General features: G+C 37.6%; 1 protein-coding gene and 1 pseudogene across 4 annotated transcripts; one reads left to right on the top strand and one right to left on the bottom strand.

Annotated features, from left to right (window-relative positions):
* Positions 1-43,509: 43,509 nt before the first annotated feature.
* On the bottom strand, positions 43,510-242,213 carry SYT14 (synaptotagmin 14). 4 transcript variants are annotated; one of them, XM_044942662.2, is made up of 9 exons: positions 242,100-242,189; positions 230,486-230,533; positions 229,977-230,181; positions 185,241-185,405; positions 178,049-178,264; positions 113,858-114,132; positions 108,479-108,928; positions 48,489-48,678; positions 43,510-44,652 (listed from the first exon to the last, which is right to left on the bottom strand). In XM_044942662.2, the coding sequence occupies exons 4-9, from the start codon at positions 185,350-185,352 to the stop codon at positions 44,339-44,341; spliced, it is 1,557 nt and encodes a 518-aa protein (XP_044798597.2). In that variant the 5' UTR covers positions 185,353-185,405; positions 229,977-230,181; positions 230,486-230,533; positions 242,100-242,189; the 3' UTR covers positions 43,510-44,338. The 4 variants fall into 4 exon arrangements, with proteins under 4 accessions (XP_044798597.2, XP_044798598.2, XP_025141185.3 ...); XM_044942663.2 differs by having other exon boundaries at positions 229,977-230,117; positions 242,100-242,170; XM_025285400.3 differs by lacking the exon at positions 229,977-230,181 and having other exon boundaries at positions 242,100-242,213.
* On the top strand, positions 210,524-219,404 carry LOC123333873 (annotated as a pseudogene).
* Positions 242,214-266,772: the final 24,559 nt, after the last annotated feature.

The following is a 266,772-nucleotide window of genomic DNA, read 5'->3' as shown; positions in this document are numbered from 1 at the left end:
TTCCATTTTTATTATGGAGAAATGTGATGCTATGCTGGCTCCTTATCTGTTGAATATATTTTTTAAAAAATCTTTGGAAGCTTTTAGGATCTTTTCTTTATTACCAGGGTTCTGATGTTTTATGACGTATCCTGGCATGGGTAAGTGTTGGGCATAATCTGAAAACTCATGTCATTGAACTCTAGGACATTGTCTTGGATTATTTCTGTAATAACACTCTCCTCTTCATTTTCCCTACTTAATCCTTGTAGAATTCCTATTACATGGATTACTTGTTATTCCACATCGGTCTTCTAATTTTCCCCTCTCATTTTCCATCTCAGTCCTTTTTTTCCCCTTATGCAACATTAAGTCAACTCCATCTCACAATCTTTCTCTGTTATTGTGTGTATTTAAGAGTGAGGCACTGCCAGACTGTATTCAAGTCTTTGTGTGAGTGCTGGTGGTACTTCTAGAATGGTGATCTTCATTCTAGGGTTCAGCACATGGGACATTGGGAAGCCAAAGACAGGGATACACAGGGTGCTCAGGGTGTACGGTATTATAAGTGCCCTCTGTAATCAGTATCAAGTCTCTTGGGTTGGTCAAATTTCCCATATTCTGCTTCAGGGCATCAGCTGGATGCCAGCATTCTTGGGCATCAGAATAAAGAAAGGCAATGAGATTCTCATCTTTCATATATAGACTTTCATTACCAGCAGGGTATCCCTTCTCTGGCTTCCCAATGTCCTATATCCTGAATGACCTAGTGCACCTCCTTCAGAGAGCAGATCAGTCTTCCACTGGGATGATTCACAAGTAGTCACTATTTGAGGGGAAGAAGGAATCTGAGTGCTGTAACTGCTTCCAATATGGATTTACCCTGTCCTGTTTTTAGCCCCACCTAACCAATACTTTGAGGTATATGATACCCATAATTTCTGAGTAGTTCTGAGGTTCTGTGGAGTTCGTTGTCTTGCTTCTGGGTCAAAGCTGTATATTTTCACCCTGCTTATTTAACTTAAATGCAGAGTACATCATGCAAAATGCTGGACTGGATGGAACACAAGCTGGAATCAAGATTGCCGGGAGAAATATCAATAACCTCAGATATGCAGATGATACTACCCTTATGGCAGAAAGTGAAGAAGAACTAAAGAGCCTCTTGATGAAAGTGAAACAGGAGAGTAGAAAAGCTGGCTTAAAACTCAACATTCAGAAAACTAAGATCATGGTGCCTGGTCCCATCACTTTATGGCAAGTAGATAGGGAAACAATGGAAATAGTGACAGACTTTATTTTGGGGGGCTTCGAAATCACTGCAGATGGTGACTGTGCCACGAGATTAAAAGACACTTGCTCCTTGGAAGAAAAGCTGTGACAAACCCAGACAACGGTCCATCTAGTCAAAGCTATGGTTTTCCCAGTGGTCATGTATGGATGTGAGGGTTGGACCATAAGGAAAGCTGAGCACTGAAGAATTGATGCTTTTGAACCGTGGTGTTGGAGAAGACTCTTGAGAGTCCCTTGGACTGCAAGGAGATCCAACCAGTCCATCCTAAAAGAAATAAGTCCTGAATATTCACTGGAGGACTGATGCTGAAGCTGAAACTCCAATACTTTGGCCATCTGATGCAAAGAACTGACACATTGGAAAAGACCCTGATGCTGGGAAAGATTGAAGGCAGGAGGAGAAGGGGACGACAGAGGATTAGATGGTTGGATGGCATCACTGACTCAATGGTCATGAGTTTGAGTAAGCTCCGGGAGTTGGTGATGGACAGGAAAGCCTGGCGTGCTGTGGTCTATGGGGTCGCAAAGAGTCAGACATGACTGAGTGACTGAAATGAACTGAACCCTACTTTGCCTCACTGTTGGTTTAAGTTTCAGCATTCTTTTATCTAATAAGTCATTTGCCACTCATCTATCTACTTTCTAAATTCTAACATGTTATGCTATCTCCTATCTCTTTCTCATTGCCTTTCTTGGCTTATGTCTTTTAGGAAATGGCTTTATTTCCTGTTGTGAGGTTCTGGAAGGAAGTGGAGGTAAACATATGTGCTTAATCTGCCATGTAATTTGATCATAAGTCTCTTTTGCTTCTTAAAGTTTCATTCTAAGAGATATGGAAAAGGAAAATTTCTCCCATTAGGCCTATAGGGTGGATCTAGATGGAAATGCAAAGCTTACTACTTAGAGAACAGAACATTTGAATCAAGATATCCTACATGAATGTAATCTTTTAAGGCCTCAAGCATCAACATCTCTAGCAAATTAGAAATTTGCTAAACGAATAGATTAAAAAATACAATCAAGTTGGCCAAATGAAAAGGAATCTATACATTTCACAACAACATGCTTCTTGACATGAATGGACTAGATAATCTGTCCCCAGTCTCAAAACATAATTAGAAACAGAAAGTTATGCCCTTCATGTATCTAAATTGGTTTGCAATCTAAATTATTTATAAAAGAGAAAATTAGCCAATTAATTTTTCTTAATATTCTCCATGTTTAGAGATTTTCTATTGTTACTTATCTAAAATTTCAGAGAAGAGAGAAAAGGGTTAGGTAGAGATGAGCAGAGAGGAGCCAGTTTCGAACTGTAGAGGCAATCACTTGGACCTATAGATTCATTCATTAGTAAATTTATACTCATCAGCCACCAGAAATGTGTGAAAACAATGTATGAAAATGTCTGCTTCTCCTCACTCTCATCGACAATTGACAATCTAAAACAGTTTTAAATTCCCTGATATTTTGTATTTGAAATGGCTTTTTTGGGTACATTTGTAATAGCTATAATAATTTTGAAGAGTTTAATGCAGTTTTAAATTTCTCTTAAAATGAGAAGCTCACTGGATGATGTCTGAACTCACTGAATCAATATTTCATTGTTTTAGAGAGAGTGCAGATATAGCTAGAAAAACAAAGTTATTGTTCAGTTCTGACTGTCATTTTTTTGCATTTGAATGAGAGAAACATCTTAAAAGCCAGGCGTGGTTGAGAGAGAAAATGTCAAGGCTTCCCTTCATGTACCAAAACCAAAGCTCAGAGATCTGAACATAAAGTTCAACATAACAGAACTTGGAATATGAAATAAAGCAACGTCTCCTTGCCTGGAGAGGAAGCGGATGGTATTTCCAGCTGAAGGATGGAGTAAGAGAAGGAGGAAGATTCAGGAGGTGCAAAATGAGCGTGGAGACACCAGAGATTCCTGAGACAGGATCCAGCAATCATACTCCTGGGCTTAAGGGTGAGGGTGTGCCCACTAGATCAGAGAAACTTCAGATGGATTGAAGGAGGCTCTGGTTATGTCTCAGCTTGCACTCTGGGTCATGAAGGATAAAGCTTAATCTCTTCCCACTTGAGAATAAATAAGGAACACCGTCTGCAAATGAATGGCTCCTGGCAGCTTGGTTTCCTACACACAAACTGCTATTTTAATAACAACAATAATAGGTAATTATAAAAGCTTTTTTTATGGGCTGGACTGGATGAATCACAAGCTGGATTCAAGATTTCCCAGAGAAATATCAACAACCTCAGATATGCAAATGATACCGCCCTACAGGCCTAATGGGAGAATTTTTTTCCTATTCCATATCTCTTAGAATGAAACTTTAACAAGCAAAAGAGACTTATGATCAAATTACATGACAGATTAAGGACATATGTTTACCTCCACTTCTTTCTGAGACCTCACAACATGAAATAAAGCAATTTCCTAAAAGACATAAGCCAAGAAAGGCAATGAGAATGGGAGAAAGTGAAGAGAAACCAAAGAGCCTTTTGAGGGTGAAAGAAGAGAGTGAAAAAGTTGGCTTGCAACTCAATATTCAAAAAACTAAGATCATGGCATTTGATCCCATCACTTCATGGCAAACAGATGGCGAAACAATCAAAACAGTGACAGATTTTATTTTCTTGGGCTCCAAAATCATTGTGGATGGTGACTGCAGTCATGAAATTAAAAGATGCTTGCTCCTTAGAAGAAAAGCCACGGCAGACCTAGACAGTATATTAAAAAGTAGAGACACTACTTTGCATACAAAGGTCCATATAGTCAGAGCTATAGTTTTTCCAGTAGTCATGTATGGATGTGAGAGTTGGACCATAAAGAAAGCTGAGTGCCAAAGAAGAGATACTTTCAAACTGTGGTGATGGAGAAGATTCTTGAGAGTCCCTTGAACAGCAAGGAGATAAACCGGCCAGTCCTAAAGGAAATCAACCCTGAATATTCGTTGGAAGGACTAATGCTGAAGCTGAAGCTCCAATACCTTGGCCACCTGATGCGAAGAGCTGACTCACTGCGAAAGAGCCTGATACTGGGAAAGATTGAGAGCAGGAGGAGAATGGGGCAGCAGAGGAGGAGACAGTTAGATGGCATCACCGACTCAATGGACATGAGTTTGAGCAAACTCTAGGAGATGTGAAGGACAGGGAAGCCTGGCACGCTGTAGTCCATGGGTTTGCAAAGAGTCAGACATGACTTAGCAATATTCAATATGAGCAGCAATATTCAGTATGAGAAAAAGGTTACCAAAGTTAGCTTGAATAGAAGATGCCCACAATTGTAGAGTAAGTCTGTAGCATGAATCTAAATAATGCTGTATTGTTCATATTTATAGGCACGCTCACATTTTTACTTCCCTAATATAGATGTTAAGGATGTGAAATCTTCCTAGTTTCCACTTCAGCTACGAGAATTTTTCATTTACTTTTTCTGGTGTGGATGCAGTATAAATTTTGTTGCTTCGCTTTACACCTTTTGTTGTTTCTGACTGCAGCATTTGCAAATCATGTTTAATTTTGTTTGCCCAGAATAACAATGAAATGCTAATACAGATATATATATATATATATTGCCTATTCACACTTCACACTCTTATAGTAACAGAAGAGCCTTAATGCACTCTGTCCTCTGAGGAAGCTTGTGGTAAAACAGGAAAAACATTATGAATAATTAAAAATATGATATTTACTCCGGGAGAAAGATGAATCTTTGAAAAAAAAATCTCTGCCAGCAGAAAGGTTCACAATCAGGTACCATATACTATCAGTAATGAATAAATTGCTAGTCTTTTCAGGTGTCAAGGGATTTCACAGTCAGATATTCATTAATATCTCTCATCAGAGATAAAGATGCTCAGCTTGATCATTAAGGGGAAGAAAAATAAGGATGAAGTTACTTCTTGTTAATTCTTATCGTTCTTCATTGTTAGCTAACAAGTAGCTACCAGATGCTTATCATTGTGCCCAAACTATAGTTATAAAAAAAAATTGGGGGAATTTAGGCTGAAGATGGAGAAGGAAATGGCAACCCACTCCAGTGTTCTTGCCTGGAGAATCCCAGGGATGGGGGAGCCTGGTGGGCTGCTGTCTATGGGGTCACACAGAGTTGGACACGACTGAAGTGACTTAGCAGCAGGCTGAAGAAGTAATTCTGAGATGTTCCATTTAAAAATATTCAGACCTAAGGCAATTAACTTTTATTTATTGTGGAGATCTAATATATTTTGTTTGGCCATTTGGCCTATAATTCTTCTGTATTATTATTACAGAAAAATCTCACTATTCTCTAAGTAAGGAATATGATCAGTTGAAGAGAGAAGAGTTCTGTTAGTCAACCTAGCAAAATCAATGGATACAGTAATTGACTCAAATCCAATAGACTTGGAATCCAGCTCCACTGTGACCCTGAGAAGCTGTGTGACTTTAGACAAATGACTTCACTTATCTGGGGCCTCTGTTCTCTCATGTGTACAATGATGCAGTTTGATAATCTTTAAAATAAACTACTGCTCTAAAATTATTCCTGATTCTGCATGCAACATCAGTTTTCGAATTATTTGAATATGATGTATAAGCCTGTATTAAATATAATTAAGTCCTTGGTAATTCAGAATGCATTTCAAAACAATGCACAGTGTTATCACTATGAACGCCTAGCAAAATTCTGGTTAAACAGGTTTCAGACTAGTGAAATCCTCATTATATTGGCTTTTACAAGTGTTTTACACAAAATTCTAATTGTAATGAGAAATTTACCCTCATTTCAATAAAACAAAGCCAAATTTTAAAATTAACCAGGAAAGAAAGGGATGTAAATCCCCTATATGTGGGTTGAGGAAGTTTGCAAATAACATTCTGAGAAGGAAAAACAGCACTCTAACATTCCAGTTCAAAGTCTCTCACTAGTGTGAAAGGCAGATTATTGGCTTCAGTTCAGTTCAGTCTCTCAATCATGTCCGACTTTTTGCAGCCCCATAGACTGCAGCATGCCAGGCTTCCCTGTCCATCACCAGTTTCCGGAGCTTGCTCAAACTCATGTCCATCGAGTCAGTGATGCCATCCAACCATCTCATCCTCTGTCATCCCCTTCTCCTCCCACTTTCAAACTTTCCCACATCAGGGTCTTTTCCAATGTGTCAGTTCTTTGCATCAGGTGGCCAAAGTATCAGAGCTTCAGCTTCAACATTAGTCTTTCCAATGAATATTCAAGCCTGATTTCCTTTAGGATTGACTGGTTAGATCTCCTTGCAGTCCAAGGGACTCTCAAGAGTCTTCTCCAACACCACAGTTCAAAAGCATCAATTATTCAGCACTCAGCTTTCTTTACGGTCCAACTCTCACATCCATACACGACTACTGGAAAAACCATCAGTTCTGTTCATTTCAATCGCTCAGTCCGACTCTTTGTGACCCCATGAATCATAGCGTGCCAGGCCTCCCCGTCCATCACCAACTCCTGGAGTTCACCCAAACTCATGTCCATCGAGTCGGTGATGCCATCCAGCCATCTCATCCTCTGTTGTCCCTTTCTCCTCCTGCCCTCAATCCCTCCCAGCATCAGGGTCTTTTCCAATGAGTCAGCTCTTCATATGAGGTGGCCAAAGTATTGGAGTTTCAGCCTCAGCATCAGTCCTTCCAATGAACACCCAGGACTGATCTCCTTTAGGATGGACTGGTTGGATCTCCTTGCCGTTCAAGGGACTCCCAAGAGAAAAACCATAGCTTTGACTATATGAACCTTTGTCTAGGTTTGTCATAGCTTTTCTTTCAAGGAGCAAGCCTCTTTTAATCTTGTGGCACAATCACCATCTGCAGTGATTTTGGAGCCCAAGAAAATAAAATCTGCCACTGTTTCTATTGTTTCCCCATCTACTTGCCATGAAGTGATGGGACTGGATGCCATGATCTTAGTTTTTTGAATGTTGAGCTTTTTCACTCTCCTCTTTTACTTTCACCAAGAGGCTCTTTAGTTCCTCTTCACTCTCTGCCATCAGGGTGGTGTCATCTGCATATCTGAGGTTATTGATATTTCTTCTGGAAATCTTGATTCCAGCTTCTGCTTCATCCAGCCCAGCATTTTGCATGATGTACTCTGCACATAAGTTGAATAAGCAAGGTGACAATATACAGCCTTGACGTACTCCTTTCCCAATTTGGAACCAGTCCATTGTTCCATGTCTGGTTCTAACTGTTGCTTCTTGACCTGCATACAGGTTTCTCAGGAGGCAGGTAAGGTGGTCTGGTATTCCCATCTCTTAAAGAATTTTCCACAATTTGACTGTGATCCACAGTCAAAGGCTTTAGTATAGTCAATGAAGCAGAAGTAGATGTTTTTCTGGAATTCTCTTGCTTTTTCAATGATCCAGTGGATGTTGGCAATTTGATCTCTTGTTCCTCTGCCTTTTCTAAATCCAGCTTGAACATTTGGAAGTTCCGGTTCATACTGTCAAAGCCTGGCTTGGAGAACTTTGAGCATTGCTTTGCTAATGTGTGAGATGAGTGCGATTGTGCAGTAGTTTGAACATTCTTTGGCATTGCCTTTCTTTTTAATTGGAATGAAAACTGACCTTGTCCGATCCTGTGGCCACTGCTGAGTTTTCCAAATTTGCTGGCATATTGAGTACAGCACTTTCACAGCATCATCTTTTAGGATTTGAAATAGCTCAGCTGGAATTCTATCACTTCCACTAGCTTTGTTTGTAGTGATGCTTCCTAAGGCCCACTTGACTTCACATTCCAGGATGTCTGGCTCTAAGTGAGTGATCACACCATCATGATTATCTGGTTCATGAGGATCTTTTGTGTATATTTCTTCTGTGTATTCTTGCCACCTTTTCTTAATATCTTCTGCTTCTGTTAGGTCCATACTGTTTCTTCCCTTTATTGTGCCCATCTTTGCATGAAATGTTTCCTTGGTATCTCTAATTTTCTTGAAGAGATCTCTAGTCTTTCCCATTCTATTTTTTTCCTCTATTTCTTTGCACTGATCACTGAGGAAGCCTTTTTTATCTCTCCTTGCTATTCTTTGGAACTCTGCATTCATATGGATATATCTTTCCTTTTCTCCTTTGCCTTTAGCTTTTCTTCTTTTCTCAGCTATTTGTAAAGCCTCCTCAGACAACGATTTTGCCTTTTGCATTTCTTGGGGATGGTTTTGATCACAAACTTATGTACAATGTTATGATCTTCTGTCCATAGTTCTTCAGGCACTCTGTCTATCAGAGCTAATCCCTTGAATATTTGCCACTTCCACTGCATAATCATAAGGGATTTAATTTAGGTCATACTTGAATGGTCTAGTGGGTTTCCCTACTTTATTTAGTATAAATCTGAATTTTTCAATAAGGAGTTCATGATCTGAGCCACAGTCAGTTCCTGGTCTTGTTTTTGCTGACTGTATAGAGCTTCTCCATCTTCAACTGCAAAGAATATAATCAATCTGATTTTGTTATTGACCATCTGGTAATGTCCATGTGTAGAGTCATCTCTTGTATTGTTCAAAGAGGGTGTTTGCTATGATCAGTGTGTTTTCTTGGCTTCATTTTGTACTTCAAGGCCAAACTTGCCAGTTACTCCAGGTATCTCTTGACTTCCTACTTTTGCGTTCCAGTCCCCTATGATGAAAATGTCATCTTTTTTGGGTATTAGTTCTAGAAGGTCTTGTAGGTCTTCATAGAATCATTCAACTTCAGCTTCTTCGGCATTAGTGGTTGGGGCATAGACTTGGATTACTGGCTAGTGTAATTACTGATTATTGGCTAGTGTTTATGAAAAAAATCAGACAAAAGAGCACTTTCAGATGGGCTCTAGGTAGGCGTTCTTTGTGGATTTTATTATAACTGATTAATTTAGAGCTCAACACATTAATTTTTAAAAGAATACAGTTAACCTCCTTAGTAGGATTGTGCTAAGTGAAATCTGTGATTCTGTGGACAAGGACCAAGTTGAAATTCACATCTCTCTCCTTCATTTCTTCTTTCATTCCAGCCTTTTTCCTCCAAATATGTATTGAATGGTTATCATACCAGATTCTGTAATTTTGAGATAATTCAAAAACATATAAAACAAAAATCTGTCACTTTAAGAAGGTCACAATCTATCAGACAAAACATACAATTTGATTATTATTAATATAAAATGATGTAACAGTTTAGTGATAGAAATAGATATATAGGCTGTGAGGGGTGAATTTACTTACCTTGGCATTCACTCTCTCTCTCTCTCTCTCTCACACACACACACACACACACGTTTATGTGACATGACCATTCCATATCAAACTTTAAAGAAAAATTTTGAGCCGCTCTGAAGCATTTTCAAAGGACTAGGTTTACATACAAATAACACCATTCTCATTGTTTTTTGAAAGCAGATACAAATCTGTTTATAAAAATATTCCTAGACTTTTGCAGTCACTATCATCGGAGAAATTAAGAGTAATAAAACCACATTTAAAACTATTTTAGATGGAATGGCCATCTGATTTTGGTGAAAATGAAGAGAGGCAGGCATTTTTCATATACTTCTGGCTAAGAGTGAAAGTTAGTACAACCTTTCTGGAGAGCTATAGGGCATGATTTATCAGAAGGTTAAAAATTGTGTATACCTAGATCTGGCAAACTCATCCTAAGAAAATAACTGAGGATGAATGCAAACATTCAGGTTTTAGTGCATATACATTTGGGATTGTTAGATTTTTTGTTGTTGTTAAATTGACCCTTTTATCAGTAGGTAAGGTCCAGCTTTATTTCTAAAGGCTGTGGATGAAGTAAAATTCTGTCAATCAATGGAGGGATATAAATAAGTCAATTCCTGTTATAACAAGTGAAAACCTTGACAAATAAGGTCTTTAACTTATTACTAAACAGTTGCATGAATTCTGCTTAAACAAGAGCAGGTACCTGTTAGTAAAAACATATATTTGTAGAGATAGCTTCCTATTATCAGTAGTCTGAGAGGCTTAACTTCTGACATTAGTCACAGAACAAACTAAACTTTACACATTGTCCATAATCATATTAAGGGTTTATACCGTATAAATTGTTTCTGTAAAATTCATATGATTTATAATCCTGCTGGATACATTTTATTGCCTTCCTACAGTTTTGTGCTTTTTCTTAATATCATTTTTGAGCACCCCTTTGAGTTTATATTATAGCATTTAGAAATTATCAGTACTAAATAACTAAGTAGAAGGACAGACAAAACAGAGAAACTAAACTACATCACCTTCTTTAGACCAACTCTTCCTTACTCAATTACCCAGATAGTTTGATGAGAATTAAAGGTTCAAGGTTGTGCCGACACCTTGTGTCTAAATAAATTTGAGAGAAGTTTGCAAAGTTAAAAGAATCAGAATATGAAACTTAATGCATAGCAGTATCTGCTTCATCAATCCAGTGGTCTAAATTTTTCTTGATTATGGTCGATCACCTATTTACCTTCCATTTTCTATCATTTGATATTGCAATTTATACAAATGTTCATGTTCCAAGTAATGAAATCATATTATAAAAATAGATCTCTTTCAAACAAAGATGGCTGCAAACTCTCTGCTACTCTTCCCCTTAACAGGTGGAATCTAATTTTACTCCCCTTAAACCTGGTCTGGCCACAGTGACTTACTTCGCAAATACAATAAGGCAAAAGTGACATTCAGGGACCTTTGAGGCTGTGTCAAGAGAAGCCTTGGAGCTTCCTCCTGGGCCCCAGTACACTCATTCTTGGACCCCTGAGCTACTAATTTTAAGTCCGACTACCTTGAGGCCACCACGCTGTAGGGATACCCAAGTCAGCTCCTCCTCTATTTTAGCTTCCAGCCAGCCCTTCAAGTTCTACCTGCTGAAGCCCCAGACATCCAGAGTAGAAATAAACCCTCCCCACTGTTTAACGTCTGAATTCCAACCCACGGATTCATGAGCAGAACAAATGATCGTTATTTTGAGTAGTTGCACAGCATGGATAACTGAACAGAATTTGGTGTCAAGAATGGGATGCTGATTTGGGACAAGGTGGTGAGGAGTGAGGGGAAAAAAATTAAAGAAGTAACTGTTTAATTTTTGAGAATCTAGAGAAACCTGTTAAGGAGCAGGACTTTTTTAGGTTTGAAAATAAAACTGTTTTATCCCCAGATTCTTTCAGCAGAAGATTCTCAGTGTAAGAAATGGCTTCAGAGCAAATGAACTCTTGATATGGATCTGGATGGATCTCATGATCATTGTGAACCAGTGACTATTAAGAGCCTTTTCTTCCAAACTTCTCTATTTTGAATGACAGTGTTTATTGGAGTTACCTTACGGCAGATAGAAATGGCTTCAGAGCAAATGAACTCTTGATATGGATCTGGATGGATCTCATGATCATTGTGAACCAGTGACTATTAAGAGCCTTTTCTTCCAAACTTCTCTATTTTGAATGACAGTGTTTATTGGAGTTACCTTACGGCAGATAGCTTGTATCTTTATTTCTCAGGTCTTCAGATGGGTAGCAATTGCATGTAAGCAGTGGCATTAAAGCACTTCATTCTGATATACATGATGAGATGCTGGACTTTGGGTCAGTGCTGAAACAGGATGAGACTTTTGGGATTCTTAAGAGGGGGTAAGCGTATTTTGCACTTTCAATAAATATAAATAATGTGGCCAGAGGACAAACTATGGAAGACTGAAGATGGCTGTGAATTCCTTGCTACTCTGACCACTGATAGGTGGAGTCTACTTCCTTCTTCTTGAATCTGGCCTGGTTTTAGAGACTTACTTAACAAATAGAAAGTGGTAGAAATGATGTTTTGGGACTTTCTGAGGCTAGTTCATAAGAATACTTGCAGCTTTCTGCCAGGCCTCTGACAACACTTGTTTTAGAGCCCTGACTGCCATGTAAAAAGTCTGAAAATGCAGAGGCTGTCATGCTTTGAGGATGCTCAAGCTGCGACAGGCTGGGTGCAGAAAGAGAGACAGGGCTGGGGGAGGTCATGGGGCCTCCAAACTTTAGGATCATCCCAGCTAAGACCTTCAGAATCACTGAGCACACATGAACTTTGCACCTTGTCTCACTTCCTGACCTACAGATTTATGAGCAAAATATGTGATTTTTTTTTCCAATAAGGCATATAATTTGAGGTTGCTTTTTATTTAACAATAATTAAAACATCCGCCCTTGTTCTCAGGGATCCCATAGCCATTTCGTGATCTGGACTTGGTTTGGTCCTACCTCAGTTCATCAGAAATGTTGTTTTATCCTTAAACTACACTGCATGGCAGTTCGTTCTTGCCCCTTCCCCTGTGACATGGAGCCTCAGCCCATGCGCGTATCAATGGATGCGAGGCAATTCAATGGAAGTCAAGCTGACTGAATCTACACTTTAGTACCTATGAACTCGGCTCAGCTCAAAAAATATTCTAGTGGTGACAAGGGTTAAAGAGAAGCTCCTGCCCAAATAAAGTGTCCTGCTAAGAGCAAACATATTTAATGAACACATACATGGACTGAAGTGATTAAAAACAATATTTAATGTATAATAAGTATATTTTAGTTTCACAGTCAACATTTAAGCCAGGTAACATTTTTAGAACTCCAGAGTATACACACTCATTCAAACCCTAAAGATGCTTAAGAGTAAATGCTGCACCTGAAGTTTTTCTAGACGATATCAGGACTCAGCCCCAGATTCAGGCTACGTCAGAAGAAACATATAAAGTGTTTTCAGAGGAAGGAACCAGAAAGGTAATTTTCCTTGAGAGGAATTGATGCCTAGATGCAGCCAAGAGTTACTCAGTTGGCCTTAGAGGTAAATCTCATTGACCTTTGCGGTGTCTTGGGATGCATCTACGAGGATGAGGCTGGAGGATCTGTATGTTTAACACTCCTCCTTGCTCCCGCCTACCCAGGGTGATTCTCAAGCACATGGAAGTCTGAGAGCGGCTGATTTAAGAACTGTGATGCCTGTTTTTCTTTTTCCGTATGCCCCTCATCTACTGCCTGATGTCTCAAATGACCTTTGAGACATTTCATTCTCTTGCTGTCACAGAGAGACTCCTTTAGAACAAAATCAAAAGCAAGGAGAGAATCGGAAACACCTTTATTGGGAACAAAGTGATTAGATTTGTAGAGGTAATGAGTAGGTAGGTGACCATCCACTAATGGGTTTCAAGAAAAAGAGACTAAAAAGCCTTGAATAATCCAAATGACTTTTCTTTCTTTTCTACGTCTCAAGCCCTAGGCACACGTCTCTAGTTTCTAGTGCATTTGGCATTACTTCAGCTAGCATTTCATTTTCATACCGTGAACCCCAATTTGACATCTTGAAATATAACCCTGTAACTCACATATTATTTCACCCAAAGGTTTTTATGGAAGATAACTTCTTCACTTAATATTGCTGCATTCAGAGCCCCAATCAATCCAATTTGGCAGGTATTTTATTTCAAAACTATCATACGGAGCAATTTCCCCTTCAAGAAATTTTACTCCATTGCTGTCAAAGAGAGATCCATTTAGAGAAAAATCAAAATCAAAATGAAGGAAAGAATCAGAAATAACTTTATTGGGAACAAAGTGATTGTGTTTATTGTGGCATTGAGAAGGCAATGACAAACCTCACTAAAAGTTTTCAGAAAATACGGACTCAAAAATCTTGAACATACCTTGAATAATATGAATAACCAAATTCATTTTTACATTTTAAGATTCCTTATCCCCTACCAATACAATGTTAAAGAAGGTTTATTACCTATTATCTATCTATATTTAATAATGATTCAAAAGAACAAAGGTTTTTAATTTTTTAAAATTTATTTATATTTTTATTGAAGGATAGTTGCTTTATAGAATTTTGTTGGTTTCTGTCAAACCTCAACATGCATCAGCCATAGGTATACATATATCCCCTCCCTTTTGAATCTCCCTCCCATCTCCCGCCCCATCCCACCCCTCTAGGCTGATACAGAGCCCTGTTTGAGTTTCCTGAGCCATACAGCAAATTCCCATTGGCTATCTATTTTGTATATGGTAGTGTAAGTTTCCACATTACTCTCTCCATACATCTCACCCTCTCCTCCCCTCTCCTCATGTCCATAAGTCTATTCTCTATGTCTATTTCTCCATTGCTGCCCTGAAAATAAATTCTTCAGTACCATTTTTCTAGAGTCCATATATATGTGTTAGAATACGGTATTTATCTTTCTTTTTCTGACTTACTTTGCTCTGTATAATAGTGATTATACTGATTTACTGATTTAGTAATATTTTAGTATATTTATATATATAAATATATGATATACTTATATATATTTAGTATATTTTAGTAAAATATACTAGTATATTTTACTATTATTAGTATTACTATTAGTAATAGTATTCTATTAGTATACTAGTATTACTATTCTATTACTATTAAATATACTAGTATATTTTAGTAAAATCAGTATTTATTTATTACTAATTAGTATGACTAGTTTAAGTTTACTTTGTTGTTGTTCAGTCGCTAAGTTGTGTCTGACTGTTCACGACCCCATGGACTGCAGCACACCAGGCTTCTTTGTCCATCACTATCTTCCTGTTTGCTCAAACTCATGTCCATTGAGTCAGTGATGCCATCCAACCATCTCATCCTTTGTCGCCCCCTTCTCCTCTTGCCCTCAATTTTTCCCAGCATCAGGATCTCTTCCAGTGAGTCAGCACTTTGCATCAGGTGGCCGAAGTATTGGAGCTTCAGCTTCAGCATTAGTCCTTCCACTGAATATTCAGGATTGATTTCCTTCAGGATTGACTGGTTTGATCTCCTTGTGGTCCAAGGGGCTCTCAAGAGTCTTCTCCAGCACCACAGTTTGAAAGTGTCAATTCTTTGGCACTCAGCCTTCTTTGGCTTATAGAACAATTCATTAATCAAGATACTACAATGACTCAAAATAAAATTGATTTAAATTATATTTCTAAACATCTTATCCTTTAAGAAGTATTTCAACTCCCACCATCTCCATAAGGCTCTCTCTCCTTGTTCTCAATGACAAAGTAGAGTCAATCGAAGAATCAATGAAAGAGAAGGTCAAATGACTTGGAAAAAATAGGTTGATGCTTAAATCTAGAAGAGAAAGCTGAGGAGCCATAGCAACCCTCCTAAGGATGGCTCACATAATGTAGCTAGGAGAAAAATCTGTCAGTTTCTCTAAAGCCTTACTTACACTATTTTCTAAAATCATATTACCATCTGAACCTTTCTGTCTTTGCAAATCTGATACTCAAAAGATTAGGTGTTTCCTTCCTTCTGCAATTAGAATAGAGCAACAGTAAATGGCATTGAGGTCTTGGTAACAGTTACATGGTGCCAAGTGAAGGCTGTCATTTCAAGCATGCTTATTTGACATTGTAAATATGAAACCTTTTCTTTTAAAATCTTTTTTTTTTTTCATTATTGGATTGTAGTTGATTTACAACACTGTGTTAGTTTCAGGTGTTTTAAAAGCTGGAACTTGTAACTATTACTAACACGATTTCAACTGTTATACCTAAGAGCAAGTATATAAAGAAAAACGCCCAAGTAAAACCTGCTAATTTTCACTAAAATATACCCCATTAAGCAACTTTGAGTAAGAAACTTTTTTTTTAATTACTCATTCTGTTTCTCTTACTTCTAAGTCAAAAATCCTGTTCAGGGTGACTGCAATGATCCAGAATATCTGTGGCCACTCCACGCATCTGTATCCTGTGCTTATTTTTCTTTTGTAGCCAGAGGGGCTGTCACTCTTTTAGTAAGTATGACTATTCTTTTCTGACTGGTCCCAACTAATAAGACTAAATGATTATACCTGACATTTCCATTTTTTCCCCTTGCTTTTCTCCCTATAATGACAGAGGTGTGACAAGAATGTATATATTCCCCAATGATAGCTTATTTATAGCTAGAAGTTTTCAAGAGGAGAGGCCGCTTCCATATATCTATAGAATATTCTCCATGCATTGAGAGTCTCAAATATAGCAGAAAGGATTATATATTAAATACTTCTCAGGGATGCCCTAAAAGTCTGCATCAGTTACATCCTCCTCCGGATACAGAGTTTAGCAACAGACCCTACAACCAAATTTTAAAAAGCTACTTCTTGGAAGAATTAAGCATACAATTAGATTGTTACATACTCTTGGGCTCTATTCATGGAAAGTATGTATTAGTTGGCTTTCCTCGTAGAAATATGCTAGTGGGAAATAAAAATCAAGCATGCTAATAATTAACAATATCAAAGGTCTCATAAAATTATTGGCAGGTTTTAGGGAGGAAGCTTGGAGAAGGAAATGGCAACCCACTCCAGTATTCTTGCATGGAGAATCCCATAGACAGAGGAGCCTGGTGGGCTACTGTTCATGGGGTCACAAAGAGTCAGACACAACTCAGTGACTCAGCACAAGGGAGCTTGGGAAATTAACTAGTCTGTCCCTTGCCAGGAAAATTTAATTCTCTCCTTGATAGTGGTAATCTCATCTTTATAGTCAAAGTAGACAGTGTAGTCAATTACATGGATAAACAATCTATTTTAAAGGGTTGAGTTAGAATTAAATATAGTCTAACTATAGACAGTCAGACAGTCTTTCCAATATCTTTGTTCAAAATATTTATAAAAGCTCTTGGTATTTGAAAGCCTCCACTGAATTCTTCCCACTACCTTAGTTATAGTTCCTTGAAAATGGGTTTGATCTTCAGAAATATAAAAATATCACTTGGGACCCAGACTTGTGAATAAAATACAAGTTAAAACTGTAAAAGTGAAAATGTTAGTCATTCAGTTGTTTCCAACTCTTTGTGACCCCACGGACTGTAGCCCACCAGGCTCCATTCTCTGTCCACGGGATTCTCTAGGCAAGAATACTGAAGTGGTTGCCATTCCCTCCTCCAGGGGATCTTCCTGACCCAGGGATCGCCTGCATTGTGGGCAGGTTCTTTACTGTCTGAGCCATCAGGAAAACTAAGTAATATCTCTCAATAGTAGTGTGGCAGATTTTCTTTCCCAGAGATGCCTGCCACTTCACACCTCCCATATTCCCTCCGCTCTTACCTGGATAGACCTTTGCAACTGTGTCAACATGCAGAAAATGGAGGTAGTGACACTGTGTGACTTCTCAGGCTAGGTCATACAAATGCCAGTTCTCCTGGGACACTGGCTCTTCGAACCCAGATACTATGGTGCTGGGAAACAAGACAAATTCATGCATAAGCGTCCTAGCTGACAGCTCGTTATCAACTGAAAAGAAATTAAGGAAAATGTTATTGGGGGCTGGGGGAAAAGTCCTTTGTTTTATAGTGGTGGAGAGTTGTCCCCAAAGTCACCTGCAGTAACAGAGAAAGTAGGAAATATACCTAACGTAGTCAACAATTTAATTAAGGAGATTTGCAGGTAGGGTAGTGAACATGCCACTTGACCTCTCGCTGGCTGTGCGTTAGAAAAGGGATAAGAGAAAGAACAGTTTAAACTTAGAAGAAACCAGCAATTTCTGGGTACAAAAATTGAACTTTCTCATTTTCAGCCTCTCCAGATGGTAAATGACACTCAAATTAAGAAATGGCTTCTAGGAAAATCAATGGTGCTGCAGAAAAATGTGGTCTAAATATGAAACCAAGGACATGACTGGAAATTTCTTTGTTAAGACCTCAGAGAGACAAGATGGTGTTTTATGGACCTTTTCAAATAGACCAAAAAATCTTTCTAAAGATCTTGAGGGCCTTGTCTCACAGCAGCCCCACAGAGACTCCTAGGTCGAGAAGGGCTTTTAAGAAAAGCCCTTCTACATTAAATGGCAAAGAAAGGACTACTCAGAGAGCAGAACTCTCTTTGGAACAGCAGGGTTTAGAGTGGTTATCCTCTGCCTGAACCATCATTATATGGGGAGTCTATACTGAGTATCTAACTTGTCTCTTTAGTTCATAGTTCTTCAGAACTCTACTCAAGGAGCTGAATTCGAGGAACTGCTCCCAAGCCTCAACCACGCTTAGACCTGAATGATATGATGAGTCTCAGACTGTCAGTGAATACCATAGTGGTAAGAGGCTTAGGGCTTTTGGAAGAGGGGTTGCATGTACTTTGTATGTGGAAGGGATGTGAACTCTTATGGCCAGAATAGCAACTGTGGCAGATAGCACTATCCAAAGATGGCCATCATGACATGTTATATCTCACACATTTTAGCGTGACATCGACTCTTCCGAGTCACGAAGTCTATGTGCTTTTCTACTGAACAGATAGAACTTTATGACTGTGATGCCCAGCAGAGCATGAAGAAGGTGATGCTCTGTGATTTCTGAGGTTAGGTCCTAAAAACACCACACTTCCGCCTTGCTCTCTTGGGATGCTTGTTCTCAGAGCCCAGCTGCCCAGCTGTGGGGAAGCCAAGGGCCTGGCTGAGTTCCCAGCTGACAGCCAGCAGCCACCGTCAGGCATAGGAATGAGCCTTCAGAGGATTCCAGCCTCTAGCCTTCAAGTGGCCTTCAGCCCCTGAGGCACCCCGGTTGACACCATGTAGAACAGGGAGAAGCTGTCCCTTCCTTGCTACTCACAAAGTGCAGATTCATGAGTGAAATACAGGGTGGTCAGTTGTTAAGCTACTTTTCATTTGAAGTGGTTTGTTATGCAGCCATAGGATACTGGGACAAGGAGAATGGATAGACAGATTGTGGGCTTTCCATCCAATGGAATGTTATCCGGCCATAAACAGGAATGATGCACTGATACATGTAACAACACAGATGAATCTCATAGCTCTTGTGCTCAGCAGAAGAAGCTGGACATGAAGTACAGACTGTGTGATTCCACTTAACTGAAATTCTAGAATAGGAAAAATTAATATAAGACAAATTTATGGCAGTAGTGGTTGCTTTTAGGTATACCTGATTAAGGGACATCAGGGGACATTCTTGGTGGATGAAAATTGTCTATATCACGATAGAGGTGTGGGGTTCCAAAGATGCATCTATTTGTCTAAATTACTGCTAACATTCATGCATTTCAATGTATGCAAAAATTTACCTTAAAAAACTAAAAAATAATAAATAAAAATTAAGGGAGAGTGGGACATGTATATGAATGTATAGATGCTACAAGAACAACAAAATGTTGATAAGTAGTAAATCTGTACATAAAAGTTCATTTTTTTTTCTGTTTACTTTGTATTTGTTTTAAATTTCCCATAATAAAACATTTAAAAAGGAAAAACGGTCTGATTTTTCTAAACAATGAAATTTGACTATAAAACAATGAAGTCTTTTTCTTGTATGGTTGCTAGGGAAGCTCTGAAAATATTGAAAGAATATGTTTTTAAAATGTTTTGAATAAGGCTGTATTATTCAGATGAATGAGTAGCACACTATGTTTCAAGACTACCAAAGCACAACACTTGATGTCATGTGTAAATGTTTTGTTTTTAAAATCAGTTTTATTATTTTATATTGATCAACATGTTACTTTAATCAGCCCATACAATTTTCATTATTTATTTAGTAGTTACTGTCCATCCACCAAACATTTATAGAACAGTAATGGTAGAAACTAGTTCCAAACAGAATTAAAAACACAAACAAAATAAAAATAAACAAAAAGAACTAGTTCCTGATAATGATGTTAACTGGAAGAAGGACAACAGCAATTTAAGTAAGCACAACATTAATTATGGTGGTTCTTTATATTCTAGTGCAAAAATTTTGTTGTCATTTAATTTATTTGAAGTCTCTTCTAATTATTTTATAATAGTTCTCTTCAGTGAGTTGTAAGAGTGTTGATACTGGAGGAGGGCATGACAACCCACTCCAGTATTCTTGCCTGGACAAGAGGAGCCTGGCGGGCTCCAGTCCATGGGGTCACACAGAGTCAGACGTGATTGAAGCGACTAAGCATGCTCGCACGCAGGAGTGTTGGTTAGACACTATGCCATCTTCCCATTGGGTTTAGTGTTGCCTAAATGTTTTTTAAATGTTCACCCATGTAACATATATTGCTTATCCTATATACTATTGGCATGTAACAAACCCCATTTATCTAGACTGCAGATAATTTGCAATTTGATGAGCCACAAATTCATTTCTTCAGTTCAGAGTTTTCTTCCAGACTTTGGACCTACATAGGCAACAACCTGTTGGAAATCTCTGGGCTATCCCCACAGACATCTGAAACAAACTTACCTTCAGAGAGGCTTACCCCATTCACCGTCCCCCAATAGTCAGCAGCATCCTCTATCCATCTGTCCAAACCAGAAATGGAGTATCTTCCCCTACTTCTCCCTCTCTAATCCTCCACATCTAGTCACTCACCAAGGCCTGTTCTCTTTTTGAATATTTTCTCCTTTGCCCCCTCCCTGCTATTATCCTAGTCCAAGTCCAAACATTTCTTACCTAGATTACTACAATGACCTATGTATAGGAGGTTCTGCTTCTAGCTTTTCCCTTTGCTTGAATGCATCCTTCAAATTGCTGCAAGGATGGTCTTAAGAAAATGAAAATCTCATCCTATTGCTATCTAACTTTTCACTCTTCAGGAACCCTCCTCTGCCCATTGGTAAATGAAACTCTCAGAGAGGCAAACACAGCCCTCTATGATCCAGTCCTTGCCCGTCTCTCCAGCATTATCTTTCATCCTACGTCCTCACATGTTATGTTCCAGCCATGATCAAGGACACGTGGTAATCAAAAAGAAGCATGCTGCCTATGTCTTCATGCCTGTGTTCAATCTGCTACTTCTTCATCACAAATCCCTAGACAATATGTACTTCTCTTTTCAGATTGTACTCATGTGTTAGATACTTGTTGAAAACTCTACCCTGCCCTCCCCGCTCCCTAATCCCAAAGAAGAACCAACTATTATAGCTTTTGTAAGCCTGGATACCATTTACAGACTTATAGCCTTGCACCTTAACAATTTTTTGCCTTGTTGGTTTTCAGGCCTAAGTAAAAAAGTGGGTTTTTAAAAATATTTCACTTTTATCAAACAATAAGAAAAAATTGATATCATAAAATCTATAGTATAGATTCAGATAATAAATGGTTAAAGTCCTTTGACAGGATGAGTGTTTCTACAAAGAAGATTTTGCACACTTCAGTCTCTCTCTCACATACTCACACATGTAGTCTGAAATCCTATCACTTATAAAGCTGATATTCAAAATAAATATTCTAGAATACTGTTTCTGATTCATTAACAAAATCTCCACTGAAGTTTAACATAGTTTTTTTGCTTTCAAATTCTCTGGATATCTATATGCATGTATGGTATGCAGTATATGGCAACTTCCAGTTAACAGAACATGACACTAATTTGGGTGAACATCTGTATTGCATAGTTTAAGGACAGCTATAGCAAAATACTGCCCAGTGGTTAAAAATAATTCTCAAAATTTTTGGTTTATTTAAATAAAACTTTAGCTCAGAATTTCTTAAATAATTAAAATTGAATCCTCATAATCATTTTGTGATTCAGAAATAAAGAAAATAAGATGAGTGGTATAACATGTTAGAGTCATAAAGTAAGCCCTTATCATGTTATGACCCATAATAAATGATTAAGTAATGGTTTTGATCTCACAAATTATGATGATGTTAAGGTAGTTCAAAAAGATCTAGAGGAGAGAAAAGCTGTAAAATGGGATTTTTGGAAGGTATTAGTAGTTTTAGAATTAAAATAATTGATTTAATGATGTCTCTCAAGCATATGAAGTTACTATGCTAAAGCTCATGAGTTTCCTTACATTAAGCCTGAAAAGATGGAAATAAATGAAAGTACATAAACATTTAAAAAGTAAGTGCTAGATAATCTCAGCCAAGTCGTTTAAAACTCATAACTCTGCTGAGTAAGGGTATGGTCAGGCCTCTCAAGATGGCTGTTCTCTTGCTCTCTGTCCATCCCCTGCCTGACCAGCGCCCGACTGACCTTCCTACACACTTGCCTCTGCCCCAGATAATGATTATTCTTATCAAAGGGGTGGTGAGGCGAGTTCCTCTTTACTGGTTTCCCTAATAACTAATAAGCCCACCTGACATCAATGACAACTCCCCTGTAACTGGTAATCTCTCCCCCCCCCACCCCCCAGGAGCAAAGCCTGCCACCATGTCCTGCCCATCGCCAGGCTCCCCCATTCATTAAACCATTGATATCTCTGTTGCTAACTCCAGGCACTTTCTTCAGTCTTGAAGCTGGGCAAGCCCATGCCTCGTAAGCCTGTGTGATGCAGCCCAACAGTTAAGTCATATCTCCAGATGAGAAAATAAGCTCAAAGGTTTTAAACCTTTCCAAGGACTTCTGGTTTCAGTTCCAAAATATAGAGCTTGGAAATTGTCACTTATATCCCTAAAATAAGAAATAACCGAACAAAGTGGAAATCAACTACTTTATTGATTTGAAAATTAAATAACATGCTTCTAAATGATATATATGACAGGTGAGACATCTCAAAAGAATTTTAAAAAATATTTAAACTAAATGAAAATAAAAAATAACAATTTATCACAACTTCCTTGGTGGTCCAGTGGTTAAGACTTCATGCTTCGATGCAGGGGGTGAGGGTTCAATGCTTGGTCAGTAAGCCAAGATCCCACATGCTGCTTGGGGTGGCCAAAAACTAAAAAACACCCCAAAATACAACTTATCAAAATTTGTGAGGTACAGTGAAAGCAGTGCTTAAAGGGAAAATTTGCAGCTTTAAATGTATATACTAGAAAAGAAGAAAGTTCTAAAACCAATCATCTAAATTTCCACCTTAGGAAACTAGGGGGGAAAAAAAGACCAATTTAAAAGTAAAGCAAGAAGAATAAAATAAATAATAAAAACTGAGCTGAAACCTATGAAACAAAACAAGAAATCAATAGAGAAAATCAACAAAACCAAAAGATAGGCTCACAAAATGTTTATGAAATTAATAAATCTCTAGGCCAGCTATCATAGGAAAAACAAAAAGGAAGATACTAATATCGGAAATGAAAGAAGGAACAGCCCTATAAGTCCCATGTACATTGAATGGATAATAATGGAATATAGCTATATAAATATAATGGAATATAATTATAACAACTCTGTGCCCACAAATGTGATAACTTAGATGAAATGGGCAAATTCCTTGAAAGACACAAAGTACCAAAACACACAAAAAGAAAGAGATGATCTGAATAGGGCTTAGCCTATTAAAAAATTGAATCAGTAACTTAAAACCTTCAAAAAAATAAAGAACCAGGCCCAGATGGTTTTACAGATGAACTTTAACAAACATTTATGAAGCTGAATTACCTCAATACAAAAACCAGATAGACATTACAAAGAACGAATCTACGGACCAATATTTGTCATAACACAGATGCAAAATGCTCAACAAAATATCAGCAAATTGAGTACAATAATATATAACAAGAATTATACACCATGACCAAGTGATATTTGCTCCAGATATGCAAGGCTGGATCAACATTAGAAAATTAACCAACATAATCTACTACTTCAGTAAGCTAAAGCAGAATCATATGATCAGCATCAATTAACGAAGAAAAAGCATTTGACAAAATTTAAAACCTATTCATGATAAAAACTCTCAGTAAAATAGTAGCAATGGATAACTTCCTCAAACTGAAAGAATATCCACAAAAACTCTACAGTCTGACATCCTTATGCTGAGAGACTAGACAAACTCCCCCCAAGATTGGGAACAAGGCAGTGATGTTCTCTGTCAACACTCCTTTTCAATATTTTACTGGAAGTACCAGATAGTGCAGTATGGAAAGAAAAGGAAATAAGATATACACAGGAGAAGGGAGAAATAAAACTATCTTTGTTTGCAGATGACTTGACTGTTTATGTAGAAAATCCCAAAGAATTAACAATAAATACTCTTAAACTACTAAGTGAGTGTAGAAAGGTCACAGGACACAAGATTAATATACAAATCAGTGGTTTTCCAACATATGAATAATGAAAACTGGAATGTGAAATTAATTGAATTATGCAATTCATAATAGGACTAAAAAGAAAAGAAAGACCCTGATGCTAGAAAGACTGAAGGCAAAAGGAGAAGAGGGGCAGCAGAGAATGAGATGGTTAGATAGCAACACTGACTCGATGGACATGAATTTAAGCAAACCCAGGAGTTAGCAGGGCTTCCTGCTAGTGGCTCAGCTGGTAAAGAATCTGCGTGCAATGCAGGAGACCTGGGTTCGATACCTGGGTTGGAAAGATACCCTGGAGAAGGGAATGACTACCCACTCTAGTATCCTGGCCTAGAGAATTCCACGGATAGAGCCAGATATTCACCTAGAGCCAGATATCCTAGAATTCACATTCTAGTCAAGTGGGCCTTAGGAAGCCTCACTACAAACAAAGCTAGTGGAGGTGGTGGAATTCCAGTTGAGCTATTTCAAATCCTAAAAGATGATGCTGTGAAAGTGCTGCACTCAATATGCCAGCAAATTTGGACAAATCAGCAGGGGCCACAGGACTGGAAAAGATTAGTTTTCATTCCAATCCCAAAGAAAGGCAATGACAAAGAATGTTCAAACTACCTCACAATTGCACTCATCTCACACACTAGCAAAGTAATGCTCAAAATTCTCCAAGCCAGGCTTCAACAGAACATGAACTTTCAGATGTTCAAGCTGGATTTAGAAAAGGGAGAGGAACCAGAGATCAAATTGCCAACATCCACTGGATCATGGAAAAAGCAAGAGAGTTCCAGAAAAACATCTATTTTTGCTTTATTGACTACGCCAAAGTGTTTGACTGTGTGGATCACAACAAACTGTGGAAAATTCTTCAAGAGATGGGAATACCAGACCACCTTACCTGCCTCCTGAGAAACCTGTATGCAGGTCAAGAAGCTAACAGTTAGAAATGGACATGAAACAACAGACTGATTCCAAATTGGGAAAGGAGTGTATATCAAGGCTGTATATTGTCACCCTGCTTATTTAACTTAGATGCAGAGTACATCATGCGAAATGCTGGGCTGGATGAAGCAGAAGCTGGAATCAAGATTGCCAGGAGAAATATCAATAACTTCAGATAAACAGATGACACCACCCTTATGGCAGAAAGTGAAGAACTAAAGAGCTTCTTGATGAAAGTGAAAGAGGAGAGTGAAAAAGTTAGCTTAAAACTCAACATTCAGAAAACTAAGATCATGGCATCCAGTTCCATCACTTCATGGCAAATAGATGGGGAAATAATGAAAACAGTGACAGACTTATTTTTGGGGGGCTCCAAAATCACTGAAGATGGTGACTGCAGCCATGAAATTAAAAGAGGCTTTCTCCTTGGAAGAAAAGCTATGACCAACCTAGACAGCATATTAGAAAGCAGAGACATTAGTTTACCAACAAAGGTCCATCTAGTCAAAGCTGTGGTTTTTCCAGTAGTCATGTATGGATGTGAGAGTTGGACCATAAAGAAAGCTGAGCACCAAAGAACTGATACTTTTGAATATGGTATTGGAGAAGACTTTTGAGAATCTCTTGGACTGCAAGGAGGTCCAACCAGTCCATCCTAAAGGAAATCAGTCCTGAATATTCATTGGAAGGACTGATGCTGAAACTGAAGCTCCAATACTTTGGCCATCTGATGGGAAGAACTGACTCATTAGAAAAGACCCTGATGCTGGGAAAGATTGAAGGCCTGAGGAGAAGGGGACGACAGAGGAAGAGAAGGTTGGATGGCATCACCAACACAATGGACATGAGTTAGAGCAAGCTCTGGGAGTTGGTGATGGATAGGGAAGCCTGGTGTGTTGCAGTCCATGGGGTTGTAAAGAGTCGGACATGACTGAGCAACTGAGCTGAATTGAGGAGATAGCAGAGGACTGAGGAGCCTGGTGTGCTACACTCCATGGGGTCACAAAGCGTTGGATATAACTTAGTGACCGAACAACACAACAATTGAAAGAAAAGAAATATTAGGGATGTCCCTGGCAGTTAAGTGGTTAAGAATTCACACTTCTATACTGCTGGGGGCAGGGGTTCGATCCCTGGTTGGAGAACTAAGATTCCTGCTGCCGTGTGGTAAGGTGGATGAAGAAAACAAAAAAGAAAGAAATATTAGATATGAGTCTACCAAAGTATGTATAGGAGCTATATGTGGACAATTACAAAGATCTGATGAAAGAATCATCTAAAGATCTAAATAAAAGAAGAAATATTTTGTGTTCCTGAATTAAAAGATCAATGTTATGAAGATGTCAGTTTTTTCCAAGTTGATCTTAAAATCCAACCCAATTCCAAGTAAAATTGCAATGAACTGTTTTGTAGGTATTGACAAACTGATATTAAAGTTTGTAAGAACTTAAAAGTTTGTAAGTTTGTAGGAAAGGCAAAAGATCTAGAATAACCAACATGATCCTGAAGAAGAACGAAGATAAGAGTATGTACAGCACTCGATTATCAGGACTTGTTGTAAGGCTACACTAATTAAGACACCATGGTATTTGTCAAAGAATGGACTTGCAGTTCAATGGAAAAGAACAGAGGGCCCAGATATAGGCCTATGCAAATACAGTCAACTCATATTTAAAAAGGAGAAAGGCCATTCAATGGAGAAAAGATAGTGTTTTCAACAAATGGTGGTGGGATAATTGGACAATCAAATGCAAAAACAATAAAAATTTTAATAGAAAATAAAGGAGAAAATCAGGTAACCATGGATTCAGTCAAAAGTTTTTAGATAGAAAACCAAAAGTATAATCCATGAAGAAAAGTGCAGATAAGCTTAACTTTATTAAAATTAAATACTTCTGCCCTGTGAAAGACAATGTTAAGAGAATGAAAAGACAAGCCACAGATTGGGAGAAAATATTTGCACAACATATTATCTGATAAAGGATTTGTATGTGAAATACACAAAAAACCCTTAAAATTCAGCATTCAGAAAACAAACAAACCAATTTAAAAATGAGCAACGATCTGAATATATACTTCAGTCAAGAAAATGTACAGATGGAAACCATATATCCCATCTGTAGGGAACTGCAAATTAAAACAACAGTGAGATATCACCATGTACCTATTAGAGTGACTGAAATCCAAAAAACTACCAATTGCTCACAAGGGTGTGGAGCAACAGGAATTTTCATTCATTGCTGGTGGGAATGCAAAATGCTCCAGCCACTTTGGAAGACAATTTGGCAGTTTCTTACAAAGCTAAACACAATGTTAACAAACAATCCAGCAATTGCATGCATAGATATTTACCCAATTTTAGTTTGAAAATTTATGTCTATACAAAAACCTGCACACAAATGTTTGTAGCAGCCTTATTCAGAGTTGACAAAAACTGGAAGCAACCAAGAAGTGTTTCAGTAGGTGAGAGTATAAACAATGGATAAACTATACATGGGTGATTTTTTAATACATATTGCTAAGTGAAAGAAGCCAGTTTGAAAAGGCTATACACAATATTATTCCAATTATATGGCATTCTAAACAAGGCCAAAAAATGATGGTAAAAAGTAAATGCTTGAGGCTTGAGGTGAGAAGAAGAGGGTTGAATAGTTAAACAGAATTCTTTTTTTCAGGATGAAACTATTCTGTATGATATTGTGATGATAGATACATGACACTGTATGCTAAGTCGCTTCAGTTGTGTCCGACTCTTTGCCACCCTAGGGACTGTAGCCCACCGGGCTCCTCTATCCATGGAATTCTCTAGGGAAGAATACTGGAGTGGCTTTCCATGCCCTCCTCCAGAAGATCTTCCCGACTCAGGATCGAACTCCCATCTCCTGCAACTAACTCCTGCATTGCAGGCAGATTCTTTACCGCTGAGTCACTGGGGAAGCCCATACACGACACTATGAGTCTGTTAAAACCTGTAGAAGTTTATCACATGATGAATGAAATTTAATGTATGAAAAAATTTAAAAATCATTCAGGTGGTCAAGGAATCCCAGGGTGGGATGAAGGATGTGATAAAATAACTGTATAGGAATGTATAAGACAACCTCACTGAAGGGAGTAGGGGAAGGTGCTCACTTAAGTAGCTTTGAAAATGAGTGGACCTTGTAAGAAAGAGTAAAGAAAAGAAGCTGTACTATTCCCTAGTTGATACCGTTGTTATTCATGGGGTATGGGGTAACAGTTGTGATATGCTATACGTGTATACTGGAATTGAACAGATCTAGCAAGAGCCCATGGGGTTGCAAAGAGTCGGACACGACTGAGCGACTTTCACTCTCACTATAGCAAAGGGATGGAGAAAGGTCACTGACGCAGTGGGATTTTACAGACAAGTGAGGAGAGGAGGCTAGAATGATCCATGTGGTAACGGTTAGAGCTGAAGACAGTATGAACTCATGTTTAGCTTAATACAGACACAGACTGTAAAACACATATTTATAGATATGTGTATATATAGGTTAGTATACACACTATTTCCTCTCAGCTGAGAAGGCCTGGACCCAATGATATCCCAATAGCAAAAAGCATATCTAGTGCTCAGATAGTGGTTTCTGATACCTTTCCCTAATAGCAGGAACAAGGACTTCTTGGAGAAAGGGCTGATTCAGAACTGGGGCCAGAAATATACAAGGTGATCTGAGCTGGGGCATCTCATATTGCCAGAAAGTAAGGAGGCTCTAGAAAGAGAGGATGAAAGAAAGAGAGGAGGGAATGGGAAAAGAGACAAATCTCCTGTGTAGAACTTCAAGTAATTTTCACAGATACTCTGCCTTCAAGAAGGTGGAGCATCACTCCTTAAATGTCAGTGCAGGGTGACTTCCTCCCAAGTGGTATAGTATACAAAGAGAAAAAAGGAAAACTTCGCAGTGGAGAAATCTAACAATCAAAAGTTAGCATAAACTGTGATAACCATGTGGAGAGTATGCACCTTCGATAAGATGTACTGAAAATGGCACTTCGCCTCTCTGGTTTTCTTCCCCAAACCCATAGCCTCAGTCTATTCACAAGAAAAACATTAGACAAAAGCTCAATTGAGGGACATTCTACAAAGTACCTCACCAGTAACTACCTGAAACTGTCAAGGTCATCAAAACTAAGGAAAGTCAGAGAACTGTCAGTCAGGAGGAGCCTAAGCAGACTTGACAGCTAAATGTAGTGTGATGTCCTGGAAGAGAAAAAGGCCATTAAGTGGAAACTGAGGATGAACTCTCGTTAATCAGAATGTGTCAATATGGGTTCATTAATTGCAACAAATAAAAAATGGTAGTAATAGGAAAAACAGGGTACAGGATATACAGGGACTCATTTTGCTAACTTTTTCTGTAAATCTGATTTTTTTTGGTTGTTGATTTTTCTTTTTTTAACTTTTATATTGTAGTATAGTTGATTTACAGTGTTGTTTTATGGTGTACAGCTGATTCAGTTATACACATACATATAACCATTCTTTTTTAGATTCTTTTCCCATATAGGTTATTACAGAATATTGAGTAGTTGCCTTGAAAATATTCAAGTTTCCCAGAATATTGAGTAATATACTGGGCTATACAGTAGGGCCTTGTTGATTATTTTATATATATAGTGGTGTGTATATATTAATCCCAAACTACTAATTTATTCTCCCCTCATAAAACTGTTCTAAAATAAAGTTTAGTTAAAATATTAGCAAAACAAAACAAAACAAAAATATTAGCAACCTTTAGTTAGTTGTTAGGCACTAATATTAGCTTAATAACAATGCTATTTCCTATTAACAATTATAACTATGTCAGGAATGGAATTTTTATCAATTAAATGAACCAGAAATCATATATGTCATGGAGCTTCATATATCAAATTTCATGGTTAGACAAGAAATTTTTTTCATTTCAGGTACTAGGTTTCTAAAATGTATTCATATATTTTTCTTGCCTTGGTAAATAATGCACATTAAATAGAGCCTTTCTGGGTAATTCTCTTCAACTGAAATAAATAATTACAAAAAAAAAACCCCAAAACAACAAAAAAAAACCCAAAACCAAAGAACCCCGCCCCCCCCAAAAAAAAGACCCACCAAAAAATCCTCTCACCCACACTTCTCAAGATCTCAAACTCAGTCAGAAAGAGAAATTCATCAATATCTGTTATGCCCTGGACTCTGTTCTAGGCACTGGAATGCAACTGTGAACCAAACAGATAAACAGTCCCTGTCATCAGAGGACTCACATTCTAGCAAGATGATGGGTTGGCTCTTGGCTCCTGTGACTTACAGCTTTGCACCAGTCCCCAAACTCATTTTAGCCTGTATCTTTTTCCTAAATTCCAGTCCTTCATTTCCAATTCATGGACGTTTTCCACAAAATGTCATTTGGAAGTCAACACAGCTGAAACCAACCCTTCTAAACCCAGCTTCTTTTCCGGACTCCTTATTTACCTGCTCCTCAAAAATCATGCTATTCAATCCCATCCTCTCTCATGCAGTGTCCTTACCAGCCCTTTCAATTACTCCTCAAGTTCCAGAAACTTTCCCTTAACAGTGTCTTACCAATCTCATTTTGGTTTTTTTGACCACACCTTGTGCCTTGTAGAATCTTAGTTTCCCAGTCAGGGATTGAAACCAGACCCTTGTGGTGAAAGCACAGAGTCCTAACCACTGGATCACCAGGAAATCCCCTCACCAATCTCACTTCTAAAAGACTTTCTCTACCCATCTAAGCTAAACTGCTGGTGTCCCTTCATATCTAGTTTCTTAATATTTGTAAAACATCTGGATTTTAAGAATAGCTTCCTAATTGATCCCCTATTAGCCTACCCTTCTTAAACTCACTCATCCACTCTAAATCCTAAGTCCCTAAGTCTCTGGACGGGATTCAAGGTGTTTTTATTTTTTAAACAATCTGTCTGTCACCTTGTCTCTCATAATGTTTTCTGCTGAATTATCTGTTCCAGCTGGGTTTCCTCCTCTCTTCACGCTGTATTCCTCCAACGTTCTTACTGCTTCAGTTCTGTCTCTGGGTTTGATGCCTAGGTTTTAGTCTTTCCACCCATCACCTCATCACCTCTCTTGGGTCACAGTCAAACCTGCTTCTCTGGTCAAGTTGGACAGACAAGCAATTTGAATCGCTCTAATACCCTTAAAACCTGCTCCTAAAAATAACTTCTTGAGGTAATGCTGCAGGCAGTGTTCCTGAGACTTACCTCATTCTTTGGTTTTGGCCGCTAAACAATCAGGGGTCAGAGGCTGTCCTTCCTCACATCGTACAAAAGTTTTATTTTTTTGACAATGGTGACATCAGACTTCTCTCAGTTGCTAGCTTGGAATCTGTGAACTTACCTATTATTGTAAGGTAGGTGCTGTGAAAACAAAAGGAGCCTAAAATGTATAACATCCCAACACACAGATATTTATTTCTTGCTCATATAACATGGGAAGATGGTGGTAAGACGATCTCGAAGCAGTGATTCAGAAACCAAGTCTCCTTTCATTCTGCACTCACCATGCCTTTGGTCATCCGCCATCAGCTAATGAATGGGGAAAGAGACAGTGAAGCAGGAATTTGACCTAGAAATGACATGTGTCACTTCCTCTCACATCCAGGTGGCTAGAACTCAGTCACGTAGCCACAAATATTTGCAAGAGAGCAGAAAAGGTAGTCATGTGTGTCTAGGAAAAGGAGAACAAAGATTTTATTAAATAGCTTACATTTTCCCTAAGGAAGACAACCTCAAGTCACATTCAGCTCCTGCAATCCTTTCAAAGTTTTATCTCTGGTGACGTACTCTCCTTACCTGATGGTTTGACTTTGATAATTTAGTGACCTCAGGAATTTAAGACAAGTCATCCACCCCTGACCTCCACCACATATACAATGTGGAACAGGAAGTGGAATAATGCAATTAGAATTCTCATTTGAAAAAAATGAGAATGAGAAACATACAGCAGAAATTGATTCATCGCAGTGAAACCCCCTACTTGTTTCTTAGTAGAGGAGTTTTGGTTTGCTCTGCATTTCTTCTCTTAGAGAAACTGCCTTATCCATTATTCTCAATGGTTCCCTGCTCTGACTTCTAGGAAGGTTTTCTGTTTCCCTTATGTGCTATGATTTCATTGCAGGTAGATGTTGAGAATTATTTCCTTCTTGTGAGCTACACAACTTTCAGTTTGCTCCATGAGCACACAGGTTTACCTTGCGTTCCTCTAAAGTAAGAGGCAACACATTCAAAATTATCTTTGCGACATAGTTGAGTCCCTTTGCTTTCTTACACAGTCTTCATAGGCCTTTTAAACTCAAAACCCATTTTAGTATAATCTTAATATTTGGGGTTCAGAAGCAGTGGGCTTTTCAAATGCTTAAAGCACTTAATCTCTGGGCCCTCTCCATTCCCCTCAATCTCTGCTGGAAGACCATTTATTTCTTGCCTTCTTGTAGTATCTTTTAGCAAAAAAACATCTCAAGCACATTGTTACTCTGACTCTTATGTCCATTTCCTCTAAGTTACAGGTTCAATAGTCACAGGGACCCCCTTCCAAGTAAAAATGTTTTGCCCTGGCATAACATGGGTTATAGTCTGTCAGCCCGCTGTATCTATTTCCTCTCTTCTGGCTGCTTGGCTGCTAAACCAATGTACCATATTGCAGATTTTCATCCTCCCAGAACCCCACTGGAAGATCCCAATATTTTAGCTTCAATTGTTTGCAGTCACAAATGAGTCCAAAATGTGTAATGGCTCAAATACAACAGAAGTTTTCCTTCTCATTTATGCTAATATCGGGGGAGAGTGTCATTTCCTCAGTTCTGTCTCGCTGTTGCAAAAAGTTGAAGCGATGGAATTGGTGCCACAGCTCAGTCCCATTAGGAAAAACAAAGGACAGTACACCCTCGAGGAGGTGGGCTGACCCAAAAGACGAAGAGAAGAGACGTCCCAATCCTTCTAGGCTTCCTCCTTTTATACATTTGTCTCCTCCCCCGTGAGCCTGCTCTAAGTAAATTGGGCGAGTCAGGAGGGCTGTTTGTTTTACCTGAGGTTCTCACTCCGGTCCTCGGACCTTCCTTTGTTCTATTTTCGCGGGCTTTTCCCTTCTTTGTCTTTTAGCCACCGCCATTTTGGACTCCTTTTTCCTATTCTAACTACCTAACACTAACGTTCCAAGCCATATGTATCCGGTCGTCGCTTTTCTGTGAGGTGAGTCAGTGACCCAGGATCTTCCCAACTCGTGGTTCTGCCATCTCTCGTTTTTCATTTCCTTCTGTCCTCAGTGGAAAGGGACCGATGGCATGGAGAGCACAACGTTATTTCTTAAAAAGCCTCCTTGAAACCAGTGTACATCACCTTCTGCTCACATCCCATTGGTTGAACTCAAGTCACACAGCCATACGTAATTTTAAGGAAGACCAAGAAATGTAAGTAGGTCATATGGCCAAGAAGACACAAATATGAATTTTGGTAGAGTGGGCATCTTAAAAGTATTATTTGGAAGGTTTTTCTTTAGATATATTTCTTTATATCAACTGAGAATGTGCTGTCAGTTTTTCCCTTTTCCTAATTGAATTTATCAGATCCTCCTAATATGTGTCCTTATTTATTTGGCATTTATTTATACTTATGTGTAGAAGCCTTTAGTGTATTATACTATTATATTTCATTATAAAGTACTATTCAAACAAAATATTTCATATATTTAACTGAGACCTTTTAGTTTTGAATTGGAAATAACTTTATCTTCAAATGGGAAACATCATGGAATATTTTGATAATCTTAGGAAAGAAAAAAATTGACTTAAATATTATTTTGCATATTGAAGATAAAGGATTTAGTCAATTTGCAATTAAAACTTAATCTTAAGTATGAACACGGTATGATGAATAAACTAAATTCCTCTGTAACAATAAAAAATGACTATTGATTTGCTAGTTATAATGCAGATGTGTCTATTTTCTGGTGGAATTTCACTTTTTTAGATTAATTTTAATTCTATGAAGGACATGTCATGACCCAGATGACTTTTTTCCAGAGTAAACTCATAAGCAAGACTGTTATTTTTCCTTCTTCAACTTTAATGTATTAACAATGAAGGCCCAGGATATTAAGAGGATGGGGGACACAGCAACAAGTACTGGGAAAGGATAGAAATTCTGTAAACTTATTTGGAGATTAAATTATGAGCCCACTTGTTTTAAGCAGAAGTGTTTCATGTTTTTCTTGTGTTTAAGTACTGATGACTAATAACAAGGAAAAAAACTTAACCAGATTAATTGGACACTGATATTCTACTGTTTAAAAAAAATTAATTTAAAAAAGGCTTCTGGTTTATTTATGGAACTAATGATTGAAAGACAATCAGAGATCAGAGAAGGTAGCAACTTAAATTTCTATAAATTTTAGAACACCAAAAGTTTAGATTCTTTTGAATATGGAAAATAGTACTTGTTAAGTCTGTTCTTATTTATAGACCTTTGTTGCTGGAAATGAAATGGACAAGTGAATGAAATATGAAAAATATCTAAATTAAGGTCTTTGAGAAACATATAATAACAACCTAATAAAAAAGAATTAAAAATCGATGAACTATTCCTCTCAAATGGAAAATTATTTTGTTAAACAGAATGACAATACTGATAGGAATTATGACAAGTCTGCAATAAATGAAAGAGCAAGCTAGATAACAGTATATATGTGTGCCTATTCTAGCTAAACATATTATGATCCTTTTAAAGCAACTTAGTTTCATTTCTGATTTGAACACTTCAAAGGAGATTATTTTAAAATGTTTAAATTTGTTTGTAGTCTATTTTCTTTGCATGTCAGATTTGACTTAGAATTAAAAGAAAATAATATAACCCAAACATCTTGATAGCAATATTTTATAGCACATTTAAATAAGATTCCTTTTAAACTCAAGATCTTAATAACATCTATATATATCCACTTGATATCTGCTTATGAAGGTGACATTATTTTATTTTGTGTAACAGTCACAGTAACACTTATTTGTCAGTGAGAAGAATTCAGGCTGATTTTTGGGTATCATCAACAGAGAAGTCACATGTTTACCTATTCCAAATGAGTACTAAAATGTAAAGAGATTTGTTACAGAAAAGTGAAGAAAAGTTAACTCGTAACCCACACAAAAATTTATTCTCTGGAAAATTAAACTGACATTAAAATCTCCTTGGATTAATAATTTTAACAGATTTTACACTGTTTACACAGAGGTCAGCAATTTCTTTAAGTAATACAATAATACAAAAGGAAAAAGGCACCGAGACAATCGGTGAGTAGATAGTAGAAAAGTCAATATGAGAATAAAATGCAACATACAGCACATTTTCAGTTACATGAAAATGGTTAGATATATGCTCGTCCTATAAAATGGGTTGCTTCACACACGCATCTGTTTATATTTTTGATCAAAAATGCAAATTAATATGTGACAATAATACAGCACTGTTGATAACCATACAGACACTATATTAATAAGATCCATTAATGGTGTAGAGACTAGAAAATACGTCGGAGACAATTTAAGACCAAGGGAAATGTTAGTCAGCAGTGCATTTCTTCAGGTTGTTTAATAGAGTTTTGCTCACAGAGCATTTAAACTTCATCACACAGTTATATGCATTATTAGAAAAATAAGTAAGAAAGCTCTGTAGAAACTATACTATTAAGCTTCTTGCCTCAACAAAAGAAGAAAGGAAGAGAAATGATGATGGAAAGAAGCAAAATAAGGGAATATTGAATAAAAGATTCCACTAATTGAGTTTTCCATAAAAATTACATCATATGTTGACAAATAAAATATAATACAAGAGTGTTGAGCTGTGATGACCATCATAGTTTTAGAAAAAAACAGATGCCAACATTTATCAAGACCCTTAAACTCATATAATAACTGTTTTTCATCAAGGCTAACTGAACTGAAAAGTATATTGATACATTTTCTTATTTCAACATTCTAGTAAAAATCTAGCCAAACTTTGGCTATCTCCTCTATGAGAGCTTTAAAGATTCCTCAAAATTGTTGCCCCTATATTATCTTCACCACAAAAACAAAGGCCATCTCAACAGAATCATGTAGAAACATTAAGAATTAACTTTGTAATGCAAGCCACTATTGGAAATTTTCCTTGTAAATTTAAAGTAATATTTATAATTTCAAAATACTGTCAGAAATGTCACCATTATTTCCTAGCTGTGTTTCAAATAACTGTTTAAATATATTTCAATACTAAGAGAGCCAATTTATATGTAAAAGCTACCTTGGTCTCCCCTCACAATACAAATGTGACATTATTATAGAATGCTGTAAATACTCTCCAATAGTTATGCAAGAAGACTGCCCCAACAAGACAAGCACCCTGTCTGCCCAAAGCCTTCTTATGACTATCTACTTCACTCTTTCTTTTTTTTTTTAAAATAAACGTGCCCAGTTAAGTCAACATTTAACAATTTAAAACCAGGACTTTACTCACCAAATTTAAATTTAAGCTAGAGAGGGAAGAGAAAAGACCAAAAGGTGAGAATTTAGGACATAATGACCCAAAATCTCATTTCCAAGAAGTTGGCTTCTATTCCACTACAATTGAAATCATACTTGGTATTAATTTGAGTATTTATGGTGTCATACCAGGGCGCTAAGACATTGATCCCTTACATTTAGGGGTCTTTTCTCCTATAGGTGCTTCTGTATTACTTTTATCAACATTAACAGAGGCTACGAATAGGAATCACTGGTGAGGGTTGACCTTGAGGGTATAAATGGTTTGGTTGTTACTGAAAATAATACCATCTGGAGGAGGTGAGCACATTCAGAGACTGACAAATGAAGTGTTGGTAAGAGGGTCACAGCCTTCAGCCAGATGTAAAAGGAAAGAGAGACAATAAATCTTAGAGATAAGGGGAAATTCCTATTCTCTCATTAAACATAATAGCCATATTTAATATTAACTGCTTAGATTTATGGAAATAAGCATTCTAGCAATATCTGAATATACAAACAAATTTCAGATAATTATTTTTTCAGTGTCTAATAGGGTATTATATTTCCTCTGTTGGGTATTCGTTTTAAACAGTAAGTGTCAGGTGAGAGATCACATAGTTAAGGATGAAACAGAAAGGGGTTAGGTTTTTCTTTTTAAAACTGTCTTGAATATTTAAAAGACAAACTCAAATATCAAATAGTCATCAGAACAACAACAACAACAAAGGGTGAAGGGCCCTGAAATAAAAGGACAATTTGAGAAGCAGACTGTCAAAATGACATTGAAATAATGTCTAACATCTTGCAAAACTACTGCTCTATCAGTGACTTTGTTCTTATAATTAATTATTTAGAAATTTTCATGTACTAAGGGGTTGGAATTCTACAATAAAATTATGCTAAACTTTTGTTACATTAATAATCACATTTCTTTCTCTGCTCCCAAGCCATGCAACATGGTATGAGGGAATCACACTATTCAAGATAAGTGTACAGCAACCATCACAAGGGATACAACAAACTGGATGACTAAAAGAGGGCCATACTTTGCTTTCTCTCTACTCTCTGAGAAATCCTATCCAGTCCTCTCTACTGTCCAGTTCATGTGATTAAGTGCAAAAAGTCCGAGTATCACTTTTTGTTAGGAATTATGCAGCTGTGATGACTCCGGAATCGATTGTGAATGTACATGAATGTGTTGGTTTTGGTCGTTAAGTCATGTCTGACTCTTTTGTGACCCCATGGGCTGTAGCCCTCCAGGCTCCTCTATCTGTGGGATTTCCCAGACAAAAATACTGGAGTGGGTAGTCATTTCCTTCTCCAGAGGATCTTCCTGACCCAGGGATTGAACTCTCGCCTCCTGTATTTGCAGGCAGATTCTTTACCACTGAGTCACCAGGGAAGCTCCATACATGAATAGGAATGGGGAAAAAAGTCCTGGAGGAAGGAAGAAGGAACATTTTAAGCAAGATACATACTTGACTAAATAGGGAGAGAATCAAGCAAGATTCTTATATTCATTTTTGATAATGGATTAGTAAATCAAGTTTGTCAAACGCTTTATGTTAAGGTTATGTTAGCCAGATTTTAAGTTATAACCAGACCAAACACTGACATAGCAGCATTCACAAAACAGCCTAATTCCATTCCACATTATTTCAAATATTCAACGAACCTAATTTTTCAGTGGGTTAATCACAGATCTTTGTCAGGAAAATACTTTCAGAATGTAAAATACATTCATGCAACATATTACAGCAGAGAAGTTGGTATGACAACATTTTAAATGAGGGAAAATAGGAACTCAGATGAACATAATATATATGGCATTTATTTTTAGAGAAAAAGGACTTAAGGCTGATGTGTTAACTTGCTATTTGAAATAAAAAACTCTAAGAAAGAGCTAAGCAATCAAGGAAATAGAGATCAGATCAGAAGTGATAGAAACACTGCTGTTCCTGAGTGAAGAATCCAGGAATGAGGTTCATGTGATGAGTATAATGACAACGAAGTCATTTAGGATGATGATAAAAGGCAAGAAAGCTTACTATACACAAGAATGAAAAATGCCGCCACCTATGACTACCCCCTACATGTACTTAAAGGTCAATCTTATTTCATTTAGAATACGGACAGGTGTACTAGTATCTTCTCAGACTCTCTCTTTGCCTTAACCCTATCATTGTAAAGATAGTTTGCAAAGAAATATTTGAACAATAATCCCAAACAAATTTTCAGGAATAATAAACTAACATAATAGAATTTATTATACCATGAAATACTTTGGAAAAGTTATGTTGAATGTGAATGCAAAGAAACTCATAATTAAATATTACTTTTAAGTTCTTCATTAAATATCTTTCTTTTTAAGGAAGCACAAGTAAAAAACAAATCAACAGCACTAATCCTAGCTTAATCTTGCTCTTCTTTATCACTATCACACTTTAAGATCTAATCTATGGGTATTGAAACACTACTGCCAATAATTCTATATAATGAGCTCTACATTCTATACCAATGCATCTAAACAGAGAATTTCCTGGGAAGCTTAATAAAATTTAGATTCTTGGGCTCTACTCCAGACCAAATGAAACAGAATCTCTGGAGTTGGGGCTTTGGAATACAAATTAAGCTCTCAAAATAATTATTAAACGCAACAGTTTGGGAACCACTGTTTTAAATTTTGCCCTTGGAGAGTATGTCCTGTGATGGGAGTGTAATCTGTATTTGATCTCTAAGATTCAACTCAGGCATTCTTTTCTCCAGGAAGATTTTTCTGAACTCCATGTTATTCCAACACTAAACTTATTCTGTGGCTGTCTTTCCACTTTATCATGCAAACTCTATGAGGGCAAAGACTTTGTCTACCCAATTTATTATCTCTCCCTTTGTAGCACTTAGAAAAACACATGGTACATGGTAGGTACTCTTATATATGAAATGAAGAATAAATCCATGCACAAGTTCATAAATAAATGTTGAGATCTATAACAGTATTATTGACTTCTTCTGTATAGGTAATTTAATTTAATTCAATATTTATAGTGTGCCTACTATGAGCAAGGGACATATAAAGATAACAAGACAGGACATTAAGTACTGCTGAGAGGACAGATGCATATAATAAAATTAGCTGTCATCCAGTTAAACCTTAACAAAGGGTAGAGAAGCAACATAAATTAAAGTGAGAGTGCAGAGGAAGACAAGAGTCCTCTCATCACGAGTATGGGCAAGATATATAATCATGGATACAGGCTATCCACTTTGTAGGGCAGAAAAGGGAACATGTACAATAGAAATATTTGGATTCCAGTAGTGGACAAGGAGCAGAACAAATTGATTCATACATTTTCAGAATATAAGTAAGTATAGGCTAAACTACAGAGTAAATTAATCCCTAAGCCTTTGAAAATAGAAGCCATCTACAAAGTATGACACAAAAGTACCATTTGTGTCCCGAGAAGAAAAAAAAACCCTCTGATCTTTTCTTCTTTGTCTTGTAATTCTTTTTCCCAAGCTCTGTTTGTTTTGGTCTTCTTTTTTTTCTAGTTCTGCCATCCAACGAAAGTGTGTGTGGGGTATTATTGATGAATATAATGTTGTTCAGTTTTTTCTTGGAATTAGTAAATAGGGATACAATTGTAATATGTATGATGTAGGTTTCAGAGTAATTTATATGTGGGTCCTAATCCCAGTTCTATTACTTACTAAGTCTGCTTAACTTGTAACCTGCAGTTTCATCATCTATAAAATGTTGATAATATTACTTACCTCATATTACTGTTGTAATACGAGAATCGAAATAACAAATTATTGTGCTACATCTTAGTAAACTAAAGCAGTCACCAACATCATTATTATACATTTTGGTGAACACAGATGATGTTTTAAAGTTAATCTAAAAAAAAGTACTCTGTTTAACTTTGTGCTCAATATTGAGTTTTGTTGGTGATGAGGACGACACAGCGGCCACTCCGGTGCAGGCCGCGGGCGAACGGCGACAGCGAAAGGAAAAAGAAGAGGGCGAAAACTTTGGGATAGTAGCTCTCAATGAGAAAAGTCTCCGTGAGTGGACTCTCTAGTGTATGTAGGCAAACAGCAGCTTCAGAAAGTGGATTTGTGTCACCGCTACCAACAGCTGGATAGAGACCTCGAGGAATTTCTTGGTGACTACTCTTCTTATACTTGAGCCTCTCCCTCAGTCCACTGGAAAAGCTATGATGTCATTTGAGCTCCATCTTCATCTTAAAGAACACCCTCAGTTGTATGAACTCTTGTGCTATAACGAATTCTGTAAGCATTACGTTTCTGATTCACTTGACGAGGAAAGCAAAGATGATGAAGGAATCAAGAAAATGATGTAACATATAGCCCTGGGCTTCCGAACTGGACTGGATGAAAAAGTCCACCAGGCCCCAAACTTAAACATGCTGCTATAACTAAGGGTAGATTAGATATTTTCTCATTGGTTTTTCTTTTTTTTTTTAATTGTGATTCAACTTATTATTTTTGTCACTAAGTTCAACAATATCAAGAATTCGCTGAATGCATGGTAAGAAAATAAGTGAAGAGACTTCACACAAAATGTGAACAGTACAGAAGACACAAAGATCACAGAGGAAAACTCCTTAAAGGTAAGAGGATATATGAAACAAATTCTCGACTGATTTAAGATACACTTTGCTTCCTGGGCAGTAATAAACAACTACATTTTGCAGCTCATTTGGGAGACAAATAAAACCTGTAATTCCAAGCTCAGGAGCTCCCATGAATGCCAGTCAATTGCTGTATTTGGACTATCTCATTTTATTACAAAACTTAGGGGATTTGAAGAGAACGATAAGAAAGTGGGTTGTCTTTCTCAAGTTTCTCAGACAACACCTGCTGCCCACCACTGGGCCCCTATTTGCTTTAATTGCTAAGATATAAGATTTTTCCTTTAAGCTTTCATGCAAATTTAAGCTCACAAAAGAGCAGTAGTACAGTCTCATACATTAGATTCAGCAGAGTGAGTGGGTCTCTGGAGCCCTATTTAATCTTTTTCTAAAAGAATAGACAAATTTGGGGTAGTAATTACTCTAAGTTGTGTCAATCCAAAGAATAAAAAGATATATATTTTGCTGTGTGTGGAGGAGAATGGCAGCAAATAGCACCCAAAACCAAATATAATTTCTAGTAGATATACAGAGGAGAAAAATAATCCATAAACTTTGTAAATGCTTTTCTATTTAGTTATCTGAAAAAGCCAGGGCCTTCATCTTTACAAATACACACATATATGTATATACACACACATATATACATATATATATTGTGTGCAGGTGTGTACTGTGTATAAATACCCATACACATACTTCATAATCTTTGAGGACTTGGCAGCTGGGGTGGAGGTAGGGTCCTTCTTAAAATTTTAAAAAATTGTTGATTAAATTTTAGGGCATTCTGGATTTGATCCTTAGACTAGCTAAACCCCTAAGGATATATCCAAGCACACACACACAATTCTGGGCACAGTCTGAAGAAAGACAGATTTAACAAGTAACATCTAGTTAGTTCTTTACTTGCTGAAGGAGAAAGCACCAAGCTGGTCTCATAATGTGTTTGACTAGGCTTTGTTGCAGCTACAAATGAGACTGATAACTCTTGTAATTATTAGGCCAATCCTGGCTGTTAGCGGTGCACTTAGTTGTTTCAAAGCCAAAAAAGTTACAAATGCCTAAATCCAATTTCTCAGTAAAACCTACAGCCCCCCTTCTAATCTCTTTCCATACCTGTTGCTAAAAATACTTTCATGAGATATTTTGCCTTTGATTCACGTTTTAACTTTATAACCTAACTGAGCCACAAAACCCTGGAAAATGCTCATTAATATAGTAAGAGAATGGGTTCTTCGTTAATGCATCTCTGTAACATACATTCTTAAACCCCATTGTCACCTGATACAGCATTTGTTTTGTATCATATAACTCATGTATATGAATGCAGAGAGCTGCCATTTTTTTAAACTAAAAAATATTAGGAGTTCACTGTCTTTTGGATTTCTTTTAAGGCCTTTCAGTACAGCCAAGCTGAAGTAATAATATCTATGCATTTTTTATTATGGTAATAACAAGTTCTAGCTTACAATAATACATAGTACTTAGTTGGGACTAGGAACAATGATATACTACTTTTGAATAACTGGTAAATAGTCTGTTTTGTCTAATTTAACTAGGAATTAGAAAGAGAAAAAAATATTTTTCATATATACAAAACATATTCTATTTAATAAAGTATGTGCATAAAATTATATATTGGGTAAGAGGCAAAATTAAAAAGAAAACAGCTTATAATATTCCTGATAATTAGAGTTCCTAAATATAAAAACAACAAATGCCTTGCCATTTAAAAAAATTAGCACATTATATAACTTTTACATACTTCAGAGGAAATAAAGATCTTGTGACACTGTTCTGAGGAATCTAATCTTTACATTTATAAAAATTGAAGGCCTAATTTTGCAAATACAACTTTCAAGCTGTATGAGCAAATTTAACTTACATGGAAGGCACAGGATGACATCACGTTGAAGAACGTATCTGTAAATTTCATAAAATCTAGTCACAAGTTACTAGAAACATTTTAAGGAATCTCAGAACTGTTTATGCTGTTCTGATTCAAACTTAGAGCTGAAGAGTCTTCATATCACAAATACAAATTGAAGTAAGAGTGAAGAAGAGAGAACTGTTTCTTGTTTGAATGCTACCTGCTTTATGCAGTGTTGGTTAATAAACACTCAGAGCAGATGATTAAAATTTCCTTTAACTTGAATTATTTTCAATTTTCAACAGCTTATTCACTATATATTTTTTTAGTTTGTAAAAAAATGTACTTTCACATTACTACAATTTTAAACAGTCAATCATTGAAAGAGATTTTTAAGTAAAGTCCTGCTCTATTAGCTTCCTACATTGGAATACAAGAATACAGGAAGTGCTTTCAACAGAAAGTTACATGGTTCTACAGTACAACCTGTCTAGAAGACTTGCAAAGGACCAGTGCAGTGACTTGGTCTCTTTGGATCAGGCAAAATCAGAGGCAATTGAAGAAGTGAACTTTTCTTAAAATAATACATAAAAAAATTCCCTTATGAAAATGAATACTTGCTTGCACTTAGATTTAGTGCTACTGAGAAGAACTGAGGCACAACAAAAAGGAAAATAATCTGAAATAAAACAATTCACAATGTGACTGAAAGCCTTCACCATTAGACTTGACTGCTGCAGGATGACTTTCTCATATTAAAGAACGTTACACACACCAGGGACGAGCCAGTTTTGTGGATGATATGTAGGGTGACACTAAGAGAGTGCTGCAACTAAAAATTCTGATTTTCACAATCATTTATAATCGTGACTTTTCATGAAATTACTGGCTCTCTTGCTACAGTAAAATTAACTTCAAACCAAAAGGATGCTCTGAAAGCTCTGGAGGACTGTTAGTTTAACAAAGAGGATGCAAGTTTCTCATTTTCTCAAGCAAGCTCTGCTAGAGACCCATCTTTTCTTTGTTAATGTCAGTATTAGACGTTCGTTCCACAGAATTTAAAGCTTTTGGGGAGAATGTTAAAGATGATTCTTCAAAGAATAGCTCTTCTAACGGTGACTAGGTAACAGTACCGCTGCACTCAGAAATGCTGCTGCCTTGAACTGCAATTGCTCCTTCCTCCTGGTCATCACGACTCCAGCAATGCATGCCATCTACAGACTTGCTGTCCTTTTGACTCTTTCATTTCAGTCCAGTGGTTGAGTTCCTCTTCTCCAGAGCTGTTCAGACCTAAAGAAACCCAGCCTATCATCTCTTTCCTTTTCATGCTGCGTTTGTTATACACTGACAATATGAGTGTCACATCAGAGAGCTGAAATAGGGCCACTTGAAAAACAAACGTTTCCTTGTACACCGGATTTGGCTGCCCTCTGCGGATGGATGTCTTGCATTTGGACATTTCTTGGCCCATGGAATTCAGTAGGGTTAATTTAACATATGTATCTACAGAAAAACAAAACAAAACAAAACATACCACAAATATCATTTGAAACAAACTCAAAATGTCTTTCTTGTAACGCTTGATGAGGTCAAGTATTCATACTTTATAAGGATATGGTGTATACCATGTTTAGTAGAAATCTAGTAATTCCATTTTGATGTAGATGATCATAAAATGTGACAAGTACAGAGAATGCTAAGTAGGCATAAAATCTTTGGGGGGTAATAATATCTTAACCTCACTATTTCTAGAATTTAAAGGTATACCTCATAATCCTTCCCTTACCCTGACCCCCCACCCCCGACCTCCCACTGCCCACCCTGCCCATCCCCGCCCCCATTTAGCTTCACTAAGCAGGACATCAGAGCATTAATAAACACTTAGCAAGCTCAGTTAGCCACAACACTGTAAAGCATTCCACTGTGTTTTCAGAGTGTAAGAATAAACAAACAAATAGAAATGAAGGCAAATGGTAAGGAGGAAAAGAGAAAGACAAGAATGCAAAGATGACATCGAAACAGCTTAGGATGAAATGTCAAAAAAATCTCTGCATGGATGTGGTTTTTAAATACATTTTTAAAGCATTTCAGGCCCAAAATGAAGCCAAATGCACTAAAGACTCAACGTTTAGCAAATCAAGTAAAACTTTCTCCTTGGTTTCATGCAAGAGTACATTTAATGTGCTTTTTGGATGGTTAAAAATAAATACTACAGGATTCCTTTTTGGCACAATTTACTGTGAAGTTTTAAGTATGGTATCTTAACTATTTTCATGAATTATAAAAAAAAAGTTGATATGATGTTTAGTGTACCAAGTGAAATGTAACAGTTCATTGCCTGGTTACTTAGGAGATAAACCCTCATTCCAAACAACTGTGTTTTCAATTTCTTCAGAACTCATGCAAATGATCTTCAGCATGTAGATCCATCATGTGTACTTCATATCAAAATTTCAATTTTATGAAAATTTCAATATTTCTTAATGAAATATATGTTTCTACATGAATCAATATAATGAATAAAAATCAAAACCTTTAATTTTAAAAGTTTTGCTAATTTTATAGATACTCTGAATACCATCATCCATAATCAGAGATAGATTCTAAGTTAGTTTTATTCAAAGTACCACAGATAATAAATGTGCACTTTTTGGAAATCAACATGGTGGACAGCTTCACTGCTGGCAAGTTTTAGGGTATTTTGTTTTTGCATGAAAAGACAACATCCAATTAGCCTCTACAGGAACTCACCTCGGATTATATAAACCTGTCCACCTATCAAGTGTTTTAGACAACAGAACAGTCCATCTGACAACAGGGGGTGGAAAGCAGTAAAAGAAATAATGACCAGATGTCAATTGTTGGGTGAAAGAGGGTCAAAGGTTAGAATTAAAGAGGAAACGCTGTTCACTGGAGTGGAAGAACACAAAACTTTAGCATCTTAATTCAGGTAGAGGGTTGAACAAAGGGGTATGTTGGGTAAATTTCATGGAATGAGAATTTTTAAGGTCACTGCAATCTTAACAAAAATTACACTTTTAAAGTGGGACATCTTTATAATGATATCCTTGTGGTCTAAAGCACATTGAACATAGAATCATGCAAATTATCAGACTATAAAAGACTGAATAAAAGTCATTAAAAGATCATTATAATTATTTTGCTAATTTTTAAAGTTTATCCATGCAATATTTAACATTTCCAACACTTTTATTACTCCCAATGTAATATAAAACTAAGTTATGAAAAATAGAACTACTAAAATTTTTGTTCCTGAATGTTACCATTGTTCTTTTGAGATAAAAACTGGATTAGTCAGTCTATAACACAGTTCAAAGCTTAGAACCCAGGTATATATGAAGGGTCACAATCTTATATACAGTAGACAAACTGATAAAACTGTCTTCTATTTTACTTTATAAATATTTTATTTCATATAATAAAGATTAATGTTAACTTGTATTTACCTCCTAGCTACCTCCCAGCTAATACCAGTAACTGTCCTAATACTGAAGCTCTAAATCTAAAATAATGGAAATTGCTATAACCTATTCTTTAAACCTGAAAGATCTACTCTGTGTTGGGGATGCAAATCTCTCTTGTTTATCATCTACTCCTGCCTCTACTCCCTATCCTTCATTTTACTTCTGATGATTGTTTCTCTGCTTCTATCAGAGTGGCTTCAGCAAGGACAGAAAGACAAACCTATCATCTCATTCTGCTCCTTTCTAGCATTTCAAGTTAAAGATTTGTCAAAAAATTAAACTACTGGCTAAAGTAGGAATGGCAAACTGTTGGCTTGTTACTAAATGTAATCCCAAATAATGTTTTATCTGTTACAGTGTTTCAAAAACACTCAAAGTTTAGCAAATCAAGTAAAACTTTCTCCTGGTTTCAATCAAGAGTACAGTGCTCCCTTGCATTTGTCACAGGTCTTTCCATGATTTTATCTTTCATTTACAAATTCTGCTCATTTAAGTTACTTCCCAGGCCATTTGAGTTTGCTTTCCTAGTGTGGATTAATGAAGATAACCAAGTCACACTTCCAAAGCTGTTTAGTAATTGCATCTTTCCTTCCTCTGAATTTTTCCTTTTCAAAGGAAAAAGGGGACAATAATAATTGCATCCTTTTTATGTGCCTTTATCTGATTTGAGTATCACAATTACCCTGTGAGATACAACCTTAATTTTAAACATAAGGAAACAGACTTAGGTGAGTTAGATCATTCGTCCAAGGGTAGAAATATAAACCTAATTTTGGCCTCTGACTTTTTAATGCAGGGACAGATACACTGTGTGATGTATGTGAGAAGCAAGGCTTCCAGTACTACTGAGGGCATGTTAAATATATTTTTATGACCTTTCACTTTGATTGAAAAAATAATTGTTATACTTAGAAGTAAATTTAACTCAAGGGTGGAAAAAGTTTCCCCTCCTCCAACAATCATTTGCTACGTGCAGTAAAATACTGCTTTCAGCAAGTTTGTGAGAAATCATGAAACAAATTTAAGGGTGCCATTACTGTTCAAGATTTCCTTTCAAATTTTGAGTTTAGGCCATCAACAGCTTTAATTTTACAGAAATATAAAGAAGCTGCTACTTTCCCAGTTCATTTCTACAGATAACAATAAACAGTTTTGGAGGTACACTGTGACAATTTCTCTGTGCTTGACCCACTTCCCACCTCCTGAACTAGAAGAGAGATGAGAGAGAAGAGAGAGAAGCTGATGGATAGGGTAGAGGGATCTATACCATCTAGCTTTCCTTTCCTAGCATCCAGTATAAACATCAAACTATTCCTTATTTGTTTTGTCCTGGTAAAAAAGCAAAGCATATTTCATTTAAGATAAGACTCTGCTGGCAGTACTGATTTATAATTTTCAAGGAGGAAAAATGTAAAGAAACATTTTTTTTCCTTAAAATTGTTAACGCAGACAATAAGGAAAAATACAGAAGGATACACATTAGTTCATAGTACTGCATGCAGACAGAAAACACATTCATCTTCAGTTAACAATATATTCCTCATCATATTTGTGGAATATTATTACCTTAAAAAAAGACTCATAACTTTTTCTGGTATTAGAAGATAATGGCTATGATAGGGCTGATTTATTCTGAAGATGCTGAAAAATGTAAAGTCGTGTCGGCTTACAATTAATATTTTGATTTTCAAACCTTTCTACTTCCCAAATGACTAGAAATAGAAAACATGAAATAGATTAGCTGATGATTACACCATTATTGATTGGCTAGGACTAAATGATAGGATTGAAGCCCTAACACTTAGAATCCCGTAAGTACGGAAAACATTAGAATTAAGAAAAGTTTACACTCACTGGGTGGCCTGTTTGCTGCCAAGTTTTTGAAGTGGCTGCCTTTTATCACTTCTGCGGATAGCCTTCCAGTGGTGGCATTGTAGAGCAGACCGATGAGAATTTCTGGGACTGAGCCGTGTTCGAGAGACTGGCAGGAGGACATGCTCCCACTGCAGGACATCTCTGACACACTCATCTGGGAGTCACAGCCCTGCCGTAAAAAACGAGAGCTTTATAGTATTTTGTAAAAACAGATATATTAATAGATACGTTGGTAATGCCCTGTTGGAATGAGGTAGGTAAATCATGATAAAGACAAGAGTTGCAAGCAAAATTCCCAAAATACTAGACGAGAAATGTTATAAGCATATTTTGGTTTCTGGATCTCATTTGATCATATGACAGTCAAAGGAATAACAGGAGATGAGGTTTCATAAATTCTTGCATGTTTGTATATAAATGAGAAGAGAGAAATTTCTTAAACTCATAGCTGTTAATGAACTCTTTCCTGAATGCAAAAAATTGTTTGAAGATTTACTGACCTTAAAGACTGACACAGATTTAGACTCAATTATATTAAATGTAAATGTCTTAATTGTGCCTTTAAAGACACAGATTGGCAGACTTTGATTAAATAAGCAAAAAATCTGCTATTTATAAACTGATATGTAAAACACTGACATACAGAAAGTTGAAAAAAAAAAAGGGTGGGAAAATATTTGCCATGCAAATAATAACTAAAAGAAATTTGGTGTAGCTACATTAGTATCAGCCAAGGTTAGCTTCAAGGCAGTAATCATTTCTAGAGATAAAGAGGTACAATGAATAATGATAATGCTTCAAATTTACCAGAAAGATAAAGTAATTCCAAATTTTCATGCATGGACTCAAAAGCAAAGATTTAGAAAGCAAAAACTGCCAGAACTAGAAAGGAAACAGGCAAATCTACAACCAGTGGGATAGATACTTCAGCATATTTCTTTCAGTAACTGACCAAATAAGGAGGCAAATAAATACAGTAACGGTGTAGAAGATTTGAATATCATGATAAGTAAAACTGACCTCGTGGTAGAACATCATACGCTACAACTACAGAATATACATTTTCTCAAGCACGTAGTGGATATTTTTTCCGTTTTTTCACAGTAGACTTTTACAAAAATATGTATTAAAAAAGCAAACAAATTTCAAATGATGGAAATAATTCAGAATCTTAAAAATATCAGCTATAAATGCAAACTGTCTTCTAGTGAAGAAAGAACTCCTATAAATTTGGAAATTAAGGATATAATTATAAATAACCCATGAGTACCTAAACGATAATGAAAATCAGAGATCAGATCAGTTACTCAGTCGTGTCCGACTCTTTGTGACCCCATGAATCGCAGCATGCCAGGCCTCCCTGTCCATCACCAACTCCCGGAGTTCACTCAGACTCACGTCCATCAAGTCAGTGATGCCATCCAGCCATCTCATCCTCTGTCGTCCCCTTCTCCTCCTGCCCCCAATCCCTCCCAGCATCAGAGTCTTTTCCAATGAGTCAACTCTTTGCATGAGGTGGCCAAAGTACTGGAGTTTCAGCTTTAGCATCATTCCTTCCAAAGAAATCCCAGAGCTGATCTCCTTCAGAATGGACTGGTTGGATCTCCAAGAGTCTTCTCCAACACCACAGTTCAAAAGCATCAATTCTTCGGCGCTCAGCCTTCTTCACAGTCCAACTCTCACATCCATACATGACCACAGGAAAAACCATAGCCTTGACTAGACGGACCTTTGTTGGCAAAGTAATGTCTCTGCTTTTGAATATGCTATCTAGGTTGGTCATAACTTTCCTTCCAAGGAGTAAGCGTCTTTTAATTTCATGGCTGCAGTCACCATCTGCAGTGATTTTGGAGCCCAGAAAAATAAAGGCTGTATATTGTCACCCTGTTTATTTAACTTATATGCAGAGTACATCATGAGAAATGCTGGACTGGAAGAAACACAAGCTGGAATCAAGATTGCCGGGAGAAATATCAATAACCTCAGATATGCAGATGACACCACCCTTATGGCAGAAAGTGAAGAGGAATTCAAAAGCCTCTTGATGAAAGTGAAAATGGAGAGTGAAAAAGTTGGCTTAAAGCTCAACATTCAGAAAACGAAGATCATGGCATCCGGTCCCACCACTTCATGGGAAATAGATGGGGAAACAGTGTCAGATAATGAAAATAAGTTACTTGAAAAGATTAACAAAAATAGATAAATGTTAGACAGTCCAATTAAGAAAATAAGAGAAAAGGCACAAATAAAAAGATATCAGTAATGAAACGAGACACTACTATATATTCTATAGGCCATGAAGAGAATTTTAAAAGATGAGTAAAAACAGCTTTATTTCAACAAATTTGAAATTCTGATGTAATAGACATATTCTTGGAATAGTACAACTAACCAAAATAGACACAAGAAGAAATACAAAATCTGAACAGTCTTAGTGAAGAAACTGAATTAGTAATTAAACAAATTTCCAAAACAAACAGAAAATAAAAAACTTTAGTCGGATGGCTTAAACAGTGATTTCTAATTAATAATACTAGTCTTATGCAGGGTTTCCCTGATAGCTCAGTTGGTAAAGAATCTGCCTGCAGTGCAGGAGACCTCGGTCCAATTCCTGGGTTGGGAAGAGCTGCTGGAGAAGGGATAGGCTACCCACTCCAGTATTCTTGGGCTTCCCTTGTGGCCCAGTTGGTAAAGAAGTCTTATGCAAACTCTTTCAGATAGAAGGAAAAGAGGAAACACTCCCCCGTTTCCCTGAGAAAGCAGAAAAACCTCGGGACTTCCCTGGCGGTCCTGTGGTCAAGACCCGTGGTTAAGACCCACTGAACAGGGCACAGGTTCCATCTGTGGTTGGAGAACGAAGATCCCACATACCACGTGGTGTGGCCGAACAAAAAGAGCCAAACCTTAAGATCAGAACCTGACAGGGCATTATTAAAAAATCACAGAATTGCCTCATTCATAAACTTAGATTCAACACTAAATAAACATTGAGCAAAGCAAACTGAGCAACAGATAACATCATACTTAGTAAAAATGTTCAGTGTTTGCCCTTTGAAATTGGGGACGTGACAATAATGCCAACTATTACCACTGGCAGTCAGTGCTGCACTGGAGATTCCAGCTGGAGAAGGTCCTAGCCTTATGAAAGGCAATAAAATGAAATAAAAGGTACAGTGACTTGGAATGTCCTTATGTGCATTCTCTACAGTTACACCACCATGAAATCGAAAAAGTCTGCAGATGTATCACAGTTGCAAAGGTAAAATTTATGAATCCATATATTGCTATATACCAGCAACAAATTTGAAAATAAAACTTATTTTGAAACGGCATTTATTAGAGGATAAAATATAAAATATCTAGGAATAAATGTACAAATGATATGCAAGGACTCTATACAGAAAAACATGAATATTATTGAGAGAAATTTAAAAGTGCTGCGTATACTATGTTAATGAATTTTAAGGTTCAATTTTGCAATATTCTCTCCAAATTGATTAAATGTAATCATAATTAAGACCTTAAGAGGCTTTTTGTGTGGAACTTGACAAACTAATTCTAAAATGTATGCAGTATATAGGTACAATGGAATAGCATTTAGTCTTAAGAAGGAACTCTTGCCATCTGTGACAACATGGATGAGCCTGGAGGCCATTATGCTAAGTGAAATAAGTCAGTCACAGACAAATACTGTGGTTTCCCTTATGTGAGATATCTAAGATAGTCACAGAGCAGAGAGTAGAATGGGGGCTGCCAGCGGCTGGCAGAGGGGGAAATGGAGAGTTGTTGTTCAGTGGGTATAAAGTTTCAGCTATGCACAATGAGTGAGTTCTAGAGATCTGCTGTACAATAATCAATCAATCTACAGTTAACAATACTGTACTGTACACTTTGGCTCAGAGGTTAAAGCATCTGCCCGCAATGCGGGAGATCACGGTTCAATCCCTGGGTCGGGAAGATCCCCTGGAGAAGGAAATGGCAACCCACTCCAGTATTCTTGCCTGGAGAATCCCATGGACGGAGGAGCCTGGTAGGCTACAGTCCACGGGGTCGCAAAGAATCGGACACAACTAAGCGACTTCACATACATACATACATAGATATCACATTAAATGTTCTTACCACAATAAATACAATATAAGATAGGGCGCTCCGCTCTACTGAGTATCAAAGTTTATAATAAAGTTACATTATTTAAGACAATGTGATAAAACAATGCATAAAAGATTATTAAATAGAAAGCCCACTAATTAATCTACACATAGTAGATGCAATTTACAACAAAGGTAGAACTATAAAGCAGTGGGGAAAGGATAGTCTTTTTAATAAATAGTGATAGAACAACCAGTTATTGACACAGAAATAAAATTAACCCTACCTCAAAATATACCAAAAAACCCCAACTGTAGATCTAAATATAAAAGGTAAAATGATATACCTATACATTAAAATAAGAGACTATATTCACCATCTCAGGGTAGGGGAAGACTTCCTTAAAGAGGACAGAAAAGCATTAATCATAAATTAAAGTTTAGTGAATCTAGCAACATTAAAATTAAGAATTCCTGAGCTTCAACCAAGACTTTTAGGATAGCAGAAAGGCAAAATCATCAGGTAGGAGCAGAGGTCTGAAATATATATAGTTCACAATTAGCTCAAATTCCAAATATACTAGCTCAAATACCTATAGCTCTGTAAGAAAAAGACAATATAAAAACACCTGACAGATACTTGAACCAGCACTTTCATAAAACAATAATCAATAAAAATCTGAACTGATGTTCAACTTCATTAATAATCAAGGAAAAGGAAATTAAAACCATGAGGTAACACTATGTAACAAATAGAAGGGCTGAAACAATACTGTGGTTAGGACAAAGAGTGATGGGAGGCCTCATTTTCCAATGGTTATAATGTAAAGCGATGCTTTCTCAAAATGTTAAAAATGCACAAACCATAATATCTGTCAATTCCATATACTTATCTCCATCAGGAATATGTGTAATGCTTGCCAAGATACATATGAAAGAATGTCCTTAGCAGCATTATTTATAATGGCCCCGAAGAGTGGAACAGATAAACAATTTGTGGTGAGTTCATAAAATACAGCAACTATACCGCACATACAGTATATACACTACACAGCAATGAAACTAATTATAACTACATTTACAAACATGATTTTGAGTGAAAAATGCTGAACCTAAAAGGATACTTAGCTATATGGTTCCATTTATTTAAATTTCGCCAACAAAAGCCCAAAACGAAAACCAAAGCAAGACCAGGATAATACTAAACTTAAGTATTTCAGATGCATGATGCATGAATAGATGGTAAAATGATAACGACGGTAAAAAAGTTATTAACTTAAAAGTCAAAATTGTGGTTAACCCCAGGGGTGGGGAGAGAAGAAATAGTGACTGGAAAGGACAGGGGGTTTCTGGGGGGTACAGGCAGTATCTTATTTCCTGACCTGGACGGTAGGTACATGGGTTGTACATTTCTGTCTTTTGCAATTTCTACCGTGTGTTTGTGTGCGTGCATACTGAGTTGCGTCAGTCGTGTCTGACTCTGCAGCCCGATGGATTGCAGCCTGCCAGGCTCCTCTGTCCATGGAACTCTCCAGGCAAGAATACAGGAGTGGGTTGCCATTTCCTCCTCCAGGGGACCTTTTGGATCCAGGGATCAAACCCGCATATCTTTCTGTCTCCTACATTGGCAGGTGGGTTCTTTATCACTAGCGCCACCTGGGAAGCCCTCTATGCGTTTGGTTTCGCAAGAAAAAAGGTTTAATGAAAGAATTACATGACACAAGGATATAACATTTATAATGATAAAAACTGTATAAAAATATGATAAAAATATTTAGGATAAAATAATGATAAAAATATTTAGGGCTTTCTTTGGACATTCCTAAAGGGATTCACTGCATGAGTTAAAAGACAAACTAAAGAGCCTCTTGATGAAAGTGAAAGAGGAGAGTAAAAAAGTTAGCTTAAAGCTCAACATTCAGAAAATTAAGATCATGGCATCTGGTCCCATCACTTCATGGCAAATAGATGGGGAAACAGTGGAAAGAGTGTCAGACTTTATTTTCCTGGGCTCCAAAATCACTGCAGATGGTGATTGCAGCCATGAAATTAAAAGACGCTTGCTTCTTGGAAGAAAAGTTATGACCAACCTAGACAGCATATTAAAAAGCAGAGACATTACTTTACCAACAAAGGTCCATCTGGTCAAAGCTATGGTTTTTCCAGTAGTCATGTATGGATGTGAGAGTTGGACTATAAAGAAAGCTGAGCGCTGAAGAATTGATGCTTTTGAACTGTGGTGTTGGAGAAGACTCTTACGAGAGTCCCTTGGACTGCAAGGAGATCCAACCAGTCCATCCTAAAGGAAATCAGTCCTAAATATTCATTGGAAGGACTGATGCTGAAGCTGAAACTCCAACATTTTGGCCACCTGATGCGAAGAGCTGACTCATTTGAAAAGACCCTGATGCTGTGAAAGATTGAAGGCGGGAGGAAAAGGGGATGACAGAGGATGAGATGGTTGGATGGCATCACCAATTCAATGGACATGAGTTTGAGTAAACCCCAGGAGTTGGTGATGGACAGGGAGGCCTGGCGTGCAGCAGTCCATGGGGTTGCAAAGAGTTGGACATGACTGAGCAACTGAACTGAACTAAACTGATAATACTATTATTCTACAACAAATTTTTAGATTTAAAAATTATAGATTTAGATGTTTAGATTTTAAAAATCTAAATATGTCTTACACAAGTCTTCAAGTTTGAATTTAGGTTGGCTTATACAAGTAATCAAGAAGAATTAATACTTACTTGGGGATTGTATAAACTCACTGGACTAATATTGAGAGGGATAAAAGTCTCCTATTGTCAAATCTAACTCTAAACCACAGAGGAGAAAGCCAAAAAAAAGATGCATCTTATGTTCCTAAATCATGGGTACACAAAACACATAGTTTGGTATGTTTTCATGACAGTTGGAGTAGAAAACATAATTTTAGTAAGTTTCAATTAGGATATATCATCACTTATGAAAATAGTGTCAGAAACATGCTCAAGCACATTTGGTGCGTTTGCTACATTAGGCTATTATACTCGGAGCATCTGTTAGAATATTGTGAAATGCATTTTTCATAGTATAGTATTTTTCATGTTAACCTACTGTCAGATAATAAGATATGGAGCTAATGTTTTCTTATCCACCCATTAAGGTCATTAAGGGATGTCCCAGAAAAGTCTTGGGAAAGGTCTTTCTTGCTCCTAAGAAAAACAGCTAACTTATCTCCCCATGTACTGCTGCAAAAATGTCCTTGTCTCCAAGCCCAACAAAAAAAGAAAGAGTGGTAAGATCCTCGGTGATCACATTTTATTTCAGTAAGCCCTGCTGAAATATAGTTAGTGTTTAACAGAAAAAAGACTATTTTCTGAGTAGTTCATTCTGAATTTATACCTTAAAAAAAGTGCAAATCTCATGCTCTTTTCCACTGCCATTGGTGAAACTGCCTTTCCAGGGTTGACATAAGTGTGGCAGTGCATGGAGACCACTGAGTACAATGAAAGCAGCAGAGAGTAACAATGTAAATAGAGTAACTGGAGTAAAGACAAATTAAATACAGATACTCTATACTCAAGTGGCATCTTTCCTTCGACGATTCCTCAGGGCAAGTTGCTCCATTCAGCGTGCATTCAGGAATCTCTCCCTACTCTCGCTGCAGACTCCGTCATTAATTTATCACTAGGGCTTGCCTTGGTGGCGGTAACTGCAGGTCATTAACCCAAAGTCAAACAAATCCCAATCATAATTGGGTCTACTTAAAGGAATTGTCCCACAGGCTCCCTAAAGTGAAAGTATAACTTCTTCCCATATAACATAATACTTCATTTCTTTTTCAGACTTCTTTTCTTTCCTCTTGAGTCCTCTGCCCTAGGGTGAAGGATGATAAGCAATTCTGTAGGAAAAAAATGGTTTAATTTCTCTGAGAAATAAACCAACTCTATATAATGTTTACCATAAGCAGAATTAGTGCTTATGATAGCCATTACATGTCCTTATGCTAATAGATTAAAAACATGTAGGAACTTGTAAATATAGAGAGAAAAGCATAAGATTAAAAAATATAATACAACAGAACTATTAGGTAAATGTGCTGAGTTTTTTATTAATACTAAACTGACTTCACCTTACTTGTAACCACTTCTACTCAGTATTTTTAAGGTAAAACTGCTGAACTCTATAGTGGTAATTACGATGAATTTGAATATTTCACGTTGAATTTATTTTCCCTGTGCCTCGAAGATATTTTCTGGTTTTTAAGGTAATTTGCACAGCATGAAATGCTTCCATTACACTTTCCTAAAAATGGGGCAATGGGGGCACAGAGGGTGCTGAAGTGTGACCAGAGGACAGTCTCCTGCTGGAACACTTAGGGCCCTTCCCAGCCCCAGGGCACGAGCACCAGTCAGACAAGGTAAGGAGGAGATGCGGTGGTGGTTTAGTCGCTCAATCGTGTCTGACTCTTGCAACCCTCTGGACTGTAGCCCGCCAGGCTTCTCTGCCCTTGGGATTCTCCAGGCAAGAATGCAGGAGTAGGTTACCATTTCCTCCTCCAGGATCTTCCTGACTCAGGGATCGAACCTGCACCTCCTGCACTGCAGGTGGATTCTTCACTGACTGAGCCACCAGGGAAGCCCACCACGGGCAATTTCAGGAAGGAGGAAGCAAGAACAGCATAACTGCTCCACATCTGACCCCTCTTCCACTTCCACTCCCTCCCCAATCCAGTGTAAAGGAGAGTCATCCTGTATTTTGGTAGGGGTAAAAATACCCATTGACTCTAAAGGATAACCTAACTGGAGTAAGCAAGGGATGGGATTTCAGAGTGGTATTGGAATCAGGATACTTCCGGTTGCAAGTCACAGACAATGGCTACTGGCAGGGGAAGAAGTGGCCTTCCCAGACAGGGTCTGCCCCCAAAGCAACAGGTTACAGAGGCCACCAAGAGCTCCCTACCAAAAACACAGGAGGGACAGAGACAAAAAATCATCCAAAAGGGAGGACCAAGAGAGCTGGAAGGTAGCAGCAAGCCCTCCCCCTGTCTGTGTGGGGCCCTTGCACTGAACGAGGAAGGAGACTCATTTCAGCCTGCAGAACTCCAGTCTGTCTCCCTCCCTGCAGGGGAGCCTGGTGCTGAGAAGCTTCTGGCACTTACCATCAAACTACCAACTTTCACGAGCTGAACACACACAAGGGAATTTACGGCTTTTGTAATACAACAGTTAACACAAGGGCAGCTTCAGATGCTCATGGGTCCAGGCTTCAACCCGTGTCACTAGGAAAAGAGTTCTCTCCCATTCTTTGGGTTTGTTTCCCAAATTTGGCTTTATTTGCAGGTAGACTCTTTGCTCCAAGCTGCCAGATAGTTTTCAGCAGCTATCCTGATTGCTCCAACCAGACTGAAGTCACTTCATCCAAAGTATAGGGGCAGGTTGGTCTCCCAAGCGAAATCTGGATACTGTGGCCACAGGAAGACATGGAAGCCAGGCAGAAAAAGCAGATGTCTACTACAGAGCCTGTTCAATTGAGCTGTTTGCCCTGCATTTTTCCCCGTGACCTTCAGTGAGGAATATCACCCCTGCTACTGAGGAGCTGGTGACGCTGCGGCCATTGCAGCAACCGTGACTACTTCCCTCTGTCTCTTTGCTCGGTTTGTTCTGAGGTCATTAGCTTTGCAAGAGCCAAAGAAAAGGAAACGATGGTTCAGAGAAAGGGAATGTTGCTACACTCACGGAGCAGAGCTCTGATATTCAGGTTGGCTAATGAAGAGTGGGGGGAAAAGGGCGAAATTCTCACTTTCTCTTTCATACAGAAAGTTTTTTCATATTAACACTGAAGATGCACCGATAAGGTTTAAGATACAACAAAAATTAATTGTAAAACAAATAAAAACAAGATCTTTTCTAGTACCAATACTTGAATACAGCAGCCTGTGGAAATGGTCATAAAAACTCCTGCTTTTATCTAAATTTCTATACGTATATGTAGGTATGTATAAATATATGCACATATTCTTTTTTTGCTACATTCAATATGAACATATTTAATCTGGCATTTCTGCATACATGCTTGTGAAAGCTTGGTTTGAGCTTGTGAGATTGGTTTAGAAATTTACAAAATGTTTCCCATGCTCTCGAACAATTCCTATGCTACATAAACTATTTCAGAGTATACAAAAGAAAAGTACCCTTCTCTTTTGAGATGTATAACTTTGACACTAACTAGATAAGAATATAAAACTATAAACAAATCTCACTTATAAGCATATATGCAGAAACCCCAAGCTAAATGCTGTATTAAATTGAATTCAACAACAAAAACTATGTATATATATTTCATCAGATAGGTATTATTCTAAGAGAGTTATGTGTTCATTGAAGATGCCTTTGAAACTCAACCATCTTTTTTTTCTTTTATGAGAATCTGTTTAGATTGCTGATTGAAATTTCTTAATGGTAATAAGTCATCTCAAGTTTTCTACTACTCCTGAATGACTTTTAAGAAATTCATATTTTCAAAAAAATTGCCCACTTCATCTATTTTTCAAACTTGTTTTTCTAGAATTATTCTCTTTATGATCCTGAAATTCCCACTGAATTGATGAGTGTGTCCCCCTTTTCACTTAGCATAATGTTTTTCTTTCCTGATCAGTATCTCCAGAGGTTTATCTAACTTATTAGCAATTAAAAAAACCCAGCTTTTGTTTTTCCTAAACCTCTTTACTCTTTTTCTTTCATTAATTTCTCCTCATTTTCCTTTTCTAACTTCCTGTGTTGAAGAATATTTAACTCATCAATTTCCATTCTTACAAATATATTTAAGACTATACATTTCTCTGTAATATCATTATATCTGTAGGGCATACATTTAATTCTGTTCTCATTTTGTCTGGTTCTAAAAATTTCTAATTTCCATTATGCTTTCTTGTCTGACCCAGAGTTAAAGAGTTTCTTGTTTATCTACACATGGATTTGAGGGATGGCAGGCATGAGGTCTTCCTCTTTCACCTCTCTTCCTATTACTCTACTCCTCAATCATGGACTTCTAGCTAAATGGGCCTTCTTGCTCTTCCCTGAAAACACCACACACTGGGCTCTCAGGATGGGCTGTTCTATCTGCTCGCAATGTTCTTTCTCCAGATATGCAAATGACTAACTCTAGTTCTTCTAAGTCTTTGCCCAGAAGTTGTATTGTCTATCGTGACCTTTTGTTTAAATCACAACTCCTTTCCAACTAGCACTCTTGACCCTGCCCACCCTTTTTTTCACATACTGTATACTTTTATATTTACTGTATCCCAAGTCTTCCCTTTCCACTAATGAATTAAATTCCATGCAGGTAAAATTTATGTCTACTTTTCATTAATGTACTCAGTACACAAAACAACCAGGATGGTGTCTGGCATATAATGCATGTGTGTGTCAGAGATATTTGTTGAAGGGAATTCTAATTTCAATCCAATGTGGTCAAAGAATGAAGTTTATATATTAATTCCTTGTTATTTGTGGAGAATTCCTTTGTGGCCTGACATATGTATGGTTGACATTTGTAACTACTCTACACATGCTTACATTTATTAAGTAGAGGTCCCATACATATACATCAAATTAAACTTGTTACACATTAAATCAAATCAGACCTTCCATATCTTTGCTAGTATTTTTCTGCTTGCTCTGTCTCTGCTTATTTAGATTTTCTACACACTTAATCTCTCAGCTTACAGTTACTTCTATCTTCTTTCCTCCTTTTGAATTCAATGTTCTTGAATTCAAAGTACAAGTACATGCTTGAGTAATTATCCCAGGAATGAACTATGAGTGCTAAGCTCTCTTGGTCTTTGCTTGAAAACACTGGAATTTGCCCCCTTCCTTAGCAATAATTTACGTGGCTATAAGATTCTAAGTTGGTAGTTTAGTTGCTTTGGCTCCATACAGATATTGTACCAGTGCTGTTTAGGGTTTAGGGCTGTTGAGAAGCCTTTTGCTAGACAAACAGTTGTTCCCTTCCCTTTCCTCTGTGCTTATTTTTATTATTTTGTCTTCAGTGTTCCCCCTATCACTGGAACCTTTGTAGATGTGGTTTCATTTATGATAATCTTGCTTATTAGCACCTGCACTTTTTCAATTTGATGATCTATGTTTTTCAAATGTTTCCTCTTACTATTTCTAGTCTCTCATTCTGGAGTTTTTAAAAGAAAATATATTTTAATATTCTCATTCTACTCTTCATTCTACTTACCATGCTATTCATATTTTTCATTGATTCTATTTTTAATGACTCTATCCTTCATTCCAGAAGTTCCATATGGTCATTATTTAAATCTGCCTCTTTTCCCATATTGTCTTGTTCTTTCCTGGTGGTTTCTGTTACGTCTTTTAGTTCTTTGTTCATTTAAAGCATATTTATTTTATAATCTCTTCCATAATGTCATATTAAATTGAAAGGACTGTTGCTGAAGCTGAAGCTCCAATACTGTGGCCACCTGATGCATGGAGCCAATTCCTAGGAAAAGACACTGATGCTAGGAAAGATTGAAGGCAGGAAGATAAGGGGGTGGCGGAGAATGCGATGGTTAGATAGCATCACTGACTCAATGGACATGAATTTAAGCAGACTCCAGGAGATAGTGGAGGACAGAGGAGCCTGGTGTGCCACAGTCCATGGGGTTGCAAAGAGTCATACATGACTTAATCACTGAACAAAAACAACAATAGAAACAACAGTGTCCTATTAATGTATGTCCTAGAGATGCCAACGTATCTATTTTGGGGGCCTGCTATCATCATGGTGGGTTACTTCTTTCTGCCTATACTCCTTTCTAATATAAGTTCATCTTTAAGAGGGATTGTTTTTCTTTGTTGGGAATTCTGTATTACTTAGGTTTGGCTACCTGAATAAAATAAGATGTTATTTAAGGAAAGAACCAAGAAGTAGTAGGGAACGAGATACTGGTAGAAAACCAACAGTAGCCGTTACACCCCCATATCCAACATTTATATTCTCAGCTTATTTAATAATTTTTGGAAATACTCATATTCATCTTACAATCTTGACTTAATTTATCTGTGACCAGACTTCAGGCTACTTGCAAAAAAGTAATTAACAGAGCAAATATTGCTTTCTTTATCTTACTGAAGGAAACTTAATAGAATAGAAACAAAACATTTTGGAAGTCAGCAGTATAAGAATTTATTGAATGTTTGTTCTGCACATAGCACTGTTCTGGGGGAGAGATGAACTAATCCTAAACCAGACTATGATAAAATATCTTGAGACGTTTATGGGAGAATACAGGTAGATCTGATCAACTCTGGAATATCAGAAACTATATTCCCAAGAACGGATTTTGAAGTAGGCCCTAACAGGATTTCAACAGGCACAGGGAAGGGCATTTCAGACAGCAAACTGAGCTAAGGCCCAAATGTGGATAGTACATTTGGTAAAAAAAAAAAAAAAAAAAAAAAAAAAATTGATCTGGTCTATCTGGTGTATATGAGGAGGGATAGAAAATGTAGAAAGTAAGACTGAAGTCAAATCTTACTCACCTAACTGGGTGAACATTTCCATCATAAACTATAACCATTGCTTTGTCTATCTTTCTTGCTAGATTTTAAGTCTGTTGAAGGTAGAACCTTTGTTTTATTCGTCTTTTATGTCCCCAAATTAGTATAGTACTTCTCACTCAGCAAGCACTTAACAAATATTGTTTAACAAAAAGAATAAATTGGGAAAAACATGAAATGTGGGAGTAAGAAATACTGGACCTGCTCTCTAAGCAATGGAGAGCAAGAGAGAGAGGGGCACTGTGAACTGGAAGCAGCATCTCAGGTTGACGCCTTAGAAAAAATAGCAGATGGCTAAACATGGGCATGACCGAGAGCTTGGGCTCACGTTTTGAAGATCAGAAGTCACGTTTTGCTTTGTTGGGCTAGTGACAGATAGGTCTCTCCTTGAGAAGTACTTGTAGCTTGTCTTTGGGTACATTTTACATTTTAAGCAAAAAAAGTGTAACTTTTGACCTTGTAGGAAACATAGATTTTATATGATTTACTGTAATTTATTTTGATTATTATTGGAATCTAGAAACATGTTGTATAGTGGAAGTAGTCATATTAGATTTTTGTAACCTGAAAAACAGCTTTAGCACATAAAAACCAGGACTTTTGTTTCAAAATAAATGTAGCTGACTTCTCTCTTTTCTTAATAATCTGTCATATTTCTGAAAACCGGAAAAGCTTTTTTTCTCTAAGGTATCTGAGTCACTGGGAATATGTATTGCTAAGGTAGTATAGATGCTGCACCCCAGAAATGCATACGGCTCCTCACATAAACACTCGTGGAGGTGTAAGCTTTTTAAAATCGGTCACTAAGCCCACAGAGCGCTAGAATCACAGTTATTCCTAAGCAACGCAATTCCTCGTGTATTCCTAACATGTTAAACTTTCCCTTTAAACAGTTTGTTTTAAATGAGATGATCTGAATCTGTGTTCTTACTAGAAATGTAATTTTTTTTTTGCTACTGGAAACTGAAATAGAATGATAACAACAGCCCAAAATTATTGGGTTGGCCAAAAAGTTCATTTGAGTTTTTCTTAAGAGTTTACAGAAAAACCTGAATGAACTTTTTGGCCAACACAGTATTACGAAATGCTTCCTAAATTTTTGTTATATTCTATTACTCAACGGCAATGGCACCCCACTCCAGTACTCTTGCCTGGAAAATCCCATGGATGGAGGAGCCTGGAGGGCTGCAGTCCATGGGGTTGCTGAGGGTCGGACACGACTGAGAGACTTCACTTTCACTTTTCACTTTCACGCATTGGAGAAGGAAATGGCAACTCACTCCAGTGTTCTTGCCTGGAGAATCCCAGGGACCGCGGAGCCTGGTGGGCTGCCGTCTATGGGGTCGCACAGAGTCGGACACGACTGAAGTGACTTAGCATATATATTACCCAACGGCTACTTGTTTTCTAGCTGTGGTTAATGGAACCTATTGAATTTCATTTTGAAAAAAAAAAAATTTAAACTATTTAAAATCTAAAATAATAACTATAAATGCACATAAATGAGAATTTAAATAGAGAGGTGATACAGCATACTGGTAAGGAAAGCAGACCCTGGGGGCAGACTACCAGGGTTTGTCACTTATGAAATGTGACTATGCAAAGTACTTAGCATCTCCATGCTTTATCTAAAAACCTGTAATAACTGTCTACTTTCTTAGCAGTTAAGGCTTCCCTGGTGACTCAGAGGTTAAAGCGTCTGCCTGGAATGAGGGAGATCTGGGTTCGATCCCTGGGTCGGGAAGATCCCCTGGAGAAGGAAATGGCAACCCACTCCAGTACTCATGCCTGGAGAATCCCATGGAGGGAGGAGCCTGGTAGGCGACAGTCCATGGGGTCGCAAAGAGTCGGACACGACTGAGAGACTTCACTTCACTTCACTTCTTAGTAGTTAAACTGAATGCTAACAAACTAGAGAATACTACTGCATTTATTTTTATTGAAGGTTTAATTTTGTATTTTGGACTAAAGATTTATTTACCTGCTTGCCATTTCTGTTTATTTAGAAGTAGTACTTGGAGACTGCACAGCAAGCTGTTTAAAAAGAGGTACCATTTGTAACTCTCTATTTGTGTGAATCAGACTTAGTTTTTGTTGTGTAATATTAAAAAAAAAATCTGGATTGAATTTAAGAGCTGAAGTTAAGATTAAAACGTATTATCAGCAACTGTATAATTGTAAGTATCTGTGCTATTTCTTGCCTCGAAAATTCCACAGACAGAGGAGCCTGGTGGGCTACAGTCCATGGGGCCACAAAGAGTCGGACACGACTGAGCAGCTAAGCATGTACCCATGCACGTGCTTTGAAGTAAGACAATGGATTTATATGCAAGCTCTGACATTTTGCCATCTGTATGACCTTTGACATATTTTTAAATTTCCTTGAGACTCAATTTCTTTATTTATAAAAGAAAGATAGAAATAGTATTAATACTATCTCAAAATTTTTATTCTACATTTTCTTGTTCAAGAAACAGCTCCATTATTTTCAGTGTTTGATGTTATAAATAAATATTACAAGGTAAGAGCTCTGTTAGTAAAATTACTTTATATATTTGGGTTACCAATAATATTTCTTTGAAATAAAGGATGTGACTGCTTGAGAAACTTGAAAAATCATGTCCCACACTGTCTTTATACTCTTCTGTTTCTGAATGGTCCATTCGAATGACCAAATTTTAAACACTATAAGGCTGTGCTGCCCCCTGCTGCCCCAGTTTCTCTAATATATTTTGAATTTTCTGAGAAGTCAAAACTTACACTTCAGTATTATAGTTAAGTAACTCTGCAGTAGGCTGGAAGACTATAACAATCCGGATGGTAAAATATGGAATGCAGTGCTATATAATATATGAAATTTGTCAACTACTTAAGACTTCCCTGGTAGCTCAGATGGTAAAGAATCTGCCGGCAATGTGGGAGACCTGGGTTCAATCCCTAGGTTGGGAAGAGCCCCTGGAGGAGGGCATGGCAATCCACTCCAGTGTTCTTACCTGGAGAATCCCATGGACAGAGGAGCCTGGCGGGCTATAGACCACGGGGTCTCAGAGTCAGACACTACTGAGTGACTCACACTTACTAAGAACACACAATCTGATAGTGGGAACAGATAAGTATAATAAGCTCCCGATTTGCATAATATTTTAAAAACATTTATTTATTTGGCTGCGCTGGTCTTAGTTGCTGCATGTGGACTCTAGTTCCCTGACCAGGGATCAAACCTGGGCCCCCCGAATTGGAAGCATGGAGTTCTCAGCCACTGGATTACTAGGGAAACCACCAATTTGCATAACATTTAACAAATGTAGATGTCCCAGGCTAAATAACTGCTATAATTGCTATTACTTAAAGTATTACTGACACCTTGTGGAAAATACGGCTCATCCACAAGAGAAAAAGCAGTCAGCAGAAATTGTCCCCAGGAATCCCTGATACTTGACTTGACAAGTAAGATTTTAAATCAGCTCTTTAAATAAACAGCTGAGAAAAGAAGAGAAGCTAAATGCAAAGGAGAAAAAGAAAGATATAAGCATCTGAATGCAGAGTTCCAAAGAATATAAGGAGAGATAAGAAAGCTTTCCTCAGTGATCAGTGCAAAGGAAGAGGAAAATAATAGAATGGGAGACTAGCGATCTCTTTAAGAAAATTAGAGATACCAAGGGAAAATTTCATGCAAAGATGGGCACAGTAAAGGACAGAAATGGTATGGACCTAACAGAAGCAGAAGATATTACGAAGAGGTGGCAAGAATACACAGAAGAATTGTACAAAAAAGATCTTCATGACCCAGATAACTACAATGGTGTGATCACTTGCCTAGAGCCAGATATCCTGGAATGCGAAGTCAAGTGGGCCTTAGGAAGCATCACTACGAACAAAGCCTAGTAGAGGTGATGGAATTCAGCTAAGCTATTTCAAGTCCTAAAAGATGATGCTGTGAAAGTGCTGCACTCAATATGCCAGCAAATTTGGAAAACTCAGCAGTGGCCACAGGACTGGAAAAGGTTGGTTTTCATTCCAATCCCAAAGAAAGGCAATGCCAAAGAATGCTCAAACTACCACACAATTGCACTCATCTCACACGCTAGTAAAGTAATTCTCAAAATTCTCCAAGCCAGGCTTCAATAATACATGAACCGTGAACTTCCAGATGTTCCAGCTGGATTTAGATAAGGCAGAGGAACCAGAGATCAAATTGCCAACATCCACTGGATCACTGAAAAAGCAAGAGAGTCCTAGAAAAACATCTACTTCTGCTTTATTGACTATGCCAAAGTGTTTGACTGTGTGGACCACAACAAACTGTGGAAAATTCTTCAAGAAATGGGAATACCAGACCACCTGACCTGCCTCCTGAGAAATCTGTATGCAGGTCAAGAAGCAACAGTTAGAACTGGACATGGAAAAACAGACTGTTTCCAAATCGGGAAAGGAGTATGTTAAGGCTATATATTGTCACCCTGCTTACTTAACTTATACGCAGAGTACATCATGAGAAACGCTTGGCTGGATAAAGCACAAGCTGGAATCAAGATTGCTGGGAGAAATATCAATAATTTCAGATATGCAGATGACACCACCCTTATGGCAGAAAGCAAAGAACTAAAGAGCCTCTTGATGAAAGTGAAAGAGGAGAGTGAAAAAGTTGACTTAAAACTCAACATTCAGAAAACTAAGATCATGGCATCCAGTTCCATCACTTCATGGCAAATAGATGGGGAAACAATGGAAACAGTGACAGACTTTATTTTCCTAGGCTCCAAAATCACTGCAGATGGTGACTGCAGCCATGAAATTAAAAGATGCTTGCTTCTTGGAAGAAAAGTTATGACCAACCTAGACAACATATTAAAAAGCAGAGACATTACTTTGACAAAGGTCTGTCTAGTCTAAGCTACCTTTTTCCAGTAGTCATGTATGGATGTGAGAGTTGGACTATCAAGAAAGCTGAGAGCCGAAGAATTAATGCTTGTGACCTATGGTGTTGGAGAAGACTCTTGAGAGTCCCTTGGACTGCAAGGAGATCCAACCAGTCCATGCTAAAGGAAATCAGTCCTGAATATTCATTGGAAGGACTGATGCTGAAGCTGAAATTCCAATACTTTGGCCACCTGATGTGAAGAACTGACTCATTGGAAAAGACCCTGATGCTGGGAAAGATCAAAGGCGGGAGGAGAAGGGATGACAGAGGATGAGATGGTTGAATGGCATCACTGACACGATGGACATGAGTCTAAGTAAACTCCAGGAGTTGGTGATGGACAGGGAAGCCTGGCATGCTACGGTCCATGGGGTCACAAAGAGTCAGACATGACTGAGCAACTGAACTGAAATATACTCAAAAGAACTAAATAAAACTGTGTCTAAAGAATTAAAGAATGAGAACAATGTGTCACCAAATAAAGAATATACACTCTAAAATATAAAGCAAAATGTGGCAGAATTAGAAACAGACAATTCAACAATAGTTGGAGTTTTCAACACTTCATTTTCAATACTGGATAGAACAACTAGATAGAACAACAATAAGGAAATAGAACTCTTGAAAATTATCAACCAACTATATCTAAATGATATCTATAGGACATTCTACCCAACAGTAGCAGAACATACTCTTTTCAAGTACACATGAAACATTTCTCTATGGATAGACAAGGACAGACCATCTATTATGCCAAAAGCAAGTCTCAATATATTTAAAAAGACTGATAATCATACAAGTTATGTTCTCTAATGACCATGGAATTAGAAATCACTGACAGAAGGAATTTTTGGAAGTTTACTATGTGTAAATATAACAACATTTTCATAAATAACCAATGGGCCAAAGATAAAATTATGAAGAGAATTAGAAAAAAAGCTTGAAAGGGATAAAAATAGAAACACACCATATCAAATCAGAAAGGAGACAGTGAAAACTAGCTTGGAGGGAAATTATAGCAGACAATGCCTATAGAAAAAAAAGAAGAAAATATTTCAAATCAATAACCTAACTTCCTACCTGAAGAAACTTAAAAAGAAGAGGAAACTAAACCTAAAAAATTATAAAGATTGAGAAACAGAAGAAAAGTTACAAAAACTGGAGTAGAAAGACTCTGAAAAATACCAGTAAATAAATAAAACAGAAATAAATAAGTAAATAAATAAAACAAAATGTTTCTTTAAGAAGATCAATGAAACTCACCAACTTTTGGCTAGAATGACCAAAAAAAAAAAAGAGCACTCAAACTCTAAAGAAAGTATGAAAGAGGTCATCATTACTGACCTTTCAGAAGTAAAAGAGGTTATAATAAAACATTATGCACAATTCAACAAGGTAGATAAACTAAATGAAATGGAAAAACTCCTAGGAAGACACAATACTGAAAGTAACTCAAGAAGAAACTGAAAATCTGAACACCTATAACAAGTAAAGACTGAATTAGTAATAAAAAATAGGAACAACTTTCCATGATGGGAAGCCCAGACCTTCACTGGTAAATCCTACCTGTTGTGGACTGAATGAGCCCTCCAAAAGATATGTTCAAGTCCTGACACCTGTTCCCCTATGAGTGTAAAGCTATTTGGAAACAGGGTCTTTGCAGATTCATTAAGACATACGTTAAGATGAGATCATACTGGAGTAAAAGAGAAGCAAGGAACAAATTCTACTTGAGAGCCAGCAGAAGGAATCAATCCTGCTAACATCCGGATTTCAAACTTCTGAGCCCCCAAGATCCGTGAAAGAATCAGTTTCTGTTGTTTTAAGCCACACAGTTTGTTGTGGCAGCCCAAGAAAACAAAGACACTGCCAAATGTTTAAAAACTGTCCCACAAATTAGACGAGGAGGAAGCACTTCCCAGTTCATTCCTTAAGGTCAGTAATACTATAAAGCCAGGCATAGATATCACCAGAAGAGAAAACTACAGATCTACGTCTCTTTAGAACATCATAAACATCCTCAGTTCACTAAAATACTAGCAAACCAAATCTGTAATATATAAACAGGATTATTTATTCATGGCTAAGTGGGATTTATCCTAGGAATGTAATATCGATTTAATGTATGAAAATCAGTCAAAGTAATATATCATAATAACAGAATAAAGGACAAAAACCACAGTCATCTTAATAGATGCAGAAAAAAGCATCTGACAGAATCCAACACCTTTTCATGATAAAAACACTAAACAAACTAGGAACAGAAGGGAATTTTCTCAACTTGATAAAGGGCATATATGAAAAACCTATAGTTAATTTTATACCTAGTTGTTGAAAAGGCAAGGTCTGGTGGCTCAGACAGTAAAGACTTGCCTGCAATGTAGGTGACCAGAGTTTGATCCCTAGGTTGGGAAGATCGCCTGGAGAAGGGAATGGCAATCCACTCCAGTATTCTTGCCTGGGAAATCCCATGGACAGAGGAGCTTGACTGGTTACAGCCCATATGTTTGCAAAGAGTTGGACACAACTGAGCAAGTAACACTTTCACTCTTCACACTAGTTGTCAAAGATTTTGAATGCTTTCCCCAAGAACAGGAAAACGAAAAGGACGTCTGCTTTCAACATTTCTATTCAACACTGTACTAGAGGATCTAGTCAGGGCGATTAGTAAGAAAGATAAATAAAAGGCTGTTAAGATGATCACAATTAGGGAGAGATCAGGTTTAACTCCAAATTCAGCAAAGACAACTGCAGATTCATAGCCAGTGAGCAGAGTGAGGGCATCAGTCGATGGAAAATTTCCAAGAAGAAACATCAAGGGGAGGGAAATTCTTCTTAAACTGGCTTAACAGCATTTCTGTCTAAGGCAGGTCAAAGGCTTACATATCTAAAGTGGGGCATGAAGAACTTGATCAGATATCAAAGGTAAGGGGAATTCTCCCAAAACTGACTAAGCAGGATTCTCGGCTAAGACTGGGCTGGGCTGAGCTGATTAAAGACAAGATCCCGATCAAGGTAGAGGCTTAGTCGAAAAAATGGCTCAGAGCGGGAAACTGATGAACATGTGGTCAATGGGATAGCCTTTGTTAAATCATTCTGATTGGGGAACAGAAAATTATCTCTACCACAGATGACACAGTCTTCAATACAGTAAATCCTAAATTACATGTTGGGAAAAAAACATTAGAACTAATGAGTGTGTCCAAGCAAGGCTTCATAATGTGGTGGTTTAGTTGCTCAGTTGTGTCAGACTCTTTGTGACCCATGTACTGTAGCCTGCCAGGCTCCTCTGTCCATGGGACTTTCCAGGCAAGAATACTGGAGTGGGTTGCCATTTTGTTCTCCCATGTGACAACATATAAAAATCAAGTGTATTTTGACGTAGGGAACAGACTGTGGTTACCAAGAGGGCGGGTAAGCAGAAGGGGGATGGCTTGAGGGTTAGGGTTAGCAGATGCAAGCCATTATATATAGGATGGATAAACAACAAGGTCCTGCTGTATAGCACAGAGAACTGTTAATATATTCAATACTCTGTGATAAACATAATGGAAAAGAATATAAAAAAAGGCATATATATGTATAACTGAATCACTTTCCTGTATAGAAGAAATTAACAGAACACTATGAATCAATTATACTTTAGTAAAAAGTCAGCTGTATTTTTATACACTAGCAATAAACAATTGAAAACAAAATTAAGAAACTATTTCATTCACAAAACCATCAATAAGAATAGAATACTTAGGGATAAATTTAGCAAAAGAAGTGTAAGACTTCTATACCAAAACTAACAAAATGTTTTTTGAAAGAAACTTAAAGAAGACCTAAATACATATAAAGACATCTCATATTAATGGATTGGAAGACTTAAAACAGTGTTACCATGGTAATACCTCGCAGGGCAATCAACAGATTCAATGCGATCCTTATCAAAATTCCAAAGGTATTTTATTTTCAGAAACGGAGAAGCTAATTCTAAAATTCATGTGTGGGCTTCCCTGGTGGCTCAGTGGTAAAGAATCTGCCTGCCAATGCAGGAGACACAGGTTTGATCCCCAATCCGGGAAGATCCTACATGCCATGCAGCAGCTGAGCCTGTGCAAAACTATTGATCCTGTGCTCCAGAGCCTGGGAGCTGTGGCTACTGAGCCTGTGCACCCTACAGCCAGTGCTCCACAACGAGAGAAGCCACCAAAACGGGACGCCCGCGTGCTGAAACTAGAGAGGAGCTCTTCACAACTAGAGAAAAGCCCACGTAGCAAAGGAGAGAGGCAAGGGGGGCAGGAGACAAATTAGGGGTATGAGATTAACTACTAGTTATGTATAAAATAGATAAGCAAGAAGGATATACTGTATAGCACAGGGAACTATAATTATCTTGTAATATCCTACAATGAGTTAGACAAGGCTGTGGTCCTAGTGTGATTAGATTGACTAGTTTTCTGTGAGTATGGTTTCAGTGTGTTTGCCCTCTGATGCCCTCTTGCAACACCTACCGTCTTACTTGGGTTTCTCTTACCTTGGGCGTGGGGTATCTCTTCACGGCTGCTCCAGCACAGCCTTGTCTAACTCAATGAAACAAAGCCATGCCTGTGGGGCAACCCAAGACGGCCGGGTCATGGTGGAGAGATTTGACAGAATGTGGTCCACTGGCGAAGGGAATGGCAAACCACTTCAGTATTCTTGCCTTGAGAACCCCATGAACAGTATGAAAAGGCAAAATGATAGGATACTGAAAGAGAAACTTCCCAGGTCAGTAGGTGCCCTGGAGATGCTACTGGAGATCAGTGGAGAAATAACTCCAGAAAGAATGAAGGGATGGAGCCAAAGCAAAAAGAATACCCAGCTGTGGATGTGACTGGTGATAGAAGCAAGGTCCGATGCTATAAAAAGCAATATTGCATAGGAACCTGGAATGTCAGGTCCATGAATCAAGGCAAATTGGAAGTGGTCAAACAAGAGATGGCAAGAGTGAATGTCGACATTCTAGGAATCAGCGAACTGAAATGGACTGGAATGGGTGAATTTAACGCAGATGACCATTATATCTACTACTGCGGGCAGGAATCCCTCAGAAGAAATGGAGTGGCCATCATGGTCAACAAAAGAGTCCGAAATGCAGTACTTGGATGCAATCTCAAAAATGACAGAATGATCTCTGTTTGTTTCCAAGGCAAACCATTCAATATCACAGTAATCCAAGTCTCTGCCCCAACCAATAATGCTGAAGAACCTGAAGTTGAACGGTTCTATGAAGACCTACAAGACCTTTTAGAACTAACACCCAAAAAAGATGTCCTTTGCATTTTAGGGGACAGGAATGCAAAAGTAGGAAGTCAAGAAACACCTGGAGTAACAGGCAAATTTGGCCTTGGAATACAGAATGAAGCAGGGCAAAGACTAATAGAGTTTTGCCAAGAAAATGCATTAGTCATAACAAACACCCTCTTCCAACAACACAAGAGAAGACTCTATACATGGACATCACCAGATGGTCAACACCGAAATCAGATTGATTATATTCTTTGCAGCCAAAGATGGAGAAGCTCTATACAGTCAGCAAAAACAAGACCAAGGAGCTGACTGTGGCTCAGACCATGAACTCCTTATTGCCAAATTCAGACTTAAATTGAAGAAAGTAGGGAAAACCACTAGACCATTCAGGTATGACCTAAATCAAATCCCTTATGATTATACAGTGGAAGTGAGAAATAGATTTAAGGGACTAGATCTGATAGATAGAGTGCCTGATGAACTATGGAATGAGGTTTGTGACATTGTACAGGAGACAGGGATCAAGACCATCCCCATGGAAAAGAAATGCAAAAAAGCAAAATGGCTGTCTGGGGAGGCCTTACAAATAGCTGTGAAAAGAAGAGAAGCAAAAAGCAAAGGAGAAAAGGAAAGATATAAACATCTGAATGCAGAGTTCCAAAGAATAGCAAGAAGAGATAAGAAAGCCTTCTTCAGCGATCAATGCAAAGAAATAGAGGAAAACAACAGAATGGGAAAGACTAGGGATCTCTTCAAGAAAATCAGAGATACCAAGGGAACATTTCATGCAAAGGTGAGCTCGATAAAGGACAGAAATGGTATGGACCAAACAGAAGCAGAAGATATTAAGAAAAGGTGGCAAGAATACACAGAAGAACTGTACAAAAAAGATCTTCACGACCCAGATAATCACGATGGTGTGATCACTGACCTAGAGCCAGACATCCTGGAATGTGAAGTCAAGTGGGCCTTAGAAAGCATTACTACGAACAAAGCTAGTGGAGGTGATGGAATTCCAGTTGAGCTATTCCAAATCCTGAAAGATGATGCTGTGAAAGTCCTGCACTCAATATGTCAGCAAATTTGGAAAACTCAGCAGTGGCCACAGGACTGGAAAAGGTCAGTTTTCATTCCAATCCCAAAGAAAGGCAATGCCAAAGAATGCTCAAACTACCACACAATTGCACTCATCTCACACGCTAGTAAAGTAATTCTCAAAATTCTCCAAGCCAGGCTTCAGCAATATGTGAACCGTGAACTTCCTGATGTTCAAGCTGGTTTTAGAAAAGGCAGAGGAACCAGAGATCAAATTGCCAACATCCGCTGGATCATTGAAAAAGCAAGAGAGTTCCAGAAAAACATCTATTTCTGCTTTATTGACTATGCCAAAGCCTTTGACTGTGTGGATCACAATAAACTGTGGAAAATTCTGAAAGAGATGGGAATACCAGACCACCTGATCTGCCCCTTGAGAAATCTGTATGCAGGTCAAGAAGCAACAGTTAGAACTGGACATGGAACAACAAACTGGTTCCAAATAGGAAAAGGAGTTCGTCAAGGCTGTATATTGTCACCCTGTTTATTTAACTTATATGCAGAGTACATCATGAGAAACGCTGGACTGGAAGAAACACAAGCTGGAATCAAGATTGCCAGGAGAAAGATCAATAACCTCAGACATGCAGATGACACCACCCTTATGGCAGAAAGTGAAGAGGAACTCAAAAGCCTCTTGATGAAAGTGAAAGTGTAGAGTGAAAAAGTTGGCTTAAAGCTCAACATTCAGAAAACGAAGATCATGGCATCCGGTCCCACCACTTCATGGGAAATAGATGAGAAAACAGTGGAAACAGTGTCAGACTTTATTTTTCTGGGCTCCAAAATCACTACAGATGGTGACTGCAGCCATGAAATTAAAAGATGCTTACTCCTTGGAAGGAAAGTTATGACCAACCTAGACAGCATATTCAAAAGCAGAGACATTACTATGCCAACAAAGGTCCGTCTAGTCAAGGCTATGGTTTTTCCAGTGGTCATGTATGAATGTGAGAGTTGGACTGTGAAGAAGGCTGAGCGCCGAAGAATTGATGCTTCTGAACTGTGGTGTTGGAGAAGACTCTTGAGAGTCCCTTGGACTGCAAGGAGATCCAACCAGTCCATTCTGAAGGAGATCAGCCCTGGGATTTCTTTGGAAGGAATGATGCTAAAGCTGAAACTCCAGTACTTTGGCCACCTCATGCAAAGAGTTGACTCATTGGAAAAGACTCTGATGCTGGGAGAGATTGGGGGCAGGAGGAGAAGGGGACGACAGAGGATGAGATGGCTGGATGGCATCACTGACTCAGTGGACATGAGTCTGAGTGAACTCCCGGAGTTGGTGATGGACAGGGAGGCCTGGCATGCTGCGATTCATGGGGTCACAAAGAGTCGGACACGACTGAGAGACTGATCTGATCTGATCTTATCCTACAATGTAGTATATCTGCAAAAATACTGAATTATTATGCTCCACACCTGAAACTATTTAAATCAACTATAGTTCAATAATGGAGAAGGGAAAGGCTACCCACTCCAGTATTCTGGCCTAGAGAATTCCATGGACTGTACAGTCCATGGGGTGCCATGGACACAGAGTCAGACACAACTGAACGACTTCCAAATCAAATCAAATAGTTCAGTAGAAAAAAGAAAATGGACTAGGACTGAGGATTCTGAACTCACTATACTTAGTCTCAGAGTCATTTATTACTAATTTATTACTAATAAGTTTAAATCCCCATTCTGGTTTTCAAGAATCGCTATAATTTGGCTTCATCCTAATATTCAGTGCTGTGTTTCTTTCCCTGCACAATTTGTGAGTGCAGTAAGGTCCCAGAATTGCTGCTGAGGAAAAATGGGGAGAGCAATTGTTGGAATGTTGGGATGGTGATGGGATATTGGTGGGTGAGTATTCCACAGGTTATCAAGAAGGTGAACATAGGCGCTGGAGGTTGTCTTATGCAATTCCCTCTCAAACGTGGAGCTCACACCCTCTTCCTTGAGCGTTTCCTTTATTATTTGAGGCAGCTTTCAGTGGGGGCCGATATAAAATTATGGAGTCAGATACAGTTCCCTCAAACCTGCCCATAACACTGACACGAATGTATTTTTATAAAATTTTGAAGCATATGTTTCTAAAGTCCCTGGATTATTTCTGTATAACACAGTTCTGTCTGAAGCGCCCGTGAGATCTGACCGTACTGTCCTCTTCCCCCTCAGCAATGTTTTCAACTGCAAATCATCCAGTAAGGCCTGCTCATTTATGGAAGATTCCCACTTGGCTCCGGGACTTCTCCTTTCCCCCAACCTGTTCTGACTTCAGGTGAATCAAATTTCCACACAGAATGCCCTTCTAACACCCATGGGCACTAAGGTATTTGATTTTCTCACCTCTAATGATTTCTTCCTCCCAATCTCATTATTTCTTGGATCCTGGCATCATTAGAGGCTCTGGTTAGGTCTGTACCAAAATGACCAAGGAAAAATCCCAGGTGTCAAGCACAACCTCTTAGTTATCTAATTTGCTGATTCAACTGCTACTCTCGCAACACCACTGCTTTGACTAGACGCCCATTCCACTGATGCTGGACTTTTGTTCATCAGCCTCTCCCTGGTCTAACTTCCTCCTCCATCAAGATTCATCATTTCAATCTTCTCTTCACTTAAACTTCCCTGCTTTTCTGTCTATTCAACACACTTAATAGGCTGGCAACATGCTAACCTTGGATGAAGTTACTGTACTGGGGAAGTTATCACACAGCTCAGAGGATTGGAACTTTGCCTGAGTCATTGTCTGGTCATGCTTACAGTCTTCTTATACTTCCCTAGTATTTTTCCCTTTTCTCAATGATTGTGTCATTCATTCTTCCCAAAGAACCTGACACTGTTTTCTTCCTTACTTATCTTTGCTTTTCAATGCACACACATACACACGTGCACACACACGCCATATGGAATCTTTCTCAATTTCCTGCCAAAATATCTACAAACTTTTACATCTGGATCCTTCCCTCCATTTTTATCTTTGTCCTAAGAGAAGGAATTCCTTCTATTTCAGACCAATTTCTCCCCATGTTGTCTAGATTGTTTCCTCAAACGTTTTTTAAAATAGTGCATGTCTTTTTCTCTCATATCCTATATATGTCTTTGCACTTCATTTTTCTCATCTATATTTAAACATGCTCATGTTTCACTCCTATTTTTTAAAAAAACTCTTTGGATCCCAAAGTCTCCTCCAGGTTTCCTATTCTCTCTTTCCCCTTTTTTCTTCTATGTTTTCCTCATTCAGCGTCAAATCTGGTTAAAGAGTTGGTCTACATTAGCCCATATCCTCAGCTCTCACTTACTCCTGAACTCATCATGCTTCTACCATCCCTCCAAAAGTTCTTTCATTAAGATCACTAGAGAGATCTCCATATTAAATCTAATAGGTAACATTCAGTACAGCCAACTATCCTTTTCTGTCTGAAACTCAGTCCTTCATTTTGTGATACTATCCTCTGTTTTTGCTTTCTTATCTTTCTTTCTAGTTGTGACACAGACTGCTAACTGTTCACAAGAATTTTCTCTTCACTTCTGGATGGGCACACGACTGCCCCATTTTTCAGCTTCTTTTGGAGTTAAGGTATGGACACATGACAGATCTCTTGAAAATGGAATATAAGCAGAAGAGGTGGACGCTGCTCCTAGGCCCAGGCCTTAAGACAATGGCCATGCCTCTTCTCTATCATCTTTGCCCCTCTCTCATCACTTGGAATCTGGGTGCACTGCAGACCAATCACATTTAAACAATCACACTGATGACTCTGTCCTAGAGTAGGAATTGTAAATAACGAAGTGTAGCCACATCTGGCTCCAAATCTGTTTTTCTATAGTCTGCAAGCTAAGAATGAACTTGATGTTTTTTAAGGGTTACAGAAAAAAAAAAGAAGAGGCAGAAGAAGGGTATGTGACAGAGACTACATGTGGTTGGCAAAGTCTAAAATACCTACTATGTGGCCCTTCATAGAAAAAGTCTGCTGACCTCTGTCCTAGGGGGATGTGTGACAGCAACCACAATGAAAGAAAAATGGATCCCCGACAGACTACGTGGGGCAGAGCTTTCTCCGTCATCTCCTCTGACTGGCAAGCATCCATCTGGACTCGAGGGCAGGGGAACTGATGCGAACAAGTTGATGACAATGCTGCTTATAACGGCAAGAACCACCGAGTTCCTGCGGCCAGTGTCCACTAAACCGTGGTAGCCTGGCTTGTCCACTACAAGTAGGTTAAATTCTCAGCCTCTTCATGGTCAGCAGGAACCTTATGTTAAATATTTTTCTTTTAAACATACAGTTTTAAAAAAATCCACATGAGTCTTCATCTTTCAGTAGGCAACGACATGTCATGTTATTACTGACACATCTGTCCTGTTCCTTTGTGCTTTCTGTTTTTTACTACCTGTTCTGTTCTTTCCTTTTATATATATTTTTTGATTTTTAAAAATTAATTTCATATCTGAAATGATCATTCAGTAGAGTTAATGTGGCGATTTAAGTGTATGGTTTAAAAAATTTGACAAATGTATACATTTACGTGCTATCACTCCCAACCAATATGCAGAACACTTTATCAGAAAGTGTTCTATTATGCCTCCTCTCAATCAATTCTTTCATGTCAGATGACTACTGATCTGATTTACACTAGTTTTAGACTGACAGACTAATTTTCCTTTTTAAAAACTTTATACAAATGTAATCCTATGATACATATCTGTCTTCTAAAGGAAATCAGTCCTGAATATTCATTGGAAGGACTGATGCTGAAGCTGAAACTCCAATACTTTGGCCACCTGATGTGAAGAACTGACTCACTGGAAAAGACCCTGATGCTGGGAAAGATTGAAGGCAGGAGGAGAAGGGGACGACGGAGGATGAGATGGTTGGATGGCATCACCAACTCAATGGACATGAGTTTGAGTAAACCTCAGGAGTTGGTGATGGACAGGAAGGCCTGGTGTGCTGCAGTCCATGGGTTCGCAAAGAGTTGGACACGAATGAGTGACTGAACTGAACTGAACTGAATCTGTTCTTATACTAATACCATACCATCCTAATTACTGTGCCTCTGTAGCAAATCTTGAGATCAGGAATATAAATATTCCATCTTTTTTTTTTTTTTTTTCACAAAATTGTTTTGCCCATTTTATGTCCTGTACATCTTAAAATAAATTTGTCACTTCAATTTCCAGCCATGATGGAGTAGCAGGAACTGGATTTATTCTTGGTCTACACAAGTAAGACAACAGATACTAATGCACATAAAAATGGTTTTCATATAATGGGCAACAGGCAGTGCAGGATAGTGTAGTTTACTGCTTGGAGTTTCTAGACTACAATGTAGGCAGGGAGAAATCAAACAGAGCCTGAGGTCTCCCTGAGCTAAGGAGATAGCATAGAAAATATGAGAAGGTAAAGCCTTTGACTGTGTGGATCACAACAAACTGTGGAAAATTCTTAAAGAGATGGGAATACCAGATTACCTTACCTGCCTCCTGAGAATCCGGTATGCAGCTCTAGAAGCAGCAGTTAGAACTGGACATGGAACAACAAACTGGTTACAAACTGGGAAAGGAGTACGTCAAGACTGTATATTGTCACCCTGGTTATTTAACTTATATGCAGAGTACATCATGTGAAATGCTGGGCTGGATGAAGCATAAGCTGGAACTAAGAATGCCAGGAGAAATATCAATAACCTCAGATATGAGGAAGACACCATCCTTATGGCAGAAAGCAAAGAGGAACTAAAGAACCTCTTGACAAAAGTGAAAGAGGAGAGTAAAAAAGTTGGCTTAAAACTTAGCATTCAAAAAACTAGAATATGGCATCTGGTCCCATCACTTCATGGCAAATAGATGGGGAAACAATGGAAACAGTGACGGATTTTATTTTCTTGGGATCCAAAATCATTGTGGACAGTGATTGCAGTCATGAAATTAAAAGACATTTGCTCTTTGGAAGAAAAGCTATGGCCAACCTAGACAGCATATTAAAGAGCAGAGATATCACTCTGCCAAGAAAGGTCCATATAGTCAAAACTATGGTTTTTCCAGTAGTCATGTATGGATGTATGGATTTGAGAGTTGGACCCTAGAGAATGCTGAGCACCAAAGAATTGATGCTTTTGAACTGTGGTGTTTAGAAGACTCTTGAGAGTTCCTTAGACTGTAAGGAGATCAAACCAGTCAATCCTAAAGGAAATCAGTCCTGAATATTCATTGGAAGGACTAATGCTGAAGCTGAAACTCCAATACTTTGGCCACCTGATGTGAAGAACTGACTCATTAGAAAAGACCCTGATGCTGGGAAAGATTGAAGGCAAGAGGAGAAGGGGATGACAGAAGATGAGATGGTTGGATGGCATCACTGACTCAATGGATATGAGTTTCAGCAAGCTCCAGGAGATGGTAAAGGACAGGGAAGCCTGGAGTGCAGCAGTCCATGGGGCCACAAAGAGTCGGACATGACTGAGTGACTGAACAACAAGGTAACTAAGATTTAACAGGGCAAATTTAGAAAGCAGAGAGCAGCACAAAGAGATCTTCAAATATTCAGAGGTCTTCAAAAGATACACTTTGAATCTTCAGCTGAGTTTTGATTAGGGCATGCAGCCAAGGAGAATAGCAATGAAAAGAATCAGACAGAACAACTCTCAGAACTCACATAAGCCTGGGAATAATTCATACTTTGAACAGCCAAATGGAAAAAACTCATATGGGGTATCAAGTTGGATAATCAGAAGGATAATCCATGAGCTGTGGGGCTAAATAAGCCCTAGACTAAAGAATCTCTGGCTTTGTAAAACAAAACTTAATAGGATTAAACTGTTTTCAAGTAACCTGACTGCATGCAAGAACAAAGTCCAAATATACTAAAGACAAAAGAATCCAGCACACAGCAACATAAAACCCATAATGTCTGGCATTTAATTAAAAAAATGTCAAGCATACAAGAAAGAAGGACAATACAATTCAGAACAAGGGGAAAAAAACCAAGTGACAGACCAAGAAATTATACAGATGATAGAATTTCTGGAAAAGGACATTAAAATGGCTATTATAAAAATAGTCTAGATTTCAAGATAATAAAAGAATGCATGAACATGTTAAGGAAAGACAAAGTGGATATAAAAGAGACCCAAATTTAACTTCTAGAGATGGAAAAATATATCTGAGATGAAAAATACACTACACTGAATTACCAACACAGATGACATTGCAGAAAAAAGATTAATGAACCTGAAGACCAAGCAATAGAAGCTATCCAAAAGCAAACCAGAGAGTAAAACTGAAAAAGAACAGAGTAACAGCAAGCTGTGGGATAACTCCAAATGGTTTAATACATGTGTACATGAGCCAAAATTAATATTTGAAGACATAATGGCAAAAATCCAAATTAAATTAAAACTATAAACCTATAGTTCCAAAATATCAAGTGAAAGAATTATGAATAAAATTATACCAAGTAATATAACAATTGCTTAAATAAAAAGAGACAATCTTTAAAGTAGCCAGAGGGAAAAAGGAACATTATATACTAGAGGAACAAAGACAAGAATTAAGGAGACTCTTTGTTACAAGCCAGAAAAAGTGGAGCAACATTTTCTAAACACTGAAAGAAAAATAAACAACTGTCAACTTAAACATCCACACCCAGCAAAGTACCTTTCCAAAACAAAGGCAAAACGGATTTTTTTGAGACCCACAAAAAGTGAAAGAATTTGTCACCACCAGATCAGCACTATAAGACGTTTCAAAGGCATCCTCAGGCAGAGAGAAAATAATACCATATGTAAAGCTGCTGCTGCTGCTAAGTCGCTTCAGTCGTGTCCGACTCTGTGTGACCCATAGACGGCAGCCCACCAGGCTCCGCCGTCCCTGGGATTCTCCAGGCAAGAACACTGGTGTGGGTTGCCATTTCCTTCTCCAGTGCGTGAAAGTGAAAGTGAAGTCGCTCAGTCATGTTTGACTCTTCTCGAGCCCATGGAGTGCAGCCTACCAGGCTCCTCCATCCATGGGATTTTCCAGGCAAGAGTACTGGAGTGGGGTGCTATTGCCTTCTCCTGTGTAAAGCTAGATCTACACAAAGGCACAAAGAACACCAGAAATGGTAAATATGTAGGTAAACATAAAAGACCTTTTTCTTATGTTTTAAATGTCTTTAAAATGTAATTGACTTTTTAAAACAAAATATAATAACAATGTTATTATGGGATTCATAACACAGAAGTATAATACATGACAATAATAACACACACTGAAAGAAGGTAAATAAAATTATATTATTATACAGCTCTCAGCCTATATATGAAATGAAAAATATTACTGCTGGTACAGTGTAAGTTGAAGATGTAAACCATAAAGCCTAAATCAGACACTAAAACAACACAATAACAACATCAGCAACAACAAAAAAAGAGATATAGATAATTAAGCCATAAAGGAGATAGAATGAAATAACAAAATATTCGATTATTCCAAAAGAAGACAAAAGAAATGAGGAAAGGGGAACACAGAATAAATAGGAAACAAACAGCAATATAATAGACTTAAATAGAGCCAAGTAGGTGGTCACGTATTTATTATCTGGTTTGACAAATGACTTCAAGGCAGAAGTGACTTTAGGGCTATGCTTATCCTTTTGGGTTCCAGTCTGTTCTCTAGATCTGAACTCAGTAATTCCTCAAAATCTTATTACCTCTTAAGTGCTTAAGGTATATTTTCATGTTTCCTCCAGCTTTATTCACAAGTACCTTTAGTGAAACAGTTAATCCAGTTACCCTAACTCACCTTTAGTGGTCACAATCACTCTTCTAATTTACAACCTAACAATACTTTTAAATATCCCATGAAATATAAATATAAATATGAATATGTAGCAGACATTTAAAATTTCAGGATTTCTAAATTCAAAAGATATTTAAGCCTACAATAGAAATTAGTCTTACTTGCAACATACCCATAGCAGAACTGCAAGGTTTTCAAGCATCCTAAAGGAACTTTTAAAAAGTGTTTGATAAGTTTTCAAGACAAGACATGTTTAAAAGTTAGACAATATTATTTATAAAATTAATCATGACATTAATAATGAGATGATCCTAGAACTGGATGTAATAGTTACAGACTTCAAAAACTGAATGATTAAAAGAGACAAAGAAGATCACTATATAATGATAAAGGAATCAGTCCATCAAAAAGCTATAACAGTTGTAAATATGCACCCCCAAATCAGAGCACCTAAATATATAAAGCAAAAACTAACAGAGCTAAAAGGAGAAATAATAGCAATATGATAAAAGCTGTGGACTTTACTACCCTACTCTCAACAATGGATACGTCATCCAGACAGGGAATCTGTAAGGAAATAGCAGATATGGACAACACTGTAGACTAAAGGAACCTAACAGACATGTAGAGACCATTCTATCTAACAACTGCAGAATACACAATCTTCTCAAGTGCACACAGAACATTTTCTAGGAAAGACTGTAGGTTAGGCCCCAAAACAAGTCTTAGCAAATAAAGAAGACTGAAATCATACCAAGTATCTTCTCTGACCACAATGGTATCTAAACAGAGATCAATAAGAGGAGGAAAACTAAATTAATAACTACGTGGAAATTAAACAACATTCTCTTGAGCAACCAATGGATCAAAGAAGGATTTAAAGATGACATTAAGAAGTTTCTTTAGACAAATGAAAATGGAAATACAGCATACTACAACTTAAGGGATATAAAAATCAGTTCTAAGACCACAGTTCATAGCAATAAATAGCTACATAAAGAAGCAAGAAAATTCCATATAAACAACCTAATTCTATGTCTTAAGGAGTAGCACAGAGCCCAAAGTCAGCAGAAAGGAGAAAATAATGAAGATTAAAGTAGAAATAAATGAAATAGAGAACAGAAAAATAATAGAAAAGATGAACCAAACTGGGAGTTGCTCTTTGAAAAGATAAAACAAAAAATAGACAAACCTTGAGTAAGACTAACTGAGTGAAAAAGAAAGAGGGAATTCTGGACACCTAGAATAAATGGAAAATATACTACCTACCAAGACTGAACCATGAAGAAACAGAAAATCTGAATACATCAATTACTAGGCAGGTGATTGAATCAGTAATCACAATTTTCCCATGGAGAAAACCCAGAACCAGATAGTTTCACTGGTGAATATTACTAAACATTTAAAGAAGAATTAACACTAATCCTTCTCAAACTCTTGCAAAAAAATGAAAGGGAAAGACTATTTCCAAACCCATTTTATGAGGTCAGCATTGATGAGGCCACTACTAGAAAGTAAACTACAGGGCAATATCCCTGATGAATGCAGATGCAAAAGTTCCCAACGACATATGAGCAAACCAAAGCCAGCAGCACATTAAAAGAATCATTCACCGTGATCTAGTGGAATTTACCGTGGGATCCAGGGACGGTCTAACATATGCAAATCAATCAATGTGCTGCTGCTGCTGCTAAGTTGGTTCAGTTGTGTCCGACTCTGTGCAACCCCATAGATGGTAGCCCACCAGGCTCCCCTGTCCCTGGGATTCTCCAGGCAAGAACACTGGAGTGGGTTGCCATTTCCTTCTCCAATGCATGAAAGTGAAAAGTGAAAGTGAAGTCACTCAGTCATCACATTCATAGAATGAAAGAAAATAACCATATGATCATCTCAGTACACACAGGAAAAAGCATTGGACAAAATCAAAAATCAATTCACGATAAACACTCAACAAATTTGGCAAAGAAGGAACATATCTCAACATAACCAAGGTCATATATGACAAACCTGTGAATATCACATGCAACCACGAAAGTTTTTCCTTTAAGATTAGGAAAAAGACAAGGTGGCCACTCTCACCAGGCTTCCCAAGTGGTGAGGCTAGTGGTAAAGGACCTGCCTGTCAGTGCAGGAAACATAAGAGACCTGAGTTCGATACCTGGGTTGGGAAAATCCCCTGGAGGAGGGCATGGCTATCCACTCCAGTATTCCTGTCTGGAGAATCCCAGAGACAGAGGAGCCTGGTGGGCTGCAGTCCATAGGGCTGTGAAGGGTCAGACACAAGTGAAGCAACTTAGCAGACACACAACCACTTTTACCACTCTTATGCAACATAGAACTGAAAGTCCTAGTTAGAGCAATCAGGGTAAAAAACAGAAATTTAAGGCATCAGAATTGGAATGGAAGAAGTAAAACTGTGTCTATTTACAGATTATGTAATTTTATTTAGAGAAAATCCTAAAGACTCAATCAAAAAACTGCTAGAGCTAATCAAGGCATTTGGTAAACCTGCAGGATACAAAATTAACATACAAAAATCAGTAGTGTTTCTATACACTAAAAAAAAATACTCTGAAAAAGATATTTTAAAAAATGGATCCCACTTACATAGCATCAGAAAGTAATTTAATCAATGAGTTGAAAGAGCTCTACCCTGAAAACTATGAGACACTGATGAAGGAAGTCAAAGACTATACAGATAAATAAAAAGGCATCCCATATTCATGGGATGAAAGAATGAATATTGTTAAAATATCAATACTACCAAAAACCATCTATAGATTCAATGTAATCCTTATCAAGAATCCAAAGGCATTTTTTTTTTTTTTTACAGAAATAGAAAAAACACTCCTAAAATTTCTATGGAACTACAAAAGACCCTGAATACAGAAAGAAATCCTGAAAAAGAATAAAACAGGAGGCATCACACTTCTTGATTTCAAGCCATACTGTAGAGATATAATAATTAAAACAGTATGGTACTGATATAAAAACAGACAAACATATTAATGGGACAGAACTGAGAGCCCAGAAATAAACCCAAGTATATATGAATACTTGAAAAGGGGACTATGAATATTCATTGATGAAAAGATAGTCTCTTCAGTATATGGTTTTGTGAAAACTGAATGATTCTGAATGAATGGTACTGAACCCCTATCTTACACTTCTCAGAAAAATCAATTCAAAATAAACTACATACTTAAATGTATGATCTGAAACTGTCAAACTCCTTGATGAAAGCACAGGGGAAAAGTTCCTTCACATCAGTCTTGGCAATGAATTTTTCAGGTGACCTGATACCAAAACAGGCAACAAAAGCAAAAATCAACAAGCGGGACTATATCAAATTAAAATAGCTTCTGTGGAACAACAAAATGAAAAGACAACCTGTAAAACATGAGAAAATATTTGCAAGCCACTTATCTGATAATGGGTTAATATCCAAAACATATAAAGAACTCATATGATTCAACAGCAAACTCCCCCCCCCCCCCAAACAATCCAGTTTAAAAATAGGCAGGGGACCAGAACAGACCATTTTTCAAAGCAGACACACAGACGGCCAAAAAGTACATGAAAAGGTGCTCAACAACACTACTCATCAAGGGAATGCAAATCAAAACTACGGTGATCTCACACCTCTCAACTTTTAAAATACATATTATAAAAAAGACAAGAGGTAACACTGGCGAGGATGAGGAGAAGAGGGAAACCTGATGCAGTGCTGGCGGGAATGGAAATTGGTGCCACTAATGGACAATGGCATGGAGTTTTCTCAAAAAATTAGAACCAGAGCTATTAATACCACGTGAAAAAGTGAAAGTTTAGTCACTCAGTCGTGTTCGACTCTGCAACCCCATGGACTGTAGCCTGTCAGGCTCCTCTGTCCATGGAATTCTCCAGGCTAGAATACTGGACTGGGTAGCCATCCTCTTCTCGAGGGGATCTTCCTGACCCAGGGGTCAAACCCAGGTCTCCTGCACTGCAGGCAGATTCCTTACCACCTGAGACACCATATATGATCTACCAATTTTATTTCTGAAGTCAGTATCTTGAAGATATCATGCAGCATTATTCACAATAGACAAGACATGGAAGCAATCTAAGTGTTCATCAACAGATAAATGGATAAAGAAAATGTGATATACACACACCACTTTAAAAATGAAGAAAATCCTAAAACAGATTCACCGATTTGGGTGGAGGGTGTGTGGGGTGAACTAGGTGAGGGGGATTAAGAGATACAAACATCCATTATAAAATAAATAAGCCACAGGGATGTAATATAGAGCACAAGGAATATGGGTAATAGTATTATAATAACTTTTCATGGGGACAGATGGTTATTAGATATTATGACCATTTCATAATGTATGTAGTAGTGAAAGAGTTAGTTGCTCATTATGCAAATGTCAAATCACCTGAAACTAACAATATTTTTATGTTAACTATATTTCAATTTTTTAAAAAGGGAAAAAATGAAGAAAATTTGCCATTTGCCAAAACATGAACAGACCTTGAGAGCATTATGGTAAGTGAAATTAAGTCAGAAAACAAACACTATAATCTCACTTTTATGTGGAACCTAAAAACATAAAATTTGTAGAAACGAGAGAGTAGGATTGTGGCTGGCAGGGGCTGAGAGTTGGGGAAATGGGGTGATGTTGGGCAAAGGGTAAAAGTTTCAGTTATAAAATGAGTAGCTTCCAGGAATCTAGTGTATAGCATGGTGACTATAGTTAATACTGCATCACATATTTGATAATTGCTATGGGAGTACAGCTTTAACGTTTTCACCATGAAGCACTGGTGGTTAATCTCTCAGTCTGACTCTTTGTGACCCTATGGACTGTAGCCCGCTAGGCTCCTCTGTCCATGAGACTTCCCAGGCAAGAATACTGGAGTGGGTTGCCATGTGCTTCTCCAGGGGATCTTCCCGACTGAGAGATCAAACCCGGAACAACAACAAAATGGTAAGTAAGCGAGGTAAAGGATGTACTAACCTTACTGTGGCAAGCATTTCATGGTATATGTGTATTAAGTCATCACAAAGTTACACAATGCTGTGTGGAAATTATGTGTAAATAAAGCTGGGGGGAAATCTCAGAAGCGGCTAAGAAGTATAGTCAGGTATAACAGTAAGGAAGATTCAAGGCGGCTACAAAGTCCATGAGACTACAAAGACTTGTCAGGACCACGGACAGCTCCATGCCAACCCAGTTTCCTCTGTCTTTAATCCCAAGAGGCCAAAATTTATACCAAGATGCAATATTCTTAAGATTATACCTGGTGGCCACTTAAAAGACACACAGAAAAGAAATACCTCAATTATTTATGATACAGAGTATAGGCATATGTTCTTCATGGCCAAAATAAAGTTGCTACCAGCAGAAACACATCATCATCACCATTATTCCTAACCTCACACCAAGGGACTGGCAAGGGGTCCCTAACTTAAAAAATCTATTAAGCCCAAGCAGGCTGAGGAGGGCATCCTCAAGAGGAACTGGACACCAGCCCAAGCAGGATGAGGAACATGTCCATGCTGGGGTGGGGCAGAAGATATGAAGTGGTCACTTAGTGTGGGGAGAAAGAATCCAGATGGGAAGCTTGATGAGGGCCATCAGGTCCTGCCTGAGCAGAATGAGGAGGTGTGGCCTAGCCTGGGGTACAGAGCCCCTGGGCAGGGTCAGGAAGATGTCCTGCTGAGGGCACTGAGAGGAAAATAGAATGGGTTATCAGAGACTTAGTAGGGTGAGAGCACCCATTCATAGGATGGGTCAGTAGGGGCTGTCAGATCCCAAACAGGGTAAGGAGGCTGTTTCCACTGACGAGTGATGTACTGTGGGGGTGCCACAGCCAAGCCTTGGCATGCTGAGAGATCACCCATGCACTGGTGGGGGTGAGGGTGCAGATTGCTAGGGGTGACCGAGGTTGAGCACAGTAAGAGCTTCTCTGCAGGAGGAGCAGACACAGGAATTTGGAGCCTGAGTTTGGGGAGGAGGGTGTGAATATGGAGAACGTGATGGCTGCAATGGATACTGGTTACACACAAAGGGATTGATCAAATTAGTGCATCAAGGACGGTAGAAGGCGTCTGAGTGTCAAAGAAGGTAGTTACAAATTAGAATGACCCCTGCTGTGTTGAACTGGAATTGATTCTCTCAGTGTGAATGCACGACTTTTAATATATAGACATAGAAATATATATAAATGTAAATATGTACATATACATATATATTATAGAATAACAGAATATTTTATTTCTTATATCTATGAAAGAGCCATGAAAGATATGTAAGACAGTTTATATTGTATGAGTCAGTTTCATTGAATTAGACAAGCCAAGTTAGATCATGATGGTGTGATGACTGACCTTGAGCCAGACATCCTGGAATGTGAAGTCAAGTGGGCCTTAGGAAGCATCACTACAAACAAAGCTAGTGGAGGTGATGGAATTCCAGTTGAGCTCTTCCAAATCCTGAAAGATGATGCTGTGAAAGTGCTGCACTCAATATGTCAGCAAATTTGGAAAACTCAGCAGTGGCCACAGGACTGGACAAGGTCAGTTTTCATTCCAATCCCAAAGAAAGGCAATGCCAAAGAAGGCTCAAACTACCGCACAATTGCATTCATCTCACACGCTAGTCAAGTAATGCTCAAAATTCTCCAAGCTAGGCTTCAGCAATATGTGAACCATGAACTTCCAGATGTTCAAGCTGTTTTTAGAAAAGGCAGAGGAACCAGAGATCAAATTGCCAACATCCACTGGATCATGGAAAAAGCAAGAGAGTTCCAGAAAAACATCTATTTCTGCTTTATTGACTATGCCAAAGCCTTTGACTGTGTGGATCACAACAAACTGTGGAAAATTCTGAGAGAGATGGGAATACCTGACCACCTGACCTGCCTCTTGAGAAACCTATATGCAGGCCAGGAAGCAACAGTTAGAATTGGACATGGAACAACAGACTGGTTCCAAATAGGAAAAGGAGTACGTCAAGGCTGTATATTGTCACCCTGCTTATTTAACTTATATGCAGAGTATATCATGAGAAACACTGGGCTGGAAGCACCACAAGCTGGAGTCAAGATTGCTGGGAGAAATATCAATAACCTCAGATATGCAGATGACACCACCCTTATGGCAGAAAGTGAAGAAGAACTAAAGAGCCTCTTGATGAAAGTGAACAAGGAGAGTGAAAAGGTTGGCTTAAAGCTCAACATTTAGAAAACTAAGATCATGGCATCTGGTCCCATCACTTCATGGCAAATAGATTGAGAAACAGTGGAAACAGTGGCTGACTTTATTTTTTTTTGGGGGGGGGCTCCAAAATCACTGCAGATGGTGATTGCAGCCATGAAATTAAAAGATGCTTACTCCTTGGAAGGAAAGTTATGACCAACCTAGACAGCATATTAAAAAGTAGAGACATTATTTTGTCAACAAAGATCCATCTAGTCAAGGCTATGGTTTTTCCAGTAGTCATGTATGGATGTGACAGTTGGACTATAAAGAAAGCTGAGCACCGAAGAATTGATGCTTTTGAACTGTGGTGTTGGAGAAGACTCTTGAGAGTCCCTTGGACTGCAAGGAGATCCAACCAGTCCATCCTAAGGGAGATCAGTCCTGGATGTTCATTGGAAGGACTGATGTTGAAGCTGAAACTCCAATACTTTGGCCACCTGATGCGAAGAGCTGACTCATCTGAAAAGACCCTGATGCTGGGAAAGATTGAGGGGAGGAGGAGAAGGGGACGACAGAGGATGAGATGATTGGATGGCATGACCGACTCAATGGACATGAGTTTGGGTAAACTCTGGGAGTTGGTGATGGACAGGGAGGTTGGGCATGCTGCGGTTCATGGGGTCGCAAAGAGTTGGACACCGCTGAGCAACTGAACTGAACTGATTTGGTATGAGTGTAAAATTAAAGCTTCAAAATTTACTTTTTCTTTCATATTTTATAACAAGTCCTACCTGTAATTGCAATGCAGGAGACCTGGGTTCGATTTCTGGGTCGGGAAGATCCCCTGGAGAAGGAAATGGCAACCCACTCCAGTATTCTTGCCTGGAGAATCCCGTGGACGGAAGAGCCTGGTGGGCTACAGTCCACGGGGTTGCAAAGAGTCAGACACGACTGAGCGACTTCACTTTCACTTTTTCTTTTCACTTTCCTACTTGTAAATTCCCTTCATGGCCCACTGCCTCATTGTGGCAAAGGGGCTTGTATAACTCAATGAAGCTATGAGCTATGCCAGGTAGGGCCACCAAAGATGGATGGGTCACAGTGGAGAGTTCTGACAAAAATGTAATCCACAAGAGGAGGGAACGAAAACCACCCCAGTATACTTGCCATGAGAATCTCATAGACTGAATAAAAAGACAAAAAGATACGACACGGAAAGAAGGGCTACTGGAAGGACTGATGCTGAAGCTGAAGCTCCAGTATACTGGTCACCTGATGTGAACAGCTGACTCATTGGAAAGTCCCTGATGTTGGGAAAGATTGAGGGCAGATGAGGCCATGAGAGGATGAGATGGCTGGATGCCATGACTGATGCAATGGACATGAGCTTGGGAAAGTTCCAGGAGATGGTGAGGGACAGGGAGGCCTGGTGTGCTGCCAGGGCATGGGGTCACAAAGACTTGGGAGATGGCTGGGCAATTAACAATGTTTCTATATTAGTGAGACTATCCGTATCAAAAGGCAGAACATTTAAAAAAAATTATCCAGGTAGAAAGTTAAGAGGAACCAAATGAATTGTGAATATAGTGAACTCTGGGCTGCTGCCAAAAGAAAACCAAATTAAACTATTCTTATGCAAAAAAAAGGTAAAAGCTGAAAATAGTAGTGGCTGATATAGTAGTAACGTAGTGATGATGATGATGATATTGGCATAGCTAGTATTTACTGAGGGCTTACTGAGTCCCAGGTAATGTGTAACTACTTTACACAAATTAAAATCTTAAAGACATTCATCACTAAGGCATTAGAACAATGATGATTTCAGTTTAAATGTATAAACACCTTGAACTTCAAATTTCCTGTTTTAAATTTTAAAATGGTAATAACAATTCTCTTGTGCCACAAAACAGACTATTTGAAGATTAGTTCTGATTCAAAATTGAATGTTATGAATAATTTAGTGACAAATGAAATAGCAAAATAAGATTTATGTGTTCATTAAAATATGAATATAGAAGGATATTTCTGAGAGTCTTAATGGAACTTCATAATGAATTCCCAAGCTATCAAGAGTTATTTCACATGATGTTATTACTGTTGTTTTTGTACATATCCTCACAGAGCATTCAAAGTAGTTCCCAGGAAATGAAATGTTACTAGAAATAGCAATGCCTTTTATTTTACTTCATCACAATGTGTCCTATTATGGAACAAAAAAATTTTTAATGCTATTTTCATTCTCTACCTATGTAACTTTACAGTCTGAATTTCAGGATTGTCCAGGTGGGACTACACTATAAAGACGGCCTTGAAGACAGTTATGAGGTTCTTGGCATATTTTACAAAACTTATGTTCCTAAGAGACCACTGAAACCCAGAAAATGCTAAATTTGTCAATTTCTGAAAATTTAGTTATAGTATCTTCAGTGCCACAATAAACTTTAAGTAAACTGAATCCAAAGAAAATCTAATCTATAATATTCTAGGTTTTATACATAGTAAATACTTTTGGCAAAACAGTTTTTCTTACGGCCATAAGGTCTTTAATTCCCTTTAAAATGTTTCTCATCTCTTTCTGTTCTCAAAATATGTCAAGCTTCTAATGAGTCAAGGAGATAAATAATTTTAATATTTTATAATATACCTGAAATACAAAGTTTTAAAAGAAATCAGTCAGTGGAACTTAATACTTACTCCAGTATGCATAACTATTTCCTACCTATTCTGGTAGTATTCTGGCCTACCTCAAAATAATTTATAAAAATCGAATTCTCTTTACAAGTATTTAAAACTTTTTGTGTCAATGATTTTGAACTAATGGATTCAGAATTGAGAATCACGATTTTCAGAATTTAGTTCATCGCCAATTAAGCATGTCAGAAAGACATCAACTGTGTGAAGCACGGAACTCAAGGCTCCTGAAGCGATGCACAGAAAAATGTGCCTGATTCTGAGGTATTATCAAAGCGTCTGAAACAGGATGCCACCAATGTTATGTTCAATCACTAAAGTTTTAGTGAATTTCATTTTCAAGGAATTTAAATAAACATTATGTTGGACACGAGCTGGCTGTCTCCCTAGCATCCATCCAGCACTTCCTTCCAGGAGTGAAGGCTCTCTCTCTCTTTCACTTCTTGGTTTGGGAAGTGACCCATTGCTCAGCTCTAGGGTTAAAACTAATCCGTGCAGCCCGTCACTGTAGCCATAGTGACTGGTTCTGAATGGGCATGTATCCTAGGGAGACACATGAAGAGAGCTGCTATAGAAAACTGATGATGAAGTTGACATATGGAACACAGATTGGGTAGGGAAGTAGAAAGAAACTAGGCCCTTCGTGATCCTAGTGAAACTAAGTCACTGGATGAAGCCATGCCCGAAGACACACCCGCCATCTGAATGTTCCCTTACTGCTCAAGCCATTTTGAGTTTGTTGCATTCTCTTGCAACTGACAGAATCTTAACTGATGCAAACATTTACTCAGTGTAATCACTGGCTCCTCATGGGTCATTTCAGTTAATGAAATCAAAGTGTGGGATTTTCTGAAAAGGCATCTTCTCTTCATATTTTTACTATCACATCACTGATATTTTGTTATAATTCTACTCCTCCGAATTATTTTTTGAATGCCCAAAGAACATACATTGGTAAATATTTGAAAAGGAAACCAAAGACAATAAAAGATAAAGAGATCTGATGAAATACAACAAAAAAAATTATGTATCCTTTGAACTGACCCTAAAGTAAACACCTTATGTATTTTATTATTAACATTTTCTATATAAGTGGTCTTTAAATTTTAATGTAGTTAATGACCACGTGGGGAATTTGTTTAAAATAAAAATTACTATGCTGCTTCCCAGTGATTCTGGTTTGGTGGACCTGGTGTTGAGCCCCCAACTTGATGTGAATGACTGTTAGAGCTCACTCTGAGAAATTTTGCTTTTAAACTACAGGACTTATTGAGAAGAGGGTTAGGTATTTGATTTGCTTTATAATAAATATTTTAGATTTTAATTTTGCATTTTAAACATTCATTTTTTTGGAGTGGCATTTATAATATGTATATAAAAATATGAAACAAACCCAAAGGTTAAAAAGTCTAAGTTCTTATTAAGAGAAGATGAAAACAATTAGGGTGAAGGGAAGAAGAAATGCTTTATATGAGGGATAAACTTTTTCTTGCTTTAAGAGTATAAGACAGCTGTTTACTGTACAGACTACATTTATATATCCACTTTGAAAATAATTAGTGGCTATATACATGATCTGATCATCAGATTTTAAATACGCAATACTGCATACTTGGAAAGAGAGGAAAATGTAAAGGAGAAAAGTTTCATTTTACACATATTCTTCCAAAATGAACTCATGAACGTATAAACTTGAAGTCAGCTACCAGAACTCCTGGTAGTAAACCACAGCGAATACTGTCAACTGTCCACTCAACAGTCACTCTCCATCTTTTTATTTCTCACTTGGAGAGCTCGCCTCTCACTGTGAAGACTAAAATGCCAGGCACTTGCATTTCTAGTCTCTCTTGCTGAGGCTAACACAATTTAGTAAACTGTTCAACTGCTCTGAGTTGTGACATTTTAGGATCAATAACGAAATAACATTTTATAATTCATTCTAGGATACAGGATTGTAAAAGATGCAGAAGTAAATGATGAGAAATATCCAAGAAATGGAGCAGTTCCAAAGGAACAAAGTTTGAAAAGAAATGGTACAGAGTAAAACAATGAGAGAATCCTCCTTTTCATGAAATCATTTTGGTTATGATATATTCTCAGCAGGATACCAGTGTTAATCATTAAAAAGCATTTTTAGTTTTCATTTCTGGATCTATTTTACATTTTTTTTCCTAAAAATTACAATCTTGACATTTAGGGATTCTTAGAATTATTACTTCTAATAAAAACAAATTTCATGGGAGTAAAGACATTAAAAATTTAAAGTAGGTCTATCAACACTCATAGACAAATCCAACCATCTTCTAGGTAAAATTTAGTCTTATATAATGATAAGGTTCCAAAGAAGCAGAGGAACCAGAGATCAAATTGCCAACATTCACTGAATCATGGAGAAAGTAAGCAAGTTCCAGAAAAACATCTACTTCTGCTTCATTGACTACTCCAAAGACTTTGACTGGATCACAACCAACTGTGGAATATTCTTCAAGAAATGGGAGTACCAGACCACTTTACCTTTTTCCAGAGAAACCTGTATGTGGGTCAAGAAGCAATAGTTAGAACTGGACATGGAAGAACTAACTGATTCAAAATTGGGAAAGGAATATGAAAAGGCTATATATTGTCATCCTGCTTATTTAACTTCTGTGCAGAGTACATCATGCAAAATGCCAGGCTGGATGAATTACAAGCTGGAATCACGATTGTCAAGAATAACATCAACAACCTCAGATATGCAGATGATACCACTCTGATGATAGAAAATGAAGAACTTAAGAGCCTCTTGATGAAAGTGAAAAAGGAGACTGAAAAAGCTGGCTTGAAATTCAACATTCAAAAAACTAAGATCATAGCATCCGGTCCCATCACTTCACGGCAAATAGAAGGGGAAAAAGTGCAAGCAGTGAAAGATTTTATGTTGGGGGGCTCTAAAATCACTATGAATGGTTACTGTAGCCATGAAATTAAAAGATGCTTTCTCCTTGGAAGGAGAGCTATAACAAGCCTGCTGCTGCTGCTGCTAAGTCACCTCAGTCGTGTCCGACTCTGTGTGACCCCATAGACGGCAGCCCACCAGGCTCCCCCGTCCCTGGGATTCTCCAGGCAAAAGAACACTGGAGTGGGTTGCCATTTCCTTCTCCAATGCATGAAAGTGAAAAGTGAAAGTGAAGTCGCTCAGTTGTGTCCGACCCTCAGTGACCCCATGGACTGCAGCCTACCAGGCTCCTCCATCCATGGGATTTTCCAGGCAAGAGTACTGGAGTGGGGTGTCATTGCCTTCTCTGATAACAAGCCTAGATAGCATATTAAAAACTAGAGACATCACTTTGCTGACAAAGGTCCAAATAGTCAAAAATATGGTTTCTCCAGTAGTCATGTACAGATGTGAGAGTTGGACCATAAAGAAGGCTGAGCACTGAAGAATTGATGCTTTCAAATTGTGGTGCTGGAGAAGACTCTTGAGAGTTCCGTGGACTACAAGGCCAACACACCAGTCAATGCTAAAGGAAATCAACCCTGAATATTCATGGGAAGGACTGATGCTAAAGCTGAAGCTCCAATACTTTGGCCACCTGACGCGAAGAGCCGACTCACTGGAAAAGACCCTGATGCTGGGAGAGATTAAAGGCAAAAGGAAAAGAGGGCGGCAGATGATGAGATGGTTAGATAGTATCACTGACTCAATGGACATGAATTTGAGCAAACTCCGGGAGTCAGTGAAGGACAGAGGAGCCTGGTATGTTGCAGTCCACGGGGACACAAAGAGTCGGAGAGAACTTAGTGACTGAACAACAAGAACAAATTGATAAAGTAGAGAGTAACTAAATACACAGACTGTGGAGCGATGGACTGAAATTCCTACTCTGCAATTTACTGTGCAACCCTAGGAAGTTCAGTTAATCTATTATGCCTGTTTGCTGTAAATTGGGGCTAATAGTACCTATTATCTATCTTCAAGGGTAATTGGGAGGATTAAATGACAGCAAGTACTTAAAACTGTACCTAGCACATGGACATACCACTCAAGTTGAAAGTAAATGAATGTTATTTGTTTTAACTTCTTTTACTAATGTAACTATTTTCAGAGATTATAAATTAAAATTATTTTAACTAGAATTAAACCCTAGTTATAACTGACAGTGTCCTTGTAAAGCATGGACTACTTAGATAAAATTTTTAGAACCTGAAAATTTAAACTCTGAGATCTCCTTTTCTAACATTAACACTAAGCCTTTGCTGTGACCTGTGTCAGTCAGGGCTCAGTAAAGGAAAAATAAATGACTTCAGGTATTTTAAGAAAGAGATTTAATTCAGTTAAGTTAGGTGCTTACAGAACAGTAGGGAGAGCTGGAGGAGCAGAGTCCAGGCCGGTCCTGCAGGAATGACTCCTTAGAACACAGAAAAACTGACTCACCAAAGGATCTACTACATTTACCAAAAAGGTGGGGGATACAGTATGAGTTGAAAAACGTAACTATTTGAGCTTCATTAAGGGATCAGGAAGTCATCACTGCCATTACAATTACTCCTTAGCATCCACGAAGCTGAAAACTAGCTATTAGAATGTTGCTAGAGGGGAAAAAAAAACATCTTCCCTTGAACTTGCCTGCCCGCAGCAGCAGGAAGATGGCTTCTGTCTCACTTCCACCTTGCAAATCGTGCATGAATGCATCTAATTGGGAGAACCTGATTAGCATTCAGAACTCTAGGGAATCTGAGAGGCACATCCTCTGAAGCACAGGAAAGTAGAAAAGGTTGGGATACTTGCAGATTGACTCTGGGGTAGTCAAAGTCCCTGAAGTACCTTTTTCTCATTGGTAAAATGGGGATAAATAATGATACTCATAGTGGGCTTATGATGAGGATTTAAGAAAGCAATAAAAATGATTCTTTTGCAATTTTGAAGCCTTATGTTTCCAGCATCTAGCATTGCAGCTGAGAAGTCTGACGTCATTCTGATCATCATTTGTTTTTCTATGTTACCTGGGTCCTTTTAGGATCTTCCCTTGATGTTCTGAAATTTCACTATGATGCGTCTAAGTCTGGATGTTTTCATTGCTTGTACAGGCTCTTTATTTGGACACTCAAGTCCTTCAGTTCTGGCAAATTTTCTTGTATTTTAATACAGCTTCCTCTCCTCTGTTTTTTTTTTTTTTTTAAATGATCCACCTTTTAGTCATATGTTAAATCCTCTTACATATTGTCTCTCTTATTTTTTTTCTTTTTTTGGTATTTATGTCTATTTTTTCTATGCTTTTTTTTCTTCTCTATTTCTGGAAATTTCTTATTTCTATCTTCTGACCAATGGATCAACAAAATTTTTCTGTAAACAGCCAGACAGTAAATAAGTTTTTCTTCACAAGCCATATGACCTCAGTTACAACCAGCAATCCACTTCTGCAGTCCCAAAGCGGCCATGGGCAGCATGTAAACGACAGGGGTAGCTAAGAATTCTCATCACAAGGAAAAAATAAATTTTCCATTTCTTTAATTTTGTATATATACAAGATGATATGCACTACACTTACTGAGATAATCATTTTATGATGTATTTATGTGAGTCAACTCAAAACGCTGGACATCTTAAACTGATAAAGTACTGTATGTCAACTGTATCTCAGTAGAACTGGAAAAGAATTAAGTAAGGTTAAAGAATAAAAAGAATATGTGACTGAGACCTTATGTTGTGGCCTGTGCAGCCTAAACAAAGTTAACTTTCTGGTGCTTTACAGAAAAAGTTTGCCCACCTTCGCTTTAGACACCTGAAATGTCAGTGGAAGCAGCGTATCAATCTTGAGCAGAAGCTTTAAGAGGTGAGGATTAGTTTGCTACGTCCTCTGACAACCAGCAAAGTTTCAGAAAGAACCTCCCCTCTCAGTTTGGACCCCAGAATGAAGACAACGTGGAATAGCGCCAAAACGGACCCAAAATGGACATGCAGCACAAGTGAGAAAGAAACCTCTGCAGGGTATAAGGCACTGAAGGTTTCAGGGTTTGTTATCTCAAAATAAACTTGCCTAAGACCGCCTTGCAAGTTTTGCTAAAGTAATAAATTACTCTATGTGCCTGCACTTCTTTAAATAATATTTATAATTCAGACTTCTTAATAATTACTCAACATATATTTCTAAAAAGTTGGAGCTTAAAAACATTCAAGGCTTGAATTGTATCTGGTTCCTAAAAGAATTATTTTCCTAGTTACTTGCATGGTTGGACTAAGTACTCTTTGTATTGTTGGATCAAAGCACTTCTACTTTCCTCTTCCTGATTGCAATGTTCCTGCTGATTCTGAAACTTGAAAAACACAATGTAATAAATTTTTAAACAGCATTAGCTAAACTTTGTCTAATGTTCTTAAATTTTTTAACATTTAAAAGTTCCTACTCTGTGCCAGATGATATTCTTTACATGGATAACTTTTTTTTTTAATCATCCCTGTTTACAAATGAAAAAACTGAGACACACAGAGGTTGCTTATTCATCTGAGAACAGACAGTTGGGAAGAAGTGGGGAACTAAGATGTGTTCTAGGGATCTCATAATCTCTATGTTCTTAATCCCTACGCTGTATCAACCCGCTTAAATGCAAATATAAACTTGATCTTGAAAAATCTAACAATTTCAGCATTAAAACTGTAAGTTTCCACTATCCAGTAATTCTTTTTCTATAATTTAATTTTTAATTGAAGGATAATTAAACTTTACAGAGTTTTGTTGTTTTCTCCCAAATATCAACATGATATCCAATAATTCTTAAACCTTTTATAAGAAACCACACATGAGCTACTATAAAGAAATAGTTTTAGAACTTGAATATAGCTTAAGGAACAATGACAGCTTTCAATTCTAAGAAAAATATATCCCCTCCAATAATCTAATATAAAAAACGTACTTATAATACATGCTATTTTCCATCAACTAAACGGTATCAAATTCCTTTAAAAATGAACCAAATTAAAGTTTATTTTTTTTTAAATCAGTTTACTTTTTTACTGTAGCACGTGGATATATTGAGACATATAACTTTGAGAATACAAATTACATACTTTGATTATATAACATGAGATAATTAAAACTCTATGTGTGCCAGACTTAAGTCTTCAGTTCCAGTTAGTTCTACTAGCTTTTCTCTGCTACAAAAGAATATAATTAGTATGAATCATCAATTGCCCTAAAGTGACAGACTATAAAATGAACACTGTTAATAGGTAAGACACAGCCTATGTTAACAACTCTAGGTCTAAGATACAAAAATCATTATTTTTGTAAGACCAGAGGGTATCTTTAAACTATAAAACAATAAATAATAGCAGAATGATTAAAATAAATTAAGAATATGTATTTTATTTCAGAGTAAGGTGGTGCTAGTGGTAAAGAATTTGCCTGCCAATGCAGGAGATGCAAGAGACGTGGGTTTCAATCCCTGGGTTGGGAAGACCACCTGGAGTAGGAAATAGCAACCCAGTCCAGTATTCTTGACTGGAAAATCCCATGGTTAGAGGAGCCTGGTCACAAAGAGTCAGACACGACTGAGTGACTTAGCATCAGTATGAGCCTGTCCTAAACCTGAATGCAGTATTTCTTAAGTTCATATTTCACTGTAAGAATATAAATGCATCAAATGTAAACTGCTTTTTTAAAATTAAATTTCAGAAAAATGCTTTTGTAATTAGTATTTATCAGTTCTCTTTAGATTCCCACTGTATGCCTAAATAGCCATTACCTTGGAAAAGCATCATTAAACCCTGTCAGTGAAAGTTGCTCAGTCATGTCTGACTCTTTGCAACCCCGTGAACTATACAGTCCATGGAATTCTCCAGGCCAGAATACCAGAGTGAGTAGCCTTTCCCTTCTCCAGGGGATCTCCCCAACCCAGGGATCGAACCCCAGTCTCCCACATTGCAGGCAGATTCTTTACCAGCTGAGCCACAAGGGAAGCCCAAGAACACTGGAGTGGGTAGCTTATCCCTTTTTCAGGGGATCTTTCTGACCCAGGAATTGAACCAGGGTCTCCTGCATTGCAGGCAGATTCTTTACCAATTGAGTTATCAGGGAAGCCCAAACCCTGTCAACCTCAAAATAAATATCACAGCAGATAAAAACCACAACTCTTTTGGAAGAAGCATTAGGAATACTATTAATCCAGATGAAAATACTTCAAACAATATCATTAGTACTGTTTTTTTAATAAAATATATTTGTGTGTCTATAATTATTCAAAATTAGTATCAGCACTTTAATATTTTTTCCCAGTGAAGGACCTACTAAAATATCTGTCACAACCTTAAATGCAGAAATCCTAGAATTAAGGATTTTGGTTTTGATTCACATTTGCCCATTAGATACTGCCCTGCTGTATAACATTACCACAGTGAGGAGAATGAGTAGGAAAAAATAAAACGTTGCCTCTGTTTGGTATTTCTTTTGTTTGTAAAGGGAAGGCCTCAAGGACAAACTTTACTTTTCTAGCTTATATTTGAAAAAAATAATACAAAAACAGGAATGAAGTATGAGTTGGTTCTCGGTAGTTTATAGTTTATTTAGCACTTGCATGGTTCAACTAAATGAATCCCAGCTAAGATGCTTCATGCTTTTCATTCCCCACAGTAGATATTAAAAAAACAAACGATTTTAGTCACTGGAATTTCAGTTTCTCTCACTCAATTTTTCTGCATGTTCAAAATTTCTTGAGACTTAACATTTAAACTTGACTTCTTTATAAACTAAGTTTAAACTTAACATTTAAAATAAGACTCTGATTTAAACAAAAAGCTTCTGTTTATGCTATACTTTAGCTTCTCCTTTTCACTGAAAGATTTATCTGATTAACAATTCTTCATGCGAGACTAGGGTTATTGCTCTCTACTAATAATACATGCTCACTTACTTTCTCTTTGAATGTGAAAGTCACTCAGTCATGTCCAACTCGTGCAACCCCATGGACTATACAGTCCATGGAATTCTCCAGGCCAGAATACTGGAGTGGGTAGCCTTTTCCTTCTCTAGGGATCTTTCCAACCCAGGGTTCACCCAGGTCTCCTGCATTGCAGGCAGATTCTTTGCCAGCTGAGCCACATGGGAAGCCCAAGAATACCGGAGTGGGTAGCCTATCCCTTCTCCAGTGGATCTTCCCAACCTAGGAATCGAACTGGGGTCTCCTGCATTGCAGGTAGATTCTTTACCAACTGAGCTATCCGGGAAACCCTTTCTCTTTGAATAACTGTCTCTAAATAGGCCTATAGCTATTTAGTTTTATACTAAAGTGAGCCATGACTCATGTTACTGTTACTATCTAGGGAACTGAATTGCATACATGCAACTTTCTCCTTGATGCAGAAATTTTTAACTGGGATCATTAGTTTATCATGAAGTATTTATTTTAAATTACTTTATGGTAATCTATGTTGAGAAAATGAAGGTTTTTATTGACAATGGTAGTGTGTTAATTGTAGTGAATATGAAAATTGGTGAATGATGCTGGGAAAGATTGAAGGCAGGAGGAGAAGGGGACGACAGAGGATAAGATGGTTGGATGGCATCACCGACTCAATGGACATGGATTTGGGTGGACTCTGGGAGCTGGTGATGGACAGGGAGGGCTGGCGTGCTGCAGTCCATGGGGTCGCAAAGAGTCGGACATGACTGAGCAACTGAACTGAACTGAAAATTTTTTCTTTTAATTTTATATTGGAGTATATAGTTGAGTAACAGTGTTGTGTTAATTTCAGGCATAAGTTTTAAAAGTTATTTGCTAATAGAGACTCAAGTATGATTCTTAGAGGAACACACATTTCAATGATGAAGTCTGAGCAGTAATTCATCTCTCTTAAAAATAATAGTACAAATATCAAACTAAATTAATTCAATCCATTAGTATAAAGAGAGGCTCTTCTTGAGACACAGGGATTATAAAAATTAAAGGCTGAAAATACAAGGGTCTAAAATAAGTCAGTCATGAGGAAAGTTGATCACTCTTAAGACACTGTGGCATAACACTCCTGAATGAGAAATTATATAAGCATTTATGTCTCTAATTAGCCAATCATGATTTAAAAATGAAATAATTCCTGCTATGTTTCTATTAATTACCCTGAGGTACATATTTATTGAATTCCAGGTCACAAAATATTCCTAATAGAGCTGTTTAAAGCATGCTGCTGGGCTTCCCTGGTGGCTCAGTGGTAAAGAATCCACCTGCCACTGCAGGAGACACAGGTTCAATCCCTTGGTCAGAGAGATCCTCTGCAGAAGGAAATGGCAACCCACTCCAGGATTCTTGAAATCCCATGGACAGAGGAGCCTTGAGGGCTACAGTCCATGGGGTCACAAGTGTGGGATACAACTGAGTGACTAAACAACAAGAAGTGAGCTGATACCTATCAGGGAATAGCGTTATACTGAACTCGGTAAGACTTTTAAAATGATTCAGTTTAGCTGAACATGTCAATGAATCAATTTCACCTATGTTCTAGGATGTATGAAAAACATCAAATAAGGATAACAAGAGTATCTATTCTCCAAGTGTTTAAATTCTAGAAGGAAGATAAAAAATAAGTCAGAGAACAAGAAAACACGTTGACTAGCTGCAAAAATCAGCATTAGGGGCAATAATTGAGAAATATTATATACCATATGCACCTACTCACCCATCCATCCATTCAACATTTATATAGCAATAATCAGTATGGGGGGAGCTTACTTGCTGGGTCAGTTGTAAAGAATCTGTGTGCCAATGTGGGAGACCAGGTTTGATCCCTGGATTGGGAAGATCCCCTGTAGAAGGAAATGGCTAGCATTTCCTATGCTAGGAATGCACTCTAGCATTCCTGCCTGGGAAATCCCATGGACAGAGGGGCCTTGCAAGCTATAGGCCATGGGGTTGCAGAGTTGGACATGGCTTAATGACTAAACAACAACAACAACCAGTACTAGAATATTTGATTCTAGATAGAAAAGATCAACTAATTTAAATTATATTGGACATAACTGAATAAATTTTCATAAAGATTATATTTAAATTAGACTTTAAAGGAAATTTGAGATTTAAATAGACTCAAATTGCGATTAAGTGAAGTTGCTCAGTTGTGTCTGACTCTTTACAACCCCTGCCTGCCAGGCTCCTCCATCCATGGGATTTTCCAGGCAAGAGTATTGGAGTGGGTTGCCATTTCCTTCTCCAGGGGATCTTCCTGACCTAGGGATCAAACCCAGGTCTCCTGCATTGCAGGCAGACTCTTGAACATCTGAGCCCCAACAAAGCTAGCTCGTCAAATTATGATTGGGAATGACATTTTGGTATAGTGTCAGTTCAGTTTAGTCGCTCAGTCATGTCCAACTCTTTGCAACTCCGTGTGCAGCCCGCCAGGCTTCCCTGTCCATCACCAACTCCTGGATGTAAATGAAACAAATCCCTGATGATATTGCCATCTCTTTTACTTTAACGTTCATTCTATTGGGTTGGTCAAAAAGTTGGTTTGTGGTTGTCCATAAACCTGAATGAACTTTATGGCCAACACAATATACTCATGTATTCTTGGCACTTCCTCTCCAACATGAACTTCCATCATGTTCCTCCTCTTCAGAATCTCCCCGCTGTGCCTTTGGGTGCTCCTGATTTATGATAAACTCCTCCAGAACTTGAGTTTCTTCTCTGAACCCTCAACACCTTTAACTGAATTCCAATTCTTCCCTCAGAGAGTATCATTCTCCACAGTCTTTTCACCCTGGTTATTCTCTCACACCTAAAGTGCCTCAGAGTCAGGCAGCAAAGTTCTCTGCTGCTTTTGCAGACACTGTTCCTCTAAAATCATGGAAAAGAATAACAATTTTCCTTTAAGGCGCATGTCATTTTGTCTTCATAGTTATTCTGTCTGAGACATTTCCTCTTCATTCCCTGATCATTTTCTCTTTGTTTCTTGAGAATCACAATCCTTGATTAAATCCTATTTTATACTTCAATTTCAGCCACCATCTTTTATGACTCTCATGGGGATAACCCATCCAAGAACCTGGCCTCCTTTAACCAACTAGTCCGTCTCCAGTGTCTTTACCTTTCATTCCATCTCAGCTGCCTACTGTTATGCTTAGTTGCTCAGTCATGTCCAACTCTTTGTGACCCCATGGACTGTAGCCCACCTGGCCCCTCTGTCTATGGGGATTCTCCAGGCAAGAATACTGGAGTGGGTTGCCACGCCCTCCTCCAGAGGGTCTTCCAACCCAGGGATCGAACCCAGGTCTCCTGCTGTGCACAGATTATACTAATTAAGTACTGTCTGTACAGGAAGGGTTGTATGTTTATGAAAGAAAGAATAAAGTCTAATTATTAATAAATCACAATGAATATGTATATTATTATTAATAAATTTAATAAGTTGAATAAGAAATAAAACTTGAGAGGGGAAAAGGGAAGAGGCTATTTCAGACAACTGTAATAAAGAGATTACTATATGGTATCAAAAATGCATGTGAAGAAAGTAACTGGGGTTATATTAATACACAGGAAAATGAAAGTGAAAGTTGCTCAGTCGTGTCTGACTCTTTGAAACCCCATGGACTGGGAATTCTCCAGGCCAGAATACTGGAGTGGGTAGCCTTTCCCTTCTCCAGAGGATCTTCCCAACCCAGGGATCAAACCCAGATCTCCCACATTGCAGGCGGATTCTTTACCAACTGAGCCACAAGGAAAGAATGTCATATAAACAAGTTGAGAGTAAGAGAAAAGTTCAAATTATGAGAGGGATACACCATGGTGGGCTTCCCTGGTGGCTCAAATGGTGAAGAATTTGCCTGCAATGCAGGAGACCTGGGTTCAATCCCTGGGTCGGGAAGATACCCTGGAAAAGGGAATGGCAACCCACTCCAGTATTCTTGCCTGGACAATTCCATGGACAGAGGAGCTTGGCAGGCTACAGTCAGTGGGGCTGCAAAGAATCAGACACGACTGAGCAACTAACACTTTCACACCATGGTAGGAAGGGTAGCTAACAACACTCTAACTATTGAGTATAGCTTAAGAAATGAGTATAGCAAGTAAATACTATACCATATGGCTACTTCAAAGTTTCCAGTCAGGGTTCTTATTTGAAATCACTGGAAGCTAACTCTAAGTGATACAGCAATTTATTAAAGGGACTGGGGTGACGAGAGAACCAGGCTTATGGTTAAGCTTCTCAAGAACAAAATCTGAAATCATACTGCGGAACTGAGCTGGGGAGGAAATTTGCTACTGCTCTTACTGTGCACTTGAATGCCAAGGTCTTTTCTTTTCTGCAATTATTACTTAACATTGTTCAGCACCAATACAATTTCTGCAAGAGCAAAACTATTTCAGAATTACTACTGACTTGTTATCAGATTCCTCCACCATCAGCCTCATGAGAACATGAATTGAGTGCAGCATCTGCTTCTCTGTTCAGTCTGTGTTGAGGTTTCCTGGAGGTGAGTATGAGTGGAGTGTCTAGTTAACATGACTCCCGCCCTAGCTACCAGTGAGACTGGGAAAGTGAATTAAACAGCTTAACTGAGGGAGGTGGGAATATTAGTTGGGACTTCCTCAGCCATAAGAAGGTTGCTGAAAAATTATGAAGAAGTGAGAAAACATAATAAATGTCCACAATTAACGCTTAGTCACATACTAAGCATACAAAACTCACCTAAAAATCATTACCTTCCTCCCTAATATATATTAGTAGAATCAGAGAACAAAGTCATAGGTAGAACCTTAGAGATAATTTCTTTTAATTCCCTCATTTTACTAACAAGAAACCTGATGCCAAAAATTATTAGATAATTTATCCAAATGCACTCAATTAGTTAGTAGGAAGAACACATGCTTTTTAACCCTTTGTATATTTTCTACTGTTCACTGATCAAATTATATGCTTATCTTATTTTTTTTTTTTTTTCACACTGATAAACTGCACTTTTATATACAGTATACTAACGCATATATATGGAATTTAGAAAGATGGTAACAAGTATACGCTTATCTTAATGTTAAACTTAAATCTTACCCTAAAGGAAACTCAGGGCTTACTTCTCAGAAAGTTAGTTTGGTGATACTGGTCATTTTTCTCTCAATGTATTGTTTGGATCAGTTTCTGAAAAATTAGCTATAAAACTAAATTCTTTATGCAGAATTCTAATTTTCTATTATTACTCATGGAAATGAACCATAATTAAGCTTCAAATATGCTTTAACCAAAGTTTGTAAATTTTTTGACTAGATTAGAAATTTCCCTTGCCAAAAGGCTAATAATATTCTTTCAACAAGAAGAAATTATTCAAAAGCTCTAAGAATAAATGTTTAATTACGAAAGTACCTCTCACTCATATATTATTACATCTTACAAAAGTGGAGCTAAAATCACCTAGGTGATCTACAATCACATGATTTCTTTACACAGTTAATACCAAAACTTCAGCAAAGAGAACATTAACTAGAGAACAGCCAGAATATATACATTCTTTTAGTCTTTTATTTTTATGACAAGAAAACTGATCGAATTTGGAGTCTTAACCTCGCAATTGTCAAACGCTAGCTGTTTTTGGCACAGAAGCCAAAAACAAGCAATGAGATTTCGAGCAGGTGGAGAAAAAAGAAGACAGAGAGCGTAACAATTCAACACAGGCACAGACTTTAAGAAGCAGCAGAGACTTTGAGAAGCATGGTAATGCAGAGAAAAAATTCTCTATGAGCAGAAGATAAGTTTTGTTCAGATTCAAACGTTACGTCTTCGATGCTATCTACTTAGCACTTTTTTCTTTTTGTGAACACTCCACAGAAATTAATTGTACTGGTTGTCAGAAATATAGAAATACAGAATTAAGTTTAGGCCAATACATGTAATGGAGGTGTGTACAGAAATCATTTAGTTTGGTCAGAGGGAAAAAAAAAACATGTTAAAAACATATTATTTTGTATGGCTTCATTTTCTTTGTGAAAAGTATATAATTAATACAGAATTGGGAACAGAAAAGTCAAAGCAAATAAAGGAACACAAAATACATACCTCTTGATGGTACAGGCATTCTCTTCTAATATAAATCAGGTATTTCTATATATAAGAATTCATTTTCCACAGATTAACTAGTAACCGCTCAGACCAGATAATGAGAAAGTTTAAAAAATCACAGTAAGAATTACAGAATATTTAGTTTTATTAAAAAGTTATCTTTTCCCCTCTGAAATAGTGCTTGCATTATTTTTTTTCCTGCTCCCTTCTGATAAACTGCTGGCATCTACAGTAATTCTAAAATTTAAAGTGAAAACAAGCTATCAATTTATCCAATAAAGGATAAATATTATCTTAAGAACCCAGAGAGATACACTAAATTATGACCTTTTGGTTTTTAAAGATGCTGAAATCATCGAGTTGAAAAGGTACGGTTCTACTGGGAATGAAGGTCCCATGAGATCAAATGCTGCCGGTAGAAGTTCAATTAAACTAATCTTGGACTTAACGCTTGACATTTAAAAGCTTAGAAACAACTCTAAAATAGTATAGTTTCATTTTAATACACAGATTTATTTCAAACCTGTGTATTTATGGGTAAAAATACTTCTTATTCAATTGTAAGAGGACTAAATATAATTCAAAATTTCTATTTATAGCATATCATGGATTTTCTCATAATCTAAATAGCTATGTGGCATAGTATATCTTCTTGGTTTAAATAAGTTGTGCAGCTCTCCTGTGACTTTCAATGCCTTGTGGCAATTTAGTTTAAAATACAAAGAGAGACAGACAGACAGACAGGGTATGTGATCAGAACCTGGAGGAAAAAAAGAGAAAACGGAGAAGAGCTTATAGTACTAAACACAAATATTCTCCCAGAAACACCGTAAAATCTTTGTTTTAAAAAAAAAGTAGAAAGTATAACAAGGGCAAGGTTTTTTGAACCCTTAAAGATAATTTCACAGCCGTTCTGGAAAGACAATCAGTTATGACCGAGGCAGCAGCATATACTCTGTAAGAATAAATAATTTCTATAGTATATCAAATAAGATATGGGGCTAGATAGTTGTTAACATATCAACCTAGATTTAACATGGGAAGAAAACAATAAATGCTCTAAAGAGTTCAGATGATGTCATAATCAATCATCTAATACATGTTTAATGAAGGAATAAATATGTAAGACATCAGGCCAGGCTCTGTGAACATAAAACACATAAATCATATATAATCTTCAAGGGCAACTTTTATAGATGAGAAAAAGTTATACCTACCTATCTAGGACTTAGAAATTTTGTAGGTATGATTACCATGGAAAAAAATAGGCTGAGAAAGTTGTTGGGTTGATCATAGATTTTAAAAATTGTGTATATTATATACCATGACATAAACTGTATTTGGGCTATTTGAGCAGATACTCACAGAATGATTGTAAGAAGGTTCCAATATCACAGGTAATGACATTTTCCCTTGAAGATTCAATTTTGTTAAATAAAAAATCTTTTCCCCCACAATCTTTTCTTTTTTCATGCGGTGTATACCATACAGTCTAAACCGAACTGCATAATTTCCAATCATCTCAGATTCAACATGATTAAATTTGAATGTTTCTGTGAAGACAGGGCATGGTCCTCTCTGGATGCTGGTTTTTGCTCTCTGTTTCTTTATAGGTAGAAGAACAAGGTGTACTTGCCATGAGTTGCCACCTGTCCTGTTATATGTTGGGATATCTGTGACAGCTGTCACTGTTACCAGAAGCTTCTGTTCTTGTGAGTCATAGTCAAAAGTCACATCCAGGGTACCATATTTAGCTTCTGGCTCAGGATCAAAAGGTTTAGGAAGCTGTGAAGACGATCCTTGAGCTGACACATCCTAAGAAAAGCAAATTTAAATGTTTTCAGTTTTTAACACCATTATTTAATTCAGCATGTAAATAAGTACCTCGTATTTCTTTAGAAGGATGATATGAAAACTGTTTTGATTTGCTATCGTAAAGAAAGTAATAATAATCAACAGCCAACTACAATCAAAAGTTACTCTTTTGAGGCAGAATAACATAAGTTAAACTCAAAAACTTAGTAAGTAAAGACATGGAATAGTTACCATTACAATTTTGAGAAAGTTGGCTGTATGTTTTTAATGTGAGAAATTGAAAATATACATTTCAAGGTGTATCTCTGTTCTTTTTGTGAAAAAAAAAAAAAAAAAAGCTAAATTTTTAATGTTATAAACAATACAATTGACAGCTCAATATCAGGTTGGAGAGAAAGAGAACATGAATAGAAGTATAATGCTATTGAAACATTTGGTTCCAATTTCAGATGTGTCCCCAAATGCCCCCACCTGTATTAGAATGTTAACATATTTAGGCTTAAAAGTCAATGGAAAGGTGAAATATGAAAGTATAAACACAAAAGCCTCAAAATATTTAAAGCCAAATATTTATTTTCCATAACACACACACTATTTCAATTTTTAACTAGAATTTCAAAGTATATATTATTTTTAATACTAATCACTGTTGAAAATGGCAGGATACATACTTCAAAAGTTAAAAAAGGGTTAAACTGTATATTTTAATTGTAAAAGAAACTGTACCCACTTTGATCATCTTAAATTCCTGCTAATCTAACTATCTGGGATGTAATAGTTTCAGCTAGTTACTGAATAGTACCAAATTCAGCTCTCAGACTTTTCAGCTATACCACTTCACCCCTTCAAGTATTTTAACAAATCAAAGGTCCGTCTAGTCAAGGCTATGGCTTTTCCAGTGGTCATGTATGGATGTGAGAGTTGGACTATAAAGAAAGCTGAGCGCCGCAGAATTGATGCTTTTGAACTGTGGTGCTGGAGAAGACTCTTGAGAGTCCCTTGGACTGCAAGGAGATCCAACCAGTCCATCCTAAAGGAGATCAGTCCTGGGTGTTCATTGGAAGGACTGATGTTGAAGCTGAAACTCCAATACTTTGGCCACCTGATGTGGAGAGCTAACTCATTGGAAAAGATCCTGATGCTGGGAAAGATTGAAGGCAGAAGGAGAAGGGGACAACAGAGGATGAGATGGTTGGATGGCATCACTGACTCAATGGACATGGGTTTGGGTGGACTCTGGGGAAGCCTGGCGTGCTGTGGTTCATGGGGTTACAAAGAGTCAGACACGACTGAGTGACTGAACTGAATTGATAGCTGATATGGCTATGCAACTCTGCTCCAGCCAATGGGAAAGAGAGAGAGTTCTGTATAAACCATCCAGATCAGGTCTGCAGAAGAAAGTACCTGCTCTGCACTCTCTTCTCTGTCACTCTTCCCACAAGCAGATACACACAGAGGATGTGTGGGTCAGTTTGGACCAAGTAGATTAGATCAGCACCCTAGGGGATGACAGTGACTAAAAAGCATGAACTGGGCTGATGGATGATGATGTTGTCAAATGGTCTGTCAAACGAAAGGCAATCTTCCATGGCTTTGTATTTGATGTTATATTTGTCTCTTTGTTTTAGGACCTTTGTTGTTTAGTCACTCGGTTGAGTCTGACGTTTTGCAACCCCCTGGACTGTAGCCTGCCCAGTTCCTCTGTCTATGGGATTTTGCAGAGAAGAACACTGGAGTGGGTTGCCATTTCCTTCTCCAGAGGATCTTCCTGACCCAGGGATTGAACCCGCACCTCCTGCATTGGCAGGTGGATTCTTTTCTACTGAGCGAACTGGGAAGCCCAATAGGACCTTAACATGTACCTAACTATTGCACCTACTATGTGCCTGGCTGTATTTTAGGTGGCAGGATGCACCAGAGAATCAAAAAGACACAAGTCTTTGACCTTATAAATCTACATGTCTACCTATGAGGATTCAACTGCTATCATGTATGGAAGAAAAGATGACAAGTGAAGAATTCTTTAGGAGCAGGAACAAACTCTCACGGGGGAACTCATTTTTTTATGCAGTATGATTAGATCGGTATAAAAATATTCATACTCTGTTACACTGATAGTTTAGAGCAAGATGTTTTAATACATGTCACTTCATAATTGTAGATGATTAGTTGTATTAATTTATTTTTCAATTAAATATTTTCTAAAATAGTGTCATGACAGCTAAGATTGTCAAGGTAATAAATATTTTTATAAGGTCCCAGAAGGCTATTTCTGAATTTTGTTTCTCTTGGTGCCTTCCTATTTTTTTTTTCCTGGGCATTCTGAGAGCTCTCATGAAACTGGGGGTTAAAAGGGTGGGCCCTTTAGAGATAAAAGCTACTATTTGTATTCTACAAATAGGTAATTAGACAACAACTCCTCTTTTCAAGGTTCTGAGCCAAAGTTGTAAATAATCTTTAGCAACAGGTTATCAACACAGTTAATGAACTCCTTGCCTGGCAAGCCTGTGATTCCTCCTTGGTCCTCTCCCAGTTCAACTGTGTATGGAGATAGATAAGCTCTAAGAGAGCTGGAGCCTGGACTAAACCAACAGGAAGGTAAGAATTTTCTAGTTGGTAAATAATATTTATTAAAGGAATGGTGGTAGGCAAAATAAACTCCAAAAGACACAAGAATCAGTTTCATACTAACATAGGCTATCAGCATTGAAGTATTCAGGTGACATGCATTTGCTGTAGTTTGAATATATTCAGTTTTGCTGTAGAAGACACAAATACAAGCAGGATAGGGGAGACTCCTTATAAGAAGTATTAACACAGAGAGCAAGCTTCTGAAATACGGGCAAAACTCAGGCTCTGTTAACTATAGATAACAGGTAAGGAAGTAACTTGAGAGACACAAGCAGAATTCAGAAGATGTGGTAAATGTAGATAATAACTAAGTTAATCACTTGCAAGATATGCTCAAGACAGAATAAACAGAAAATAGGACAGAACAAATGACTATTAGCTATGGAAAGGGACAGAAAGCCTAAGCTATGATCAAGTCACCTCTGGGCTGACAACTCTGCCACCCATGTGTTCTATGCAAGAAATGCAGATAAAATCTGTGTCTAGTAGACTAACTGCAAGTTTCTATGGTGGCCAGGAGGATGCCTTCCCCTGCATGTCTCCCATAAAACCAGTATGGCCCTGGGAACCCTTGTTCAAATCTCAGCTTCTGTCCCTGTTACCAGGCCATAATTAGGGAATGCTAATAGAGCAGAAATAGTGTAAGACTGGACATAAGGACACTATGTCAACTGGGATCCACACAGCGTGGTCCTGCCACCTGTACTTACTGGCATCCTATCCTAAGGGTGTTCTCCTACCTTATCTTGCTCCTCTTACTTTATATCTGAAATAGCTTAACACACACACACACACACACACACACACACATGCATATGCACTCACACATACACACACCAGGGTAATCTGAGCATCTTAATTCAGTCTGTTTTGAGTCCTCTGGGATTGCTTGCCTGGTGGTGTACTTGGAGGGAACCAATGCTTCAAAGTAATTTCCCACACTATGATTCAGGTGAAGAGGGGCAATGTAGCAAAGCTCTTTAGAACACTGTTTTTACAGCCAGGTAGACCTGGGTTTGAATTACATTCAAGATCTGCTTATACTTGGGCAAACTGCTTAATTCTCTGAGTTTTAATGTCTTCTTTTCTAAAATGGAAATAACAACTTCCTGAAGGTGATGTTGTTAGAATTAAATGAGCTGACTGTGTAAAAATTACAGCAAAATTCCTAGGACAATTGGTGATAGTTATTACTGTTGTTAGTTCCACAATCCAGGTTTCATTGTTAACTTCTTGGCTAGCTATATAGTTTCCAAGTCTATAAAACAGTTATCTCAAATTTGCTCAGGTATAGAACATGGAGAAATAGTCTTTGTGGAAAATCATGAAATACTGCTATATTAAACTTACAATACCAATATAGAATTTTAGATAGTATATAATAATATTAGAAATAGTAGAAAAGTAATAACAGATAAAAAGTGTCCTTAGAAATTTTTATGTAAGAAAAAATTTAAGGAAATAGTATTCAGAGCTCTACTTTCATTATCTTATTTTGGTAATAGATAAAAATTCACCTAGTAAGAACACTGACAGCCTGCAGTATCATGAAGTGTTGTATGAGACAAAACTTGTAAAGACTTGCAATCTAGAAGAACGTAAATACTGCCTTATGAAAACCTCCAGATTACCTTTACAGTTTCCATCATCATAGGAAGATCAAAACAAATCCTTTTTAGAACATGGAAAGACTTCAAAAGTATAACACACCTATTTTTATTGCCGTTTTCACATTTTCTGCTCCACAAAAAGGAACTCTTAAAGCACAACCAGCCAATCACTCTGAATGCATGATGCCATGAATTCAAACTTCATGGTAAAGCTGAGCATCACTTATCCCTTCCACATTCCAGAGAGTGAAACTGCAAACAATATTCTGTAAGGTTTGTAAGACATTAAAGGGAAACCTCCCAATAGTAAAATTATCTAAATTCAGTAACTTAAAAAATAAACACAAACATAAATAGGAACCTTAACATAAAAGACATGGGTAATTCCAGAATATTTTATGTAAAATGCTAAACAAAAAATTTTTTTAAACCCCAACAGAAGTTGAAATGTTGGGGAAGATACTTTTCAGCATCTTGTATATCGCTCTCAGTTTTATCAACCCATCCTTTTTTTGAGGGGGAGTTGAAGGATGGTTGGGACAGCCCTGAAAGGTCTGCTGGATAAAGATAGAAACCATAAGCCACAAAGGACACGACAGCGACACCACCTTCTGACCAGGAGGAGAAACACAGGATTACTGTCTCCCAAATGACATTAATTTTAAATATTCTACGTGCTTTTACTTACTTCAGGGCTCAGGGCTGCAGTGCTGTCGCTTGGAGCATCTTCTTCATAATATCCTTTATTATGAAAACTTTCTATTGCATGACCTGCGCTTCCTTCACTCGGACACTTGTTATGTGAGCATCTTGGACTGTTGCTGCAGTGGGAAAACTCACATTTACTGTCCCCAATGTCTGAGGGTGTACATGAGAGGTGGGGAGAACCACTGTCATCCTGATATGGTGGTGGCTGCAGCTCATCCAGTGGGGGTGTTCTTCTCATTCTCTGAATGCAGTCTCCTGATAATGATTAAGAATCTGGTCACTGTTTCCAATTAGCCTCAACATGCAGTATAGTCCACAATAACTGTAAATAACTTAAAAAAAAACTGGATTAAACTGTTGTGGCAAGGTAATTACTAGATTTACTAATGAGTTTTCTTCTTCCCTGGTTCATATGCAGAAATCAAATAATCTGGTTTCTCAATCCTCTCCTGCATAGTAAGATCAGGAAAAATAAGTTATGTACCAAGACACCCTGTTTCATATTATGAAAATGGGACAGCGATAAATACTAGTGAAATCGATGATTTATATAGGTCCGTCTTTCAAAACAATCCTAAAGCATACAAACTTCAACTATTCCCTTGTGATCCGTGACCTCTCTAGTCACAATAGGTAGGTAAAACAAATATAAACCTCATTTATTTTCTTCAATTACTGAGATGAACTCAAACTAGCATTCACCTCAGCAGCATTGGAAACTAGGTTTTCCTGTCTAGCCGAGACCCAGAATCCTGAAATGAAGTGCACTGTGAATCGAATTCCCCGTGTGCTGTGCTTAGGTGCTCAGTTGTGTCTGACTCTGCAACCCCATGGACTGTAGCCCACCACCCACCAGCGAAGTCTGAAGTCCACATTCCACCCTGTCTCCCTTATAAAGAGGTCACTCCCTGCTCCACCACATCCTGCATCAGGACTCCTAAAGTCCACTCTACCTTGTCTATAGTAGGCATCTCCAACTCCACATTTTCTCTCTCTCTTAAATTTTTAACTTTTACTTCAATGATTTACCTAAATAACAGAATAAGCAGGTCTGTGAACAGGACAGAGGTGGGGACAGGCGGGTATGTTAGGAAATAAGAGTTCACCATACAACTCAGGGATAGCTAAATCTGTGCAAATAATTCCTGGACATAATATCAGATATAAAAGTTAAACATGGCTCAGTTTTTCCTTTGATGGACTGTCACTCTGCTTTCTTGAAAGGAACTCTAGAAAATAGGTCGTTTGTATTTCTTATAACGGAGAAATGTTCAACAGGTCCTCTATTCTTGCTAGGACAGAACAGCTTCTCACTAAGATAGAAAAACTTATAAAACTCATTTAAAAATTACCTTGATGTCTGGTTCAAATGAAAAATACTGATCTACATGAACTTAGCACAGATTTACATATTTGATCAGAAGTCCTAATTTTGGAAAAAGAAATTAAATGTGTCACCTAGTGAGTCTAACATACCAGTGTTAGGAAATAAACACAACTTAGAAAAATTAATGACTGAAGTTGAAACTAAATTTGAGGAGATAGATTGGAAATAGTAGCCAATAAAACACAATAAATCAGATTTCAGCATGGGGCTTCCAGGAAAGCTACTGTTTTCCTGACAAAGGAGCAGACTTAACTTGCATGTCGCTTTTGCCCAGTGGTCTTTCCGCTTTCTACTGCTTTAGAGGCGTAGCACTCATAACCATGGAAGTAACAAGCATGAGAATGAAAACTAAGGATGATGCAGAAGTATCTGAAGAATCACTAAGTAGCTACCTCCAAAACTTGATGTCTGAGACAAATAAATCCCTATTTGGAAAAAACCAACCAACAAACAAAAAAAACCCCCACAAAAACAACGACTTCCTTGGCAGTCCAGTGGTTAAGACTCCAAGCTTCCGTTGCAGGGGGCATGGGATCAATCCCTGGTCAAGGAACTAAGATCCCACATGCTGCATGGCATGGCCAATCCCCACCCACCCCCCATCTCCAAAACAAAATCCCCCCAAACTTGATATCTGAATTTTCTTTTGTTTCTAAATATATTCTCTGGTAGTTTTTAAACTGACATCTTCTCTCCCTTTAAAAATGTCTATTTAACCAGTCACTGAATTATAAATTAAATTGTAATACCTAAATATTTACTATAACATGAAGTCAATTAAAAAATTCCCAACATAGTAGTTCTAAGAATCAGCATACCATTTTTTCCTTTATCTTAATTTTTTTAAAAAGAGAGATGATCTTTCCCAGACGTCTCTTATTAATAGCATACTATCCCATAGGTCTCACTGGACAGAACTAGGTCACATGTCTATTTCTAAACCCACCTATGGTAGGGAGGATGTGATTACCATAACTGGCTTAACCCAAAGCCTTCAAATTGAAGCTAGGGATAGGATACATCTCACTGCTCATATCTATATGGAAAAGAGTAGATGCCACTCAATGAATTAAAAAAAAGGACTGGGAACAAGACAAGGATTCTGACTCTCATTACTTTTATTCAGATGGTACTTGAAGTCCTAGCCATAGAAATTAGGCAAGAAAAGAAAGACATCCAAATTGGAAAGGAAAAAGTAAAACTATCTGTATTGGCAATGACATATTATATATAAAAAACCATAAAGAGGCCACAAAAAAACCCTTTTAGAACTAATAAACATAATCAGTAAAGCTGCTGGATACAAAATCAATGTAAAAATCAGTTGTGTTTTTATCAACTCACATGAATTATCATAAAAATAAGGGAAAAATTCCAATTACAATTGCATGTAAAGGATCCACCTGCCAATGCAGGAGACATATGAGACATACATTTAACCCCTGGGTTGGGAAGATCCCCTGGAGAAGGAAATGGCAACCCACTCCAGTATTCTTGCCTAGGAATTCCCATGGACAGAGGCGCCTGGTGGGCTACCATCCATGAGGTGGCAAAGAGTGAGACACAACTGAGAAACAGCATGCCCAAGCATGCACCAAGGAATAAATTTAACCAAAGAGGTGAAACACCTTTACACTAAAAACTATAAGACACTGATGAAAGGAACTGAAAAACACACAAATAAATGGAAAGATATTCTGTGTTTATGGACTGGAAGAATATTGTGAAAATATTCACACTATCCAAAGCAATCTACAGATTCAACGCAATAGCTATCAATATTCCAATGGCATTTTTTTTCCACAGAAAAAGAAAAAACAACCCTAAAATTTGTATGGAAACACAGAAGATTTCAAATAGCCAAAGAGATCTTGAAAAAGAAGGAAAAAGTGGGAAGTATCAAACTTCCTGATTTGAAAGTATAATACAAATCTACATTAATCAAAACAGAATGTTACTGGCACAAAAGCAGACACATTGTCCAACATAACAGAGAGCCCACGAGTAAACCTACATATGTATGGTCAATTAATTTATGACAAAGGAGCCAAGAAAATACAGTAAGGAGAAGATAGTCTCTTTAATAAATGGTGATGGGAAAACTGGACAGCCATATGCAAAAGAATGATACTGAACTAGTGTCTTGCATCATATACATAAATCAACTTGGAATGGATGAAATACTTGAATATAAGAACTGAAACCATGAACTCATAGAAGAAAACATAGTGTGTAAGCTCCTTGACATTGGTCTTAACAATGTTTTACATCTGACACCAAAAGTAAAGGCAATAAAAGCAAAAATAAGCAAGTAGGGTTACATAAAACTAAATAGCTTCTTCACTGTAAACAATCAACAAAATTAAAAGTCAACCTACAGAATGGTCGAAAATATTTACAAATCACGTATCTGGTGAGGTGTTAATATCCAAAATACATGAAGAACTCACAACTCAGTGAAAAACCTAACAATCTGACTGAAAAATGGGTTGAGAAACTAAAAAACATCTTTGGAAAAAAGTTGTTTTCCAAAGAAGATATGCAAATGACCAACAGAAACAGGAAAAAGTTTTCAAATCACTAATCATCAGAGAAATGCAAGTTATTCACCATGAAATATCAACTCACACCTGGCAGAATGGCGATTATCAAAAAGCCAAGAGATAACTAGTGCTGGGTAGGATGTGGAGAAGAGGGAATCCTTGCACACCACTGATGGGAGTGTGAACTGTTGAAACCACTATGGAAAACAATATGGAGATTCCTCAAAAAAGTAAAAATTGAACTCATATATGATCCAGCAATTGTACTTCTCTGTACTTCTCTGAAGGACATGAAATCACTATACTGAAAAGATATCTGCATTTCCATATTCACTAAAGTATTATTTGTAATAGCCAAGACATGGAAACCACTGAAGTGTCCATCAATGAATGAATGGATAGAGATAATGTGGTTTAGATAGACAATGGACTATATTCAGCCATAAAAGAAAAGTTGCCATTTGTGACAACAGGGATGGACCTTGAGGCCAATAATGTTAAGTGAAATAAGTAAAAAAAGAAAAAGATAAATACTGTATGATGTCACTTATACATAGAATCTTAAAAATAATGAATTCATGGATATGGAGAACACATTGGTGATAGGCAAAAAATGGCAGGGTTGGGGGTAGCAGAAAGGGATGAAGGTGGTAAAAGGCGCAAACTTCCAGTTACAAGATAAATAAGTCCTGGGGATGTAATTCACAGTGTTGACTATACTTAATAATACTGCATTGTATATTTAAAATTTGCTGAGAGTAGAATAAAAATAGATAAAAGTTCTTATCAGGAGAATAAATGTACAACTATGTAAAATGACTGATGTTAACTAAGCCTCTTGTGATAACCACTTTGCAATATTTACATATTATCAAACCATTATGTTGTACATCTTGGAATAACACAAAGTTATATGTTAATTAAATCTCAATAAAATTAGGAAAAGTAAAAAAATGACTGTTTTCCTTCCAAAAACGTATACACTTTGGGAGTACAAAAACATGCACATAGTAAACAAAACAAAAAAGTGGATGCCTAAAGATGCCAGGAAGGAGGAAGATAAAGGATCCTTGCTTTTCTTATCCATCAGTCTAGCAATTGATTTCAGTCTTCATTTTTATTAAAAAAAAATCTTCTCTTTATGTGGGTCCATTTCCACTTTTAATAATCCTTTTCTGAACTTCCTTTTGATGCGCTCAGCACATACAGTTTCCGTCTGCTAATTGCATTATACCTCACTTCCTTTGGCTTACTCTTTCACTTATCAAGTCCCTGTCTAGCTGCCACCAACGGTGGTACTTACACAGCTGACCTCCAGTCATCTGGGTCTTACTTAGAGTTAGTGTCACTGTGATCCAAAGACTAAGGCATAAGTTATCCCAAAGAAGTGTACTGATACTTAAAGATTCTAAGTCGGAGAAGGCAATGGCACCCCACTCCAGTACTCTTGCCTGGAAAGTCCCATGGACGGAGGAGCCTGGTAGGCTGCAGTCCATGGAGTCGCGAAGAGTCAGACACGACCGAGTGACTTCACTTTCACTTTTCACTTTCATGCATTGGAGAAGGAAATGGCAACCCACTCCAGTGTTCTTGCCTGGAGAATCCCAGGGACGGGGGAGCCTGGTGGGCTGCTGTCTATGGGGTCGCACAGAGTCCGACACGACTGAAGTGACTTAGCAAATTAGCAAAGATGCTAAGTAGGCTCTATGGGTTGATTTCAATATTGTTTCTGGATTTGAGAGAAACAACTTTAAAGCTGTGAAGTGGAATATATAAAATATTTTGGAATACACAGATATATATATATAAACATTGGGATTTATAAATTATGTAAGTTTATATAATTATATATTATTGTATAAATCCTCAAAGCTTTGAATATAATTACCACACTTTTCTCTTTAATTTTCATTTTACTCTTGCATTTTACTTTTCAAAGTGAAGAAGGCCAAATGTATCTGGAATCTAAATTTCATTGAAAAGATGCAGCTATGAAGATTTCTTCTTCAACTCTCTGCAATAGTATCTTTTTTTCTCTAGCTGTTAACTGCTTTTCACTATCTACATAGTGTAAGAACTTGGCTTAAATTGAATTGATGTTGGAAAAATTTTAAGACAATTGTTTTATAAAATAGCACAATTTATGTCAGAGTTGTTAGATTACACTATAAACATCCAACCTTAGAAAGAAATTTTTTGTGGGACTATCAAATACCAGAATGATAATGCCATACTCTTACTTTATTCCTCATTTTACAACCCAATTTTATACTCTATTTTATGGAAATGATATAAAAGGGCTCATGCATGAATATATTTTAAGCATTTTAATTTTCCATTTGCATATTGCACAGCACCTAGAAAACAAGACAAAGTATCTTCCTACTTTAATAAAAAAACAGGATGCATGCGTATCTGGAATATGACCTGTAGGTCTCAACACTGTGTTTTAAGACACTGGTTTTCAAAGTTTGGCAACTGCAGCTCTAAAAAGAGGTGAATATTCAACATTTGTAGAATTCATACCTCTTTTCAGATGCCTGTGGAAATCTGCTAAAATTTACCATATACTGGGTGATAACTTAAGGCTCAACACATTTCACAAAACTGGGAGTGTAAAGGGGATGTTTTCAAACCACAGTGGAATTAAATTAAAAATCAGAAACAAAAATATAATAAAATGTATAGAAATCTAGATAAAATAACTAGAAATTTAGATAAACGTCTAAACTGCCCATGGATTAGAGGAGAAATCACAACAGAAATTAGAAAATACATTGAAAATAATGAGAACAAAAATAATCCATATAAATACTTGCGGAATGTGGCTAAGAAGGACAGTTACAGGCCTAAGTGCATATACTGGGGAGGGCAGGGGAGAGAGGAAGGTTGAAAACCATAATCTGAGTACCCATTTCAAGACGTTTTACAAACAAACAAATGAAATTCAAAGGAAGTAGGAAGGATGAAAGAAGGAGCAGAAATCAAAAATAGAAAACATGCATACAAAAAAATACATACAATAGAAAAGCATTAGCAAACCAAAGGAGAAGGAAATGGCAATCCACTCCAGTATTCTTGCCTAGAGAATCCCGTGGACAGAGGAGCCTGGTGGGCTGCTGTCCATGGCGTCGCACAGAAGTCGGACTCGACTGAAGCCACTTAGTATGCATGCATGCATTGGAGAAGGCAATGGCAACCCATTCCAGTGTTCTTGCCTAGAGAATCCCAGGGACAGAGGAGCCTGGTGGGCTGCTGTCTATGGGGTCGCACAGAGTTGGACACAACTGAAGCGACTTAGCAGCAGCAGCAGCAAATCAAAATAAAATCCATTGAGAACACTAATAAAATTGATAAGATACTAGAAGAGACTAGTTAAGAAGAAAAAGAGATGGCATAAATTATTAATCTCAAGAATAAAAAAGAGGACTTCATTTTAAATCCTTGACACATTAAAAAGACAGCGAGCTTTCCCTCTGTTCTCCCCTTTTTGGAAACTTGTCAGTCCCGAAGCTATTCAGTGGGCAGAGGGAGGCAGTGGTCTGCCCTGCTGGTGGCACCAGAAGCTGCATGGGCCAGAGCCATGTGTCAGAGCCCAAGGAGGGCAGAGAGGGCATCCACACGCGGGGCAGTGCCATGCAGCATGACGGAGTCCTGTCTGGGTGAAGCTGGGTGTGCTGGGTGAGCACAGCACAGGGAGCCAGAGCCTCAAGAGGGTACGTGGGTTCTCCATGGAAAGGAAGCCTAGCCCAGGCAACAGAGCCCAGAGTGAGGAGTGTGTCCACAATGAGGGAAGGGGCCAGAGCTGGGGGAGAACCAGGGAAAAAACTGGAACAAACCCTGTGATGCTGGATTAACATGAAAAGATATCAGTGTGAGCTCAGGTGTTTAGTAGTATGCAGAAATAGAGTGTAAATATGCATATAACGTGTATACACACACACACACACACACACACACACATTCCTGACTATCCTGGCTCTATCCACAGCTTAAGAAAAACCCTTTGATAGCAACAAGCATACCTAAGTGCTCCAATCCTGGCTTCTCAATCAGTTCTTCACTAAAGGAATCAGGACTCCATGAAGAAATGGCTAATTCCAGGGCTGAGGAAAGGAAAATACAAGCCAAGCCTAGACAAGCTTCTTGTGTTGAGAGTAAGAACACACTTAAAGAATGATAAGGTCATGTCAAAAGGACAAAAAAGCCAACTTCAAGGGGGTCACACTGACCAAATCTCACTAACAATTTGAGCTTCTAAATAAATAAATAATCACAATAATGGATCATAAGACACAGAGGAAAAGCGGAAACCATGAGTCCATCTAGACATAAACAAACAAAAATAAACTGGAAGAACTTTGAGAAAATAGGTCATTTTTATAGTTAGAGATGCATTCTGATGAAGGACTTAATTATCAAGAGTAATTTAGTGAAGAAGCCTAGTAGACACCTCCTTAATGATGAGATCAGAGGGAACCTTCTGAATAATGGAATAAATCAAAATTGTGCATCATCTGCTAAGATGCAATGAGAGGAATACGGCACCACTTCCAGCTAGAGGTGCATAACCTGAATCTCATCACGAGGAATATCAGACAGACTCGGATATCCAACAAAAACGTGTAACAGTCAAAAGGGGAATGACTGAAGCACTATTCTAGACTAAAGGAGACTAGCAAGAAAAGGTAACTGAATGCAAGACAAGATTTTGAATTTGATCCTTTTGCTATAATAACATTATTTGGACAACTGTTGACCTTGAGTAGGTTCTGAGAATTAAATGGTAATAATATGTCAAAATATCAATATTAGTGCTTAATTTTGATGGTTTCATTAAGGCTATGTAAGAGAATATTCTTGCTTGTAAAAAAATATACACTAAAAAAAAAAATATATATACACTAACATATTTGAGGGTGAAGAAGCAACCCATTTACCCTTAAATGGTTTAAGGTGGAAAAAGGACTATACAGTTTTGCTACAAATGCAGGATGGATTTAACATTAGAAAATGAATCTATCAAAGTCATTGCATTGAAAGAATAAAGGCTAAAAGTAATGTGATAATTATAATAGATTTAAAAAATTATTTGATATAATTAATTATCCAATTTTGATAAAAGATTTCTGTGCAAATGAGGAATAGAAGGCAATTTCCTTTAACTCACAAAAGGTATCTTTGAAAGTCCTCTGTGCGTGCATGTGTGCAAAGTCACTTCAGTCATGTCCGACTCTTTGTGACCCTATGGACTGTAGCCCGCCAGGCTCCTCTGTCCATGGGATTCTCCAGGCAAGAATACTGGAGTGGGTTGGCATGCCCTCCTCCAGGGGATCTTCCCAACCCAGGGAGCGAACCCATGGCTCCTGCACTACAGGCAGATTCTTTAAACATCAAATTTACTGGTAACATGTTGAAAACTTTACCTCTGAGATCAAGAATGAGACAAAGATGCCTATTATCATCAGTTCTATTCAACAATGTACCAGAAAGGTGAAAAGACAACGCTCAGAATGGGAGAAAATAATAGCAAATGAAACAAGGGACAAAGGATTAACCTCCAAAATATGCAAGCAGCTCGTGTAGCTCAATATCAGAAAAACAACCCAATCAAAAGATAGGCAGGCCAATTCAGGTTAACGCATATCAAAAACCATCACATTATAATTATCCTCCAATTAAAATAAATTAAATAATTTTGAAAAAAGTAGGCAGACGTTCAAGCAGACAGTTCACCAAAAAAGGCATACAGATGGCTAATAAACACATGAAAAGATGCTCAATATTGCTCATTATCAGAGAAATGCAAATCAAAACTTCAGTGAAATAATCACCTCACGTCGGTCAGAATGGCCATCATCTTGTTGATGTTTGACAGAACACAACAAAATTTGGTAAAGCAATTATGCTTCAATTAAAAATAAATAAAGTGGCAAAAAAAAAAAAATCTACAAACAATAAATGCCTGAGAGGGTGTGGAGAAAAGGGAACCATCTTGCACTGTTGCTGAGAATGTAAGCGGATACAGCACTACGGAGGGCAGAATGGAGGCTCCTTAAAAAGCCAGGAATAAAACTACTATATAACCCAACAATCCCACTACTGGGCATAAACCCTGAGAAAATCATAAATGAAAAAGACAAATATACCCCAGTGTTCACTGCAGTACTATTTACAATAGAAATAAAAATACAATGGAAGCAACCTAGATGTCTATAAACAGATGAATGGATAAAGAAGCTGTAGTACATATATATAATGGAATATTCAGTTCAGTTCAGTCGCTCAGTCGTGTCCAACTCTTTGTGACCTCATGAATTGCAGCACGCCAGGCCTCCCTGTCCATCACCAACTCCTGGAGTTCACCCAAACTCATGTCGATTTAGTCGGTGATGCCATCCAGCCATCTCATCCTCTGTCATCCCCTTCTCCTCCTGCCCCCAATCCCTCCCAGCATCAGAGTCTTTTCCAATGAGTCAACTCTTTGCATGAGGTGGCCAAAGTATTGGAGTTTTAGCTTTAGCATCAGTCCTTCCAAAGAACACCCAGGACTGATCTCCTTCAGAATGGACTGGTTGGATCTCCTTGCAGTCCAAGGAACTCTCAAGAGTCTTCTCCAACACCACAGTTCAAAAGCATCAATTCTTCAGCGCTCGGCTTTCTTCACAGTCCAACTTTCACATCCATACATGACCACTGGAAAAACCATAGCCTTGACTAGACGGACCTTTGTTGGCAAAGTAATGTCTCTGCTTTTGAATATGCTATCTGGGTTGGTCATAACTTTCCTTCCAAGGAGCAAGCATCTTTTAATTTCACGGCTGCAATCACCATCTGCAGTGATTTTGGAGCCCCCCAAAATAAAGTCTGTCACTGTTTCCACTGTTTCTCCATCTACTTCCCATGAAGTAATGGGACCAGATGCTACTCAGCCATAAAAAGGAAGGCATCTGAGTCAGTTCTAATGAGGTAGATGAACTGAGAGCCTATTATACACAATGAAATAAGTCAGAAGGAGAAAACCAAATATTGTTTATTAACACATATATATGAATCTAAAACCATGGTACCGATGAACCTATTTTCAGGGCAACAGTGGAGACACAGACCTAGAGAACAGACTTATGGACATGGCAGGGAAGGAGGGGCTGGGACAAATGGAGAGAGTAGCGTGGAAACATATACACTATCACATATCAATGGACGGCCAGTGGGAACTTGCTGTGTGGCTCTGGGAGCTCCACTGGTGCTCTGTGACAACCTAGAAGGGTGGGATGGGATGGGAGGGGAAGGGAGGTTCAAGATGGAGGGGACATGTGAATACCTATGGCTGATTCATGTGGATGTATGGCAGAAACCAACATAATACTGTAAAGCAATTATCATTCAATTAAAAATAAATTTTTTAAAAAGGAAAGACAACAATGTGCCGGAGGTCCTAGCCAATGGAATAAGCTGAGAAAAAGAAAGGGGTTGGAAAGAAAGAAATAAAACTGCTGTTATGCTCAAATGATGACTATGATAGAACAGCAGCAGATAAAATCATATGTTCAAGCTGGATTTAGAAAAGGCAGAGGAACCAGAGATCAAATCGCCAACATCCACTGGATCACTGAAAAAGCGAGAGAGTTTCAGAAAAACATCTACTTCTGCTTTATTGACTATGCCAAAGCCTCTGACTGTGTAGATCACAACAAACTTGTGGAAAATTCTTAGAGATGGGAATACTGCTAGGCCACCTGACCTGCCTCCTGAGAAATCTGTACACAGGTCAAGAAACAATATTTAGAACTGGACATGGAACAGCCCACTGGTTCCATATCAGGAAAGGCGAATGTCAAGGCTGTTTATTGTCACCCTGCTTATTTAACTTTTATGCAGAGTTCATCATGAGAAATGCTGGACTGGATGAAGCACAAGCTGGAATCAAGATTGCCGTGAGAAATATCAATAACCTCAGATATGCAAATGACACCACCGTTATGGCAGAAAGTGAAGAAGAACTAAAGAGCCTCTTGATGAAAGTGAAAGAGGAAAGTGAAAAAGTTGGCTTAAAGTTCAACATTCAGAAAATGAAGATCATGGCATCTGGTCCCACCACTTCATGGCAAACAGATGGGGAAACAATGGAAACAGTGAGAGACTCTATTTTGGGGGGCTCCACAATCACCGCAGATGGTGATTGCAGCCATGAAATTAAAAGACGCTTACTCCTTGGAAGAAAAGCTTTGACCAACCTAGATAGCATATTGAAAAGCAGAGACATTACTTTGACAACAAAGGTCCATCTAGTCAAAGCTATAGTTTTTCCAGTGGTCATGTATGGATATGAGAATTAAGACTATAAAGAAAGCTGAGCCCCAAAGAATTGATCCTTTTGAACTGTGGTGTTGGAGAAGACTCTTGAGAGTCCCTTGGACTGCAAGGAGATCCAACCAGTCCATCCTAAAGGAAATCAGTCCTGAATATTCATTACAAGGACTGATGCTGAAGCTGAAACTCCAATAATTTGGCCACCTGATACAAAGAATTGACTCACTGGAAAAGACCCTGATGCTGGGAAAGATTAAAGGCGGGAGGAGAAGGGGATGACAGAGGATGAGATGGTTGGATGGCATCACCAACTCAATGGCCATGAGTTTGAGTAAGCTCTGGGAGTTGGTGATGGAAGGAAGGCCTGGTGTGCTGCAGTCCATGGGGTCGCAAAGAGTCAGACATGACTGAGCAACTGAACTGAACACCAAATATCTAAAAATAAACTTCAGAAAACACCTTGCTGCTATTTTGGGGGTTTACTATCAGAATGCACACTCTGAAAGCCATTGGCAGAGTCTACACTTCGCCTTTCTAAGCAATGTCTATGTGCTATATAGGAGGGGACAATTGGGAACTACTGCAGACTCCTCTCCTTAGCAACATGACATCTCAAAGGAAAAGCAGAGATTAGTCTTAGTCAGAGGCTTGAGGTGTGATGAAGGCCTCCACTAGTTTGGCCTCTACAAAAATTAATAGAACTGAAAAATAATGGCAGATAACCGTAAACTGAACTAGAAGATGACATCAAGTGGTGCTGCCACTCCAGATGGAGCCATCTTACAGAGCAAATTAACACAGCCTTGGTATTTGATACCTAGCTTTAATTTAGCAAATGCCTTTCCCCCCTCATAGCAATCCAGAGTGAACAAAAGTAACAGGTTATTTACATCTCATCTGGTGAGAACAGCAATACTTCTACCACCCTACTTCAGGGAAACATAATAAAATATTCTTGTTCTCTGCCATGATCTGCTTTGCAGAGACCCTGGCTGCCTTCACATTCCAAACAATATCTCCTTGAACCTCTTCTAGAAGACAGCAAGCTATTAGGACTTAGAAGAGTAGAAGACTGGACAGATCAAATTTCTTGGTAAGTATACATGTGTGATGGAAGTGAGAACTAAATCTTAAGGAAATACAGGGGACTTGCCTCGTCAATCAAGTTCTTGAGGATCCAGGGTTTAGTTGGAATATTCCTCCCAAGGTCAAAGAGAATTTGCTACCCCTTGTCTGCTTGACACTAGGGAGACAAAAATTTGGTTGGCCTCTTTAAACTTGAAAAGCAGCACATTCCACAATTGAGTGTATAGATCTGATACTTTTATAAGGTAAAATAAAAAGCTATTAGCTTTGAGCGGCACCCAGAGCAAGGTAAATCTCTCCAGGTGATCCAGGTACAGTGGCATAAACTCTACTCTTGACCTTTAAGATTCAGCAAACCAGACGGTCCTCCAACAATTGTAGTAGGTCATGATGCTTTAAAGTATCACTGAGAAGTTCTGATGGTACACTGGCATTGGAAGCCTTTTGATTTTTTTTTTGTACCTCCAAACACATTTTATTAGAAGACACAGATTAGATTATTTTTGTACCATGCCTTAAAACCCTAATCTTTCTTGCTTTATTTCCCTGATAGCTTGAAATAATTTCTTATTTAAACCAAACTTCACATGTAGCTACTGACTTTGTAACAGTACAATCTTATTCAGTGCATCTACTTTCTGAGTAGAAAATAATTTCATTGCCTCTCATTTCTTGACTCTTAGGTTTTGATAAAAAGACTACACTCATTTCAGCAGGTGAAGTCAAAGTGGTTTGTCCAGTATGTAGCAGCTGGCATGTGATCACCTAGCTGCTGAGTTATAAATGTCAAGCTGCACTCCACCATCAAGGGAAATTGGCAGATCTTGCATGAGGACTGAGGAGGCTCTGAAAGCCAAGGAGGTATTATGATTATCTTGCTAAGCCTGCATGCATAGCCTCACAAGTATGCTGATTACAAAATTATGTCTAGGACTTCCCTGGTGGTACAGTGGATAATAATCTGCCTGACAATGCAAAGGACGTAGGCCTGATCCTTGGTCTGGGAAGATTCCAGTGCCATGCGGCAACTAAGCCCATGTGCCACACGACTAAGCCTGCACCCTAGAGCCCACAAGCCATACCCACTGAGGCCACGTGCCACAAGTACAGAAGACTGCATGCTCTACGCCCATGAGCCGTAACTACGCAGCCCACACACTGCAACGACTAAAGTCCGTGTGTCTAAAGCCTGTGCGCAACAACGAGAAGCCCCCGCACCACAGTGAGGAGCAGCCCCCGCTACAAGCAGGGAAAGCCCATGCACAGCAACCAAGACCCAGCACAACCGAAAGTAAAATCCAAAAAAAAAGATTATGGCTAAAGATATGCCCCAAACCAGAAGTGGAACGTTCTGGGATTATAAAGATTTATAATCTTTTAGAGGCCCTGAGAGGTAAGAAAGAAGGAAACTCTTCTCAGTGGATAGAAGAGATTTTTTAAAAGTTTCATGGAAGGTTTTTTCATGAATGGAAGTTGAATACAGTAAAAAACATTTCTCCATCAAGTATATTTTGCTACTGTTGAATACAGTGCTCTATCAATGTTAACCATTAAAAGTTGGTTGCTTTCTGTTGCTGAAACCTTCTACATCCTAACTGATTTTCAATCTGCTTTTCTTATTCATTACTAAGAAGGAGGTACTGAGTCTCTGAATATAATTGCGAATTTCTATTTCTCCTTTGCTTCAAGTTTACTGAAACTGCTATTCAGGACTGTTATATCTTCTTGATGAACTGCCTCAAACTGTTGTGGAAATGTCTCTCTTTATCCCTGGTAAGAATACTTATTCTAAAATATTTTTTGAGATTGATATATAGCGTCCTCAGCTTTCTCTGAGTTAATGTTTGCATGGTAGGTATATCATTTTTTTCCTATCCCTTAACTTATAAATTATTTATGATTTTATATAAAAATTAGGTTTCTCATATACATGTATATTTGGATATTATTTTTATATATATAGTTTTGCTTTAAAAAATCTCATATGACAATCTTTGCCTTTTAATTGGCATATTTAAATCATTTAGATTTAGTGTAATTATCAAAATCAAGAACTGACAAGCTTTCTCTAACAGACCACACAGAATAAACAGTTTCGACTTTGTAGGCCACACATAGTGTCTATCTCACATTCTTTGTGTGTGTTTATGAGTTTTATAATACTTTGAAACTATAACAATCTGTTATATAAATACAATAGAATATTAATCAGCCATAAAAAGGGATTAAATTCTGCAATTTTCTATGACATGAATGACATGAAAGAATCTTAAAGACATTGTGTAAGGCGAAATAAACCAGACAAAAGAGGACAAATATTGTATGCCTCCATTTATATAAGTTACTTAGAGTTGTCAACTCATGGAGACAGAAAGGATAAGGTGACAGAAGGGTGACTGGCAGGAACTTGGGGGAGTGGAGAACGGAGACTTATAGTTTAATGGGTACAGAGTTTCAGTTTGGGAGGATGAAAAAGGATGGATGGTGGTGGTGGTTGTGCAACAATGTGAATTTACTTAATGTCACTGAAATGTACATTTAAAACATTTAAAAAGTAAATTTTGTCATATATATTTTTCATAATTAAGAAAAATATAAAAATCATTTCAAACACACAGGCCATACAAAAACAGGCTGCATGCCAAATCTGCTTCATGGGGTTTAGTTTACCTATACCTCATCTCTATGTTTGAGTCAAATCTACCCTCCTATAATCTGTTTATTTGCCCTAATTATTCTTTGCTATTGTTGAATTATTGAAAAATTGCTGAATTGTTGAAAAAAAATGATTCATTTTTATTCTTTCTGACTTCTTTTGCATTGAGTACTTTTATGATTCAGTTTTCTCTCCACTATTAGCTTACTGGCCATCAGTTCTGTTTTATTTTCCAGTGGTTCTTCTAGGATTTACTATATCTATCTGTAACTTCAGAAAATTTATCTTCAAATGATTTCATATATAATATAAAAATCTTACAATGGAATACATCTCCTTCGACTTTTTGTGTTATTTTCATATATTTTTACTTCTACATACATACTTAGGGTCTACATGGTAATCAATATTAATCATGACTCTAAATTACCACTAAAGATACAATTAAGTTACATATGAAATACAAATCAGAACGATTTCCACTAAAAAATTAAAGAATTCTCATGCTTAAGGAATAAATTCCGTTATCTTTGAGGAACATAGATAGCTTGTGACATACAGCATTCATATTACATCAGAGATGCAACAAATCTATTAAAGTATAGCTGATGTATATTATTAAAGTATAAAGTAATTTGCACTTTATTTCCAAGTGCAAATTCTAGATATCTGGTACTTCTCATCTCCAACATTTTATAGGCTCCTAAAATTTACATGTTTATGTCAATCAGCATATAAAATAAACTTATAAGTAAATGAAAGTAAAAAATTAATATAACTGAATTACAAAATCTTATCTGCTACATTTCCCATTGTATTTTTTATTCATATAAAAGAAGATAATAGATTTTTTTCACGTCTGAGTTTTAATTCAATCATTAATCTGAAATAATACATTTTAGTTTATTTGCCTGATTTGATGTATAAACCAGAAAATAAAATGTCAGTACTATATATGCAAATGTTATGCTCTAATACTACAACACATACCAAATATTTAATTTTAAAATCAGCTTAAGCCTTGTTGAGTTTATATATTACATATTTTGCCATGAATAATCTGGTGAGAAATTTTTATATTAGTTTTATGAAATGGATAAAAAACAATGTTCTTAGAAAGACAAAAGAGTAATTCAGTTCTCGCCTGTAAAATATACACAGATTTACACAGGATGATGTTAAAAGTGTAGCTGGAGGTGGGGGTGGGGGTTATATACTAATAAAGACAAGAATGAGAACAACTAATTAGCTTTTACTTATGACATAAACTGGGGATGTGATCTCAATTCTTTGAGAATAAAACAATAAGGCAGATTTCATTACCATTTTGTGTTAAAAGACTTCAGGCATTCTGAGGATTTTTATTTTTTTCATTTTTATAACATCAAGTAACCAGACACTTCAAAAATAGATGGTTGAAACAGTAGCAATTCAGGATTATGAAGCAGTTAAGTGCTTCACAATGTTGATGTAATATAGCAATTATAGACCTTTGTAATTCAGCAAAAAGGCTTTGTTTTCTTTTATTCATATTGAAACTATACAATAATAATGCCTCCTTATTTTCACAGAAAAGGGCTCATTTTTTTTTTAATTTGCATTAGTGTTTTGACCATTGTTATGAACTCACCATTTGAAATTTATTATTTTGTAACTAAAAATAAAATGAAGCACTAAGGGGGAAAAGGTTGTATAATGTTAGAATTTTGATTAGCAATCACAGCTGCACCAGAATTAGTTTCTATAGCAACAGGAAGAAATAATGTGTTGAACTGCAATGCAATACAAGATTATTCTTTACAGATTGCAATTCAAAAGGAAATCTTTAAAGAATTTTGTCTTAAAAGAGTTATTAATCTTTTATCCACCATAATTCTCCAACAGAAAATACTTAATTATTCTAGTCTACCTTTCCAGAGTCCTATTTTAATTCATTCAAATGTTACATGATCCAAAAAAGATTGAAAATTTAATATACCTAAACAATAAGAATTTTGGCTACTGTCTTATATGCATTTTAAAATAAAAATTTATGGACTCATTCTCACACATTGTATAGATAGAAAGTATGTTTGCTAGGTACATTGGAATCTATAAGAAAAGCCTGAAGGGTGCTGTTTTGAATAAACTATATTGGAGGGATAAGAATTAAAAATAATAAACAAATTCCACATTTGTATCTATATGAAACTAAGCCTACTTTTTATCAATGTGTACTCACAGGTTCAAATTATGATTAAGAAACTATACTACCATGAGTATTCAAAGCATACACCTCCTTACTTTTGTAAGAAAAAAAAATCATCAAATTTCAAATGCTGCCCATACTATTTGTAACACTGAAAAATATTACTTCACTGCATCCTTTCCAGCCACAGCTATTTTTGGAAACTAATTAAAAGCATATGCCTGAACCTTTTATGTATTTTGCCCTTATAATGAGACCTATTACTGTGGCTTACTCTATCCATCTGAGTTTCAAAGTATCTTTGGAGTTACCATGGATACCAGTGACAAGCATTCTCCCACAACTGCTTTATGTGTCTCATCAAACACAAGAAAAACTGACATGGCAGGAATCAAGCCATCTAGATAGTATGAATTTCTAATTATTTGTACAATTATTCATTGTTTTTTAAAAAATGGAAAAAAATTTTAAGTAAACAAACCAGATGACCAGGAAATTATTTTTGAAACTCTGAGTAGATATCAGGGCTTCCCTTGTGGCTCAGCTGGTAAATCAAATCACTGGACAAAAAATAAAAGGTATTATAAAAGAAAGGGTACAAATACTAAAATAAACCAATACAATAGCCCATCAGTGATTCATAGGGCCCAAAGTGAAAGCTGGACTTAGGTTAAGAACATTTTAAATTAGACTAAAGAATGTCTCATAGGGACATTTATAAATATAGCCCACAATAAAAAATATCAGAACTCATTTATAATAACATGTAGAATGTCTTAACTGCCACCTTGTAACCAAAACATTATTGCAAAATAGAATAGAACATGTATTATCAGCAAAATCACCAATAAAAATTATTTGGACAATGTAAGAAACCATCTCCTTTGTCTATACTTTTTTCTTTCTTATTGTAGCAATCAAATTTTCTTGAAAAATTAAAATCTTTCACTATGTAAAATATATTTTTAAAAAAATCAAGAATTTAAAATCAAATTTCTAGCGAGGAACAATTTCAGCAACTCCTTTTGTAAATTATATTTAAAAAAATAGTGCAAGTAGGTAAGGGGTGGTGCGGCAGACTTCTTATAGAGTTATATAATTTTATTTTTAAAGACAAAAGTATATATACACAGTTTCATTCTCTTCAGAGGATATAAGTTGCAAGAATTATTAAATATGGGCAGATGTGCCATTTAATGAAAGTTTAATTACTTTAAATTTTATGATTAAGATACATCAACTTAGTAATACACATATTATTCCAATTATAAGGACATTTAACCTAGAAATCATATAGAAAAATAAACACAATTTTTTTTTACCTAACAAATGAATGTATGATTTACTGAAGGAAAGCTCCTGAATTTATAAGTAGCCAACATAATATAGAAATTCAGTCTGATATAATGAATTCTACACACAAGTTTCAAGTCAAATTTCATAATGCCTCAATTTCTCCATCTGTAGAGGGGGAGAGCATCTTCTGTAGTTACTGAAAGATTATGAAAGTTTCTAAATAGAAATCATAAAAACAGTTAAATAAAATGAGATTACCTGGTTTAAATCAGAGTTCACTGAGGGAAAAATAATACACCTCTGAAATTCTTGTAAGGATTCACAGTAAACATTTAATACCTGTTTCCTTTACCACTAATGACTATAGCAAAAGTCTGTGGAAGAAATCACACTGACACTATCCTTGTTGAATTTAGGTGAATAGCAGAGAAAACTTATCTACCTAAATCAGTTTCTCTCATGATTGCCACAGGAGACCCAAAGCCATGTTCTGTCGAGTGGTTTCAGGAAATAATATGTAGACCCACACTGAAAAGCACCCACCTGATTTCAACAGGCCTCCTCAACAGGCTCACATATAATGAAGTATAAACCACTTAAAATGGACTTCCCTGGTGGCTCAGCAGTAAAGAATCTGCCTGCAATGCAGGAGACGCAAGTTCAATCCCTGGGTTGGGAAGACCCCCTAGAGAAGGAAATGGCAACGCACTCCAGTATTCTTGCTTGGGAAATCCCATGGACAGAGGAGCCCAGCAGGCTACATGAGGTCTTAAATAAGCTGGACACGACAGCTACTGAACAACAACTTAAAACAGAGCAATTCCAAGTTTACCTATCTTTCTCTTTTAGGAAATGATAAATGTATTTATTTTGGTACCTATTTTGTGCTAGGCACTGAAACTCCATTGGCCCCCAGAAGAAAACCTAATTTGCTTTCATGTCAGAGATAAGGAGAAAAAGAATACTAAACAGGGAGGGAGAAAATCTGAGTCTGAAACTGTGCTCTACTACTAAGAAGCTAAGTAAGCATGTATACTCTGGGCCTGTGTGTATAAATGGAAGAAAATGAATTTATGATGTAAAAGACCTTTATAATTAAAAAAAAAAAAGATCCTTGCGATTTTAACTACTATGAATCCACAACATTTAACAGTTCCATTTTGGAACTGAAATAAAGTAAGGGATTAATTTTCTTAAAGTGAAAATTGCTAAAGATGTGATGAATTGTAAGAGAAAATTGGACTAGACGTCTACTTTCTTGAAGTCTATTTGCTCAAAACTAGTTTTACCTTTTGATATTTGAGATGTAGACCTTCCTGGATAACTACATAGCTTTCAAGATCCTATCTGGCTTTGAGATTCCAGAACTAAATACATGGTTATTGCACAATACAAAAGGAGATGGAAAGCATGTCAAGAAAAGTTATAGGTAAAGGTTAAAAAAGGAAAAGAATAAAAAACATTTTGCCCTCCTAAGAAGATGACATTTATATCAAGAAATGTAAGTGATCATTATATATTGCAGATTACATATTGCAGATTGTAGATCTCAGAAATAATTTCAACTTTAATGTGAACAATGTTTTGTTGCTGTGTTTCTAAATTCCTAAACCTTGTTTATAATGTTTACAAATATCCTCTTTTCTAAGGATATTTCTAGAGACACAGATGCCACCAAATAGAGAGACCATCACAAATTTATGCATACTACATTATGTCCCTAAAAATCACATCAGGCTGAAGGCAAAAAAAAAAAAAAAAGAAAAAGCAGCATAGAAAAAGTGGAGTGAGTAGACAAAAGAACATGGCAGAAATAAATTCAAACATATGAATAACTGTAATAAGCTTTACAATAAACATATAGGAAATATATAATATAATATTTATTACAGTTTTTGAGTCCATTCCCTGAATACTATAAAAATGAAGAGATTAAGACGGTTAATACAACATAATGATAGACAGGATGATTTACCAAAATGTATAAATCCGTAAATATGTTAGTCCCTGAAAACATAACTTTAAAGTAATTTAAGAAAAACTGAGAGAATTCCAAGAGAAAAATCTGTTAACAGTCAAAGATATAACACATCTCTCAATGATTGAAAGGCAAAGCAGACACTCATTAGAGAAATGAAAAGTCAAAACCACAATGAGTTAAGATACAGTATTACCTCACACCTATCAGAATGACTATCATGGGAAAGACCACCGATAACAACGATTATTGAGGATGTGCAGAAAAGGAAACCCCAGTACACTGTTGATGGGAAGGCCAACTGGTGCAGTGAAAATGGGGAACAGTATGGAAATCCCTCAAAAAAAACAAAAAAGAGAACTACTATATGATACAGCAGTTCTACTCCTGTGTATATATCCATAGAAAATGAAAACACTAATTCAAAAGACACATGCAACCCAATGTCCACAGCATTATTTACAATACCCAGGATAAAAGACATGGAACAACAGACTGTTTCCAAATGGGGAAAGGAGTATATCAAGGCTGTGTATCATCATCCTGCTTATTTAACTTATATGCAGAGTACATCATGCAAAATGCCAGACTGGATGAAGCACAAACTGGAATCAAGATTGTCGGGAGAAATATCAATAACCTCAGATATGCAGTTGACATCACCCTTATGGCAGAAAGTGAAGAAGAACTAAAGATCTTCTTGATGAAAGTTAAAGAGGAGACTGAAAACGCTGGCTTATAACTCAACATTCAGAAAACTAAGATCATGGCATTCAGTCCAAACACTTCATGGCAAATAGATGGGGAAACAATGGAAACAGTGAGAGACTTTGTTTTTGGGGGGCTCCAAAATCACTGCAGATGGTGACTGCAACCATGAAATTAAAAGATGCTTGCTCCTTGGAAGAAAAGTTATGACCAACCTAGACAGCATATTAAAAAGCAGAGACATAACTTAGCCAACAAAGGTCGGTCTAGTCAAAGATATGGTTTTTCCAGTAGTCATGTATGGATGAGAGAGTTGGCCTATAAAGAAAGCTTAAGTGCCAGAGAATTGATGCTTTTGAACTGTGGTGTTGGAGAAGACTCTTGAGAGTCCCTTGGACTGCAAGGTGATCAACCAGTCCATCCTAAAGGAAATCAGTCCTGAATATTCACTGGAAGGACTGATGCTGAAGCTGCAACTCTAGTACTTTGGCCACCTGATGCAAAGAACTGACTCACTGGAAAAGACCCTGATGCTGGGAAAAACTGAAGGCAGGAGGAGAAGGGGACAACAGAGGATGAGATGGTTGAACGGCATCACCGACTCAATGGACATAAGTTTGAGCAAGCTCCGGGAGTTTTGGTGATGTTTGATGATGGACAGGGAAACCTGGCATGCTGCAGTCCATGGGGTCGCAGAGAGTCGGACACGACTGAGCGACTAAACTGAACTGAAGACAAAAGAAGCAACCTAAGCCATCCAGCGGGCTTCCCTAGAAGCTCAGTGGTAAAGAAACCACCTGCCAATGCAGGAGATGTGGGTTCAATCTCTGGGTCAGGAAGATCCCCTGAAGAAAGAAGTGGCAATCCATTCCAGTACTCTTGCCTGGGAAATCCCACAGACAGAGGAGCCTGGTGGGCTACCATCTATGGGGCTGCAAAAGAGTCAAACGGTACTTAGTGACTAAACAACAACAAAAGACATCCATCAAGATGATTGGCTTCAGATGTTTTATACTATGTGTGTGTGTGTGTGTGTGTGTGTGTAACAGAATATCACAGCCATTAAAAAAGAATGAAATTCTGCCATTTGCAACAATGTGAATTGTCCTAGAGAATATTATGCTACTAAAGTAAGCCAGACAGAGAAAGACAGATACTGTATGTTATCACTTATATGTGGAATCTAAAAAAAAAAACCAAAAAACAAATGTATATAACAAAACAGAAATAGACTCACAGATATAGAGAACAAACTGCTGGTTACTAGTGGGGAGAGGGAAGCAGGTAAGGGCAAGACAAGAGTATGGGATAAGAGATGCAAATGACTATGTATAAAATATTTACATAGGCAACAAAGATATATTGTACATCACACGGAAGAACAGTCACTGTTTTGTAATAATGGTAAATGGAATATAATTTACAAAAATACTGAATCATTATGTTGTACACCTGAAACTAATATAACATTGCAAATCAACTATACTTCAATTTTTCTAAAAAAAGTAAAGCTGAAAAATATTTAAGAAAGACACAGTCAGTTTGAACACAGTAAGTTTAACTAAAGGACATTCACAAAACCTTGCAACCAAGAATTAAAGAATACATATTGCTTTGATGGAGATATTAAACATTGACAACCTGCCCTCTCACTCTGCCCAAAATACATTAGCCATAAAAAGCAAGTCTTAACAAATGGCAAGAGTCATAGATTCTGTTATCTGTTCACAACATAATTACTTAGAACTCACGAACTAGAAGAGAGTTTTTAAAAATTCAGTTTATTTGGCAATTTTCTATATGTTTGAATATTTTTCTAAACTTTAAAATAACTTATGAATGAAAAAATAAAAAAGAAATCATGACAGAATTTAGGGAAATCATAGAAACAAATGTAAGTGAACATACTATGTACTAAAATGTGTGATATAGTTAAAATGGTAAAGAAATAGATATCCTTAGTTGCAGTATGTTAGAAAATAAAAATGACAAAGATAATAAAGTTTCTAGTTCAAGATGTTACAGCAAGGATTAACTCCAATGAAAATAGGAAAAAAATAACACAGAATTAATAAAATTAAAAAATATACTCAACAGAAAGGATTTATAAAAATCCCAACCAAGTTCCCTGAAAAAACTAAGGGGAAAAAAAAGTAACTCTTAAAAGATTGGACAAAAACCAGAATACAATTGATAACTTTATAAGCATAATTTAAAAATGTATAAAACAAAGAATTTCTGGGAAAATATAATTTACCAAAACTGATTTAACAAGAAAATAAAGAACCCAATTATACTTGTAACATTCAGGTACTGAATCATTAAAAAAAAAAAATCTAACCACAAAAAAATGATAAGGTACAAGTGATTTTACAGATTGATTCTACCAAACACTTGAAGAACAGATAACTCTCAATTTTACATAATATTCTAAGAAAATGAGAAAGAGGAAATAATCTAAAATTCATTTCATGATTTTTGTAAAACCTTGATTCGAAAACTCAAACTAGGGCAACATGAGAAAAGTTTACAGCAAGTTCCTTCAGGAACACAGCTATAAAAATCCTAAGGCAAACAAAAGAGTAATAAACTAAATGTAGATATGATTTGATGCTATCTCCAGAATGCAGGTTTGATTTAACATATGAATATCTTTTAAATATAATTCATAACATAAACAGATGAAAAGTTAACAACCATGTGACCCTGTAAGACCACAAAATGCAATTGATAAAATTAAACATCAACTCATAACTAAAAAACTAGTCTTCGAAAACTAGAACAGAAGGAAATTTCTGTAACTCAATGTAATTTCCAAATACCTACAGCAAACGTAACAAAATGAAAAGATAGGAAATCCTTTTAAAATAGGATCAAGAAGCATTTGTTAGCATTCAACATTGTACAGAAGTTCCTAGCAAGAGCTAGAGGCAAATTGTTAGAAATTATTAAAAACAACAAACAAAGATGCTGAATAAAGTATCTTTTCTAATATTTGCCTCTACAATCTCTTTCCTCTTCTAGGCAAACAATCACATTTTCCAGAAATGCCTATTTTATTTTTTCCTTCAAAGTTTTACAAATTTCATTTCTTTTTCTGTCTTATCTGTTCTTCCTAGGGACTCCATCTCAATGCTGAATGCTACCTACTAGACTGCCAAAGTGAAGAAGTCTGGCAACCACCGGTGTTGATAAACATATAAAAGATCAGTAACAACGCTTACACACTGTGAGTGGAGGGTAAATTTTAAACATACGTTAAAAAAATGCATGGGAATGATAAACACCAAATTATAAAGATACATATACATAAGTCTTCAAATCTATTTAAGGTTCCTTTTTTTTAAAATTCTTGGAATATAATAGAATGTTAGAATCTAAAAGCACTAGAGAATGTGTGTTATCATCACGAAATTATCTGTACTAATTTGTATGCTTAAAACATTTCATTTAAAAACAAATTATTATGAGACTAACTTCTGGCTGATAATAACAGGAGCTCTACTCATCTGTTCTCCACTGAAACCGGTGAAAACGAGTAAAAAATTAAAAATTTTTAACTCTGGCAATGAACTACAAATGAAGAAATATCCATTCAAGAATATCGATGAAAAGTCACTAAGAAAGAAAGACAAGAGTCTACAGTATTTGACCCAAGACTGCTCCCCTTTCTTCCTCTTTCTCAGTTTAGCAAGGCAGAGACTTCTCTGGATTAGTTTATAGAGCAATTTAAGACTCAGGGCATTTTTATAAGTACCAGGGCAATCAGCTAGAAACTAACGGAGTTTGACAGCTGGGTGTGTCCAGGGAACAAGAGCCTTACTGAAACCACCATCACTCAGGGTGACCGTGGGCCTACCCAAAGCTGTGGCTTAAAATCAGAACTGAACACTGTAGCAGAGAAACAAACTTCACTAAAACAACTCAGGGAGTCACTAAATAAGTAAACAAACAAGCCTCCAGACTGGGGGCATCAGTACCTAGAGTTTCTGTATTATATAAAATGCCCAGTTTTCAACAACAAAAAAGTTATGAGGCATTCAAAGAAACAAGAACGTATGAATCACAGACTTTAAAAAAAAAAAGAAGCAACTGAAACTGTGAGAAACACCAGATTTATCACAAAGATGTTAAAGTAGCTATCAAAAATATCACAGAATTGAAGAAAACCATGATTAAAGAAATAAGGGAGGGCATGATCAGAAAGTTGCATCTAATAGAGAATATCATTAAAGAGGAGAAATTACTTTAAAAAATAACCAAATAGAAATGTTAGAGTTGAAAATCATAAAAACTGAAATAAAAATTTCACTGGAAGGGTTCAACAGTAAATATAAACTGTCACGAAAAAGAATAAGTAAACACAAGTTATATCCACAGAGATTTTGCAAGCCAACAAACCAGGAGAAAAAAGAGCACATAAAAATAAAGAGCTTTTTAAAAAGTGGATCACCATTAAGCACACTAACACACACAAAAAATGGGAATATCGGCAGAAGAGAGAAAAAAGCAGAAAAAATACTCAAAAATACTTTTTAGAAGAGAGAGAAAAGGCAGAGAAGCACAGAAACGTCGTAGTAAAAATGCTGAAAATCAAAGCCAAGGAAAAAATCCTGGAAACAGTCCAAGAAAAATGACTCTTCACATACAAGGGAATCCAACAAAATTAACATCTGACTTCTTAGCAAAAATGCTAGAAGACAATGGGATAAAATATTCAAAATTAAAGGAAAAAAAACTCTCAACCAGGAATTCTATATCCAGCAAAATCATCTTGAAAAGAAAATAAATAAAAATGAAGGCAAAATAAAGACTTTCCCAGATAAACAGAAACTGAGTGACTATGCCTACTGGCAGATGCACCCTAAAATAATATACTAAAGGCAGTTCTTCAGGCTGAAAGCAAGGGACCCAGATGGTAATTCAAATCTGCAAGGAAATATATACAGTGATGGTTAAGGTAATTAATTATAAAATACAACAGAAATGTATAGTTCTCCTTATTCTGAAAGTGAAAGTGAAGTCTCTCAGTCATGTCCGACTCTTTGCGACCCCATGGACTGTGCAACCCACCAGGCTCCTCTGTCCATGGGATTTTCCAGGAAGAATACTGGAGTGGGTTGCCATTTCCTTCTCCAGGGGATCTTCCCAACCCAGGGATTGAACCCAGGTCTCCCATACTGCAGGCAGAAGCTTTACCATCTGAGCTACCAGGAAAGCGCTCTCCTTATTCTAACTTATTTAAAAAGCAACTTATGAAGTTATAGGTATATAATATATTGTTGGGCCTATAATATATAGAAATATAATACATGTGCAATATATTTGCCAGTAATAGCACAATAGGGTAGAGGGGAATAAAACTATACTATGACTATAAGGGGAAAGTAATAATTTATAACAATACATTCTTTGGGTTGTAACATTAATGGCATAATCTGTATAAAAATAATACAACAAAAAAGGGGAAAAGGTATAGAGCTATCTAAGGGTAACATTTCTATATATCACTGGAGTTAAGCTAACAAATTTGAAGTTGATTTGGATAAGTTAACATGTACATGTTAAACCACTAGGCAAACAAAACAACTACATATAATACAATGAAAAAGTAATTAAAGAAAAGAAAATGCTATATTATACATATCCCCATCAAGCAAAAGAAAGTGTTAAAGGAGAAGAGAAACAAAAAAAGACTTGCGGTAAGAATAAAAATAAAATAAAACAGCAGATATAATTCTAATCACATCAAACAATATTAAGCATGAACAGATTAAATAATTCTATCAAAATGCAAAGATTGTCAGTCTTGATTTAGAGAAACATGACAAGTATACACTGTGTACAGAAAACATGTTAGATTAAAAGATACAAACAGAGTGAAAGTAAACAATTAGAAAAAGATATATTTTGCAAAAGAAACCACAAGAAAGCAGGAATGATTATCCTGATGTTAGAAAAACAGACTTTAAAACAAAACAAAAAAATGTTACTAGAGATAAAGTGGGACATTTTATAATAATAAAAGGGTCAATCCATCAGAAATATATAACAAATTATAAACATATAAGCACCTATTGACAGAGCACCAAAATAAATAAAGTAAAAACTGACAGAATCAAGTAATTTTACTTCTAGGTATATACCCAGAAGAACTGAAGCAAGGACTCAAACAGTTACACTAATGTTCAGCAGCAGCATTATTCACAATAGCCAAAAAGTAGACACAACCCACATGTCCATTGATGAGTGAACTGATAAACAATTGTGGTATACATACACACACATCAATCTACAGTGGAATGTTATTCAGCTGTAAAAGGAATGAATTTCTGATACAAAGTACAACATAGGGGAATCTCAAAGACACCATGCTAAGGGAAATGAACCAGACCCCAAAATACTAGTATTTTATGGTTCCACTTAGGAGGCAAATTTTTTGCTATGTACATTTTACCATAATAACAAAATTAATTTCAAAGTATTTCACTAGAGTGAGAAAGTTAAAAATCCAGCTTTTAAGTGATTAGAAATAATAGCTAGTGAAGACATGAACACACAACTATCATGGCATCTGCTCCCATCACTTCATGGGAAATAGATGGGGAAACAGTAGAAACAGTGTCAGACTTTATTTTCTTGGGCTCCAAAATCACTGCAGATGGTGATTGCAGCCATGAAATTAAAAGACGCTTACTCCTTGGAAAGAAAGTTATGACCAACCTAGATAGCATATTCAAAAGCAGAGACATTACTTTGCCAACAAAGGTCTGTCTAGTCAAGGCTATGGTTTTTCCAGTGGTCATGTATGGATGTGAGAGTTGGACTGTGAAGAAAGCTGAGCGCCGAAGAATTGATGCTTTTGAACTGTGGTGTTGGAGAAGACTGTTGAGAGTCCCTTGGACTGCAAGGAGATCCAACCAGTCCATTCTGAAGGAGATCAGTCCTGGGTGTTCTTTGGAAGGAATGATGGATGCTAAAGCTGAAACTCCAGTACTTTGGCCACCTCATGAGAAGAGTTGACTCACTGGAAAAGACTCTGATGCTGGGAGGGATTGGGGGCAGGAGGAGAAGGGGACGGCAGAGGATGAGGTGGCTGGATGGTATCATGGACGTGAGTTTGAGTGAACTCTGGGAGTTGATGATGGACAGGGAGGCCTGGTGTGCTGCAATTCATGGGGTTGCAAAGAGTCAGACACGACTGAGCGACTGAACTGAACTAAACTGAAAGAGAACTTACTGTATTAGGAAAGGAAAGAGGGTGTTAGTACAGAGTAACTCAAAAGATTAGAAAGAAATTATCTCAAATAAGTTGACTTTTAAAAAACACTTAAAGAAAAAACACATTAGAAGAAAATTAGAAGGATGGGCATTGTTTATGTAGGAAGATCCAGGAATGTTTAAGAACAGAAAGAAATGAATCATGGAAAGAATTAAGTTGTACAGTAAAAAAAGGGACAAGTGATTGCCAATAACTGATTTTAGCTGAGGTCATAAGTAGAATGTAGCAAAGGCATAGGAAAATTATTTGACCTCTAATAAAGATGATAGGTAAAAATAAAAAGATTCTGAAATGGAAAGAAGGAGCACTGAAAAACTTCACATTGGCAATTAAAATCAACAGTAAAAATAAATCAAGAAAATACCTTTGATGTAATAAAGGCAATGTGACCCCAATCAAAGTAGCATGTGAATTGTTCTAAAGTGCATCTGGAAGAATTAATGTATAAGAATAACTAGAAAAAAATTTGACGAAGAATAAGGTGGTGCCAGTGGTAAGGAAACCACCTGCCAACATAGGAGACGTAAGAGACATGGGTTTGATCCTTGGGTCAAGAAGATCCCCTAGAGGAGGACACAGCAACCCATTCCAGTATTACAGCCTGGAGAATCCCAGGGACAGAGGAGCCTGTAGGCTATCTTTCATAGTGTTGCAAAGTGTCAGACATGGCTGAAATAACTTAGCACATGCACAATATAATGTTACAGAATGTCATTACACACTGTAATGGGGGGAGCAACTGAAACAGAATAAAGTTCAGAAATAGACACAAATTCAAAAAGAAATTTAGTATACGATAAAAGTGATACGTCAAATTAGTAGTTAAAATATTATATTCTTCAGTAAATAACATAAAGATAAATGGCTAGTGATTTGGAAAAGAAGAAAGCTGTATCTTCAGTTCAGTCATTATATCAGAAGAATTCCACCTTTTGGATCAAAGCTTTACAGGTAAAAAATGATACCATAAAAATACTAGAAGAAAACACACAAAAATTTTTCAAATCTAAAAATACAAAAGGTCTCTCTAAACATAAGATTCAAAAGCCATAGGTGAAAAGACTAAAAAAATTTTAATCAATATAATAATAAAATTCTAGGTTAGAAAATCAGTATCAAGAATATTAAAATAATTAACCACAAAAACATTTACTAACAACTAAGACTATTTTTACCATTCTCCATGGAAGTGCAACATATAGGATTTTAAGAGACTACAATGCCATATTTCACTTGTAATGTAAACTTCAAAATGTTTATGGTAAGGTGCTATAAGTAGCAACAAAAAGCTTCCTAATTTTTTATTTAAAAAAATGTAAGAGAGGGACATGCCTAGGAATCAACTCATAATCTGTGAAAGGTAATCCTTTTTCACATTTATTACTACATTTTTGTTTTCTACTGTCAAAAGTTTAACAAATTAGAAAAAAAAATTACTGACCTAGTACACTTAGCAGACAGCACATTTTATATTTATAAAATACAAAACAAGTTATTATATTGGCAGCCAACCATTTGTAGAGATCATCCCTGTGTAGTTTTACACTGCAAAAAATCAAATTTCCAAATATGCACTTGGTTATTAGTTCTATTTTTAACCTGCCACTCATATACTGCTATGTACTTAAAATTCAGAACATGTTTACATTATCCATCCAGCAGGCTAATGCAACTGCACACCAGACAGTCATGCATAATTCAAATCAATATCCTCAGGCTTGCAAATCTAAGTCAAAGCTGCCTTTAAAAAAGCTAGGGTGTGACTTTAACATGAATAAAGTATATCTAATTTTTCTTTTTATGTGACAAATTGATACTTTCTGCAATGGGATGCCAAAAATGCAAAGCCACTGTATAATAGATCTTTACACTACTGAATAAAGAGATAATTGAAAAAATAAATAAGGCAAGTACAGCAGTCTTAGAAAATTAATTCTAAATAGCAAAAGATATAAAGCTGAACAAGAGTCAAATAGCAAAGCTCACGACATAACAATAAATTATATGAGGTTTTGCCAACAACTGGAACATACATAAAATTACAAAATCAAGGATCTAAGTTATACTGTGAATTGAGAGTTCTTTTTACACTTAAATTCAGATTATGGTTTTAATATCAGTAAAGTTGATTTTATTTAAATTTCTTAAATAAAAAACCCACTACTAAATTTCTATAACTAGTAATATGTGTAGAAATGGCTTACATCTATAAAACCTTGATTTTATTGAACTTAAATTGAGGTTTATCAGCTAAGTATGTCAAGATATCGCCCTAAATATCTACAATATCACACTCGAGTCTCTGTCACCTCACAGTGGATATTTGTTTTTTAAAAAGTTAAAAAAAGAAAGACAACTGGGTCTTAACCTATACAGGTCTATTTTTGAGGCCACTAAAAACATAAATATATTTGCCAATAACTTGAAATGTGACACATAATTGATGAGCCTCTGGATTAAAATTCTTCTAAGAATAAATGTATATATTTTGATAATTCTTCCTCCCACAGGCTTCAGATTTGACTCATCATTTAAAGAAACCCTCCAGATACGAACGACATCCTTGCTCGGGCAACTCAACTCAATTATAAAAATTTCCTATTAGTCCTATTCAGTATTACAGACATACCAAACATAATATCCTCTACAATGACAGTCCATTAATGTCAAGGTGCAGTAATATGAAGGATGAAATTAATGGGATAGTGAGAAGGATTCAATTGGTATCTGAGTTAATGAAAAAAAAGATTAAATGGCAGGCCTTTGGGAAATACTGTAAAAGCATGGAAGTACTTTCAGTGAAGACAGTGAATTTAGTTCAGTTACACAGAATATATCTTTTTAGTTTTCTTGCAGAGATGGAAAATTTAAACAAAAGTTCAGATGACAGAGTGGATAAATCAAAAATGTCTTCATTGATTAAGACCTGAATTTAATTAGGAGCTTATAGATAGCACTATTCGCCACACTAGTCCAAAAACTATTCTATAAGAAAGTAGCAGGAAAAAAAAACTTTTAGAGCAATTCAACCAATTAATGCTAGATAAACAAATACACAGAAATTAAAAAATTATAATATCAATATTGAAAAGTGCCCTAAAAAAGAGAGTTCAACAATTCCTAGAGAGAACAGTGGCATGGACCATGGACCAAACTTTTCTTTCCTTTCTTTAAATTCCCTTTAAATTTCTGTATTTCTTGTGCACAGTTACAACCTTTATTTACAATTTTTTCTTTATAAATATTTACTTGTAAATATTTATTTAGAAATATTTACAAATTATTCTTCCTTTATTTACAAACTTACCTTGGATAATACTTTAGTATACATAGCACCAAAGAAAGTATTTTCATATTAATTTGGACATAGAGGCTAACGACAAGTTTTACAAAAGTAGCCAACAAAAAAGAACTAAAAGAATGATTACTATAAACTGCATATATAATTTATTCATCATAACTCACTTTACGTATTATACTAGAAACTATAAGGGCAATAAAATGACATTTTAACAGTTCTGCTTAGGAACACAGGACCTCAGAGTGTGAGAACTAGAATAAACCTTTGGTCATTTGCTCAACCCTATCATTTCCACAAAAGGAAGCAGACAGGCCCTGTGAATTGACCAAAGTAACAGTCTGTAAGAAGGGCAAGATGAGAAGCCACATCTGCCACTTAAAGGCTGCTGAGCACAGACCTAGACAACCGACTGTGGTGGTCAAACCGTCTATCTTAAGTGGTAGTGGTTTAGCTGCTAAGCCGTGTCTGCCTCTTGAGACCCCAGGGACTGCAGCCCGCCAGACTCCTCTGTCCATGGGATTTCCCAGGCAAGGATACTCGAGTGGGTTGCCATTTCCTCCTCCAGGGGATCTTCCCGATCCAGGGACTAAGCCCATGTGTCCTGCATTGTGGGTGGATTCTTTACTACTGAGCCACCAGGGAATCTTCTGTCTTAAGTAAGTCTAGGCCAAATACGAAGTTTTAACAGTAATACAGATAAAGCAGAGGCCAAAGTCAGACTAGAGCAGACTAGAGATTCAGACACATTCAGAGAAGGAATTAGATGACACCCTCATCCCTCAACTTCCCACCTCCCACTCCACACCTCCCACCTTCCCCCACTTTCTACTCCCTAGTGATCAGGGGTGAGAACCCTTCAGGAGATACCTTAAGCTAAGACTACATGCAAATATGTTTGGAATATTAGAGGGTGAAGTGAACAAGACAATCCAAATTTCTCAGAGGAGCAATGGGACTCTTGACACACACAGTCTGCTAAAGAAAATCATGCTAAGCTTTAGGGCCCGAAGTCAGGGAAAAGAGACCCTCTCATACAAGGTGATGAATCTATCAGGCCGAACTGCTGCGGCCATATATTCATGCTCTGGAAAGAAAACATGCTGTGCATGAACTGAAAGAAGAGTCTCCTAGACTCTGTTAACACGTTGGAGCTCTTAACTCAGCCAGGATTCCCCAAACTGAGCAGAATGCAAAAAGAGAATTCTCTTTCTCACTTGCAAAAGGATGGTAAGCTGTCATGTCCCAGGCATTACTCAGTGCCAAGGTGGTAGAGGTCAACTATTACAGTTAAAAGCAATGCTGACAAGGTATTTAGGCTTGCAGAACCAAGATGAGTGCAGAGCAACAGAGGTCAAAAAGGGAGCAGCAACCTGGTCTAAATGGCACCACTTGAGAGCTCCCTAAAATAGCTGAAGGAAGGGGACATGCAAGAGATCAGAGCGTCTGCATGAGTACGAAAAGCTGGAATTGCCAAGATTTGAGCATTAATGTAATGTGATCCCATTCATGCCCACACGACAGAAAAACTTGTCAATATTTAGGATGGATACACAAACACACACATACACACACATTCTCTCATTCAGGTTAGCAGGGGTGAGTTTATCAATTCTTAAATATCAAATTCTTTCCCAAATTACTAAATATTATATATTCTCTCTGACTCTAATGTTGAATTTAATTAAAGAAAAATATAAAAATCTGGGTTTTCATTATATACGATTATATTTATTGCATGTATTTTAGTTTCCCTGGTGGCTCAGATGGTAAGAAGTCTGCCTGCAATGCAGGAGACCTGGGTTCGATACCTGTATCAGGAAGATCCCCTGGAGAGGGCAATGGCAACCCACTCCAGTACTCTTGCCTGGAGAATCCTATGCACAGAGGAGCTTAGTGGGCTATAGTCCATGGGGTCACAAAGAGTCAGACATGACTGAATGACTAACACTTCTTCTTCCACATATATTTTGAATACATGAAAGCTGAGTTCAATTGATTTTAAATATGTAAGCAGTTTATTAAACATTCTTACTTTGGAAGAATATAGCATGAGGCAGCATATTTTTTATTCTGATCTCTTTTAATGGTATGATATTGAATTTCCCCATACCGTCCTTAATTTGGCCTTAAGAAAGTTCATACGTTCCCAGCTACTTTCTGCCTGTAAGGAATCTCAAGCTAGTGGAATTTAAAAACTCCATTCCCAAGTCTAACTCAAATCTCACCTCTATATCTAAGTTTTCTAATTTGTAAAACAGTTACAACACTCTATAGTTCACAGAGCTGTTAAAAGATTAAATGAATACAGCTAAAGACCTTAAAGCAGTACCTTTTTCACAGTAAGCACTAAGTATTATTAATAGCCTTTATTACTCCCTCCCACAGATGCCGGTTAAGCTTCTGCTCACAACAGCAAGTGGGAGACAAGGTGTAGTCTGCACTTGCAATCCTCCTCCTACTCCAGCACTTCGGTAACTCAGTTCTGGGACGTGTTCTTCCCCTTATTCTCCAGACTCCAGTTACTATGATGTGTTGAAGAGGGAAAATGAAAGAAATCGCTAGAACTGCCTGACTGGCTGCCTGCAGGTGGTGGGGAGCCCCCAACCTCACTGGAGTCCTGACCATCGTGGCCCTCTTGCTGATGTGGTGGTTTCTTCATAGGAGATGCACATGATTGGTTAGGGTAACGTCCAGCCTCCCCAGAACAGGACAGCCACGCCTTCCCTCCTGTGGTCAGCAGTCCACACCCCAGCCCTCTTACAAGGTGGAGTATCTTCTAGCTTATAGGTTGCCCAATCAGCCCCATGGCTATATTCTCTTCAACCTTCCATGCTCCTTCTCATGAAACCTCAAAAACACCTCTACGCCTTCCAAGAATTCAAGTGCCCAATGAGAGGTGGGATGAGAAAAAAGAGCTTTAACATACCATCTTTCTATTTCAGACTCCCAACTCTCTTTTCCTTTCCTGTCTCAGTCTACTATTTGACATGGGGTGGGTGCAGAGATGTGGGAGCTGGAATATTTGGGTGTAACAGAGCCAGCCTGCACTCACCTAGTAATAAACACTCAGGGAAGTTTCTGACTCAGACTGCTAGCTGGCTCCAGATTTAGGACAGAGTGTAGGGAATATAGTATCACCTTCTCAATCTATCTTTGGGCCTCGACTTAACCAATTATAGAAAAACAAATGTCTCAAGAAAAGTCCCATTAAACACCCTCATCTTGGGATAAACTATTTTCTGCAAACATCACTGTAGCTTGTATACGTGCTGATACTCAAGCTGAAAGCATTAAATGCCTATGTGAGAGCAAACAGGAAGTATACATATTCTATACATTCTGACGGATGATCCTCTTTCCCCCTAAACAGTCAAAAGAAATCTATACATATGAAGGAGTATTCTGTTGCCAAGGTACAGAGAAGTAGGAGAATAGCTGTCAAATATGAATGACTTATCATCCCATTCTGTGGGCAAATCAAGATGAATGCAAAGTGAGAAAGAGCATAAAGCACGTTAAAGAATCACACTTAAGTTCAAATATGCAAATAACTCACAAAATTAATGTTTCATAGTAATGAGGGAAACAGATTTTAATTGGGAAAATCAGGTTCATAACTTAGTTTCAGTTAAATAAAAAAAAATACTGATCTATTAAATTTGTATCCTGTGAGCACTGTGTGAGAAACTAGAATTCACACTGCAGTGAAGTGAAATAAATTACTGTATGTCACAAAAGACAACCCAAAGTAATATAATCAAGAGCTATAGAAATTGTGAGAATAAAAAGATCAACGTGTGGGAGTGTTAGGAAGAAAGCTTCACGGCAGGAGCTAGCCTTAACTTTTGCTTTGAAATATAGAGCTAAATAGGTTTAAAAAAATTATGATATTCCAAATTTGGGTAGAATATCAACAAAGGTACAAAGTCAGGAAAAAGCATGATGACCACAGAGAACAATAACCAACTGGAGAAGGTTAAACAACAGGAGAACAAGGAGAGCCTTATTTAGACATTTATACTACCTCATGTTCAAATGTCTTCAATCTTTTGATTTCAACTATCAATACTATTAAAACAACTTTCAGAGAAAAACTGTCTAGTTATAGAAACCTATGTTCAAATAAAGTATAATTTATTTAAACCAGTAAGACATGGTTTAAATAACCGTTTGCATTTCCCACCCCTCATTTGTTCTCACTCAGAGCAGACCACTACCAAGGATCCACAGGACCCACCCATGCGGCACAGGTTTAAAACTACTGGGGACTATCTGGGGGTCTCATCTAGCTTCAGGTGGTTCAATTCTCGTCCAATTCCATATCCTAGAGATGCATGGCTTCACTGCAAGCTCTTAAGAGACGTGGGCTCCATTAGGCTAAATGTTGGAAATAATTTTTGTAATACTATGTCACCTGATGTTCTTTAAAGAACATAAACTTAGGAAAACAAGGCTTTGGGTCTAATTTATACTGGTATTTCAAGTGATTTTAAAATAGGCAAACTTTGCATCTGCATGTATAATAGAAGAATTTTCACTAAAATTCAGGTTGCTGCTGCTGCTGCCAAGTCGCTTCAGTCGTGTCCGACTCTGTGCGACCCCATAGATGGCAGCCCACGAGGCTCCCCCGTCCCTGGGATTCTCCAGGCAAGAACACTGGAGTGGGTTAGGTTAGATATAGGCAAAAGAACAAAATATTTAAAAAACATGGCATCAAAAATCTTAACTACATGGTGTTTCTAAATGCTAAGAAGAAAGTCTTGTTTAGAGGTGGTTTCTAAAAGTCTTGTGAGAGTGAAGTGAAAATGGTAACTGAGAATTAATTTAAACTATCTAACCAATAACTATTGATATAACTGGAATTAATTTTTTTGGATGGGAGATAAGTCTATTTTTAAGAATACTACTCTGATAGGGACAAAATGGGATACGTTTGCCCTTCTGACTAATGAAAAGTCAGCAGTTCCAATTTCTATAGATCCAAGTTTATGAATTCATTTTTTTCCCATAAGTTGGACTCAGAAAAGCTAATTGTGTTACACATACAATAATAATCAAAGATGGATTTTAATTGTTTGCCCACAGCATATTAATTTCCTGACTCATGTGACTAAGTTAGAACATGATGAGAAGCAAATTCACTCCAGAGAACTCCAGAAAGGCTCATGTACTATGGAAGGGGGTGGGTGAAGTGTTTGCCCAAATCAAGAAAAGACAGACAAAAACTGCATGATAAGCAATTAACACCCCTGATCCCAAAGTGCATCCTTCATACCAAGCATCCATGCACCCATTAAGGAATGCCGATACAGGCACAGGAAGAAGAGGGTCATCATACTGAGAACAGAGTAAATGCAAATCTGTGTGATGGTCAGCAAGACACTCAGCTGCCTATTGTTACTCAGTTCCAAGAAGGCTGGCAATCAAGCCACTCCCACAAGCCTACCGAAAGAAGGGTGATGACTCCATCTTCTGAAAAACTGAACGGCCTCCGAAACTCTGCTTATGATAACGTAGTGCCCACGGTGCATCGTTACAAAACCGCACAATATAAGAGGACAGTGTCCTAAAATTTCCAGAGGAAAGTATGTCACCAGAATATGATTGAGACTCAAAATGGAATAAGGCTTACAGCAGCAATGTAAAGTGACGACAATAGAGCAATGTCTTCAAATTTCTACAGGAAAATGGCTTCTAAACTAGCATTAAATATCAAGCCAAACTGTCAATCAATTAGGAAGTTAGAATAAAGATATTTTCATAAGTGCAGCATTTCAAAAAGGTCACATCAAATACATTTCTCTGGAAGCCAAAAAGTTAATTCAGGTTCTCCTGTAACACCTCAGGGAAAAACGTGAGTGAATGTTTTGGCCAACTCAATATATTCTACACCAAAATGTAAAAATAAACCAGAGAAGAAAATGGTTGATTTTTTATGGACTTATCTACATGAATTAGTTTCATAAAAACGAAAAGGTGCTCTGATGACAAGACCAGGGTTAGAATAATGGCTAACGGCTTTAGGTTTTAATGAGACTGGTACCAGAAGTTGAACACTTAAGCACTCATCCTACAAACATAATCTACAGAACTGCCTAAAGAATGCTAGGAACTGTTAGCTTTGGCTACTTGGCAAGATTCCTGTAATTGTAGAGGTAAACCATAAAAATTTCTTGCCTGAACAGTTACCTTATTTTTCTACCTTTAATTTCTCACATCTCTAACCCATTCTTCATAGACTCTGCAGTGCTATCTTCCTAGAACAAACGTCAGGTCATGTAATGCTCCTATTTAAAAATTTTATAATGGCTCTTCACTGCTGAAAATAAAGTCTAAATTGCTTAGCACAACAGCTAAGACCTAAAAGACCCATACCAATAACTGTTCAGTCGCATATGTCACTGCTGCTACTCCGGCCACATATGACCACTTGTTGCTATTCAGACACAAGCGAAAGAAGTTGATTTTCTCTTTAAAAAAAAAAAAAAGCTATTTTCTATATGTAGCATAGTGGCATAAATCAGTAATTCACTGTAGTAAAAGAGCAAAGAGCAAAAAAGCATTAAGTAGACAATGAGATTATATGTAGAGATTCCAAATGTCCACGTTGCAGTGTAATTTAGCCTTCTTCCATCTGAACTATGTCTTTATGTGCAAATAAATGGAAAAATCTGGAGCCACGAAGCAGATATTGTACAAAATTATAACACTGGAAGTTGTAAGAAAATGTACAGAATACATTTTCTGTACAGAAGGACCTGATTGTTTAATGACAAGCCTAAAACTTAAAGGTAACATATTATGGATTGAGATTTTTTAAAAGGTAAAGTTATAAACTTTCAACACACAGGTGGAACATTTTGTTAATTAACATATCTCTTTATTTTCTTGTGAGCAATATGTTGAATGGATTCCTAACCATTCACAACACTTCCTGCCTGCCAAATCTTTATTATTTATTAAATTGCCTAAGAATGCCATTGTTTTTGTGCTTAGGAGCTTTTAATACCTAAAGTTGGTTCTAAACAGTTTACAAGGGGGAAAAAAACCCCAAGAGCCTGAATATACTAAAATTTTTGTAATTAAGAGTTCAAATAAACTGTTCTTAAAAGAGTAACTTAACAGATAAGAGCTTGAAAAGAACTAAATAAGTCATTGTTAATACTTTATTTGAGTATTCCTGATAGATTTCAATTCAAAATACAAACCAAGAAATTCTACTCTCTCTCTCTCTCTATATATATATATATGCAGAAGGTCCAAAAGTTAGTATACATAACAGACAAGAAAGTTCAATAATCTGCTAAAAATAACTAAAATATACTTAGTACTCTTAATCATATTAAATATAAAGGAAACAAAATAACAGATATAAGGCTGATTAGTCTTTCAAAGAAACAATATTAATATTGTATACAAAGCAGTCTGACTCACAGACATAGAAAACAAACTTATAGTTATCAAAAGGAAAGGAGGGGAGAGATAAATTAGGACCTACTGTAGCCCAGGGAACCATATTCAATATTTTGTAGTAACCAATAAGGGAAAATAACGTGAAAAAGAATATATATATATAGTACACACATGTATATATATGTGTGTGTGTGTGTGTAAATACTGAATAACTTTGCTGTATTCTTGAAACGGCTAACACAACATTGTAAATCAACCATAATGCAATTAAAACTTCTTTAAAAATTAAAGAAGTTTTGAATGGTATTTCCCCCATATGTAGGAACTGGCTGAATATGCTATGTGCTTATTTAAATGTATCCTGCAGGTGTAAAAACAAAGGAAGATATCCTTACGACCTCACATGCAGTGATTTCCTAGATACATTAAGTAACAAAGGAAGATGCAAAAGAAAAAAATATATATACACATACATACATACACAGACAAACGTGTGCATATGTACACATATGTATACTACCTTTCATATAACAACAAAGGAGGAAAAACATATACTCTTACTTCTGAAAAACAAAAACAAAAAACATAGGAAGGATAAACTAGAAACCAATGAGAGTGATTACGTACTTGGGCCCACCACTTACTAGCTGTATGATGTTAATCTAAGTTTAAAGTTTCCTCATCTGTAAAGTGGGGATGATGTTACTATTTAACCTACAGAGATGTGAAGATTAAATGTATTAAACTCAAAAAGCTTAGCATGCTTACTGGCAACCACACGAAGACTTGCATGTGGATGTTCATAGCAGCGTTAATTGGAATAGCCAAAAACTGGAAATGTACTAAATGCCATCAACTGATGAATGCATATGGAACATGTGGCACATTTATACAAGGAACGAACTATTGACACATCTACATCAAGAGATAAAACTCTAAAACATTATGCTAAGAAAAGAAGCCACACACGAAAGACTACATGCTGTATGCTTCCATGTATATGAAATGTCTGGAATAGGCAAATTTATAGAAAGCAGATTAGCAACTGCTTGAGACTAAGGAAGGGTAAGGACAGAGATTAACTGTAAGTATGCATGAGAGATCTTTCTGGAGAAGAAAAATGTTCTAGAAAGGATATAAGGTGATAGTTGTAACACTTAGTAAAGTTACTTAAAACTTAACTGAATCACACACTTGAAATGAGTCAATCTTCTACGTAAAATAATACCAATAAAGCTGATTTAAAAAAATACTTAAACAATATATTCAATAAATGAGTAATTATTAAAACAAATCAAGTAATTTTTGTACTATGTAATTGCATTGGAAGGACTGATGCTGAAGCTGAAACTCCAGTACTTTGGCCACCTCATGCGAAGAGTTGACTCATTGGAAAAGATCCTGATGCTGGGAGGGATTGGGGGCAGGAGGAGAAGGGGACGACAGAGGATGAGATGGCTGCATGGCATCACCGACTCGATGCACATGAGTTGGGTAAGCTCCGGGAGTTGTTGATGGACAGGGAGGCCTGGTGTGCTGTGATTCATGAGGTGGCAAAGAGTTGGACACGACTGAGAGACTGAACTGAACTGAACTGAATTTGTATTATCAAACAAGACATGAATATATTTCCCAAGGATAAACAGATCATACAATAAAATCAGCAAAATATTTGAGAATTAATTAGAATATAATGACAACTTTCTAAAAATTTACAAGTTATAAAGTTACTTGGAAAATCTTCTGCCTATAACAGAACAAAGAAAAAAAATTCCCATAAAGACTTACAAAATCTGGTTTCTGTTTTAACATAATGATTTTACTTACTTGATTTCATACACAGAGTCTACTAGTTGTTACTGATGAATGTACCTCCAAAACGCTATCTTCAAGCACCATCTACTTTTTAAAAATTTTTTTCTTTCTTTTAAACATTTAACAGAGGTATAATGATACACAAAACTGTACATATTCAACATACACAATGTGATGAGTTTGGACATGTGCATACACTCAAGAATCCATCATCATAATCAAGGTAATAAAGATATCCATCACCTCCGAAAGTTTCCTTGTGCCCTCCCTTTTAAAAAAAATTTGGGGTGTGTGTATGTGTGCATGTGTGTGCACAGAAAGAACACAATAAGAAACCTTAACATTTTATTACTAGGGTAGATTTCATCCAGATGCTATTCTAAACCAAAGTTCAGAAAGATGAGAAAATTTTTTTCATTTTGTAAAAACACTTCTTGTTTATTCATGTAACTACAATTACATTAGAGACATGAAATGGCTAGAGGAAGCTTTTCTCACACTCTTCATCTCATATGAAAGCATATTCCTTCAAAAATGCTGGTAGCATTATACTGTTTTTAAAGCTGATTTTATCTGAATGCCAAAAACCCCACACATACATGAACACACACAGAGGATATGTCCTTCCTTAAAGTATGCTAAACTTACAAATTTTAAATGTATTAAATGGAAATGTGATTCTGAAATAAATAAACTTCAAATTAACCACATTCAAAGCATCTCATATTTTTATAGAAATCTAATTAATTTGGGAAAAGCATTTACTTTGTATTTAGTATTATTTTGAATAAACAAATCTTCATTTGACGAGTTGGTGATGGACAGGGAGCCCTGGCGTGCTGCGGTCCATGGGGTCGCAAAGAGTCGGACACTACTGAGTGACTGAACTGAACTGAACTATAATACATTAGGAAAATATTTTGCAGACAAATTCACACTGATGAAATTAACTTCCACAATTTTCACTGTATTAGAAACTTTCAATGGAATGTGTGTAGTATGAATGCTTCTTTTAATTTAAAATCTAAATATATGGGAAAATAATATATATTCAATAAAAATATGTAGTATTATTAAAAAGAATCACTTTCTAAAAATTCCAGGGAAGGGGAAAACTTTTAATATAATTTTATCCTTAGAATAAAAATGTCTCTGCAGGAAGATGTCGTTAATATCAATACTAGCCAGGACATGGAAGCAACCTAGATGTCCATCAGCAGATGAATGGATAAGAAAGCTGTGGTACATATACACAATGGAGTATTACTCAGCCATTAAAAAGAATACATTTGAACCAGTTCTAATGAGGTGGATGAAACTGAAGCCTATTATACAGAGTGAAGTAAGCCAGAAAGAAAAATACCAGTACAGTATACTAACGCATATATATGGAATTTAGAAAGATGGTAACAATAACCGTGTATACAAGACAACAAAAGAGACACTGATGTATAGAACAGTCTTTTGGACTCTGTGGGAGAGGGAGAGGGTGGGATGATTTGGAAGAATGGCACTGAAACATGTATAATATCATATACGAAACGAGTCGCCAGTCCAGGTTCGATGCACGATACTGGATGCTTGGGGCTGGTGCACTGGGATGACCCAGAGGGATGGTATGGGTAGGGAGGAGGGAGGAGGGTTCAGGATGGGGAACACATGTATGCCTGTGGTGGATTCATTTTGATATATGGCAAAACCAATACAATATTGTAAAGTTAAAAAATAAAATAAAATTAAAAAAATATATCAATACAAATAGATTCAGGAAGGATGAATCTATCACAGTAGCTGGAGGAAGCACCCTGAGAAGTTCTGAAACTGAAACAAAAGATTTTTATGGTCTGGATTCACTAAAAGATTGTCTCAAGCAATAGAAAATTTTCACAAAAGGACAGATGCCAGCAATGGTTTAAATGGGGGAAAAACCAAGGTGAACTTTCTAAAGGATCTCAAGATTTAATGAAATTCCATACGTAGCTTCAGATGGTAAAACACAAGAGTCGTTAGATACATTTCTATATAGTTAGCAATAGAAACCAGCTAGAGCCACCATCGGAGAAGGCAACGGCACCCACTCCAGTGCTCCTGCCTGGAGAATCCCATGGACGGAGGAGCCTGGTGGGCTGCAGTCCATGGGGTCGCTGAGGGTCAGACATGACTGAGCGACTTCACTTTGACTTTTCACTTTCATGCATTGGAGAAGGAAATGGCAACCCACTCCAGTGTTCTTGCCCGGAGAATCCCGGGGACGGGGGAGCCTAGTGGGCTGCCGTCTATGGGGTCGCACAGAGTCGGACGCGACTGAAGCGACGTAGCAGCAGCAACAGAGCCACCATAAGCGAGGAATGTAAACGTATATGAAAAAGGATATTTGTCACATGATCCAAGAAACGATAGAAAAACTAAACCTTTAAAAAGGGGCATGAACCAGGATCCCTCTAGAGACCCAAGGGTGGAAGCTGACGCACCTTCTCTTTAGAATGCTGGATCAATCAAACACAGCCCCAGTGGTAAGGTCATGAAATCCACCCGTAACTGCTGGGGCTCCACCCCTAGAAATCAGAGATAGTCCTTAGAGAAGGGGGAACTGTTTTAAACTAAAATGCCAATACAAAAGGAGTATAATATTTTAAACAATTAAAAAAAGCACACACTCTATTGTCTACACTATTGAAATGTACTTTGTCAATATCATCCTAATAAAAAAACTGGACTAGGAGGCAAGATTGATTATAGTGTAGTATATAATAAATAAGCCTCACCAAAACAAGAGTCCCTTGTTTTAAATACCATCTATAGTTACGATTCCCAAATTCATTACTCCTAGTCTCAATCTTTCCTTGCAGTATTCAGACACATAATGTGAACTATCAAATTGGTATTTTAAGTGGTTTATCTCAAAGCTGCCTTACTGTGTCCACAAAATCCTTATTTCTAACCTAGTCTTTTTCATATTATCCTCACCGATCAACCAAAAACCCAGGAGTCTATTCTAGATTTCTCACTTTCTGCCACCTCCATATTGAATCCAAAATTTGTTGATCTTCACTCCAAAATATGTTTCACATCTCCCTACTTCTATTCCTGCTGGTACTGCTGCACTTCAAACAACCACGATATGCGCTTTGGATTATAGTAGTAAGTCTCCTACCAACCTGCCTTATGCTTAAAAAAATAAAAAATCAAATATCCCTCTGTATGGTTAAGCTAATGAATATATGGCTAAGCTCCTTTGTTTCACCATGCTTTGGCTTTTAGGGTTACATGTTTTTAATTGAATTCTGCGTTATAATTATGTAAAACAAGGCTTGCCAGACAAGTCTAGTTTCCACCCCTGTCTCCTCTACCCCATTCCGTCCATTCATTCCTCCCTTCTTCTCAGGTAACTATTTGTTAAAGTTCTTGTTTTTCCTTCCATTATTTTAAAATGCAAGCAAATACAAACATATTCTCCCTTTCTTACATTAAAAGTAGTACACTACACACATTTTTCTGGACTTTGCTTTTTCCCCTCACTTAATATATGCTGCATATCTTTCAATAGCAGTGTAAATATTTAGCGCTCATATATTGCAAACACATATATACTTTTCCTAGGAAATAACTATTTGGTAAATTATTGTGCTTTGCCTATTTTACTAGTAATCATATCATCATCAGTGCTGACATCAGCTCAAGGCTGACATGCACCAATATACCAGTACAGCTTTGGTTTCCTCATTTGGAAGCTTCCTTGAGGCTAGTTGGAGCCAGGCAAGTAAATACCATAAGTCCCACCTTCTGGACACAACAGGGACTCTAGAGGATTGACTTAAGGCCTCTTATCTTGGTCCCTCAGGAGCCCTGGGCTGCCCTAGCCCCCACTAGCAGTGTTCCAGGCCCTATCGTGACACGTCCCCACAGACACCAGAGGAGGAGACAGTATTGGCACTGGCCCTCAGCAAACAAATGCTCAATGTTCATCTGGTCTACTCGAGCTCCAGGGACCTGCTGTCTGTCTACCTTCCAACATGTAGCTCCTTGTGGTAATCGCAGTCCCTATAGAACCGACTCTGAAAGATCTAAGGACGGCGGAGGAGGAGGTGGTAAAGGAAGTTACTGCAGGCATCGTCTTAGTGTTGCAACACAAGCACTCCTGTAACAGGACAGAGACCAGGGTAGCCTGGCAATACGGGGCTGGGGAGATGCCCAGGACAGGGAAGTCCTGTCTAATATTCTGAGTTTCACAGACTCATTGAAGATCTAGCCAACACTGGCATAATAATATAAATTTCATTACTAAAAATGAGTTAATCCTTATTATCATTTGTCCAGTGATTGACATTTGCTCCTTGGAAGAAATGCTATGGCCAACCTAGACAGCATATTAAAAAGCAGAGACATTACTTTGCCAACAAAGGTCCGTCTAGTCAAAGCTATGGGTTTTCCAGTAGCCATGTGTGGAAGTGAGAGCTGGACTATAAAGAAAGCTGAGTGCTGAAGAATTGATGCTTTTGAACTATGGTGTTGGAGAAGACTCTTGAGAGTCCCTTGGACTGCAAGGAGATCCAACCAGTCCATCCTAAAGGAAATCAGTCCTGAATATTCATTGGAAGGACTGATGTTGAAGCTGAAACTCCAATACTTCGGCCACCTGATGCGAAGAACTGACTCATTGGAAAAGACCCTGATGCTGGGAAAGATTGAAGGTGGGAGAAGAAGGGGATGACAGAGGATGAGATGGTTGGATAGCATCTCTGACTCAATGGACATGAGTTTGAGTAAACTCTGGGAGCTGGTGATGGACAGGGAGTCCTGGCATGCTGCAGTCCATGGGATTGCAAAGAGTCGGACATGACTGAGCGACTGAATGAACTGAATTGAAGAGAAAGTTTCCAGTTATTAAGACTCAAGCCTACTAATGACTACAAACCTAATGGGAAAAGAACTGGAAGAGCTTCAGATAGCTTCCACTGTCAAATAATGGCTAAGAAAAGCATATCATTTAGCTGGGAAGAGCAGCAAGCAGAAGATCATAGCAACAATTTCTAAAAATCATTGTTCTTAAAAACAATTAAATGAGTATAAAACTACTAGAATTACGATAGCTTTTCCTATAACTTATACTGCTTCAGTAATTAGATTTATAATAGATAAATTTTAGGTACAGAATAAGGGACTATATTCAAATTTTACTTACTCTTGATTTATGTATTAGTTAATATGATCATATCAGTTGTTAAATATTTTTAATATCACCACTTCTGAGTCACTACAACACTCTTACTATAATGCAGTTCACAATGAACCTCACCTTGAATTATTTTTAGCACAATACAAAACATGAGCAGGCACAAATCACATCAGATGTCTTATTAAAAACATAAACATAGAATTTAAAAAAGCTCCTCTGAACAGTACAATTCAAGTCAGTATCCTGAACGAACAGAGAATGTCAAAGAACATGGTAGAAAAGAAGTCAAATTTTAGGAATTATTAAGAACAACCTATCCATAAGGAAAAATAATAAACAGATTAAATGTCAGTAACTGGAAATTACTAAATAAGTATGGTTTATATTATTACCCATGTAATAATATATGCACAACTAGCACAATTTATCTACTTGATGTAGAAGTGTATAAAGAAACGCTATATTTTTTAGTGGAACAAAAGCAGATTACTACACATCATGTAAAGTAGAAGCCATTTTGATTTAAAAAATATAGGCAAAGAGAAATATCTATAAAAGTATACTTGAGAATAAAAGCAATGGTTCTCTGATAGTGAGAATATGAATGATTATTCTATTTGTTCACTGTAATTTCTGATTTTTTCAATAATGAACATATTACATACACAATAAAAACAGCAATAAAGAACTTATTTATTAATAGGTATAAAAATTATGTAAAAAGACAGAGGTATTTCGGTGGAGATGGTCGGGACGTCAGATCTGAGGACAGCTGACTGTATTTGAATTCTGGCTCCCTCACGCAGTGGGTGTACAGCTTCAGACTATCCTCATCTACAAAATATGGACACTGAAGGCATCTGTCTTTTAGGGTTATTGCAGAAATTAAAAGAGATGATTTATGTAGGGTGTTCAGAATAGTATTTACTACATAATCATCCAATATAGTCAAGCTAATGGAATTTATGGAACTCTAATTAACGTTTTGTCAACAAAGTAAAAGCACAGGTTTTCAGATTTCAAAAATATTTTAATCTATCATATTAAAAAAGCTGTTCACTATGAAGTTTAAAAAGATTTAGTTTATAAATATTTCCTTCATAGATCACTGATGCTTAATTAAATTTATACTTAAAGAAGCATTTCCAAAGTTACCAGTGACCAAAATCCCATAGCATGTTTTTCTCTTAACTGCTATGGCAAAACATAAGACTTGGTTTAAATTGTAAAACTTGAATTTTTTAAAAAATTTAATGTGAAAGTGTAAAAATTTAATTTAAATTGTAACAAGAAAAGAACTTTCTTCATAACTATCTAGGCTGTAAATAACTACCATACTAATTCTCAAAATCCATATAAATTACCTTAGTTTTGGTTGATGAAATTACTGAACACCTCAGAGACTTAAATACAACCAAATTTTCTAAGAAAATCTTTATCCGTATGAATAGGTATCAAGCAAAAGGAAAGGGATATGCCAAAACATCAAAACACCTCTCAGCTTCTCAATGTAATTTTTGACTCATACATTAGAGACTTCAATGTAGTTTAATATTTTCTCAAAGGCAGCAAGTTTCCAAAGGATGGAGAGATTTTTCATTATTTTAAAGTAAAACAGAATCTCATATCATTTCACCAAAAACTGATAATTAAGTTGATACTTTCCTCTTTGAAACAACTCAGTAATTATTCAGCATGAATGGAGCCGGAGGAGTAACTACCTGCCATGATGTATGATTTGTATAGTTAAAAGTCTAACTCAACTTTCATAGTCCATCCCAATGCCCAATAAAGTTTGCATTTGCTCAGGTCTCTTTTCCCTTTCCTTCTGAAATTCAAACCATGATTATTACCTGCTCAAACGAGGGGCAGACATGTCCTTCTGACATTATCACATAGACTTATTAAGAGTGACTCTGAGAAAGGGTGAAGGCGTCAAGAAAAGGGAACATTTAGCTTTCACGTTAAATTTTTTAAAATTATAGTTGATTTACAATATTGTATTAGTTTCACGTGTACAGCAAGTGGTTCAGTTAAATAGATACATATATTTTCAGATTCTTTTCCATTATAGGTTATTACAAGATACTAAACATAGTTCCCACTGCCATACAGTAAATTCATAATTCTATATTAAGAATAATAGCTTGTATCTGTTAACCCTAAACTCCTAATTTATCGTCCCCCAGATGCTCTCTTTCCCCTTTGAAAACTATAAGTTTCCAAAGTTTGGAAAGAAACCATGAGTCTGTTTTCCATCTGTCAGTCTCTTTCTGTGCTGAATGTTGATTCATTTGTATTATTTTTTAGATTCTGCATATAAATAATACCATGATATCTGTCTGTCTTACTTCACTTAGTATGATATTCTCTAGATTCAGTCATGTTGCTACAAATGGCAATATTTCATTCTTTATTATGGCTAAGTAATATACCATTATATATATCTTCTTAAGCCAACTGTCTGTTGCCAGGTACTTGGGTTGTTTCCATGTCTTGGGTTGTCTTGTAAACAGCGCTGCTACGAACACTGGAGTGCATGTATCTTTTTGAATTAGAGGTTTTGTCTTTTCCAGATATATGCCCAGGAGTGGGATTGCTGGATCATACGCTATCTGTCTTTAGTTTTTAAAGGAATCTCCGTACTGTTTTCCATAATGGCTATATCAATTTACATTCCCACCAACAGTTTAGCAGGGTTCTCTTTTCTCCATACCCTCTCCAGCATTTATCATTTGTAGACTTTTTGATGCTAGCCATTCTGACAGGTTTGAGTTGATATCTCCCTGTGGTTTAGATTTGCATTTCTCTAATAATTAACAATTCTGAGCATCTTTTCATGTGCCTGTTGGCCATCTGTATGTCTTCTTTGGAGAGAAGTCTATTTAGGTCTTCTGTCCATATTTTGATTAGATTGTTTTTCTGATATTAAGTTGTATGAGCTGTTTATATATTTTGGAAATTAAGACCTTGCTGGCTGTATCACTTGAAAATATTCTCTCCCATTCAGGGAGCAAATAAAAGCAAATGAAACAACTGACAAAGGTTTAATCTCCAAAATATACAAGTGGCTCACACAGCACAATACCAGAAAAACAAACAACCCAATCAAAAAGTAGGCAGAAGATCTAAACAGACATTTCTCCAAAGAAGACATACAGATGGCTAATAAGCACATGAAAAGATGCTCAATGTTGCTCATTAATCGAGAAATGCAAATCAAAATTACAATGAGGTGTCACTTCACACCATTCAGAATGGCCATCATCAAAAAAATCTACAAACAGTAAATGCTGGAGCAGGTGTGGAGAAAAGGGAACCCTCTCACACAGCGAGTGGGAATGTAAATTGATACAGCCACTACAGAGAACAGTATGGAGATTCCTTAAAAAATTGGGAATAAAACTACCATATGACCCAACAATCCCACTACTGGGCATATACTTCAAGGAAATCATAATCAAAAATGACACATGTACCCCAGTGTTCACTGCAGCACAATTTACAATAGCTACAATATGGAAGCAACCTCAGTTCAGTTCAGCTCAATTGCTCAGTCATGTCCGACTCTTTGCGACCCCATGAATCGCAGCACACCAGGCCTCCCTGTCCATCAACAACTCCCGGAGTTTACTCAAACCCATGTCCATCGAGTTAGTGATGCCATCTAGCTATCTCATCCTCTGTCATTCCCTTCTCCTTCTGCCCCCAATCCCTCCCAGCATCAGAGTCTTTTCCAATGAGTCAACTCTTCGCATGAGGTGGCCAAAGTATTGGAGTTTCAGCCTCAGCATCAGTCCTTCCAATAAACACCCAGGACTGATCTCCTTTAGACTGGTTGGATCTCCTTGCAGTCCAAGGGACTCTCAAGAGTCTTCTCCAACACCACAGTTCAAAAGCATCAATTCTTCGGTGCTCAGCTTTCCTCACAGTCCAACTCTCACATCCATACATGACCACTGGAAAAACCATAGCCTTGACTAGATGGACCCTTGTTGGCAAAGTAATGAATCTGCTTTAGATGTCCATTAACAGATGAATGGATAAAAAAGTTGTGGTATATATATACAAGGGAATATTATTCAGCCATAAAAAGAATGCATTTGACTCAGTTCTAATGAGGTGGATGAACCTAGAGCCTATTATACAGATTGAACTAAGTCAGAAAGGGAAAAACAAATACCACGTGTTAACACACACATAGAATCTAGATAGATTGTACTGATGATACTATTTGCAGGGCAGCAAAGAAATGCAGATGTAAAGAACAGGTTTGGACACAGTGGGGCAATGATTTTAGAGAGTAGCATGGAAACATATATATTACTGTATGTAAAACAGATAGCAAGTGGGAATTTGCTGTGTGACACAGGGAACCCAAATCTGGTGCTCTGTGACAACCTAGAGGGGTAGGAAGGGGTGGGAGGTGGGACAGAGGTTCAGGAGGAAGAGGACATATATATACCTATGGCTGATACATGTTGATGTATGGCAGAAACCATCACAATATTGCACAGTAACTATCCTCCAATTAAAAATAAAATTTAAAACAAGAAAACATTCTCTCCCATTCAATAGCTTGTCTTTTTGTTCATTTTCTTTGTTTTGCAAAAGCTTTTAAGTTTGATTGGGTCTCATTTATTTTTATTTCTGTTGCCTTGGGAGGCTGATCTAAAAAAATACTGCTACAATTTATGTCAGAGAATGTTTTCCCTCTGTTCTCTTCTAGTTTTATGGTATGGTGTCTTACAGTTAAATCTTTAAACAATTTTGAGTTTATTTTTGTAAATGGTGAGGGAGTGGCCTAATTTCATTGATTCAGAGGTGGCTGTTCAGCTTTCCCAACACCGCTTGCTGAAGAGTCTGTCTTTTCTCCACTGTATATTCTTGTCTCCTTTGTTGTAGACTAATTGACCTCAGGTGTGTGGATTTATTTCTGGGCTGTTTTGTTCCATTGATGTATATATCTGTTTTTGTGCCAATAATCATGCTGTTTTAATTACTGTAGCTTTGTACTCTTGTCTGAAGTCTAAGAGGGTTATGCTTCTAGCTTTTTTTTTTTCCCCTGAGGATTGTTTTGGCAATTCTGGGTATTTGTGATTCCATATGAATTTTAAGATTATTTCTTCAAGTTGTGTGAAAAATGTTATGGGTGTTTTGATAGGGATCACATTAAATCTGCAGATTGCTTTGGGTAATATGACCATTTTAACAATATTAATTCTTCCAATCTAAAAGAATGGGGTATCTTTCCATTCCTTTTAATCACCTTCAGTTTCCTTTATCAGTGTTTTATAGTTTTCAGTATACATATACATCTTTCATCTCCTTGGTTAAGTTTCAGTTCAGTTCAGTCGCTCAGTTGTGTCCAACTCTTTGCGACCCCATGAATCGCAGCACGCCAGGCCTCCCCGTCCATCACAAACTCCTGGAGTTCACTCAGACTCAAGTCCATCGAGTCAGTGATGCCATCCAGCCATCTCATCCTCTGTCGTCCCATTCTCCTCCTAACCCCAATCCCTCCTAGCATCAGAGTCTTTTCCAATGAGTCAGCTCTTCTCATGAGGTGGCCAAAGTACTGGAGTTTCAGCTTCAGCATCATTCCCTCCAAAGAAATCCCAGGGCTGATCTCCTTCAGAATGGACTGGTTGGATCTCCTTGCAGTCCAAGGGACTCTCAAGAGTCTTCTCCAACACCACAGTTCAAAAGCATCAATTCTTCGGCGCTCAGCCTTCTTCACAGTCCAACTCTCACATCCATACATGACCACAGGAAAAACCATAGCCTTGACTAGATGGACCTTTGTTGGCAAAGTAATGTCTCTGCTTTTGAATATGCTATTTAGGTTGGTCATAACTTAATCCTAAGTATTTTTTGTGACATAATTTTAAACAGAATTGGTTTTTTCATTTTCTTTTTTCATTACCATTTTCATTGGTAGTATAATGAAATTTAACAGATTTCTATATACTAATCTTGTACCCTGTTACCTTGCTGAATCCATTAGGTCTAATACTTTTTTAATGATGCCTATAGCTAAATGGAGTTGCTCAGTTGTGTCCAACTCTTTGCGACCCCATGGACTGTAGCCCACTAGGCTCCTCTGTCCATGGGATTCTCCAGGCAAGAATCCTGGAGTGGGCTGCCATTTCCTTCTCCAGGGGATCTTCCGGACCCAGGGATCGAACCTGGGTCTTCCACATCACAGGCAGATGCTTTACCCTCTGAGCCACCAGGGAAGCCCTAGTGTTCTCTATATGGAGTATCATATCAACTGCACACAATGATAGGTTTATCTCTTCCCTTCCATTTTGGATACCTTTTACTTCTTTTTCTTGTCTGATTTCTGTTAGGATTCCCAATATTATGTTGAATAGAAGTGGTGAGAGTGGGTATCTTGACTTGTTCCTGAATTCAGCAGGAAGGCTTGTGGCTTTTTCACCACTGAGTATTATTTTGGCTATTGGGTTTGTTGTGAATGGTTTTCAACATGTTGAGGTGTGTTCCCTCTATACTGATTTTGGTGAGAGATTTTATCATGAATAGATGTTGAATTTTATCAAATGCTTTTTGTGCATCTATGGGGATCATATAGTTTTTGTCTTTTCTTTTGTTAATGTGGCATATCATACTGATTTCTCTGCATATGTTGAATCATCCCTGCAACCCTCGAATGAATCCAACTTGATCACAGTGTATGATTCTTTTTATGTATTGTTGGATTTGGCTTGTCAATATTTTGTTGAGACTTTTTGCATCTATATTTATCAAAGATAATGACCTATAATTTTCTTTTTTGTTCTGTCTGTCTGGTTTTGATATCAGGGTGATGGTGGCTTCACAGAATGAATCTGGGAATGTTCCCTTCTCTCCAGTCTTAGAATAATTTGAGAAGCATAGGTATAAGTTCTCATTTGTATGTTTCATAGAATTCTACAGTGAAGTCATCTGATCCTGGACTTTTGTTTGCAGGAAGTTTTTTTTTTAAACCACAGATTCTGTATCACTTTTAGTGATTGGTCTGTTGAAATTATGCTTCCTCTTGATTCAGTCTTGGTAGATTGTATGTTTCTAGAAACTTGTTCTTTTCTTCTAAGTTGTCTAGTTATTAATAGGATATGGTAACCCACTCCAGTACATTTGCCTGGAAAATCCCATAGACGGACGAGCCTGGTAGGCTGCAGTCCATGGGGTCGCTAAGAGTCGGGTACAACTGAGCGACTTCACTTTCACTTTTCACTTTCATGCATTGGAGAAGGAAATGGCAACCCACTCCAGTATTCTTGCCTGGAGAATCCCAGGGACAAAGCCTAGTGGGATGCCGTCAATGGGGTCGCACAGAGTTGGACATGACTGAAGCGACTTAGCAGCAGCAGCAGCAGTTATTAATAGTTGGCATATAACTGCTCATATGACTTTTTGTATTTCTGTGGCATCGGCTGTTATTTTTTCTCTTTCATTTCTTATTTTTTTGGTCTTCTCTTTTTTCTTCTTGGTGAGCCTAAGTCGAGGCTTGTCATTTTTATATTTTAAAAAAGGCAGCTCTTCCTTTTAGTTATGTTTTTTTACTGTTTTTTTAAACCTCTATTTTATTTCTTCTCTAATCTTCTATTATTTCTTTCCTTCTGCTGACACTGGGGCTCTGTGTTCTTATTTTTCTAATTCTTTTAGGTGGTATGTTCGTGGTTTGAGATTCTTCTTCTTTCTTGAGGAAGGCCTGTACCACTATGAACTTCCCTCTGAGAATTGCTATTGCTCTATCCCAACCTGTACTGTCTTTAGTGCTTGTCTTGAGGTATTTTCTGGTGGCCATGCCTTGCTATTTATGAACTCACACTGGGCTCCAAGGTTCAGCCAAGATCACATCCCAGGCCCTCGGGGCTGTCTTCACACAGTAGATGGAGTCCACTCCCAGGGATAACACACGCGTTTCAGTGCCGAGCAGCGCGTGTACTAGCAGAGCCCACCCCCTACCCACCACGCAGTGCATGGCCCCAGACAGGAAGTCCCGTGAGCTGGCAGTCAGCAGCACTAGTGTCTCTCCACCTTAATCAAGCTGAAGGTTTAAAAGCAAGACATATTCACATGTTAGTATATAAATTGTTTTAAAGTACAGCCATAAAAAATTTCTGGGAAAAATAATGCTGAAGTACTAATGCTTGTTGGTTCTGGGTTATGAACATTAGTGAATACAATCTTTGTGTTTATTGTTTTAGTTCCTACCAGTCCATCAGAAGGAAAGGTGTAGCTCTTTATTAGGTGACTAGTTTATTATTCTATCAGAGATGCCCAGTTTAATAGCAGTTGCCTTCTCACAGTTTCAAGAACTCTAAGTATTACAGTTGTAGTGATACCTTTATTACTGCTGAGACTGTTACAAAGACTTACAATATTAGATAGGGCTTCCTAAATCTCCTCTCACAGACTCTAAAGCAAAGGTCTACAGTCAAGATTTCTGCCAAACATTAAAAAAAAAACAATACCTAAGATGTGACACTTCATGCTACCTGCATAGACCCTTATGTTCTTGCTGTGGTATGCTTAACACAAACATGTCTGGAGGTGACAGGAGACTAGTTCTAGATTCCTGTATGCTAGATAACTGAAATATTTCACATAGGAACCAATTCCTAAAATCTTTCCCCTCATCTAAGTGAGTTTTCACAATAGTCTCTCATGACTATTGTTTCACAGTATCTCCAAAAAAAAAAAAAAACACAGCTCTGACCTTTTTGAAATAAGCCTAACAGGTAAAGTAACAAGTCACTAGTATTTCCTCAAACTTTCTGTACCAGGTTCCAAGGATACGAAGTCTGCATACAAGCAACTTGCAGAAAGGCTAAATACAGGAGGTATAATATGCTTCATATCTGAGTTTGAGGCCAAACCCCAGGTATTTCCCACTTGTAGGGTTCTTTATTTGCCTAGGAGTCCAAAGTCTTCACGAAATGTTCTTAGAACAACAAGATAGCAATCTCAGAAGATAAAAGTTCCTTCATTCTTGTATAGGTAGGAGAGTAGCTGATACAGTACATTATGGTGGTCAAGCAACTGTGCTCTGAACCAGCTGAGCCTGGATTTGGGCTCCAGCACTTACAGCTGGAAACTGGGCATAGTAATGTACCTCTGGAGATGCTGTGTGTTGTTGTTTTTTCCCAGAATTGATTAATTAAATATATAAAAAGTAACAAAACCAAAAGATTTCTGCGAAGATAAAATTAAATTCTATACAAAGACTTTAGCACTGCCTAAAAGAAAATAAACATATATTCCACTGTAGCCACATTAATAAATATTTCTCCGGCTTGAGGGCTCCTTCATGACGTGGCCTTCCCACCATGCTGTCCTCCAAATTTCCACTAATACTCTAAAACAAGTGAGGGTTTTTTCTCCTGGGCTCCACAGTTGACAGCCATGTTGGGCTTAGTCTTCAGAAAGTAGCTTCAAATTTTCCATTTCCTTAAAGAGATTACCTCACAAATAGACTTGCCTCCCTGATTAGGGTTGGTTTCCCAGGAGATGTACCTTGTTGGTAAGCTTAAACTCAGGGAAAATACAGATGTTCTAGTCAGTTTAAACCACCCACTACTGCTCTTAGAAATAACATTATTGTCAATCCATTTGTGACTGTATGTAATGCTCCCTAAATGCAGGTGAGACTGAGTTCCTACAGGCATTGCTAACGCCTGTAAACCTGTAAATTAAACTTGTAAATTAAAGTGTCAGGTCCCAACTTAATCTTGTCAGATTGCCATTAGCATTATTCCTCCACTTTCCAGATATGCCTCAGCATCTAGCAATGGACGGAGCCTGCATTCGATTTGTAATTATCTCTTATTAACTCACGTGACTAAGTAGTTCTTTTAAAAGACACTGACCTATTCTCTGGTTACAAACACCTAGAGCCTCAGTTTCGCAGCTAATGAACTGTATGATCTTAGTAAAGTTGCACGTGTCTGGGTGTCAGTTTTGTAATCAATCAATTAAGGGTATCTTTAATGTCTATGTTTTAATTTCCATCAGTCCACTACTAGACAAGTATCTCGGACAAAAAATGAAACTATGAAGGATCTCTATAGATCTATATCCATTCAACACAGCAATCCTACCAACTTATTTTAAGATCGGAGTGTATAAAAACAGGTGTTTAGGACCACTGTGTATGGCTGTGTGGTCTGTACACTGCAAAAGAGTACCTGGCCGACGTGGGTTTGCTTAAGCACAACGTGACTTTGGTCTGCTATATCTTACACCCGAAGGAAGGAATGCCTTTTTCTTCTAACGCAGGTGGTATCTGCTTCACTGAACTATATTCTCTTGGTGTACTGTCTGCTCAAAGGCAGTGCTGTTTTCTAAATCATCCACCTGGCAAGCCATGCCTTTAACTAAGTTGCACAAAGACATCTCATCTCATAGGTGAGATGCGGTTTGCAAAAGTAGCATAATAAAAGAATTCTTCACTACTGGTAACAATTGACCTCATCACAAAAAAAAGATCTCCAAAACACAAAAATGTAGGAAAAGTCTTCAAGATCAATTTCTCCTCAAATTGGTCTTATTTAGAGTACAGATACATGTATACATACACACATATACACAATAAAGAATTCTTCAGAGGATAAATTTTTATGAATAAAAACCTGAAGTCAAGGAAAATTTTTAACAAAAATTTAAATAAACCATGTAATATATATCACTTTTACCATGTTAAGATGCTAAAAATGTTTGTGTCAAAAGCATGTGAAAAATACAGACAAAATTGTTTTGTACTTACCCTCTTCACACAGAAATTGTGAAAATCAGTAGAACAATCTTTATAAAGAACTTAAAATGCACTTAAAGAAAACATAAACAAAAAATTTATTACTCTTAAGTACTAAATACATGTACACCCGTGGCGGATTCATGTCAAGTATGGCAAAAACCACTACAGCGTTGTAAAGTAATTAGCCTCCAATGAAAATAAATAAATTAAAAAAAAAATAAACTAAATTCTTTTGCTAAAAAAAAAATAAAGAAAGAAAGAAATGTGCTGTAATGATCCTAATCTTAAGAGTGAGCTTCCCCGGTGGCTCAGCGATAAAAAATCTGCCTGCAATGCAGGAGATGCAGGTTTGATCCCTGGGTGGGGAAGATTCCCCACAGAAGGAAAATGCAGCCCACTCTAGTATTCTTGCCTGGGAAATCCCATGGACAGAGGAGCCTGTTGGGCTACAGTCCACGAGGTCAGAAAAGTGTCAGACATGACTTAGCAACTGAACAACAACAATCTTAAGAAAACATCAAAGTCAACAGCAGGGAGCTTGTGAAGCAGCCATAAGAGAGTGGTGTGTGTGTGTGTGTGTGTGTGTGTGTGTGTGTGTGTGTGTATGGCTTACATGTACCCTAAGACATAAGTGATGCTGGAAATTATTTTATTTTAAAATATCATTTAAAATTAACTCACACACAAAAAAATCATATGATTTTTAATATAGCTATGCCACAATATGTAAATGTAGCTTGATAATCTCTATGGTAAACTAAGAATAAAAAGCTATAAGTAACAAAAAGACATTCTAATAATTTTATACTGCTTTTTCTTTATATAAAATCTAATAAGGCTTCTCTTATATAAAAATGGAAAGTACTAAATAGCATGAATAGAATTTCAAAGGTTGTGCTATCTTACCAACTTAAACAAGATATCACAACCTACTATTTAACCCTTAAACCTTTTTAAATTAAGAGGATTATCAGAAAAATCTTAATTTTAAGAACATAGTAAAATTAAATTGTGAACAAAGGAAATCTGATAAGTTATTTTAAGGTTCATTTTTTCCAAAAAAATTTCTTAGAGATATTATCCCCTTTTGTATTCCAAAAAATGGAAGATGAACATGGCCACCTAGAGGAGAAAATATGATCAACAAATACAGGCTGTCATATTTTCTTACTCTTTCTATAGTATCTGTATTTCAGATTTATAATATAGAAACTTCTCTAAAGGACCCGCCTGAAAAGGTTAATTATACACAAAAGAGACTTCGGGAGGACACTAAAGCAGCAGTGATAACCTAACAGAAGCTAAAGCATCGTCCGTTTTGTCGTGAACTTGACAAATGTCGTCTTTCTAACTTACTGTGTGACCTTAGGTTAAAAGCTACTTATTTGACCTAAAATCTCCACTCACTTCTGTAAAATGGAAATAATCTTATCTATCACAATGTGTTGTGATGAAGATTAGATATGACAAGGGGTACAGAAACTAACAGTGTCAGGCACACAGGAGGAGCTCAGTGAATGGAGGTTCTCCCTGCCTGGTCAGAAAGTCCTCCTGCCCTGTCTCTCCTAATCCCTACCAGGCCCTCCCGGACCCGCTCTACTCTTACAGATACTTCCAGTATTGGCTATTTCATAGCTTCTCTACTGGAATTATTCAGAGTTGAGAAATGGGGTGATGGTTCTTTACCAGCCCTAATGAGGTAACAGTATGTCATGTAAAAATGCATATTAAAAAATATCTTCCCTTCTACCATGTAATTCCCTTTAGTCACCTCAACCCACAGCAGTCAAGTCCGATCTTCATAAACATGCAGAATAGTATGCAGATAAAGGGTCAGATCAGTAACGAAAGCATAACCTATTCAGCTGATCTCTTTACTTGTATCCCAGGAAAATGAACAAATCCTACCAGAGAACGGTCCTCAGTGGTCCTCTTAGGGGACTGGCCATGAAGTGAGCAGTGTTCCTCCTGAGTCAGCTATGTAGAGGTACACCAACCTGGCAGAGACCCAAATGGGTATCAGAAGCACCGCCCCCCATTATGCATACATACCAGAGGAGGTTACTGTTCTGGGGTTGCAGGCAGAAGGTGAACCCCTACAACTACCTCTTTTTCTTGATAAAGGGAGAAAAAGTAAGATGAAAATGCAGGTAGCAAATGAACACTCTTCCACTTACTCTCTCCTAACCACCTTCAATCTCACTTAGGAGTCTACACTTCTCAAATGTACACTGAGAGTTACTGATCAACTTCTAATGGACAAAGGAGCTAGTCTGAACTCTCATCCCCAGTCTCTTTGCAGTGTGGCATTCAAAACTCTACTGTGGCTGATGAAATACAACGTTCTACTCATTCTCCATTTTATCAGTTACTTACTCTTCTCTAAGTGACACCTTTAATTCTGTTAATGAAAGGAAATGACTTTCTTTTCTTTCCATACATTCTCCCTCATCTATTTAATTACTTCCCTTGGCTTCTATTTGCTAAGTATATGATCTGGCAAACCTCCCAAACTCATTCATGATTTCAAGATCCACAACCATTTCCAACTGCTTAAATATTCTGCCTTACTGTATACATGAAACCACTTTTATCTCCCACCCCTCCCCCACCTTCCAAGTAAGAAACATCCATCTCTGGATTTCTTATTTATATTAATGACCTCAGCATTTTCCTAGTCATACTTGCTGGAAACTAGGATCATTTTTGACACTCCTTTCTAAAGTTCCAATACATTTAGTTCCTAAATCCAGTAAATGGTGCCTCTATAAGGTCTTTCCCATCCTCTTATATTCCTATTGCCATTATTATAATTCAGATTTTTACCATTTCCCACATAGATGACTCCAAAGACCTCCTTAATTGGTGACTTTTTCCTATAGTCTTCCTGTTGTAAACTACTCTTTTTTTTTTTTTTAATTTCAGTCAGTTTTAATATTTTCTCAATTTTTTTTTTTAAAACTACTCTTTTTAAAGCACATCCCTGGTCATGGTTCCTTGGTGAAAAACTTTCAGTGAGTTCTTGCTGGCTAACCAATTAAATCCAAACTTCTCAGAAAGCCACTCCAGGATTTAGACTTTATCTGTCTTTCCACTTTATTTTACACATATATAAACATATATATATAAACACATACACACACCTATGTTAGAGTTAAGAAGAGCCTTTTCTCTGTTTCTGAAATAGCCCCTAGATTTCACTCCTTTGTACTATGGTGCTTATGAACTTCCTTCTAAGATACCTCTACTTATTCTTTTCACCAACTTTCTACCCATTTTTCAAAGCTGAGCCCTAATGCCATTTTCATGGAAGTTCTCTCACACGTTCCCCACTGGATAGTATTTCGTTCCCTTCCTTAAAACCTTTTAGCATTTTATGTGTATTTCTGCATCTTTAGCCTGTGGGCATGTTCAGAACTTACTATCACTTGAAATTGCTGTTCTCTAAAATCCAGAGCTCTGAAATGTCCCTCTCTAATCAAGTTTTCCTGTTCTTCCCTTTACTCCACTGAATCTACTTTGGACTCACAGCAATCTCTGATTTTTCAATTAGCAATAATCTATGATACAAAAAACTATCTTCTTAGTCGATCGCTATCTTACATTATCACTCGGTCATCTCTCCATCCTACACCCCAGTGCCAGCATTTTAACCATAAGGATATCCATCTCCACCTGGATATTCCACAGAGCCCTGAAATACAGCACGACTGAAACCAAACTATCTCCTCCCATAAACTTACTTCTCTTATGCTTTCTAAACTAATTAAACAGTCTTTCCTTACACATAACATACAGTCATTCGCCAGGATATACTGAGAAGTTCCTCAAATTCTTTGTCTCTCAATTAACATTGCTAATGAGGATCTCATGGCTGTTTATCTAATCTGTCCTTCTGTCTTCAGCAGTTCCTATCTCCAATTCATCTTCTATTACAGTATTTAAACACTAACCTAAAAGTGCCACACTAGCCAGTTTAAAAACTTTCTAGGGCTCTATATTTCCTGGAAGACAACATCCAAAGTCCTGAGTGTGGCATTCAGCCCCATTACCACACCTTCTCCAAGCACAGATCCTAGGTTAAAGACTTGGAAACACAGTGTCTTCTGCCTTTCTACAATCACTATTCTGTGTGATTGAACAGTCCCCCTCAAGTCTAGCTCACCCACCCTGTGCAGATCCCCCATCCCCACCTCCCAAAGTCTCAGTCACCTCCTCTTCTGTATTTCTGCATGACACTATTCTTGTAATTAACAGACCTCTTACCACACAGCATTACACATGTACTCACAGGTCATCCTCCGCCAGTCTGGGGGCTCTTTAAAACAAGCTTGCTTTGATTAATCTTTTATATAATTTTTTATAAAATGTTTTTATTTACATCCACAGGATCTAATATGGCACATAAAAAGCTTTCAACAAATGCTTATGAAATAAGTAAATCTCATTTCAGAATGCCTAAAGTCAAGCTATCCTGGATGTTTTACCAAATGATTTAGGGTAGAAATGGTAGAAAGGTACAAGTCCTAAATACACAGGTGACGTGAAATGAGAGATGATTCCAGAGGGAAGGGCAGGAACAGAAGGGCCACTGAGGTTATGCGTCTCTCTTTACCGCTTTCCCCAAACTGCTGAGCCATGGGAGAGTAACAGGACTAGTGGGAAGAAGCAATCAAACCAGCACAGAAGTGTAGGGTAAGAAGGGATGAGTAGAGGAAAAAACCCTGAACTGAAGCTGCAAAAAAGAAAACGTCTAGAGTCACATATTACACACTCATAGCCTGCTTGTGGCTACTCACTCTCATCACCATCACTGTTTCACCAACCACGACTATGACCACCATTTACTGATCACGTACCAGTCAGGCATCAGACACTATGCTAAGAACACCACACATGGCATTTAAGGTCCATGACAACCCTATCAGCAAGTTATTATTCACACTGAGAGACAGTGAAACAAACTTACAAACCATCAGCTACACTGCTCAAGGGTTCACAGCTTGGTGAGTCACAGGGTCAGAATAAGCACGAGGATCAGGCTTTAAGACCCTTCTCTTTCTGTTCTACTATTCATGAGCCAGGGTTTACGTAAGTTGGGGAATGGCTTTGTCATTTTTGCATTATTTAGTTATCACTGTAAACACATATCTTATTTTCTCTAGTGTTAAGTAAGGTATTTTTGAGGGTAGAGTCCATGTCTAATATCTTTTATTTCTTCCCGAACATCTCACAATGAGCTTTCTATATTTATTTTCTTACTGTACCTATGTACTAGCAGAACTAAAAGGGAGGTATATATACCAATCTTTAGTTAGCATTAAGCCAAATACAAAAGTAAATGATTTAGCTCTTTTGACAACTGTATGTGCCAGGATAAGTCATCAATAGTAACAGGTCCCAAAACACAAGCCACAGCTATAAAATTAAGGTTAGTTTGCATCTGATGCAATAATAAAAGTGCTATTTAAAACATATTGCTCTTTTCTTCATATCTGGACATATATATAATAATTACTAGGAGTAGATACACATTGTATCAAGTACATGAACAACTTACTTAAATGTGGAAGGAAAGATGCTGTTAAGCAATAGCAAAGCTTTTTTATTTCTCTTTTAGAAAGATATAAAAATGTGTGAGAGTGGACTTGTATCTTCTATGTAGGTTGAGTTCAAATGTCAGTGTCCGCATGTGAGGCAAAAATCAATTAGAGACAAAATAATCCCTGAAAACTCCTTAAATTCCCCTAAAAACCTAGTACAATACAGTGCAGGTACTCCATAAATTTATCTCAGTTTTCCCTCTACATGGAAGAGATCATCGTTTCTTCTGCTACGTGCTGCATGAAGTGTTTGGCTCACGCTAGGGGCCATACTGAATGAAAACACATTCATTTACACACTGCAGTCATAGTCAACACTGAGAGATATCAGTTCCTAAAACAGGTATTTAGGAAATGATTCCATCTGAGACAAGAGCAGACTCACATTTCCCATTTCATGACTGCTAGATATATGTTCATTGTGAAAAGAGCACTAGAATTACCACTGTATTTCAATTATTGGTGTTTTGGTTTGGTGTGTTTTGGTTTTGCTTGAGCTCAAAGATTTGAATTTGAATAAATTACAGTCCCAGAAATGTGACTAGACTATTCACGCTATCTCTTATTTAGTTTGCAACCACAGATGCCTAGAGTTGTAGAAACAAATAACTAAATACTACAGTGTATCATCTAAGAAAATTAAATAATTAACCTATCTTACCTTCATCTATTGATGCTTCACTACTGTATCCATCATACTCTGCAGAAAGAGGACTATATTTCTGTCTCGTTTCCCAAGTATAGCTCTTTTGTCTAGACTCTGCCAGTGGTAGTCTGGAATTGTGTGTTCTGGATAAGGCCTCATGGTATTTACCCAGTGCTTCATCTTCACTTTCAGAGGATGAACCATGCTCATCTTTGTCCATGTAGGAATTATCTATTTGGAATGACAAGGAGAGCAGATCAAAATTTAATGCTATAAAGTAATGGCAAATTTGCTACAGTCATATATATGTTATACACTTATATATGTGTCATATATATTCATATACACACAAATATATATACACACACACAATCTGAATTTTCAGCTTTAGAAAAATATTTTTTCATTTAAGAAGCCCAAGCTTTGGATTTTTATGTTTTACTAGAAAAAACTGACTTGCATATTTGAATTATATAAATAATGTTAGTCACAGGGATTTTCCAACCATGATACAGATAAAGAGAATAGGGCTTGCCATCTTACACAATTTTTTTAAAGCATTAGTAGCACACAAAGAGGTTTAAGTATTGCCAATACATATGGATCTGACTGAAATTATTCATGTTACAAGAGACATTTTTGGTCATCATATTAGCCAAAATTTTCATAGCTGATACTGCTTAGCGCTAGAAGCAGAATTTGGCAAAACTAATACAATTATGTAAAGTTTAAAAATAAAAAAAATAAAAAAGACAGACATACACTACTGATTGAAATATAAATGATACAACTTTTCTAGCTAGCAACCTGGCAACACATATCGAAGTTTCCAGTTTGTATAGTCTTTGATTCATTTATAAGAATTAACCAATTCCATTTCTAAGAATTCAGCCTAAAAAAAAAATTAACAGATGGGCAGTGATATGTATTTGAGACAGTTTACTGAATCGTGTTTAACAGCAAAAGAAAACAAAAATGCAAGCTGAATGTCCAACGCTGGGCCTTGGTTAAGTAAATTATGATACATCTGTGCAATGATACTCTATGCAATCATTAAAAATGAGGAGGTGAACTTATAAGTACTCACAGGGAAAGAACGCCTACCATATAATGTTAAGAGAAATAAAGTAGATGTTATAGTCTCATTTAAAAAAACAGATTAACACACATACACACATCTACATGCAATGTATACACACATCCATGCAGTATAAGTTTATAGATACATACAAAAATATCTGGAAGCATATATACCAAACTTAACACATCATCTGTGAAAGGCAGACTTCCTAGGAAAACCTTACTTACATGTACCCAAATTTCAAATTACATTTCCAGAAGGTAAACTGGTTAATTAATTTTATATTCTTTTTAAGCACTGCTGCTGCTGCTGCTGCTGCTGCGTCGCTTCAGTCGTGTCCGACTCTGTGCGACCCCATAGACAGCAGCCACCAGGCTCCCCCGTCCTTGGGATTCTCCAGGCAAGAACACTGGAGTGGGTTGCCATTTCCTTCTCCAATGCGTGAAAGTGAAAAGTGAAAGCGAAGTCGCTCAGTCGTGCCCGACTCTTAGCGACCCCATGGACTGCAGCCTACCAGGCTCCTCCATCCATGGGATTTTCCAGGCAAGAGTACTGGAGTGGGTATCATTTACTTAAAAGGTAAAGATTTTGAAACTGCATCATGTTGAGATTCATTTAGACAAGATGTAACCTTCTCAGAATTCTAAAACAAGTCCAGAAGGATGAAGAGACCACAGCAGTCAGAAGTTATTAGTTCAGTCTAGACATTTCTCTCATTACACTCAGCTAAAATCATCTGCACTACAGGAATCAAAGTTTAAAATTCAAGTGGAGAGACAAAGAACGAGAACAAGATATGGGATAGAAATTCAATATTTAAGAGTTAGAAACATGGTAGCTTCAATGTCACTAGTCCAAGTCCCACTTTTAATTCAGTAAAATAAAACTATCAAAGGGTAAAGCCATATCCAATGTTATATTCTGCACTGTCATACTTAGTCACCAGCCACATGCAGTTATTTAAATTAAGTAGAAATAATAAAATTTAAGATCCAGTTCTCCAGTGCTACTAGCCACATTCCAAGTGCTTAAGAGCTTTGTGTGGACAGTGGTTACGTATGGAGCAATACAGATACGCAGAACTCTTCCATCACTGCAGAAAGTTCTATGAGACAGGACTGAGATGATGGCAGATCTAGTCTAAATCTAGGCATTCTGACTCCCAGGTTTTAGCACTGTGTGGATTCTAAGGCAGCAGGAGAGCTCTGAGGAGGGTAGCAAGAAATTTACCTACTATATTACCTAAAGTAGCCCTGCATTTGGAAACGGAGAAGGAAAGCCTTCTTCCTCTTATTATGTCTTATAAGCTCTGTCAGAACCTAGGACTCAGGTATTAATACTAGCAATATTACAGTTCAGCTATATGAAGGGACAATCCATATGGGTCGAATGATTTTCAAAATGATTTTTAAATCATAATATGTTTCAGTTTGGAGGTGGTGGTTCAGTTGCTAAGTCGTGTCTGACACTTGCAACCCTATGGACTGTAGCCCACCAGGCTCCTCTGTCCATGGGATTTTCAGTTTAGTACTCATTAAATTCTAGAATACTTAAGAGATATGTGATCCCTTTAGGTAGTAGCATGCTTCTTAATTAAAACAAATTAAAATTTTAAATTCTGCACTACTACTTGTGAAGTATTAATAGCATCCATTCTGTTATTTTATGAATAAGATAATATGTAAACTATTTCACTTAATTTTATTTCTTTTAATTTTTATTACTTCAGGTAATAAGGCTACCAAAATTAAATCAAGGCTACCAAAAAAAAAAAAAAAAAACCCTCACTGAATCTGACATTTCAAACAACTGCTAGGAGAATAAACTTCAAAACAGATATATTTCCAAAAATTTACATTCCTTTTTAATTGGCTCATCCATCTCGGATCAGCCTCTATTATATCATTTAAAAATCATTCAGACAACTGATAAATAGCAGATTCCTATTACACATGAAGTCATGTAGCAGAACTGAAATAGTCTTCTGCATTTCTAGTGCTACTCAGTTTTTTGTTATTTTATGAGAATGTAAATATACACAAAAATTCCATATGTATCTTTTATAAATAAAAGCCAGTGTACTTCTGGTGTTGTGATCAGATCAACAGTAAATGAGAATGACTAAGGCATACTCATGGCTCAGATGGTAAATAATCTGCCTGCAATGTGGGAGACCTGGGTTCGATCTCTGATTGAGATCCCCTGGAGAAGGGAACGGATACCCACTCCAGTATTCTGGCCTGCAGAATCCCACGGACAGAGGAGCCTGGCGGGCTCCAGTCCATGGAGTCACAGAGTTGGACATGCCTGAGCCACCTGCACTTCACGTCAAGGGGTAACCAGGAGTGATAACTGGCAACATGAAGAAAACCAAGTAACTGTCAGCTAATTGTTTTGAAAACTGTCACAAATATTGTGGATGAAAACTGTGACTGCTTAGTTGGAATCTTAATTGTACATAGAGAACTCATGAATAAAAATAGATTGTTCATGTATATGCATTGGAAACACAGAAGTCACATAAAACTCTCAATGTACGGCTAAATGAAAAGACATTCTGAAGCATGAATTTCAATAAAATAAAAATCCATTGCTCTCAAGGAAAACATGAAACATTTGGTAGATTCTTACCAGGAAAGATGTGAAGAGCAACAATGTATAAAGGGTTAAGGGTAGGTTACAAAAACACAAAATTTTAAAATTCAACTATAGCACACCAAATAAACTCCAATTAAAGGATGCACAGTACTTAAGAAAACCACAGAGTTCTGGGTTGTACAATAAATGGGCATTAAGTAAAATGAAGGTCCTTAAAACTGTCCAAATAATGCAGGGACCAGGGGCAATACTTAAATCAGAGGAATACACACAACATGCTTTTGAAAGGGTTGTAAGAGAAAACTGCACGACTTTAAAATGCCTCTCAGTAAGAGGACTCAAGAAAGCCTTGGACAATCAGATGCACAGAGAACAATTAGAGACGTTGGATGATGCTTTTCCCAATGTGAAAAAGTTAAGAGAACATTTTATCACTCAAACTCACATTAGGAGACCTCACCTTTTTCTGGTATTATCTTAAAATATTTTTCATCTTTACTCTTTGCTGTTTCTTTTTTGGCAGAAATGGCTTCATTTCTCTTTGTTTTTATACCTGCTTTCCCTTTGTAGTATTTTGTTGGATTTATTTGTTCTTTGATTTTTCCTTGACACTGCTCTTTAGAATTAGTTGATGCTGCTGGATATAAGTCTTCCTTCTTAATGGATTTCTGTATCATATGTCTACTGCTTTCCAGAATATCTTTTGGAGAACATTCATGTCCTGAATAGTTATTCCCTTTGTATCCTTTACTTTTAATATGTGTTTCAGCTTTCTTTAAGTAATTTTCTTTCGTTTCTTGGTATCTTACCTCCTTTAAGTCATGTTTACCATCACTGGAAATTTCTAATCCATTTTTTCTACACCTGTCAGTACCTTCAAGTTCTTGCCAGGGAGATCCAGCACTTGCATTCTGCCTGCTAACTGATACCCTACCATCACTCACATGGCCTTTCAAAGAAGAATCACCTTTCAAAGCATTATCTGTTTCTTGATATTGTGATGGCCTCTGCTGCCTATTATTAATATGTTTAACTCCTCCTCCTTCATTCATTCTTTGGTCTTGCTTTTGTGAAACTGAAGTAGTATAGCTATTTATTCGATTTGCTTGGTTCTCTAAATTGAATGGTGCTTTCTGACAATTAGTGTTTTGGGAGACTTCTGATATTGTGGTGCTTTCTTGTTTAGAAGTATCTGCAGCTTCTGGGGCTGCAGAGCTTTCCTCTTCTGGGCGAAAGCCATTTATCATGCTTGTTACCTGTTCAGCAACTGAGTCAGTGAACGCATAGCTGACTTCTCCTACAGCAGTGGTCAGGTCTTCCACAGCATTACTGATCGTGTCCACCAGAGAGGATACTGAAGGCAGATTCTGCTGAAAACTTTTGAAAAATGCCATTTTCTAATTCCTTTTTCCTAAAAGCTACAATCATGGAATTTTCTCTTCTCAAAATATTAAGCACTCTGGAATTTCAATTTAACATTTACTTAAATGGTGCTATTCATTAGCTCAATATCAGTATTTCACATTATGCCTTTTAATCTTTCTGTAAATGCTTATGAAATGGAAGAAATATGTTGACGTAAAAGATGCTTCAAAAAAAAAAAAAATCAAACCACTTGGTTTAAACGTAACGAGATTTTTTCCCACTCCACAGCTGGCATGACAGCAGCAAGACAGTATTTTTCCCTCAAATACTATTGGGTTTTTATTCTATACCTGCAAGAAGAAGTGTAAAAAGGATTTTTATTATGTACTTTTTAGTTAACTTATTAATAGTCTATGTATGGGAACTGCCCTATATTATTAACAAAGTACCAATACCATTTCAAAATTAAAAATGTATTAAAGATTCCCCCAATACATATATTCCCCCAAATATGTATTTGTTTATATATCTAAACAATTTTGCAGAAGTTAGAATAGGGAAGAGCAGAGAGAGAACATTTGCTGAGTGGCTATTACATGTAAGGAATTGTGATTTACAAATTTTTTTCTTAGTTGATCTTATAATAACTCTAGGAGGTAAATATTATTATTCTTATTTAATAAGCGAGTAAAGAAACAGCCTCAGAAAAATTAATAAGGTCCCCCAACCTTTCCAATAGATCCTCAAAGTCAAACCTCTTTCTACAATGAGAGTAAGAGGATATTTAACTTTTCACTTTCATTCACTCAAATGAGCTCCTGGGTTTTTCCGAGGCCATGGAACAGACTGAATGCAGGAGCAGATATGAGAATCCAGTTGTTTCTTCTGTGCCAGTCATTAGAGAGATTTGCAATGTAAAACAATGTCACTCTTCTCATCAAACGTATTTTTTGGTTTTAGAAAATATACAGTTTTAAAAATTAATACATTTTAGATTAACAAGTAGTAGACTTACTGTTGGGTTTTTAAAAATAAATTGAAAAAATATTTTAAATTTTTCTTAGGTTTTAACTTCTAATTTACATATCATTGAGCTATAACTCACATAAACAAAAACTCTTTGGGGTCCTCAATAATTTTTAAGAGTGTGAAGGGATAAGGCCAAAGAAAAACTAGAAATGCCCAAACAGAGAATTACTGGAGGCTACTAAAAGAGGTTTCTTTAACCAGTTTATTCTACGCAAACGATGGGAAAAAAAAAAAAAAAAAAACAACAGGTGAAGTATGAGAAACATTAATCAAACCAAACCACATAAAATACTACAGTTTCCTTAATGTAAAATCTGCATGATGTAATTCAACAATAAGATTTTTATAAACAATGAGGCTATCACTTTTTAAGTTATCAGATACAAGAGAAAAGCATCTCTTCAACATTTGTACATGGACAAGAAATGTAAAGCTTCTCTTGTATTTTTCCTTAAAATTCTAAATTAATGTCTCACTTTTACAATTTTCAACTTCTTTTTGTTATTATTTACATAAGCCAGTCTTTGGAAACAGCAAATAAAGAACTCTATAATAACTTAAGAAAAATAAAAGTTTTTCATAAGAAGAAGAACAATATCACAGTCCTCATTGTTCCTATTATCTGGTAACACTAAGCAATATACCTGTGTTGCTAAGGAGGAAAGAGGAACACTAAGTTTCATAATCAGATTTTACATACTAAATTACTAGAGAAAACCACCTTCTCTAAACAACAGAATTATCCATTGCTGAGAATTCAACAGCAGATTCAAGGGTGAATACTCTCAAAAGCTTTCTAGGGACATGGGAAAAAAGCTCTCTAGAAAACTATTTGGACAATGGATTTAAACATAGAAAGTAATAAGATATGTCCTTCTTCTTAAAGTATATAAAAATGTCATTCTATGATGACATACAATTCATTTTTATGCTATATAGTAGCAATTCATGGGCAATAAAAAGGTAGCTGAACATAATTTATTTCATAGATCTTTTACTCTCACAGAATAATGTCTAAAGGTTAGTTTACTGTATGTCAGAATCAAGCTTTTTAATGTATATCGTATTTTTAAAATAAAGTAATAAACAGTAGATAGGAAGACTAAACAAGAGAAGCAGCGATATGATACTTACAAATTTTATCTTGTGAATTCTTCCTTGCACTGTATCCTGAACCAAGATCTGGGAACCCGCCAACATTTTCAAAACAGAACTTCTTATTAATATAGAGAAAAAGGAGCAGCATCAAGATAATAAACACCCCAACAGCAGACAAAAATCCAACTGCCTCTGGAGATACTGGAGGGAAAAAGAGTCACAGCTGTAAACATTTATTCTTCTTCAAGTTACAAATAAGAAGGAAACCCCTACATTGTGTTAAGATTGCTGCCTTATTTGAATTTTATTTTTAAATTTTCATAGTTCACAACAGTTCAGTTTGTGAGAAAAATAAACTGCACAGTTTAATGAGTTGTTCAATTTATTCAAAAGTATATTAAAATTTATTTAAGAGTATATTAACAGTTTCCCTGTAAATTATGTGGGAACAATCTTAAAAAGAAATGAGTCTATAAAAGAAGCAGTTACCATATTATTTAGTCCACTGACGGGTATTAAAAAAATTTTAAAACAAGATTTAGAAAAACTTATTTCCCAAGCACTTAAATTTATGAGAACGTACACTACTGCTGTTATCTCTAAAAGCTTCAATGGTCTTTTTGTGTTAAACCAACTCTGGACTTTTTAACTTGGCATTGAAAACTCCAGCCTCTTTTCAATACTACTCTCCAATCAGATGATTCCATTTACCACATGCCGTGTTTTTGTCTGCCTCCTCCCCTTGCCAGGAGTGACTGAGTATCCTCTCTATACCAAATCCCACTCATTCATTCAGCCAACAAATACTCTGGAGCAGCGGCCATACACTGAGCATATCACACATGCATTTCCTATCTTCCTTGAACAGGCTGGTGAAGGCAGTCACAACGCGGTGCAACCAAGGTTATGTAACCCAGTGCTGAAGGATCAAGTAAGCTTTTCTGCGAGTTACGGTTCCTGTAATTGTAAGAATTAGCCAAAAAAGTGAAAGCGAACGTCGCTCAGTCGTGTCCGACTCTTCGCGACCCCATGGACTACACAGTCCATGGAATTCTCCAGGTCAAAATACTGGAGTGGGTAGCTGTTCTCTTCTCCAGGGAGCTTCCCAACCCAAAGATCAAACCCAGGTCTCCCACATTGCAGGCGGATTCTTTACCGTCTGAACCACCAGGGAAGCCCAAGAATTAGCCAAGTGAACACTATTTCATACAGAAGAAACAGCATGTGAAAACAAGAGACAGGATATCACTGTGCATTCCAGAAACTCCATGAATACATGAGAATCATGAATACAAGAGAATACATGAAATCATCCAGGGAGATTTGGTAGAGTGAGGACAAAACCTTCTCCAACTTCTCCAATCCTTAGTCATCTCTTTCTTTTCAACTTCTGCATTATCTCTCTCTGGGACTAGTCATTTGGAATTAAACAGAACTAAACTTTTGTAATCTCAGTGCCTGACTTAAGCATTAGTAGACAATGAATCAAAAGCCTCAAATCCCACCCTACTCTTTCCTCCTCCACTGCTCAAGCAGCGACTAAAATGTCATCTCCTCCAAAATTCCTTTCTTAATCTGAAGAACCATGACAATCAGCATCTAACTCTTTTGTTAAAACTGAAGTCACCCACCAGTCAATGATGAGTGCTCTACTCTGCTAGCTTTTCAGCATTTGTGAAAGCTTGGCATCGCAGGTGCAGAACTAATATGACATTATGGTCTGTTCAAAGCTGGGTCAACAGTACTGCAGCAGAGGACAGAGCAGAGAAAGATACTGCAAAGGAGGCGTGACGAGCGTGAGGCAGAAGGTGGCAGGAATGGTGGAAGCGCTCTGAATAGCAGCCTGGTGCGGAGGAACAGATCCTGCTACCAGAACCAAGACATTATGCCTAGACATTAGCCCTTTCTGTCTCATTCTCAGGCTGGCGAATAGTCAGGAAAGAGAATATAGTTTAATAAAAGAATCTAAGGTATATGACATAAAACAGTGATACACATCAAGCCTGAAGGTTAAGGCAAAAAAAAAACAACAGGTAAAAAGATTATCATCAGCAGATCTAAAAGCTAGGAAGATCGCAGCAGGACAGACTCTGGTATGAAGACACAAAATTCTCAATGTGACCATATTCATTATTACATTGTAAACAGCACATATCGATAGGAGCTCCCCTTTCAGCTCAGGCCCAAAGCACACTAAAATGTGATGCCGTAAGTGAACACACAGCGTTAGCTATAATAATAAGCGGCTTAAAATCTGCCATCCCGTACGGCTGAGTCCCTTCACTGTTCACCTGAAACTCACAACACTGTTAATCGGCTATACCCCAATACAAAATGCTTTTGGTGTTAAAAATAAGTAAGTAAGTAAGTAAAATTAAAAAAAAGTCTCCCATCTCTTAGAAGACTCCACGAAGGAGGAAACATAACTCACCTCACTTACGAAAGCTAGTTATTGCTAATAAAAACAATATAGCATATATTATGTGCTATTCACTCTTTCAAGTACTTTATATTAACTCTTTTAATTGTCACAATTTTCCTCTCATTTACCCCCACTATAAATTGAGACATGGAGCTATTATACCATGTGCCCAGCTAGAAAGCAGAAGAATCAGGATTCAAGCCCTGTCTGGCTCCAGAGTCTGTGTATTTAACTACTGCTCATATTTCTCCTGTGTTCCTTGTCTTCCCTTTCCACCTTTCCTACACCTTTCCTCAATCCTTATTTCTGTGTTCCTCTTTCATTTCCCTCCTCCCTTCCCACTTATAAATTTAACCCAGGGAGAAAGGCCAACTATAAACAAGTATAATACAGCAAGCACGACAAGAGAAGTACTGAATATAAGTAGTGCTGCTGCTGCTGCTGCCAAGTCCCTTCAGTCGTGTCCGAACTGGAACACACAGAAGGAATACTACCCGGCAAAGTTACAAATGCTTCAGAAAGGAGATCACACTTGGGTTGGGTATGAAAGATTAATAGGAGCTCTATTAAAGAGTAAAGGGCAGATGAAAGAGCGTGATCAAAGACCAGGAACAGTGCGCGTGGCGTCCCCTCGGCACTAATGGGTAACAGTCATGGCTGTCTTATCTACCTTTGTCTCCTCTAAGTACTTAGCACAATGCTACCAGTTGACATTATACAAACATTTGTAAATGCATGAATGAAGGTGTGTTCAGGAAAGATCAAAAGTATGCCAGAACAGTTACTGAAAATGAAAGCAAGGTTCAAACTGCCAAAGAACCCTGAATACCATCCTACAGACTTTGCACTTGTAGAGATATATTCCCTAAAACAATCAGAAAACATGGCAAACAGTAGGGAGTGAATGGTGGCCAAGTATGAGGACTAAACGGTTGCAGCGACGGCAGAGAAGAGGGGTGAGTTTGTTCAGAGAAAATTGGTAACAATCCAGTCAATTAATGGAGAGAATGAGGATAAAGAGAAGTAGAAGGTAATTCTAAAGTTTCTAGCTTGAGCGAATGGGTGAATGGTGCTGTGCTGAGCTTAATCACTCAGTTGTATCCGACTCTTTGCAACCCCACGGACTGTAGCCCACCAGGCTCCTCTGTCTATGGGATTCTCCAGGCAGGAATACTGGAGTGGGTTGCCATGCCCTCTTCCAGGGGATCTTCCCAACCCAGGGATCGAACCCAGGTCTCCCACATTGCAGGCGGATTATTTACCATCTGAGACACTAGAGAAGCCCAAGAATACTGGAGTGGGTATCCTATCCCTTCTCCAAGGGATCTTCCCAACCCAGGAACCAAACCAGGCTCTCCTGCATTGCAGGTTGATTCTTTACCATCTGAGCTACCTGGGAAGCCTAGGTGAATGGTAACACCACTTAAAAAAATGAAAAAATACGAACGTAAAGGCACGTGGTTTAGAGCATGGGAGCCGAGAAATCAGTGGAAGAAGAGAGGCAGGTAGCAAGTTTAGGTTTTGACATGTTACTTTAGCATGTCTGCAGACTACTGCAGTGTGGATGTCCAGTAAAGAGAGAAATATGACAGTGCTCTGAGGAAGGTCAGGTTCATTATAAAGAGTTGGGAGTTCTCCTTTTGCTCATGCATGCGAAAGACATCACTGACGAAATACAAACCTCACGGGCAAATGACGAGTACTATGCTTTAATGGAAAATCTCCTACTTCACAAATTTTCAGATCAATACAAACCATTAAATTGAACAAAATGAAAACAGAATCTTTCCTCACTAGAAAATGGTGGAAGGTGCCTTATACTCACAAGGCAAATACACTATATAACTCCCTTTTAATCCACTGCTTGGCTAAACGCCCATTCTCTACATTCATGGAAAAACATTTTGTATTTAAAATTTTAAAATAGTAATATAATTGTAGAAAAGAAATAACATTTTCTGACAGAAAATATTAAAAAGCTTCAGACTTTTACTTTTTCACCCTTATGTCAGGATTGAGATAATATTTAATTATTATTTGATTATCCCACTTGTCCATAAAACTAAGATGGAACAATACACTGAAATCACCCTGAAGATATGAATATGATACACTATCAAAAAAGTTAAATAAAATGACATGAACTCAAACCTCACTAATACAAAATATATTTTTTACTATCTGATGGAATTTATTCCTAAATTCTTTTACTATGAATCTGCTTAAAAAGCCACAGAAATATTTCTAAGATTATGATTAATTTATCTACAGATAAATCTACTCTCTCCAAACATTCTAGGTCATTTGCTACAGGCAAGTAAATGCTATTTTAAATGTATATTACCTTTTAATGGAGAACCTTCAAAGTCTCTAACAGCACACAGTTAATTAAAGTTAATAAGTTAATATTATACATTTAAAGAACTAAATTTGCTGAATCAAATTTAATTAAACAATAAAACCAAGACCAAAGAATAACAAAATTAATAATATCAAACATTTAAGGAGTGCTTAATATTTGCTGGGGGCTGCTTTAGAAAATGCATTACAAGCATTATCAAACTGAATTCTCACTACAACCTCATTTTTCAGGTATGGGAACTGAGGCTCAGTAAGAATAAGGAGAATTTTCAAGATCTTAAAATTATTATTCAGTGAGATGAAATCTTGATATGAATACTGGCACACTGATTCCTGCTCCCAAAATGTTAAACACTAATCCCTACTGCTTTCTATTTGCCAGGCGCTATTATAAACTTTCATTTTAAATGTAATGCTCAAAACGATTTTGTGATAATAAATACTACATATTATCTTAGGCTTTAGATTAGAAAACTGAAGCTTGGAGAGTGATAAGTTTGTCTAAAGTCACAAATCTAGGAAATGATAGAACCTGGATTTGAACCCAGATACTTTGACTCCAGAGTCCACGGTCTTAAAACACCAAGTAATACTACAGCTTCCTTAAATGCCAACCTGAAATATAAAAATAAGGGAAAGCCATGTGATCAAATAACATAGCTTAGTACATACATTATGAAAAAACATTTCATGGGTTAGCTTTGTATATATGTTAAAATATACGAACTGATTTCAGCTTTCTCAAATATACAAATCATAAAACTGGAATCATAGTATTTTTTATTCAAGATACTTTTGAAAGCTAATAAGATAAAAATTTAAAAACAAAGTATTCTATAGAATAATAAGCCTGACAGGCATTAGATATGCTCAATAAAAATATAAGGAAGGTGTCTGTGAGCTATATGATTCTCTATATGAAGTATCTAAAGACTACACTGCAAAGTCAAAAAGGGAACAAGGTATAGCATCTCACCAGAAAATACGAAAAGTTTAGCTTGTCCAAGATTAATAATTATTTATGCTATGTATGTAGAACTGGCTTTGCAGTTATCTATACTATATATTTACAAAAGAATATATATATATATTTACAAAAGGTAAGCTAAAAAAATACCACCTTCTGCCAAAAATACAAAGATGTACTGAAATATAATTATAAGGGAGATATTTATTTATTAAACTAACACTTTCAATATAAATTTATTTCTATAATAATATTCTTTTCTAATGTATATCAAAATATATTAACTTTTAGTCACAAAATAAATATTATAAAGCTATTTTGCCCATTATATTTCAAATACATACAAAATAAACAAGTACTTATGATTCCTATACAGTAATTCTTTTAAAAATAAGAATAAAGAGAAACAACTTACAGTTTGCATCATAAGGTCTTTATTGCTGATTTGTGCTGCTGGGCAAGAAATACTAGTCCTCTAACACTGTCATGGAGTCTTAAATAATTCATTTAATAGATGCAATTCTATCTCTTGAACAAAATGTGAACTATATAAGAAGTCGACTTCCACTTTTAAAAGAATATTGCTCCCTATTTAATAATCCCTGAATATTTTCCCAGACTTTAATCAGAAAAACCCCTCCATTGATTTTTCTCTGGTTTGGATATAAAACAGATCACCTATCAGAGATCCAAGAAACAAGGTAGGAAGATAAAAGATTAATTTGATGTTTTGCTTAAATTTCCTTCTGTAACATCTGAGTTACTCCCACAAATAAAAACTTCTGTGAAATTTTTATATTATAATACAAATGATGAAAAACTGAAAGAATGACATATAAATCAAAGAAAGGAATAATATATATCTATAAATCTAGATTTTATTAAAAAATAATCACTAAAAAACATTTACTCACACGTGACATAGTTGGCTGCTGAGTAATTTAAAGGGACGACGGGGGAAAGGCACTGATGCGATAGAATGGGACACTGACAAAGATCTTAGACACAAAACTCCCCTCTGGGAGACGGTCACCTGACCAGGCTGATAAGACAGAGGCCACCCAACTTGTTTCAGATGGCAAACCATCAACACATTAAATCTGTATTTCCTCTAAGCAAAACGTAAATTGGAATTTCATTCAAGTCCCGAAACAGCAAAAAAATACTAATTTTTTTTAAAAAACTGAAAAAAAGAAAGCAAACACTTATGAAGTATGGAACACCAAATACATAATACATTTAAACTTTACACTTAATACTTAGGCTTGATAATAATGTACTTACTACACTTAGGATAATATATTTAAAGCAAATACTTGTTAAGAATAAATCAAGCTCTATGTCTGAAAGAGATTTTTCTTCAAGGGCAGTCTTGACTGAGGCTTCCAAATTATAATTCCAATGAAGTTTAGCCTACGAGAAACTTTTTTCCTGGTAAATCACCCAACATCAAAGCATACACATTCTTTTAAACAACAAAGAAGAGTTACCTGCTTCAAATTTTTTCTCTATTCAGTGTGTATGAATTCCTCAAAAATTATCCGAATCTCAAATGGTATGGACAACAGATAAAGTCACTTCTTCCCCTTTTACTTTTTCAATGATTATTTGCCCTTCCTTTTCAGTAAGATCTTCATTGATAAGATTCTGAAACGTCAACACAACGCCAACTGCAGGAGAATCCTTCTAGTTAAAGCCAAACTCATGTCAAATAGTTTTAGATATGCTTATTCCAAAATCACTGCAGATGGTGACTGCAGCCATGAAATTAAAAGATGCTTACTCCTTGGAAGGAAAGTTATGACCAACCTAGATAGCATATTCAAAAGCAGAGACATTACTTTGCCAACAAAGGTCCGTCTAGTCAAGGCTATGGTTTTTCCTGTGGTCAGGTATGGATGTGAGAGTTGGACTGTGAAGAAGGCTGAGCGCCGAAGAATTGATGCTTTTGAACTGTGGTGTTGGAGAAGACTCTTGAGAGTCCCTTGGACTGCAAGGAGATCCAACCAGTCCATTCTGAAGGAGATCAGCCCTGGGATTTCTTTGGAAGGAATGATGCTAAAGCTGAAACTCCAGTACTTTGGCCACCTCATGAGAAGAATTGACTCATTGGAAAAGACTCTGATGCTGGGAGGGATTGGGGGCAGGAGGAGAAGGGGACGACAGAGGATGAGATGGCTGGATGGCATCACTGACTCGATGGACGTGAGTCTCAGTGAACTCCGGGAGTTGGTAATGGACAGGGAGGCCTGGCGTGCTGCGATTCATGGGGTCGCAAAGAGTCGGACACGATTGAGCGACTGATCTGATCTGATCTGATGCTTATTTCAGACTTTAATTCTAAACCATTGAATTCTGATAAATACAAACCAGTTTCTTTCACATCTAAGAACTTCCTCCTATATTTTAATATTATGTCAACTAGTTCTCTTTAAATTTTTCATATTATTATATATTTTTCCAACTTTACTGAAGCACAGTTGACAACTGAAAACTGTAAATATTTAAGGTACAACTATGAATATTCACCACAAACAAGCTAACTGATACATCCATCACCTCAGTCATCATCTTTTGTGGGTATTTGTGGTGAGAACACATTATGATCTCTTGCCAGGGACACAACCCAGTATCAATAATTTCAGTCACATTGCTATGCGTTCAATCTCCAGAACTGATGCATCTTGCATAAATGAAACCTTGTGCTGGAGCAGAATGAAACAGGCAGCAGTTTCGGTCTTGGTCCTTCACCGCTGTGAATCCAACCTTCAAATCATTAAAGTAGGGACTAATTTCGGTCAAAAATGCTTTCAGAATAAGGAGTGGTTCTGGAAGTTAACCAAGTCACCCATAACAAGATTGGCATTCATTACATAGCTGAAGAAAGAATCTATCAGTCAAAAAGGGAAAAGATGAGCAATGGAATGATGAAACTAAGAGGAATAAAGCTTGGTGGTGCACCATGACACACCTTTCAGTAGTGTCCATTTCAGTGGGAGATTTAGGGAGATATTACATAATTTAACCACTAGGTAAACTTTTTTATATTTTAAATTAATAATAACAAAAAAAAGAAAATTTTTGCAATTAAAAAAGTAAAATTCAAAACAATGAAGCTTTAATACTTTTAGCAGATAGCTTTGTGGACCCATAGGGGATAAACGTTCTCTTTTCTGTCAGTGTACATGCATGAGAAGTACCAAATGCACCTTCATTTATTCAATAGATACTAAGCAACAGGAATGAGAGCCCGAACAAGACAGATGTGGCTCCTGACCCCAGAGACTTAACAGTGTAAGTGCTACAAGGCATCTGACCTTTACTTGGGAGATAGAGACTTCCTGGAGGAAATGACTCCTAAACTAAAATATGAAGATATAAAGATTCTAAAATAAGAAAGAAGAGAGATGAAGCAAAGAGAAAAAAAGAGTATTTATGGTTTAAAAAAAGAACTCACAGAAAAGACAGAAATACATTTTAAGAGAATAAAATAAAAAGTACATAGTGTCTAGAGATAAAGCTGGATAGAGAGCAATGCAAAATCATGAAAAGACTCTATAAAGATTGTTGAGGAACCTGAATTCTATCCTGAAATCAATGGGGCCTCTAAGTGGCTTCCCAGGTGGTGCAGTTAGTAAAGAATCCACCTGCCAATGCAGGAGATACAAGAGATGTGGGTTCAATTCCTGGGTCAGGAAGATCTTCTGGAGAAGAAAAATGACAACTCATTCCAGTATTCTTGACTAGAAAATTCCATGGACTGAAGAGTATGGCAGGCTTCAGTCCATGGGGTCGTGAAGAATCAGACATTACTGAGTACCACATGATAAGTTCACTCTGGTATAGAAATAAGGATGCGAGTGGACTAGTAAAACACATTTCGTAATTTCAGCAATCCAAGCTAAAAACCAGTGATAACCCGACATACTAGATGGCCCAGCTAACAGACTAGAAGAAAGAGGTACTTGCTGGAGCCTACCTTTCAGGCTGTCTCAATTATCTAAACTAGTGAATGCAGCAACACATATGTAAGCTCCTATATTAATTTTTTAAAATACTTTTCCTCTACCTGCTCCATTAATGCTCCTATTTCCAATGATAGGAACTTCCAATCCATGGCATGATATCACAATCTTCTAGCAAAATATAAACTACTTAAGGATTTTGTGAACACATATACAAGCTAGCAAGCCACTCACATGCTTTGACAAGTGATCTTTCTTCTATGACGATCCCATTGATATTCAGGTAAATGAAATATAGTCTGTGGGTTAAATGCCAAATGCTATTATTTTTTTAAGGAGAACCATGGCAGTGACACAAGAAAAGATTAGTACAGGTTATCAAAATACCAACTTTTAATTAGAAAAACATGTGACACTAAACAATCGTCTTTATGTCTCACTGAATATTTCAGGATGGGTTGTTGATTTCTTTCTGTTAAAGAATGACTAGTTATGTAGACAAAAAAACAGATACCATGTCTAGCATTCTTGGGAAAAGCTCACAGTTTCCTCTAAAATGAAAATTTTAATTTAATCTACAAACTTACAGATAGCATCTAGATTCTAGATGAAAATCTGAAAGCCCAACAAGACAGTCACTAGGCTTCAGGGCAGGTCATACCACTCAGGCCATCTCGCAGGCAGGTGCTAATATTAGAGCCAGCTTTGCTTTTTTGCCTTGTGCCAACCTCTCTGGTTCATCACAACTGCCTTAATTGGTGACTCAATCTATTGTCATTAGAGGACATACAAGTCACTCCCTCTCTAACTGAATATTCTCTTTTTCTGGCCCAGCAACCTAAGATGAGGGAAGAGCAAATAGCTGTGGACATGACTGAGTGCTAAGATATGGACATGGACAGAGGCAGAAAGAACAAATCCACACAGAAGGATGGAAGATTACATCCCAAACTCAATGACTCGGTCTCAGCTTAGGGGCTTCCCTGGTGGCTCAGACTGGAAATAGAACTGCCATATGACCCAGCAATCCCACTGCTGGGCATACACACTGAGGAAACCAGAATTGAAAGAGACATGTGTACCCCAGTGTTCATTGCAGCACTGTTTACAATAGCCAGGACATGGATGCAACCTAGACATCCATCGGCAGACGAATGGGTAAGAAAGCCGTGGTACATATGTACAATGGAATATTACTCAGCCATTAAAAAGAATGCATTTGAATTGGTTCTAATGAGGTGGATGAACTGGAGCCTATTATACAGAGTGAAGTAAGTCAGAAAGAAAAACACCAATACAGTATACTAACACATTTATATGGAATTTAGAAAGATGGTAACGATGACCCTATGTGCGAGACAGCAAAACAGACACAGATGTAAAGAACAGTCTTTTGGACTTTGTGGGAGAAGGCGAGTGTGGGATGATTTGAGAGGGTAGCATTGAAACGTGTATATTATCATATGTGAAGCGGATCGCCGGCCCAGGTTCGATGAATGAGACAGGGTGCTCAGGGCTGGTGCACTGGGATGACCCTGAGGGATGGGATGGGGAGGGAGGTGGGAGGGGGGTTCTGGATGGGGAACACACGTGTGCCCATGGCTGATTCATGTCAATGTATGTCAAAAACCACTACAATATTGTATAGTAATTAGCCTCCAATTAAAATAAATTAAGTAATTAAAAAAAAAAAAAGAATCTGCCTGTAATGCAGGAGACCTGGTTTGATCCCTGGGTTGGGAAGATACCTGGGAGAAGGGAACAGCTACCCACTCCAGTATTCAGGCCTGGAGAATTCCATGGACAAAGGAGTCTGGCAGGCTACAGTTCATGGGGTCACAAAGAGTTGGACACAACTGAGAGACTTTCACTTTAAATCAGCTTAAAGAAAATAACTCTATAAACTGTTATTTCATACCTTTGCCAATAAACTGAATGAAGGAACTGAGAATACATTCATTAATTTTGTAGATGATGTTAGGAACATTATGTTGGGCATGGTGGCTAATTCATTAAAAGAAAGGTACATGAGGAATCTCAAAATACTAAAGAAATAATACACCAAAACAAAATGAAGTTCAACATACATAATGCCAAGTTACTATCCCGCTAGGAGCCAAATGCTGATAAAGGTTAATGAAAATTTTGGCTTAATAAAATGTGCTAAGCAAAAATGTAAAATAATGTTATAGTACGTGTAAGATAAATATCAGCAGCATAAAGTTTTTAACAAGTGAAAACTAAGCCTTCTATTATGCCATCGGATTCTTATTAAAGCAGTTAGGTTATCTCATATTCAAAACAATGTTCAATTTCTAGTCTCCTTGAGTTCCAGTGAAAATAGCAGTCTGATATCCCATCTCTTGTATTTTCACAAATATCTTGATATTACTTGGAGGCTAATGAAAGTGTAATTCAGTCTTAAATGCTGTGTTCTTTTATCATAAAAGGATGAAACAGTCAATTAAAGAAGTTTTAAAAAGAAGGCATAAAATAGCCCTAGAAAGAAAGCAGTAGAAATAATAAAGATAAAAGCATCAATTACTTAAGATTAAAAACAATACAAGAATTCAAGAACTTTTTCTTAGATTTGGGGGGGTGGAGAACTAAAATAAAATATATACACCTTCATCAAGTCTAATCAATAATTACAATAAAACTAATGAATAATTACAATAAAACTAACCCTAATTCAGGGAATTCTGTGGTGGTCCAGTGGTTAGGACTGCACACTTTCGATGCGGGGGGCCAGGGCTCCATCCCTTATCAGGTAACTGAGATCTGGCATGCCCTGTGGCATGAAAAGGGGGAAAAAAAGAAAAACCACTAATTCCAGGTTTACTATGCCATATTTTACAGGTAACATTCCCATTCACATTCTGTAACCCTACCCTTGAAGAAAAGGAAACTGAAACTTGATGGATTGAATAATTTCAAATTCACAGAGATGTTAAGTGGCAGAGTCAAGATTCAAACAAAAGTTTTTTAACTCAGATCTCATTATCTGAACCAACATACTGTTTACAAATACAGAATACAGAACAGAGACATAACCATAGGTAGGGAGGATATTTAAATTTTTTAAGGAAATACTTTGTATACCTCAGCACAGATATCCAAACATCTACAAAATAAGCATAAAAAAAATTTTAAGTATAAAAGAATTACCTTAACTAAAGCACTGTTTTGTTTATTTTTTAGTATTTTTGTATGTGTTTAGTTGCTCAGTCATGTTGGACTCTTTGTGATCCTTTGGATTGTAACCTGCCAGGCTCCTCTGTCTGTGAGATTGTTCAGGCAAGAGTGGGTTGCCATGTCCTTTTCCAGGAATTATGGTGGCAACAAGCAAACACTGGGATTTTTGGCGTGTTTCAAACGTTGCAGAGATTTTGAAAGGGACTGAGCCAGGGCCTTCTTTCTCCCAACTGGTGCATGATCACTTATCTCAGCTTTCAAAAGAGTTTGAGCATTACTTCCCAACCACAAAAGATCCCCAAGCTGGGAAGGAATGGATCTGAGAACATTTATTAATAAGCCAGGTGAGCTGAATGACTGTGCTAGAAGAGAATGACTGGGCTTGAGATTGCAAAATGGTGGTCTTAAAAGTACATCTGAGACAACGTCAAATCTCTGTTAAGTTCAGGATTCAAGTCAAGGCAGAATATCTTGAGATGGCCACAAAAGCACTGAAAATCTTCCATGTCCAACATCCTCTCTTTGTGAAGCAGGGTTTTCTGCAGTGATAGCAACCAAAACGAGACTGTGACTGGACATAAGCAACACACTTGGAATGTCGCTGTCTCCTATAACCCCCAAGTGGGATTGTCTGGCTGCAGGAAAATTTTGCTCAGGGCTGCTACTGATTCTGCATTATGGTGAGTCATATAATTATTCCATTATATATCACAATGCAATAATAACAGAGGTACAGTGCACAACACACATAATGCACTTGAATCATCCCGAAGCCATCCCCCTGCCCCCGGTCTGTGGAAAAACTGTCTACCATGAAACGGGTCACTGGCGCCAAAAAGGCTGGGGAGCGCTAATCCGCCACTATGCCACACCCGTAACAGTCATTCCCAGATACATTCCCCATGTTTCAGTCTATATAAACTGGAAAAATCAAGCAGTTCTTCTGGATTATGGAACAACTCCTCAAGAGTCACTCTTTGTACTTCATGTCCAAGGCAGCTAAGACTCCAGTCCACTCAGGTCCAGAAGGACAGAGGGATGGTGGAGGAGGGTTTTAAGGAGAATCAGGAGTGTGTCACAAAGCAGCTGTCTCAGAAGAGGCACTGCAGCTTCCTTGGGCATGTCATGCTAACTCCAGACTCATCAGGCTCTTCCCATGTGTCATCATTCCAATTTTCAGGATCCCACCCTGCCCTGCCCCCACCGCAATCAACACCCTCATTTCAACAGCAGACATTCTACAAAGCTGGGGATCCAGTTTGCATTGTAATTTAGCCATTTTGAGGAAGAGATTTTGGATTTCATTTTCAGCCATCTCAGTTCTCTGAACTACAAGAGATAAGGCTCTCTTTAGGGGAAGACAGAGAAATTTTCAGGTGATTTATGAGCTGGGAATTCAAAACCCTTTGCTCACCTTTTTCTCCCCGGCCATGTTCATGAAACTTGTTATTCTGAAAAAATGTTACCAGGTGTCAAAAGACATGGTCACCCAAGGTCTCACCTCTTAAAAAGGATTTGATTAGGAGTATCCGCTGATGATCTTGTGCCTATCACTGCTGCCACACCAGGCCATGGACAACCAGTACTCTCTTTACTACTTAAAATAGAATGAGCACCTTTAAATCAAATCAGATCAAGTTGGAGAAATCCCAGAACAAATTCGGAACATGCATTCTTAAGATACTCTTCCTTTAAAAGTACTCTCAGTAACAAAATCTGTATTAGGGTTCTCCAGAGAAACAGAATAAAGAGGAGAGAGGGAGGGAAGGAAGGAGAGGAAGAGGGAAAGATTTATTTTGAGAAACTGGGCCGTAATATTGTTGGGGCTGGCAAATATGAAACATTAAGAACAGGCCAGCAGGCTGAAGACCCAGGGAAGAGTTGATGTTACTGTAGTCTTGCAGTCTATAGACAGAAATCCTTCCTTTTCGGCTGGATCTCAAGTCTTTCCTTTCAAGGCCTTCAATTGATTCGATGAAGCTCATCTGTATTATGTACGGTAATATGCTTTGCTCAAAAAATTACTGGCTTAAAGGTCAGTCATATCTAAAAAATACATCAGAGAAACATTTAGACTGGTGTTTGACCAAACAACTGAGTACTATACCCTAGCCAAGATGACACATAAAATTAACTCTCACAATATCCATACAAAAACCTGTACACAAAATTTTATAACAGTCTTATGTGTAATACCCCCAAAATGGAGAGCACACAACTGTCCTTCAACAAGTGAACATTTAAACAGACTGTGGTACACCAACACCGTGAAATACTCTCAGCAATAAAAAGGAGCAAATTACTGATACATGCAACAACTTGGGTGGAATTCAAGGGCATTATGCTACGCAAAAAAATCCAGTCTCAAAAGGTAACATATTATATAACTGTACTTATATAGCATATTAAAATTACAAAATCATAGAGTTAAAGAATAGAGTAGTTATTACTAGGCATTAAGGATATTCATTCAGGTCATTATGAAGATGTGTTTATTAATATAAGAGGGATTTTTTTGGTTAAGAATTCATGGGAAGGTTTAGAGAGAAAATGTTTAAAGAGACGCATAATGATTTTCACTAAACCAGATATTAAAATAATTACCAAGATTAACAAGAGAATAGACAGAACAATGAAACCATATAAGAAGTTCAGTATATTTGTATACATAGTGAGCCAGAATATGATAAAGAAGGTTATCTCAAATCAGTGAAGAAAAAATAAACTCAGAGGCTATTCAATAAGCAATGCTGTCATCTTTGGGTGTAGATACAGGGATTTCACATACATATTAGCTATTTAAAAAATGTTTAAGTTTAAATGAATTTCGATTTTAGATAAAATTTACAAAAGCAAAACAAAAACTCATAAGGAAAAATGATTAATACTTTTTCCTGCATACAAATATAAAAATTCTATGCATCAAAAGATGCTATAATCAAAATTCAAAATTATACAATGAAGAGGACAGCAAAAACTAAGATATAGCAAAAAAAGAGAGAAAGAAAAGTTACCAGTCTTAACACGCACTTGATATTTTTAATAATCTTTAAACCTACAAGAGCAATTTCAAATAGACAGTCACCAAATAATTGTAAATGATCATTAAAGAGAAAAATATCCTAAGACTCTTTGTGTACATTCCAAAAGTCCCTGGTAAATGTAATGCAGTTGATCTGTGCAAGGGCAACAAAGGAAAATTAAGAGAATTAGAATTAAATTCTCCTTTGGGTCTGGTAAAGCCACTCCTGTCTTACCAAGGAATTTCTTTGTGAACAATCCCTAAAATCAAATCTTTTGTGCCTAAAATTGCCACCTACTCTGAAGACTGAGGTGCACATGACGCTGTTGAATACTTTGGTGGCTGTGTTGTTTGAAATCACACTGCTCCTACTGAAGGATTTTCTTTCATAAAGTTAAACATAATCTATCAAGTAATGCTGGTTTCTATTCTTAAATCTAATCCTATTCTATTCTTAAATTTGATTTAAGAATAGATGCCTAGATGACTATATAGTCCATCTGGGACAAACTAATTCAGCAGTCTTGGTAGCTATAAAAGTAAAGGGAAGGCTACTCCAAAAACTACAGAGCAGGCTATGGAAGGGATCTAATACTCAAAGTTCAATTTAGACACTTAGGGAGTTTTCATTAAAGACAACAGGAAGAAAAATAACATGAAAAATACCCGCACTCATGGTAAACAGAGAAAGGGAGGGTAAAACAACATACCAATTTGACAAAGCTTTTTAAACAAATAAATGAGAAAATAATCTTGCATGTGATTATTATTAATGAAATCTGCTATAAACTTTTAAAAATAGCTTAAAAATTAGGATATTCTTTGACATTGATAATCTATTTCCAGGAATTTTGTGTCAATGTAAAAATTACTTTTTTCTAAGGAAATAATCAAAGCTACTTGAAAACACTATAAATGTTTCTATTCAAAAATATTATTTGTAATAACAAATTTGTACATTTAAAAAAATCCAGAAATAGGAGATTGGTTAATAAATAATAGTATTCCCATACACTGGAACACTATATTATCATTAAAAATTAGATAAACAGTAAGAAAATAAATTGAAAAATGGTTGCTAATGTAGGAAAATATTCAATGTTACATTAGGTTAGAAAAATTCTGGACATAATCAACAGAGTGATACCTGTTTTGTTTAAGCTATGTATATATTTAAATTAAAAAATTATATGATAATATTGAAATATTAATTGTTATTGTGGAGGGTAGAATTATGTGCTATATATTTTCTAAACAATTGTCTGTATTTTCTAAATTACTGACAATGAAAAAATATTATTAGATGACCAGAAAAAAAGCTACTGTATTTCATTATATAAATATATATTGAAATTATATATAATGAAATTATATATATATAATATATATAACACCCACACACACACAGGATCCTTTTATTCTTAAAAAGGCAATACAGAACAATTTCCAAAATCTGATCTAAAGAGCACAAGATAACAGGATTTTAACATGTTATTTGCGACAAAAGAATGACAAAGTTTCTATAATAAAATACATTTTAGAAAAACTGGGCTAAATAGAGTCGAAAAGTCTTCTTCAGGCTTCCAGAGCCTTCAAACGCAAATTTTTCAACCTCAGCCACCTCCATACCAGCCCCTAGAGAGACTCCATAGAACCTCTATGAATTCGGAGAACCACTTAAAAATCGCCAGTCTCTTCTATTATTCTCACATGCTGGATATATTTTATAAAATGTAATGAGACAGGGAGGGGAGAAGAATGAATTACGTTACAATAGTGAACTTCCACAAGGCGATAATGTCTAAGTACATATTGGGACCAGGGAAAGGGGGCAAGAACTAAAGAAGACAGCAGATGGAAAGACGTGCAAACTTGACCTGCTTACTAAAACTGGTCTTATATGGACTATATTATAAACTATGCAAATTGCATACATATGCTTTTACATGTGATGACAAATCACACTGTGGTAGAATTTAAAGATACTATAAATTGAAATTATACATACACCTTAGCATTTAAATTAAAACTGCACCTTTGACTTTAAAAGCACCTGGGAGCTCAATGCTAAAATTTATGCAGCAGAAAACAAACTTCAGCATTATTTACCAAACAGATCTTCATATTAGCCATTAGATGGCACCACATATCTATTAGTTAACATAACTGTAATCTTCCCCCATGTGTTTAAAAAGTATTATAAAACATACTTATCTTTTAAGTAAATATCATACATGTTATCTTTTGTCATTATTAAATCTTAAGTTTTCAAATGAAGAAAAATAATTAAACAATTATATCAGTATCACCCTTTCTGCAACATTACAATTTAAAAAAACTACGTCCATTCAGAAATCAAACTGGAATGTTCTAAGACAACTATTGGAAAGTTAAATGGCAAATGGCTAGAGAACGTCTTCCCTTAAGACAAACAGAAGATAAGACTAATTTTCTACCTTAATTTTTTTCTACTTCTTTTCTTTCATAAATCTTACACTGTCCAGCTTCTAATTCTTCTCAATAATCTAATTACTGTCTACTGTTCTTACCTAAATTTCATCATATTTTATTCTCTAATCTAGGACTCTCAATTTCTATCAATTTAAAGTGTAGCTTCCTAGTCTTTACCCTGATACCCTCTGTTCCACATCTTTTTATCTACTATTCAGACACACAAAAAACTGCCCTATTCTGCTCACTGCTTTTTCCAATCCCAATTAAGATAGAGTAACAAGGATAAGATTGGCCCTACAACCTGAAAACACTGAAACACGAGACAAAATACACGAAAGACACTGGACACAGGCAGAAGGGCAGTGACCACGGAGAAAGGAAAAAAGTGATAATTATTATTTTCCAAGCTTACCGCCTGGAGAAAGTTTCCAGGCTGCAGCAAAGAGAAAGGGAGCCCAAGCAGTGCCCTGGGAATAAAAGGAGGCTAAGGAGGCCAGAGTTTGCACAGCTGAGTATCAGAGAATAGAAAGGGTTAGTCGCTCAGTCGTGTCTGATTTCCTCACGACCCCATGGACTGAAGCCCACCAGGCTCCTCTGTCCATGGAATCTTCCAGGCAAGAATACTGGAGTGGGTTGACATTCCCTTCTCCTAGGGATCTTCCCGGCCCAGGGATCGAACCTAGGTCTCCTACATTGCAGGCAGATTCTTTACCATCTGAGCCAGAATGAAAGCTGTGCAGAAAGAACTCCAGAGAGCCGTGCTGAGTCACCTATAAGTAAGAATACAGCTGAGTACTGCTCAAGACATAAAACCACCAGAGACTGGGAAAAGACTCCTCCAAAAGGATTAAAGACAAAAGTGGTCAAACATCACACAGCACAGAAATAGTGTCTATTTTCAAGATCCAAAACAAAACACCAAACCTACAGGGCACTGATTAGAATTCTAGAATATCTTGCCCAAAGGTGAGGAAAAATTAAACTCTAGAATAAATGCAGGTATGATCCCACCAAACAATATTTAAAAGAAGACCAAAAGTAACAAGCTGTTTCCAAGTAACAGCCTAATTCATAATAAAATTCAAAAAAGTGAACAAAATAGCTAACATACAACAAGGAAAACTTCACAATATCTGCTGCTGCTGCTGCTAAGTCGCTTCAGTCGTGTCCGACTCTGTGCGACCCCATAGACGGCAGCCCACTAGGCTCCTCTGTCCCTGGGATTCTCCAGGCAAGAACACTGGAGTGGGTTACCATTTCCTTCTCCAATGCATGAAAGTGAAAAGTGAAAGTGAAGTCGCTCAGTCGTGTCCGACTCTTAGCGACCCATGGACTGCAGCCCACCAGGCTCCTCCGTCCATGGGATTTTCCAGGCAAGAGTACTGGAGTGGGGTGCCATTGCACAACATCTAGCATTCAATAAAAAATTATCAGGCATGCAAAGAAGAGGAGGTGAAAATTTTTTTAAAAAGTCAAAACTGACTCAGAATGACAGAATTAGCAGAACATGATATATGGTTCCAGGTAATTTCACCAATAAGCATCTTTGCTATATATCAGCCATAAATATTTTCACCACATACCTAATTGGTCGTAAGGTAATTTTGCTGTAAAAGATTAATAATAAAAAAGAGGGACATTTAAAAGTACATAATGAAACATTAAGAAATGAATACATTAAAGAAACTATAGCAAAATATAAAAAGGTGGAATATATTTAAAATATGTGTAAAGTCATAACAAAGCTGTACGAATTAACTGATTTTATGAGTTGTAACAAGCACTGTCCTCAGTCTTTCATTCACAGAATTTTATACGTCTTTTCTTCTTATTAATTCATCTCCTCGTTGGCATTACTCTTTTACTTTTTCAATAAAATTTCTTTCTATATTAAGAGCAGTAACAGTTTCCAAATACTAGGATGCATATCTGTAAACTGAGCTTTGAATTTCAGTGAAAGCCATCCACATTGTTGCTTGTTCTTCCTATACTGTCTCATGTCTGTTAACAGACACTGCAAACTTCTAAGGGAAATGTGAGTTCATTGCTGCAGGTTCAGATCACCAAAGGATCTGCAAACTGATACATTAGTTCCTAGTATAATATGCAATTGGGCTTTATTCTCTCTTATTTCACACTTCTAGTATGTTTTATCACCATATTTTCTATCAACTCAATATGTATTATATATAGTTTGTTGTTATCACTATTTTAAGATCACCACACCTACTGGTCACTGTATAGACTATGATGAGGGCTAAGGTTTATATAATATAAAAATGGGTACACTGCATTAACAGAGAAATGAAACCAAACTGCCAACCAGTTATTTTATCTTTATGGCAAAACTGCCTGACAGCCAATTAGTTATGCAATGACAATGCTTGCAGGAAAGATGCTTAAAGAGAAATATTGGACACAAATACTAACAGTTATTATAATGTATCCCATGGGTTCAAAAAGCTAGCAAAAAGACAAAGTATTAAGAACCATTGATATATGTTTTTAAAAACCTAAATCAACCTTCTAAAGATGAAAACTATAATATCAGAGGAAAAAAGATTAACAACAGATTAAATATTGAAAAATAAACATTAGCCGACTTGAAGACATACCAATAGAAAGTAACTGAATAAAACAAAGAAAAAAATTCTTTAAAATGAACAGAAAGGCTGTAAACTGTGAGACAACTTAAGGTGCACAAATATATACATAATTAGGGTCCATAAAAAAAGAGGCCAGAGAAGGGAGAATTAAGAAAACATTTGAAAAAATCAAGTTCAAAATTTTTACAAATTAAATGAAAATGACAAACTACAGAAGCTAACTGAACCCAAGTACAAAAAACATGAAGAAAGGTACAAAAAGGAATATCATATTCAAATTATTTAAAAACAGTTATTAAGATCTTAAAAGCAACCAGAAAAAAATTACACATTATGTAGAAAGGAAAAAAGATAAGGTTAACAACAAATTATTTGTTAGAAACAAATGCAAGCTAGAAGAAGCGGAGCACCCATCATTACAGCACTGAAAGAAGGGGAAAGGTGATTAACCTAGAATTCTTTACCAGTGAAAATATCTTTGAAAAACAAAGGTAAAATAACAACAATAAATTGTTCTTAAACTGTGAGACATTCCAAAGCGAAAAGAATTCACCACTAGCAAACCTACTTGAGAAATGTTAAAGTCCTTTAAGCAAAAAGAAAATGATAACACATGGAAACAGATTTATTAAAAAGGAATACAAGGCACTGGAAATAGCAGATGCATGGGTAAAGACAGGTTTCATCTTATTAATTTTTTAAAAAGATAATCGAGAGTGGTATCAAGGAAAATGGAGGAGAAAGCATCAAGGGTTGGTTTCTGCACTGAAACAACTATTACACTGGAAAAAGGTGTCAGAACCAACGATTCTTCAACAAAAAAATTTTGTTGTCTATTTCTTTACTTCTGTACCTACATGAGATAATAGATGCTCACTAAACTTATTGTGATAATCATCTCATGATGTATGTAAAGTTGAATCATTATGTTGTACACCAGAAACTTATACAGTGCTATACCTCAATTATATCCCAATGAGATTTAAAATTTCTTTTGAAGTCATCTATTTCTGAATTCTGCAACCTAATCAGACACTTAGAGCAACCAGAGACATACCTGATGAATAAGAGGTTGCTGAAATTTGGTAGCAGAGCAGTGGTGTAGGAGCCAATCATAACCCTTCATTCTTGGCCCCTCCTGGGTGGGGAAAGCACCTTATGCTCCTGGAGCAGCTGGCTGGGGTTGGGGGGGCGAGGGGGTGGGGAGGTGGCAGTAAGCACGTTGTCTTATGAAAATTTGGGGCTGCACACTTTGGTTCTTCTAGCTATTCCCTAAAGGACCAGCGCAGATGTTTGCCTTTGTTTTGGCTCCCTCAAACTACAGTGACATCCCTGGCAGGAACTACTGAAAAATTTAGACAGGTAGATCTTTGTTTTGCTCGGTATTTTGGATCCAGACATTTAAGGAAACCTCTATGAAGTCATGGCTGACCACAGATATAATGCAAAAGGAAATACAGTGACCACACCTTAGAAAGGACAAAGACTTTTCAAATATAGTCCAACTGTGGCACCCAACAGGCAAAAGTCAGCAATCCCTGATAAGCAGGAGAATCTGATTTTCATGCCACATTACGGCATTCAAAATACCCACTTCCCAACAGAGAATCACAAAGCAAGGAAACAGGAAAGTATGTCCTGTTCACATGAAAAAATATGTAAATATTTTTACATTTCAAAACTATCTCTAAGAAACCCAGACATTAAAATTGCTAGTAAAAAAAAATTAGAAATCAACTGTATTAAATATGCTCGGTGAGCTAAAAGAAACAAGAAGAACTAAAGGAAATTCAAAGAGTAATGTATTAACAAATAGAGGGTCAATATATACACACTGTTCAAAAGAAACAAGCAAGAATTCTGATGAGGAAGATGCTGAGATACAAGACAACTGAAAGTATTCAGTTTGAGACGCAGAAAAATAATGAAGAAAAATTAACAAAGCCCAAGGGACCTAGGGAATATCATCAAGCATACAAATATATGTACCACAGGAGTCCCGGAAGGAGAAGAGAGAGGGACAGAAAAATATTTGAAGAGATAATGGCCACAAACACCCTAAATTTGTTGATATAAATGTAAACATCCAAGGTCAAGAAATTCCAAGCCCTATAAATGCAAAGTGACCCACACAAAGACACATTAAACTCGTGAAAAACAAACTCTTGAAAACAGGAAGAAAGAAACATCTCATTACATACAAGAAGTTATCAGTAACAGCTGATTTTTTTTTTTTTTAATAAATCAGAAACCATGGAAGGCAGAGGGCAGTAGGATAACATATTTAAAGTCCTGAAAGGAAAAAAAGAAAGTCTGTGAACCAAGAACTTTAAACACAGCAAAATTATCTTTTAAGAAAGAATGAAAAGGTAAGACATTTCCAGACAAATAAAAGTTGATGGAGCATGTTACTAGTAGAATCGTCCTACAAGAAATACTAAGGAAGTCCTTCTGGCTGAAACGAAGAAACAGTGGACAATACTAGAAGCCACGAGACTGAACAGGACAGGGTAAAGGGAACTCCACAGATAAATAACAAAGCCAGTTATTGCGTTTTGGGTTTATAACTCATTTCCCTCATCGCTGTTTCAAAAGAAAATACATAAAATAACCATTATAAATCTATGGACACATAATGCATGTACCCTGACAACTATCAGAAAGTGGAATTAAGAATCAAACCTCATTTACAACTGCATTATAAAGAATAAAATATCTGGCAATAAATCAAGCCAAGAGACATAAACTTCTACTCAGAAAACTATTAACTGTATGATACTGATGAATGAAACTGAAAATGACACAGATGGAAAGATATACTCAGGGACCAGAAGAATATTGTTAAAATGTCCATATTACCCAAGGCAATCTACACTGGTTCTAGAAAAGACAAATCAATGAAAAGAAAAGAAAAAAAAAAATCTAAGTGGGTCAGTTTCTGCAGATTTTTCTTTTCTTTTCATATATATATATATATACACACACACACACACACACACACGGAACTTCCCCCATGGCTCAGACGGTAAAGCATCTGCCTGCAAGGTGGAAGACCTGGGTTCAATCCCTGAGTCAGGAAGATCCCCTGGAGAAGGAAATAGCAACCCACTTCAGAACTCTTGCCTGGAAAATCCCATGGACAGAGGAACCTGGTAGGCTACAGTCCATGGGGTCGCAAAGAGTCCAACACAACTGAGCGACTTCACTTTCACTTTCATATATACGCACACACTAATTTAGTATATAATAACAGAGGTATATCAAATTAGCAAGGATGAATTATTCAATAATTAGTATTCAAATAACTGGTTAATCAGAGATAAATACAAAGCTGAGTCCTTCACAATGAAAAAGCTGCAAGTAGATTCAAACTTAAATGTTTAAAGATGCCTACATTTTACAGTAATTAGAGACTCACTGAGTTAAACTATGAATTCTTTAGAGAAATCATCTCCAAATGTAAGCCACAGTCAACATCTGTATGACTCTCACTTTGTGGACAAATTTCTCAAAGGTTTGTTTGTGGTTATCTAACTTTGGGGGTTAAAGGTAGAAAAGATGAATCATATTTCAGCTGATGCACAGAAAACTGTCCTCTGTAGGTATTTTCTCTCTTCTTAAAAATGGTCATAAGGTAGTATAAATAACTAAGAAATTAAATTTATTGTTCAAAACAACCCAGCCATATATATCTCTTTATATAGAAACTCATATAAATAAAAAAGTACTTAAGCCAAGATATCCCATTCTTTCGTCTGAGTCTTAGGATGAAATAGACGCACAAGAACAACAACAAAAATCTCCCTTCTCCCCTACTCTGCTTCTAAAGGAAAAACATCTTAGGAGAGAGAAACCAAAATTAAATTGATAATGCGGGTAGCATTCTGTAAAATGTTCAGACGCTTATTACTGAAAAGGGCTGTGCTGCTGCTGCTAAGTCACTTCAGTCGTGTCCGACTCTGTGCGACCCCATGGACTGCAGCCTACCAGGCTCCTCCGTCCATGGGATTTTCCAGGCAAGAGTACTGGAGTTGGGTGCCATTGCCTTCTGTAGTGGTTGTATATATGACATCAATTTTCAGAATGGCATCAAGAATTCATCTCTAATCATCTTCTCTGAAGGATTAAAAAGGAACCCTGGACATCTCAGCTTCAAATCAATGAGGCATCGATCCTGAGCTAGAGTAGGCCGAGACCTCGTCCCTTGGACCATGGGCTGGGCAGTTAAAAACATTCTGATTCTTCTGTCTTGGTGCCAATAAATGAACTTTCTTTCCCTTTTCAGGGTCAGTTATTAAAGAGTGTGTAACATAGCTGAATAACGCATATGGGCTTAGGAAAAACGGAAAGAGGCTTTAACTCTATGAAGCTGGTCCCTAGAAGTCATTCTGCAAAACACCTTAGTTTTATACTCACAAAACTCCAACTAATTCAGGCTATAGAAAAAAGAAATAAAAGGATAAGAGAGAAAGTGGTACTTTCAGACAGAAAGGACCGGGTGAGGTACAGGGCTGGCTCTCACACAGTGTCCATTTTATAACAATGACTCCAGATTCTCATAATACTGTGACCTTCACAATAAATTCTTTCCCCTTAAGTCCTAAACTTCAACCTCCCCCTTCAACTGTTGAGGGGCTGCCTTACTCACTAAATATTGATATTAACTTACAGCAGCCTCAATTTGGAATACAAAACTAAAATAGCAAGCATGAGTCAACGCGGAAGGCTCTTTTCCCTCTGGGTGCACATAAACCTCTCATTAAGAAGTTCAAGGAAGCTGGGAATGAATCAAAGAAAATACAGCTCCATGATTTCCACCTTCCATTAAATTGTAAATGAAAATGTCATTTTAATTATAGTAGGAAAAGCCCTATTCTTTGTTACCATCAAGGCTCTATAAATTCACAATCTAATTAAAAATTCTTGAGTCAGGAAAAAAAAAAAGAACACCTTAAAATGTACTCTAACACAATAGCTACAAAAATCTACTGGTCCCCTCAACTCAAGAATATCTCTTATTAGCACTGCCTAGAAGTCACTGAGCTCTATGAAAGGGAAAGACAGCTAGCCAATAGCCACAAAATATGAAAACAGTATAAACAGGAGAACTATATTACAACTCTAGATTTTTTAAAAGATAAAATTCAAACTAAATTACATGCTAGGAAAAGATGCACATTATTTACAACACACTGTTTAGTCACAACAAAGAAATAGAAATAGTCACAAAAATTTATAATTTTTAGTATTTGAGTGTTGATTTAACAATACGTAAAAATGACTTTTACTGGATTTGCATGGAAACTGAACACAGATCTCTTCATATGCTAACATCCAAAAATTAGTGCTCAGAATTTTCCATACTCGGAGCCACTCCCTTATTCAGAGGTCAGACAAGTGTTTCCTTTATAAATAGCCCATCATTTAAATGAATTACTAAAACACTGTGGAAGATTCATGTTGAGCCAAGTCATTAGTAGCTCTCATACATTCAAAATGCTAAATATCAAACCACTAAAACAATGAGCAACAGAAACTGTCAGGACATATCTTCCACATTCATATATACAGAACACATCTGACCCATTATTAAGAGTCTGCAAGTTTCAAGAGCTGTCCCTACTCCTTCATTAAAATTACCAAAAAAAAATGGATGCAATCTAGATAATTTTGTAACCCTAGGTTGTAATCTGACTTGAAAATAAGTACATCTTTAAAAGTTACTACAGACTTCTGAGTTCATTATTTCGTTAAAAATTGCTTGTTTGCGTACTTCCTTATGTAACAGAAGCCATCCTGCAATGAAACTAGTCTAAAAAAAATTCATTGTTGTGTGTAGTTGCAGCTGTACCTGAAATAAAAATGTTATTGATGACTGAAAAAAAAAAAAAATAATAATAATATTAATAACATGCATATACCAACTTACTGGCTAAGAAGCCAGACACAAAAAGCCTACACAATTCACTTAGCCTAATGTTTTCAAAGAGTTGACTCATTGGAAAAGACCCTGATGCTGGGAGGGATTGGGGGCAGGACAAGGGGACGACAGAGGATGAGATGGCTGGATGGCATCACCAACTCAATGGACATGTGTTTGAGTAAACTCCAGGAGTTGGCGATGAACAGGGAGGCCTAGCGTGCTGTGATTCATGGGGTCGCAAAGAGTGGGACATGACTGAGCGACTGAACTGAACTGAATGTTTTCAAGATGCATCCATGTTGTGGCTTACATCAATGTTTCATTCCTTTTTGCGTGTGAATATTATTCCATTGCATGGATATACCAATTTTGCTTACTCCACTGATTGGCTGATGTGTATTTGGGGGTCATTTCTATTGTTTTAGTGATTATGAAAAATGCTGCTATGAACATTTATGTACAAGTTTTATATTAACATGTATTTTCAATTCTCTTGAATATACCTGGCAGTGGAATTGCCAGGTCATCTAGTAACTTCAGTTGTTCCTCAGTATCCACAGGGCACTGGTTTCAGGACCTGCAGTAAATACCAAATCCAAGGATGCTAACATCCACAGTGGGCCCACTATGACCATGATTCTGCAGCCACAGATCCAAACAACCATTGATCAAGTATTAAGCTCATCATCTGAAACTGGCTGAACCCAACGCAGAACCCATAGATGAAGTGTCGACTGCACATTTATTGAAAAAAATCTGCATGTAACTGAGCCCGTACAGCTCAAATCCATGATTTTAAAAAATATTTTAAAAAACTATATATTTTTAACTTTTTGAAGAATTTTCAAACTGTTTTCTAAAGTGGTTGCACCATTTTATAGTCTTACTAGCAATACATGAAGATTCCAATTTCTCCACATCCTTACCAACATTTGTTACTATTTTTAAGATCATTCTTAGTCAAGTATTAGGAAGAGAACAATAGAGAATCCTTATACAGTTTTATTTTATTTTTCCTTAGAAGCTGCCAAAGAAGTAAAAATTATGACTGAAAAGGAGTAAATAAAACTATCATGATTTGCAGATGATATAAAAGTCGATATAGAAAACCAAAAATATCTGTAGAAATATTAAAACAGTTTAGCAATAAGACTGGATATAAAATCAATAGTAAAGTTAATTGCATTTACATTATCAGATTTCCTGTTCTTTACAGCAATAAAAATATGAGATTTCTAAGCACAAATCTAACAAAAATTATGCAAAATATTTATAGAGAAATTTTTAAAACTTTATTGAAAGGCATTAAACAAATGCAAAGATATGCTATGTTCAAGAACAGAAGGTTTCAATTACAATAAAGACATTAACTCCATATGGACGCAAAGATTCAACATAACTCATTAAAATTTCAAAAGGGCTTTTTAAGAAACTGGACAGATTGATTCTAAAATTTAAACAAAAAACAAATCAAAGGCCCAGCAATAATCATGACACCACTGAGAAAGAAAAAGAATTTGCCCCAATAGATAAGAATCACAAAGTTCTAATAATCAGTGAAGAAAAGGAATAGATAAGTGTTGATAATGGAACAGTGTGAAATATTTTAAATACTTGGTAAATTGTGTAAAGAAAAACTGAAATTAGGTTCTTACTTTTATATTTGGAAATATAAAAAATTTCCAAAAAATTAATTTCAGCCAGATTAATAATAATAACTATGACCAAAGTTTAAAAGGTTAAGACTTTAAACTTTTAAAAATATTATTTCCCCCCAAAGTCCTAAAGAGTGCTAAAGAGAAAAAAGGAGAGAGAAAGAAAAAAAAGAATGAAAAAAAGAATATTTAGAAGTCTGACTAATATTAAAATTTTTGCTCAAAGACCATAGACATTTGTATCTGCAAAAAATGGAAGTTGCCTAGCTCCATGCCTCCCAAATTTTCCTCTCCAAATTATAAAAACTAGAAGTAAAAAGTAAATCTACATAAAAACCATGTCCTCAGAATAACTTGAATACAGAGAATACTGAAATCTCAAAGTAACTGTTAGTAAAAAAGTCAAAACTTAACATATTTTAGGGCATAATCTCTCACGTTCTCACCTACTCCAATCCCATTGAAAGGCTTTGTCTTAAACAAAGACATAGAAAAACTGCTGAGAAGACAGAAGGGAGAAGATTTAAAAAAAAAAAAAAAAAAAAAAAAGGTGACCTAAAACTATTGTCAGAAAGAAAAGCTGGACATGAGTCTGAGTGAACTCCAGGAGTTGGTGATGGATAGGGAGGCCTGGCATGCTGCGATTCATGGGGTCTCAAAAGAGTCAGACACGACTGAGTGACTGAACTGAACTGAATCTGAAAACACTAAAAAAAAAAAAAAAAATAGATTTAGATAGAGCACAGGGAAGGAATCTCAAAGTACACGTGAGGGGAAGGGACAAGCATTACTTAAATGGGTGGGTGGGTGTCTCTGTAACTTAGTTTCCGGAGAAGGAAAAGGCAAAAAGGCAGAAGGTTCTTTGGCAATTTGGTGGAGAGGAGGAAAAGAAAGAAAATGGAAGAGAGTCTTGGGCTTCCCTGGTGGCTCAGATAGTCAAGAATCTGTCTCCAATGCGGGAGACCTGGGATCAATCCCTGGGTCAAGAAGATCCCCTGGAGAAGGGAAAGGCTACCCACTCCAGTATTCTTGCCTGGAGAATCCCCATGGACAGAGGAGCCTGACGGGCTATAGTCCCTGGGTTCCCAAAGAGTTGGACAGGACTGAGACTGAGCAACTAACACTCACTTGGAAAGACAAAAGAATCACAAAATCAGATGATTCAGAACCCCTTCCCTACCAAAACAAAAGACAACAAAATACCCTCACTGTATCTTTCCATTTCAATATCCTCTTCTACTCAGTCTGAAATTCGCTCACTGATATCACATTTTTAAATTACACATCTACATCTGGAGGGAATTTATGCAGATGATCACCATTAACATAAACAGAACACGTAAGACAAGGAAAAAGTAGGCACATTACATGAGGGTGGATTCACTGATAAGTGGGAGAATGGGGCTCGCTGTACTTCTTGGGCTCACTGCTTCATTAACATTTCCCAGGCTTTTCTGAGATTAGATATAGCCATGACTGAATTACTGACAAGGGGTATGCATCCAAGGCAATGTGCACTGCTTCTAGGCCTAGCCCATAATCACCTCCTAGGCAGAATCCTCCCCTTCCCTTCCCTCTTCCACACCCCCTGCTGGATGCAGATGAACCCGCCACCTCCAAAAGCACCCAGGGAAGGCGCCAGAGCCACGAGATAGGAGCCTGGATCCCTGAACCGCTGCTCAAGACTGTGATGTAGCAATCACACCGGACTCAGACAAGTGAGAAAGAAATCTGCACCCTATTCAACTCATTATCTCTCTGGGATTTGCCTGACATACCAATACCTTAAATAATACAAAAGGCTATTTCCTAAGGAAGCAAAAAACATTAACTAATGATATACGGTAAGGAGAGGCCTATGGCAACGCTGAGGGAAAAGGAGTGGCGGAGGCAGACTGTGAATGACAGGCCAGCAGGGATTCTCTCTGGCCAATGAGGCACTGAGGGGGGTGCCCGAAAAGTGGACAGCAAAGGGGTATTTTAAGAAGAGAGGTGACGCTCTAAACATCATGACTGTACAACAAGCCTCTACTGCAAACATTCGTGCCAAGTGAAAGTCACTCAGTCATGTCCGACTCTTTGCGACCCCATGGACTATAAAGTCCATGGAATTCTCTAGCCCAGATTACTGGAGTGGGTGGCCTTTCCCTTCTCCAGGGGATCTTCCTGACCCAGGGATCAAACCCAAGTCTCCCGCATTGCAAGAGGATTCTTTACCAGCTGAGCCACAAGGGAAGCCCCAGAATACTGGAGTGGGTAGCCTATCCCTTCTCCAGTGGATCTTCCTGACCCAGGAGTCTAACTGGGGTCTCCTGCATTGCAGGCGGATTCTTTACCAACTGAGCTATCAGGGATGCCCAATAATAAGCCTTGATATAAAAATGTAAACTCTGAAAATTGAAATACAACTATACAGGGAAAATGGGATGTGGACAAATGCATGGGGAGGATGAAATAATATTTTATTATTTTCAATAATGATTTAAATCACTGAATTATTTATGGACTGCTGCTGCTGCTTAGTCACTTCGGCTGTGTCCAGCTCTGTGCAACCCCATAGACGGCAGCCCACCAGGCTCCTCTGTCCCTCGGATTCTCCAGGCAAGAATACTGTAGTGGGCTGCCATTTCCTTCTCCATTTATGGACTGGTTTTACTCAATAAATGTACTAATATTCATTTAACATGTATTAGCTAGTGTTGAAAGGCAGAGACATTACTCTTGCTGACAAAGGTCTGTATAGTCAAGGCCCAGTGGTCACATACGGTTAAGAGAGCTGGACAGTAAAGAAGGTGGAACACCAAAGAATTTATACCTTCAAACTGTGGTTGGTGAAGACTTCTGAAAGTCCCCCAGACAGCAAGGAAATCAAACCAGTCAGTTTTAAGGGAGATCAACCCTGAATAATCACTGGAAGGACTGATGCTGAAGCTGAAGCTCCAGTATTTTGGTCATTGGATGTGAAGAGATGATTCACTGGCAAAGTCCCTGATGCTGGGAAAGACTGAGGGCAGAAGAAGAGGGTGTCAGAGGGTGAGATGGCTGGATGGCATCACTGATGCAATGAACATGAACCTGGGCAAACTCCAGGAGATGGTGAAGGACAGGGAAGCCTGGCATGCTGCAGGACATGGGCTCGCAGGGAGTCAGACATGACTGGGTGACTGAACAAGCTAGTTTAATCCTCACAACAACACACGAGGAACACAATACCGTTATCCCATTTCATAGATGAAGACAGTGAGATACAGGTTGTGGTTCAGTGGCTAAGTCATGTCCACCTCTTTGCAACCCCATGGACTGCAGCACACCGCATCCCTGTCATTGAGATATATGAGGGCTCAATAACCCACCTAGGGTCAAACAGTTAATAAGTGGCAGAAAGACAGTATTATTAGAAGTCAGGCATCTTGATTCTAGAACCATATACCCAACCAATACACTAACCTACCAGAACTAAACCTTTACCTACAACAGGAGGAAAACAACAGATGTTTAGGTATTTTCAAAAGCAAGAAATAGAGAAACTTAATTTAGAATATGAAGGTGAGCAGAAAACAGCTCAAAGGGTTGAGTGCCTTTGACTGTGGAAATAGGATGGGTGTGAAGGACGGAAGGGCTAAGAGCATGATCTTATTAACAACAAAAGAAGCACTACTTTGATTTAAAATCAGAGCTTTAACTTTCACTGAAAAGAGATAATTAAGACAAATGTTACATACATCATAATTTTGCTTGAATTTAGACCTGCTGCAAATTCACTTTAAAAAGTGGATCTAACAGAAACTAACACGACAAGTTCCTTTGTAATAGAACACTTTAAGGGGAAATTCAACCTTAGTACCTAATTCACTTAGTACAGCAACTATAGCTTGTTACCTTGTCTACTCTCTAATTGTCAAAACCCCAACCTCGGGAGGAACCACTAAATTAAAACTGACTGAGAACATTTATTCCTGCATGATGCTTTCAGTTGAGAAAATCATTGGAAAAATCAAACAACCCTGGCAGAACACAAGACAACCATTAAGTGTGTGTTTTGAAATTGGAATTCCAAAGATAATAAATCCATTGAGACAATAAACTATTCATGTTCAAAAACCACAACATAAACATCTCTTTAATGCTTACATGTAAATCTATGTTCAGGTTAACCTTATATTTGGTCTTCTCTTTTCCACCTAAGCTCATTTCCCAGGTGATCTCAACTAGTCTCACTGTTTTAAACACCATATATCAAGGGAGAGCAATATCAACGTGGTAACTGCTGATGCTTTCCCTGCGGGATAATAAGCCAGGATCTAACATATCCACAGATTAACTTTGGAAGACTATACCAAAACAGAGAAAATTGGAGAAGGTACCTATGGAGTTGTGCATAAGGGCAGGCACAAAACTACCGATCAAGGGGTAGCCATGAAGAAAATCAGACTGGAAAAGGGAAGAGGAAGGGGTTCCTAGTACTGAAATTCAGGAAATATCTCTTACTAAAAGAACCTTGTCATCCAAATATAGTCAGTCTTCAAGACGTGCTTATGCAGGATTCCAATTATAGCTCATCTTTGCATTCCTTTCCATAGATCTCAAGAAATATTTGGATTGTATTCCTCCTGGTCAGTTCATGGATTCTTCAGTTGTTCAGAATTATTTGTACCAAATCCTACAAGGGATACTGTTTTGTCTGGAAGAGTTCTACACAGAGACTCAAAACCTCAAAATCTATTGATGGATGATAACCAAACAATTAAACCAGCAGATTTTGATCTTGCCAGAGTTTTTGGAACACCTATTAGAGTATATATCCATGAGGTAGTAACACTCTGGTAAAGATCTCTGGAAGTATTGCTGGGGACAGCTCGTTACTCAACTCCAGTTGATATTTGATCAATAACTTCAGAGGTTTGGGCACTTCCAACAATGAAGGGTGGCCAGAAGTGGAATATTCACAGAGTATGAAAATACATTTTCCAAGTGGAAACCAGGAAGTTTAGCAATCCACGTCAAAAACTTGGATGCAAATGGCTTGGATCTGCTCTCAAAAATGTTAGTCTATGATCCTGCCAAACGAGTTTCTGGCAAAATGGCACTGAATCATCCATACTTTAATGATTTGGACAGTCAAATTAAGAAGATACAGCTTTCTGACAGCTTCCACATCTTGTGTCAAGAATAGATGATTGTATTTTTACTATCATCTCTGTTTATGTCTCATATATTTTCTTTGTTGTAAAACTTAAGCTATATTTCATCTTCTGATTTCAAAAGTGTTAACTTAAAAATGTAAATCCTATTCAATATGAATTTAAATATAATAATTCTGTATATGTTTGTAGATCCCACTGTAACAACTGTTTGTTACTATAATAAAACTATATAAATAAATATAGTATTGATGTTAGGAATCAGGAAAATTTTGAATTAGCTTAAACCATCTAAAATGCTATAGCAGTCTACTTTTCTTGTAGTTAAAAATACTAAAATTTAGGAAAGTGTGCTAAGTTCAAAGTTCATAATGCTTTGAAGTATTTCTTATGCTCCGAATGTTTAAATTTTCTTGTCAGTTTCTTGCCATGTGGTAACTATCAGTTCAGTTCAGTTCAGTCGTTCAGTCGTGTCCAACTCTTTGCGAAGCCATGAATCGCAGCACGCCAGGCCTCCCTGTCCATCACCATCTCCCAGAGTTCACTCAAACTCATGTCCATCGAGTCGGTGATGCCATCCAGCCATCTCATCCTCTGTCATCCCCTTTTCCTCCTGCCCACAATCCCTCCCAGCATCAAAGTCTTTTCCAGTGAGTCAACTCTTCGCATGAGGTGGCCAAAGTACTGGAGTTTCAGCTTTAGCATCATTCCTTCCAAAGAACACCCAGGGCTGATCTCCTTTAGAATGGACTGGTTGGACCTCCCTGCAGTCCAAGGGACTCGCAAGAGTCTTCTCCAACACCACAGTTCAAAAGCATCAATTCTTCAGCACTCAGCTTTCTTCACAGTTCAACTCTCACATCCACACATGACCACTGGAAAAACCATAGCCTTGACTAGACAGACCTTTGTTGGCAAAGTAATGTCTCTGCTTTTCAATACTACCTGCTTAAAGATGAGTATTCTTCAACTGGTATTTCAATCTGTGACCTACATGTTCAGGCACTCAGAATGAGAAAACTAACCAGATTTGAGAGATAATGCTTAATCTATAGAGGTTTTTGGTAACATAAAACTAACATTAGTGTACACCAAAGTTTGCTAAGTTTTACAGTCAGAGGTCAAGGGCTGTCCACAGCAGGAAAGAACAGTTTAGAAAATTTACGAGCTATCCTATTTTTAGGTAGGTTATCTATATGAGTGAATTCTTGTGCTTTGGTCAGAGGTAATAACTATACAAAGGAGTTGCTTATCTTGGCTTTCAAGTCTGACTAAAACTGCAAATTTTGACATAGTTTAGTTTATTAGCAGCCTTCTTTAAAGGTTCTCATGTATAATTATTTAGCTAAAATCACTAGCCTTGGGAATTGTTTATTAATGCTGCTCCTTGTGATTTTTACCTGTAAGCAGCCTAATTTAAATTGTTTGTTACAGCCAAGAGAAATCTCTAAAAATAATTTTATCATTTTTCAGTTCAGTTCAGTTCAGTCACTCAGTCGTGTCTGACTCTTTCCAACTCCATGAATCGCAGCACGCCAGGCCTCCCTGTCCATCACCAACTCCCGGAGTTCACCCAAACTCATGTGCATCGAGTCCGTGAGACCATCCAGCCATCTCATCCTCTGTCATCCCCTTCTCCTCCTGCCCCCAATCCCTCCCAGCATCAGAGTGTTTTCCAATGAGTCAACTCTTCACATGAGGTGGCCAAAGTATTGGAGTTTCAGCTTTAGCATCAGTCCTTCCAAAGAACACCCAGGGCTGATCTCCTTTAGAATGGACTGGCTGGATCTCCTTGCAATCCAAGGGACTTGCAAGAGTCTTCTCCAACACCACAGTTCAAAAGCATCAATTCTTCGGTGCTCAGCCTTCTTCACAGTCCAACTCTCACATCCATACATGACCACTGGAAAAACCATAGCCTTGACTAGATGGACCTTTGTTGGCAAAGTAATATCTCTGCTTTTTAATGTGCTATCTAGGTTGGTCATAACTTTCCTTCCAAGCAGTAAGCGTCTTTTAATTTCATGGCTGCAATCACCATCTGCAGTGATTCTAAAGCCCAGAAAAATAAAGTCTGACACTGTTTCCCCATCTATTTCCCATGAAGTGATGGGACCAGATGCCATGATCTTAGTTCTCTGAATGTTGAGCTTTAAGCTAACTTTTTCACTCTCCTCTTTCACTTTCATCAAGAGGCTTTTTAGTTCCTATTCACTTTCTGCCGTAAAGGTGGTGTCATCTGCATATCTGAGGTTATTGATATTTCTCCCGGCAATCTTGATTCCAGCTTGTGCTTCTTCCAGCCCAGTGTTTCTCATGATGCACTCTGCATGCTAAGTCACTTCAGTCATGTCCAACTCTGTGCGACCCCACAGACAGCAGCCCACCAGGCTTCCCTGTCCCTGGGATTCTCCAGGCAAGAACACTGGAATGGGTTGCCATTTCCTTCTCCAATGCATGAAAGTGAAAAGTGAAAGTGAAGTCGCTCAGTCATGTCCGACTCTGTGCAACCCCATGGACTGCCGCCTACCAGGCTCCTCCGTCCACGGGATTTTCCAGGCAAGAGTACTGGAGTGGGGTGCCATTGTCTTTTCCAGTTAAATAAGCAGGGTGACAATATAAAATATGTCCCCGACCTAATAAGCATTTCTCAACTTCTCCACAACTAACATCAAAATCCAAGCCCCATCAGTTCTCACCTAGACTATTTCAATAGCTTCCTATTGGTGTCTTTATATCCACTTTTTAACCTTTACAGTATTTTACAAACAAATCATATCACTCACCTGCTTAAAACCCTGTTTAGCCCTCTGTGTTTCAAATTAAGCACAAACTCCTTACTATGGCCTAAGTCCACACATGATCTGGAAACCACCCATCTCTCCTATCTCAACTGTGAGACTTCCCACACTCATTCACGCACTCACTACTTCTCCAGCCATAGTTCTTTCAGCATCTGGGACATGCCAAACCTTGTTTCCACCTCAAAGTGTTTGCATTCTGTTCTCTATGACCTTTCCTGAGTGTCATACTCCAGCTCCTTCTTGTCATGCACATATCAGCTTAAATGTTATCTCCTCAAAGAGTCCTGACCTGACGGACAGACACACGTACACATGCAGGCACAGGCACACACACACCCACGTGCACACACACGCACACACACATTCTCTCTCTCATTCACCTCTAAAACTTGCTCCTTGATACCTACCGCAACTACCTCTTTCATGGCACTACAACCAATAAACCCACACCATCTCTTCCACAGAAGAGTAAAATGTTACTAGAGGGTAGAAGACACAATAGAATAGCCATAGAACCCAGCTTAAAAAGGAAAAAGAAAGAAAATCCAGCCCTAGGGCCGTAGACTCAGAGTTTGTTGAGAAAGAGATGGGGAAGTTAAAGGACCATATAACCTGTAAGCCTTTCCCTTCAGATTTTAGACTCTCTTAATTACCCCAAGTCAAAAAAGGGGTAAGAAAACACGGAGGGGCTTGGATCTCCTCTATATATGGAGAAAAAATAGGGACAATGCCAAGCAACTTGCAGTAAAATTATAGTATAGATGTTGGTTTTCTGTAGTGTCCTCTATTTAGATTGCCCTTGGCATCTAAGACCTATCCACAAGGGACAGTGTTCGAGACTGCCCTACTTCTGCTTCTCACTGACCTATCCAACCCCTTCTCCACAATGCCCTGGGTATCACACCTTCAGGTCCATAATTTCTTACCTTCCACAATGAAAGTTAAATACTTGATAAAGTGTGGTAACAAGCTTGGATCCAAATGACAGAGGACCCCACCTTCTCTTTCCATGTAATACACTTGATATGAATTTCTAAAGATCAGACAGACTCTAATTATAGCAAATGTCAGGGAATGAAAAACCATGGGATGCTGATACAAAAAAACATTTCAGAAGAGGCAGGTTTTTCTGGTGTCCGATAAACCATACCATTGCAAACATTTGTGTACTCTACAGAGGTGAAAGAGCTATTCAACGACACTTACATGAGAAATGAACATATGAATGATGCTGAACTACTATTTTTACTTACCGGAGTACCAAAAAATCCACAAGTTTATGATACTCTGTTGGAAGAGCTATGAATTCCTATATTTCTGGTGGGAATGCAAAATGGTACCATACATAAGGACAGGAATTTTGCAATTTTTGTAAAATGGTGTAAGAATTACTCTTTGACTCAGTTTTGTTTTTTTTTTTAAAGAAATCTACTTAAAAATAGACCACTAATAAGTAGTAACAAACATACAAAAGTATTCATTGTGGCATAATTTCAACAGCAAAAATTTTAAAACAAAGCAACTTCCACTCGTAGGAAATTAGTTAAATAAATTTTGGCATGTTCACATAATACAGCACAAGGCAGCCAGGAAAAGGAATAAGAGAGAGCTCTACCAACTTGAATTTAACTCTAAAATACAGTTAGGTTTCCTTTAAAAAAAAAAAAAAAGCAATATGGAAAAAAAATACATATATTTCACCTTTTGTAGGAAGAAACATTATATATTTCTGGAATGGGTTGCCATTTTCTTCTCCAGGGGATCTTCCTGACCCAGGGATCAAACCCGCATCTCTTACGTTTCCTGAATTTGCAGGCCAGTTCTTTTTTTCCTCTGCTCACAGGATCTCTTATCGTACAAAAGTTTTAAATTTAAAAATGGTACAATTTATCACTCTTTTCCTTCTGGGTCTGCTTTCTGTGACTCAAGGACTTGTTTCCCACACTGAAATCACACTGTATATGAAATATTCTCCTAAAAGTTTTAAAGTTAATCCAAATAATATTTATTTCAGTGTAAAGCATGAGGTACAGATCAATTTTTATTTTTTTGCATATGGATAAACATTTATCCCAGCATCACTTAATAAGTATCCAATCTTATCCACTGAATTGTGATACTCACATTTTACATAAATTTCCATGTAAATGAGTATCTTTTCGTGTTCTTTCTATAGTGTCTGATTAGACTATTTGTCTGTATCTGGGCCAATTCCACACTATGTTAATTACAGCAACTTTACAACGAGCTCTGGATATCAGCAGGACCAATCCCTGAAGCAGGGACGGCTAACTGCCTCAATATCCATTCTCTCTCTTCCTTTTAGTTATAGAATCAACCTCTGGATTTTACTTGTTCTGCTCAGGCAGAACTATTCTAGGCTTCCCTCGCAGTTAGACATGAGCATGTGACTAAGTTCTGGCCACTTGCACGTGAGCACAAATTATTTGCAATTCCTGGGTTGTATCCTTAAAAAGACTGACTTTCTCCCTTTCCCTTTCTGGGGACTGGAATGTACCCATGGTAACTTCAAATGTGCCAAGGAAGATATCTTAAAGGTCATCAAAGCAAGACGAACGGACTCAACAACCAGAATCACCTAATTCCATCCTGCCTATGAGCTTGGAGTTTCACATAAGAGAGAAGTAAACTTTCCTTGTTTAGCCCCTTGGTCTCTGAGAAAGCAACCAAACAGATATCTTATTAACACACACCCATGTTCCTTTACGTGAAAGCGAACTTAGTTCTTCTTGGCTGTTTGAACTGCAACACACTTAAGAATTAACTTGTCCGCTCTCTGAAAATTCCTGATTGGATTTAGATTAGGACTGCATTGAATTCATAGATCAATTTGGGGCACCCTGTGAATTTAAACATACTGCGTATTTCTACCTATAAAATTATTCATCTCTTCATTTACATATCTTCTTTTATGTCTATATATAAATCTTTTTAACTTTCTGTATAAAAGTCATAAACAACTTTTGTTCACTTTGTTCCTGCGTATTTACAGATTTCATAATACTCTAAAAGAGATCTTATTTTATTGCATTTCCTAATTATCTGTTGCCTATTATACAGGAATGTGATAATATTAGTCACTCAGTCATGTCTGACTCTTTGCAACCTCACGGACTATAGCCCTTCAGGCTACTCTGTCCATGGGATTCTCCAGGCAAGAATACTGGAATGGGTTGCCATTCTGTTTTCCAGGGGATCTTCCCAACCCAGGGATCAAACCTGGTCTCCTGCACTGTGGGCAGACTCCTTACCATCTGATCCACCAGGGAAGCCCATATAGGAAAGTAGTGGGTTTTTATAAAGTGATCTTGCAAAAGCTGGCTTAAAACTCAACATTCAAAAAACTAAGATCATAGCATCCAGTCCCATCACTTCACGGCAAATAGATAGGGGAAAAAATGAAAACAGTGACAGACTTTATTTTCCTGGGCTCCAAAATCATTGTGGACAGTGATTTCAGCCATGAAATTAAAAGATGCTTGCTCCTTGGAAGAAAAGCTATGACAAACTTAGACAGTGCATTAAAAAGCAAAGACATCACTTTGCCAACAAAGGTCCATATAGTCAAAGTGTTGGTTTTTCCAGTAGTCATGTATGGATGTGAGAGTTGGACCATAAAGAAGGCTGAGCACTGAAGAAATGATGACTTCAAAATGTGGTGTTGGAGAAGACTCCTGAGAGTCCCTTGGATAGCAAGGAAATCAAACCAGTCAATTCTAAAGGAAATCAGCCCCAAATATTCACTAGAAGGACTGATGCTGAAGTTGAAGCTCCAATACTTTGGTTACCTGATGTGAAGAGTGTACTCACTGGAAAAAAGCCTGATGCTGGGAATGACTGAAGGCAGGAGGAAAAGAGGGCAACAGAGGATGAGGTGGTTGGATGGCATTAACAACTCAATGGATATGACTTTGAGCAAACTCCAGGAGATGGTGAAGGACAGGGAAGCCTGGTGTGCTGCAGTCCACGGGGTTGCAAAGAGTCGGACATGACTTAGCGACAGAACAGCAACAACAGTTACATAGAAAGTGAAACTTGTAAACAAGGAACTTGGATATTAAGCTTAGGAGATTTTCAAGCAAAGTGCTAAAGGTGGCAGCCTGGTGTCTTCATGTTACTTATGGTTAAATTTGAGAGGAATGAGATAAAGTGAGGGAAGAATTGTTAAGCAAAAAGGAACCCATACCCGATGATTTGGAAAATCCTCCAGCCTATCCACGTTGTAAATTATGCTAAAATCAAGGGTTCAGTGTCAAGAAAGCATGCTCTGAGACACAACCAAGGTGGGACTAGACCACCTTTGGCTGGTGCCTCAAACAGAATAAAGGGTCAGAATGCTCAGTGACTCTGAGCGCTCTCTGCAGAAATCAGACATGTGACTCACAGATCTCCTCAGCCACTCCAGCAGAAGCCAGAAACGGAGACAGAACCATCCAGAAAAGACTGTGGAGGGGCGTCCTGTTTAAAGGAAGGAGCCCCGCCCTCCGATATACAGAGAAGACTCACGAGAATCTTTCCTGAGACCACGTTATACCAGCAGAAACACCACCGCATTAGACTGAAAGGGACAAGAGAGGACAAACTGAAAGAGGAGTGACAGACTAATATTCTACAGGTGGCAAAGTCCGAGGAAAATACTCAGGTGCAAATACACACTCGGTTCAGTTCAGTTCAGTCGCTCAGTCGTGTCCGACTCTTTGCGACCCCATGAATCGCAGCACGCCAGGCCTCCCTGTCCATCACCAACTCCCAGAGTTCACTCAGACTCACGTCCATCGAGTCAGTGATGCCATCCACCCATCTCATCCTCTGTCGTCCCCTTCTCCTCCTGCCCCCAATCCTTCCCAGCATCAGAGTCTTTTCCAATGAGTCAAGTCTTCGCGTGAGGTGAACAAAGTATTGGAGTTTCAGCTTTAGCATCATTCCCTCCAAAGAAATCCCAGGGCTGATCTCCTTCAGAATGGACTGGTTGGATCTCCTTGCAGTCCAAGGGACTCTCAAGAATCCTCTCCAACACCACAGTTCAAAAGCATCAATTCTTTGGTGCTCAGCCTTCTTCACAGTCCAACTCTCACATCCATACCTGACCACAGGAAAAACCATAGTCTTGACTAGACGGACCTTTGTTGGCAAAGTAATGTCTCTGCTTTTGAATATGCTGTCTAGGTTGGTCATAACTTTCCTTCCAAGGAGTAAGCGTCTTTTAATTTCATGGCTGCAGTCACCATCTGCAGTGATTTTAGAGCCCAAAAAAATAAAGTCTGATACTGTTTCCACTGTTTCCCCATATATTTCCCATGAAGTGATGGGACCCTTCCAGAAAAAGGAAGGGTGACTCCAAGCATAGAGTCTTAAACCCGAGAATGGAGCCTCAGATGTCAGGGCCAAGAGCCACAGAGTGTTATTTCCAGTCTTGAACCCTAAAATATTTTTCCCAGTTGGGTTTCAAAATTGCTTGGCATCAGTGACTCCTCTCTTCCACTTTCCCACTTTTGGAATGGAAATGTCTGTAACTGTTATCCTGCTCCATCATTGTGTTTGAAGAGCAGGTGATATATTTGCTAGTTTCACACGTCTAACAAATGGAGAGGAGTTCTGAACCAGGACAGATGATATCTAGAGTTTTACTCAGACCTGATATAAATGATTCAGATGATAGGACTTCTAAGTTGATAATATTTAGATGATATTTTGATGATTTATGGGCTTCCCTCATGGCTCAGCTGGTCAAGAATCTGCCCACAGTGCAGGAGACCTGGGTTTGATCCCTGGGTTGGGAAGATCCCCTGGAGAAGGGAACAGCTACCCACTCCAGTATCCTGGGCTGGAGAATTCCATGGACTGTATAGCCCATGGGGTAGCAAAGAGTCAGACATGACTGAGCGACTTTCACTTTCACTTTGATGATTTACATGGGAAGACTTCTGAGTTGATGTTATAATGTAAGGCTTTGTAGATCAGGGTAAGGACTTTGATTTTATTTTAGGTAAAGAGGGAATCCAGAGAAGAATTTCAACCAGCAAAGTGATACGACCCAATTCACATTTAAAAGATCACTGATGTGTACTGTAAGGACATTAAGAGGAAATGATGGAACCTGTTAGGAAACCATTACAGTAGCGTGGGCAAGAGAAGACAAGGACCCAGACTACAGTGATAAGAGCAGGATGGAGGAATAGAGGATTAGATTACAAAATGTATTCTGAAGGTAGAACTGCCAGAAGTTGCTAATAGTAATAAATTCAACACAGAAGATAAAAGAATAAGAGAAACATGGATGATTCTTGATCTGGGACTTGACCAACTGAGTAGACTGCTCTGTTCATTAGCTGAGATGGAGAAGGCTGAGGAAGGTGCAGATTCATGTGAGAAAACCAAGATTTGCATTTTAGACACACCACGTTTTTATTCTAATAGACATGCAGATAAAAATATAAAGTAAGTACTTGGATATAAGAGGAGGGAACTCAAGGGCAGTTCAGAGCCAGATTTACAAATCTTCATGGCATTGAAAACAAAAGGACCAGGAGTTACCTGGTGATCCAGTGGTTAGGATTCCATGCTTTTACTGCCAAGGACATGGATTCAATCTCTGGTCAGGGAACTAAGATCCCACAAGCTACATGGCATGGTCAAACAAACAAACAAACACCAGAACCTATTATATGTTTTGGTTGGTATAACCAACCATCTATTCTAAAGAAAGAACAGGTGGAAAAAGAAGTAAGCCCAAGACCAAAGTCTAATACATTCTAATATTTAGAGGTCTGACAGAGGAAAGAAGCTAGCAGACAAAGAAAGCAAAACAGGTAAAAACAAGTTGAACACAGTGTTAGAGATGTCTTCTTACCAGGACCATTGATACTAATTATAATTATTTGTCTTGACATAGCCTTCATAGGCTCTACTCTACAAAAGCCAAGTTTAAAATGCAAAACTTTCAGATCTGAGCATTCATTTTAAAAATATTCACATGCTTAGGAAAGGCCCACTAGAAGAGGACACAGTAGTGGATGCTGAGGGGATACACAGAGACCCAGAAACTCCTCCATGATACGGCCACATGGAAATTAAAAAATTTTAACTTTAATCACAGATTTTAAATTCTATAGAAAACTGGAAGAAGTGACAATGCTGGACTAATACAGAGAACTCTGGGCATGGCACGGTCTGAGAACCACTGGGATAGGAATGGAGAGAACAATAAAGAACAGCAAGAAGAGCCACATTAAAAAGGTGAGTTCAGACCCACATCTAACTCTACCAACACTATTTTCTCCACTGAAGCTTCCTGTTTCCCCTGCAGCCATAAGCAGGCCTTTATGCATTTTGTTTTCCTACCCTCTGGCTGTCTCTGCCATTGTCTTCTCTCTTCATCTATCCACTGTTTTTACAGTTTTTGATTCCAATTGACTTGTACAGTGTCTTTCGCTGTTCAAATAAATTCTGTGTTTTAAAAAGTTTTTGTGGGACAAGGTAATACCCGTAAAGCTATTTAAAACATTTTTAGTACATCTGGATTAATATATTATAGGTGAAGACTAAAAATGTTTACATAGGGGAAGAAAACAAGGCTAATTTGTACCCCCCGCCGCCCCATTTTAGATAAGAAGCACAAGCCAACAATGGTTATAGCACTGAAAACCACAATCCTAAATCTGAGATTTCAGGGACCTGACTTCAATTTTCTCCTTTATGGTACCGGATACACAGATACATTACACTTTAATAAAGAAAGAGGCTATTCTTAAATGAACAGCAATCAAATCTGGTGACACACAGATAAGCTAGTATGATTATGTCAAATTCACCTAAAAGAGAGTTCAAACCTTTTATTCAACTTGAAAGAAGCGGAGGCCTTCAGACCTGTGGAAGACTTCCTGACAGCACACTGGCACTTCCCGGTTTGCCAGTCATACCCACGTGCCACAGATACGGACATGCCTCAAGCCTCCTCAGGGCAAAATATGAAGGCAGGAAGCACTGCTACTTGGCCAGACTCGGGAGGGCCAACTCGGTTTTCAAGAAAGAAGAAAGAAAAAGACAGTGCCCCAAATTTAAAAAGAGAAAAGAGCAGTACATTTATGAAGATTTCTCCTCCCCAAGTACACCTTTTCCTTTCTGCATACCCTTTCTCAGATGTGATCGCTTATGAGAGTGGGGACTCCCAGGGTTCTGATTCTTTCCGATCTAGAGAATACCTGATTCCTTGCCTCCCACCTAATAACTGAATTACCTTTCCTGGGGCCACCTCGTTCAACCACCTGGTTGTCAGGTGGCTCCTTCTAAGGAAGCACAGACAGCTGTTGGTGCCAAAAGATGTTGTGGTCTTTGGACATGATCCCGATGGGAATCGCAACCAACTCCTCACATCTCTCTGATGGGGTACAGTAATAGAACAGAAGTCAATGGGAGGTCAGCATGCACTCAGATTCCAGATTCTGAAAGGGAACAAAAATCAAACCCTCCATTCTGCACCTCTTCACCACGTCTGACAACCAATAGGCGAAAAACCGGCCTTTACCAGCCCATGAAAATGAAATATACAGTAACAACTCTCAGTAACCACATAATAAGCAGTATGCACTTTATGAAAGGTTATGTCTACAATACAAAGAACTAATATTAATATTTATTAAATTTTATACTTTGTAAGTCCCAATTATCTGCCATTGTACTAAAATGCATCCTACACTGTGAAGGGTTCACTTCATATTTAAGTATCCATGCAGAGCACTGACTCACCTTTTCTAATACAAATAAGTTCATGCACTCCACAGGTTCTTTCTCCACCTGTTAAGAAAAATTTTTTCAGAAATTAAAAACAGGTCATAACCTGAGTCTGACTGTTACAAAGAACTGCTATAAATTAGCTTCTAGAAAAGGCCTCAGAAAAACGTGTCCTAACTCTTCTCTTCCAACTTTACTATAGAAATATGCTAACCTGATACACAGTACCCTCCTGAACCCATAAGCTAGGATCTTATAAAATTCTGGAATAAGGAAGCTTCATACAAGTATGTTCTTTTAAGTGGCAAGTTTCTCAAGAGCAGACATCACAGCACCACTTCCTAAACACCTCTTTACATGATCCAGAAGGAAATACTGCAAGGAAGGACCCACTTTTGTATCCGAGCCTTAATTTATACAGGTAACTTATCATGGAAGGGTCAATACTGTAAAGGCGATATTTATGTTTTACAACATATATTCTGATCCTTTCTCCATTCTCCAGCTACCCACTCTTCTAAATCTACAAGACAAATTTTATAAATAGCATGATGATTAAACTAATAAATGTAACCAAAAGAATTACTTTATCTTAATCACCATTATTAGAAAAAATCACACTCGTTATCTTAAGAGTAATATTATTTGTTAGTTACCATAAAATAGGTATTTCCTTTGCACTGGATTATAGCACCACTACCTTAAACGAATGTGCGCTGAATGACATTCTGTAGTGTTCTTATATGCATAAATAACCTTACAATTGTGCTGAAAATTATGCTTCAACTTTATATAATAAAAATATTAAATAATTTCATCATCTTAGCTCACTACAGAAGCTTATTATAAACAGTTAAGTTATAAGAAATCGAAATATCTTACAGCCATAACATGAGAAAGAAAAACTATGATATCCACTGAAAAAAGTAGGTCATTCAGGAAGCAAGCTAAAAAACTAGAAAACAGTATTTCTATCACTAAAGTAGGTTAGAGCTTCATTCTAACTTGTCTGTAACAATGCCACTGCCTCTTTATTATCAACAATAGAGACTAAACACTGGTTATCAGGAAGATAGACTCAGCAAGAAATGCTTAACATAAAGTTATGATAATAAATTATTACTCAGCAAACCTTAGTATAAATACAGTAAGACTTTATCAAATGGGATATTACCAGTGAGTAATCACTGATTACTGGCTAAAGGGGCAGAATTAACTATACCTACAAAATATACTTTATACAAAATATACTTTGTCTTTAAAAATGAGAAATTAGTCAAACGACTGCTGGAAGGGGAAGCTTTACCAAGTTATAAAAAGTAACTATTTTCAAGAGGTTTAGAAGAAGCATGTCATACAACACAACTATAATATATATTGACACCATCACTGATATTTTCATAGGCTACTTAGAAATAGTCTTTATATAGTCATTAAGACCTATTGTCAAAAGGTAACACTTCTAACTTAAGAGATACGCACATAATTCACATAACAGTCTTTCATGCCTATAACTGAAATCAGACTTCCCGCATATGTAACACAGATTTGTTTGGTTTTACTATACACGTCTAGTCTTCAACATAACTGTATCATTTTTTACAAGGGTTAATATAACAATAACAATAAAAACTACTGTATTCTAAGACTTTTCTCAAAACTGCAAATGACAATAACTCTCAGAAAGAACTTTACAAATGAAAAGTTATGTCAAATAACTACTGTATTTTAAATTTATAGAGTCAACCAATAATTACATTTGCCAAAGTATGCACAAAAACCACATAACTAGGAAAAGCAAGTAATACTGAGCTCTACTATTCCTGATATTTGTTCTGAAAATTCTAACCAACAAGTGAGATTTCACTGATGTGTAACTGAAAAGCAATCACTATTATTACTGAAATAAAAGGAATAGTAAAGATAGGTCAATGCCCGACAAAAAAGTAAAATTGAGGGGAAAAAACTTTCAAAAGTACAAAAGAAAAGTTAAATAAACCTTATTACATTATCAAATACAAAAATCAATATTCTTTTATCCCCAATCCTTCCTAAAGCCAGAAAGAGTATAAGGAAAAAAATACACATTGCGCAGGTTAAATGTATATTTTAATGTACTTGTTTGGGAATCAAAAGGCCTTAATATTTCTTCCATCTGAGATACAGCAAACTGTGTACAAATTTTATAACTTTTTAAACATTTTCTAAAAGCAAATCTGAAAAGTTTACAAGAGAAATGTCAAATTTGTAAGCAAAAAGCAAGCCACTGGAGGCACACCTTGACTTAAATATGGAGATATGGAGGTAATCCAAAAGTGGTCTACTGACTTTTTAAGAGTATAAGGCACAAGGGAAATGATTATTGACTTTTAAAATTTCAGCTTTCTGAGGCATACTTGATATATAAAATTTTAAGATATTTAAAGTGTATACCATTATGATAACCAAGTACGTATATCCAATATACAGGAGAATAATTATTTTTATTTGTTTTTTTGAGATAAATGACCATACAACACTGTAAGTTTAAGGCAGACAATGTGCTGATCTGATACTCTACACAGTAAGATTTCCACTTTAGTGTGAGCTAATACCACTAACATGTCCATGATTCTTTTTGTTTTTGTGGAAGGGACATTTAAGATCTAGTCTCTAAGCAACTTTGAAGTGTATATACATTACTGCCCTTGCTGAGTATTTGATCCCAGGACTTATTTATCAACAGGTCGTGAGCTGTACTTAGGCAGTATCTCCCTACTTCCCCCATCCTCCTTTCCCTGGTAAGCATCCTTCGACTTTCCGTTTTTATTTTATGAGTTCGGCTTTTTCAGAATGTACAGGTAAGTGTTATCATATACTTGTCTTTATCTGACTTGGCATAATGCCCTCAAGGTCCATTCACGTTGTCACAAATGGAAGGATTCCCTTCTTACCCAGAGCTAAATCATATTCCACTGTATATGTACATGTATATACGTGTGTGTGTGTGTGTGTGTTTATCTCAAACCTTCCTTTTCCATTCACCTATTGAAGACACAAAGGTTGTTTCCATATCTTGGTTATTATGAATAATGCTACAATAAACACGGCAGTGAACACATTTCTTTGATTCTCTGTTTTCACTTCCTTTGGATAATTATCCAAGAGTGGGACTGCTGGATCATATGGTAAGTCTATTTATAATTTTTTGAGGAATCTCCACATTTTTTTCTGTAATCGCTGAACCAATTTGAAGGAATGATTATTTAATCAATTAGTCAATCTCTTTAGAAAGAGATGAGTTTTCCACTAAAATGAATAGCCATCTCCAAAGTGAATTCTTGTATAAATAGAATTTTTCACATGCCAAATTTACTTCAAAGACATAATAATAATAAAGACTTTAAAATCATATTCAGTTCAGTTCAGTCGCTCAGTCGTGTCCGACTCTTTGTGACCCCATGAATCGCAGCACGCCAGGCCTCCCTGTCCATCACCAACTCCCAGAGTTCACTCAGACTCACGTCCATTGAGTCAGTGATGCCATCCAGCCATCTCGTCCTCTGTCGTCCCCTTCTCCTCCTGCCCCCAATCCCTCCCAGCATATTAAAATCACTGAATATAAAAAGACTAAAACTTAAAAATAAATCTGTCTAGTTCATTATACATAAACAAACCAAGGCACTAAAGGTTAAATAATGTTGCTCAGGGTCACTAGTTAATTGTCAGAAAAAAGTAATTGGGATCCTAAGTTTAACAGAGTAGGAAAATAAACATTGATATTTCTTCATTTTTATGAAAAAAATTGTGAAAAATTTTTATGAAAAAAAAGAAAATTATGAAATTGTTTTCTAATCCTTTAAGGTAACTTAAGTAAAAATGAATTTCTCAAAACTGTTTTTGGAGATAATACTAGCATTGCTCTTGAAATGATCATCTCAGGAACATGGAAATGAGAAGTAGATAGAAGATGACAAGCTTAGTCAAAGTTACCATCTTTTCCCTCAGGCAAACCCATGTAAGAGCATGATATAAACTGGCATAATCCTCTACAATTGGGGTAAGTCAGGGTACACCAGGAAATAGACGTGCGTGGGCTCACACATGTGTGCTGTGAAATGTGTGCATGTGTGTTTAGACATGAATATGCACATAACTGAAAGGGCCTGGGAGCCAGCAATTTGGGAAGGGGAGGAAGGGTTAGTTACTACAAAGTATGTAGCACTTTTCACATGTCTACAGAAGAAAATATGTAGTGATGTTATATTCCCATCAAAAGGTGCTCAGGTATACAAATTAAACCCAAAGATTTAGTTCCTTAAAAACGAATCTGCTACTGCTGCTGCTAAGTTGCTTCAGTCGTGTCCGACTCTGTGAGACCCCAGAGACGGCAGCCCACCCGTCCCTGTGATTCTCCAGGCAAGAACACTGGAGTGGGTTGCCATTTCCTTCTCCAATGCATGAAAGTGAAAAGTGAAAGTGAAGTCGCGCAGTCGTGTTAGACTCTTAGCAACCCCATGGACTGCAGCTTACCAGGCTCCTCCGTCCATGGGATTTTCCAGGCAGGAGTACTGGAGTGGGGTGCCATGAATCTAGTCCTTTCTAAAACGGACTTTTATTTTTTCTACACATTTACTTTGACCATTAGCCCAAATCACTACAATTTACAGGTTCTATTAAGTCAAACACTACTGCAAAACTACTTTAGAAGTATTTTAAATTCCATTTCATCTAAAGATTTCTCTCCAAAAAACCATGCATTAAAGTAGCCACAGCCTTTTAATTAGTGTCTAGCTCACTTTAATAAACTGTTATAGCTATTTCTTCAGTAGATATCTATATTTCCATAATAGGTATGCAACTTTAAATATTTCCTACTAATGTTGCCAACTACTCCTAACCGCTATAACCCATTTAGACTACAGTCACTAATTTCTAGACACTTTTTAGTTTCTCCCTAGTTAAGTCATTCAAGGAATAATACCAATTTTAGTCTCTGATTGAAAACAGTGTTGTTGAAAGATCATGGTTTGCATAGCATAGTAAATAGTTTCTGTTTTAATCCATACAAGTTTCTATGAATTTTTTCAATAATTATTCTAACAGGTATAAGATTTATCTTATAAATTTACTGTTCACAAATGTAGTCCATTTTTCCCACTTTTGACTACTTTTCATTCAGTTTTTTTTTTGTTGTTGTTGTTAATTATGGTTTTGACTCTTTGAAGCTCATTAATATCATAAAACCTTGAATAGGTATACTTCACAAGAAGGTTTCTACTTAATTTAATTTTCTATTTAATGGAGAATACCTTTTTTTCCACTACTGCACCAGATCATTTTTTTAAAGCTACAAATACTCATTATTGCATTAGTAAGTTCAGAATATTGAATTTAATATTTCATTAAAATCCTCTATCTTTTGATGACTCATACTATTACTGTGAATATCAATTCTAATAACAGCCCTAAAATGTGAAAATAGGAAACTGAACTGAATACACATATGGATCATAGGAGTTTGTTTTTAAATAAATTCCTAATAACAGCTTGCTGTGTTGTCACTATCTCTTCTAAAAAATGGAAAATCCAGTGTTCCAACTTTTAGGTTTCTATTAAAATTTTACTATATATACAAATAAAATATGCAAATATTCATTTATTCAAAGATTGGAATGTTTTTTATTTATAGTAGTTTGATCAGCCTTATGCTATTCCTAAATATAAGTTCACATTAGGTATTAACAGGTGAGGATCTGGGGATGTTGGGGTAAAAACATGAAAGTCAGCTGAATGGAAATCGAATCCATGAAGACAATCTACTAACTACTACACACATGCTATGGACAAACATTATAATCATTTTAAATAAAGCAACTGTGTAAACACTATTACTCAACAAATTGTACAAATAAGCCAATATGTGATTCTGCAATACCACGGAAAATAACAAAAAGCGAAATGCATCTTAATACAAATATTTCTCTAGTGTTTTCTACTTTTTTTCTAATTTTGCTTAGTGAGTTAGAAAAGGAAACTAAAATAAACTGTAAATTATTCAAAAGTACTGTGTAGAGGTCTCTGAACAAATTTACCTAATATACAAACATGTCTTAAATCTCCATGAAATGTTAGAAATTTGATTCCTGCTGAAAGCCAAAGGATCTCTTCCAGGAACATCACTGCTTAAACTGACTGTAAATCTTCCAAAAAACAAACTGTTCAATAAATTGCCTTACTCAGTCACAGACTGACAGCTGAGACTTCCTAATTACATTACCCCTGTACACACTGTAACATCTCTCTAACAATAGCATGGAAAGCAGGAGTGTGATGTTCTCCCTCAAGACTAAGGATACAACATGCTTTCATTATTTTCTTTTTTTAATTAGTTCTTTATTTTTATTTTTTTTGAAGCCCCACAACATGTGGGATCCTAATTTCCGGACCAGGGATCAAACCTACACACCTGCATTGGAAGCACAGGGTCTTAACCACTGGACCACTTGGGGAAGTCCTGTATTGGGTTTTTTAATTACACATTTCAAATGAGTTCTGAAAGCCCAAATTATATCTTGGAAATCTCAGAGTCACAACAAATCTTCACAGGCATCTGAGTCGTACTAATGACTTACAAAATAAATGCGAAAGTGTGTGTAAAAGGCATTGTGAATAAAAAGTCCCAACAGATTCTCTGATTTACCCTTCTTTCACTACTTTTCTTTTTTAAAAAGCTACCCAGAGAGATTAAGTAAAGTTACTATGTGTAGCAAGTTAACAATCAAGATGAATATTTTTACTTCAGCAAGGAGTAATTTTAATTCTGCATGGAGTCTAAAGTTATTCCAATGGAACAGACAGAAAAATGTGGACTAGATGGAGAAGAGTGTAAGTCAGATCACTAAAGACTAGCTTTATCTTGAGGTTTTAAATCAGACTTGCCCTTTACAAAGATAACTAGAAATAGTTTGAAAAATGGATTGGAATGAGCCTTAAGACCGGAGATAACAAACCAAGGGAAAAAACTAATACAAATCTCTTAATGAGAGAAAAGGGAATCAACTAAAATGTAATTTTAGTTAATTTGAGATGCAGGCCTGGTAGGACTTAGTGATCAACAGGATGTGGAGGGTGAATTATAAGACAGGGTTGATTTCCAGCTTTCTAATTCAGACGTCTGGTTATTTAAAAATGCTACTCAGATGGCAAATTTGCATGGAGTGGGGAGTATGGAGGCTGGATTTGGTAGCTGTGAAGACAACTTTGGTTTAGGACATTTTGAATGTCCCAAGCTAAACATTTTTGATTGCTGTGGGACGTCCAACATATATAGCTACTATGCAGAATTATATTAGGAAAACCATGTGTACTTTTAATTTAGTAATAGTGAATTTTTATTTTATTGCTCCAGGAAGCAGAACTAGGAACGGGTAGATAGACAAGTTACTAAATGGCAGACATTTGGTCAAATATATCTGGGCAAGGGATGCAACCCTTTATGATAATCGATAGAACTCTCAACAATTCAAGAAACATCTTGAGTACATACTATATTCAGGTATTGTACAAAATCTAATGAATAAAAACCAAATAAATGTTATGCTCCAGGCATTTATGGTCAGACTGGGGAGACAAATTTACAAACAAGAGATTTCCACATGATTCAAGGGGTATAATCACAGCAGAGTGTACAAAGTAGAGTGAGAACAAGGTTGAGAATGGAAACGAGAACATTAGATCAGGGAGATAAAGAGAAGGCTGAGAAATAAGAGAGGAAGAAAAAACTTCGAAAAACAGCAAAGAGTCATCAATGTCAGACTGATGAAGTGAAGTGAAGTGAAGTTGCTCAGTCGTGTCCGACTCTTTGGGACCCCATGGACTGTAGCCTACTACGCTCCTCCGTCCACGGGATTTTCCAGGCAAGAGTACTGGAGTGGGTTGCCATTTCCTTCTCCAGACTGATAGAGGCCAACATTAGAAGAGTTAATATGCCAGATAACAATTACACATCTTGACAGGCTGGCTAGACCAAAGATTCCCAACCTGTTATCTCCCACAAGATCTCTAGGGTAACAATAAGGGTCTATAAGCCATTCTTAATATTTTAGTATGCTTTTTAAAAATTGTACCTTAACCTAAGATAGGGCTAACTGCTTCACCTCTGACTGGAATTATATTAGCTTAGAGTGGTAACACCATCATCTTATATTTGTCTGGAGTCCTGATTAGCAGATATCTGATTGATAAGAGGAGGAAATAAATGTATTGTAAAATAGGGGCTTTGAAAAAAAATGAATAAATAAAAGTAACCCTTCGTACTTAAAAGTCTGAATTAAAGGGTTAAAATGTTGGGCCAGGGCTAATAAAGAGTACACTTAACAGATACAAATAATCTCTTCTTTAAATCAAAACACTAGTTAGCTGGGCAAGCAACTGAAAACACATGACTTGAAAGTAGTCCAGATAAAAGAGACTGTGATTTTGGTTGATTACAACTTCATCCTGAGCCAACATGAAGCTCCAAAATGGCTATTCTAATTAGCTACACTAATAAGATTATGCACAAGGAGTGATATAACAGTTTTAACAAAACATCTGTAATGGAGTGGCACACTACCATATTTCAAACTTTAAAACATACAACTACCAACCATCCAGAGGAACAATTAAATATTGTGTCTAATAAAGAAAATGCTCAGGAGTTGTCTCAAAACGGTAAAAGTGACGTCAGGTACACAGAGAATAGGGAACTTTCAGTTTATTGCTCCAGAAAGCAGACCGAGGGTGAGTGCATTGAAGGAAGTTACTAACAGCAGATTTTTGGTTAAAACCAGGACCTTATGAACTGTAAGAATTATAGTTCCACATCGGCATAAATGTTCATTGGCATATGGGCTCAATGAACTCATTCTCATTGAATATTTTTATACAAAGTAAGGATGATTCATCTGGTGTTCACACTATATTGTAATTGCATGGTTAAAATTATCTGTCTCCCTCACTAGAATATGTACTCCTTGAGGGAAGAAATGTGATTTTATTCATCCTTGTGGCTCCACAGGGTCCAGCACAGGATGCCAAGCACATCGACTGCTCTGTAAGTCTACAAAATTAACAGGTGAATGAAGACACTGAATATTTTAAGAACCACTTCTTTGGGAAATGGGAAGAGATGCTCCTGTGGGCCCCTTAAAATTCTAAGATGTCCCTAGTATAAAGCCCTCATCCAGAGTTCATTCTACTTCATGACACAGCTTGGGGGAGGGTACAAACAATCTGCTTTAGTATGTGATAGACAGCACATCTTACTTGACATCTTTATTAGAAATGCTAGTATTAACGATAGTTTCCTTGCAAAACTAGAAAAGACATAATTCCTGACAGTTATATTATGAAGCCATCAACAAATTATTAAGTATGAAAATATTGACAGTTTCTCAAGCACAAAAGAATCTCTAGAACAGGAAAATTTGAAAATCTTGTTTTTTAAATATACAAGCAGTAGTAGGCAGAGCCTGGTGGCTCAGCTGGTAAAGAATCCACCTGCAGTGCAGGAGGCCCCGGTTCGATTCCTGGGTCGGGAAGATCCAGCGGACAAGGGACAGGCTACCCACTCCAGTATTCTTGGGCTTTCCTTGTGGCTCAGCTGGTAAAGAATCTGCCCGCAATGTGGGAGACCTGGGTTCAATCCCCGAGTTGGGAAGATCCCCTGGAGAAGGGAAAGGCTACCCACTCCAGTTCTGGCCTGGAGAATTCCATGGACTGTATAGTCCATGCAGTTGTAAAGAGCTGGACACAGCTGAGCAACCCTCACTTCACAGTAGGCCGAGCAAAATGCCTTCAGCTGACATAAAAAAGTAATTGATCACATTTAACAATGAGAGGGAGAAGGGAAGAGTCAATGGAGAAAAGGGGTGGAAACCGCAAATTTTTTAAAGAAATTTTAAGTTACAGGATCATACATGGATACTATCTTGCTAATTCTTCTTCACCTTCTGCATAAGCCTTTTTGTCTTTACCAAGTCACAAGAAATTCTTCCACAAAGTGGTTGGGGAAATAAAGTACAAAACATAAATCAGTATATTCTGTTTCTTGATTTTTTACCTCCAGTAAATAGTAAGATAAAGTTTGAAAGTACTGCTCTGGATAACAAGAATATCAAAGATTATCAGGAGATCTTATTCCCAGTGCTCTCCATCACTTTAGCTAAACGGTGAGTGGGTCCTAAGTCTCCTCAGTGGTGTCTGACTCTTTGCTACCCTATGGACTGTGGTCCCTCAGGCTCCTCTGTCCATGGGATTTACCAGGCAAGAATACTGGAGTGGGTTGCCATTTCCTTCTCCAGGGGATCCTCCCCACCCAGGGATCGAACCTGTGTCTCCTGTGCGTCCTGCATTGGCAGGCAGAATCTTTACCACTGAACCATCTGGGAAGCCCCTTAGCTAAAGCAGATACTTGAAACTGTCTGAATAGGTAATCAATCTCTTAAAATAAGTAAGATAAACATAAGCACACAACTAAACCAATTCTGGATCCGGCAAAGCTGTATGCCTCAGGGTTGGCCACCAAGATGGGAAGTGCTTTCAAAAGTTGTATTTAGGAGAAACATAAAATTTAGGCTAGGTCTGACAATGCTGTAGGTGCCTTACACATTTGTACAGATGCATACACATACACACAGGGAAATTTTACAAACCACTTTCATTGTTTGAAGTAAGGGAAGAGTGGGATAGGGGCTCAAACATGCTGCAGACTTGCACATACATCCTAGACGTAGCATATTAATTTTCACAATATTGTCCTTTAAAACAAAGCAAAATATAGACACTTCATGCCAGTTACATGTTTCTGTAAGAAGAGAAAAATACACTTTAGTGCCAGCTGTCTACCTTATCGAGGAACTTTAATTAAGCTATTTTTTGAAAATATGAGTATGGATGGCACCGTAACACTTAATAGACTGACATATATGCAGGATTTTAAGAGTGTGCATTTCTTGTAAAGATGTCTTTGCATCTCTTTCCTAGAGAAAAACCAGTTTTGAGTGTTAGGAGGGAAAAATACTTGAGAAGGAAATTACCCTCACTCCAAATTCCCTGGCCCCCTACAACAGCACACAGAAGGGGAAGGACGGACAGCGCAGTCCAGCATCTGCTCCAGAGTAGGGGCTGAGAAGGGTTAGGACGGGGGACAGCAAGCTGGCCTCCCAGTTTGGGAGGAAGGGGAATATCGCGGGAGGGCGGCTTGCTGGGGCGAGGTCAATGGAAGGCGGGGTACACCCTGCGCTCCCGGGCTCCTCCAGCCCGTCCCGCCGGGTCTGCAGGGCCGCACCGGACGCCCCCCGCCCCTTCCCCCGACTCGGCGCCGCCGGGAGCTAGCAGCGGCCCCAGCGGCGCCGTACCTGTCGGCAGGAGCCGCTCGACTCGTCGCGCCGGGCCGCGGGCCGAGGCCGACGGAACCGCGGAGGCCAGGTATAGAGTCTGGCGGCGCCGCTCCGCCCACCAGCCTCCCGGGACGCGGTCCGGGACCCTCGAGCCTGCACAGCCGCTCCGGGGCCCATCGGCGCCGCGGCCTCCCGGGCACCCCCGAGCTCCAGCTACCTGGGCGCCCCCCCACCCTCCGCCCCAACCGCGGACGGCCTCCACTTACCTTCAATCGCCATGATGCGCTCGCCCTGGACCGCACCAAGTGCGCGGCCGGGGGCGGCGAGCGGGACGCGCGGGCGGAGGACGCGCCGGGGCCGCCGGCGAGCGGGGCGGGGCGGGGCCGGGCCCGCAGGCGCGGGGCGGCGCGGCCGGGAGGGGCGAGGCGCGGGCGGGGCGGAGGAGGGGCCCGGGCGCCGCGGGCGCGCCGAGGAAATGGACGCTTCCTGGGCAGCCCGCCGCCGCCGCCGCCGGCACGTGACGCGCCCCGCCGCCGCCCCGCCGCCCCCGCAGCGTCTAGCGCCGGGGTTCGGACCAGGAGCGGGGCGCGGAGGGCCCCCGGGGGGCCTGCACCCGAGACCAGCCCCGGGGCCTCTCGGCGGCTGGAGCCGCTCACCGAGACGTCCGCTCACCGAGACGTCCGCTCCCCGCTGGCGGGCGGCAGCCGGAGTCGACTGAGGGGCGCGCGAAGGCTGCGGTCAGCACCATGGACAGGTCTCAGCTGTCAACCGGGCTCCGGGATCCCCACCCACCCGGTGATGACTCCCTGAGATCTGGTCATCCGAAAGCCTGCTTGTTTGGGTTTTGCTTTGCCTGCATCAGCCAGATACTCGCCTCAGATCTCCGCTGAGGGTGAGAGACAGCCAGCTGGCAGAGAAAGGGATCCTGAGGACAGCCGCTTCTCTGTCTCCCTCCCTCTCCGTCTCAGTTTCTCTCTCACACTCACACACACACATACACACACACACAAACACACGCAACGTGTTAGCGTGCACTTCACCCCTTAGGTTCCTGATCAACCTGATCGGTTCTTGCCATCAACCTCAGCTTGGTTTTTCCCGTCGGAAATACGCGTTGGCATTTGTCTCCACACATTTGAGGTCACAACAAAAGTAAAGGTGAGACAGACGTTGTGATAAAGGGCCTGAAGAAGCAAGTCCGTGCAAGTTCTTTAAACGGGCAACCCAATGAGCATTATGAACACAGGTCAACGTTGACCACAGAACAGCTGGTAGATTAATTTTGACCTGAGGTACTTGAACCACTCAACTTTCACCCAACTTTCAACTTCATTTGGTACTTTGAGGACCTGGACAAGGAAGAGCTTAAACAAGATTAACGCACAGAGAGTTGGTGATTCTCCTACAGAAAAGTGCTAACTCCTAGTGCAAAAGAGCTATACTGGGGACTGAGACAAAGAAAATTTTGCACTTATGTAAGTGAGATTGGACTGTAAATCTAGGGCAGAAATTTGTGTAATTACACAAATTACATTTGTGTAATCTCTCCCTCAGTCACAGTTTGTGTTCAATACGCATTCATTTTTTTACCATTTTGATTAGTCCAGTGAATATTTATCAAACTAGCATTGTGCTAAAGGTTAACTACAAGAAAGTGTTGTTACTGAAGGATCAAACAAAATGCCCTTCTACCAGTAAATACTAAAATGTCTATACTTTAGGAAAGATTTGTGTGTGTGTGTTTACCATAGATATCTGTGAGATTCAGATAAAATATGTATACTGCCAAAGTTATTTTCTCCAGGCAGCTTCCCTTAAAACAGCCTTGAATTCCAAGGTACTGGTTTGAACTTGAAACCACAGTTCTGGGTTTGTGGTTTCTGGTTGGCTTTGAGTAATCCAATTGCTCAGCTTTTTTAAGGATTTCATAGTGAAAGCCAGAAACAAACAAAAATCATTATTTCATTACCAACTACACAAGTTAATAATATATATGGATCCAAGTTATGTGAGCTCCCATAACTCAGGTTAATATCACAGTTTCTCAGAAAATTAATCTGTGTGTTGTGGTGAATGTGAGCTTCAAATGTGTCAAATCTGGGAATTTAGGCCAAAGCTACTCAATATTGATGACATTTCCCCTCGGATTAGAATGCATAATTCTCCTCACCAACATTGCCTTTTTTTTTTTCCCCCTTAAGTGCTCCACAAATACTAGTTGGGACATTTCTGTCATTACTGCTGGACAATATCATATGACTTAACTTTCCAGTGTTTCATATGGCTTCTTTGTTATATAATTTTACTTATTTATTTCTGGCTGCACTGGGTCTTCACTGCAGTGCAGGCTTTTCTCCAGTTGCAGTGAGCGGGGACCACTCTCTAATTGCAGTGCATGGGCTTCTCTTGTGGAGCATGGGCTCCAGGCTGTGTGAGCTTCTGCAGCTGTGCCACATGGGCTCAGTAGGTGCAGTTCCCTGACTCTAGAGCACAGGCTTAATAGTTGTGACACATGAGCTTTGTCGCTCGGCAGCATGTGAGATCTTCCCCAGACCATGGATCAAACTCATGTCTCTTGCATTGGCAGGCAGATTCTTTACCACTGAGCCACCAGGGAAGCCCTCATATGGTGTCAGAGTTTGCTTAGCAGCCACTTGGAATTGAGATTTAACTTCTTAGATACTCCTACAGTATGCCATGGGTTTGATACATTTAATTTGGGGAATGTCAATTATTTATAATTTAATATTTCAAATTTTATCCATCACACATCCTACCCAATGACAAGACATTTTTCTAATTTTGACCATATACTTGTAAGTAATCTTTAGTGTATACACCTTTACATTGTAGAGGATGTTTTAAAAATGCTCATTTTAAATTCTTCATTTTCCTTATTAATGAATTATTTGAAGAATAGTTTCCAAACATGTAGCACAAGCAATTACCCAGTTTCTCCATCATGTGTTGTGGAGAGATAGTTGCGGCTGAGATGGGAAAAGAAAAACAAAAGAAGTCAAAAGAACTCCTTTTCTTTTGACTAGTAAATGGGAATATGTTTTTGGTATTTTAAGTTTCCACTCAATCTTTCACGCACATGATTTAAGATGATAGTTTGACTTATGGGAGGCCACAGTGCTTAATTATCCAGTGGTATGGCTGAAACATCCGTAGATGAAGGTGTGAAGGTGAATTGTGTAGAAAGAACACCTCAAAGAGGAAATGAAAGGTAATTGTACCTATATTAGTTAAGTAGTTTTCAGGTGCCAACAAAACAATCTACCACTATTAATAAAAAATACTATCTTGATGAAGAGTCTGTTCCAAGTTACCAAAGTTCCCACTGTACTTCTAAGAACCAAATGATTTTTCAAGTTGGAAACTTCCTTTATTTAAGCTATCCAACTGAAAAAAATCAAAGCCATTAAAAGAATGGAAAAAAAATATATCTAGTAATATATTTTATTCTAGTATATATAATTAAATAGATGCTTAATTCTAGTATTATGTATTACCTATATAAAAATGGAGTCTTAACAAATAGCTATACCAAAATTATATTTTGGAAAATTTAATGTGTTAATTATGTTGTCCAGGAATTTTGAGTGTTTGAGTAAGAGAGATACTTTTGAACTTTAAGTTTTATTAGCAGTTGCAATTATCTGAGAAGATGTAGCTGGATATAAGGACCTAATGAAAATCTAGTTAAAACCATTAATATTGCATTTCTTTCATGAATCATAATGTTGTGGAAACAACTATAATATTAGTTATTTACCCTGATAACTTTTCCAGTGAGAGCAACTCAACTTGAAGTAGCTTAAGTAAAATAGAAAGTTAATTACAAAGATACAAGCATAAAAATAAAGCTGGGCCTCAGCTTTAGCAATCTTGGGAACCTAAATGCTAACACTATATTTTCTGCTTCTTATCTCTAACTGTTCTGCATGCTCATTTTTTGCTTGCTCACCACAGGCTAACTTTTTCCCAATGATGGAAAACATAACCTCCGAGAAATCCCAGGCTTTATGGATTCTGCCAAATTTCTAGGTCTTAACTCCATAAATCCCAAAAAAGTAGAGTGTCACTAACTCTACTTAAATAAGATAAACTATCCCAGTTGGCTTGAAACTCAACATTAAAAAACTAAGATCATGGCATCCAGTCCCATCATTTCATGGCAAATAGAAGGGGAAAGTGGAAGCAGTGACAGATTTTCTTTTGGGGGACCGAAAATCACTGCAGATGGTGACTGTAGCCATAAAATCAAACTATGCTTGCTCCTTGGAAGAAAAGCTAAGACCAACCTAGACAGCATATTGAAGAGCAGAGACATTACTTTGCCAACAAAGGTCCATCTAGTCAAAGCCATGGTTTTTCCAGTAGTCATGTATGGATGTGAGAATTGGACCATAAAGAAAGCTGAGCGCCGAAGAATTGATGCTTTTGAACTGTGGTGTTGGAGAACAGACTCTTGAGAGTCCCTTGGACTGCAAGGAGATCCAGCCAGTCAATCCTGAAGGAAATCAGTCCTGAATATTCACTGGAAGGACTGATGCTGAAGCTGAAGCTCCAATACTTTGGCCACCTGATGCGAAGAACTGACTCATTGGAAAAGACCCTGATGCAGGGAAAGATTGAAGGCAGGAGAAGGGGACGACAGAGGATGAGATGGTTGGATGGTATCACCGACTCTATAAACATGAGTTTGAACAAGCTCCAGGAGCTGGTGACAGACAGGGAGGCCTGGCGTGCTGCAGTCCATGGGGTTGCAAAAAGTCGGACACGACTGAGCAACTGAACTGAACTTGGGACCTATAAGGCTGAACAGGGCAGAGGGGAAAATGGTTCCTAGAAAGAGATTCTTGGACAGAGAAAGCTTGAGCGATGTCTGCAAGGATACTCAACTTCAGTACATTTCTCTGGGATTCTCTTAAAGCAAAGCTGTTCAGAAGAATTGTCTGAGATAATGAAAACTGTCCATTTGTGCTGTCCAATGCAATGGCCACCAGCCATATGTGGTTGGGTGTCTACTGTATCAGACAGCACAGCCTCAGAGCCACAGAAATGACATGGTGGGGTTCAGGGGGCACTTCCAGAGAAGATTGCTTAATGGATACTTGGTAGGGCAAACTGTGATGTCTCTAATGAGAAGAGAATGGTAATAACTTTCCATGTATTGATACTCTACCTGATGGACTGGTACAATGAGAAGTGTATCTGTCATGCTGTGTAGAGGTAATTAAAGATGAAAATGGAAAGAAAAAATAAAAGTAAACATAAACCAAAACAATTTTTTTTTCTCTTCGATTTCCTCCACCAATTATTTTCTTCAAGACTTGTCACTTACTCCTCTATAGGCAGCAAAGGGATAGCTAAGAGAAAAAAGGAAATGTGAAGCATTCTAAAATTGTTTTTATGCAGTTCGATCAAATGGTAGTTTTCCTTCTTGCCCTCTAAAGCTTTAGAGCTATCACAAGCTCTACCAAAGAAAAGAGAAAAGAGATCTAATAGCACTGACAGTAATTTACTACTCCACACTTACGTCCCATTACATTTTCTAAGCCTTTCATGCAGACTGAAGAGCCACCTACATGCGTCTTCCCTTCTGTCTCCAAATACGATGCTCTCCTGTATAAAATCTGTTATAATATCTTATTTATCAGTGAAGCTATTGCTGTTGGCTAAACGTATGGAGCAGTACACTGTGGTTTATTGACACTGTTACAACACAGCAGGATACTGGTCTGTCATTGTGGAGGAGTGAACACAACTTCAGAAAACATAGAGCAATTTTACACAGAAATGTTCAACAAGTACATGCTCAGTGGGATACAAACGAAATTTAACTCCAAGTTTTTTGTTCACAACAAAGAAGTATATTACTTTAGTCTACGTAGGAGTACTTAAACATATTTAAATTTTTTTCACAGCTGGATGCTCCCATGATAATGACAAGGGACAGTTATATAACAGTTTTCACTCATAGGTCAAAAAATATGCTACAGACTGTTTCGATGATGGAACTATGTCACACAGCGGTAAATGCAGCCACCTACCATGTAGAAAGCAGAAGGCAACATGTAGCAGGTCTCAAGAACACACATATGTGGGAAGGAAATTGAATTCTACGCAGACGAAAATAATTGATAACCTGAGTTAGATGAGAAAATCTGCTGTCGCAAAAGCCATTCAGGTCTCCTTAGTTTATGGAACTATAAATGTGTGGGCCTGATTCAGAGAGGGTCACTAAGAGCTTTGATTGCTTACATTTATCAAATACACAAATGACAAGCTTGAATTCTGTGTCAAACTCAGTCAAGAGTGAGGACCAAATTAAGTCATTTAAGGAATGCATGGATTCAAAAATTTATTCTCATGCACATTTGTTTATTTTTTAGATTTTAACTTGAAATAGCCCAACAAAATGAGAACAGAATCCTAATCTATGAATACAATGAAAAGAACCCATAGCATAACAATTGAACATCAAGCCTAGAGAGCAACACATTTAAATTAGAAAAGAAAGTCTGAAGAGGATGTTCAGGGAGAAAATTCTTTCCATTCAACAACTATTAACAATATATTACAAAGCTGGAAGATATTATCATGAAAAAGGTTTATTTTTATATATTTATAGAAAAAAAGAAAGGCAATTAGGTAGTCAGTGGGGAAAGCCATATAGTCCATGTAAAGCATTAAGTCTTTCAGTTGAGTCTGACTCTGCTACCCTGGGGACTGTAGCCTGCCAGGCACTTCTGTCCATGGAATCCTCCAGGCAAGAATACTGGAGTGGTTTGCCATTCCCTTCTCCAGGGGATCCTCCCGACCCAAGGACTGAACCTGGATCTCCCATGTTGCAGGCAGATTCTTTACCATCTGAGCCACCAATCCATCTGATCCTGACACTGTTTGGGTCAGCACTCATTTAGCAAGAGAAAATTACTCTTTCTAATCATATAACTTGCATCACAATACATAAATTGATTCAATCATAATATTATAAAATATCACTTATTTGTTCTAAGGGGTTGGAAAAGGTACAGAATACTTACCATAAAGAACAGAATGTAAATGTTAGCAATACTGACAACATCAAAGTAAAGATAGAGCCATCAGGAACTAACTGAAGCAAGAGTTTAGGGGCTTCCCTCATGGTCCAGTAGTTAAGGAGTCCACCTTGCAATGTAGGGCACAGCGTGGGTCTGGGGGATCCCACGTGCTATGGAGCAACTAAGCTGGAGCGCTGCAACTACTGAAGGCCACATGCCCAAGAGCTTGTGCTCTGCAATGAGAGGCCACTGCAGTGAGAAGCCTGCGCACAACTAGAGTCGCCCCTGCTAGCCGCAACTAGAGAAGACCTGCACACGGCAACGGAGACTCAGCACAGCCAAAACCGACTGAGCAACTAAATGAATTTTTTTTTAAAGAATAGTTTTCAGTTCAGTTCGTTCAGTTGCTCAATCGTGTCCTACTCTTTGCGACCCCATGGACTGCAGCACGCCAGGCCTCCCTGTCCATCACTAACTCCCGGAGCTTGCTCAGACTCACGTCCATCAAGATGGTGATGCCATCCAATCATCTCATCCTCTGCCAGCCTCTTCTCCTGGCTTCAATCTTTCCCAGCATCAGGGTCTTTTCCAATGAGTCAGTTCTTCACATCAGGTGGCCAAAGTATTGGAGCTTCAGCTTCAGCGTCACTCCTTCCAATGAATATTCAGGACTGATTTCCTTCAGGATGGACTGGTTGGATCTCCTTGCAGTCCAAGAGACTCTCAAGAATCTTCTCCACCACCACAGTTCCAAAGCATCAATTCTTCGGTGCTCAGCTTTCTTTATGGTCCAACTCTCACATCCATACATGACTACTGGAAAAACCATGGCTTTGACTAGATGGACCTTTGTCGGCAAAGTAATGTCTCTGCTTTTCAATATGCTGTCTAGGTTGGTCATAGCTTTTCTTCCAAGGAGCAAGCATCTTTTAATTTCATGGCTGCAGTCACCATCTGCAGTGATTTTGGAGCCTAAAAAAATAAAGTCTCTACTGTTTCCATTGTTTCCCCTTCTATTTGTCATGAAGTGATAGGACCAGATGCCATGATCTCCATTTTTTGAATGTTGACTTTTAAGCCAGTTTTTTACTCTCCTCTTTCACTTTCATCAAGAGACTCTTTAGTTCTTCTTCACTTTCTGCCATAAGGGTGGTGTCATCTGCATATCTGAGGTTATTAATATTTCTCCGGGCAATCTAGATTCCAGCTTGTGCTTCTTCCAGCCCAGCGTTTCTCATGATGCACTCTGCATAGAAGTTAAATAAGCAGGGTGACAATATACAGCCTTGATGTACTCCTTTCCCAATTTGGAACTAGTCCGATGTTCCATGTCCATTTCTAACTGTTGCTTCTTAACCTTAATACACATTTCTCAGAAGGCAGGTAAGGTGGTCTGATGTTCCCATCTCTTGAAGAAGTTTCCATAGTTTGTTGTCATCCACATAGTCAAAGGCTTTGGCATAGTCAATAAAGCAGATTTTTTTTCTGGAATTCTCTTCCTTTTATCTATGAGCCAATGAATGTTTGCAATTTGGTCTCTGAGGAATAGTTTAGGAATGGTAATTTTTCTCACCTTACATAAAGCAGAATTAGAAGTTTTCATTTTTAATTGCTGGAAGATAATTAGAATTTTATATATTTTTGATTGATATAAAAGACAAATAGAACATGTGTATATATTCTTTTATTATTCAAATATGTGGTATAGTATTGAATACATATTTAAGAGGAGAAGGCAATGGAAGAAAAGGTGGGAAATAGTACAGATAAGCCAAATTCCTCTTCTTTCATAAATGGGAGTAAGTAAATTTTCTCTGAACTTACAAATAAAAAAAAGAATTATAAATATATTCTTCCAAATTACGATGATAATCACAAGAATCAAAATCAGAAACATTTAAAAGAAGCTTACCTTTTAAGAATATGCTGGGTATATGGGAAGTCTCAATTAGAAAATATTTATTTTTATTTTGCTTTATCTATACATAAGTATGTTTTATTGAAAACAAAAGCATATGTTAAGTGGCTCCTACTTTCACTACTCTCAGAATAAAATCAATACTTACAAGGTTCTTGACAATCTAATTCTAAATGACCTTTTCAAGCTTGTCTCCCAGAATTCATGGATCTGATTATCTCAGTTTTTCCCGAATGTCCCCTGCTTTCTCAGCCTTTCATGCATGTCTTTTGTACACAGTTATCTTTCTGTCAAGGTGGAAGGTAGAAATCTTCTTGGACAGGGAAATTTCTGTTAATCATTTAAGAATAAGATCAGCAAGAAATCGTTTTAAAAGGAGAAATCAGACTAGATAAAAATTTACGACTTCTTATAGAAGAAAGACACTATAAGCAAATGCTCAGTTGTGTCCAACTCTTTGGACTGTAGCCCACCAGGCTCCTCTGTCCATGGGATCCTCCAGGCAAGAATACTGGAGTGGATTGCCATTTCCTTCTCCAGGGGATCTTCCCCACCCAGGGATTGAACCCAGGTCTCCCACACTGCAGGCAGACGCTTTAACCTCTGAGCTACCAGGGAAGCCCTTAGAGGTAAATACAAACTGGGAAGTAGAATATTTGCAGCAGTTGGAAGGCAGTAAAGAAAGTGGTTCGAGCATGTCCTCCAGAGCTAGCATGTCTACCGCTAACCACTGGGTGCACTTTTTTGCACAAGGTCTCGGGCAGGTTGTTTAACTTTCATGTGCCTCAGTTTCTTCATCTGTAAAATAGCAATAATAATAGTACCGACTTTATAGCGTGTTTTTGAGGAATAAATTAGTACTATACCATTTAGAAATTGGCCTGTACTGAGTGGCATATAAATTTTAGATACTATTATATTGTTGAGGATTTAACAGTGCACTTATTCTCCAGTAGGCAATTTATTTGCAACGCTTTGTTTAACTTCCCTCACGACTCTGTAAGGTATATCATGTTATTAGGTTAGTCTTATAAACAAGGAAACAGAAATTCAGAGCCATTTGGTGACTTATCAAGTTTACAGCTCAAACCCAGGCCCTCTGATCCTGAAGCCCACATTCTTGATGTCAATACAGGTTGGAGGCCAATTCATATGCTTTGAGCCATTTATTTTATATAATAAAAATATGCAGCAATTTTATGTATCAACTTGACTGAGCCACAGGAAACCCAGATATTTGGCCAAACATTATTCTGTTTGTGTCTGTGAGGGTGTTTCTGGATGAGATGAACATTTGAATTGATAGACTAAGTAAAACAGATTGCCTTCCCTAATGTTAGTGTACCTCACCCCATCACTGGAAGACCTAAATAGAACAAAAAGGCCAAGTAAGAGGAAACTCATCTTGCCTGACAGCCTTGGAGCTGGGACATTGGTCTTTTCTTACCTTTGGACTTAAACTGAAACATCAAGTCTCCTTGGGTCTCCAGCCTGCCAGCTTCTGGATTGGAACTTACACCATCAGCTCTCCTGGGTCTCTGGCTTGCCAACTGCAGATCTTAGGACATTTTATAATGATGTGAGCCAGTTCCTTACTCTCTCTCTCTGTCTCACTCTCATTTGTATTATACAGATAGGTGATACAGATAAAGATATAGATATCTGGACACACATACACACTATTGGTTCTACTTCTCTGGAGAACCCTGACTAATACGTATATAATAACGCATTTTAAAGACACTGGAGTGTTGGACAGATACACATCCAACTGTTAACAGTTGTCTCTTCCAGGGGCCGGAAGCACGGGACAGACTTTCACTTGATGTTTTGTCATTCTGTGGTCTTTAAAGGTTTCAGAAGGAGCAAGAATAGCATTTAAAATGAAAAGTATATCGTTATATTCTGAGAGTTAAGTTAAAAATGGCTCCTCCCCCTCTCTGTGATGCCTCCTGACTCTCTTCCTCCTCAATCAGAGGTAAGAACACTCCTGAGATTTTGCATTTACATTTATTATAAAAGTTCGAGTATCTCTTCATAATTGAATGGGCCTTAGATTGAGTCCTGCATTAGGAATGCTGTTGCATTCGTCTTCTTGGCCCCCTTTCACTAAAATGGGAAGTTCCTCAAATAGACTTGGTTTAAGATGGACAAGGCAACCTAGCCTGAGGGAGGAGGTATGTATTCAGCTTTGCCTGTGCTGTCCTTCTCTTTGTTTTCCTGGAGAGGGTTTTAATGCTCTCTGTTAGGGGCCATTCCCTTTTGACTTAGCCTCCTTTTATGTCTGAGGCTTAGTTATATAATCATAGCGAAGTTCTTTATTTTCTCCAAATTTCCTATGTAGGGCTTTTCTTTTGGTGCTGGTCACTGGGGAGTCACTTAATGTTCTGAGCTGTAGCTCTGCAGGATGGGAGAATCTAGATCCAGGCAATAATTTTAAAGAAAAATTTGGACAGGGATATCAAGGACCCACAGCCCAAAGGAACCCCTGAGGATAAACACCTCCAAACCGGGAGCAAGGCTTGGATTCATATGCGTCTCTTTTCTCTCTTACTGTCATGCAAAGACCTAAGAAAGACCTCAATCGTGTATTCTGATCTCCCTCATTCTGACCATATATGACTGTCATTTTCCCCAGGGTACATTAAATAAGAGTATATGTGTGTGTATTTGTGCCCAATAAAAGTACTAAGTCTAAAACTCTGTAGTTAAAATGACCAACACCTGAACTAACTATCCAATCTATGTTCTCAGATCAGCCAAAGTGATCAACTGGAGAGGGGAACTGGCTAAGAACTCCATCCAGAATACTACGCTATTAGTCTCACACTTGCACAAACCCAAAAGTGAGTGCCTCCTTAAATTTGGCACCCTAGACGTTTTGCTTATCTCCCTCTCAGTCCTAACCCTGGGTCCTGCCATCCCCAGTTTCCCTTGGTCACAGCAATGGGAGAGGATCATGCTGCTGCTGCTAAGTCGCTTCAGTCATGTCCGACTCTGTGTAACCCCATAGACGGCAGCCCACCAGGCTCCCCCGTCCCTGGGATTCTCCAGGCAAGAACACTGGAGTGGGTTGCTGTTTCCTTCTCCAATGCATGAAAGTGAAAAGTGAAAGTGAAGTCGCTCAGGTGTGTCCGACCCTCAGCGACCCCATGGACTGCAGCCTACCAGGCTCCTCCAGTCCATGGGATTTTCCAGGCAAGAGTACTGGAGTGGGGTGCCATTGCCTTCTCTGGAGAGAGGATCCTAGTAGTGATAAATCTTTCCCACTCCCACTGCCAAGCCCATAGTGGTTCCTCGTTAACAAAATGTATTAAATTAATTGAATGAAAACAGGAGAGATGAGACCTAGGTCAGAAGCAGCACAAGTGGAAAGGACGTGGAGTTTTCATTGAGAGTTAAGTTTACATTTCATACACAGGGTACCTACTAAAGTTATTAATGTGATTTTAGGTTGCTGTTTTAGATGCTTATTATCTATCATAAAGGAAGCAGTAAACCCACTCTTCTTTGCCTTGGTAAGAAGCTACCTGGAGTGAATTCAGCAGCAAGGTATTTCTAATTATATTCTATGAGAAAAGGTTAAAAAGCTGATAATGTTTAGTCTGAAAGAGGGATGACTCAGGGACTCCATGATAATTGTTTTCAAATATCTGAATGTTTGCCAGATGTAAAGGAAGCAGGCTTATTCTGCATGATCGCAAGGGTTAGAGCCAAAACCAGTGGGTGGCAGCTGCAGAGAAACAGATCTTGGCTTGTTATAAACCCTGGTGCCCAGATGATTATTGTTACAAATAATCACTCCCAGTTTAACGTGTAAAATAATTGGATTTTTTTTTACCACAGTAAACCAGATCATAATCATACCCTATAGACAAGCTCATTGGAATAGAATTATGCTAACAAAAACATGGGATGGATGGCAGATTTGAGAAGCTGCCTCGTCTCCTTCCTTCCATCCCTTTCCCCTCTTACTCAGTTGGCTTTTTTCCTTCATCTTGTGCAAAGTTTTCCCAGGTGGGCTCTTCCTGGGGAGTTCCCTGGTGGTCCAGTGGTTAGGACTCGGCCCTTTCCCTGCCACGGCCCACCCAGGTTCAATCCCTGGTCAGGGAACTAAAATCCTGCAAGCCAAAAGAAAAATGAAAAACCTCTTCCTCAAGCCCATCCCACACTCTCTCTATCCCTTCCTCTCCCAAAGTCCAATTCCCCCAGCAGTCTTCACTGTATCCCAGCCACCTGGGATAGAATGGCTTTGTCACATGGACAAAACCTTAGATTTGCATGCCTCATCCCATCCATTTCTATCTACCTCATCTCCCTTCTCTTCATTTATACTTTTGATTTAATTCCCAAATATTCACCTCTAATCTCCCTAAGGTCAAGAAGCTAAAATGAACTAATGCCTATATACAGACTTTCCATTTTTGAGATTCTGTGATTCTAGGAAAAGGCTGGGATATAAATGAACATGTTGTGCTTGAAGGATGGTGATATTTGCCAGATACAGGAGCTGTATTAGGGAATCGTAAGGTCATATTAGAAGGTTATGAATGCCAGAGAGAGAGAGAGAGAGAGAACCCTCCCAAACCTTGTAGGTTCCTTGCAGTAAGATGTACTATGTTTTCCAAGCCCAAATACAGTATGACATCCAGTGCCCAGTGATTGGTCCAAGGAATAGGCACATGGCCCAGGCCGGACAGAAATTAATAAGAACGCCTTACTGAGACTGGCTACATTTAAAATGGAGGCCAAACAGGTTTTCTTTATGCACATTGAGCGGTAGGCATGTGGCACCAAGTCTCTTACTGGCGCCCCAGCCTTGTGAAAAATAGAAAATATAGCTATCCTCTGGATAGAAAGAGTGCATTCTAGTGGCACCAGTGTGCTGGTTCCAATTCCAGAGGTTCCTAGACCTGTTCTAGTGCCTGTACCACTTTCGTTGATTCTGTGAACTACCACTGGATCTTTCCAGCAAATCCCCTTTTTTCCTTAAGCTAGGTGCACTTTCAACCCCATTAGGTCTGCTGCTCAGGTGCTCAGTCGTGTCTGACTCTTCGTGACCCCATGGACTGTACCCCACCAGGCTCTTCTGTCCATGGGATTCTCCTGGCAAGAATACTGGAGTGGGTGCCATTTCATTCTTCAGGGGATCTTCCCAACCCAGGGATGGAACCTGCATTTCTTACCTTTCCTGCATTGGCATGTGTATTCTTTATCAGTAGCATGACCTGGGAAGCCCTCAATCCCATTAGCCCCAATCCAATTCAAACTCCATCATTTGCAAACCCCACCCCAAAAAACACATGACAGATACAGGATTAAGTACTGAAAAAAGCAAAATTAGTTCTAATTTTTTCTAATGTTAGAAGCATGAGGCCAAATTATGGTATTATTCATAGAAACATGAGGATTAGAAAGATTTTATGGGAGATGATTGTGTTGCAAGATGATACTCAAATAAAAATGTATTGTAAGGTACTGAGGTTAATAAAGATTGGAGCCTTAAGGAGAGGTCTCAGGAATGAGATGCAGGTAAAATACAGACTTGCCACTTGGAATTAGGAGGTAAAATCAGTTTACTAAGATAGTACATTGGGCTTTTACTATGTAATGAGATGATCACTTCCTCAATTTTTATTTTGTATATATTTTATAGAATCAATATGAAATTGTTACTAACATACAATTTCTTTGTTACTGTAATTTGGCAATTAGTTCAAATTAACTATATTTTTATTTGTATGATAAAGGTTAAACAAAGTCAAAGCCAAAATAATATTTAACACAAACAATAGCATGTGCCCCCAGAGATGGAAATGGCAGCCCACTCCAGTATTCTTGGCTGGGAAATTCCATGGACAGGGAGCCTGGTGGGCTACAGTCCATGGGGTCACAAAGAGTTGGACACGACTAAGCAACAATTAAAAAAGATGTTGAAGTCAACAGAATAAAGAAAAATAAATAAATCCATGGGTTTCAACAGATTATTTGGGTGTGTTTCAAGGATATATAAGAAAAATTTCCTCAGTGAGTTCTGAGCCCAAGTCATCTGTTGCCACATCTTATTGGTCACCAAATTTTGCATATATTTCTTCTAATAACTACTAAATGTTTGGCCTTGACTCTAATACAAATGTTTCAATTATGACTCTAGTTCTTTGTGTTTTTTGTAAGTCTTCTCTTCCTTAAAGGTCTTGATTCACTTCTTCACTGTGGTAGAGGAAACATGGGGTGGGAAAGAAATAATTATAAAACCTAATAAACACATGTTTTCCAAGTTAAAAAGAACCATGGCATGTACCTTAAATACGTCTGGATGTAATTACTTCAAATAATAATTTCATATATCTAAAAGAATGTGCATGAGGAGCAAGAAGAAAGTATCCTACTGATGCGTCATTACAGCTTTAAAAAATAGGAAGAGGAGAAATTTGATTGCTAACTCATTCTCAGGCTAAGTCAAAAGTGACTTAAGTTTTTAAAATTTTTCCTTCGTGAATCCCATTTCTGAGTCATATGACAGCATATATTTCACTTTCCTTAAAAATTTTAGGTTCAGAGTCATTGTTATAGCAGTGATACCTTTGAAGACACAAAGAATTTTCAAGCATATGCCTTCTCTTTAAGAGATAAGAAACCTCTTTCCCAGAAAATTGCTTGGGCCAGTAGGTGATGAGGTGGCTGTGATAATTATGATACTGTGCCATGCCCTCAATGATCTGAATTCTCAATTTGAATTTTTCACAAAGAACTTTTGGCAGCAATCTTGTAACTCTTGCCAAGAAGAGTTGTCCCTGGTGGCTATTCAAATTAGTGAGTTAAGCAAACCTAGGTATTAAATATTCAAGTTTCTTTAAAATACCTGCTTCAATGAATTCATGTATTTTCTTGACTCTTGAAATAGAAATCAGATTTTTCTTTTTGTGTGTAGCATAGCATGAAAAAGGCCTTCTCCACGTGTGCTTCCTGAAGCATGGTTCTTAATTCTGTATCAGTACCAGCTGAGACTTGTTAGATACACAAACTCCCAGGCTCCATCTCACATCAGGCAAATTAGAACCTATGGAGGTACGGCCTGAAAATCCACATTTCTTAAAGCCTGCCATCTGAGTGATTTTCATGAGAGGCAAGCCCTTACTCTATAAAGACTGATTTTTTAATTTTAACTCTTTTATTATGTGTGATAGTGTCGGTCTTCCTCACGCTGGGGATCTTTGTCGCATCGTGCAGGATTTTTCACAGGGCACAAGGACTCTCTAGTCGCGGTGCCTGGGCTCTGGTAGTTGTGATACACAGGGTCTCCGGTTGTGAAACGCAGGCCCAGGGAGCATGGGCTGTGGCACTCGGGCTTAGTTGCTCCATAGCATGTGGGATCCTCGTTCCCCGACCAAGGACTGAACCCACATCCCAGGGACGGGCGAGCCTGGTGGGCTGCCGTCTATGGGGTCGCGCAGAGTCGGACACGACTGAAGCGAGTTAGCAGCAGCAGCAGATGACTTTAAGTTCAGGAATCTAACACATGTTGAAGTTTTTCAAATTTAAAAAGTACCAAAGAATACTTTCTCTATGTCTCAGAAAGAAAGACTAGGGGAACAAATCTTTTGGGATATCTTCCTATTCCATGACACATGTTCCCTTCTCTGAGAAGTTTTCCCAGCTACCAACGATGAGACCCTGGGGGTCACGCAGGTGTAGTATACCTTAATCTTTGGTCATGATTGATTGGGTCAGGGTAATACCTAACCCAGGTGGGCCAGTAAATCTCAGTCAACCTCTTTCTCTCAGTTGAACTGAGAAAGTAAAAGAACATAATAGTTGGCAACTGTCACCTTAAAGCTTAGAATGAAATTCACTAACTCTTGACACCAACGTCCCTATTCCCATCCTTAACTTAGGCCTGAGACAAGAGAAGATATTTCAACTGTGAAACCAGAACAAAACAAAACATCTACAGTACACACACAAACATTTTTTTGAACTTAAAAATAATATAAATTAAGTCTCTATGAGTTGAAAGATACAGTTGAGGACATATCCAGAAAGTTGAGTAAATTGACAAAGATACAAAAAATAGGGAAAACAACATAAGGGGACACAGAAGTCTCAATATACAAATGAATGGAGTTTCAGAAAAACAGAGATCATCAATGAAAAAATCTAGGAAATTCCTCATAGCTGAAGGACATGATTTTAAGGATTGAAAGGGCCTCTGAGTGCCCAGGACACTTGATGAAAAGAGAGCTACATGAAAACACATCTCATGAATGTATGGAATACTGAGGACAGCTAGACGATCAGAAAACAGACGTATCATAAGGGTAAATATAGGACAATCTGATTACATAATAGTTGCTCAATAAATTGAATCAGCTTGGCTTTGCACTTTGAAACAGCAATCCTTTAAATTACAAGGAACTAAAACAATGCCTTTGGAATTCTGCAGAAAAAATGTTTCCTAAACCTCTATATTCAACTAAGTTATAAACAAAGCAGAAAAGTAGAATAAAGATATTTTCAGACCTCTATGATCTCAAAAAAAATCTTACATCCTATGCACCCTTTCTTGAATAATTAGTTGAGACAGTTCTCCAACACAGTAGTGAACGAAACCAAAACAAAAAGGAAGACATGGATTATAGGAAAGAGGATGTCTAACATGTAAGAGAAAGTCTTAGATCCCCGGGGGATACGAGCATAAAAGGCAATGACTTCTAACAGACCAAATCAGAAAACCCCAAGAGACAGACTTGTTCCTGAAGATGAATTTGACAGAACTGTTGAGTTGACTGAATATCTTGAGAGGGTATTTAGACACTGGGACTTGAATTAGTGATAGATACATAGAAAATGAAGAAGTTTTGTTTTTTAAGTAAAAACAAGACAATGATCAACTTCAGTTTGCCGAAAAAAATGTAATCATTGTTTCCTACATTGCCTATCTCTGAATAGCAATCATTTAGTCATCACAGTGTAAACACTGAATATTGATCTAGCCAAAGTATAATTTAACCCTCTTGGAGTATAAAAACTAATAATAACCCAAGTCTCCTGTGTCTCCTGCATTAGCAGGTGGATTCTTCACCACCAAGCCACCTGGGGAGCCCCTTATTATATTACAGAAGTCTTATATCATCTTTTTTAAAAAACTCTGACTGCACTGGGTCTTCATTGGGACAGATGGGGCTTCTCTTGTTGTAGTGCTCAGGCTTAATTGCCCCCACAGCGTGTGGGATGTTAGTTCCCCAAGCAGGGATCGAACCCACATCCCCTGTATTGGAAGGAAGATTCGTAACTACTGGACCACCAGGGAAGTCTTATGTCCTCTTGATAATCAGGGTCAGTTACCCCTGACAGATGGTGCCACCCTTCTTTCCTGCTGATTCCTGGACACAGGAAGCCAAAGTACACAAGTGGCAGTTTTCACTTATAGTTCAAAGGCCCCTTTGGTGGGCCAAGGTCTGTAAACCTGCCAAGCCCAGAATTATGGGAGTAGGAACTGCAGAATCCCTCTGTGGGTCATGAGAAATGATGATCAATGGGGCCACTTATGCTTCCACCCTTTCATTCCCAAGCCATAAACAGAAACCTGATTCAGTGAAGTATACATATTGTATCTCACAGGATGTCACTCCCTCCTTGCAAACTGTTTCCAAGCTGGCATTTCAGTTGTAACTTCAGTGGGTCTTTCCAATGTGCTATCAGATCTGCTATTTCTGGATGATGGTGAGAGGTGATTCAAGCAGTAGGTCCTGTCATCTTGGGCCCCCTCCTGCAAGCTCCTTGCTGTGAAGTTGATCCTCTGGTTATTGGTATACTGTGAGTGATTCCATGCTTATGAGTCAGGCACTCCATAAACAGTATCATAATGGTGAAGTTGATCCTCTGGTTATTGGTATACTGTGAGTGATTCCATGCTTATGAGTCAGGCACTCCATAAACAGTATCATAATGGTGCTGGCTGAGACTGCAGGCTGGAAAGGCAAAGCTGTACCTGGAATAAGTTTCTTTTCCTGAGGATGAATCACTGGCCCTTCTTGGATGGAAAGGACCCAGTGTAATAAACTTGAAACCAAGCAACCAGTTGGTCTCTCAACGAATATTGCCATACTGTGAGCTCAACATTGTTCTCTGTTGCTGGTAGACCAGACATTCAGAGGAAGCGATAATTATTGATTATATAGGCCTTGACATGTGGGACTCCATCCTACTGGGCTCACGCCTAGCCTCTATCTCTGACACCATGATCACTGCATTCACACGCCCATTGTGCCCGTTCTGGGATTCCTGATGGTAAAGGCTGGCTAATGTCGACTGGCTAAGTTCTTTTATCTACTTAGTCATTCAGTGCTGCTTCCACGCTGGATGGGCTGCATATGCCACAGCCGTAATGGAAGGGCCATGATGACCTTTCCGGTTTCTAGTTTAACTTAGTGTCTTCATCCAGCAGTTCTCAAAATATCTGGGCGTTCTCCTTTCTCCAATGTACAGCCACCTGAGTGAAGTGGCTGAAGGTCCCTTTGGGAAGGCACTAAAAGAATCTATGCCATACATTTCCCCTAGGGACCTATTCACCTTTTGAGTTAATAATAATTTGGGGGGCCTGAAAATTGGTGTAGGTCCAATTGGCTTAGAAATTGAGCAAAGGATCACAACTTTTTATCCGAGCAATCGCCCTGAGGCTTCTCTCACCCATCCTTGCATTCTTTTGATTGTATTAATATAAAGCAGCTTTGGGGCATCCCATGTATTTGTCCCTAGGGATGTCATTTCACTAAATTATCTCCACAGCTCCCTTGTAGATTAAGTTCCCTTAGGGATCTCTCCAAATTTACCATCATATTCTTGTTTTCTCCTGGGTTCTGGCAGTCAGGTGCCACCAACTAGCCTCTATTGTTTCATCATCCTGTCATCCCCACTGCTACTGATGAGCCCAGTTCTGTGATTGCATTTCCTACCATCAGCCCTGGTCTACAGAGAAGAACCAATATTGATCTTGGTGATGCTGACACCCATCTCATGAGCAAATTACTGATAGTTTGGTATTTTGTGATGTGACTTTTAGACCCTTCTGTGGAACGCAATCCTCTGGTAGGTCTTCTTACTTCACATATTATATATATTCCAACATGCTCATTTCCCTGAAACGTTTTTTTTAATTAATTTTTATTAGAGTATACGTGCTTTACAATGTTGTGTTAGTTTCTGCTGTACAGCAAAGTGAATCAACTCTACATATACACATATCCCCTCTTTTTTGGATTTCCTTCTCATTTAGGTCACACATAGCACTGAATAGAGTTCCCTGAGCTATACAGTGGGTTCTCATTAGCCATCTATTTTATACATAGAATCACTATTGTATATATGACAATTTCAGTCTCCTAATTCATTCTACCTTCCACTTCTCCCTCGGTGACCATATGTTTTTCATAACTTCTGTGTCTCTATTTGTTTCGTAAATAAAATCATCTTATTCCTCTGATGGGCTTCCCGGTGGCGCTAGTGATAAAGAACCTGCCTGCCAATGCAGGAGATGTAAGAGATGTGGGTTCGATCCCCAGGTTGGGACGATCCCCTGGAGGAGGGCATGGCAACCCGTTCCAGTATTCTGGCCTGGAGAATCTCATGGACAGAAGAGCTTGGTGGGCTGCAGTCCATGGGGTTGTAAAGAGTCAGACACAACTGAAACGACTTAGCATGCATTCTCTTATAGTTTAAATCCCTTCTGTCACTTAGGTATTTCAACTCAACCAAGTCTGAGCCATCACTTTCTCCAGGTTTCTGAGAACCAACCACTCTTCCACTTAGGAGTGTCCTCAGGTTAACGAAATCTTGCTTATTTTCTGGTTTCTGTGATAGAGCACCCCAGATCCTGCCAGAACATGCTAGCTGAATTCTTGCAGCCTGTTTGGGGTATAAGCTCTTTCCTCCCTTTGCAGGTACAGTATGTACCAGCTGGACCTGCTAGAATATAAGCCTTGTGATTAACTTAGCATCAAGAAGAGGAAGGGGGAGTGCTCCTTGGGGGGCTCCTGTTGCCTCACTGAGGCAAAGACTCTGCACTCTCTTCCACATGCAGCACAAGCTAGCTCTGAAGAGCTGGGATGGGTCACTTTAGCAGGCCAAGCCACTTCTCAGTTCTCTTTATGAGTTTTTTTCTGATAATTTTCTCTAGAATATTGGTATTTCTAAAGTTCTCTCCATGAACTCACTTGATAACAAAACTTTTATTAAAAAAATTCTTAAAAACACCATGAGGATAAGAAGAGAGGAAATAAACTGGGAGTTAAGTAATTGTCATTGCAAAATACATTATAAAGGTATGTTCCTACTGATAAAGATTTTTCTGATTACCTCAGTACTCTGCTACCTGTTGTTATCTTATACCACAGTTGCCTAATTAAGATACTCTTCTTGGATCTTTGTTTTTTTAGCAATTCATACTATGACTGCTAGAAAAACAAATAGAATGCATTAGCACCAAGTAGTCCCTTTCCTCCTCATTCTGCTAACTTGAACAGCTCTCTAGCAAACATGCATATAAATAAACGACCTACAAATAGGTCTTTTTTTGGCCATAGAAATAATGAACCAAAATCAACATTACTGTGTAGTCACAGGGAATTTTAATGACCTGTCTTCCAAATGTGTGCAAGTGTATTCTAAGATAAGGGTAAAATAATATAAGAGTTTCACATCATATTCATTGGCCCTTTATCCCTGGTCCCTAAATTCTACTTTGCTTTTCAGTTTACAGTCATTATGACATTAGCCCTGCTATCGAGAACTGGAATAACCATAGGTCATTATCGTTCCTGATTGTCATCGTCCTTCTACTGGGGTAATCCCTGGGCCTTGTGGGGATGTGCTCTGAAATTTTAGTTCTCAGTTGGGTATAATAATAGCTATCATTTATTGGACATCTAATATATATTACATCATTTAACTCTCAACACCACATAGATAATATTATATCCATTACATCAATGAGGAAATAGAGGATTAGAAAAAAAAATAATAATTTACTTGTTCAAAGATGCTCAACTTGCAGGTAGCAATCTAACTGACCAAAAAAGCATATGCTCTTAATTTTTTCAGAATATTGCTGCATATTATAAATGCTGCCAAAATAATCCAGCCTGGTCACTTCTTCGATTGGTTTCTGCCTGATGGGATTTAATCTTCCCCAGGCCTACTATGGGGCTTCCCTGGTGGCTCAGATGGTAAAGAATCTGCCTGCGATGCAGGAGACCTGGGTTCGATCCCTGGGTTGGGAAGATCCCTTGGAGAAGGGAATGGCAACCCACTCTAGTATTCTTGCCTGGAAAATTCCATGGACAGAGGTTCCTGGCAGGCTACAGTCCATGGGGTCTCACAGAGTCGAACACAACTGATCAACTTTCAGACCTACTATGAATCAATTATGGTCTCTTCTTTTCCCTCTACTACCTCTTAAGTACACACAGATAAAGAATAAAGAGATGGGAAAAGAACAATGATTAATAGTTACGCTCAGTCTCATCTGATAAATGCCCATATTGCATAAAACAACATGTATATGTTGTTGTCCATACAATATATAGAAATATACTGCATTTGCCATTAACAGCACAAAGGAAGTGAGAGCAAAGCTCTCATGACAAAATGACTCCACATGGTAATTTGAATCCACAGGAACAAATGAAGAGAACCAGAAATTATAAATAAGAAGACTGATATAACAAAAGTTATAAATACACACTTTCTCTCCTTTTTTATCTTAGCTTCATTTTAAAACATAAAATTATAAATTAAAAACGATAACTATGTATTTCTGGGTTTACAACATTTATAGATGTAATATAGACTTATTATAATAATACCAAGAAAGGTATTATAACAATTAAAGGGAGGAAAGATAATAGAGCTAAATAGGACAGCATTCTATATCTCATTGAAATTGTTAGTATAAATTTGAAGCTGTTAAGATGTATATTGCAAGCCCTAGAGCAACCACTAAAAAAATCCCTCAAAACAGTGTGGTGAAAATAAGAGAAATAAGCCAGGCACAAGAGAGCAAACAATATATGATTTCACTTATATGAGCCAAAAATAGTCATATAGGTAGAGACAGAACAGTAGTTTCCAGAGACCAGGGGAGGGGCAGAATTATTGCTTATGGTACAATTTTGCAGTTGGAGTGATGAAAATTTCTGGAAGTAGTGATGGTTATACAGCAATGTCAGTGTACTTGATGCCACAAAACTGACTTAAAAATGGTTTACCTGGCCAATTTTATGTTATGTGTATGCGTGACCACAATTTTTAAAAATTAGAGGAAAGAATGAAGTATCCGTGCATGCTATAATCTGGAAGAAACATGAAAACTTTATGCTAAGAGAAAGAAGCCAGTCATGAAAGACCAAATATTCTATCATTCCATTCACACACAATCCCAGAACAGGGAAATGTATTTCTGAATGAGACAAAGAGTAGATTCAGTGGTTCTTAGGGCTGCGGAGGATGGGGAAGTAGGAGGATACAGATACAGGAGCTTCTTTTTGAGGCAATGAAATGTTCTAAAATGGACTTTAGTGAAGATTCCATATGTCTGTGAATATCCTAACATCTATTCAATGGCACACTTTAAACTGGTGAACTTTAAGGTATGTGGATTATGTCTCAATAAAGCTGCTATTTTAAAAGCTAGCAGTAAGACGAATGTCCACTGTCACTGCTTCTACCTGGCACTGCACTGGGGAACCTGGCGGTGGTGGCGGTTTAGACGCTCAGTCGTGTCCGACTTTTGCGACCCCATGGACCACAGCCCGCCAAGGTCCTCTGTCCTTGGGATTCTCAAGGCAAGAATATTGGAGTGGGTTGCCATTTCCTTCTTCAGGGGATCTTCCCGACCCAGGGATCGAACCCAGATCTCCCTCACTGCAGGCAGGTTCTTTCCCAACTGAGGTATAAGGGAAGCCAGGGAACCTGGAGTAAAGATTGAAATGGAGGGACTTCCCTGGTGGTCCAGCGGTTAAGAATCCGCCTGCCAGTGCAGGGTACACGGCTTTGATCCCTGGTCCAGGAAGATTCCACATGCTGTGGGGCAACGAAGCCTGCGCACCTACCTACTGAGCCCACGTGCTGCAACGGCTGAAGCCCGTGCCCTCGGCCCGTGCTCTGCAACGAGAGAAGCCCCGCACGCCGCAGCTAGACTGCCGCTCCGGCTTGCTGCGACTAGAGGAAGCCCGGGTGCAGCAGTGAAGACCCAGCAAAAATAAATTAATAAATACTTAAAAAAAAAGATTTAAAGGGAAATATACTGAACTACTCTATAAAATTGCAAACTTCTCGAGGACTCTGTTTTAATCGTCTTTGTATCCTTGGAAGTGCCTAGAATTCAACATTTTGTAAGGTAAGCCTCAAAAAGGTTTGTGTTTAACTCAACTGAAATTGAAACCAATTTGCAGTAGATTGTCTAAGCTAGACAGTCTCTCACTTTTAACGTTATTCTGTAGCCAAAGTTGACCAGAAAGGAGGTGCGTCCAAGATGCAAGGGAGACCTGAAGGAGCAGTGAAAGGAGCGCTGAAGGAGCACAGTGCAGAAAGCAGGGTTTTTAAATTCTTACAATTAATGTCTCAGAGAGGAAAGACACAATATTTATCTATAGGGGGAAAAAAATAGATTCCTATTTAAAAAGTAGACCCGAAAAACAAGACAGAACTCTTGGAAGTTAAATATCTGATAGCTAAAATTAAAAATTCAGTATCATAACTGGAAGACAAATAGAAAAAAAAAAATGATAAACAAAAGGAAAAAAAAAATTCGAAAATCAATCCAGGAGATCCAATTTGTCTCCTACAGGATTCAGAAACACAGAACAGAGAAAATGAAGAGAAAGAAATTATCAAGGAAAGATTATCATTCTTTAATTTCCCACAATTAAAAGGATTTTTTTTTATTTTATTTTATTTTTAAACAAAAGGATT

Source organism: Bubalus bubalis, chromosome 5 (assembly GCF_019923935.1).
Source record: "Bubalus bubalis isolate 160015118507 breed Murrah chromosome 5, NDDB_SH_1, whole genome shotgun sequence".
Lineage (NCBI taxonomy): Eukaryota > Metazoa > Chordata > Mammalia > Artiodactyla > Bovidae > Bubalus > Bubalus bubalis.
The sequence above is the reverse complement of the archived record's forward strand: the minus strand, read 5'-3'. Positions and strand labels throughout refer to the sequence as shown.

Excerpts from the sequence above, each read along its gene's own strand:
- SYT14 (XM_025285396.3), bottom strand. The coding sequence starts at position 183,106 with ATGGCATTTTTCAAAAGTTTTCAGCAGAATCTGCCTTCAGTATCCTCT. Across the intron at positions 178,265-182,172 it reads TAAGATAATACCAGAAAAAG|ATAATTCCTACATGGACAAA; the intron begins GTGAGGTCTCCT and ends CATTCCAAATAG. Across the intron at positions 48,679-108,478 it reads AACCTTCTTACAATCATTCT|GGCTGTGACTCCCAGATGAG; the intron begins GTGAGTATCTGC and ends TTTTTACGGCAG.